This window comes from Xyrauchen texanus, chromosome 44 (genome assembly GCF_025860055.1).
Source record: "Xyrauchen texanus isolate HMW12.3.18 chromosome 44, RBS_HiC_50CHRs, whole genome shotgun sequence".
Lineage (NCBI taxonomy): Eukaryota > Metazoa > Chordata > Actinopteri > Cypriniformes > Catostomidae > Xyrauchen > Xyrauchen texanus.
This window is the reverse complement of record NC_068319.1, coordinates 29114447-29402804: the sequence shown is the minus strand read 5'-3', so window position 1 is coordinate 29402804 and position 288358 is coordinate 29114447. Positions and strand designations below refer to the sequence as shown.

Below are 288358 nucleotides of genomic sequence, written 5' to 3'. Positions count from 1 at the left end.
AAGTTCCTGTTTAAATCCTCTGACGCTCTGCATGCTGTTGGACTTTATGGTGCACAACAGCGGCTTTCTCCTTCGTGCACGGCTGTGCATTCTTGCCCCTAGGCGCTTCGACAGCGCAGACAACTCGAAATAGTTATTCTAAAAGAGTAATTTTGCTCTAAAAGAGCAAAACACAGCGGCGTTGAACGTCCTTTTCAGGACGCGTCTTTTTAAAGACGATTTTTCCGCCCCTGTGTAGTTTCTGGATGCGGTGATTCTCCCCACCTCTGACGGTCATAAAAACTGCCTTGCATTCCTGGGTTGCGATCACACGCAGGCAGCGTTTTTATGAATGGTCTATGTTTTAAGTACGAGAACATAGTCATGACAGCATTGCAGTCCTAGGCTTTTTCTTGTAGTGAGAGAAAGCCACTTCAGCCGCCCCGCGCCTCGCCTCCTTCCTACGGGATTGAGGCAGGCGGCGCGGCCGATGAAGACGGCATCCTGTCTCATCCTGGCCCCCTCGCGAGAGTTACTATGCGCACACAGAGACCGGGTGCTTAGGCACCTCAGCCGTTTGGGGCTTCAGGTCAACTGAGAAAAGAGTAAGCTCGCAATGGTTTCAGAGCATCTCTTTTCTCAGCATGGAGTTAGACTCAGTCTCAATGTCAGCACATCTCTCCAACGAGAATGCCTTGCTTCCCTCAAGCCAGGCACTTTGGTCCCTTTTACGTTCAACAAAGGCTCCTGGGGCATATGGCATCCTCCGCAGCGGCCACGCTATTGGGGTTGATGCATATGAGACCACTTCAGCACTGGCTCCTGACTCGAGTCCCGAGACATGCATGGCGCCGTGGCACGCACAACGTGAAAGTTACCACTGCCTGCCGCCAAACCTTCAAACCCTGGACAGACCTCTGCTTTCTACGGGCAGGAGTACCCTTGTAGCAGGTGTCCCGACGCATTCTGGTTACAACCGATGCCTCCAAATTGGGTTGTGGCGCCGTGTGCAACGGGCACACAGCCGCAGGCCGGTGGAACCGAGGACCGCTGCGTTGGCACATCAACTGCCTAGAGCTGCTGGCTGTTTTCCTTGCCCTGAGGAAGTTTCTCCCGTTAATTCGGGGCAAGCACGTCCTAGTCAGGACAGTAACACCATGGTCGTAGCCTACATAAATCGCCAAGGCGGAGTACGCTCCCTCCACATGTCACAGCTCGCCCGTCGTCTCCTCCTTTGGAGTCAGCAGCGACTCAAGTCACTGCGCGCCACTCACATCCCCGGCAACCTCAATGTGATAGCGGATGCGCTGTCAAGACGAAGCTTGCCCGGTGGAGAGTGGAGGCTCCACCCCCAGTCGGTCCAGCTGATTTGGGACTGGTTCGGCAAGGCTCAGGTAGACCTGTTTGCCTCCCAAGAAACCTCCCACTGCCTGCTCTGGTATGCCCGGACAGAGGCTCCCCTCGGGGCAGATGCTTTGGCACACAGCTGGCCCGTGGGGCTGCGCAAGTACGCAATTCCCCCAGTGAGCCTTCTTGCACAGGTGCTATGCAAGGTCAGGGAGGACGAAGAGCAGGTCATTCTGGTGGCCTCCTACTGGCCCACCCGGACTTGGTTCTCGGACCTCACGCTCCTCACGACAGCCCCTCCCTGGCGAATTCCCCTGAGGAAGGATCCGCACCCAGACCTCTGGAACCTCCACGTCTGGCCCCTGGATGGGATGCGGAAGATCTAGCCGGCCTACCATCGTCATAGATACTATCAACCAAGCCAGAGCCCCCTCTACCAAGCATCTTTACGCCCTAAAGTGGCGTCTGTTCGCAGACTGCTGTTCTTCCCTAGCTGAAGACCCACAGAAGTGCGCGGTTAGGTCAGTGCTCGTGTTTCTACAGGAGAGCCTGGAGAGGAGGCTGTCCCCCTCCACCCTCAAGGTGTATGTCGCCGCCATCGCGGCTCACAACATGGTAGACGGCAAGTCTCTTGGTAAGCACGACTTAATTGTCAGGTTCCTAAAAGGTGCCCGGAGGCTGACTCCCTCCCGGCCTAACCTGTTTCTCTCCTGGGATCTCTTGATCGTCCTCATGGGCCTCCAGAGACCCCCTTCGAGCCGCTAGATTCAGCTGGACTCAGGGCCCTCTCTCTCAAGACCGCCCTGCTGATCGCACTTGCCTCCATCAAGAGGGTTGCGGACCTGCAAGCGTTCTCTGTTAGTAACACTTGCCTGGAGTTCGGTCCGGCAGACACATACGTGATCCTAAGACCGTGACCGGGCTATGTGCCCAAGGTTCCTACCACAGCCTTCAGAGATCAGGTAGTGAACCTGCAAGTGCTGCCCCGGGAGGAGGCAGACCCAGCCCTTTTCGTTGCTGTGTCCAGTACGCGTATCTATCTGGACCGCACACAGAGCACTAGACGCTCTGAGCAGCTCTTTGTCTGCTTCGGGGGACAGCAGAAAGGGAACGCTGTCTCCAAACAGAGGCTTGCCCACTGGGTTGTCGACGCCATTTCATTGGCTTATCACACCCAGGCCGTGCCCCCCCCCTTGCGGGTCCGAGCTCACTCCACCAAGGGTGTTGCGTCCTCGTGGGCACTGGCCAGGGGCACCTCCCTAGCAGACACCTTTGCAGGCTGGGCAACACCTAACACTTTTTCGAGATTCTACAATCTCCGAGTTGAGTCAACATCGTCCCGTTTTTTCTCAGGTCCGAGCCCGTAGAACTCGGTAACATGCTGACGATCTGACCGGGTGAATCGCTTGCGCCTAGCACCCTTTCCCTCAACCGAGGTAAAATAGTGCACCTCTGTTCCCAGGAGATCCCAACTTTGGGTCACTGGTTAACTCCTCCCTAGCCCTTTTGGGTCCGCAGTTCAGCGGAGGAACTCGCCGACCCAAGCCACTACGAGTACCCAATCTACCCTGTACTGGAATAGGTGCTCTGTAGGTAAGGCCTCCTGTTCGGACTCCCCCTGTGTGTAATTCTGCGGTACTGTCCCCTCACGAGCGGACTCCCGTGTCTCCCTTAGGCAGTTACAGCTGCCTCTGTTGCCGTGCTGTACGCTATCCCCCCTCTACGAGGTTGGATCTACCACCGCACCAGTAGTTGCTCTATACGAGAAACATAGAGAGAAAAGAGGCCCAGCCAGGCTGGCCCGTTCCCAGGTTGGCGGCCATCACCTTGTTCCCCCCCTCCAGGGTAACGAGAAGGATTCTGATGGCTTGAATGGGGCATTGGGGAAGGGTACGTGCAGTCTGATACAGTTGGTCGTCCTGCACGTAAGAATACCTGCTCGCTCCTGTATCAGCAGTTCACGTACACGGCTCAGCGCATGGCACGTTTATAAGTGGACTCCTAGTGTCGCTTCTCTGACACAAAGTGGAGAGAGTGACAGAAGGGGAACGTCTAGGTTACGTATGTAACCTCCGTTCCCCGATGGAGGGAACGAGACGTTGTGTCTTCCCTGCCACGTCGCTGAGCCGAGCCACTGTTGTGGCCGGACCATTTCCGGCTCCTCAGAAAAATCCTGAATGAACTCCCGTATTTGCCCCGCTTAAATACCCATATGTCCGGGGGCGGGATATGCAAATACCGGCTGCCAACTTCTCATTGGTCTTTTTTCATAGATCAGAGGTGAATATCGGCGCTCAAGAGAGACCCCTAGTGTCGCTTCTCTGACGCAACTTCTCGTTCCCTCCATCGGGGAACGGAGGTTACATACGTAACCTAGACGTTTAGGTGCCAATGGCTCCATAGTCTTTTTTTTTCTGGAGCCCTGAAAATTTGAAAACTTCACTTCCACTATGCACCACTTATATTCTCTGGTCTGGAAAGCTACAAACACTGACACGTGGAGTAATTTAAACAGTGAATAGATTCAGTGCTGTTATACTAAATATCAGCATTCTTGGAACGCTGCTTTGTTCAATCAGAATAGAGAGCTAGAACTAACGGAGATATTTAGCATAATGTCCGTGCTGCGTTTTTCCATGCAGTGAATCTGAATAGGAATCCAGGGACAGCCATTCCATGCTAAATATCTCCTTTTGTGTTCCATGGAAGAAAGACAAATGGGTTTGGAATGACAAGAATAAATAATGACAGAATATTCTGTTTTGGGAATGTTCCTTTCACTGAAAAAAAAGTACCTCGAAATATGAGAAAGAATTATGCTGACACCACAGACAGCTTTTCATTATGCAGCTATTTCCCTTAGAGCCGGCCTGCTGTCTGTTAATTGGTTGCTCCATTGCAAAGCTTTTTAACTGTAGCACGCCATTTGCCTCACATAAGATCAGACTGACTAGATTAAGACATTCTCCTCCTAAGAACCATACAAAATGTGGAATCTCATGGTGGAGGGGACAGTCTCTGAGTACTGAGTACTAAGTCAATGTGATAGAGAGAGAAAAGAGAACTTAGATGAGTGAATGCTGATTTGAAGGTTATTGAGTTCAACCTGGAGTTTATGCACTCTAATTAAGTCAGCTGGGACCATGAAGCCAAACACATCATCCACTTTTTCTGGGTCAAACAGAATGGCTATGAAGTGCTTTACGCATCCAAACAGAAATCCAAAATGTTTCATATTTGTTTGACACCAAATGCAAAGTATATCTTTTAAAGCAAACTTCTCCCATGTAATGCAATACAGGCATAGGGGTAGTTTTGCACATCAAGATTAAAGAATTGTAAAGTTCTAACTATCCTGCCGGGATTCTTTGTGCAATGTAACAGATTTCCTAGTGTACAACTAACAAAAGTAGACAAACTCTAAGAATAAGTGCTTAGCTACTGAAAAGAGAGAAAAGTCATTGTCTTGCATACTGTATGCCATATAGTGTACTACTGTATATTGTTCAGAAATCTAGTAACATTGTATGAGCTGACTACTCAACATAAACAATCTGATTTCCTGATCTCACAGTGAAATCGGAAAGAGTAGACAGACTTTTCTTTCATCAAAATCAGTATACGTTGACCGAAATTTTGAAACACTGCCCCCAGTGGCCAAAGCGGTAAGTTTTGTAGGGCATATGGGCACGTATGAGCTCCATTTATGTCCAGGAGAGGTCGCCAAAAGCTAGTAGTGAAGCAAGTTGTTTTCAGCTTTACAGGAATTTATTCAATGAAGTGAAAAGCATATAGATTCTATCCCCAAACCCAAAACTTACCTTAACCATTAGTGGAGTAAAAAAGTAATGTTGGTGGGTAACGTAAAACCTCCAAATCATGCTCGTTATTGATTATTCAGTCATGGTTGCTGTCTGGCTTTGAACCCTAATCTCCCACAAAGCTGATGCAACGCACCGCCAATCACACCAGGTGGAAATGTAAACACATTGAAACCACTGCAAACATGTCTGATAAGAATGCTGCATGTCAGTGCGTTGGCATACAGTCGCCAATCCTTGGGTACCGAAACTATCGGAAACATCATGCTGACTTCATGTGTGATCATAAACAAAAATCAACTCCCATGAAAACAAGTGAAAATTCCCAAGGCATACATTGTGCTGCGCCAAACATGATGAAAGTGACTCAATTGAGTTAAATTGATTTTGCTGGTTGGACTTTTCTCCATAATTTTCTTGGAAATATGTATCTAGTGAGAGATACTGTAGTTTCAACAGCACAATTCGCTTTAAAGAAATAAGGTTAAAGTGTGAATAATCTTTTCAGTTAAACTACAGTCGAAAGAGCAGTTACTTTATATTTAATACAACTTTATCTCATTTATATTCATTGTTCTTTGTACATAAAGTGGGGATCTTGACACTGAAGCTTGCAGCAGTCTGCCAGGCTCCCTTTATGGGTAACACTTTACAATAAGTTTCCATTTTTTAACAATAGCTACCAACATTATTTAACATTATCTAACAATTAACAATATTTATTAAGCATTTATTAATTTTAGATAATGTTAATTTCAAAATATACTAATACATTTTTAAAATCAAAACTTTTATTAGTTAACATTAGTTAATTCGCTATAAACTAACATGAAGTAACAATGAACACTTATATTTTTATTAACTAACATTAACAAAGATTAATGAATGGTATAACAAATATATTTAAAGTTTTATTCTTGATGCCTAATGCATTTACTAATGGTAACAAATGGTACCTTTTTGTAAAGTGTTACCCCTTTATGTTTCTTAAAAGAATATACTGGTTCAGTACAAGTTAAGCTCAATCAACAGCATTTGTGGGATAATATTGATTAACACACACAAAGAAATTAATTTGAGTTGCCCTTCCATTTCTTTAACAAAAAGTCAAAATCTTTGTTCAATTGAGGGACTTACAATGGAAGTGAATGGGGCAATTTTTGAACATTAAAATACTCACTTTTTCAAAAGTATAGTGACAAGACATAAACATGATTATAGTGTAATCAAATCACTTACTAATCTTTTCTGTGTAAAGTTATAGCCAAATTTACAACTTTGTTACCATGAAGATGTAATGTCAACAAACACTAAAACCCTAAAATGGCTGTAAAATTGACAATTTAAACAACTTTACATCTCAAATAATACACAACTTTTAATAGAAGAATTAATGTACAGTAAGTGCTTTTATAAAATTAGAAGCTTCACATTTCTGCTTTTAAACTGTTTTATAAAAGACGTTCATTAATTACATATAAGTCATTTACAAATGCATTATGAATAATAGATATGCCGTTATTATAACATGAATAAAAGGGTGATTTTCATGTAATACTTATCAGATAGTAAGCATTTTAACTTTACTGTAATAAATGCTTAATACATACACTTATTCATGGTTATATTTTAATCAAAAAGCTATCCAAGCGGGGTATTCCTTCCTATTTCACGGTAGCTCGTGCGCAAGGGCCTTTCACTATAGAAACAGCAATGTCCTCTCCAGTGTGGAAAGGTAAGAGGTAAGTGCCTTGAGTTTGTGTAATTAATCAGTCTGTTGTGTCTCTCTGCTGTGATGAGCCTTAATGCTGAATTTGTTAAAGCTGTTTAAAGCTATTTCCTAGCTTTTGTAGTGTAGTAGTAATACGAGCGATCACAGAGTGTTGTTGTATATAAACACTTAGTGACGCTGACTCATTTCACATCACCAACTGGTTCATATTACACTCAAAAATAGTCTTTTGGCTCCACCTGCTGGCTAAAATATGTAACATCACAAAATTACATGTAAAGAGACAGATGGCTCTTAACACATCTGCACAGCTCATACACTTTAGTTTAGAATGGCACAAACACAAGTAGAGTGATACACACAGTGAAGCAGTGAGTGCTGTTGTTGTGAAACCATCAGTACTTATAGAAAATCTCTCGTCCAATCAAATTCAAGGCCCGGAACTAACTCTTGTGTGTGTATATACACACATATATATATATTTACATTTACATTTATGCATTTGGCAGACGCTTTTATCCAAAGCGACTTACAGTGCAATTATTACAGGGACAATCCCCCCGCAACAACCTGGAGATAAGTGCCTTGCTCAAGGACACAATGGTGGTGGCCATGGGGTTCAAACCAGTGACCTTCTGATTAACAGCCCTGTGCTTTAGCCACTACGCCACCACCACTCCATATATATATATATATATATACACACACACACACACACACACACACACACACACACACACACACACACACACACACACACACACACACACAGTATATATATACACTGTATATATATATATATATATATATATATATATATATATATATATATATATATATATATATATATATATATATATATATATATATTATATATATATGTAACTTTAAATTTGCTACACTGTAATACCAGAATAAATACCCATTGTTTATGGTCTCAACAAACTCTCAAAAAAGGTCTCATAAAAAGGACCTTTGGTAATGTATTGGGCATTTGTTAGCGATTCAGCCACTACTCCGTCAGTAGGGGGTGCCATTATTTATTATAGCTGTGAGATGAGGCCCATGGAAGAAAAAAGATAGACAGATATTATGTGTGTGTGTGTATGTCTGTGTGTGTTGGATATCTTATTGCAGGAGTCTAAATCCTTTAAGGGGGCACTATCATGTTTGTTTATAACAGTGTGATGGAAGTGTAATTAATTCAGTAAGCTACAGCATGCTCCCATTAGTATTGATCCAATGCTGTATGGTTACACCTACAAAGTAGCCCCAAGCCAGCAAGAGAGAGGAGTTTTATGTTTCCTCCAATATGCAGCTTTTTATATTTAATGGATACATCATAGCCGGTGAATATAATCTTTGCTGTGAGATCACCTTGATGAGGGGCTGTTAAGAGTGTTAGGTGAAGCACAAAAGATCTTTGGCAAAGTAGCACAGAACAGTCTTATCATTAAAAGAGAATGTGTTTCGACATTACATAGATATGATGAATAGCAGCTTGGCGATTGTAATGACCATCATCGTGTAATTTGGGGAAGGAGACCTTTGTAAAGCAATAATCATAGATTTGTGGTGCAATGGACAAAGATGACAGCAAGTTACAGGTCAAAAATACTATTAGTATTGCCTATCTTCTGAAAATAGCACAACGCTAATATAATCATAATGGACCCAGATGCAGTTTGAAAAGATCTTTTTATAAACCCATGAATGGGTTGTAATGGAAGTGGAAGTCTTATTGCAAGTTAAAAATGTTTTCTTGTGAATGTGGCTTCAGTTAAAATTACCAGAAAGCTTAATAAAAAAAATAAAATAAACATATAATTATGTTTTAAATTTAGATTGTTATAAATCTAAAATTAAGTTATAGATAATTAAACAAAATATTATTTTAGATCATTTTTATATATCATGTAATATATTTACATTAGAACTGTCAAATTATCGTGTTAACACATTTGATTCAATTAAAATATTGCATTTATTTTTCTTATTACATGGCACTCTAGAATACTCAATTCTGATTGGCCAATGGCGCCATCTAGCGGTCTGATATCTCTAAGTAACAACCGTACATCCAGGGATTAAGACGTATCAGACCAGCCATCCAGGTATTTTGAGTCATCTTTCATTCTCGGATCACTGTGCAATCTCCACAAGTAAGCTAATGAAATAACTTCAACTCAAATCAATGTCCATTTATTTATTAATTTGGCAAGTAGTCTTGTAATAAGTTGGATAATGAACAGTCAGATGGTCATAATTTACAAAATAAACACCACCAAAACTCTGATGCAAATTAGACGTGCAAATCAGCTGTTCAGCGATTTCTTTCTACTCACATAATTACATAATTTTAACACAAATCAATATTTCAGTATTTAAATATTCAATATTGACTGTACATTATTCCTTACCTAATCGCAACTAACACATTTACAAATATTAACATTAGATTCTGACATTTATTTAGCTTGATGTAGAGTTTCAAAAAATGTATATTAAGCAAATGAGAAACTACCTCTTACAAAACAACCCCAAATGGGACTTGAGACAAAAATAAAGTACTTTGTGTCCATTGTAAGTCAGAATTTTACCACAGAATCATGTCAAATCTTAACTATCACTTACCAGCAAAACATAAATTATGACACTGATGAGGGACTGCTGCACAGCTTGTTGGAATTGTCCCGTGCAGGGTCTGTCGACACTCCACTCAAAGTTTGTATAATTTAAACTTGTACCAATTGCCACTGAGCGTTTGAAGCATCAGCTAATGATTACCCGACAATTCGGATGAAGTAAAATAGCAGAAAACATTTTGGTCATTTTTGGAATGGCATACTACCATACTACTCTTACTTCTTCTGTTATACATAGATATGACAGAAGCAATAAGAGTATGCCATTTCAGAGATGGCCACTATCTGCGGGACTTTTTCTGTGGAGTTCAAAGCGATACTTGACGCCTGATGCGAATCAGGTGAATTCCGTATCCAAAGTGGATATCCAGAGCCTGCAGACCAATAATTATTGTAGCAGATGAGTGTTTAAGATATTGAATATGCATTGCAATGAATATAAATCCTATGTATGGGGTCAAGTTCTTTCAGTTAGACAACCGGCCACTTACACTTTGGGAAACATTTAACACAACTTGCATTTGTGCTTTTTAGTCCATTTCTAACTTTATACTGTAGAAAGCTTTGTTTGCAAAATGTTAATAAAGAATTATATGGTTACATTTTGTTTTTTTTTTCTTTTCTAAGAAGAAACTAAATGCATTTTGATGGGAAAAAAGTATAAAGTCTAATTTCAGCACTTTCAAAATCTAGGATTAATCACGATTAACTATGATAAATATGCGATTAATCGTGATTACAATTTTAATCAACTATAATAATATAAAAAATTACTTGGAATAACTCATGCTCGAGGCACCCCATTGCAGACAGAAAGTCAAACCAGTTAAACCATTTACCGTTATCCCAAGATTATATGAACACACAAACTCGTGAATAGAATCTGGTGTAGCTCAACATTGTAAGGAGATTCTCATTGTAGTGACATTTGGTAAATTTTTACACTGAGGAGGCACAATAGTTCTTGCATTATCTATCCATTTTACAGGTCACCCCAATCTGAGATTCAACCTACAATGTTGAAATGACAAATCTTGAGATTTAACACCAGCTCTTGAGAATATTTCAATGGAATTTATGAAATTAAAGCACAATAACACAATACACTGCAATTTATTTAAACCAAATCTCTATCTTTCACTATATATCATATATGATGATATGGTTTGTGCTGTGTGCCATGTAATAAGAAAATGTAATGCATTATTTTAAATGAATCACATGTGTTAACGTATTAATTTTACAGCTCTAATATAAATATATGATATGATATAAAAAATTATCTAAAATAATATTTTTTAAATAACATTTATTCATTTGGCAGACACTTTTATCCAAAGCGACTTACAAAAGAGGAAAAACATCAGCGAATCATCTTAGGGAGACAGTGGTACAAAAAGTGCCATATTACAAAGTTTCACTATCATCAGAATAGTATACAAAATAGATTTAAGTGCAACAAGAAATGTAAATAATTTTTTTTTTTTTTTTTTTTTTTTTTTTTTTTTGTGACCGGTTAAGTGCTTTTGGAAAAGATGTGTTTTTAGCCGTTTTTTGAAGATAGAGAGTGAGTTAGCTTCCCGGATTGAGTTGGGAAGGTCATTCCACCACCGTGGTATGATGAAGCTGAAAGTCCGGGAAAGTGTTTTGGTTCATTAAAGACCAGACTTGCTGCTGCATTCTGGATCATTTGCAGAGGTCTAATAGCACATGCAGGAAGGCCTGCAATGAGAGCGTTACAGTAGTCCAGTCTAGTTATGACAAGGGACTGAACGAGCAGTTGTGTGGCATGTACAGAGAGGAAAGGTCTTATCTTCCTGATATTGTAGTGTAAATCTACATGATCTTGCAGTTTTTGAAATGTGGTCTGTGAAATTTAGCTCATCATCAATGGTTACCCCTAGATTTCTGACCGTTTTGGAAGGCGAAACTGTAGTTGGACCCAGCTGCACGGTGATGTTGTGTTCAACAGCAGGGTTAGCTGGAAAGACAAGGAGTTCGGTCTTGGCTGGGTTGAGTTGAAGGTGGTGTTCCTTCATCCAGGCAGCGATTCGAGTGGTCACTGTCACTGTCGTTGGGCTGGAAAGACAAGTAGAGTTGCGTGTCATAAGCGTAGCAGTGGTAAGAGAAACCATGTGACTGGATGATGGGTCCCAGTGATGTTGTGTATATGGAGAAGAGAAGTGGCCCAAGCACTGATCCCTGAGGTTCCCCAGTAAGTAACTGGTGTGGCTTGGATACTTTGTATAATCTATAACATAATTTAGATTTATAACGTAATTTATTTGTATTATTATTAAGCTGCATCGTTGAAGAGTGTGCAGTATTAAACTTAACACAGGTTGAAAATCTGAATCAAAAAGGTGTTGTTAGTTGACAGAGCAGAGATATGCATTGTATGTGTATTATGCATATTATCTGCATATGCGAATATTAAATATTACCTCTAAATGAAAACTTTCTTTCATATTGTTTTGTGAATGCCATTTTGCCTTTAAGCTTTATCAGACAAAGAATACAGTATTATGTTCTTTAAAGGCATCGTTCACCCTAAAATGAAAATTCTGTCATTATTAAAAAAAAAAAAAAAAAAAAAACTGAAACAGCATAAAATCACAGTAAAAAATAGTTAATACTTCTGACACTTTGTGTGATGAACAGATTGAAATTTAAGTTTATTGGGTGTTTTGCCAAACATTATTTCATATTCTGGTCTTTAGAGACCTGGCTGTATAGTATATCTATCACAAATGGATATACAAAATGCCCAGATTGTGTAATATTTTCAAAATATTTTCATGACAATTAGAAAATAATAGAATATAATATATTCTGATATATTTTTTTATTTTTCATATATCAAAGAGCTGATGCAACAATTTGGAATTACTTCCACATTGAAATTTCATGAGAAGCAACTGGCCGTTAAATACATATTGAGCAACACCTAACACATAATCAATACATAAGCTTCACATATGTATTTTCTCTTTTTTGCACTTTTTGTGTCTATATTGATGCACAACTTACATATTATCAGTAGTACACCCAAATGACAGTAGCCAAATCATACTGTTCGTGTGTTACACCTGCTATAGTTTACTTCCACATTACTTCATCAAATAACAATGTCAAATGTAAATCAAGTCAATCACTGAAACAGCGCCACGAATATAACCTATGGATGTGTTACGTTTGAGCAATGAGGCAGACGAGGAGGTACGGATCCAAACGCAGTTCAAACTTTATTAAATGAACAGCACAGGAAAAACACAAAGGAACAGCCCACGATGGGGAAATGAAACATAAAAGTATAAACTAAACAGGAGATGAACAAAGAGGGCATTCGAGGGAGAATCACACACCAGGTTGACATCAAACAACGATCGACAAAGACAGCACAAAGACACGGGGTATAAACAGACAAACGTGGGAAAGGTGGCCAATGAAAGGACAGAACTCAAACAAGGTAACAAGGTGATAAACAGAAACCAAAGGCAAATTAACCAGGGCAGGTGTAAACAATGAACAGTGAATACGAACGCTAACAGAGGGTTGTGGAATCAAATAAAGGACTAAAGTGACAACAAGATGGAAAACGAGAGGGCAACAGTGAAACGAGACAGGGTGGACTATGGAATTAAATAAGGGACTAAAGTGAAAACTTAAGAAGTGAAAAGTGACAAGATGGAAAACAAGGGGGCAACAGAGAGACAAGACAGGGTAATCATTACATAGCCCCCTTAAGGATCGGATTCCAGACGATCAAAACAACAAAAGACGAAAAAAGACCCACAAAGAAAAACCAAAATGAGGGCACCAGGGGCAAACAGACAGAGACAAGTGGGCACATGGGCGGACCAGGGGGGTACACTGGGCAGGCAGGAAGTCCGCTGGGGCCATTAGGGCAGTCCAGGGAGGTGGAGAGGGTAGATAGATAGACCATGGAGGCCGAGAGGGCAGGCAAGCAGTCTATGGGGGTGTGTCAAGGGACCAGGGTCAGGTGGCCGCAGAACAGAGGCCGGTTTAGATGGCCCGGAGCTGGCCACTTGGCAAGGACAGGGACCGGGTCGGGGGCCTGGGAGGAGGCCACTGGGCAGGGACTGGGTCAGGAGGCCAGGGAAGAGGACTCAGGACAGGAACAGGGGCAGGAGGCCTGGGTGGAGGCCACAGGACGGGAACAGGGTCAGAAGCCCTGGGAGGAGGCCACAAGACAGGGACCGGGTCAGGAGGCCTGGGAGGAGGCCACAGGACAGAGGCCAGCTTCGGTGGCCTGGGAGGTGTGGCCACTGGGGGAGCTGGCGGAGCCGCATGAGGCGGAGCCAAGGAGGACCTCTGAGGCGGGGCAGTCGAAGACTTGGGTGGCGGCGCCGCAGGAGGCATAGGCAGGGCCGCAGGAGACCCTGGGGGCGGAGCAGAGGCAGGCAGAGCCATGGTGTACCCTGTGGGCGGAGCCGTAGAAGGCTTGGGAGGCGGCGCCGTGGAAGGCTCGGGAGGCGGAGCCGAGGGAGGCTCGGGAGGTGGAGCCGGGGGAGGCGATGGCGTAGAAGGCTCAGAAGGCGGAGCCGAAAGAGGTTCTAGAGGCGGAGCCCTAGAAGGCTCTGGAGGCTCTGGAGGCGGAGCCGTAGGAGGCTCGGGGGGCGAAGCCCTGGAAAGCTCAGGAGGCGGAGCAGAGGGAGGCTCTGGAGGCTCAGGAGGCGGAGCTGAGGGCGGTGGCGCCGTAGACAGTTCTTGAGGCGGAGGCCTGGAAGGCTCCGGGACCGGAGCTGAGGAAGGCACAGGAGACGGAGCCAAGGAAGGCTCAGGAGACGGAGCAGCTGGAGGCTCTGGAGGCGGAGCCGTAGGAGGCTCAGGAGGAGGCTCGGAAGGCAGAGCCGTGGATGGCTCGAGAGGCTTGAAGGGTAGAGCCCTGGGAAGCTCGAGGGGCTTGAGAGGCGGAGCCCTGGAAGGCTCGAGAGGCTTGAGGGGCGGAGCCCTGGAAGGCTCGAGAGGCTTGAGGGGCGGAGCCCTGGAAGGCTCGAGAGGCGGAGCCCTGGAAGGCTCGAGAGGCTTGAGGGGCGGAGCCCTGGAAGGCTCGAGAGGCTTGAGGGGCGGAGCCCTGGAAGGCTTGAGGGGCGGAGCCCTGGAAGGCTCGAGGGGCGGAGCCCTGGAAGGCTCGAGGGCGGAGCCCTGGAAGGCTTCGAGAGGCTTGAGGGGCGGAGCCCTGGAAGGCTCGAGAGGCTTGAGGGGCGGAGCCCTGGAAGGCGCGAGAGGCTTGAGAGGCGGGGCCCTGGGAGGCTTGAGGGGCGGAGCCCTGGGAGGCTCGAGAGGCTTGAGAGGCGGGGCCCTGGGAGGCTTGAGGGGCGGAGCCCTGGGAGGCTCGAGAGGCTTGAGGGGCGGAGCCCTGGGAGGCTCGAGAGGCTTGAGGGGCGGAGCCCTGGGAGGCTCGAGAGGCTTGAGAGGCGGAACCCTGGGAGGCTCGAGAGGCGGAGCTCCGGAAGGCCCGAGAGGCTTGAGAGGCGGAGCTCCGGAAGGCCCGAGAGGCTTGAGGGGCGGAGCCGTAGGAGGCTCAAGAGGCTCTGGGGGCGGAACCGTCAGAGGCTTGAGTGGATCGAGAGGCGGAGCAATCGGAGGCTCTGGAGGCGGAGCCATAGGAGGCCCCGTAGGCGGAGTTGCAGGAGGCTCGAGAGGCTCTGGGGGTGGAGCCGTAGGAGGCTTAGGGGGCGGAGCCCTGGTAGGCTCGAGAGGTTCAGGAGGTGGAGCCCTGGGAGGCTCGAGAGGCTTGAGGGGCGGACCCCTGGTAGGCTCGAGAGGCGGAGCCCTGGAAGACTCGAGAGGCGGAGCTCTGGAAGGCTCGGGAGGCGGAGCTCTGGAAAGCTCGGGAGGCGGAGCTCTGGAAAGCTCGAGAAGCTCGGATGGCTGAGCTCTGGAAAGCTCGAAACTCGGATGGCTGAGCTCTGGAAAGCTCGAAACTCGGATGGCTGAGCTCTGGAAAGCTCGGAAACTCGGATGGCTGAGCTCTGGAAAGCTCGGAAACTCGGATGGCTGAGCTCTGGAAAGCTCGGAAACTCGGATGGCTGAGCTCTGGTAAGCTCGGGAAACTCGGATGGCTGAGCTCTGGTAAGCTCGGGAAACTCGGATGGCTGAGCTCTGGTAAGCTCGGGAAACTCGGATGGCTGAGCTCTGGTAAGCTCGGGAAACTCGGATGGCTGAGCTCTGGAAAGCTCGGGAGGAGGAGCCCTGGAAGACTCGAGAGACTTGAGAGACTTGGGAGGCGGAGCCCTAGGGGGCTCGAGAGCGCTGGCTCTTGGACGGTCACGGCCATTGGCACTGGCACTGGCTCTTGGACGGTCATGGCTACTGGCACTGGCTCTTGGACGGTCAAGGCTTCTGGCACTGGCTCATGGACGATCGGGCCACGGCGCTGGCTCAGGGCGTCGGGCCAGCGCTGGCTCAGGGACGATCGGGGCCACCGGCGCTGGCTCAGGGACGGTCGAGGCTACAGGCGCTGGCTCAGGGACGGTCGAGGCTACAGGCGCTGGCTCAGGGACGGTCGAGGCTACAGGCGCTGGCTCAGGGACGGTTGAGGCTTGCGGCACTGGCTCACTGACGGTTGAGGCTTCAGGCTCTGGCTGGGTTACCGTGGTTGGCGAGGATTCGGGCTCGCTCACGGTGACATGCATGGGCTCTAGCTCGCTCACCGTGACATGCGTGGGCTCTAGCTCGCTCACCGTGACATGCGTGGGCTCTAGCTCGCTCACCGTGACATGCGTGGGCTCTAGCTCGCTCACCGTGACATGCGTGGGCTCTAGCTCGCTCACCGTGACATGCGTGGGCTCTAGCTCGCTCACCGTGACATGCGTGGGCTCTAGCTCGCTCACCGTGACATGCGTGGGCCGGGAGGCGGAAGCCCGTCTTCTCCTCCTTCTCCGGGCAGACGAGGAGGACCGCGCTGGCTCGTTGACCGGCGCGAAAGGACGAACCACGGGAGAATGGAGGGTCAATTCTGCGGGAGGCGCTACGGGGTTCTCCTCGATGATGTCCACAGTTAGATGAGAACCGCAGATCTGTAGGGTCTCTTCAACGAATGCGTCAAGCGTCCAGTCGCGCGTAGCCGGTGGCAGCCGCTCCTTCAGCCCATCATTCAGGTTGCCTCGGAAGAAGACCACGAGAGAGTAATTTGGAAAGTCAGAGACGTTTGCCAGAGCCAGGAAGTCGTGAATGTGGTCTTCAATAGGTCGGTCCCCTTGCTTCAGGCTGAGCAGATCGTAATTTGCCTGAAAAACTGCTGGATCCATTGTGGTCGATCGTTCTGTTACGTTTGAGCAATGAGGCAGACGAGGAGGTACGGATCCAAACGCAGTTCAAACTTTATTAAATGAACAGCACAGGAAAAACACAAAGGAACAGCCCACGATGGGGAAATGAAACATAAAAGTATAAACTAAACACGAGATGAACAAAGAGGGCATTCGAGGGAGAATCACACACCAGGTTGACATCAAACAACGATCGACAAAGACAGCACAAAGACACGGGGTATACATAGACAAACGTGGGAAAGGTGGCCAATGAAAGGACAGAACTCAAACAAGGTAACAAGGTGATAAACAGAAACCAAAGGCAAATTAACCAGGGCAGGTGTAAACAATGAACAGTGAATACGAACGCTAACAGAGGGTTGTGGAATCAAATAAAGGACTAAAGTGACAACAAGATGGAAAACGAGAGGGCAACAGTGAAACGAGACAGGGTGGACTATGGAATTAAATAAGGGACTAAAGTGAAAACTTAAGAAGTGAAAAGTGACAAGATGGAAAACAAGGGGGCAACAGAGAGACAAGACAGGGTAATCATTACATAATGTGTACACGCATATGGTAGAGATAATTCACCACTGTCACACAGAATTCAACGTGATATAGTAGACATTTGTATGAATATAGTATACTATATATATATACTCATATGTCTTATAATAAACAAATACATATATAAGGTATATATATATATATATATATTCTGTGATATAAAAATTGTATACCGTAGATAAAAAATAATAATACTATTACATATATAGGGTCTTAATGACCCTATATACTTTTAGCAATCAAGCAGTTATAAATATATATATATATATATATATATATATATATATATATATTTTTTTTTTTTTTTTTTTTTTGTTTTTGTTGTTGTTACACTATTCAGAAGCGAAAGGTTAAGGAATACTAAAGGGGTGTACACATAACTTAAAAAAATGGATGAGATACAGGGGGTGGAATTTTACATTAAACTGGGGGTTTGCATTAAAGGGTTAATCAACTCCCGTTCAAAGCGCCCAAATCAAATTTGCCAACTATTTATACAGGTTGGATGTCAGTAACATCAAACCTCATTGGTTTTTGCTGGTCTTGTGACCGAATGTCATGACATCAAAGCTGCGCTGTAGTCACCATTGATCGGAGTTGATCAATGATTTGATTTGAGAGTGATGAACAACTTGAAGTCAGTCCTATCAACTACTTTTACAATGGTTTATTGTGTTTAATTGATCTTTTTTTTTTTTTTTTTATCTTGACAGCCTGGAGTCACCATTCACTTTCATAGCAAAAAGTAATGTGAGGTTTTTCAGATTTTTCCTTTTGTTTACAAGTAACACGAGGGTGAATAATACATTTCCCTTTAAGTATTGAGAACTGCCACAAAATGAAACTTTCACATAGTCTATTTTTTTTCCTTTTGGTAGATTTCTTTCCAGTCACTTTCAAATGGTTCTGCACATTATGAGTTATATATCTGGGGAAACATCAGGATAATTGAATACACATACTTACTGGCCTACACATAGTAGGATTATTATTATTATTATTTTTATAAATTTTTTCAATTCTGAAACCTTTAGACCTTGTAGTTCAAACACTACAGTAGTAATAGCAACAGGCGTACATAAATGTGCCGTTTTAATTTAGAATTAATGAAATATCAAAAAATGAAGGTGAGCTTTATGTTGCATGATTGTATAAAAGTAATACTATTATTAAGCATAATACTAGTATGTTGCCTGTATTGCCACAATGTTAAGGTGTTGCTATGCAGTTAATATGGTGGTCTGAGTGGTTGTTACTGTGTTGTAGTGGTGGTGGGGTAGTGGGCTATAGCACTGAACTGGTAAGCACAAGGTTGTCGGTTTGATCCCCACAGCCACCACCATCGTGTCCTTGAGCAAGGCACGTAAATCCAGGTTGCTCTGGGGGGATTGTCCCTGTAATAAGGGCACTGTAAATCGCTTTGGATTAAAGCATCTGCCAAATGCATAAATGTAAATGTATTGGTATGAATTTGCTAGTGTGTTCTGTATGGTGCTATGACATTACTTAGTGGCTACTATGATATTCTGGTAGGTGGTTGCTGACTGGCACAAGTTAAAAGAGCCCACCTCTTAATCTCTGTGATGTTTTTATTTTCAACTCAAACAAGTTCTATAGTAAAGTTTACTAATCACCACTAAAGATTCAAACCAATTTCAGTACATGTATATCATTTGCTTTCTCAGACATTTCAATATATCATTTTCCTTTTAATTGAATGTTATGTGCGACCGGTTTCATTTCTCGTGTTCAGATTTGCACTTGAAACCCTAATGCTTTTCTATTCAGATAAGCTAACCCCTATCCTCTCCATTATTATTTTCCCTTCAACTCCTCACAGGTTATAATTACCCCCTCAGTCCAAATTCATAATGTCAGCAGTCTAATTGATGCAGCCAAGCATTTTTACACTATTCTGTATTCATGAGTTAAGAATAGACCATACTGAACTCGACTGGCAGCGCTCAAAATGCAAATGACTGTGGATTTAGACATGCTGTTGGTCTGTCGCTGCAGGGCATCTCTACTGTATCTTATTACCAGCAATTCAGAGCAGACCACATCCATGTAAAGGTGGATATTCTGTTTTTCCTGTCCTCCTCTTCACTGACCAAGATGTAAGGAGAGGAAACCTGATATTGATAAAGTTTAAAGAATAGTTTACTCCCAAATTAAACTATAATTGTCATAAGGTACTCACCCTAATGTCATTTAAAGTCTTCTGAATGCTAAAGCTTTGTTGAGAAACAAACCAAAAGACTGAAAATATTCCCTCCACCTAATTAGAAAATTGGTGCCAGTGGACGTACTGTATATATACTGTATATATATATACACACACACCGATCATCCACAACATTAAAACCACCTGCCTAATATTTTGTAGATGCTGCCAAAACAGCACCAACCCGCATCTCAGAATAGCATTCTGAAATGATTGAAATGATCACCACAATTGTACAGAGCAGTTATCTGAGTTACCATAAACTTTGTCAGTTCAAACCAGTCTGGCCATTCTCTGTTGATCTCTCTCATCAACAATGCGTTTCCATCCACAGAACTGCTGCTCACTGGATGTTTTTTTGTTTTTGGCTCCATTCTGATCAGCAGTTACAAAAAATTATTATCTAATCAGCCAATTGTGTGGCAGCTTGTCAGTGCATAAAATCCGGGCCAGGAGCTTCAGTTAATGTTCACATCAACCATCAGAATGGATGAAAAATGTTCAATTGTGGTGAGAAGATTAGCATCTCAGAATTCTATATATTATATTATATAAATATATTTTTTTGTGTATTTACTGTGTATCTGTACTGTATACAAATGTTCGCTTCCGTACATCTGTGACGCATGCTCATGAGAGGGATGACGTAAGCTCGTTAGTAAGGTCACGCGTCACATGGAGGACAGGAAGCGTATTGTTGTTTACAAGAGAAGGAGCGCTGTACAAAAGTTTAATTGTCTTTGCTGTTGATTTGAATTTGTATAAGTTCAAAATGGTTGTTTGGTGTGTGTATCCTGGATGCTGAAACGTTCAGAAACCCCAAAGGAAATGAACTCTTGGAAAAATATTAACTTTTCATCGATTGCCTATTCATGATCATGAGCGATTGAAGCTCTGCGTTCACCCCTACATTCTCTCAAATATTGGAGGGTGTGCAGTGAACATTTTACTCCTGAGGATTTTAGACCATCGAAAGAAACAAAAGGTCGATATCTGAATTCATCGGCTGTGCCCGTGCTGTTTTTCCAGCAAACTCAGGTTTAAAGGGAGTTAATGGAAAGGAGGAGGCAAGAACCGGCTTGACGATATAAATAACATTTTAAATAAAACTGAACCAAAAAGACAAACACACACACAAGTGTCGGACAGCTGTCTGTAAATCTCTCTCTCTCTCTGTCGCACTGCCATCTTCAGTCATCCATTATCCCTCTCAAGGGCTAATTAGCCCGCGGCATGACGTACACCCCCCCCCCTTTCCCAGGTCATCCTGTCTACCTGGATGAGAGAAGGGACAAGGAGAGGGAAACAAAAACAAATGTGTGGCACCTACACGCCGATCATGCCAAATTAATAAAACGTTTAAAAAAAGAGAGGGAAAGGCCAACACGGCAATGGGAGAGAGAGAGGATAGAAAAAGAAAACAAAAACACGGTTCTCCGATACGCCATAGCTTGGTCCTCGGCCACTCCTCCACCCTCTAATGGACGACAGTCGCACCTCCCTGAGAGGATCGGAGGCAGTCCTCCGGCCCCTGGCGGACGGAATGCCCTGGCATGTTTTTGGTGGACGGTAGGGGTCTCCACTGCCCCTGGCAGCGATAACAGCTCCAGGCGGTTGGTTGGGAGCCCCTCCTCCCCTCGCGGTTGGTGCCCATTCCTCCACTTCCAGGCGGCCGGTCTCCTCCGTCCTCTGGCAGATGGCCACGGCTGCTCCTTTGAGGTGGATGATAGCGCCGAGAACTCCACTGCGGCGCTTCCCTCCTCCTTCCCGGATTTCGGCACCAGTGTTAAGGAAGTTAATGAAAAGGAAGAGGCGAGAACCGGCTTGATGATATAAAAAATAGTTTAATGTAAAACTGAACCAAAAAGACAAACACACACACACACACACACACACACACACACACACACACACACACACACACACACACACACACACACACACACACACAGGTGTCAGATAGCTGATTTTTTTATGATTTTTTATTTGATATTGTTTGGAAATTGTTTTGGACTGTTTTGGTTTGTGAACGGCGCTTGGTCTATAGTCTGTGCAAGTTGTAAACAATGACGCACTTCCTGCCTCCGAACATGACTCGTGGCCTTAACAATGAGCGCGCGTCACAGAGAGTACATTCACTTGCATTGTTTAAAGGAGGAGGCCTGAAATGAAATCTTAAATTCTGGTGAGTAAACTATTACTCACCAGATTACCAAACTATTACATTTTTGGGTAAACTATTCCTTTAAGTAGAGAGTAGTTAAAGACACCTTATATAATGTGGGTCCCAACTTGTAACTTTAATACAATACCTGCCAAATAATGAGCCTTAGTTGTTATAAATGCTTAATAAATCTTCTTAAACATTAGTGACCTATGAAAGTTTACCTTAAAGGGTTAGGAAACCCACCTAGTTGAGCCCCAATTTTTACAGACTGAGAAACATCTTTTGAATTGGGCTGGAAAATATGTAAATATGTGGGCGGGAAGAGTGTGTGCGAGAAGTGTTCCAAAAACACACACAACAGAAATGGCTGAACCTCACATTGAGTGGAGATGAAAACAAAAGAGTTTTGGGCACTTTGCTGTATATTAATCATTGGACAAAAGTGTGAAGAGTTAAGGTCATAGTGAACAGTTTGCAAATATTAAATGTTCACATTTTTGAGAATGAAGTGAGAACAGCACTCAGAAATTACCATCAAAACCAGCACTGCTTTAAGACTTTATAATAATTCATAAATATTTATTCTTACAAGAAGTGTTTCAGGTTCAATACAAGTTAAAATCTATTGACAGTATTTGTGCCATAATGTTGATTTGCCACAGAAAATAATTTTGACTCATCCCTCTTTTTCTAAAAAAATAAATAATAAATTGTGTTCATTAATAAGGCACATGCAATGAAAGTAAACAAAGCATACCAACTTAAAAAAAAAAAGTGTAGGCACAATACTTAAGCACAATACGTTTTAACATGACTTACTAACCTTTTCTGTGTAAAATTGTCCAGTATTTCAACTCCATTGTCATGACGACCAGGGCTGGAGTTGAGTGGGGATGCAAGGGGATGTCATCCCCCTTGTAAAACCACCATTTCCCCTTACATCCCCTTTAGATCAATTGTGTCATGTATTACTTAGAACTAATCCTGCAAGTAAAATAATTCATATTTAATACGTTTAATAAATAACAGACTTTAAATAAGAATTAGAATTAGGTCAGAATTCGATTTCGACATGTGTGAGTTTGTCAGATTTCTATAGGTGCAATCCCCCAATCAGATCTGGACATTTGTACAGTTTGGATATATGCTGCCAGGGATGTTTTAGACATGCAATCTGGCAACCTTGAACAAGCGAGCGCCCTCTCCACTGCAAAAAAAGAAAACACTGGCAGGTATGTCAGAGTTTGCGATGGTTTGATTTGTCCTTCCTAGTGTTCACATGAAACTTACGATACAAGTTTTCAAATGTTTCACACACTTTTAAACATGGTCAATTAGTAGATTGGAGTAGAAAAACATGTGTGTCTGCAGTGGGTAAAACCCTTTTCATGATGATTATGTGGATTCTTTTCACAAACTTCATAAAATAAAATAACAGAGGGTAACAGGTGCATATTATGGCCATGTGTCCTAAGGGTCAATGAAGTGATGCTCATTTTTGTCCTGATCTATTAAATAAAAAAAAAATGTAAATTAAAATGCAATTCACACAAACTATTTACTTGAATACACCTCTTCTATGATAACATTTGTTTTCAATTGCTGAGTTTAAGATCATATTTATATTTTTGGGGGGGCTTAAAGTAAAAAAATGTGATGTGGTGTCCAGAGACATAAAAAATAAAAAGTCTAATTAAAATGTGAAATTCCTGAAAAAATAAATGTTGGCAAAATGTCTTTGGGTGTAACCAACATGTAGGTAGCCATTTTTTGTTTTGTTTATGTTGACCATAAAAACTATAAAATACAGTCAAATAGTGTTTTGTCAGTATTTAGTTTGCTGATAAACATTAGTACTGAGACTATTTCGTATAGACGGGCTACTTCTATTAAAATGAATGAGAGAAATTGGAAAGCCCAGCAGTCAACGATGCAGAAAGGAAGATGTTTAAAAAAACATGTTTATTTTGACATGTTTATGAAAAGGCACATTGTGCTCATGTGGTGTAATTCTGAGAAAAAACTTTGATGTTTTTGACTCTGAAATTCAAAATATTAAAAGAAAAAGAAAAAAAAAATCCTTGAAATATTTGTTTGAAAACTTTTTGGAAATTAATGAAATGTTAAATTGGGGGTCTGTAGTTTGGTTAAAAGTTTGGGCTCTCTGGGTCTGTAAAGGTTTAATTGGTTTAAACAAGTAATAAATTACAATATTTTCTGCAGACTGTTTTCATATTTCTACTGTTTCTCTTTCCTTAAGCATTTTTTACTGGAGCACTATCTCAGGAGGGCCTGCTATACGGCACTATTGTAAATAAATATCATATAGTCTCCAGGAGAACACCTTCTGGCACATTGCTTATTCTGTTTGTCAAAAGTTTATACTGATGCAATGAACTTACTGTGACCTCTTCTGTTTGCCAACAGAAACTTCTACACAGACACTCACTGCTCCTACGGGAAAGCTCTCATATTTTTGTACTCCATACAAACTGCTTTTTCTTTTTTCTTCGTCAAAGAATAAACCCAAAAAGGAATAAGGATGATCCCCCCCCCCCATATATATATATTATATATATTGTATTTGATCAGGTTATGACTCATGGCTTCACCGCATAGCTGAGATCAAAGCAAAAGAGCTGTTTAATGAACAAATAATAAAGCCTTTAGAAAGTTCCCACTGGAGCTGTCTGAAAGCACTGTTACAAATGCCACTTTTCTGCTCCTCACACGCACAATTTAAAATGATTAGGATCCATGGTGAAGGCACATAATGAAAAATTAATTGCATCAATCTTTTCATTGTTGCGAGTGAAACAGCTCATTTACAGATGGTCATTCCTGCACCTGCTCAGCCAACCGACGACAGCTGAGCAGAATGCTGCTATGCATTATGCATTTCTTCAAACACACTCTAGTACAGAGGCAAAGCAATAACAATTGTAATGAGAGAGGGCAATCGGGTAACAGTAAAATACACCAGTATTTCTCTTGTGAAGGTTGTTTTTAAAGTGAGAAACCGCATGGCAATAACATGCAATAAAAGTGCTCTTAACATTGTAGAATATAATGTGACCTTTTGGGAAATATATAATTTTCAGATGTTATATGGAACATGCTATAAAAAGTTAATAAAAAATGGATAACATTGGGGGAAAATTGGTGTCCTATTATAGTTTTAAAAGCAATGGAGGCACTATGTTCTTAGGAGTGAAAACTGTTAGAGATAACTTATTGTCTTACAGGAAATTGACAAAGTATGAAAAGTAGCTAGTTTAAAACACAGCAAATGTCTTATTTTAATGATTAAAAATGTAATATTTTCTGTGTCCCGCATTTTTCATCCAATCGTTACTGCATGATTTTACTTGCTCAGTTGTGGACACACATTGTTTTTGAGCCAATCAACTGGGCCATAAATGCTACATGGCTAATTGCTATTGAGTCGTAGAAAAAGGACATCCTCACTTGCTGATTGGCTGATGATGGTACCACAAGAACGCACACAGTCCCAAGCCCTTCACTACCAACTATGCTGAGCTGTGACATCTTAGACAGCAGACAAAAAATAAATAAATAAAAATAAAATTGATTCCATGCATTTTAGAGCCCTCAACCAGGAATCAGTCACTGGAAAAAACATCTCCTATAATATGACATTCTGATTTAGATATGTCATGATCGGTTAACACACGAGTAATTTTTGATTCATAAAAGCATGACAAGCAATATAAGCTTCAACAACCCTACCAGACAACATATCCAAGTACTATAGCAGGTAAACAACTTCACCAATCGGAGAACAGATAATCATCCATCTAGACTGCAGCGATGCTGTCCTGAACTGTGTGAGTAGTTAGTTTCTCCAGCTGGAACATGAGACAACAGGTATTTTGTTCCTGTGTGTGTGGACATGAAGTAAGGATGCAAAGATCAGCGCCATAAGGCAGTGATTATAGGCTTACCGTAGTGAATAGGTAAGGACATTGTTTTGAACACTGGTTGTTTATGTACTCAAAACACTGGTTGTTTATGCTACATAAATGTTGGGCTCTCTATCAACATATGTGGTCTGAACCTAAAGTCACACGTTTTTATTTCAGTTGTGACACTGTTTTTCTGCATGGATGAATCTCATGGTTTAAAGTTTCCTATGATCACCATTTCATCTCAAATATATTCATTGGCAGAGCCGGAGACATCAAGAGCTTTTTGCTGTAGATGTTTAGTTATTTGATTGAACATTTTTAACTGATATACAGTATTTTTAATGAAGAAAATCAAAACTCTTATTTACATATTTTCATAGAATAATTGAAGTATTTTATCTATCACACACACATGCTTGTATTGCACTAAATACAGTACATTCCGAATTTTAGAAATTAAACTTGTAATATGACTGAGATGAGTTTATACCCTTGTGTATTACAATTTACAGCCTCAGTGGATTATGCAAGTACAACATATTATTAAAATAGTAGCATATGAACAAAATAAAACTGTAAACTAAAACTAAACAAACAACAACAACAAAAATTAATAATGATGGTGATGAAATATACTTTATTAAACTTAATGATCTCTTTATTAAACATTTATAACAAATACAGTAGTATGCAGTTTCCTTTGTATCTTTGGCAATACATTTATAACAGAGATGGTTACATGCTCAACAAATTAAGATGTATATTAGTAAAGACTGTGCTATGAATCCAAATCGGTATATATTTATTATAAACAATTTAAGATTGGTAAACACTCATGGGATATTACCTTTTAGTAGCCAATCTTGTACATGTAATGGCTTTAAAATTATGTTTTAAATTGTCCAATATTTTAGTACAAAGTGCAATTGAAATAGATTCCTGCAACCAGGGTAAAAGTCAAGACAACACAGTGGCACTCACACACACACACACACAAATAAGGAACTTTAAAACTACAGCAATGTTATAGAGTACTCATTAAACACTTACGAACGGCAAACATAAAACCCGAGTGCTCTTGGATTCATTCAAGCATGAAGACCAATAAGCTTTAAGAAGCCCACCAGAAAACACACACGCCATTCTTCTTTGAGTTGTTGATATCGTGCCTAAAGCCGGCATCATAAAAGCCGACTCCAAACAACTTGAATTTGACCGAGGGTGTCACACTTGCCAACTGTTTTGCTGAGATCTCGTTCTCTTCAGTCGAAGGTTTGACACACTTGCCTATACAGAGTAGTGAAGGTGTGACTCTCTCTCAGAACATAAACAATTGTAGTTGGGTGATTTAGAATGCGATTAACTTTGTCCAAATGTGCAAATGTGTGTGAGAGATGAGGAGAAGGGCATGGTCAGGACGTGATAGAGCACGGCTGGCACTGAATCAGCGGGAGAGCGAGATAAAGGGCAGCCAGAGACGCCGGTTCGGGAGAGAGAGAGAGAGAGACGCACGCTAAACATTAAACATTAACATTAAACATTAAAAATGTTTACTGTTCAGCCGGTTCCTGCCTCCTCTTTGCCCATCCTTTACCTGTTGCAGTGTGTGATTGTACTTATCATCCCAGGGCTTGTCGTAGAAAGCTCTAGTCCATATGCCGGTTTCAGTGAGTAAATATTTATGTTCAATTAAAACAGACTGTTCTGCCTCCACTTTCTGATTTTAGTAGCCATTTTAATGTTGGAGAATCCCAGGAAAAACACTTGGTGACAGAATCACTTTGGATTATAATCTATGTTGCTGATACTGCTGAGTGCGATCGCTGATAAAAAACATTCAGATCAGCATGATATCTTGTCAGTTTTACAGGAAAATAAAAAGCTCATTGGTCACCTGACAAGAACACATTAGCCCTCCCCAGTGACAGAACAGTCATGTTTGATGCGCTTTTCCAGTTGCTGGAACCATTAATTCTCAAGGGGTCTTGTCAATTAAACGATTAATGACCTCTCCTTGGGAGACTTTAATGTGAGCTAAGGTCTTTCACCTACTGGCCGGCCATTATGTAAATGTATCTTACACCTGAAAATTGCTGGAAAAATCAACTAGTGTGAAGCCGGCTTAAGGCACATACTGTACTACCACTACACGCGCCGTAGTAGCTGGCCCTTTTTTTCTGTGCTTACAGACATGACTTATACACACAAGTACAAATGAGGTAAGCTTGCAATTTCCCACAAAATCTGACCTGACAGCTCAAAATATCAATTATATTTGTAGGCTTACCGTAGTGAATTGGAGTGAGTTACACACATGGGTTTGAACACAGATTTATTTACACAATTTCTTAAACCAGCCCGTCTGGCACCCACCCTTATCTGCATGATTTTATGCATTGCAATGCTGCCACACGATTGGCTGATTAGATAATTGCATGGATGATTGTTGGTGCCAGATGGGCTGGTTTGAGGATCTGTGTATCTGCTGATCTCCTGGGGTTTTCATGCACTAGTCTCTAGAATTTACTCTGAATGGCGCCAGTGAGCGGCAGTTTTGTTTCAAAGGAGAATGGCCAGACTGGCTCAAACTAAGGGCTTTGTAAAATTGTGGTGGGAAGAATAGCATCTCAGAATGCTATTCTGAGAGGCGGGTTGGCGCTGTTTCGGCGGAAGGAAGAGAACCAACACAATATTAGACAGGTGGTTTTAATGTTGTGGCTGATCGGTGTAATATATATATATATATATATATATATATATATATATATATATATATATATATATATATATATATATATATTATATATATATATATTAGGGCTGTCAGTTGCTATTTTTTTTACTAATTAAGCGCATATTTTTTGCAATTATTCGTGATTAATCGCTTTTTTAAGACTGAAGCTTGTAATAATGGATATTTAAATGTAAAATGGTAACTAATGTAAAAATCAACACAAAGAAACTCTATATACACATTCAAACACTATTGTTTATTTGCTTTTTTTATTGGACACAGATTCTCTCCTGTGAACAACATATTTCCAATAAACCATCAAGCCCGCAAAATTGACTATTGGCTTGAAAGGCATATTTCTTACAGAAATAACAAAACACAGGGCTATATGCTAAAGTGCCATTTGAATTTCAAAACTATCAAGGCCAATAAAAAAACTAAAATGTTTTCATTGTTCAAGTGAATTGCAAAAAGGTCCACAATAGGCCTTGCAAATATGAAAACAATAACAGGGAAAGAACACAAACAATTGTACTCAATATATAATAATATTTCTGAGAGTTCAGAATATTAACTAGAAACAATTCGGCTTAGTCCTCCTATACATTCAGCCTGTTACTGAGACAGAACAGTCTGTTTAGTGAAGCTCTCTTCTTTTGAATGATGTGACCTGAGAGCGAGAACAACCTCTCACAAGGCACTGTGGTTGCAGGGGTTGACAGATACTTGCGTGCAATCGGTGCCAGCCTAGCATGTGTTTCTTTTCTCTTCATCCACCACTGTAGTGGACACCCCTCCATGTCCATTTTGGGCTCTAATTTGTAGCGGTTCAGACATTGTTCTATAGATTCTTCCTCTTCATCTGTATCTGTATCAGAAGAAACCACCAAGACAGACATCCTTCTCCTCTTTGGTGGCTGTTTTTCTGTTGTCATGGAGACAGGATGTGAAAACAAAGACTGTTTCTTCCTATTCCGGTCACACCCTCCAGGTAGCATCACCTGCCTTTTATCACCAGCAGGCTTTGTCCCCTCCAGCCACTAGTTGGGTTTAGCTCAAATAAAAAGTGTAAGACACTGCACTACAGTAATGTAATTACAATACAGAACAAATTGAAACCATTTTGGCCCTTACACATGAGGAATCAAATTTTTGACATGTAAGACATCCTTTTACTATAAAAACATACTGTAAGTTTCAGAACTCAAAACTTCCTCCTCACTGCAGCAAGAGCATTTGTTGAAACCAAGCTGCCAAAATGACTTGTTCACTACTTCCTCCACACTATGACGATACACTGTGGTAGACATTTGCATCTGACCACCTCCACAGCAACACATCAATGCCTACTTTACCTTTAATCACTTCCGCAAAATTTTTAGCACATTTAGGAAATACCAAAATTTTTTGGGGCCTGGGTAGCTCAGCGAGTATTGACGCTGACTACCACCCCTGTAGTCGTGAGTTCAAATTCAGGATGTGCTGAGTGACTCCAGCCAGGTCTCCTAAGCAATCAAATTGGCTAGGTTGCTAGGGAGGGTAGAGTCACATGGGGTAACCTCCTGATGTTCGCTATAATGTTGTTCAATCTCGGTGTGGCACGTTTGAGTTGTGCGTGGATGGTGTGGAGAATAGCGTGAAGCCTCCACATGTTACGTCTCCATGGTAACGCGCTCAACTAGCCACATGATAAGACATGCGGACTGATGATCTCAGAAGTGGAGGCAAATGAGATTTGTCCTCCGCCCCCCGGATTGAGGCGAGTCACCATGCCACCATGAGGACTTGGAGCGCATTGGGAATTGGGCATTCTGAAAAGGGGAGAAATAAATTCTTATTTTTGCCTTTAACTAACATTATGAGTTTGGTGTCTTTGGATTCATTGGGTCATTATGATTTCAACAATATATATTTTTCCTGCATCAGCCATATATCCTTTCCACCATTTTGAATTCTATGAAAAAGTAATGTATATTTTAAATGTATATATAATGTATATTCTGTCTGATTTTACTGAAAATTACTTCAACATCATGTCCTGAGTGTACCTAAGCAGTTTGGAGACAATGCCAAATAATGGTCAAAATGATTAGTCAAATAAATAAAGTTGTATCATTGCTACCTTATTCTAAGTCTTCTGAAATTGGCAGAGAATTTTTTTTAAATGTATTTATTATATAACTTTTTATTATTTAAATCTTACTACTCTCAGCTTGGAATGTATCTTTGGCACTTTTGAGCTGTGTCAACTGAATGGCCCAGTGGTTAACAAATTGGAACACTTGTCAAAAGTTTGTAAGTTTGAGTACAGGTATAATTTGTATTTCTGCTGATCTCTGAGTCTTCATATTGTGCTTACTACAATACAGTACTTTATTGTGTAATTCCTGCTTCAATTAAAAAAATACTCTGTCAATTCTGAGATTGGCAGAGATACATTTCTAAATGTATTTATTATATTATTTTGTATTATATAAAACCTGCTGCTCTCAGCTTGGAATGTATCTTTGGCACTTCTGAGCTGTGTCAACTGAATGGCCTAGTGGTAAACACATCGGAACACAAGTCAAAATCTTGTGAGTTTAAGTCCAAGTTAGAGCGGTTTTAAATTTTTACTTCTGTTGCCTCTCAATCATGATGTCATCAGGAGTAGAAATACCTCTGAGATCCTTCTAGGCATCGTTTCCAGCAACTTTGCTTGCCGTGCATAGACGTAGCTCATCGCTGCTCTCAGGTGTAGCCTCGTTGCACAAGGAAGTAATGTACAACTTGAAACTGTGGCCATACAATGTTACTGGACAAGTTGAGATTACTATGTGTTCCACCGAACACTTTAACGGATCTGAAGGAGTCAAGCGAGCAATCCGCATCTTCATCCGTTTGCCTGCAGAAGTGAAGAAAGAAGATTTATCTTCCCTCTTCAACCAAGTCGACGTCGTTGATTTCTCCAACAGCCCAGCGAAAATCAGTAGCCGTACCGCCTGCCGACAGAGCGAGGAGGTTTGGGGTTTGATTGCTGTACTAATGGTGAATGTGGTTTTTATAATTCTTTAGTTTTTTTTGACACATGTCAAAATGTAAAATGTTAATATGAGTGCATTATCTCTCTCCACGTGGAATATGAATGGGTTGGGTCACCCCATAAAAAGAAGGAAGGTTATTTCTTTTCATAAACGTAAGAAACATGATATAGTATTTTTCAAGAAATGCATCTTTCCCCTCAGGAAGCTGAAAAATTTGGAAAGATATGGGGTGGACATTTTTTCTTTAGAGTTGGCTCAAGCAAGAGCAGGGGAGTCATTACATTGATCAGTAAGCATCTACAATTCAAATGTCTCAAACAGATTAAAGATACATTAGAAAGAGTAATTGTTGTTTTAGCAGAAATTCAGGGGCAAAGGTTTATTTTGGCTAATATGTACATTACGCACCTAACGCTGATGTTCAGGGCTTTTTATAGATCTTGAAGTGATGTTGCAAGGCACTGGCACCCCTCATGATGTAATATTGGGAGGAGACTTTAATCATTTGACTCCTTGGTCCTTGACCATAGTGAAGCAAAAGTGTGTAAGCCCCCTAGAGCAACATTGAAGTAAAAATCTTGGTCTTACTGATATTTGGAGACTTTTGAACCCATCTGGTAGGGACTATAATTTTTTTTCATCAGTCCATAAGATTTATAATGATTTTTTTTAAATATCTAAACCCATAATTTCTTCTGTCATTGATTGATCAACTGGAAACAACTTGGTCATGCCCTGGTGAGTTTAAAGGTGTTGCCACATACAGAGAAAAATAAATCATATAGTTGGCGTTTTAATGTATCCCTTTTGCAAAATCCTGATTTCACACAAATGGTAAAGGCTGAAATCAATGCTTATATGGAGACCAACTGGTCCTCAGTATCCTCTGTGGGCATGGGAGGCACTTAAGGAAGTACTTATGGGTCGGATCAAACAGTATGCCTCATTCATCAAACAATCCAGAGCACGAGACCTCATGGAGTTGGAAGGGAATATTAAAAGTGCCGAGGCAGGGCTGAAGTACCGAATGTCGTCTGATGCCTCAGAGAATTGACCAGATTGAAATACAGATATAATACTATTTTGTTGCAGAAGGTGGGTTTTGGCTATTCAGGGCAAGACAATCATACTTTGAGTCTGAGGACAAAGCAGGGAAGATTTTGGCTAGATATATAAAGCAGAGATTGTATTTTTCTAAAAAAAAATCTTTACCTCGGCCATTGATATTAATAATGCTTTTAAAGAATTCCATCTTTATCTTTATAGTTCCACGTCTTCGTCTACTGATGATGATATTAGAAAGTTTGTGGAACCGTTAGAACTCCGTAAACTGAAAATTGAGCAATAAATTCTCTTGATTCTGTGATTCTGATTTAACCTTGGAGGAGATTATCTGTAATGATGACTCAGGTTGATTGGTATCTGTGGCAGCGGGGGCGTGGTCAAGCGCCCGTCCGGGAGAGAAAAGCGGTAAGGGCGCTCACACCTGAGCTAAATTATGTCTAACACCTGTCTCTAATTGCAGTAGCTTGAGGAGAGCGGCATAAAAAGCAGCAGCAACAGAGCCCAGGGGAGAGCCCGACACGAAGGCCAAGCTATTGTGTTATATTAGTGTGTGAATTAGTGTGTGAGAATTAAAAACAACCTTACCTGATCCCTGTTGCTGTTTCTGCAAATTCCCGGGTTTCGGCACCAGTGTAACAAGTTTCCAGTGAGGAAGGGACGGAAACAGCAACAAAACGAAAAAATTTCGTCTTTTTCCAAGACGAAAGCGACGCTAATTTACTCTGCCCGGTCAGGGCGCTCAGAGTATACTTGGAACGTTCTGCCCCGTTCAGACAGAGGGAACAATTATTCGTATGCTTTGGCGGCCGCACTAAAGGTCTCGCAGTTTCAAAGCAAAGAATATCGAGCTGGATAGTAGATGCTATAGCGCTGGCTTATAAAGCCAAGGGCCTTCAATACCCCTTAGGCGTCAGAGCTCACTCTACGAGGAGCATGGCCTCCTCGTGGGCGTGGTCGAGTGGGATACCCATTGAGGATATTTGTGCGGCGGCAGGCTGGGCCTTGCCTTCGAAATTTATCAGGTTTTATAACCTACAGGTCCCCTCATTGCATTCCAACATTCTATCAGCCTGATTATAGTATGGACTGGAGTACGTATATGCTGAGCATTATCTCCTCCCTTATAAGGTCCGTCTCTGACTGACTTAGAGAGTTTTTTATGCATATCAGTAAATAGAAAAATCAGTACATAAGATATGTGCTTGTGTTTTTACAATGAGCACCCCACCATGGGCCACCTTGGGGCAAAGGCGCTCTGTATTATCCCATTATATAGCTCGCCGTTGGCCGGCTCGTTGAATAATCACTTTGCTTTAAGGCTCAGGCATCTGCCTCTGGCTTTATAGAGTGAAGTCAGCACGCACGGCATTTTGCATGGTGTTCCCATAGCGTAAGCTACTTACGCAATAGGAGAGACCTCTCGAAAGGGAATGACTCGGTTACTAACGTAACCTCGGTTCCCTGAGAGGAGGGAACGAGTATTGCGTAAGCTGCCGTGCTTGTGTTTGGTCAGTCGCTTCAGTCGATTGAACCTAAAGAACTCTCATGACGGGGCGCCTAATATATAGCCTTAGCCACGCCCATCTTGGCGGGCTCTGAGCGCGCAGGCGCGAAGCGCGCTCATTGGTCGCGCGTTCAGATTCGCCCCGTCATTGGTTCGAGCAAGTTGCCGCAGCACAGCCAATGACCGAGCTGCCTCGCTCATTGCTGTCTGCTGTGCAGCTGCAATGCGTTTTACATAAAGACTTCAATATTTCTCGAGAAACTGAGTTTTCCCATAGCGTAAGCTACTTACGCAATAGGAGAGACCTCTCGAAAGGGAACAATAATCACCATAATGGTGAATTCTATGAATGAAAAAAGAATGACACCAGCAATACTAAATAGAGACAAACCTCTATTAATTCTTAGTAAATAACTTGCACACATGAAAAACAAACATCCTTGCAACAAACTGAAATGCTGTCTAATAACATATTGTATTTGCTGTTGATGTACATCTAAAGGCTGTGTGGCAGTAAGACAGATTCAATTGTTGTGGTGTCTGCTTGTTTGTTCTCTTTTTTCTTTTTCTTGTTGTCACTCTGTCTTTTGTTCAGTAGACTCTGCTTGTTAACACCAGGTATCATCACTAATGATCAACCATCAATCAGAGAGTGTACCTACTTTATTTATTTAATTGTTTGGCCAAATCAACATTCAATACTTCAAGATGTAGACTCAAAGTGCTCAGTGTTAGTTATTAACACCTTCGGGTGGGACCGAAATGAACACTAAGGAATGTATATTCAACATCTGGGATTTTGCTGTGTACTCTCAACCTAGAATGTCTCTTACGTATGATAGTGAGTCTTGTCAATTGTGTAGTGCAGTGGACAGAGCTCTGGGCTTTAATTCAAAAGACAGGTTGAACGTCTAGGTTACGTATGTAACCTCTGTTCCCCTTCTGTCGCTCTCTCCACGTTGTGTCAGGGAAGCGACACTAGGGGTCTCTGTTGAGCGCCGATATCCACCTCTGATCTATGAAAAAAGGCCAATGAGAAGTTGGCAGCCGGAATTTGCATATCCCGCCCCCGGACATACGGGTATTTAAGCGGCGCAAATACGGGAGTTCATTCAGGATTTTTCTGAGGAGCCGGAAATGGTCCAGCCACAACAGTGGCTCGGCTCAGCGACGTGGCGGGGAAGACACAACGTCTCGTTCCCTCCATCGGGGAACGGAGGTTACATACGTAACCTAGACGTTCCCCTCTCTCGACATTGTGTCAGAGAAGCGACACTAGGGGTCCACTTATATAAGTGCCATGCGCTGAGCCGTGTACGTGAACTGCTGATACAGGAGTGAGCAGGTATTCCTATATGCAAAGGCGACCAACTGTATCAGACTGCACGTACCCTTCCCCAATGCCCCATTAAAGCCATCAGAGTCCTTCTGGTTACCCTGGAGCCTGGCTGGGCCTCTTTTCTCTCTATGTTTCTCGCATAGAGCAACTACGGCCGGGGCCCTTACACGCATTGAGGGAAGGGGGTCTTAGCCCTTATTTCAGGGGGAGAAGACCCTGCGGAGGCTGCACCTACCCTGCAGGGGAGGCAAAGAGTGGCAAATACATCACATGGCCTGTTAGGACCTATGTGGAAAAGTTGGTGCGGTGGTAGATCCAGCCTCGTAGAGGGGGGAAGCATACAGCACGGTGACCGAGGCAGCTGTAACTGCCTAAGGGAGACACGGGAGTCTGCTCGTGAGGGGACAGTACCACGGAATTACACACAGGGGGAGTCCGAGCAGGAGGCCTTACCTGCGGAGCACCTATTCCAGTACAGGGTAGTTTGGGTACCCATAGTGGCTTGGGTCGGTGAGTTCCTCAGCTGAACTGCAGACCCAAAAGGGCTAGGGAGGAGTCAACCAGCGACCCGAAGATGGGGTCTCCTGGGAACGGAGGCACACTATTTTACCTCGGCTGAGGGAAAGGGCACTAGGCGCAAGCAATTCACCCGGCCAGATCATCAGCGTGTTACCGAGTTCTACGGGCTCGGACCTGAGAAAACACGGGACGATACTTCCTCAACTCGGAGATTGTAAAACCTCGAGAAAGTGTTAGGTGTTGCTCTGCAGACTCAAAGCTCTTACCATGCTCCGCACACCCGGCAGGGGGCGGGTTCGTGACTGAGGAGGAGGTGTGATGTTGGTGTCCTCTGAACTCGTCTGAACCAGCCGGCCGGGGAACAGTCGTGGGGCTGAAGGAGGGTACACCACATCCAGGAAGCCGGGACTGTTGAGGCCTGAAAGCAGAGTGCCGTGAGAACGGCATTTGCGGGCCATGTGCGGCAAATGAAAAAAACACAAGATTCTCCTCCCAGCCCTCCACCGGGGGACGGAGCGGTCTTACCACCTCTGGAGCTAACGTCTTGGACTCTGGGTGGGCTGTCTCAGGAGCGCCTGGGAGCCTTCCGGGTCCTCGAGGGGGTCCGTGAGACAGGGTCGTGCGCTTCCCACGGTTGGCTCGACGCTGGGGCTGAGAGCAGGGCCCAGGCTGAGGCGGAGCAGAAGGTTTCCTGGCCACAGGAGGATGCCCTCGGCGAGCAGACGGGGCATGAGCCGTAGCGGCAGGTTTGCGGCGAGGCATGATGTGAGAGATGGCCTCCGTCTGTTTCTTCACCATGGAGAACTGCTGGGCAAAGTCCTCGACGGTGTCGCCGAAGAGGCCAAACTGGGAGACAGGAGCGTTGAGGAAGTGAGTCTTGTCTGCTTCACGCATCTCAACCATGTTCAGCCATTGTTGACGCTCCTGGACCACAAGCGTGGCCATCGCCTGCCCGAGCGCCTGCGCTGTGACCTTCGTCGCTCTCAGGGTGAGGTCTGTTGCTGAGCGCAGTTCCTGCAGCGTGTCGGGATCAGGACCACCCCCGTGCATGTTTCTTAGTGCCTTGGCTTGATGGACCTGCAGGAGAGCCATGGCATGCAGGGCGGAAGTGGCGCGTCCGGTGGCGCTGTAGGCCTTTGTGGTCAGCAAGGATGTTGCTCTACAGGTCCAGGAAGAGAGTACAGGGTGGCCCCGCCAGGTGGTAGGGCTTCCGGGGCACAAGTGGAGCGCAACTGCCCTATCCACCTGGGGATTCGGCGTGTACCCGTGGCGCGCTCCGCCGTCGAGGGCGGATGAGCAGGTGGCTGTGTGACGAGTGGAGAGGGGTGCTCTCCACGAAGACTTCAGCTCATCATGCACTTCCGGGAAGAACGGGACTGGGGTGGGACGAGGCTGTGTGCGGCGTCCAGACCCCAGGAACCAGTCGTCCAGCCGTGATGGCTGGGGGAGGATGGAGGGTTCCAATCCAAGCCCACGCTAGTGGCTGCCCGGGAAAGCATGTTGGTCATCTGTGAATCGGCCTCATCCTGGGCGTGCAGGCCCGAAAGCGGCAGCCCAGGGGAGTCCTCAGCATCAGATACCGCGCCCTCCAATGCCGCGGTGAGCTCATCTGCTTCAGTGTCAGGAGGGTAGGCGGACTGGCTGTAAGGCGAGTCGCCGTTGCCTCGAGCACGGACGGAAGTCAACGAGTGTGCCGGGGTGCAGGTGGTCCGAGGGGGCATACCCGGCGGAGCTGCACCTGCTGCCATCCCCAAATCGCCTCCATCGACAACCACATCATCCTCAATCCCGTGGGAAGAAGGAGCAACGCGGGGGGTGGCTGGAGTGCCTTGCTTACGGTTGTCGCCACGACCACGACCGCAACATTGTCATGGTCATGTTCTCGCAGTGAGAACATGAACCATCCACAAACGCAGCCTCGGTGTGATCGCTACCCAGACACACGAGACAACGCCTGTGGCCGTCTGAAGCGGAGAGCACTCTACCGCATCCAGGAACAGCACAGGGGCAGAAAGGCATCTTTATAAAGACGCGTCCTTAAAAGGACGTTCAATGCCGCTGTGTTTTGCTCTTTTAGAGAAAATCACTCTTTTATGAAAAAAAGGACTCATGAGAGTTCTTTTTAATCTGCAACTGTCGAAGCGCCCAGGGGCAGGAATGCACAGCCGTGCAAACAGGAGAAAGCCGCTGTTGTGCGCCGTAGAATCCAACAGCATGCAGCAGAGGAATGACAGGAACTCGGTGTGTAACACGCAGCAACTGCAGACACGACCATCGGCTCCGAAGAAATTTTCTGAATGAACTCCCGTATTTGCGCTGATTAAATACCCGTATGTCCGGGGCGGGATATGCAAATACCGGCTGCCAAATTCTCATTGGCCTTTTTTCATAGATCAGAGGTGGATATCGGCGCTCAAGAGAGACCCCTAGTGTCGCTTCTCTGACACAACGTGGAGAGAGCGACAGAAGGGGAACCCTGGTTTGATACCCATCTCAGCTGGTTTAAACATTGTGCTTCTGTTGTGTTCTGTTTTAGGGCATTGCCCTTATCATTGTTGCTTGCAGCTGTATTTAGGGGCCAAGCGCCAAAGGTGCATAGCTCTTGTTGTATCTGTTAGTTTTGGACCAAGCACCAATATTTGACTTTGTTGAAAATCTATACAAACAAAAAGTTAACAAGGTGGCTGTGAAATTGGATTTGAGGCAATGCTGTGTCCTATCGAAATGAAACTTGGAAAGCCTCTTGAGGACCATGGTCTTAATTAAAAATACTATATCTTTTAAACCCATTGTTGGATTTCAAAGAAAATTGATATGCATCATTGACATCATGTAGCTCAAAAGGTTGTGAGTTTGATTCCCAGGGTGACCAGTGTTAGAGTTGATGTTATATTCTTCTGGAGATCTTTGATTTGAGTTTACTGAATAGGTGCAGGTTTTTATCACAAATCATTTCTGTTTGCTGGTATGATTTTTCTTTGTCTTAGTGTTCTTCTCTTCTGAGATATATGTGTGTGTGTGTGTGTGTGTGTGTGTGTGTGTGTGTGTGTGTGTGTGTGTGTGTGAGCGTGTATTTATCACTTTGTGGGGACCAAATGTCCCTATAAGGATAGTAAAACCTGAAATTTTTGACCTTGTGGGGACATTTTGTCGGTCCCCATGAGGAAAACAGCTCATAAATCATACTAAATTATGTTTATTGAAAATGTAAAAATGCAGAAAGTTTTCTGTGAGGGTTAGGTTTAGGGGTAGGGTTAGGTTTAGGGTATAGAATATAAAGTTTGTACAGTATAAAACCATTATGTCTATGGAAAGTCCCCATAAAACATGGAAACACAACATGTGTGTGTGTGTGTGTGGTGTGTGTGTGTGTGTGTGTGTGTGTGTGTATGTGTGAGCATGTATTTATCACTTTGTGGGGACCAAATGTCCCCATAAGGATAGTAAAACCCGAAATTTTTGACCTTGTGGGGACATTTTGTCGGTCCCCATGAGGAAAACAGCTTATAAATCATACTAAATGATGTTTTTGAAAATGTAAAAATGCAGAAAGTTTTCTGTGAGGGTTAGGTTTAGGGGTAGGGTTAGGTTTAGGGGATAGAATATAAAGTTTGTACAGTATAAAAACCATTATGTCTATGGAAAGTCCCCATAAAACATGGAAACACAACATGTGTGTGTGTGTGTGTGTGTGTGTGTGTGTGTGTGTGTGTGTGTGTGTGTGTGTGTGTGTGTGTAATATGAGTGATATATTTTGAAAGGAGTGATATATTTTGAAAGGATTGAGAAGTTTGGAGACAGCATCACATGTACTTCCAAACAACATGGTCTGTTTAGCATGGTTATCATGCTACATGATATGATAGCTTAGCATGCTAACTAATGGGTTTTCTGTCTTATAAGGCTGTTTGATCACAATACTTCTGTACTAATGTATTAATCTGTTAGCATGCTAATCAGTTAAACACATCATGTCCAGTTTGTTCTTTCTTTCTGCTGTGTTTGATATCAGCCATATGAGCACTCCATCCTTTTGTATACTATTTAAAATTAAAACATGCTGTTGTGCCTCATCGGCCATTGGTCTCGCACTACTATTTGTATTAAATAAAATAAAGCCCAAACATAAAAAAAGGAGTATCCCAACTTAATTTCTGAGCCAGACACTCCCAAGGAATCATAAATTGGATTAGTTTCTGTACTCTGAACTTTCATCAGAATGCAAGCTGGTCCCAAAAGGAGTGAGCGGCAATTATGTGGACGGAAACGCCTTGTTGATGAGAGAGGTCAATAGAGAATGGCCAGACAGGTTCGAGCTGACAAAGTCTACGTTAACTCAGATAACCGCTCTGTACAATTGTTGTGAGAAGAATAGCATCTCAGAATGCTATTTTGAGATGCAGGTTGGTGCTGTTTTGGTGGCATGAGGGGTGCTTGAACAATATTAGGTGTATGTGTTTTGTAGAACATGTGGCCCGATGTTCAGCACACCATGCCTTTGTGCTCTGGAGATCAAAAGTTTTCTAGTTTGAGACCAGCTTGGTGTGGGGTTGCTTTGTATGTCATTGTCATGCAATGTGTTGTGCTTACTATGGTGTAATGCTTGCCATATCTAAGATTTTTTAATTCTATTTAATGAATAGTTGCTGGGCTTTTCCCCAATAAAAGTTTTGTTGACCCCTTTGTTGAAAGGTTACATGAATATTAAGTTGATCATGGTAACAGCTGTGCTGGGCAGTAATTCCTCTAAGATTGGTATGTCCCTTTGTTGACTGACAACTCCATGGCTGTGTAGTGTAGTGGTTGGCACACTGAATTCTAGAATGGAACGTCATGGGGTCCAATCTGGGTGGTGTGATCGGTGTTTGCTCTGTGAGATGTTTAGTGTTGGGCAGTTGGTGCTTGGCCCTCTAGTGGCTGCTTGCAGCTATATTTTGCTAATTGTTTTTGCAATATTCCAATTTTGCTCACAAATTGAATTTGCATCTTGAATGGAAACATAACTTATGTTGCTTAATTAAATATTGCATAAAATGCTAAATGATTGCAAAGATATTGTGAGTGCCCTACATGGCTACAGCTGTCAATGGAGAAAGGTGCTTTTTGGCTGCAGAATGGTGTATAGTAGTTAGCAAATCTACCAGCAGAGGCTAACTGCTCATGTTAATCAGCCAAACCTGAACTCCCTTGGTTTAAAGTCCCAAAAGTCATCATTCTGCCTGAAATAAAGACATTAACAACCTCCAGTCACTTAAATCAAACCATCCCAGCATTCCAGGTACCTTTTAATGTAATCGCAGTCAGTTGAATGAAAATCTGATTCATCATTCCACCTACTGGCAGAGTTTATGTCCACTGTCGTAGATTGGGTCTAAGCCCCAGGTGTTGGCCTGCATAGCCAATGATATTGCTCTGACTGCAGAACCGTGCTTGATCCCCTTTGCAGGCAGGCAGATGGCCATCTTTGTGTAGTGATGGCTCTTATTAGCCATATGTTCCAATGGAAGAGCAGATGGCCTGGAGATTAATGTTTTAAGCAGGTATGCAATGACTCTATCTGCGGTAGAGTTCCCCAATGTGTCACCAATGTTGTCTCCAATGTCTATACCTTGAATATTTCAGGGGTCTTCAACATTTTTCAGGCCAAGCACCCCTGATACATATTGCGTAAAAGGTAGGGTTAGAGTTAGGGTTAGGGTCACTCTGGAGAAAATGAAAGAGATTTTGTTTCTATTTTACAATCTATATTACATTTTTTAATTTTTTTTGAAGTATGACATTCAAAAATGGGAAATATTACTCTCAGTCACTATTGACTTTCACTGCATCTTTTGTTTTTTCTTTTTTCAAATAATGAAAGTGAATGGTGACCGAGACAATCTGCCAAATATCAACTTTTGTGTTCCAGTAAAGAATATTGTTTCAGAACAACATCAGGGTGAGTCAATGATGGAACTATTCCTTTAATAAATTTTAATGTGGGAGGGACAATTAAATATTTAGTTGGAATTTAGCTTCTTAACTATAGTTTTGGTTGAAGTTAACTTTATAATGAATGTTTGTTTTGATGCATGTTTAAATAAAAAAAATAAAAATAAAAATAGTTTGAGCTCAAACAACAATTGTTAGACCCCCTGCAGTACAGCCATGGACAACCTATTGAAGACCCCTGGTTAACTTCATTTATTAGCTTTGTTGATGCCGTCTTTGAAGTTTTTCAGTATGACTGACTACACTGGTGTGTTTTTGTAATCACAGCATTGTAAAGGTTAGTGATTGGTTATGCAGAGAACACATCTGTAAATTTGACAGTTTAGGATGATAGAGGTACAGCCATTGTACAGGAAGGGCACAGCCCTTTTGACACAGCGAGGTTGTTACTTTCTGCTCATGCTAATGTTTTGTATCCAGGGAAGTGCTGACATGAGTTACGCTTCAGTCAGTGCATTGAATACAAAAGCAAACATGCAAGAAAAAACATTGCCACCCCATCTGCCACCTCAGCATTTAGTTTCCCAATATATAAAATATAAATGTGTGTTTTTTAGTTCATGCTGACGATATGTAAAAGTTTATATACTGTATGTCGAACTGTCTCAACTCTTAACTGAAGACTACAGTGATCGTTGATTATTGTGGCCGATTGCGTGATTGATTACAGTAGTGGCCAGTGGTGGAAAGAGTACTGATTTCATTTACTTAAGTAAAAGTACTGCTACTGAAAAAATAATTAACTTGAGTACAAGTAGAAGTACTAAGAAACATTATGACTCCAGTAAGAGTAAATAAGTAATTATCCCAAAAACTACTGAAGTAATTGCGTCACAAGTTATATATGCTCCTTTTTTAGAACACAAACACATTGTTGTTCTTGAAAGAAATCGATGCTTCCTTTCACCAAGAATGCATTAAATTGATAACAAATACTATAAATAATAAAATAATACAAAATAGCAAATTATTATGACATGAAATTATTGTTTTAAGTGGTATTTATAATTTGTTTTCTTTACCGATGATGGTAAACATCTACTGTGTCACCTATTCCTTACAAAAGCATTCTGAAGTGCTATTTTGGTACTTATGTAATTGTATTATTATTAGAACAATTGAAAATGGTTGCACAACCAAGCAAAAATCACAATACAGTGGATTTGCTGAAGTATTGAGTTCTTACAAATTGCTGTACACTTGCAAATCAAATTGTGGTTCTGAAAATAGGCAAAAAGAAACACATTTCTCCTGAAATTTTATTTTCTCGTAAAGTCTATTGTTTTAGAGAGATGAAGGCTATTCAATTCAAGTAAATCACAGTCTCTTGTTTTAGAAACAGACTCCTCACATGTCTTAAACTAGCAGCTTCTAAATGCCAAAGACCTGCATTGCTGCAAGAGGATTCGTAGACAAACAGAACATTTTAAGTATACAACATTTATTTAAATAGCAATAGCCATTTGTAACATTCAAAATGTCTCTTAATCATCTATAAACTACATAATGTGCATTGTGACTGAAACACATTCCTATTTCAGGTTTATTCTCATTCACGTATGTCCAAGTATTTTGGCTATTAAGTTACCATACTGTACAAAACTTATATAATGCAACGCCATAGCTGAGGATGTATCCTCTATGATATTGCAGCAATTATCCAGATATGGAATGAGATTATTAAGCAAACTGTTATCAACTCCTACATGTCAAATTAATAAAATAAGGCAAAAATAAACATTTCACACAGTGTTTAGTTAGATAGAGATATGATTGATTCAAACACTAAAAGTGGTTGTTCTGTATATGTATTATTGTATTAAAATTGTAATAATAAAGTCTTAATTAACATAATAATAACATCTCAAAATGTTAAATAAATATAAAGTAAATTGTTGCATTTGGTTACATTATGTTTTGTTATTTCTCATACCTTCTTTATATAACATCCTTCCCTTGCACATATTTGGCCTCTAGCGGTTGAGGCTTTTCAGACTGATAATATAAAATATTCAGACAGCAGCACAGGGCATGGAAGTACCACACTGTGAGCGAGAGTGTTACTTGTTAGGCCAGTTTATTTTGAACAAGAGGGGCGAATGGTTACATAAATGAATGCGGGTACAATACTGAACTGATGCAAATTGATAGAAGTGGATGTCTGTCTGCACGATGGTGCGAGGAACTGGACGGCGGGAAAAAATGATGTTCAGTGAAAAGTCAAAAGAAGATCACAATGTATGTAACTGTAATTATATCAGATAGTATTAATAAAACACAGGAACCCGTGTTTTTTTGCCTCCATAGTTTGAATTTCTGTGATATTTTTGTCAATTTTCAAAGTCAAATCAAATCCCTTTATTGTCACTCAACCATATACACAAGTGCAACAGTGGATGAAAGTCTTGGGTGCAGTTCCAAGCAACATAGCAGTCTGACAATTATAATAAACAACTGATCTACACATAATGCAATTTACACATCTTGTTACACAACACAATAAACAATATACACCTTATAATATACAATATACAGTATACACAAAATGCCCTGTAATTAGTGGTGACATTTGGTGGCATTTTTGTCCCCATTAATTTCAGACACTATTGGCATTGTATCTTTCTAAGGTATTTGAAAGTTTGTTTTAAAAATATCATAGCAAGTAAACAAGATATCCTCACAAATATGTCAAACTACATTGTGTTAATTTTTGACTCACTGTGAAGTTTGATCAGTGGTTGATTGTCTTCAGACGGTTTCCTCGTACCTGAATGAACGGCTCCTTGAAAGTCTTGAAGAAGCTAGAGAAGAGAGGACACCGCCGGCAGTTTATGCAAGCTGCTGTGCTCATGATTCTGTGCCCCGCGGGCTTCCGTTGTGCTACGCAGAGTGCGTTTTAGTTAAATAACAGATTTAGCACTTAGCACTTGTGGTGACAAATATCTGTAGCAAAATTGAATACTTAATTTTTATTCAACTCAAGTAAAAGTACTATTATTATTTATACAAAAAAAAAGTAGAAAATTTGTTAAAAATGCACTGAAGTACTGTAATGAGAGTAGTTGTAATTTATTACGTTCCACCTCTGGTAGTGTCCAATCAAATTTCTTCCTCAACCATGATAATAATGACAAAATGGAGAGATACATAGAAAAATAGAGTTAAAAAGAGAATTTCCCAGTTATTTCCAGGTCTTCTCTGAATAATTATTAGAAATGATCCATTAACACAAATACAATGTCAGACTTCACCTGTAATTACAAATATCTATGGATTTTATTTTTATAGACCTTTGATTAAATGTTCACTTTCAGATGGCTTATACTATATATTAAACTGTGACAAAGGTGATACAGAACTTTGAATAACATGATCTATGCATGCACTCTCCATCAAGGTTTAACAAATCAAAATGATTTTTGCCAACCGATTGGTGACTTCTAGTCCAGTCCAGTCATGAATTAGTTTTACAGCCCTGCTCTACATAACCTGTCATTATTAATCATCACATAGATAGTTTTTCTCTTCATCCTGTGAATCTGCCTTTACCAGCTCCTAAACCAGTGATTATTAATAAGTGTTGTGTAAGCAAGAGACAGACACAGTCGGTGTGTGGGCAGGCCTCGCAGAGGCATTTATTTGAAATTGTAATAAAAGAAAAGGGGGAGTTAACATGTCCATTGAAGAAAATGTCCAAAATAAACATGAATCTTGCATCATCATGTTGAATGGGGTTATGTGAAGGAAGGGCGGTCATGTGGTGTAAACTCCAGGTATAATAGGCGAGGTCTGGCAGCTGTACACGCTCGCCTCCATGGTGTCCGCCTCGTAATCCGCTGTCCAAACGAGGCTTATTAAATTTCTCCCCTTCTCTCTCCTGCCCACTACCATTGTGAGCCTGTCTGAAGGATGACTTTCAGAGGCAGAGCGATGATGATGAGAGGGAGGGGAGGGTCATTCCACCACATCCCCCCTAAGCATTGCCCCAGCGGCATTTCCTCTCACTCTACTAACCATTTCTATGGAGTCCAGAGCTGAAGATGCACCCTTTTACCCAGGAATGCTACTTCCTCAACCAGACCCTATGTTCGGAGTGGGTGTGTAGGGGATAAACATGACAGCCTCAACCAAATGCAGGGTAAATGCTTACAACGTCCAACCTACCATTTTGGTAGTTTGGAGGCCGTCATTTGATGTACTGCTTAACAAATCCATACATTTTTCACATACTTGCGCTTTTGCACATTATTTCCTCAAAGATTACAAAGAGTTATTTTGAATCACTTTCAACATTAACACATCTGTGGGTCATTTTACTTCATTTTAATATAAGTGTTGTTATATGTTACTTTGTTATCGCTGTAAAATACACTTCTAGTCATTAACATTAGTAAATGCATTCTTACATTTACTGTACATTTTCACATTGAGAATCAATGGGTTCATCCAAAAGCTGACCAATGCAGACAGACATCACTGGAGGTTAAGTCTTTCACTAAATAGGCAGCAATGTACCATCCTATAACTCTTTATGCAGCTAAGTGCATTCACTCACAAAATCCAACCAAAAGTGCATTTTCAGGCTGCAGATGATGTTTGGACCACTAAATATGTTTGGCAGACATGGGATAATGGTTATCAGTGCATACTGTAGTCAACAGAGGAAGTTTTCAGTTCTGAACATTACAGTATGTTTTCACTGTATAATGAAATCTTATCTTAAAAAATCAAGGAAATTAGTCATCAAATGACCTGGGTGGCTCAGTAGGTAGCACTGTTGCCTCACAGCAACGGGGTTCCTGGTTTGAGTCCTGAATCACCTAGGGCCTTTCTGTGTGGTGTTTGAATGTTCTTCCAGTGTTTGCCTGGGTTTCCTCTGGGCTCACCAGAGTCCCAAAACATGCAGGTTATGTGAAACACTAAACTTTGGATAGGGATAGGCTCCAGTACTACCAGCAGCCCTGTAAAGGACAAGCAGATGGAATGACCCCTGCATTAAACCTGGCCCCAACACAAAACCAGTCTGTTTCATACCGTAGGGCTTGTATAGCACTCTATTGAGTGGGTTCATTGCTGAGAAAAGATGCCATAAAAATGTAGTTTGTTAGCACCCTGTGATGCCTTCAACACCATGTCTATGATAAACTTGTGTGAATGTTTTTTTTTTTTTTTTAAGAGGTTTTGGCATATGGGACCAGCCCTATATGCATTGTATTGTATTGTTAATAGAACTGTCATGTGTCTGACTGCAACTGCTGCAATCGCTCTCTGCATGTGTCAGTTGATTGCACAGTCCCCCTCGCACTGCAGAGATGCCTATTAGTGGGAGTGAGTCATGACAGCACTGTTAAACCTCCCCATGAGCAGGTGAACCCTTACCCCCCCCCAACACACTCAGAAGGTCATTAGTTCCAAACCCTGCTACCGCACTGTCCTACTCAGCATCCTTTGGGGGAGCAGTGCAAAGCAGAACTGGCAAGGAGACGAGGAGGACATTTGTTAAAAGGAAGGAGACAGATAATCACAAAGGCCACTTGAGTGCAAACACGACAGCAAGAATTCCCACTGTAAGTGTTTGAAAAGAAAAAGCTATAAAAAGCCATAGCAGAAGCAGCTCTCTTGTCAGCAGTATGATAAAAACGTTAGTGGGATTAAACTCCACATACTCTTCCAGTCATTTCAGTGACAATAGAGGCTCTGTCGAGAGGAGTGACTCTGTATTGTGGCCATTTCCAAGTCTGTCGAGTCACACTTGCTAAAGCCGACAACTAAAAACCCAAACAAATCACTGACAAAAGCTGATAAGATTTTGTGTGAATTTCTAACCCTTTTTTTCTATTTTAGGAATGCTTATTTAAAATGCATTAGCCTGTGGAAGGCACATAAAATATGCATCCTTTGGACTTTTCACCTTTCTGAATTTATTTCTTGTATAAATCAAAGGGAAATTGAGTCTTTTATGGGTAAAAACTCATCCATGTTTCATGAGATGCCAGCAGCAAGACCTAGATAATAGAATCCCTATCACAAGCACTTTGTGTTCGCCTCTACCTTTCCACAGATTCCATTACATATCACACATTAATAGGCATGCCACATTACAGAGTGTTTCAAGTCTGTATCACAGATAAAATGTGATAAACGATCAACTAAGCTATTGTTTTAAGGTCCAAAGCACAATCTAGTTAGACTACAATATGTCCTCAATTGCTTAAAGCGCTCTGAAATATAAGAAATAAATGTATAAAATGTGGAGCATTAGAGTACTAATTCTACTCAAGCAGTGGTGATGCAACATAGTGATTGTCCATTGCAGCTATAAAGCTCAATTGTACTGTGCTAAGTATACAATGACATTCAGGAGGTGAATTTTTGTTTCTGTTATCATTTTTGGTTGAACTATCACTTGGCTATCAGCAGGGCCTGTACTAGCTATATGCAGACTAGGCAATTGTGTAGGGCATAGGGGGCCAACTTTTTTATATGAAGGGCCAAAATCAAACTTGATTGAGGGCAGTGGGCCAAAAGTAAATGTTGCATAAATCAAACGGTATTATTTAAAAAATAAGTATTAATCTTGAAAAGCACACAGAACTTGCACAATGCATATAATTGATTTCAATATAATTTTTATATATGTTGTGTCTCTTTCTCATTTGTGAGTAACTTTGGATAAACTCTCTGCTAAACAACTAAATATAAGTGGCTCTTAAAACATGGTTACTGTCTCTTTAAGAACAGTGCATCTCCTCACATTAAACACAAGGTAGTTCTAGAGTTTTGGAGAGATGAAGATACAATGGCATGACATAATACTATCAAGCAGGATATTGTTTTGTTTTCCTGTTTTGATATCAAAAACTTAACTTGTACTTTTGCTTCTTTGCTTAAGAGGTGATGGATTAAGGCTGAATGCATTACATTATGAAAGGAAATAAAAGCTATGAAGCACATTTCTGCCTATTAATTTAGTTGACTCCAAAATATGATTATGATTAAGAACCTGCTGAAATATGGCATTGTATCTTATGATTATTAAAAAAACTTAAACAGATAGCTGCAAGTAAATGAGGTATGATGCACATGTTATACACAGTCATTAATCTTATAGTTAATAAAAAAATATATATTTTTAAAACACTGGACCTCATGCTTAATTTAGAAATTTAAAACCATGACTTGCACTGCACACAAACATTTTTAGCCAGAGGGGAACTGGCCCCTACAGTGAGCCTGGTTTCTCCCAAGGTTATTTTTCTCCAATAACCAACATCTTATGGAGTTTTGTGTTCCTTGCCACAGTTGCCTTCAGCTGGCTCACAGGGGTTCCAAATAAAATTATTATTTAATTATTTAATATCTATACACATTTTATAATCACATTTAATCAAACTACACAATGATCACTGTAAGTCATTATAGATATTATATATTTTTTTGAAACAATGTGTGTTGTGAAAAGCACTATACAAATAAAAATGACTTGATATGACCTCACCTCCAACTTTGGAGCTGGCCAATCATAGTGAAGTTTTTGGGATGGCTCCTGGTATGGCCAATGGACAACTTTCAGACAGCACATATTTAAAGGTCAGTGAAGTATGCATATACATAAAAAAATAAATCACACTCTCTACTTTTAAAATAAGCTATAGTTTTTGTAATGCAAAAATAAAACAAAAGATGTGAAAAAAAAGATAATTCTTGTCATCTATGGGAAGGCGGGCCAAATCAAAGGTCATCAAGGGCCCTAGTTTGGGCAACTCTTGTCTAGGGTCTCTGCATTGCCAAAAAAGACATGCATTTCAAATGATTTTCAAGCCAAGTATTTTAGTTTTGTTTTCCTGTAAAATTATCTAAACATTCTTAAAATTCAATTGATTTACTTGTCAAGCAAATTGGGATAAGATATTAAGTATTATCTTGACCCTTAAAAACGCATCCAAAGCCATGTTCTCAAGTTTCCGTGCTCAGGATTTCACGATAGCAAAGTAGACACCAGACTTATTTTACATGTTCACTGGGGTTCAATGAGCTTCCATTGGTCATAAAATCATCTGCGTCACTAGTCTCTTTCCAGAGGGCCTTAAAAACGTATTTATTTTCCCTAGCTTTTAATTAATTGCATTATAAATTGTACTAAGTCAATTTTATCTTATCCTGTTTTTATTGATTTTAATGCTTGTTGCATTCTTAAGCTGTATGTATGTGATTTATACATTTTTTTGTAACTCCATGAAAGCTCTATAAATAAAATTTAGTTGAGTTGAGGGTTAATAGATTTGTGGATTTTCCAAGAGCTAGAAACTAAACTCTATTCGCATGTCATGAATTTTAATCGCAAAACTTTCGCACTGTTCAGCCCTGGCTAACTACCAAGTTCACATGTGGTTTCTAGCACTTGGAATATCAGCAAATTACACCTATTAACATAGTTGGAAATATGAACATGTCAAATAAGTCTGATGTCTACCTTGCTATCGTAAAATCCAGAGCACTCAAACTCGAGCATATGGCTTTAGATGCGTTTTTAAGGATCAAGGTAATAGCCCTCTGCACGGCCGCTCTCAAGTGCCACAAACCTCAAGGGCAGCAGAAACTGAGAGGCGATCAAATAAAACTCAAGATCTTGTTCTATTCGCCTCCAAATCTGTGAGTAGATGCTTATTTTATAGAAAACAAGCTTAAGAATGATGAGCTTTGATTCAAAAACACTTAATTCAGAGTGTTTCTTAGATTTAGATGAACACCATGTGATGCATTCTGCTAAAAGGCTATTCATAGTTGTGGCCGACAGATAAGGGGTTTTTAGTGGTCTATTTTTTAAACCAATATCATAATGTAAAAAACAAAAAAAATAAGAAAAAAAACTTTTATTAAACATGGTTACATTTATTATATTAGTGTTTATTAAAATGCAGGAAATAAGAATATGTGTAGATGAAGAGGGGACAGGGTCAGTTCTTAATGTCTAGAACCAGTCTGTCTCAGGGTAACATCTGAAAGGAGGTCACGAGAGCTGGATGTAAATGCAGCAAGTTTTTAATGATAAAAGAATAAATCAAACTACAAAACAGGGTTACACTGGGAACTGTGAAGTGAGGTCAAAACATAAACCAAAAAAAAAAACTAAACTGGACCATGAACTAGAGAATCACATGCATCCATATAACAACTCACAAGGACTGAACATAAATCAGGGCATTATAAACACAAGAGCTAATGAGTTAATGAAACACAGGTGAGGACAATCGAGGACAGCTGGCAGTGATGAGGGCAGGGAATTATGGGAAGTGTAGTCCGGAAGGAACAGACGACAGGTGAGAAACACAAAGCAAACAACAGTGAATCGTGACACTCGGGCAACACGTAACATTATTTGAGAAGACAGCCTTGCCACATCGCATCTGAAACAAATTTACTATAAAATGGTAAGAGCTTAAAAAATATCTTCCAATCTGATTCGCTGGCCTCCAGGCTTATTTTGCTTCCAATGAAGGACCACTTTCTGAGTTTAGCAATTTTTGTCAAGGTCATTGATTAAATTGATCAAAAAGTATTTTGAAAAACTACAACACGTAGAGAATGTCTCACCTAGATATCAGAGATATGTTCCCAGATCTCCTAAACACAAAACCTTTAAGTCATTTGGAAAAAAAAATATTGATTACAAACTACAATATGACAAAAAAATTAAGCTGCTTGAGGTTTGCCCAGGTGGATGTTGAAGTCCCCAAGGACCACCAGTGGAGTGCCATCCTAAGGAACAGATGACTAGTTCTATCAGAAAAGACTCTGTAAGCCGCATCCTACGGTTCAGCTCTCATATACTTGCTTGAACCATCAGATACAAACTTACCCAAAAAGGAATAAGAGCCTAAATTTAACCTATGCCCCAAAAAGAAGAACCTAAATTTAACCTATGTCCCAAAAAGTAAAAAAATATATAAAAAAATATACTCAGGATAACACTCAGGTATTCAGAAGGTGAGGGAAAAAATCTGAAAGAGGAGAAAATATAAATGAATGTTGCCTGTATATGACTATGCAACATGCTTAGTGAATCTTATTGAATTGTAGAACCCCTGCAAATGGGTGAGCCTTGTTGTACAATATCTTTGCAGAGGGGTAAATATTGCTTGTGATTGAGCCCTTGCTTGTCATTGAGCCCTTGTGAAAAGGCAGGCATAGGTGTGCATTACCCCTGCAAAAGTGCAAAAATGTTTTGCATTTGAGCCCTTGATAAGAGTGATGTCTTCTGTGCAATACCCCTGAAAAAGGACAAACACTGTTTGCGTTTTAGCCCCATGATAGGGGCTGTGTTGTTTGTGCAATACCTTTGCAAAAAATAACACATTTTGCATTTGAACAACATTTTGCAATTGAACCCTATGATGGGGCGAGCATTATTTGTGCAAAACCCCTGCAAAGATGAGCAAAGCTTTGCCATGTGAAGGGAAATTAATGCTTTTTTTATAAACCACATTTGCATTGTTGTGGGATGCTTAGAAGCATGGCCCAAAGATATGCTGTAGTTGTAACACCTAGACAGCACATTTGCGCTGCTGAGGAGATGTACTGAGCCGAAGCAGATAACACACAACAGTTGAGGTGTTGTGGGATGTTTAGTTGCATGACAAAAAATACAAAAGAAGGACTGCCGCAGTTGCAGCACCTGAAAGGCACATTTGGACTGCTCAGGAGATGAACTGAGCCACTAGCAGGAGCACCGCGGTTGCGGTGTAGCAAACACTGCCCAAGAAGAGAATAGAGCAGTGAGTACCAGGAAGTATGAATGTGTTTGAGGACAGGGAGACTTGCAGTCGCAAGGTCAGGGCTCCTTTCAGCTGCAGAGAGCATGGACATTAATTGTTAAAGAAAGTTTAGGATTTAAAAAATCCTAAATGGCTATATAACTATTTGAAATCTTAGGCAACTGAAGGGTAAGGGACTACAAATACCGTAAGATGAAGATCAAATTGGAAAACATGTAAATGTGAATAATGATGTGATGATTGATGCTGAAGCTTTGATGAAGCCCATGCCAAACCAACAACACACATGCATGGTGCATTATGTGTGAAGCTTCAGTTGACTGAATATTCGGTATACTTTATCCCAAGTAAACCAAATTGCATAGATACAGTGGGTACGGAAAGTATTCAGACCCCCTTACATTTTTCACTCTTTGTTATATTGCACCCATTTGCTAAAATCATTTAAGTTCATTTTTTTCCTCATTATTGTACACACAGCACCCCATATTGACAGAAAAACACAGAATTGTTGACATTTTTGCACATTTATTAAAAAAGAAAAACTTAAATATCACATGGTCCTAAGTATTCAGACCCTTTGTTCAGTATTTAGTAGAAGCACCCTTTTGATCTAATACAGCCATGAGTCTTTTTGGGAAAGATGCAACAAGTTTTTCACATCTGGATTTGGGTATCCTCTGCCATTCCTCCTTGCAGATCCTCTCCAGTTCTGTCAGGTTGGATGGTAAACGTTGGTGGACAGCCATTTTCAGGTCTCTCCAGAGATGCTCAATTGGGTTTAAGTCAGGGTTCTGGCTGGGCCATTCAAGAACAGTCTTCGTGACTGTTCTCGTTGTTGTGAAGCCACTCCTTCATTATTTTAGCGGTGTGCTTAGGGTCATTGTCTTGTTGGAAGGTGAACCTTCGGCCCAGTCTGAGGTCCAGAGCACTCTGGAGAAGGTTTTCGTCCAGGATATCCCTGTACTTGGCCGCATTCATCTTTCCCTCTATTGCAACCAGTGGTCCTGTCCCTGCAGCTGAAAAACACCCCCACAGCATGATGCTGCCACCACCATGCTTCACTGTTGAGACTGTATTGGACAGGTGATGAGCAGTGCCTGGTTTTCTCCACACATACCGCTTAGAATTAAGGCCAAAAAGTTCTATCTTGGTCTCATCAGACCAGAGAATCTTATTTATCACCATCTTGGAGTCCTTCAGGTGTTTTTTAGCAAACTCCATGCAGGCTTTCATGTGTCTTGCACTGAGGAGAGGCTTCCGTCGGGCCACTCTGCCATAAAGCCCCGACTGGTGGATGGCTGCAGTGATGGTTAACTTACTACAACTTTCTCCCATCTCCCGACTGCATCTTTGGGTTCTTCTTTACCTCTCTCACCAAGGCTCTTCTCCCCCGATAGCTTAGTTTGGCCGGACAGCCAGCTCTAGGAAGTGTTCTGGTCGTCCCAAACGTCTTCCATTTAAGGATTATGGAGGCCACTGTGCTCTTATGAACCTTAAGGGCAGCAGAATTTTTTTTGTTACCGTGGCCAGATCTGTGCCTTGCCACAACTCTGTCTCTGAGCTCTTCAGGCAGTTCCTTTGACCTCATGATTCTCATTTGCTCTGACATGCACTGTGAGCTGTAAGGTCTTATATAGACAGGTGTGTGGCTTTCCTAATCAAGTCCAATCAGTATAAAGCAAAGGGTCTGAATACTTAGGACCATGTGATTTTTCAGTTTTTCTTTTTTAATAAATGTGCAAAAATGTCAACAATTCTGTGTTTTTCTGTCAATATGGGGTGCTGTGTGTACAATAATGAGGAAAAAAAATGAACTTAAATGATTTTAGCAAATGGCTGCAATATAACAAAGAGTGAAAAATTTAAGGGGGTCTGAATATTTTCCGTACCCACTGTAACTTAAAATTAGGGCTGTCGAGTTAAAGTGTTAATAGCGCACGAATAATTATACAAAAAATAACGCGTTAAAAAAATTATCGCCTTTAATCGCAATGCTTTCCTGAGAGATTCAAGCTTGTAGTACCACCTGTTTACTCTAGAGGGCAGTAAGTGACATTTCAGCTGTGTGAGCAACACACAGTTTATACAGTGAAGAAAACAACACAGATATGCATTACTAAGGGTTAAAATGCGAACTAAGGGATCTCAATATGTGTTTAAAGATTGAGTATTAAACTATATTTAACTTGACACAGTGACCTAAATATTTTATTTTTTATGACACAACGCACCCGAGACGTGACACAAGCATGTCTGACGCAGGTCGTATGGTAGGGTGACCACCTGTCCCGCAATTGGAAGCTTTGTCCCGTGTCCCGCAAGTCATAAGCAGTGTCCCGCATTTACATTTTGTCCGTATAATAAAGAATTGGAGAAAATATATACATGGTTAAAACCAGTTACAGGTGACCCTAAAAAAGGAGAGTGCAGGGTATGCCACTGACGTTTCAAAGACAGCTTTGCTGAAGCATTTCAGTACCCCAAACATGACAGCTCTGATATCTTTGGCTTTGAGCATTCCTGTCACCAACGCGTTCGTGGAGAGGGTGTTTTCACTGATGACTGCTGCATGGACAGAGACAAGGAACTGAGCATCTGTGGACCTCATCAAAAGTGAACTCCTGGTGAAGGTGAACACCTACACCTGCCAGGAGTTCTACAGTCATAATGAATGAGAAGGCCCTACGCGAAGCTGCCAGATCAGACAAATTTTTTTTATTCAAGATGCACTAAATCCGGTAAGAACGCATTTAATCTTTCTAGGCTTTAATAATGGAATTGATGTGCTTATTTGGAAATATGCTTTTTAATGATTAGATTATTATTTTAACTTCATTATATTTAAATTGAGTTGGTCTGTGCTGTTAAAATTAGTTTGTATCGTAGACCTTATGCCAAACTGTTACGAATGAGCAGCGAAGGCAGACGAGGAGAGCGGGTCTAAATGCAAACTTACTTTATTGGAACAGACAAATGAACGAACACAAAGGAAAACCCTCAATGGGGAAATAAACATAAAACTGAAAACATGGGCAGGGAAACCATACCAGGCTAAACAACATTCAACGATTGACAGCGACGAAACAAACAGACAGGGTTTAAATACATGGACATAGGAAGACAGGAACCAATGAACAAACAGAACTCAAACAAGATAACAAGGGGATAAACAGAAACCAGTGGCGAATAAACGAGGGCAGGTGAAAACAATGAACGGAGAACACGAACGCTAACAGGGAGACTGTGGAGCTACAAAAGGGACAAAAGTGAAAACTAAGGAATTACAAAAGTGACAAAAATGGTAAACAAAGGGCAACGGTGAAACAAGACGAGGTATGCCTTACAGAGCCCCCCCCCTCAAGGATCGGATTCCAGATGATCCGAAATAAAAAGAAACAACTATAAAAATAAAACACCAAGAGCAGGTGGGCAGACCCGGGGGGGAGAGGGGGGGACACGAGAGCAAGAAGGCAGTCCAAGGGGGCACAAAGGGCAGGCAGGAAGTCCAAGGGGGGCACAAAGGGCAGGCAGGAAGTCCAAGGGGGCAAAGAGGGCAGGCAGGAAGTCCCGGGGGGGCACAAAGGGCAGGCAGGAAGTCCAAGGGGGCACAGAGGGGACTGGGTCAGGGGGCCTGGGAGGTGGCCACAGGACAGGGACAGGTTCAGGAGGCCTGGGAGGTGGCCTCAAGGCAGGGACCGGTTCAGGAGGCCTGGGAGGTGGCCACAGGTCAGGAACAGGGTCAGGGGCCCTGGGAGGAGGCCACCGGACAGGGGCAGGTTCAGGAGGCCTGGGAGGAGGCCACAGGATGGGAACAGGGTCAGGAGGCCTGGGAGGAGGCCACAGGACAGGGACTGGGTCAGGAGGCCTGGAAGGAGGCCACAGGACAGGAACAGGGTCAGGGGGCCTGGGAGGAGGCCACAGGACGGGAACAGGGTCAGGAGGCCTGGGAGGAGGCCACAGGACAGGGACTGGGTCAGGAGGCCTGGGAGGTGGCCACAGGTCAGGAACAGGGTCAGGGGCCCTGGGAGGAGGCCACCAGACAGGGGCAGATTCAGGAGGCCTGGGAGGAGGCCACAGGACGGGAACAGAGTCAGGAGGCCTGGGAGGAGGCCACAGGACAGGGACTGGGTCAGGAGGCCTGGAAGGAGGCCACAGGACAGGAACAGGGTCAGGGGGCCTGGGAGGAGGCCACAGGACGGGAACAGGGTCAGGAGGCCTGGGAGGAGGCCACAGGACAGGGACTGGGTCAGGAGGCCTGGGAGGTGGCCACAGGTCAGGAACAGGGTCAGGGGCCCTGGGAGGAGGCCACCAGACAGGGGCAGGTTCAGGAGGCCTGGGAGGAGGCCACAGGACGGGAACAGAGTCAGGAGGCCTGGGAGGAGGCCACAGGACAGGGACTGGGTCAGGAGGCCTGGGAGGAGGCCACAGGACTGGAACAGGGTCAGGAGGCCTGGGAGGTAGCGCCATAGGAGGCTCTAGAGGCGGAGACCTGGAAGGTTCTGGCGGCGGAGCCGATGGAGGTGGCGCCATAGGAGGCTCTAGAGGCGGAGCCGAGGGAGGCTCGGGAAGCGGAGCCCAGGAAGGCTCGAGAGACTTGAGGGGCGGAGCCCTGGGAGGCTCGAGAGACTTGAGGAGCGGAGCCCTAGAGGGCTCGGAAGGTGGCTTGGGAGGCGGAGCCGTAGGAGGCTCAGGAGGCGGAGCCATAGGATGCTCGAGAGGTGGAGCCCTAGAAAGCTCTGGAGTCTCTCGGAACAGAGCCGTAGGAGGCTCGGGAGGCGGAGCCGTAGGAGGCTCGAGAGGCGGAGCCGTAGGAGGCTCGAGAAGCGGAGCCCTAGAAAGCTCAGGAGTCTCTGGGAGCAGAGCCATAGGAGGCTCGGGCGGTGGAGCCGTAGGAGGCTCTGGAGGTGGAGCCTTAGGAGGCTCGGGAGGCGGAGCCGTAGAAGGCTCGGGGAGAAGGGCCATGGAAGGCTCGGGAGGCTTGAGGGGTGGAGCTCTGGGAAGCTCGGAGGGCGGAGCTCTGGAAAGCTCGGGAAGCTCGGAAGGCGGAGCTCTGGAAAGCTCGGAAGGCGGAGCTCTGGAAAGCTCGGACAGCCCGGAAGGCAGAGCTCTGGAAAGCTCGGAAGGCGGAGCTCTGGAAAGCTCGGAAGGCGGAGCTCTGGAAAGCTCGGAAGGCGGAGCTCTGGAAAGCTCAGGAAGCTCGGAAGGCATAGCTCTGGGAAGCTCGAAGGGTGGAGCTCTGGAAAGCTCGAAGGGCGGAGCTCTGGAAAGCTCGGGAAGCTCGGAAGGCAGAGCTCTGGTAAGCTCGGAAGGCGGAGCTCTGGAAAGCTCGGGAGGCGGAGCTCTGGAAAGCTTGGGAGGCGGAGCTCTGGAAAGCTCGAAAGGCGGAGCTCCGGAAAGCTCGGGAAGCTCGGAAGGTAGAGCTCTGGAAAGCTCGGGAGGTGCTGGCTCTTGGACGGTCATGGCCACTGGCGCTGGCTCTTGGACGGTCATGGCTACTGGCACTGGGACGGACAAGACCACAGGTGCTGGCTCAGGGACGGTCGAGGCTACAGGTGCTGGCTCACTGACATCGGAGGCTACAGGCGCTGGCTCACTGACATCGGGGGCTACAGGCGCTGGCTCACTGACATCGGAGGCTACAGGCGCTGGCTCGCTGACATCGGGGGCTACAGGCGCCGGCTCACTGACATCGGAGGCTACAGGCGCTGGCTCGCTGACATCGGGGGCTACAGGCGCTGGCTCGCTGACATCGGGGGCTACAGGCGCTGGCTCACTGACATCGGAGGCTACAGGAGCTGGCTCGCTGACATCGGAGGCTACAGGCACTGGCTCGCTGACGGCTGAGGCGACAGGCGCTGGCTCACTGACATCGGGGGCTAGCGGCTCGCTGACCATGGCAGGCGTGGGCTCTGGCTCGCTGACCGTGGCAGGCGTGGGCTCTGGCTCGCTGACCGTGGCAGGCGTGGGCTCCGGCTCGCTGACCGTGGCAATATTTATTCACCTAGTACAATAATAGTAAGTTATCTCTCCCTCATGTCCCGCATTGTCCCACAAAATCAGGTCTGCTGACCTGCAACAATAGCCAGGTGGTCAACCTATCGTATGGTCTTTACCTCACAAATATTTAATTACCGGTTAAGGAGGTGTCCTTTAAACTGTTACACCATTTTTACCCTGTCAATCTTTATTTAAGAAACATGCTCCCTGAAATAGATGCACTTTGCTCCTTCTCTAATGCTGTAGATGAATCTGCCCCTCACCTTTTTTGGGAATGTGCCCACGCAGTAGTATTTTGGAGAATTGTTTTTAAATATATTATTTAAATACTCTTTGTACCTCCAACAACTCCAAAGCATTGAAAACCATTGCACTATGTAATGAATATAATGTCTTGGCATTATTGTAAAATATATCTGTAGTATTGTGTACTATGTATACCCCTGACTTGTTTCTAAAAAAAAATAAAATCTAACGCAGGTGTTCATTGACGGGTTATTAAACAATGGATTGCTGTGAACTGTATGTCAATGATTGACATATGATCAATAATATGGTAGTAAACAATACATTGTATTCTAAAGCCGCCTTTTGTATTGTCTTATCAACTCTTCTGCTACAAGAATGTAATGCATTCTTTAATTTTTATTGTATATATATATATATATATATATATATATATATATATATATATATATATATATATATATATATATATATTGTTTTATATTTAAAGATAACTATGTATAATTATTTCATCATTATGTATTGAATTATTGTTATATGAGGGGCAAATATTTGTATAAGCGATTAATCGCGATTAATTAATCGGGACACCAAGTAATTAATTCCATTAAAAATTTTAATTGATTGACAGCAATACTTAAAATAAATGTAATGTTGTTAAACTAAAGTAGAGAGCATTAATGGGGAGCTTGTGCTTTGAAAACAGATGCAAACTTGAGTGATAAAGCATGGAATATCAAACATTTTGATAAAGCCCCATTATTTAGAAAGGCCCCATTTTTTTGAAATATTCATAGTTCTAACATTAACAAAGAATTTATGGTTTACATTAACCCATAAAATAAAATCTCTACAGTGTAATGATGCCAAAAGACTCTAATAAAATGAAACATGTAACAACATGTTTGTTATGAAACTTGTAACAAACATGTAACAACACTGAGAATTTGATATGATTATTTGATGAGCAGTCAAATGCATTGTGCTGTTGATGAGATACTGAGTGTAATGAGCAATGCCTACCATTAGGTGTCAGTGGGCATCCAGAACAGATGATACTTCCCCTTTAAGGAGAATGCAGGTACAGGCATATTAAGTCAAGAAAACTTTTCGTGATTTAATTGTGATAGGAGAGATCGGCAGAACCCAATAAGCAACAGATCAACATTTGTGAACTTGATCTCAGATGCCCTCCTGAGAAATCGGTGAGAACTGGGACTCTAGTAAAAAGAAATGTTGCCACTTGAAAAGCAATATTGATACATATAAAGTGATATGAGAACAGATAATTGAGAACAACATTGATAGCAGAAAGCCTTAACCCAATCAACCACCAGCTATTTGCATTGACAATTGTTCCCCCAAAAGAAGAATAGACTGAGAATTTACCTGATGGACACAAAGCTGTGCTGAGGAGTACGAACATCACGGCAAGTAATAATCAAACATGAAGCGACTGTTGCTTAGAAAATTTAGGCATAGCATGTGCCACGATTATGTTTCACTAATATGTGCGTGACTGAAAATAGCAGAATGTGTGAAAAAAACGGAAGTATGCGAACAATAGAGACAGGTGTGTAGGCTTATAAAGCAGAGGCTGTAATGTAATTGGATGAGATATCTGATTGAATGAAAGGATAAGGATCCAGAGTCTTCCTGCTAGAACTACCGCTTAGAATTCCATTTCTTTGATGAAGTTGCCTAGCTGACATGGAGGGCAATTGGTAACCACAAAGCACATTTTAGCAAAAGTAGTCATTGTAATGGCATAGTATTCAATAAATATGTTATTGCAGAGAGATGAGAGTGGAGTGAGAGTTACAGGTATTGGAAATGAGCAAACCAGTTCCTCCACCCTGACCAGTCAGACGAGTGGTGTGGGTGAAAGCAAAGTCAGTTGAGAGAGATGAGGGGTGACGCAGTGTTGTCTGTGCCAATCAATGTCTCGGTCAGTGCTAAAATACTAAGTTTTGACTGACTGATGAAGGCAGGGATGAAGTCATCTTTGTTGACAGCCAAATTTCAGTTCAACAGTCCAACATAGAGAGAAAGGGACTGTGGTGAGTACCAAGCGGCCTTAGACACTGTGTGGTGTGTTGTCTACAACGTGTGTATGTGGATTTCCACATAGAATTAACAACAGGATTACACAGAAAGTATATATTACAAAAAGTGTAACATAAGTGGAAAGATGTCAAACTTAGCATAGTGGATGGAGTCCAGTAGACTTCCGCAGGTAGACTTGTAGATCTTTACACAAATAGGGCTGCTGCTTCCGCTACCCTGATAGCACACATTCATACCCACATGTCTTCCAATCTGGAAGATATATTTTTAATGTTGTTTACTCATCTGCAATCTCATTGAAACAATTTGTGTAACAACCAGGGGCGTAGATTCCCCCAATAATCGAAACAATCAAGTACAACCCCCTCTCCCATTATTTAAACCATGTTCAATGGAAACATAAAAATGCTTCATGCTGCAACCCCCCCAATGTTCAAGCCAAATCTACGCCCTTGGTTACAACTAGGCCCACGTTAGTTTGTTGGATGTTGTCTTCCTTATTGTCTACAATAGACAAACACCTTTGGATATTGGTTCTGCAATAGCACACCGATATCAGACTTTAAATACCTCAAAGCCGTTCCTCAGTTTTCAAACCTACCAGCGGAGACTTTTGTCTCGACAGCCAAGGGGAAGGAGAGCCGGCATTATCATCAGACTAAGAGGTTGCGCAAATCGACCCCCGGTACTCAGTATTCTACTGGCAAATGTTTAGTCTCTGGACAACAAGCTCTGTAAGCTGAGAGCGTGGCTTTCTTTCCAGTGAGAGACGAGGGACTGCTGCATTATCTGCCTTACAGAAACTTGGATGTCTGCAGAGATTCCAAACTCAGCCATCAAACCCATGGGGTTCTCTGTGCCCATCGGACAGAATGAAAGACCTCTCAGGTAAAAGCAGAGGAGGTGGTGTATGTTTTATGATCAACAAATCCTGGTTTGATCAGAGGAACGTACATTCTATCATGTCCTTCTGCTGTCCTGATCTGGAATTTCTCATGCTTCTGTGTCAACCATTCTGGCTACTTAGGGAATTCACAGCAGTCAATACCACAAGTCCCGCCACAAGCTGACACAGACTGTGCACTCAAGGAAATGTATGGGAGTATAAGTGAGCAGGAAACCGTGCACCCTGAGGCCAGCTTCATTGTGATCGGGGACTTTAACAAAGAAATACTACCAACACATCAGCTTCAACACATGAGGGGACTGGATTTTGGACCATTGCTATTCTCCCTTCCGGGATGGCTACAAATCCCTCCGTCCACCATTTGGAAAATCGGACCACTCTTCCGTTCTGCTGAACTGAAACAGGAAGCACCCGCCCTCTGAATGATCCAGTGCTGGTCGGACCAGTCAGATTCTATGCTACGAAACTGTTTTGATCACACATACTGGGAGATTTTCCGGTCCGCCTCTGATGACGACATCTAGGTCTACTGTGATACTGTAACGTGTTTCATCAGAAAGTGCATATATGATGCTGTACCGAACAAAACCATACGTATCTACCCTAACGATGTTCCTAGCAATTTCTATGCTCATTTTCAAGGGAAATAACATAGCTCTTGTGGAGATAGCTCTCGAAGCTACAGAGGTTAGTTCACTCTCCGTCTCTTTAGCAGATGTAACACGAACCTTCTGACTGGTGAATATCCGTTAAGCCTTGGGTCCAGACGGCATTCCAGGACGCTTCATCAGAGCGTGTGCGAATCAACTGACTGGTGAATTATGGACATTTTCAACATTTCCCTCTCCTTGTCTGTGGTCCACACATGCTTTAAAATGTCCACCATTGTACCAAAGCAATCCAAAATCACTTGCTATAATGACTGGCATCCAATTGCTCTGACCCCCATCATCAGCAAATGCTTTGAGAGACTAATAAGAGTTTACATCTGCTCTGTGCTGCCTGCCTCACTGGACTCACTGCTGTTTGTATACTGCAACAACTGCTCCACGGATGATGCCATTGCATCTATACTACACACTGCTGTCTCCCACCTGGAAAAAAGGAACACATATATAACAAAGCTGTTTGTAGACTACAGCTCAGCATTCAACACCATAGTGCCCTCCCAGCTTGATGTGAAACTCTGGGCTTAAACAGCTCACTGTGCAGCTGGATCCTGGACTTCCTGTCAAGCAGATGCCAGGTGGTTAGAATGGGCAGCATTTCTGTCCCTCAACACTGGAGCCCTGCAGGGCTGTGTTCTCAGCCCAGTCCAGTATTCCCTGTACACACATGACTGTGGCAACACACAGCTCCAATGCCATCATTAAGTTTGCTAATGATATGACGGTGGTAGATCTGATCACTGACAATGATGAGACAGCCTACATAGAGGAGCTTGTGGTGGACTTCAGGAGAAAAGACAGAGAACACAGCCCCATCAACATCAATGGAGCACCGGTGAAGAGAGTCAGCAGCTTCAAGTTCCTCTGTGTCCACATCACAGAGGAACTCACATGGTCCGTCCTCACTGAGGCCATTGTGAAGAAGGTTCACCAGTGACTCTTCTTCCTGAGACGGCTGAGGAAGTTTGGAATGAACCACCACATCCTCACACGGTTCTACACCAGCACTGTAGAGAGCATCCTGACTGGCTGCATCACTGCCTGGCATGGCAACAGCACTGCCCTCAAATGCAAAGCCCTGCAAATTGTTGTGCGAACTGCCAGACACATCATCGGAGGTGAGCTTCCCTCCCTCCAGGACATATATACCAGGTGGTGTGTGAAAAAAGCTCGGAGGATCATCAGAGACTCCAGCCACCCGAGCCATGGGTTGCTCTCTCTGCTACCATCAGGCAGGCGGTATCGCAGTGTCAGGACCTGCACCAGCCGACTTCATGACAGCTTCTTCCCCCAAGCAATCAGACTTTTGAACTCTTGATCTCTCACGATCAATATACATCAGCACTGCACTTTATTAATCTTTTTATCTCACACTGGACTGTCATAAATTATATTTTCATAAATTATCTCTCTTAACAACACTGCAACTGACTATCAACCGACAGCCTGTCAATGTCAATACAGCACAATACAACCTACTATTTTAATTGTACAGTGCATCCGGAAAGTATTCACAGCGCTTCACTTTTTCCACATTTTGTTATGTTACAGCCTTATTCCAAAATGGAATATATTCAATATTTTCTTCAAAATTCTACAAACAATACCCCATAATGACAATGTAAAAGAAGTTTGTTTGAAATTTTGCAAATTTATTAAAAATAAAAAACAAAAAAATCACATGTATTCACAGCCTTTGCGATGACACTCAAAATTGAGTTCAGGTGCATTCTGTTTACACTGATCATCCTTGAGATGTTTCTACAACTTGATTGGAGTCCACCTGTGTTAAATTCAGTTGATTAGACATGATTTGAAAAGGCACACACCTGTCTATATACGGTCCCACAGTTAACAGTGCATATCAGAGCACAAACCAAGCCATGAAGTCCAAGGAATTGTCTGTAGACCTCCAAGACAGGATTGTATCGAGGCACAGATCTGGGTAAGGGTACAGCAAAATTTCTGCAGCATTGAAGGTCCCAATGAGCACAGTGGCCTACATCATTCGTAAATGAAAGAAGTTTGGAACCACCGGGACTCTTCCTAGAGCTGGCCGCCCGGCCAAACTGAGCGATCGGGGGAGAAGGGCCTTAGTCAAGGAGGTGACCAAGAACCCGATGGTCACTCTGACAGAGCTCCAGCATTTCTCTGTGGAGAGAGGAGAAACTTCCAGAAGAACAACCATCTCTGCAGCACTCCACCAATCAGGCCTGTATGGTAAAGTGGTCAGACGGAAGCCAGTCCTCAGTAAAAGGCCCGCCTGGAGTTTTTGCGAAAAGGCAACTGAAGGACTCTCAGACCATGAGAAACAAAATTCTATGGTCTGATGAAAAAAAGATTGATCTCTTTGGCCTGAATTGCAAGCGTCATGTCTGGAGGAAACCTCATCACCTGATCAATAACATCCCTACAATGAAGCATGGTGGTGGCAGCATCATGCTGTGGTGATGTTTTTCAGTGGCAGGAACTGGGAGACTAGTCAGGATCGAGGGAAAGATGAATGCAGCAATGTACAGAGACATCCTTTATGAAAACCTGCTCCAGAGCACTCTGGACCTCAGACTGGGGTGAAGGTTCATCTTCCAACAGGACAATGACCCTAAGCACACAGCCAAGATAACAAAGGAGTGGCTATGGACAACTCTGTGAATGTCCTTGAGTGGCCCAGCCAGAGCCCAGACTTGAACCTGATTGAACATCTCTCAGAGAGATCTGAAAATGGCTGTGCACCGATGCTCCCCATCCAACCTGATTGAGAGGTCCTCAATCAGAAGAATGTGAGAAACTGCCCAAAAATATGATTCTACATGCTTGGCTGTGCTAAGCATGTAGAATCATACTCCAAAAGACTTAAGGCTATAATTGGTGCCAAAGGTGCTTCAACAAAGTATTGAGCAAAGGCTGTGAATATTTTGTTTTTTTATTTTTAATAAATTGGCAAAGATTTCAAACAAACAGAATTTTGAGGAAAATAATTAATTTAATCCATTTTGGAATAAGGCTGTAACATAACAAAATGTGGAAGAAGTGAAGCGATGTGAATACTTTCGGGATGCACTGTATATTGTGTATTCTATATTGTGTGTATTGTATATTGTACATTGTATATTGTGTTGTGTGTAATTATGTGTATATTAGATATGTAAATTTTATTGTGTAAATCTGATGTTTATAGTAAATTGGTATATGTCTCATCACTGTCACAACTGCTATGTTTCTTTGAACTGCACCTGCAGACTTTCACCCAATGTTTCACTTCTCTATGTGGTTGAGTGACAATAATGTGATTTGAAATGTTCTACACATTTTTTAAATGATTTTTGTGCAGACTTTTGCAGGGACTTCTATATTATTATCTGAATACCACTTTGTTGCATGCTTCATTATTGCATTAGAATCTATTTCAATAGCCACATTTTGTGGATGTTGTGGACACTATTGTTTTAGTGTCAGTTTTCAACTGTTCTGGTCACAGTTGCACAATTAGGATTTTATAAAGTTGTGGAATTGTAAGACATTTGGCATGTATCATCAGAATGTTCTTTTGTCCATGTGTACCAAGTTTTGTTAAGTTTGGATATTGCACAGGCCATTTAGTCTATATGGGCCACACTCAAAAACGTATTGCTCATATCTGTAAATGGAAATCATGACCATTGATTTGAGGGTACTGAAGCATTCAAAGGAAACATAAATTTGTATCCTAACCCTTACAGTCCTTAAGTTATTAGCAAAAATGTAAATTAGCATATGATTTTTTCTTCATATTTTAACCTCCAAAACCCCAAAGAAGCTAAAAAACTATTAAAGTGAATTGATGACTTGGTGGGTGGTAATATTGCAGTTTTTGCTTCAGGAAAGTCGCCTCATGCTGCTGCACAATTTTTTGATGATCGATTATGGTCATTAGTGGTGCCACTGTAGAACAGAGCAAATACAAAGCGTGATGAAAGGTTAACCTTCTGGTTCTGGGCAGTGGTACACCCAAAGTTCATTTGTCACTGTCAACCAACTCAAGGTGAATTACACAGTGATGCATTGATACCGGCACAACTAGTGAACAATTTCGATTCCATCATTCATTAAATGTCAGTGCCATCTTGTCATTTCAAAGGCATCTGATAATGCAACATATTTTAGGAAATATTCTGAAAACATATAGGAAACAAGACATTAAGTTAAATGTTTGAATTTACTTCATTCTTTGTAATCGATCATTCAATAAATATTTTTATTAAAGATAACCAAGAGTAATTTCAGTTTAAAGACCCCAGGATAGTGATCATCACATGGCCAACCAATTATGCAGTAGACCTCACACACGACAACAAAGTATGTGGTGATTTTTTGATGTGTGTCTGTTATGTCGGATGTCCCTCTCTCTCTTTACCTCTGGGCATGAGCTAAGGATTTTCACTGTAACAGTAAAATACATTTCTGAGAGAACATTCAATAAATTGGATGTATGTAAACTGGACGGATTTGGTTATCTGAAATATCTCAAGGATTTCATGAAATTCTGCCTGACCTTTAGAGTTTCCTAATGTATTATCAACATAAGAAAGAGTTTTAATACAATTAATTTAAGAACCAAAAGATAAACACAAATAACTAACAACTACAAAGTGGTACTTTGCTAAAGATTACTGTGAATGGCTATGAAAATAAAGTGCATAGGACATAAAGACATATGGCAGAGAATGGCTATTATCTTATGGAAATATAAACTGCTGTTTTTTTTGTTATTTTGTATTAACTAAGGTGAAGACCTTATTTCTAATTAACCCTCCGTTACTGTTTGGGTCATTTTTGACCCATTTGATTGTGATGTATTTTCTTCCACTTGCCTTCTAAACACACACACAAAAACAAAAAATACTAGACTTGATGAATCTAATTGGTTGCAAAATAAATTACTGTGACACTCGCCAAAAGAAAAATGAATGGAGACTGTCATGATCCTGCTTCTTTTGGTCTTGTGTTATTCTGGTTTTGGCAGGATTGTGACAGTTTCCTCCACCCATATCTCAGGTTGTCTCATGCGCTGTTGTTTCCTTCTTTCCCTTGTGTTTCTCACAGATGCTGCTCAGCAGCGCAATCAGCAATGCCATGGCTGCGCTGATTATTGGCAGCACCTGTACCCTGTCTGCCTTTGCTCTATATATTCTCTCCTTTCTTTCATCTTTATTGTCAGATCACCTACCAAATGGGGGTTTGGTAGGTGCATATCACGGCTCCAATCAGCATTTTGCTGCCAGTTCAACCCCATTTTGCGGCCGGCCCACTGGGAAAAGTCCTGGTTCTCCCCATAGCCAGTCCACCCTTTGCCCAAACACACACACACAGACAAACACACATGGATGCACACATACAGATCAAAGTTAGAGTTTGATAGGGTCATAATGTATCGTTATTGCAAGAACAGACACTTCAGACAAAGTGGTTTAATTAATAAAAATGCTGGTGGCAAAGACGCTGATTACCACCCCTGGAGTCACAAGTTCGAATCCAGGGCATGCTGAGTGACTCAAGTCAGGCTTCCTAAGCAACCAACTGGCCCAGATGCTAGGGTGGGTAGAGTCATGTTAGGTATCCTATGGCTCCTAGTGGTCACTATAATGTAGTTATCGCTTTCAGTGGGGCGAGTTGTGCGTGGATGCCGTGGAGAATAGCGGGTAGCCTCCACATGCACTAGATCTCCACGGTAACACACTCAACAAACCACGTGATAAGATGCCCGGATTGATGGTCTCAGATGTGGAGGCAACTGAGGTTCATCCTCCACCATCCAGATTGAAGCTAGTCACTACATCACCACGAGGACCTAGAGCACATTGGGAATTGGGGAGAAAAGGGATAACCCCCCTTCCTTTTTTCAATTGTGAGAGCTTAACCTTGTTGCACTTTTTTCTGTTATTGTCTCTCTCTTCTCTGTGTAGCAGATACTTAGAACTAGGTCATTACTGGTGTGTCCTTCCTCTCCGGACTGGAGACCCAGAACATGGCATATCTGTTAATCTATCTTTTGGAGGGAGACTCAGACAATGGTGTGATGTATTCTGATAGTGTCTGTTGAAATGGTACTTTAATCCCAATCTGATGAGGACATTGCATAGCCTAAAGTTCATAGTTAGAATAGTCTTTAAGGTTTTACCTATGCATTGTTCACATTCCAAACCACTTCTAAAACCAGTGTAAAACCCTATGGACATCATACATTATGTCGCAGACAAATAATAATACCAACTGACATTTTAAAAACACATCCACGCATGAAAGCCAAAACTTTAAACTAAACTGATTGCTCAAGCAACCCTTATTTTAACTGCAGCATGATTATTTTATGAAATGAACGAATCACAAACTGACTATCTCTGATTTAGCAATTTAAATGTTGCTTGTGTAGGAACAGTATGTGTGTTAGGAATTAAATTAGACTGTCTAATGATAATGGAATTTGTCACATTTGACCACCATAATAAGAAAGATAAATGACAAATAATTCAATTATTTGTCTGAATAAAATGCTCTACCATTAAAATCGTGACACAATCTCTTAATGTATCCGCTCACAATTTCAAATGTCAGGAATTAGCTTTAATAAGGGAATTATGATTTTCTCACTTATTGAATGACTTGAATGACATGACTTACTGAAAATAATATCACACACATATTCAAACTGATCGAGGCTCAATTGTTTTGTCTAAATCTTTTCTAAACACATTTCATGCCCTTGGTGTGTTGCACGTCATGTCCAGCACATACCATCCCAAACCACAGTGTACTATGGAGCACTGGCATCAGACATTAAAATCTATTTTGTGAAAATACGAAAATTTGCGAGGCAAAGCAAGTCCATTGGTTTCAGTCCATCTGAAATTGTTTTTGGGCATAAGGTACAGGGACCTTTGAAAGTAGACACTTTGTCTACTTTGAAGGATTACTTTTTTGCTAGGTTTCCGTCAGCAGAAACAAATGTGCTTGACTTTGTCTCTAGTTACAGTGAATATTTGCGTAGTGCGTGTGCTTTCGCAAAAGAAGCCCTCTCTCGCTCAAATGACAAAATGTAGCACTGCTTTGATAGACGGACAATTGTTCATAATTTCATGTCAGAAGTAAAGGTTTTGGTGTGCCTTTCTTCACCTGGTGCTGCTCTTACTGCACATTTTTTCTGGGTCGTACGTGGTGAAGAGTAAGCTCAGTGACACTGATTATATAATTAATAGCCTAGAGTGAAAACAAAAGATGTGTTTATGTCATGTAAATATGCTTAAAATGTATCTATGCCAAACTGTGAATACTGATGAGGTGAGTAGACCTCCTGTCCATAAGCAATTCACTAAGACAGGGGTAGAGAGGGTCTGTAGATTCAAATACTTTGATCGTGGATGATTGTGACGATGGGTTGGAAACGCATACGGGTTCAACGTGGTCGTCTGAAAAACTCAGAAATCCTAGAGTCTTTATCATCCCTGTTGTCTTACCTGCCTGTTGATCGGGATGTAATCGATTTGGTAGAAAGCTACCCTAATTTGTTTAATGATGTCCCTTCCTGTACCACCGTTTTTCAAAAATACATCGATGTGGGTAGTGCATCCCCAATCAAACAGCATGCATATCGCTGTCCGGTAGGTAAGAGGGACGTAATGAAGAAATAGGTAGAATATCTGTATTCGTTGTATTCAAATATGTTGTATTTGGGGAAGCAGGTCGACAATGTCCAAGTGCATCCAATGGATGTGAAGGTGGCAGCTATCCTAGCGTACCCTGAACCCCCCACGAGGCAGGAGCTGCGGCGATTCTTAGGGATGGCTGGGTAGTACAGGTGTTTCTGTAAGAACTTCTCTATTGTTGTTGCACCTTTAACAAAATTGTATAGTCCCAAAGTACCTTTAGTTTGGTCTGATGTGTGTCAGCATGCCTTTATGTGTGCCAAGTCTCTCCTCTGTGGTGCTCTGGTGTTGTTATCTCCTGATTTGTCTTGGCTATTCAAGCTTACAGTGGATGCCAGCAAGAAGGGAGCTGGAGCTACCCTGCTTCAAGATGGTGCTGATGGCATCTCTCCTCCAGTGTCTTCTCTGCCAAGATCAATTGTCATCAAATGAACTATTCCACAATAGATAAGGAGACACTGGCTATGTTGCTTGCCCTACAACATTTTGATGTGTATGTGGGTTCTACCTCCACTCCTGTTGGGGTTTATGTGGACTACAATCCATTGGTTTTCCTAAATAAGATGTATAATCAAAACCAAGGCTTGATGCATTTAGCTTTAATGGCTCAGACTTATAACATTGACACTCAACATTGAGTTATGATGGGTGTTTCCCTTTTGGAGTTTCTTATTATAACTATGGGTTAATTAAATTAAAATTAAATTGACCAATTGTCACACATTATACATACATTTCTGCATATACATGGTGAAATTATTTATTTTTCACATATCCCAGCTAAGCTGGGGTCAGAGTGCAGGGTCAGCCATGATATAGCGCCCCTGGAGCAGATAGGTTCAAGGGCCTTGCTCAAGGGCCCAACAGTGGTGTCTTAGTGGTGTTGTTAAATAAACATTAAAGGGGTCATGACATGGGTTTTTTTATTGTATTATTATGTTCACTTAGGTGCAATTATAGTATTAATATATATTTTTTAAGAAAAACTTTTAAAATCTAGTGATTTATGACCTTTTCCTACCCTGTTTCTCATCCTCTGATTCAAACAGTCTGTTTTGGGGGCGTTTTCCATTTAAGACTTCAGTGTTAACGCCCACTGTTATGATTGGCTAACGTCAGTGCCTATGTATCAATTATTGACGCCCCAGCCAGAACAATATGCAAGTAAACTAAGTAAAAACACTGTGATTATTCATAATGAATGAAATTGCGCTTTAAAAAGTAGTTTAAAGTTTAAAATAGATTACTTACAGTTTAGCGTCGTCTTTGTTCCCAGAATAGTCGGCACGGACTTATCTTTGAGCAACAGTTTTCTGGCAAAGCCAGCATCATACTGAGATTTGTTCTCAAAACAGTCATCCTTAAAATGTACAGAACAAACGCTTAAGTTAACACTGCCGTGACTGGGACGTCCGCAAAAAATAAACTGCATCCATTTTTCCCTGACGTCTGGATCTTTCGGCAGCTTATTCAGAGGTTTTGTTTGACCACAGCCAGGAACAGCACATCTGTGTGGCATCGTAATTTTCCTGTGCACAAGTAGTCTCTGTCAGAGCTCGTTGTCCATCGACTGAACACTTGTGAGGTTTCCTTCCCCTTTTGCAAACCTCTTTCAAACTAATAGGGGTTAGTAACATCTGTTCATGAGTCTACTATACGGAAAACATAATGCAGATATTTTTCATGAGTGCACAAAGCACAGCGCTACATGCTACGACCATGCGCTACGTCCTATCCAATTTTCAAGAGAGTGCTGATTTTAAGTGAAATTTTCGTGCCAGCTCAAAATGCAAGTGAGTGGGAGTTTTTGTGCCACTGTTGGTGTAGGTGTGCAAACTGTGGGTGTATTATATGTAAATGCAGTGGCGCAAAGCACAATTTGTTGTTTTCCTGAGACGATGTGCCAAGATAATTCAATACCTTGTCTATCTCAGCGCAAAGTCCAAATTAAGTTCTTGTATTTGCAGTTTGGAGGTTCCACTAGTAGATGGTAATAAAGTCCATGTCCATTCATCAAGGACACAGTTAATACAAAAAAAAATGTAAGTCAGTACTTCTATTCTTTTAATTAATTGCATGCTGTCCATTTACACTTTCAACTTCCTATGAATGTGCTCTCTTTTTTATATCACTGTTGCTTCACATGGAATGGACTATATAATAATATGCAGAAAAGAAACTCAGAAATAAATTACACTTGATCCAGCCTATTTGTGCATTGTGTGCATGATTTAGCCAAACCCACTGGTGCCTAGATGTAGCGCATGCTTGCACGAAAATACCAAAACTTCATGGCCATGCCCATTGACTTTGCACTAATGCCTTATGGCATTGTGCTGCACTTTACACTAGCTCTCTTAAAATAGGACCTATGGTGTCTATGACAGGACACAATGAAGGAAGCTGCATTTTTCCAACAAAAACATTCCTGCATGCCTGAAGTTTGCCAAAGACCACACTGACACTCCACAATGCAACTGGGATAATGTTTTGTGGACTGATGAAACTAAGTTTGAAATGTTTGGAAAGAACATGCAGCAATACGTATGGCATAAGAAGGGCACCACATAACAACGTGAAAACATAATCCCAACAATGAAGTACAGTGGAGGTAGCATCATGATTTGGGGCTGCTTTGCTGGTTCAGGGCCTGGACCGCTTGCCATCATCAGGAGAAAAATTAGTTCCCAAGTTTATCAAGATATCCTACAGGATTATGTCAGGGTGGCTGTGCACCAGCTGAAGGTTAGTAGAAGTTGTGTGATGCAGTAGAACAATGACCCTAAACACTGATGTAAATCCACTACAGAATAACTTCAAAAAAGTTAAATCAACCATTTGGAATTGCCCAGTCAGAGCCCAGATGCTAACCCAATAGATTCACTGTGGAATGACCTCAAGAGAGCCATTCACACCAGGCATATTAGGAATTTGGCTGAGCTGAAGCAGTTCAGTAAGGAAGAAAAAAATCCTTTTGAATGTTGGAGCTACCGGAAATGCTTGGTAGAGGTTATTGCTGCCATAGGAGGATCGACTAGTTATTAAATCCAAGGGTCCACTTATATTTTCCACAGCACTGTGATGTTTTTGTGATGTTAGCTTATTGTGCATATTGTGTTTGTCTATTATGTTTTTGTTATATCCCCATTTTGCTTTAATGACAACATCCACTTAAAGGTGCTATATGTAATATTTTGTAATGTACTAAAATCATAAAATGACCATGATATTCTATGTCATTAGAGAATTAGGAAACATGCTAAGTCTCCGATAACAATGATACAACCAGTATAATCTACTTTGAAGTTTCCATTCCAGGCCAGAATTTCTGTTTATATTTTGGCCTGTGTGATCCTGCCCACTGCCCAATAGTATTTCGACACTGCCGGGTTGCCAGATTTGAACAAGTTTGCAGGCAAACAACATTGCATGCTGCAGCCATGGACACCAGCAAACAAACTGGATAAGAGATAACGGATTCCACCCAACCTAAAAGCCTAGCCATCCGTCTAAAAACCATCAGGACCAGAGGCTTAGTAAAACAAGGATAAATACTGGAGATGCCTTTGGAAGATGGAGACAGCTTAAACCCCAGAAAGCCTTTAAAACGGATGTTGAGTTGGCTAATTTGTGTCAACATTCTGGCAACCCGCATGAGCTTCGAGTCTGGGGAGGGGCAGACAACTCTCCAATAATTTGAATTTGAACTGCAGTACCCATTTCAAACATTTGTTGTCAATCTTACATATAGCACCTTTAAGTTGACATGAATAAAGCCTGCTGATCTATGTCATCTCGGCATGAAAATGTTCCAAAGAGCATCTTGTTTGCTTCAATCAATGCAAGCAAATCTGACCATCTGTACAAAGGTGTAAACATGGTCAGTATCACAACTTTGAAGAATTTTAAATACAGTGGCAAGAAAAAGTTTTCTGCAATAGTTGGTCATAAAATGCGATCTCATCTTCATCAAAGTCACAACTTATTGTTCAAATTGTTATGCAATTATAGATTTGTATTAAAGAAAATGCATATTGTCATATGCATATTCACTATTAGTCTCATACTTTTGGAGCCCACTGTTAATATAGTTATAACTTGGAAGATGATAAGTGAGACTTTAATTTTTGCGAAAATTTTTCAAGATACAATACAATCCTCCATGTTATACTAAACTATGAATTACAAAGAACACTGTCTTTCTAATGCCATTTTAAAACATTACTGTGATTCTGTGCAGATGAATCACATCGTGTCCCTGATTGCTCTTGAAAGTGCTCCCATCTGGAGTTAGCTGACAGATGATGGAGCATCCTGGACCAGTCTGCCTCCGAAAACTCCCTGCGCTCATCAGTATAATGAGGGCGATCATTTGTGAACTCATGCTGTGGCTTATGGCTGCCACCGGTGCTCTCAAGTGATTTTTGCTACAAGAACATCCACACAGCTCATTACTTTGAATATGTCTGCATACTGCAACCAAGCTTAAGTGTCTCTGTGTAGTAGGGCAGAATAAGTAGGCTGCAATCACATTGGCTTCACTGCAGGCAAAGTGCTGTGTCATTCTGCAACAAATAGCGTTATAAGCATTTATGTGCCTGAGTCTAAGTGGAAGTGTAATTTAACAGCAAGAACACTAGGTTATGGACACGTTTTGGGATAAAATAAAGTGATAGTTCCCACTAAAGTGAAGATTTACTAATTATTTTCTCACCGTCTTGTCCCAAATCTAAATGCTTTTATTTTATTCCATGGAACACATAAGAAGAATTTGGGTAACACCTTATTTTAGGGATCACAAATTAGGCTGTAATTAATGAATAATAATTACAATTGTAAGTGACTAGTTACAGACATGTTTGGCCTTATAAAGTATTTATTGAGCCTTTATTGGCTGATTTCTTATTTTTGCTTAATAGCCCCTTTACATTTGCTTATTTCATAACAATGAATTTATTAGTTAAAACCAAAACATAACAGTAGCTTGTATGATGCAAATTACATCCTTCATAGGTTATCGGTACTCTGTGTGAATGTGTGGCTTATAAGTATAAAACACATGTAGAATGTATATAGTATTTCAACAAAGCAGGGAAGGTTAGGGTTAGGTTTAGGGGTTGATGTAGGGTGCCTCTGGGACTCGATACTGTATGGTAGTATTTTATTAGCATCTAACACTATTTGCACTTTGTGCAAAGAAGATGCTTTTTGTTGCTATTTACGCTAAGCGACAAAAGTCTCTGCCTTCTATATTTATTCTATACTTATAAGCTGGACATTCAAGAATCTATAAAGATGTATTTTAAACCTTACTAGCTATTGGTATCTTATGTTTTTACCAAATAAGTTCATAATTAAGAAAAAAGGAATGTAAAGGGGCTATTAGGCAAGGGTAAGAAAACAGCGAACAAATGGTTAATAAATAACTTTAATAATAATAATAATAATTTCACTTCTGGAAAATAAATAACAAGTCCGTAACTAGTCTCTTACAAGTCCAGTTATTAGTCATTAATTACTGTCTAATTTCTGATGCCTAAAATAAAGTGTTACCAGAATTTGATATAATATTCATGTGGCTCTACATCAACAAGTTCTCCTGTCCACAGTTTATCACGACTATCAAGCTCTAAAAGTGGGAGAGGGGGACAACATAAAAACATTTTGGTAAAACTTTATAATAAATACACGGTTATGAAGTATTTGTAAAGCATTAGTTAATAGTCAATTGATCATATATATACATCTATTGTGTTCCTATATTATTAATACATTAATAAGCTTTGTACAAATAGTTTGTTATTAAATTTTATAAAAAAATTTAATTATTCATTATTGTTTGATAAGTTAATTTATGGGGAGTCTGATTATGTTTTTTTTTTTGTTCTTAGTAAACAACTTGTTAATCATAGCTAACAGATTTTAGTTGATGCAAACCAGTGGTAAAGAAGTGTTTATGAGAACATTAAAAAGGCATGAATTTACTGTATAGTTAATAAAGAAATTATATATGTAATTAATTGAATATACTTTTAAACAATGTATTTGTTACTGTTTTAGTAACACTTACTATTAAAGCCATTATTACTTAATAAAAGTCATAAGAAATGATTGACTCATTTTTCGCTGTCATAGGTCATGAAGGGCTAACAAAACTTATCAAACAATCAAAAGCCGCATTTTGTGGCTTTTGATTTTTTGAATAGTTCTGTTAGCTCTTCATGACCCATGACAGTGAAGGATGTTAGATCAAATACCAACTAAGCTCTTAAAATGGGTATTCCCAGTAATATCAGAACCTCTTCATAATATTATTGACTCCTCACTATTTCCCAAGAAACTTTAAAATGGCAGTTATCAAACCGCTTATTAAGAAGCCACAACTTGATCCAAGAGAATTGGCTTATTACAGACCGATTTCAAATCTAAAATTTATGTCGAAAGTACTACAAAAGGTAGTGTCCTCCCAACTATGTTAATTTCTACAGAGAATTGGAAAATATGAAGAATTTCATTCATGATTTATGTCCCATCACAGTATAGAGACTGCACTTTTCAGAGTTACAAATGACTTGCTCTTATCATCTGATCACGGCTGCATTTCTCTTCTAGTGCTTTTATATCTTAGTGCTGCCTTCGACAAAATAGATCACAATATTCTCTTGAATTGGAAAATATGTTTGTTCTACAGATTGTTCTACATGATGGCGCCACAGACGGCCACCTCACTGTGTGTGTGCGTGTTGTTTTGTTTTGTGTTTTAACTCAGTTTTTTGCGACGGTACCAGGAGCTCTTTCACCAGAGATGAGCTCGTGACCATCAGGGGAACAACACCAGAGGACTTATTTCCTACTTTTCTTCTCCCTACACTGGAAATTTTGGACATTCTGGTCAAAGGTGCACTCACCTTTGCTCATGCAGTGAAACACCGAAGGAGAGGGAAACGGGCTGGTGCGCTTGTGCGTCTTCGCCAGCGAGGATTACGCACACCGTTACCGGGAATATTTCTCTCGAACATGCGTTCACTGCCCAACAAACTGGAGGAATTACAACTGTTGTTGGGGAAAAACAGGGACTTTTCTTCATCTACTGTTTTGTGCTTCACGGAGATGTGGCTTTGTGGATTAATACCGGACTCTGCGCTGCAGCTGGCAGGCTTCCAAATTTACAGAGCGGACAGAGACACGGAACTTTCCGGCAAAACTAAAGGTGGAGGAATCTGCTTTTACATCAACAGCGGTTGGTGCAACAATGTGACAGTAATCCAGCAGCACTGTTCTCCTGACCTGGAATCTTTCATCATAATCTGTAAGCCTTTTTATTCACCCCGTGAGTTTGCTTCATTCATTCTGGTCAGTGTTTACATCCCGCCATGGGCCAATGTGCAGGTCTCACAGCGCATGCTCGCCGACCAGATACTGTGTGTGGAGCGGACCAACCCGGACTCTTTAGTTATTGTCCTTGCTGACTTTAACAAAGGAAACCTCACTCATGAACTCCCTAAATTCAGACAGTTTATTAAATGCCCGACCAGAGAGGAGAACATTCTGGATCACTGTTACACCACAGTCAGGAATGCTTATCATGCCGTCCCCCGTGCTGCACTGGGACACTCTGACCACGTCATGGTCCACCTGATTCCTGCATACAGGCAGAAACTAAAGCTCTGCAAACCTGCAGTGAGGACATCAAAGAAGTGGACCAGTGAGGCTGTGGAGGATCTCCAGACGTGTTTTGACTCTACTGACTGGGACATGTTCAGGACTGCTACAAACAGTCTGGATGAGTACACAGAGGCTGTGACGTCATATATCAGCTTCTGTGAGGACTGCTGTGTTCCATTACGCACCAGAGTGAGTTACAACAATGACAAACCCTGGTATACAGCCAAACTCAGAAGGTTAAGGTTTGATAAAGAAGAGGCTTTCAGGAGTAGGGACAAAGACAGATTTAAAGAGGCGAAGTACAAGTTTAGCAAGGCGGAGAAAGAGGCTAAACAAGCTTCTCAGACGGGACTCTGAGAAGCTCCAACAACAGCTCTCAGCCAACGACTCTGCGTCTGTCTGGAAAGGGCTCAGGCAGATCACCAACTACAAGCCTAAAGCCCCCCAGGCCATCAACGACCGATGCCTAGCCAACGACCTGAATGAGTTCTACTGCCGCTTTAAAAGACAAAGGGATAGTCCTGTAACCATTCCCCACGACACCTCCCAACAAAGGGACAGTCCTGAAACCATCCCCCACGACACCTTCCAACAGCTCCAGCTACAGTGCATGATCTCAGATGCACTGCAACAGACACCTCCCCCACCTCAGCAGGGGCCTGGGCACCCCCACCAATGCCCACCTTAAAGGTACCCCCCTCCACCCCCACCCACCTCGGTGACGTCTCTTTCCATCCATGACAGGGACGTCAACAAACTCTTCAGGAGAAAGAACACCCGGAAAGCTGCTGGACCGGATGCTGTCTCCCATCCAGCTTGAAGCACTGTGCTGATCAGCTGTCTCCAGTGTTCACAGACATTTTCAACACCTCACTGGAGACATGTCACATGCCAGCCTGCTTCAAGTCTTCAGCTATCATTCCTGTTCCCAAGAAGTCAAGGACTACAGGAATTAACGACTTCAGACCCGTCGCCCTGACCTCTGTGGTTATGAAGTCCTTTGAGCGCCTTGTGCTTTCACACCTCAAAGACATCACCGACCCCCTCCTGGACCCCCTGCAGTTTGCATACAGAGCCAACAGATCTGTAGACGATGCAGTCAACTTTGCCCTCCACAACATCTTCCAGCACCTGGACTGCGCAGGAACCGACGCCAGGATCCTGTTTGTGGATTTCAGCTCTTTCTGAACAACCTTGAGCTCAACGCTCTAAAGACAGTGGAGATGGTTTTGGACTTCAGGAAGTACTCAGCCTCACCTGCACCTGCCCCCATCACCCTCTGTGACTCCACAATCGACACTGTGGAGTCTTTCCGCTTCCTTGGAACTATCATCATTGAACATCAGCTCCCTCATCAAGAAAGCACAACAGAGAATGTACTTCCTGCGGCAGCTGAAGAAATTCAACCTGCCAAAGACAATGATGGTGCACTTCTACACAGCCATCATCTAGTCCATCCTCACATCCTCCATCAATATCTGGTACGCTGTTACTACTGCCAAGGACAAGGGCAGACTGCAGCATGTCATCCGGTCTGCAGAGAAGGTGATTGGCTGCAATCTGCTGCCGCTCCAGGACCTGTACGCGTCCAGGACCCTGAAGCATGCTGGAAAGATTGTGGCTGATCTCTCCCACCCCGGCCACAATCTCTTTGAGACACTCCCCTCTGGCAGAAGGCTGAGGTCCATCAGGACAAAAACCTCACGCCACAAGAACAGTTTCTTCCCATCTGCCACTTGCCTTTTCAACAAGGCAGTAACCACCCTGACACTCTCCACACTGTACTTACTCTGCTGCTCTTTTATTTTTATTCTTACTTTTAATATATACTGTGTGGACATAGTTATATTTATATTGCTTATATTTTAATACTTGTTTTTTATATTTAGAGAATGTGTACCTACAACACCAAAACAAATTCCTTGTACGCTTAAAAAACATACTTGGCAATAAAGCTTTTTCTGATTCTGAATAGGCTGGAGCATTTTATTGGCATTAGTGGACTTGCATTAGCATGGTTTAGATCCTATTTAACTGACTGCTACCACTTTGTATAGGTAAACAAGGAATTGTCTAATAAAACAAAAGTTAAGTATGGAGTGCAACAGGGATCAGTTTTAGGACCTGCTTTTCTCCTTATACATGCTTCCCCTGGGTTATCATTAATCATTGAATAATTTTCCACTGTTATGCCGACGATACCCAAATTTATGTTTCTTCTAAACCCAATGAAAATTAAGAAATCAAAGATTAGATGGCCAGAATTTCCTTCTACTCAATTCCGACAAAACAGAGGTTCTAATGATTAGACCAAAATCCTCTAAAAATTAGCCACTCAAATTTGATTCAATGGATGTACTGTTACGTCATCTTCTAGAGCAAAGAACTTAGGAGTTATATTTGATACCAATCTGTCCTTTGAATATCAAATTTCCAATGATTTAAAACAGCATTCTTCCACCTGAGACATAATGCTAGTTACGACACATGCTCACTGTTGCTGATGCCGAAAAATGCGTTCATGCGTTCATGACCTCAAGACTAGATTATTGTAATGCATTACTTGGGGGGTGTCCAGCAAGTTCAATAAATAAACTGCCAGAGTGCTGACTAGACCCAAGAAATATGATCATATTAGCCCCAATCTATAGTCAGGCTACCTGTTAAAGATTGTATTAATTAAAAATTTCTGTTAAATACATACAAAGCTATATTGGTCTAGCTCCACAGTACTAAAGTGACCTTCTGACAGGCTATATTCCATCACGTTCATTACGATCAGAAAATTCTGGCTTGTTAATAATTCCAAGAATATCAAAATCCACAAAAGAGCCTTTTCATACTTGGCTCCTAAACTATGGAATAGTCTAATTTATCCATCAACTCACGATTAGGCTGCTTTAGTTAGGTCTGCCAGAACCAGAAACATTAATCATGATCTATAACAGCATAAAATTTAATGGCATTTACGCTAATATATATTTTTTTGTTTCCATGTCTCAAACTTAGGATTCACCCAGAGCCAGCCAGATCCAGCTCCATTCCTGCTTGGTGTCGGAATCCACTGCTACGTGTCGCTGAAAGATGACAACAATCTACAGCCAGTGCCAGCCAGACATCACTTCAATCTTTTGACTTCAGAGGATGAACCGATGCCAACTCCAACTGTAAGACATGGTTACTTCATATGCCACTGCCTGAACCTTGGATTTAGGATGGACCCCATCGAACCTCACCGAAATGACCTGCAGGTTGAACTGTAATGCACCTCATTAATCTCTGCCTGCGTCACCATTGTCTATTGATGGACTACACATTTGAAATGGAATACATAGACTATCATTTAATTGCAAACAAAAGCCTTCCTCAGCCAAGGACAATGCATCTATGTGAAATTCTGCATTTAATCCAGGATGGACTTCAAAGGCATTAGTAATTAATATTAAAGTAAAAAAAATATATATATATATATATATATATATATATATATATATATATATATATATATATATATATATATTTTAAACAATGGACCTTAACTCTTTCCCCGCCAGCGTTTTTAAAAAAAGTTGCCAGCCACCGCCAGGGTTTTTGACGATTTTCACTAAGCTTTAATGGCCCGCAGAATATTTTCTTCCATGAATGTATGAAGATGCTATATATCAAAATAAAGATCTGAGCCTCTGCTTTTAGGCAAAAAAACGATTTTATTTTATCTTCATTTGTTCTTTTTTTATTGCCACTTGAACAGAGGTAGGTTTTGTCAAAAACAACATTTCGGACAAAAAGCTGAGAAAAAGGCATTTTTATCAAACAAGTGCTTTAGTATTAGTATGGTGTTCCACTTCACGTTTGAGACGATCGCAGTCCGTTTCTTTGATCAAAGAGTTGCGTACTCTTTCAAAACATGCACGCGGGTCTTCCTTACCATATACCACCTAAAACACGGATACTCGGAAAATTCCGTGTTTGGCGGGGAAGCGTTTTTTCATAAAACCCGGAAAATTCCGTGTTTGGCGGGGAAAGAGTTAACACTTACTTAATTTACAAATTTAAAACCATGACTTGCACTACACATACACTAATTTTGGCATTATATTCATGTTGTTTAGCTAGAGGGGAACAGGCCCCCACTGTGAGCCTGGTTTCTCCCAAGGTTATTTTTCTTCAATAACCAACATCTTATGGTGATTTGTGTTTCGTGACAAAGTCGCCTTCAACTTGCTCACAGGGGTTCTAAATACAATTATTATTTAATTATTATTTAATTTCTAAGCACAATTTACAATCATATTTAATCAAACTACACAATGATCACTAAGACTTTATAGACATTACAGTTTCATTTTTTTAATGCATTATTTCCTGTAAAGATGCTTTGAAATGATGTGTGTTATGAAAAGCACTATAAAAATAAAGACTTCAGCTTTTAGGATTCAGACCAGGAAGTGCCCCTTCAGGAAGACTACGATTTTTAGCTAAATCACCACTTTGGGGACAAGTTTTAATTAGCTAAATTCGATATTCATTATGTAAACATTTATTACTTCAAAGAAAATGTAATAGTTTGCAAGGAAAAATAGGACCCTATGAAGATTTTGTTTTCCCAAATAATTTTCGATTTTATTTTATTCTGAATTCCATGTTTAAAAGATTATTTTAATATTTTTTTTATCAAAGAGATGACTAATAAAATGTATTTAAGCTTTCATCAAATGAAAATATTTGATAAAATGTGCTTCAAACACATCTTCACAGTTATATTTTGTCAAATCATATGAGCATAACAGAGCTTGCTTGTGAGATTTGCTTAAACATAAGTATTCCTGAAATAATAATAATAATTATTTTTATATATTTTTTTAAATCAATATTGCATTTCAACTATACAGTAGTAATATATTTCAGTTGTAAATTCTTCAGTTTCACTTTTTCACTTTATTTTGATGGATCACTGTGTCAGTTTATCACTTCTGGAAAATAAATTCACCTCGTGGATGCATATTTATTACACCATAACAGGCTGCATTAATTAGTCTGGAATATGCTGTTCGCTTCACATTAAATTAGCAAAGCAGGAATGGAGCTGGATACAGCCAGTTCTGGTGACCTCAGGATAGGAGTCCCGAGGTTGAGACAGGGAAACAAATAAAATAATATAAGCATAGATTAAATTTATTTCAGAGTTATAGATCATGATCAGTGTTTCTGTTTTCTGGTTCTGCCTAATTGTGGGTTGAAGGATACATTAGGTGTATTCCTGGCTAAATAGATGAGTCTTTAGTCTAAACTTAAACTGAGGGAGTGTGTCTGCATCTCGAACAGTGTTAGGGAGACTATTCCATATTTTAGGAGCCAAATATGAAAAGGATCAACCTCCTTTTGTGGATTTTGATATTCTAGGAACTATTAACTATTAACATTAATAATTTTGCGATCGTAGTGAACGGGATGGAATATACAGTATAGCATGGTAGAAGCTCTCTTAAGTACTGCGGAGCTAGACCATTCAAAGCTTTGTATGTAGTTAACATAATTTTAAAATGAATACGAAATGTAATGAGTAGCTAATGTAATGATGATAAAATGGGGCTAATATGATCATATTTCTTGGTTCTTGTTAGCACTCTGGCTGCTGAATTTTGAACCAATTGAAGCTTAGTTATTGATCTTGCTGGACATGCTCCCAGTAATGCATTACAATAATCTAGTCTTGAGGTCATGAACGCACGAATCAGTAACAGAGAGCATGTGCCGTAATTTTGCAATATTTCTTAAGTAGAAGAATGTTGTTCTACAGACATTGGCAATTTGATTTTCAAAGGACAGATTGGTATCAAATATAACACCTAAGTTCTTCACTGTTGAAGATGATGTAACAGTACATTCACCGAGAGTCAAATTATATTTAGCTTTAGAGTTTTTTGGTCCAATAATTAGTACCTCTGTTTTGTCAGAATTGAGTAGAAAGAAATTTCTTTGATTTCATTGATACACTCTGCTAATTTGGAGAATTGTGAAATCTCATCAGGTTTTGAAGAAATATAAAATTGTGTATCATTGGCATAACAATGGAAACTTATTCCACGGTTCCTGATAATATCTCCTAGGGGAAGTATATACAAGGAGAAAAGTAAGAGGCCCTAAAACTGATCCCTGTGGCACTCCATACTTTACTTTTGTTTGTTTTGACAATTCCTCATTTACATAGGCAAAGTGGTAGTGGTCTGCTAAATAGGACCTAAACCATGCTAATGCAACTCCACAAATGCCAACATAATTCTCTAGCCTATTGAAGAGAATGTCATGATATATCGTGTTGAATGCAGCACTAAGATCTAAAAGCACTAGAAGTGAAAAGCAGCTGCGATCAAATGATAAGAGCAAGTCATTTGTAACTGTGATAAGAGCAGTCTCTGTACTGTGATGAGGCCTGACTGAAATTGTTCATATAAACAATTTCTCTGTAGAAATTAACACAGTTGGGAGGGTACTACCTTTTCTAGTATTTTTGACATAAATGGGAGATTTGAAATCGGTCTATAATTAGCCAGTTCTCCAGGATCAAGTTGTGACTTCTTAATAAGCAGTTTGATAACTGCCATTTTAAAGTTTCTTGGGACATGTCCAAAGGATAGCGAGGAGTTAATAATATTAAGAAGAGGTTTTGAAATTACAGGAGATACCTCTTTTAAGAGCTTAGTTGGTATTGGATCTAACAAACATGTTATGGCTTTTGATGTTTCTTTAAGTTTTGTTATCTCTTCATGACCTATGACAGCGAAGGATTGAAGTTGCACGTGAGGAAATTTACGTGAGATGCTGACAGATGATTGCATGATTCCAATTTTATTTCTGATTATTTCAATTTTATCTGAAAATAAATCATTACTCTTGAGCTGTGATGTAATATCTGGTTCTGTTGAGGTTTTATTCCTAACCAATTTAGCCATAGTACTGAATAAACACCTAGGATTGTTGTGGTTATTTTCTATGAGTTGACTATAATATGCTGACCTGGCAGCTTTTAGTGCTTTCTGTAGTTACAGACACTATCCTTCCATGCACCACGAAATACTTCTAATTTAGGATTCTTCCACATGCGCACCATTTTCCATTGTACCATGGGGCAGAGCTTATTTCTTTAATTTTCTTTAATCGAAGAGGGTCGACACTATCAAGAGTGCTAGAGAAGATTGTATTTATATTTTTTGTTATTTCATCAAGTTCTTCTGGGCTTTGGGGTATGATATAGATATGGAAGATTATTAGTGAAGCTATCTTTAGTGGTTGAAAGAATAGTCCTACCTGAATGATAACGTGGTGTAGACCGAGTAACATTAGCTTATCGCAGCATACAAGAGACGAGGCAATGATCCAAGATGTCATCACTGCTGTATAATTTCTTTATTATCAACATCAACTCCATAAGACAGAATTAAATCTAGAGTATGATTATGGCGATCAGTTGGTCCTGTTACATTTTGTCTTACTCCAAGTGAGTTGAGAATATCGATAAATGCTAATCCCAATGTGTCATTTTCATTATCTATGTGAATGTTGAAGTCACCAACAATTAAATCTCTATCTAAAGTAACTACAGGATCTGATAAACAAATTAGCAAATTCACCAATGAAATCAGAATAAGGCCCAGGTGATCTATACACTGTAGCAAGGACAAAAGACGTATCTGACGGTGTCATGTTAAGCATTATTAGTTCAAAAGACTTGTAGCAACACCTCCTCTTCGACCCTTCAGATGAGGCTCATGTTTATAACAATAACCTGGGGGAGTAGATTAATTTAAACTAATATATTCATCCGGTTTAAGCCAGGATTCAGCCAAACAGAGCACATCCAATCTATGATCTTTAGTCATTTCATTAACAATTAGTGCTTTTGTAGAAAGAGATCTAATGTTTAGTAGCCCTATTTTAATATGATTTTTATTTTTGTTTTGTTTGTTTTGTTCAAGTTTGACCTTAATAAAACATTTTCTAAATTATTTAGTGAGGGTTTTGTGGTTGGTAGTTCAGGGAACAAACAAAGTCTCTATATGATATCTAGGTGATGCTATGTCAATGTGTTGATGTTTGTGACATCTCAAGGCAGCTAGCAGACGTTCAGATTAACCAGTTTGTCTGGTTTGTTTGGTCCGGTTGTTCAACATTTAGCATACCTTTAAGCTAAGGCCAATGTCAAGATTTTAAAGTAATGTTTTAAAATTCAGACTGTTCCTGACTTCTTAACTTGAAATCTAATGCACAATTCCTACACCTCTGGGTGACGAAGGTCACGGCGCAGGCTCTCAGGCAGGCGATGTCCACCTTTTTGGTCAAGGAGCGCCACCTGTGGCTTAACCTGGTCAAAATGAAGGATTCCGACAAGGTACGCTTCCTTGACACCCCCATCTCCCAGGCTGGCCTATTCGGCGACACCGTCGAGGATTTTGCCTAGCAGTTCTCGGTGGTCAAGTAGCAGACAGAGGCTATCCAACACATCTTGCCCTAGCGTGGACCACACCCTAGCAAGTCACACACCCTGTCTGCTCGACGCGAAGGGCATCCCCTGAGGTGATGACACCGGCTCCGCCACAGCCTGGGCCGGCTGACCAGCCCCGACGTAGAGCCCCCCACAGGAAGCAGACGCCCCCCCGTCCCACGATCCGGCGCCAAAAACCCTAGGAAGGCTTCGAAGCACCCCTGAGAACACTGCTGCCCTGCGTGCGGAGATCACGATCCTTCTGCAGAAGGACGTGATAAAGCCTGTCCCTCCATCCGAGATAAAGAAGGGGTTCTACAGCCCCTACTTCATTTTGCCAAAGAAACACGGTGTGTTGTGGCCAATCTTGGACCTGCGAGTGCTGGACCGGGCCCTGCACAGACTCTCATTCAAGATGCTGACTCAGAAAACCCTAGGAAGGCTTCGAAACACCCCTGAGATGGGTGACATGGGGACGAGGAGAACCACTTTAATTTTGGAAGTGGTGTACAGACCACTTCATCCCCCGTTGGAGGGCCAAAAAAAGTCTCAGAGGCAGCCCTTGCCTCATAAAGGGAAGTGAGCGATGGCATACTCAATTATCTTGACAACTGGCTGATTCTAGCTCACTCTTGAGACCTGTTGTGTGTTCACATTGACTTGATGCTCAAGAATCTCAGCCAGTTGGGGCTTTGAGTGTACTGGGAAAAGAACAAGCTCTCCCCATTTCAGAGCATCTCTTTTCTCAGGATGGAGTTAGACTCGGTCTCTATGATAGCATACCTTACAAACGAGCGCATTCAGTCGGTGCGGAACTGCCTGAAGTCGTTCAGTTGGAGAACGGCGGTCCCACTGAAACCGTTTTAGAGGCTCCTGGGGTATATGGTGTCCTTGGCGGTGGTCACACCATTCGGGTTGATGCATATGAGACCAATCCAGCATTGGCTTCAGGCTTGAGTCCTGAGATGGGCATGGTGCCGCGGCATGCATCACGTGGCCATCACGCCAATCTGCCAATGCACGTTCAGCCCTTGGACAGACCTTGCATTTCTGCAGGCGGGGGTCCCTTTAGAGAAAGTGTCTATGTGTGTTGTTGTTACGACAGATGCATCCAAGTTAGGCTGGGGCGCCGTGCGCAATGGGCACGCAGCCGCGGGCTCCTTGACAGGGCCACGACTGCATTGGCATAGCAACTGCCTTGAGTTGCTGCCAATGTTGCTGGCCCTGCGGAGGCTTGGCCGTTGATCTACGGCAAGCACGTGTTGGTCAGGACGGATAATATGGCAATGGAAATGTATATAAACCACCAAGGCGGCATACGCTCAAGTCGCATGTCGCAACTCGCCCACCGTCTCCTCCTCTGGATTCAGCATCGACTGAAGTAATTGCGATCTACTCACATCCCAGGTGATCTCAACTGCACAGCGGATGCGCTGTCATGGCAGGTCACACTCCAGTCACATTTGGAGTCGATTCGGCAAGTTCAAGTTCAAGTTCCTTTTATTTGTACCCGTAGGTAGATTTGTTTTGCAGTGTCAGAGTCAGAGTTATCCACACAATTTTTACGACAAACAAAGACAATACACATTTGACAACAATAAAATAAAATAGATAAAATACATAAAAATAAATAAACATAGCTTCTGTGTCATCTGTGCCTTTTGTTCCTCTGATTGATGGCTGCTGGAACAAAGCTATTTTTATAATGCTTTGTTCTGCACTTTGGGACTATATACCTTCATCTGGAGGGAAGAAGCTGAAATTCCCTGTGCAGAGGATGGGCATCATCATTTAAAATTGAGCCAGTTATCCGTTGTAACTGTCTAGTGTACAGGGACACTGGACTAAACTGTGACACACCAATCATGTCTTACTAGACCATTTAACAATTTGATTTAGGGAGTTTCTATTCTTTAAGGATAGATTTCCAAACCATGACACCAGAGAAAAAGATAAAATTGATTCAATAAAAGCACGATAGAATAAGACCATAATGGTTTTGTCAATGTTAAAATCAGACAGTTTCCTCAAACAAAACAACCGCTGGTGCCCCTTTTTGCACACAGCTTCACAATTTGCTTCAAAGTTCATTTTTGAGTCTATAATTGTCCCAAGGTATTTGTAGGATTGGGTACATTCCACAGTCTGACCTTTGATGGATGTGACTTCATGCATATGGGCATTTCTTCTAAAATCAATAATCATATCTTTTGTCTTAGATAAGTTTAATTGAAGGTAGGACTCCTCACAACACGTGACAAAGTCATCAATGACCGGGCCGTGGCAGTCTCATTGCCCTGAAGCCTACTAACAATAACAGAATCATCTGCATATTTTAAAATAGTCCTATTTTCATACCTACTCTGACACATATTTGTGTAGAGGATAAACAATAGGGGTGAAAGCACACATCCTTGAGGGGATCCAGTTGAGGAGGAGACTTGGTCTGACAGTGCTCCATTTACCCTAACTCTTTGTGTCCTGTCAGTTAAAAAGTCGAGAACCCAACCCACAAGATTGTTACTCAAGTTGAATTGATCTACTAATCTACTGATTAAAATACAAAGCAAATCACAGGTAGACCTGTTTGCTTCCTGGGAATCCTCCCACTGCCCCCTCTGGTACTCCCTGACCGAGGCTGCATTAAGGCACAGATGTGCTGGCACACAGCTGGCCCCGGGGCCTGCGCAAGTATGCATTTCACCCAGTGAACCTTGTACAAGGTCAGGGAGGACGAGGAACAGGTTGTCCTGGTGGTGACCTACTGGTTCACCTAGGCTTGGTTCTCGGAGCTCACGCTTGTAACTACAGCCCCTCCATGGCGAGTTCCCCTGAGGGAGAACCTTCTCTCTCAGGGATGGGGCACCATCTGGCACCCACGCCCAGACCACTGGAATCTCGATGTCTGGCCCCTGGTGGGACACAGAAGACCTAAATGGCCTACCACCAGCAGTAGGAGACATGATCACTCTACGAGGGAGCTGAATGCCTAGAAGTGGCATTCGTTCGCAAATTGGTGTTCTTCCCAAGGTGAAGAACTTCAGAGATGTGCAGTCAGGTCAGTGCTTTCCTTCTTGCTGGAGCGGCAGCTGTCTCCCTTCACCTTGAAGGTGTATGTGTCATCAGGTTCCTTACAGGCACTAGAAGGTGTAATCCTCCTAGGCCATGCCTCCTGGGATCTCTACATGGTTCTGCTGGGCCTGCGGTGAGCCCCATTTGAGCCCCTAAAGTCAGTTGAGCTAAAGGCTCACATTGAAGACTGCCCTCCTGACTGTGCTCACGTCCATCAAGAGGGTTGGCGACGTGTAGCCGTTCTCTGTCAACGACACCTGCCTGGAGTTTGGTCTGGTGTAATCCCCAAACGGGATTTAACTGGGATATATGCCCAAGGTTCCAACGACCAATTTTAGGGATCAGGAGGTGAGCCTGCAAGCACTGCCCTGGCAGACCCAGCCTTGCCATTGCTATGTCCAGGTGTATTGCATACAGCACCTTTCCCCTCCCTGAGGGGAAGACGTATGCTTTTTTCCCCCCATGTGAGTTCCATAGACCGGTGAACCCTAAATATCTCTCCTCTTAGACCTGTGGCAGGTGAATTTGGTGCAGAAATTAGATGCCGGCCCGGTACCTGCACTAGTATGCCCTGTACTAGGGTAGGTGCTCCACATGTGCTGGTTGCCCGTGGGTAACCCTGTGTGATGTATTTTCCACAGTAAACCTGTGTTTTCCTTGGGAAGAGCCCACTCTGCCACCTGTCATGTGTTTGTAGAGCTCCTCCCCTCTGGGTAGAACCTACCACGGGGACTTCTTCCACAAGTGATACTGCCAGCCGGAAGTCCATGTGATACAGTTCAGCTGGTTCTGGTGTTTTGTATAGGGACCCCTAGTTTCACTACATCGACACAACGTCGAGTGAGTGACAGATATGGAATGTCTTGGTTACTGTCGTAACCCCTGTTCCCTAATTGAGGGAATGAGATGTTGTGTCCCTCTTGCTAAAATGCTTTGTTACCCGCTGAAATGTCCGGGACCCTGTCTCGGTTCCTCAGTGCAAAACCTGAATGAGTGGTTGCGAGCCAGCTCCTTTTATACCCGTATATCCGGGGGAGTGGCATACAAATTCCACTCGCCATTTCCCATTGACCTCTTCTCAAAGATCAGAGCTGTTTGGGGCTCCAAAGAGTGACCCCTAGTGTTACTACGTCAACAAAACATTTCGTTCCCTCCATCAGGGAACAGAGGTTACGACAGTAACCAGTCTTTGCAATCTCTAACCTTTTCTTATTGTTTTTCTGTTTCAAAAGTGGCTTTTTCTTTGCAATCCTACCCATAAGGCCTGCTCCCCTGAGTCTTCTCTTTGCTGTTGTACATGAAACTGGTGTGAAGTTTCAGCTGAGGACATGTGAGGCATCTATTTCTCAAACTAGAGACTCTGATGTACTTATCCTCTTGTTTAGTTGTGTATCTGGCCTTCCACATCTCTTTCTGTCCTTGTTAGTGCCAGTTGTCCTTTGTCTTGGAAGACTGTAATCTACATCGTTGTATACAATATTCAGTTTTCAAGCATTGTATAGCCTTCATTCCTAAAAACAAAGATTGACTGATAATTTTATAGTTTCTTTTTTTGCCAGTTGTGTCTTAATATTGACCTTAAGATGTGCCAGTCTATTGCATAGTTTGGCAACTCAAAACAAAAACAAAGACAATATTAAGCTTCATTTAATGAACCAAATAGCTTTCAAATGTGTTTGATTAAATGGCAAGTGATTTTCTAGTACCAAATTAGCAATTTAGCATGATTACTCATGGATAATGTGCTGGAGTATGGCTGCTGGAAATTGGGCATGTCTAGATTTGATAAAAAATTATTGTGCTGTTGTTTTACATGAGTAATCTCCTGACTCTATTTTGTGTTCAGCTGAATGCCACTATGGTGAATTAAAGAACCAATTTCCTTCCGAAACTACACATTTTTAGCATTATTCCAAACTACTGGCTGACAGTGTGAGTGTGTATATATATATATATATATATATATATATACACTCACCTAAAGGATTATTAGGAACACCATACTAATACTGTGTTTGACCCCCTTTTGCCTTCAGAACTGCCTTAATTCTATGTGGCATTGATTCAACAAGGTGCTGAAAGCATTCTTTAGAAATGTTGGCCCATATTGATAGGATATCATCTTGCAGTTGATGGAGATTTGTGGGATGCACATCCAGGGCACGAAGCTCCCGTTCCACCACATCCCAAAGATGCTCTATTGGGTTGAGATCTGGTGACTGTGGGGGCCATTTTAGTACAGTGAACTCATTGTCATGTTCAAGAAACCAATTTGAAATGATTCGAGCTTTGTGACATGGTGCATTATCCTGCTGGATGTAGCCATCAGAGGATTGGTACATGGTGGCCATAAAGGGATGGACATGGTCAGAAACAATGCTCAGGTAGGCCGTGGCATTTAAACGATGCCCAATTGGCACTAAGGGGCCTAAAGTGTGCCAAGAAATTATCCCTCACACCATTACACCACCACCACCAGCCTGCACAGTGGTAACAAGGCATGATGGATCCATGTTCTCATTCTGTTTACGCCAAATTCTGACTCTACCATCTGAATGTCTCTACAGAAATCGAGACTCATCAGACCAGGCAACATTTTTCCAGTCTTCAACTGTCCAATTTTGGTGAGCTCTTGCAAATTGTAGCCTCTTTTTCCTATTTGTAGTGGAGATGAGTGGTACCCGGTGGGGTCTTCTGCTGTTGTAGCCCATCCACCTCAAGGTTGTGCGTGTTGTGGCTTCACAAATGCTTCGCTGCATACCTCAGTTGTAACAAGTGGTTATTTCAGGCAAAGTTGCTCTTCTATCAGCTTGAATCAGTCGGCCCATTCTCCTCTGACCTCTAGCATCAACAAGGCATTTTCGCCCACAGGACTGCCGCATACTGGATGTTTTTCCCTTTTCACACCATTCTTTGTAAACCCTAGAAATGGTTGTGCGTGAAAATCCCAGTAACTGAGCAGATTGTGAAATACTCAGACCGCCCGTCTGGCACCAACAACCATGCCACGCTCAAAATTGCTTAAATCACCTTTCTTTCCCATTCTGACATTCAGTTTGGAGTTCAGGAGATTGTCTTGACCAGGACCACACCCCTAAATGCATTGAAGCAACTGCCATGTGATTGGTTGATTAGATAATTGCATTAATGAGAAATTGAACAGGTGTTCCTAATAATCCTTTAGGTGAGTGTATATATTGGCTGACAGTGTGTGTGTGTATATATATATATATATATATATATATATATATATATATTCCAAACTTTTGGCTGACAGTATGTATATATATTTAGACCAAATAGTTTACCTAAAAATGTATGTCCACATATGTGGACAGTGGGAGTAAGTTGTGAATTTCTAAATAATACCAAGCTATAGATGTTTCCAGGAGTGCAGTTTATTCCTGTTTTTGAGACGTTACAGACATTACATCAGAAATTAGCATAAATAATTTGTATTAATTGCCAGCATCATCCAATCACTACCAAACATGTTAACATAAAATGTAGCATTATACAATTATATGAATCTATGTACTGATTACAATTGTCCCATGTCTGTCAAACATGTTGAGTGGTCCAAACATCATCTGCAGCCTGGAGCTGATCTTTTGATAGGAAGTTTGGATTGAATGCACTTACTGTAGCTGCATAGAGAGCTATAGGTAGCATACCTTGCTCCCTTGCTCCATAATTAGTGAATTACTTAACCTTCAATGTGCTGTCTGTCTTCACTGGTCTCAGAACAGTTTGAAATGCACCTTATTTTCATCTTAATTCTGCATACAGCCTCTGAAAGCAAAATTTTCCAGTTTTTGGATGCATTCATTCATTCTCAATGTCATAATGCACAGTGAATAAAGGGATATTTTAAATGAAACTGAGCATACAGTCCACGTACAAGGTCATTGTGTTTAACAGCATGCCGTTTGGTTTCATTTAAAAATTCTAATGGTATATTGGATGAAACTAGGGACTCTAATATTTTGATTCAAACATGTTTCAAAAAACATAATTAGGTTGATTACCAGATGTAGTTATGTTGGCGTTTCATTCAAACGCAAACTCCGCTGTGATAAACACCATGTTGTTAGGTCAAAAGATTCTGTGCTGTCAGTAAAGGGTTAAACTTTCGATGCACTCCTGAATTGAGATCAGTTAGTTTAAATTAAATTAAATTATGCATTGTGTATAGAGAAGCCAAAGTACAATGTCCATGCATGTGGATGCGGGGTCGCATGAGGTTAAGGTGGGTTTTTTTTTTGTCGTTTAAAAGTTCGACAGCTGTGGTCACATCTCACAAATAACAGTGTGAAAATTCTACTAATTAATTCCTTTTATATACTATAAAAGAAGTTACACAGGTTTGGAATGACATGAGGGAGAGTAAATAATGAATGACAGACTTTTCATTTTGGGTAAATTCTTCCTTTAAGTTAAGTCAATCAGACATAATGGCATCAAAAGCTTTACCCTACGATCCACAGAAAACAAGCACAGCCATCCGCCATTATAAACAGAGCAGTTCAGTGAGTAGATACTGTAGCAGTGTTCGCCGTGCCCTCTGAACACCAATGACAGTGCTCATTAGAAAGAAATAATGGTGCTCCTTACATGCATTGGCCATTATTAATATGCCTTAGCTCAGGGATGTCATAGGTTAACTACTATTTCATTTCACCTTGGGCGACCTCCAGCGAAACATGCCTAATAATGCTGTCAGCTCCCCTGCTGACAATAGCAATTTAGAGCACCCACGTGTACTAGGGGATAGCACGCTTTTAAAACACCTTAAGGGATCTGCTGAAGTGACAAACAATGACCCTCATCACACACTCATGCAGTCTATTGTCGCACACTTTTAGGGGCTCTCTAAGGCAGACTGCAAGCTTGTGTGTAGACCACAAAGGTTAGCACTCACAGCTAATGACAAAGGGCGGAATAATTAAGATCACAAATCGCAGGTGAGATCAATATGAGGGCATAGGTGGGTAAATAAGAGGGAAATGAAGCAGGGGCCTGGAGCAAAGAGCACATAATTGCACAGGCTGTTTATAGCAGGAGGAATGTTAGCCATAAAGACAGATTAGCAGGTAGACAAAAGGGCTATGTGGTAATTGGTTGCAAGGTAAGATGAATCATGCAGGTTATTGGCTCTAGGTGCTAATTTTGGATAAATGTTACATTTGTGACATTTAGCCTACTGAGAGAATTGTGGCTCAAAAATAGCTTTACCTTAAAGCTTAGAGCTAAGCTAATATTGAAGCTAAGTGTGAGCTACCAACACCACAGAAATATGGGATGCTTGAGCATTTTGAGTATCCAATACCGAAGCGTGATGTAATATATATATATATATATATGTAAGGAATAATTGACGACGGGCTGTTGAATCATTAGAAAAATAATGCACACCCGGGGTGGTAATGCGGTCACGACGCGAGCGGAGTGGTCGTTACACCTCGGGTGTGCATTATTTTCTAATAATTCAACGCCCGGAGTCAATTATTCCGCTTTATACTACAGTTACCACACCTCGAAACATTGTTCAGATGATGTGATTCTAGACATTTGTCAAGTTTTTGTCATTAAAACGCTCTTGTATGTAGGACTAATTTCTTACGCATCTAATCCCATGCCTCCGTTGCTAATTCCAAAACGTCATTTTAGAGTTAGTAACGGAGGTTTGAGCCACTGACAGCAGACTAATGCAGTTATTAGTGTAGTTTATTAGAGAGACAGAGTTTGCTATAATGAGACAGAAAATCATGTGCTTCATATTATTTAATTTATTTATTAATTCATACGTTATAATTCATTCGTTAATTCGAATGAATTTATTTATTAAAATTAAACTGCACGTTTCCATTGATGGTGAAGTCAGACATCGAAAATGGCAGATCAAGCGCATTGGGCTGCATGTTAGCAGAGGTTTTTTTTCCCTGGTGATCCTTGGCTTGATTTTCGTTTGTACTTTTGTTTCCTGAGAGGATCAAGCTCCATGTATTTCTTTCTTTAGCGGAAGGTGCCCAGTAGCTTCTCAGGCTTGTTTCACACTTGTGAAACCAGATGCGTTTCGGACAGTGGCATAGAAAGCCCGCAGCTGGGTATTTAAAGAGTCTGCCCCGTCTCTCTCTAGTTTGTCCACAGTATTTTTTGGCTTAAGCCAGTCGTTAAACACATTGACAGCCCAAGCTGTTGTTTTTTTGGTGTTTTCTTCATGTTTTTCGCCCTCGAGTCGGTCTAGCTGTTCTTCGCTGACTGTTTTATGTCTTTTGTTGTTGCCGGCTGCCTTTGATGTCCTCTTCCGTTTATTTGTTTTTTCATCTGAGCTATCCAATACTGCGGTCGCCCAGTTGTTAAAATGTTTATGTTCACCATAAATATTAAAATTTACTTCCGGAAAATCAAAATAGTCTGTCATTTTTTTCCTCTTGAAGTTGAAGTGGATTTGTCGCTGTCACTTCTTGTTATGAATTGTATCCTATTTTCCGTTATTACAGTTGACTACCGCGAAGTGATTTGGAACTGTAATGCGGTCAAGACCTGCCTGGAACTACTTTAGCCGTGCGTTTCCCTGAAAATAATTGCACACCTTAGAACGTTCTCAACCAATCAGAATCAAGCATTCAACAGCCCTGTAGTATAAATATATACAGGTGAAACTTGAAAAATTAGAATATCGTGCAAAAGTTAATTAATTTCAGTAATTCAACTTAAAAGGTGAAACTAATATATTATATAGACTCATTACAAGCAAAGTAAGATATTTCAAGCCTTTATTTGATATAATTTTGATGATTATGGCTTACAGCTTATGAAAACCCCAAATTCAGAATCTCAGAAAATTAGAATATTGTGAAAAGGTTCAGTATTGTAGGCTCAAAGTGTCACACTCTAATCAGCTAAACACCTGCAAAGGGTTCCTGAGCCTTTAAATGGTCTCTCAGTCTGGTTCAGTTGAATTCACAATCATGGGGAAGACTGCTGACCTGACAGTTGTGCAGAAAACCATCATTGACACCCTCCACAAGGAGGGAAAGCCTCAAAAGGTAATTGCAAAAGAAGTTGGATGTTCTTAAAGTGCTGTATCAAAGCACATTAATAGAAAGTTAAGTGGAAGGGAAAAGTGTGGAAGAAAAAGGTGCACAAGCAGCAGGGATGACCGTGAGCCTGGAGAGGATTGTCAGGAAAAGGCCATTCAAATGTGTGGGGAGCTTCACAAGGAGTGGACTGAGGCTTCAAATGTCGTATTCCTTTTGTCAAGCCGCTCCTGAACAACAAACAACGCCAGAAGCGCCTTACCTGGGCTAAAGAAAAAAAGAACTGGTCTGTTGCTCAGTGGTCCAAAGTCCTCTTTTCTGATGAGAGCAAATTTTGCATCTCATTTGAAAACCAAGGTCCCAGAGTCTGGAGGAAGAATGGAGAGGCACACAATCCAAGATGCTTGAAGTCCAGTGTGAAGTTTCCACAGTCTGTGTTGGTTTGGGGAGCCATGTCATTGGCTGGTGTTGGTCCACTGTGCTTTATTAAGTCCAGAGTCAATGCAGCCGCCTACCGGACATTTTAGAGCACTTCATGCTTCCTTCAGCAGACAAGCTTTATGGAGATGCTGACTTCTTTTCCAGCAGGACTTGGCACCTGCCCACACTGCCAAAAGTACCAAAACCTGGTTCAGTTACCATGGTATTACTGTGCTTGATTGGCCAGCAAACTCGCTTGACCTGAACCCCATAGAGAATCTATGGGGCATTGCCAAGAGAAAGATGAGAGACATGAGACCAAACAATGCAGAAGAGCTGAAGGCCGCTATTGAAGCATCTTGGTCTTCCATAACACCTCAGCAGTGCCACAGGCTGATAGCATCCATGCCACGCCGCATTGAGGCAGTAATTAATGCAAAAGGGGCCCAAACCAAGTACTGAGTACATATGCATGATTATACTTTTCAGAGGGCCGACATTTCTGTATTTAAAATCCTTTTTTTTTTATTGATTTCATGTAATATTCTAATTTTCTGAGATTCTGAATTTGGGGTTTTCATAAGCTGTAAGCCATAATCATCAAAATTATATCAAATGAAGGCTTGAAATATCTTACTTTGCTTGTAATGAGTCTATATAATATATTAGTTTCACCTTTTAAGTTGAATTACTGAATTTAATGAACTTTTGCACGATATTCTAATTTTTCGAGTTTCACCTGTATATATACCTGGTTTAAGCGCCTTGGTGCTAATCAGGGGTGCTTTTCTCAAAAGCATAATTAGACAACAAATGGCTGCAAGTTCCATCATTACCAAAATAGTGTAAGATTATATATGCAGAAGAATTCCACCAACATGATTTAATCTAAAAAAAAACGTTTTGAATGTGTCATCATCGTAAATCACAGGCCTTCACAAGGACCCCCACCCAGTTAAAGCAGACTTTTCTTCTGTGCAAGGTTACCATCATATTTCCACAACTCTAAGACATTTCATCTTAATCTAGCCTTGCTAGATAATGCTGAAAATCACTTTGAACTATGGTAACATTTGTACCTGACAAATTAATGATTATAGATTGATGGACCTCTTTAAAATGTGTGTAGCAATGTGCAATCACCTATAAATTATAAATATTATCTTTAATTTTGTATGATTTATCTAATTCTACTAAGAATGGTAACTAGAAGGTAACTTGATAAAACACAATGATGTGTAAAACCAATATGATTTTTTAACCAGGGATTTTCACGTTTTATTACCTACACATATAACATCCATAAAAACATGTCATGTTTATTATGTAAACATTTGTTTGTGTACGAAGAAAAATCTGATGACAATGAATATCATGCCTCTTTTACCATTCTCAAGATATAAAGCTCATGATTAAATATGCACTATTATTGAGTGGGAAATTCTTAAGAGTCTGAAACAAAGAACCATAACTTAACTGTCAGAAAAGACAGTCCAGTTGACCATATGACTCTGAAAAGTCACTTCTGATTGGCGCAGGACACGGCCAATCTCAGTTCAAATAGTTCCAAACATGAAGAAGTCTCTCTCTTGTCTCTTGCCCTTCATCGGTCTCTTCAGCTGCTCTTGCTCTCTGCTCTTTGCTTCTCTTCACCCTTTTTCGTCCTGAACGTGCTTCGTCTGTTCGGTCTGCTAACGGCCAGGTCCTCGCATGTGAGATCCAAGGGAACTCGGGACTCAATGTCTCGAGATGGTGTGAGAAGGCCTCGCTTCACAGCTAAAATCATCAGTCCTCCAGACAATAAATTCGATCACAACACAAACTTTCGGCCAAGAACTTAACCTTTCAAAGAACGCAAGGAAACACCTCAAAGACAAGCACGTACATCTCCAATAATGTGCTCAAAGTGCTGGTGTATTAATCAAATTATTTGTGTAATCCAATAGCAAATCGATGTAGACTCCAAAAAGGATAAATGGTTCTTAAGGTATTGTCAACAGACTCCATAAAGTTCCTTTTCACTGTACTTATCAGTTATTTCACATTCTGTCACTTTTCACCAACCTGTCTCATGTATATATATATATATATGTGTTAGATTAGATTTATGTTTAGAATAGTACTAAAGTTTATCTGTGTTCAAAGACAATGTGACTGTGATATATTTTGATTAATAATCTCATCCCTGTTTCTTTCAAGATTTCGCTTCTAATCTTTACCTAAATACACGTGATATTATTTCCAATAAACCATGAGAATAATATCACTACAATAAGTGAATTAATCATAATTCCTAAAGCTAATTCCTTACAGTAGAAATTGTGAGCTGATATAGCTAGACGTTGTATTACGATTTCAATGGTGGAGAATCTATTAAGACAAATAATTGAGTTATTTCTTATTTATTGAATTTTTTATGGTTGTCGAACATGACTAATTCCATTATACATTTCATTACCTAATAAGGACAGTTTAATTTAGTTCATAGCTCACATATTTCTAGACCCTAAATTCCCTCCTAAATTTAGCATGCGTGCAAATTACTATTTGTAAATAAGCTATTATATTTTGATATCTGTAGAAATGATTACTCCACCACTTGTGCAACGTCATTAATGACAGCTCTATATTGTTGAACCAACATGGTTCGAACAATGGATGTATGACATAGTTACTACAGTTTCAGGAAACAGTTGTGATCTAGCTAGTTAATTTCTCCAACGATGCATCTTACTACGATGGTTAAGCAGTGAGTTAAGTAGTTGTATGGGAAACGTAGGTTAGCTGGAAAGCCGGCTTTCTTTTTTTAATTTTTTTATGCAGGGAATGGATTAATGTGGACAGATTTTTAGTGTATGTTTTACTTAAAAACGTAGCTGGTCTGCCAGCTGGATCAGGCTGGTTTAAGTGGGGTTTTGGGAACTTCTAGACCATCTTAAACCAGAATAGACCAGCGAACACAGTTTTTTTTATTTTCTTTTTTTGTACATCAGACAATTATTTAATGGCATCCATGATATTCCAGGTAACTTTTTTGTCTTTTGTCTTGCCAGGGTTCCCATAGTTATTAAAACATGGAAATATTTTAAGATGCTGATTTCTATGCCTGGAAAAGTAATGGAAGCGAATAATCTTAAAAAGATTAGGATTAGGATTAGGGTTAAGGTTACAGGGAAGCCGGGGTAGTTTAAAGGGACTCTTTCTCAGTAACTATAAAGTTTTTGTTGACTTGTTCATGTTGTTCCAAACCCATAAGCAGAGCACAAAAGGAGATGATTTACTGACTATCAGTAGGGGTGTAGCAATCATTTCAGAAGATAGGGGGACAGAATTTTCAGCGTAAGAATGGAAAAATTTTACCTAGTAACCAAGTTTTCTGAAATGGATGTCACTTAACCCCTTCAGACCCTGCATACATTGGAATGGACATCACATGCTTTTATAATTTGAATAATGCCTGTTCACTGATTAGTCCCTGATCAACCAATCACAATGAAAACATGACCCCTAACTTAATCTGAGAGTGCTTCAGGCATCACATTAGACAGGCATGGCTCGACTAGACCGACTAGACAAGAGGAGGGGTGAGCACATTTTTTACCTTTTAAAAACTCTTTTTTATGGTAGTGTAGGTGGGTCCATAATGTTATTTCACTAGATTTTATTTTTCTGTTCATTTCTTGTTTTCCTGGTGATTTATGTACAACACAATTAAATTGTTCTCAAATATGTTCAATAATATAAACGGGTCTGAAAATCATAATCTGTCATTATAAATGCTGTTTAGTCCAGGTAATGATATTGTTACGAATGGAGGCAGCGAAGCAGCCGAGGAGATGCGGATCCAATCGCAGTTCAACTTTATTAAGTAAACAAGCAAGAAAAAACACAAAGGAAAACCCTCAATGGGGAAATAAACATAAAACTAGAAAACACAGGCAGGGAACACACACCAGGCTAACAACATTCAACGAATGACAAGGAGTGAACAAAAAGCAGGGCTTAAATACACAGGGAGTGATAATACAAATGATAAACAGGTGTGAACAATGACACAAAATGGCAGTGAAGATGGCAGGAGGATTCTGGGAAGTGTAGTTCTTAAACAAAGACAAGTGAACACGAAGGCTAACACAGAGACTAAGGAGCTACACAAGGGACAAAAGCGAAAACTAAGGAAAGCAAAGGTGACAAAAATGGCAGACAAAGGGCAACAGTGAAACAAGACAAGGAATTCCTAACATAGCCCCCCCCCTCAAGGATCGGATTCCAGACGATCACAGTGACATAAAACAAAACAAAAAATGTCCATGACTGGGGGGGAGCTTGAGGTGGGAAGACAGACCAAGGGGGGCAACGACGGGCAGACAGGCAGTCCAGGGGGCAACGAAGGGTAGACAGGAAGTCCAAGGGGGCACAAAGGGCAGGCAGGAAGTCCAAGGGGGCACAGAAGGCAGGCAGGAAGTCCAAGGGGGCACAGAAGGGCAGGCAGGAAGTCCAAGGGGGCACAGATGGCAGGCAGGAAGTTCAAGGGGGCACAGATGGCAAGGACAGGTTCAGGTGGTCTGGGAGCTGGCCACCGGGCAAGGACCGGGTCAGGAGGCCTGGGGGGAGGCCACAGGACGGGAACAGGGTCAGGAGGCCTGGGAGGAGGCCACAGGACAGGGACTGGGTCAGGAGGCCTGGGAAGAGGCCACAGGACAAGGACAGGGTCAGGAGGCCTGGGAGGAGGCCTGGGAGGAGGCCACAGGACAGGGACTGGGTCAGGAGGCCTGGGAGGAGGCCACAGGACAGGGACTGGGTCAGGAGGCCTGGGAGGAGGCCACTGGACAGGGACTGGGTCAGGAGGCCAGGGAAGAGGCCACAGGACAGGAACTGGGTCAGGAGGCCTGGGAGGAGGCCATAGGACAGGGACCGGTTCAGGAGGCCTGGGAGGAGGCCACAGGAAGGGAACAGGGTCAGAAGGTCTGGGAGGAGGCCACAGGTCAGGGACTGGGTCAGGACCCCTGGGAGGAGGCCCTAAAGGGGGTGACCTGGAAGGCTCTGGCGGCGGAGCCATAGGAGGCTCTGGAGGCGGAGCCGCAGGAGGCTCGGGAGGCGGAGCCGCAGGAGGCTTTGAGGGTGGAGCCGTAGGAGGCTCTGGAGGCAGAGCCGTAGGAGGCTCAGGAGGCGGAGCCGAGGGAGGCTCAGCTGAGGGAGGCTCTGGAGGCGGAGCTGAGGGAGGCTCTGGAGGCTCAGAGGCCTCAGGGGGCGGAGCCGTGGGGGGCTCAGGAGGCAGAGCCGAGGGAGGAGGAACCATGGAAAGCTCGGGAGGCTCAGGGGGTGGAGCCGCAGGAGGCTCGGGAGGCGGAGCCGTAGGAGGCTCGGGAGGCTCAGCTGAGGGAGGCTCTGGAGGCTCAGAGGCCTCAGGGGGCGGAGCCGTGGGAGGCTCAGGAGGCAGAGCAGAGGGAGGCTCGAGAGGCGGAGCCCTGGGAATCTCGAGAGGAGGAGCCCTGGCAGACTCGAGAGACTTGAGAGATGGAGCCCTGGGAGGCAGAGCCCTAGGAGGCTTGGGAGGAGGAGCCCTGGGTGGCTCAGGAGACTTGAGAGGCGGAGCCCTGGAAGGCTCGAGAGGTTTGAGAGGCGGAGCCCTGGGAGGCTCAAGAGACTTGCGGGGTGGAGCCCTGGGAGGCTCAAGAGACTTGAGGGGTGAAGCCCTGGGAGGCTCAAGAGGCTTGAGAGGCGGAGCACTGGGAGGTTCGAGAGGAGCCCTGGGAGGCTCGGGAGACTTGAGAGGCGGAGCCCTGGGAGGCTCGGGAGACTTGAGAGGCGGAGCCCTGGAAGGCTCAAGAGGAGCCCTGGAAGACTCGAGAGGCGGAGCCCTGGGAGGCTCGAGAGGCTTGAGAGGCGGAGCCCTGGGAAGCTTGAGAGGCGGAGCCCTGGGAGGCTCGAGAGGTGGAGCTCTGGAACGCTCGGGAGGCGGAGCTCTGGAAAGCTCGGGAGGTTCGGAAGGCGGAGCTCTGGAAAGCTCGGGAGGCTCAGAAGGCTCGGGAGGCAGAGCTCTGGAAAGCTCGGGAGGCGGAGCTCTGGAAAGCTCGGGAGGCTCGAGGGGCGCAGGCTCTAGGACGGGCATGACCATTGGCGCTGGTCAGTGGGACGGTCGAGGCTACAGGCGCTGGCTCAGGGACGGTCGAGGCTACAGGCGCTGGCTCAGGGACGGTCGAGGCTACAGGCGCTGGCTCAAGGACGACCAAGGCGACAGGCACTGGCTCACTGACCTCTGAGGAGACAGGCACTGGCTCACTGACCTCTGAGGAGACAGGCACTGGCTCACTGACCTCTGAGGAGACAGGCACTGGCTCACTGACCTCTGAGGAGACAGGCACTGGCTCACTGACTGTGGTATGCACTGGCTCACTGACTTCTGAGGTGACAGGTACTGGCTCACTGACCTCTGAGGCGACAGGTACTGGCTCACTGACCTCTGAGGCGACAGGTACTGGCTCACTGACCTCTGAGGCAACAGGTACTGGCTCACTGACCTCTGAGGCGACAGGTACTGGCTCACTGACCTCTGAGGCGACAGGTACTGGTTCGCTGACCGTGGCTGATGAGGGCTCTGGCTCGCTGACCGTAGCTGACGAGGACTCTGGCTCGCAGACTGGGGCAGGCGAGGGCTCTGGCTCGCTGACCGTAGCTGACGAGGGCTCTGGCTCGCAGACCGGGGCAGGCGTGGGCTCTGGCTCGCTGACCGTAGCCGACGAGGGCTCTGGCTCGCAGACCCGGGCAGGCGTGGGCTCTGGCTCGCTGACCGTGGCAGGCGGAGACTGGGGAGCAGAAGCCTTTCCTCTTCTCCTCCTCCGCCGGGCGGACGAAGCTGGCAACGCTGGCTCGTTGGCCGTGGTAGGCGTGAAGGGACGAACCACGGGTGAAGGGAGAGTTACCACTGTGGGAGGAGTGGCAGGGTTGTAAAGGAAGTGGTATGTTCACCATGCTCAAGTTCAAAATCTTAGCATAGGTTAATAACAATTTGTACCACTCTATTGTATTGGTTTACAGATGTAAACTGTTCATATTTTGTCATCACCGAGTGCAGACTGTCGCTAGCAAAGGAGTTTAAAATGAATATTATTGGGTTAATTATCACATTAAGGTCTAAATCATAAACATAAAGGGTTTTATATTGGATTCCTTTCAAGAATATATGCATTTAGAAGTGTATTTTTGTCAACAGAGCTGTGTGAGTGGAGTCTGCAGAGTGATTGTGTTTTAATCAAATGTCTAATTTCATTAATATGTCATAATGTAACGTATGTGCATAACGTAATGACATTTTCAGTATCAGTATCAGTATTGTTGTGTTATTTAATTACTAATGTTTTACAGATTTCACAGTCTAACTCATGTATTGCTCTGGTGTGTGCATTCACATGCACTTTTTACTTTTCTCTCTCCCAGATGGCAGAGAGCTGATGTGTGAGCTGAAGCTGCAAAGTGATGAAATTTATGCAGACCCAGCACGCAGTTGTCCTGATTCTTCCTTCCATTACTCTACTTGATAAACACAACACAGATTATAAAGGGGCAAGCCGGTTACAGTAGTCTCATCAACTTGCACCTGTAATCATTTTAGTAGTATCAAGTAGTACTATTCAAATAACAATTTTAGAGTTTTTTACTTTATTGAAGTTAGTGTTATTACATTTATTTAATAAAAAATAAATAATAAAAATACTAATAAATCTTTGTTTATTGTTTTTGGGTCAAATTTGACCAGAGAGTACATGTGTGATTCTAAAACGAAGAGTGCACAGTGCCATGCAAAATAGCTAGTACAGGAAAAATCAGAACACAAGTTGGTCTCCACCTGGCAATGGGAGCATTAAAATTGCCAAGAGTGTGCATGTACTGAAAAGATGGAATGGATTTTGCCATTTTTAGAAACACCATGTCGTGTGCCAGATTCTTCCAGCTCTGGTCACACTTGCATTTGCTCAACAGTTTGGAGAAACTGCTACAATGCACACAATCATATATTTATCAAATCAACCAGCAAGAACACATAACACACCCACAAATGCACACAGACATATACACCCATACACAGACTAACACACCACAGGAACACATTTTTTGTGACTTCATCTCACCATAAAACCTTTTTTTACATTCGTATTGCATTATTTATTGCTACAGCATGTATGTTCTTTTCAAAATCCTTAAGACTAGTTCACATACTGTATAGGTTTAAACTCTAGTTCACATGTATTGTTAAATACACTAAAAATATGAGAAACCTTATCAAAAGGTTCTTAAATTTTGCTTGTAGTGGACTTGAAAAAAATTGAATAAAACATGTGTTGGTAGAATATCTTTTGACTTATTTCTATATTGGAGAAGAGTAAATATCAACTGTGTAAGCATTTCTTTGCTCAGTGGAAACAAATCAGGCCTGAAGGGGTTTAAGCTATCTCAAGCTGAACATTAATACATAAACTACATGGCTTACTTTACAGATCTACTGTACTTCTCAGTCAAACTCTAAACAGTAAAGAATCAGAATGAACCTATATCCATTGATTATTTAGTGGAGACTGCACTGTGAAGAAGCATTGAGAAATTCAAATTTTTTACCCCTAATATTTTAACTTGTAGTCTACCTATCCATGTCGTCGTTATTGGTGTGAACGATTCATACAATTGTCAAAGTGGGCAAATTAACTGGAATGCTTTGTGACAGTTAATCTGCCCACTGATCCAGTTTCGAATGAAAAATGCAAATTTACGCATAATCACAAGTGCCGAACGTATCAAAGATCGTCATCAAAAAACGTCAGCAAATACCATACAGACCAGTGGATTTTAACATCTGGTTTTAAATAAATACACATTTGCTGTTTAAAATACACAACATAAACACTTTTTCCCGGTGAAAAAAGCTTTAAAGTTTAAAAAGGCACCAATATGTCAAAAATGTGTCCATATTGCTCAAGCGACAAAGCCTTCTGAAGGCATACAGTAGGTTTTGGTATGAAAAACCTACTTTTTCATAAAAAAAATCTTCAAAATCATCACCCCCTCATTCTATTTAGCATCAAAAATGTTATTTCTTATACACATTTTTATTTTATTTGTAATCACATTAAAACAGAAATCAAAAAGAGTTGCAATAAAAGGCATTTTGAGAGCAGATGAGATGACACAAAGAGTGTTAAACAGATGTCCTATCAATCCCGACTGGACTGGTGACACTGATGAAGGTCATTCATAATGATTAAAATCCAAATGATTCATAAATTACTCTAGGGATTTGGGGTCCAGTGAAACCTTAATACATGAAATTGCATTACCAGTCAAAGGCACTGTCCTGGGACACACAACTTAAACATCAGCACAGACAGCCTGTGCCTCAAGCAATGAGCCATCAAAAGAACAATCAAATGTATGACGTGAGGCAAGGCAGCACTCGCAGATAAACGCTACAGAGGGCTTTCTCGTTTTGCTGATATGGAATCTTTGGTCATTTCGATATTTGTTATGTGACGTTGCCCTTGAGGTTGAGAAACATGGATTGATAATTAACACCCAGGGCGATGTTTAGCGATGTGATTTCCCAATGGAGCACAATGGTTAGATAGGATTTCGTACCATCACAAACAACTGGAAAGGTGTGAAATATAAGAGGTGATATTAACATATAAATACTGTTATATAACATATACAATTGGTAGTATGAGATACAGACCGAAATATAAGCTGTTATTCAGTGTAAATCTTGCCCTCTGTTTAACGCGCTCAAATCAGATATGCTGCCATTAGATGTATTGTTTCAGTTTGATATCAAAGCTATCATATGGCTTCAGAAGAATTGAAAAATAAAAAGTGTGCAAGTTCTATGGACCACTATGTTACGCATATGTTATGGTATTTATTTGTATTTATTTTTTTGTCATTTTCAAGCTTGATAGCCCGTTCCCATTTACTTTCATTATATGGAAAAAAAAAAAAGGTGCCTCTAACATAAGTTTAAATAATGACTAACAAATAACCAATTTTTACTGTGTAAATTTCAGCCTGATCTCATGAACATTGAATTATAGGCAATTTTTCGAACTGTTGAGAGATGAAGAAATAATCTCTTCAATATAACTTTTTAACCCTTTCCAGCTTAATGCAAAGCAACAATTATTGATCGCAGTTCTTCTGAGATCTCTTTTTTGCTAGGCATGGTCCACGTCAACAGATGCTTCTTGTTAATTGCAAACTCAAAATTTTTGAGTGCTTTTTATAAGTCAAAGTAGCTCTCACCCACACCTCAAATCTTGTTTCATTAACTGGATGGCAGGTTTGCGAATCCTAACTCTAATTAGCTTTTGTTGACATCAGTAGTCTAGGGGTTCACATACTTTCTCCAACCTACACTGTGAAATTTTGAGTGATGTATTCAATATGTACAAAAACAATACAATAATTTGTGTGTTATTAGTTAAAACAGATTGTGTTTGTTCATTATTGTAACTTAGATGAAAATCAAACCAGATTTGAAGACAAATTTATATATAAATGCAGGTAATTCCAAATCAGTATTTCTGATTAATCTAACTCTTCCCACATAGTTAAAAACAAAACTAAAAGACATTTATGTGAGCTTTAATGAGATTATTTTTAAAATTGTATCATAAACAGAATATATAATACAGATCATTTACAAAGCATCAGTGTACAGTAGCTCTATAGTCGTGTATGTGTAAATTACTAGATAATTGATCTATGTCAAGAGAAATCTGTTGTACTTTGGTTAGATATACACATCTAAAGGCTAGAAACATACTATACACAACTATGCAAACGAATGCTTGTTCAGCATTCCCATTAGCGTACTTGCGCTGCTGTGACAAAAAACAAACCTCAGTACTCAAGGGGGCAATAAAGTTACCTTCAAATGTCTATGCTACTGTACTGTATATTTTATTATTAAAGTAGCTATAATTTAACATATTGACTTTAACTAACTAACTAGTAAGATTTTCACTGAACTTTTACTCCGCCATGACATTAGTTGACCTGAAAGAGAAGACATAGTTTCCATAGAGTGCATTATGAATTGCATTGAAGGTCCAAAGGGCACAGTGGCCTCCATAATTCTTAAATGGAAGAAATTTGAAACAACCAGGACTCTTCCTAGAGCTGTCCACCCACTCAAACTGAGCAGTTTGGGGGAAAAGGGCCTTGGTAAGAGAGACGACTGCAACACTCCACCGATCTGGGCTTTATGGCAGAGTGGCCATATGGAAGCCTCTCCTCAGTGCAAGACACATAAAAAAGCACCTAAAGGACTCTAATATTAGGAGAAACAAGATTCTCTGGTCTGATGAAACTGTTTGGCCTCAATTCCAAGCATCATGTCTGGAGGAAACCAGGCACCGCTCATCACCTGCAAAATACCATCCCAACAGTGAAGCATGGTGGTTGTAGCATCATGCTGTGGGGGTGTTTTTCAGTGGCAGGGACTGGGGGACTGGTCAGGGTTCAAGAAAAGCTGAACACAGCTAAATACAGAGATACCCTTAATAAAACCTTGTCCAGAGCACACAGAACCTCAGACTGGCTTGGAGGTTCAATTTCCAACAGGAAAATGACCGTAAGCACACAGCCAAGACAACGCAAGAGTGGCTTAGGGACAACTCTGTGAATGTCCTTGAGTGGCCCAGCAAGAACCCAGACTTGAACCCAATCAAACATCTCTGGAGAGACCTGGAAATGGCTGTCCAACTACGGTCCCCATCCAACCTAAAAGAGCTTGAGAGGATCTGCAGAGAAGAATGGCAGAAAATCCCCAAATCCAGGTGTGCAAAGCTTGTCATATCATGCCCAAAAAGACTTGAGGGTTTAATCGCTACCAAAGGTGCTTCAACTAAGTACTAATTTAAGGGTTTGAATACTTATGTCAATGTGATATTTCAGTTTTTTCTTTTTAATACATTTGCAAAGTTACCAAAAATCAGTTTTTTGCTTTGTCCTTATGGGGTATGGAGTGTAGATGATAATAATAATAATATTTTCTTTCTGAATGCACTGTATGTCCTATTTACATTAAGGTGCATTTAAATAGGTTGCAAATTTGGAATAAGTGTTATTAAGCATTTATAACATATACGTTAAAATTTGCATGCATGTCATCCTTTTTATGAATGTTGTTATAACCGCATATAAATTATTTATAATGCATTTGTAAATTAATAATGTGTTACTTATAAACCATTTTATAAGGGAACATCAATGTAAAGTGTTACTGAAAAGTTTGCATTCACATACTAGCATAGCTCTGTGTTTGGGCCATTTTGTGAAGTTAACAGTGTGGAATCTAAGCAGATTCTTGTCATTTTAGTGACTTACAATCACAGAAAAACTTGTCTGCTGAACATACAGTATGATGAACATTATGATTTAAAATGTATAATTTGGTTTATTTATATGATATGATATAATATGTGTGCGCATACACCAAAACGCAACAATAATGGATTTCTCTCCAATTTATTAAAAAATATATAAATTTAATATATTACACTACAAAAGACATTTACACAACAAAACACACTGGATAAGGTAAGACAAACAATTTTCACAAAAAAAAAAAAAAAAACAGTAAAATTGTTCTGTGCTTTCTTACATTTTCCCTTGTTAATTGAACAAAATATGATTCTAATCATATGCAGTAGTTTGTAAGATTTAAACAACATATTTATTATGCAGATAAAAATTCATTTGGAATATGCTGCCCATCAACACCATGCATATAATTTATGTATTGGCATGAATGTTTGTAAATTAGTTGGTGCACTCTACACCATATTAAGATAAGATAATTTTGTCACTTTAGTAGTTTTCGACTAGTTTTTGGGCAGAGGGGTGGAGAGTGGTTGATTTATCAAATGTCTAATGATCTAACAAAAAAGTTAGAGGCAGTGGCAGTCCACGCAGTCCAATTTTCTGGGGAGGCAAATATGTAAAGCAGTATTGAAAGTTCACACCAGTAAACGATTGCAGTGGGTTTAAATATCATGTTTTATATACATATTAAAACAAGTGTCTTAATAACTAATGATGTGTTATAATCTTTCCAATTACAAGCTAACTTTTGGCAATACTGTAAAGGAACGGAACAAATGCCGCAGTATCATCTACAGACTATGATCAATCCAAATATTTACAAATTAATCCCCATTGCAATGACGGTGACATCTACTGACCTAATAGAGTATGTGTAGAGGAACATCATCCTCCAGTGCTTAATTAATACATGATCCTGCCATTCAGTTTTAAGCTGGCTCAGTGGTTAGCACTGTCACCTCACAAGAATGAGCAAGAAGGTCCTGGGTTCGAGTCGCGGCTCAACTTTGGCCTTTCTGTTTGGAGTTTGCATGTTCTCTCTGGGTGCTCCGATTTCCCCCACAAGTCCAAAAATATGTAGGGTAAGTGAATTGGTTAAGGTTAAGTGAGAGTGAGAGTCCCCCAGCCACTGGGGGTTGCGTCAGGATGGGCATCCGGCTTAAAACTTGTGCCAAATCAAATATATATATGTGGACTATCACAAAGCAGATCCTGCACCTACACGGGACAAACGCTAAGAAAGAGAGAGTTTACTAACGAGAGAAGGCTTTATGCCATCAGCTTCTTCTGACATTCATGCCGATTCATAAGGTGATATAAACTCACCTAAATATTTTTATTTATGTTAGTAGGTAAACTGATTAAAACAACTATTAATTTGATCACTTTTGGTGTTATGTTTTATGAGGGAGATGCCTCCTCTGATGGGCTGCCACTGGTAAGAGGGATACATTGCGCTACCTTGTGCTTGCTATTTAAACTCCCCAAAGTTCAGTGTGGTATAGACATATTTTGAACATTTAGATGTATTAGATGTACATTTTGTGTCAATACAATTATAAATTTCAAACATAAGACATACCGTAATTGTGCTCTGTTTTGTTTTCATGATTTAAATGAAAGGTTATGCAGATACCGTTTACATTTTATGAGCAATTATCCTGCTAATTGAGCAACATGCTTTTAAAACATGATGGAACTATTCATGTGTTGTGTACTGTAATTTTGGCAGATATGACTGATGATTATCAAGAAATATCACTTTACAATAACTAAAGAACAGCCACAAATCTGAAAACATCTAAACTTTTCAAAATACTCAGCATGGTGTGTGGGTTGGTTGGACTAAAATGATTTTACATCTACAGTACAATCTGTAATGAATATGAAACCTTTCTTCAGCTACAAATTCACGGAACATTCACACATGAAATCACATTGAAAGTACATTGGGGTTAAAACGTGTAGCAATCCAAACTTAAATGACATAAAACTTTAAAACAAATTTCAGCATACCTTTCAATCCCCCCTTCAACAGAAAACAGGTCCTCTTTATCAATGCAATTAAACAGTGATATCATAGTAAGCTGCTCATTACACAAGCACAGCTGTGACCACCGTTATATAAGGATACAAACGTCCACCCATTTTACAAGCTGGTGGTTTGCACTTTACTTTATAAAGTGAATTTCAGTAAAAAATACTGAACGTTTTCTGAATGAAGGGTAACTGCATTGCATATAAGACCATTTACAAGAATATTATAGTAACATTCATAGCAACAAATATCGAATACTCATTATTCCATTTTTTTTTTTAACAGAGAAGATATTTGTTGTAAAGAAAGTGCAAATCAAAACTGGCTCACAATTTGTCACTAACTTGTTGATTTTTGACCATTAATTCTGATCGATGGCACTGTGATAAGTAAATTATTAGATTTGTATGATGTAATCAGATAATCACAGGCACTTCGTCACTTTAAGTTGACTAATTATGCAGCAATGTTGCTATTTGGTATGATCAAACTTCAGGTGGGACTTGAACTTTACTGTAAAATTTCAATCATAAATATTTACACCATGAAATTACTTACACTGAATTACAAGTAATTCTAAGAGATTTTGGGGGAATGTGGGTATTTTTAGTGAAATACCCAAGAACTTTTTTATTACAATCTTGTAGCCCATTCAAAAAAGTATAAGTTGGATAATAATGTGCTGTAATAAACACTTATGGACTTAGAATATGGGTAAAACTTACAGTAATACCTGAAACTGGGTTCTTAATTCTTAAGTATCTCTGTATTGTAAAATTCAAAGTTTGCTTTTATTCATAGATAATAAAAGAATATTATGGGTTTTCTGCAGCCTAAAATCTATGTACCACATATGTAACATGGTGTCGATTACAACAGATAAGGCTTTCGACCCGTCCCTCACTGTGTATAAATGTTCCAGAAATACAACTGAAGTAATAAATCTGCTTACAATAAAAGGCTTGAGATAGCATGAGACTCACTTAGTAACCCTGTCTTTTGCAAAATGATATTATCTGACTCATTACACATATCGTGGCAGTTCCGAGATGAAATGTCCACTGTGTGGTGCTAAAAGCAAGTTAAAAGTTCTCCCAAACAGATGAGGTTTTTAAGGTTAATTGGTTTCAAAATCACCAAAACCTACTTCCCAACCCTAGACCTTAAACCTAATCCTAATCGGTAATGTGCAGAAAAAATGTAATTGTCATTTTTACTCAACCCCTAAAACTGGCGGGTCCAAAGTTTTAGCTTAAAACTTTAAAGTCTATGTACACATAAGTCAGGCATATAAGGTATCATTTCAAAGCTTAGAATCTGAACTTTTCAAAGATAACATATTTTCGGCATTTATGTTACTTAAAATAACAAAATAAGGCCTCAAAACATTTGTGTTGTAAATTAGCACCCCCCAGAGGTAATAGGGTTTAAATATTATATAAAAATAAAAGTCCTTCACATAGCACATCAATTGAAAAGGCATATATCAAATGAAAGGTCTCAACCTCAGGAATGTGACTATACAGATACTTTTGTTGCTCTTGTATGACAGTTTGAAATATTTTCAAAAGAATCACAAAGTGAAATATGATTTCTGTAAGTCATCAAATACTAATGTCTAATTTATGCTCCGATAACTGCAGCTGTAAGCCCCAAATATCTGCATTTACCTTAGGAGGTTTTCTAAACACATTTGCCATTTATTACTTGTTTGTGAGCTTGTTTGGCTGAATAATCCACTGTTATATCTTAGATGTCCAGAGCAAAATATGCCATCCAGAAGGAAAAGCATGCAAACAAATCATCAAATCATTATATCATCACAAAGGGGAGCATCTCTGCTTTCTATCAACACCTAGATTGAGCTTCTAGTCCACTGAGAGGCTAAGCTATTTAATGAAACAACAAGGGTGGTGCTTGAACTGAAAATTATACTGAATGTCTATGGACGAACACATCTGTGAGGGCTAAAATACATTAAAGCGCCACCTATATTTCAGATCTGTATATTGTAATGGAAAGTGTTTTCCGGAAGAAAAAAAAGACGTATTTTTTGCAATTTGTCCAAAGTATGTGTGAACAGTGAGCTTTTAAATTTGAGTGTGACAAAGTACAGACGGCAGCCCAAAAATGCAGAGTTTAAGGGGTTAACTACTAATTTATACTTTTTTCTTTGCTTTTAGATGCTGTAACTACACAATTTTGGGGGCCAAGAACATCGTTCTCTATTTACAATGTTGACACGTCAGCCAAAGTTGTCATAGAACCACAACATAATTACGTGGTTTGCTTTTTATGATATTATCGGTTAGGTTTAACTTTAAGGTTTAGGGTAGGGGGGGTAGATTTTGTTGATTTAAAACTTGATAGATCATTAACCTAATTCCTAATACATTTCACCTTGGAATTGCTGCGATACGTGTTATGAACTAGGTCATCTGATTTTGCAGAATCTCGCTATTGTGATATAATTTTTATGCGATAGAGCTGCCTTGGATTCTACACAAACGCAGCAGTCAAAACTATTGCCAATGTTAATAAAAACATGTGGTACATAGAGATTGATGTTGAGAAAAAAAATTAATATTCCCCATTTTTCAAATAGACAGACTGAGCAAATATCCACATAGCCCATGATAAATGTTAAATAACTGAGCAAGGCAAAATGATGGGTATGAATATGTATCAGAAATATGAGAGTTCACACATCAATGGTAAAACTATTTTTCTATCTATTGAAGCACTAAGAGGCAATATAAACATTTACTGACTGGACTGAAAATACATAGTATGTTAAGCCCACCCACGCACTAAATGATCAACCCCACATGAAGATGGATGGATGCATTTAAGCTCCATTTAATCTACGCAGCTGTACACTATTTACAGGTAAAACATAAAAACATCAGTGAATTTAAAATACATTTTTGAAGCATGTCGCATTTTCAATTACAAAAATGTCCTTAGCTGTTCATGACACATACTGAATATTGTGCAAAAGGAGAAAGTATCCGGCCCATTGCTTTGTACTTTTATTGAAATAAGGAAGCAACAAATTAGAACGAAATAGAATTAATTGTGTAGTTCACCCCCCCCCCCAAAAAAATTGTCATTATTTACACACCCTCACAAAGTTCTAAAACCAAAAGACTTCAGTGGAACACAAAAGGAGGAATTTTTATTGATGTACTGGTCGCTCTTTTCCATGCAATTACAATGAATAGTAAGTAATCCATATGACTCTTGTACTATACTCCAAGTCTTCAGAATCCATACAATAGCTAAGTGAGAAACAGACTGAAATGTCCCTATTCGTTAATGAAAGAGTTAAATGGACTACTGTGCACCTTTTTTGAAGCAGTCCCTATTTATTGTGATTACATGTAAAAGAGCAACCAGTCCATTATGAAAAATGTATTTTATTGTGTTCCACAGAAAAAAGCAAGTAATATGGTTTTGGAACAACATGATTCAACAACAAGTTCATTTTTGGATGAACTGTTGCTTTAACATCAAGCTTAAAATCTACTATTGCTTTGTTAAACACTGCCATATTTTTCCTTAGTCCATGATATGGATTCAGTCGTACTGCATGAACTTCACCCCAGGTTAACTTGGTGTAAGAAAAACATCCGTGAAACTGATCGCAGTCTCTTATGGAATTCCGGAGGTAATAATATTGTTGAATGAGGTCATGGAAAAATGCTCTACATTCAGCCCAGAAAGACACCTGATCCAAGGGAGTATTCCTACCTGGAGATGTGCCACACTTTTCCCTACGTCATTCCTCCTGAAAACTCTGTCAAATCTTAGTCTGGAAGCTTTGCGCAAACGAAACAGTAAACCGTTTGTCCATCAATCTGACGGTTTTGTTCATTAGCTTTAAAGTCAAATTCCTTCATTAAATAGTATTGTTGAATAAATAGTTGTCCATGGTAGAAAGTGCTAGGCTACTCTTGGAAGTTCTTCAGATCTCAGATGGGTAGTGTGGCGTTCATCATTTGGACGCGCATCTCCTGAATGCTGTTGAGAATCTTTTTCTGATGCCCGGCCAGACTGACTCCAACTCTCCTTACATCTCTAAAAAAAACAGAGACAAATCTGTTATTGTTATTGCTGTAAAATACACTTATGGTAGGTTATATCAAGAATGATTACGCTTTTCCCACATTCACTATTCACTGTCATAGTACGGAAAGTGAATGGTGACTGAAGCTTACAGAAAACATATTACATTTGTGTTCCAACGAAAACAGCAACTAACACAGATTTGGAGCAACATAATTAGCAAAGCAAATAAAAGCTGAACACAAAACGTTAAAGCCACAACACAACTAAATTAAGCCACTGCACAACAAAATCAACAGAAAATATAAATATTTTTTTTAGTTTTTTAAGTTGTTTGGAAGTCTGACAGTGTTTGAGACATCATGAGCACAAAAAGTGTTAGTTCATAAAAAATAAAAATAAAATTCTCTCATCATTTATTTTTTAAAGAATATCTCAGCTCTGTAGGTCTGTATAATGCAAGTGAATGGTGACCAAAATTTTAAAGCTCCAAAAAGTATAGGCCTCATAAATGTACTCCAGTAGTCTAATCCATGTCTTCTGAAGTGATCAGATCAGTTTTAGGTGAGAACAGACCAAAGTATAACTCCTTTTACACTATACATTTTGACATCAGCAGTCTCATTGGCGATCATGATTTCAAGCAAGCATTAGGATGGGTAATCGAAATTGAAATCATGATTGTGCCTAGAGACTACAGTGGCAGGATAAACAGTGAAAAATCTGTAAATCTTTTGTCAGTTCTCAACCAAAACCGATGAAGACATGGATTAAACCACTGAAGTCTTATGGATAACTTTTATGTTGCCCTTATGTGCTTTTTGAAGATTCAAAATGTTGGTTACCATTTAATTGCCTTATGTACCAACAGAGCTAAAATGTCTTCTAAAAATCTTTGTTTGTGATCTGTAGAAGAAAGAAAGTCATGCACATATGGGATGATATTAGGGTGCGCATATGATGAGAAGTAAAATATTTGTTTAAGGAAAAATAAGTACAGTGTTTTAAAACTACTTTTATGTTATAATTGTGTTGTGTTGTGGCTTCATTTTGTAGTGTTGTAGCTTATTTCTATTGTGCTGTGTTTTTCCAATGTGTTGTGGCTTAATTTATTTGTGTTGTGGCTTAATTTCGTTGTGTTGTTACTTCTTTCCATAGTGCTGTGTTTTTCCATTGTATTGTGGCTTAATTTAGTTGTGCTTTATTTGTTTGTGTATTGATTTTGTTGTGTTATAGCTTCCGTTGTGCTGTGTTTTTCATTTGTGTCTTAATTTTGTTGTGTTATTGCTTCTGTTCTGCTTTTTCCATTGTGTTTTGTCTTAATTTCATTGTGCCGTGCTTTCCGTTGTATTGTGGGATACTTTTGTTGTGTTGTGATTTATTTCCATTGTGCTGTGTTTTTCTGTTGTGTCTTAATTTTGTTGTGTTGTGTTATTATTTCCATTGTGTTGTGGCTTAATTTCGTTGTGTTGTGGCTTAATTTCGTTGTGTTTTAGTTTATGTCCATTGTGCTGTGTTTTTTTCTCTACATTGTGTTGTGGCTAAATTTATTTGTGTTGTGGCTTCTTTCCATTGTGCTGTTTTTCCTTTGTGTTGTGGCTTAATTACGTTGTGTTGTGGTTTATTTCCATTGTCCTGTGGTTTTTCCATTGTGTTGTGCCTTAATTTAGTTGTGTTGTGGCTTCTTTCCATTGTGCTTTGGTTTTTCCATTGTGTTGTGTATTAATTTCATTGTGCTGTGGTTTTTACATTGTTGCGCCTTAATTTAGTTGTGTTGTGGCTTATGTCCGATATGTTTTCACCTTTCATTTGCTTTGCTAATTTGGTTGTGTTGTGCACAGTGTTGGGTAAATTACTCAAAATAAGTAATCCACTACAGATTATTAATTACTTCTCTAAACTGTAATCATATTACTTTACTGAGTACTTCGTCTAGTAAGTAATCACATTTCTAATTATTTTACTTTTAAGTTACTTTCTAAATCACTTTTCGTAGCAATGTTTTTGGTTTTCTGCTTAAATTCAAAATGCCCATATTTCCTCCTCATTCATTGTCACACATACTTCAGCTGTCACAGAAATGCTGTCACAACCCAACACTGGCCACACCTTGGCCACCATACTTAGGTTCTCTTTTTCGATATTCCAAAAATGAATGGGGACCAGGACTATCAAGCTCCAAAAATTGTTAAAAATAAGCATTACAAAATAAAAAAAAACTGAAATGTATGTTTTTATGCTGAAAATTGTGCCGAAAACTTGTATACATCCAAATATGAGAAATGCTAGAAACAATGATATTAATGTCATTACCACAACACATCTTGAGTGCAAGCAGAATTGTATCACAGCAGTTCCGAGGTGAAATGACCACTGTAGTGCTAAAAGTGAGTTCAACAGATTTTTTAGGTTTAATCTTTTAGTTTTAATTCATCAATACTAAAACTTAAAGCTAAAGTAGGCTAACCATCATTTTTTGGTGCTTTCATGACAACACATTCCAAAGTACTTTGCATCGCAAAAAATGAAATTTGATGTGCTCGAACAAGCGTGAAAATGTATTTGATTGAAAACATTTAAATGTGTCACCTTACAAGTCATGCTCTATACTAGAAATGGTTCGATATCATAAAATAGCATTTTGTGTGTAATGGCGAAAAGTATGTGTTTATGAACTGATAATCTTCTGATTTGTGTGAAAGTGAACAAGAGTAATTGTTGTTGTAGCGCTTCTAGTGCTAATTTCACCAGGAAACTGCAGAAATATGTACAACGAGTAAAATGAAGGTACAGTCATGTGATCCTATGAGACTTGCAGAACAATTTGAACACTTTTATGATGCAATTTGATGGCCACTTTTTTAATGTTGGAGCTTGAAAGGCGCAATCCCCATTTAATTTGGTTGAAAGAAAATTCTATTTTTTTTAAATGATAATAGAAATTATGACAGCTATTTTATTTGCGAAATATCTATTCTTGAACGGTGTATCAAATGAAGTGGTGAAATTCTAGATCAACAAATCCTTGATCAGCTCCATACTTTAATTCATTTAGACCTTATTGACACAACTAAGTCTAACACTATATTCATTATGCTCATCCTCTTAAGCATCATGTAAACTAAACTGTAACAATTAAAAGCTAGAAAGGGCATCCAAACAACATTTTCAAATTGGGGGTAATGCTCTCAATACGGTCATTTTTCCAGTACATGAGCAGCAAATAGCTCAATGACCTCCACAGGATATGACTTACTCCAAGGTCATCTGAGTGACTACTTCCAGAGAAGTGTATCCACTTTCCATGAAAAACTCAGTGTATCGACCCATTTTTATGGCCTCTAACCACTCCTCCACCGATCTGAATACACAGCCCTCAGGACTTCCGTGCTCCACTAATAAATTGGACACCCTGTGGGAGAGACACATACAGTGGTGAACAAATGGATGCATAAACCTGACAATAAAGTTCTGGGTGATGGCTGGATATTAAAACCATTTACTGATCTGAGCTGACTCAAGCAGAATAATGTTACATCAAATGGGAGTATTTCACCAAAGTATAATGTATTTTTTACATCATTGCCAAAGTATTTATGTATAACTTATCAATCAAATTGTTATGCTGATCTTTTACTTTGTAACAACACATATTGTTAATTTAATTAGAAAATTAAAAAAAAGTCCAAGAAATTTGGGCCACACTGTATATTTTATTTAAGACAAAATATCATACTATGATATATTTCAGTGAAACCTAGTTTAAAATGTTGCTTTCATGAGCATGTCAAATAAAATAAAATTACCCCTATAAATATTAATATAATCAGTGATAATTTGGCCACAGTTACACATATTATCATGCAAGGCCAATAAAGAAAATTACAATGCAACTACACAGCTACCAAAACATTCCCAGACTGCAAATCAATTTCATATTGAACCTGAACATAATTGCATAACACAATTACAGATAATGGATGATTCCAACATGTAAGAATACAGAACACTTCACATGCAGCAAATGTATTGGATTCCGTATAATCAGTGTAATTGGAAGTCATTTGCACACTGTCACTTCTGTTTAATTCAACATTAAATCATGAAATGTGAGTGCTGATTTGTTTCAAGTGTCATTAAACCTTGATTTCCTGTGACAACCGTGTACAGGGTGGTTAACCTCCGTTATCAGCATTTCACAGACGTGACATCATTTCTGAACTCACAGTCTTAATCATATGCCATAAATAACAACATAATTAGCATATACTCTAATGGAACAATGAGAGAATATTGAAAGGAAAGACCAACAGACACAGTACAGAAAGAGAGAAATGCATTGCATAATTGGAGAGAAATTAGGCTATAACTTTCATTATCGGTTGGTCTACCTGTTAGATGGGTTGACGAGACTCTTCAAGCTGCTGGGATTGCGAATGAGTTTATCCAGTAAACTGACAATCTCTTCAAATTTTGGTCGGCTGTTTCTGTCCTTCTGCCAGCAGTCCATCATGAGGTGATAGAGCGCGGTCGGGCAGTCCATGGGACCTGGCAGTCTGTAGTTCTCCTCCACTGCCTTTATCACCTGACAACAACAGCAAACATTACAGGCACTTTAAACATCAAATCCACAATAAATATACAGTATATGCCTTTATGTTCTAACAATGACTAATGAGAAAACACACTGAGGGAACATATAAAAAAAATGCAGTAGCACTTTTTTTTATTATTATTTACAAAAATAAAAAATAAAAGAAAACATAAAAATATAATTGTTTACATTAAAGAAATAATTCACCCCCAAAAAAATAATTCTCTCATCATTTACTCCCAGAAGTGTATGACTTTCTTTCTTCTGCTGAACACAAATAAAGGTTTTTCGAAAAATATCTCAGCCTTGTAGGTCCATTCAATGCAAGTGAATGGTGGCCAGCACTTTGAAGCTCAAAAAGCATATAAAGGCAGCATAAAAGTAATCTACATGATTCCAGTGGTTAAATCTATATCTTCAGAAGCTATATGAGAGGTGTGGGTGAGAAACAGATCAATATTAAAGTTTTGCTATAGATTCTCCTCCTGTCCAGTAGGTGGCAATATGCACAAATAATGAATGAATCGTCAGAACATAAGAAGAATGTGAAAGTGAAATTGTCAATTTATAGTAAAAAAGGACTTAAATATTGATCTGTTTCTCACCCACACTAATCGTTTTGCTTGTGAATAAATGGGTTAAACCACTGGAGTCACAATTAGCTATGCAATGATAGTGGTCTGTTGGTTGTTAAATGGCAGTACAACAAATAAAACCAAGATTTATAAATAATTTAACTTCAATATTATATATTTTTTGCATTGTTTCAGGCTACTGATAATATGAAAAGTGGATTTAAACATGCTTAACTGAGCCTTCGCTAAGCTCCACCTTCCTTTTGGTTACTGTCCCTCGCTCTGACAAACTTGTTAGAATTTACTATGGAAATGAATGGGAGATTGCTGTCAATGGAACGGTTTTTGGCTAAATGTTCTTATAAACTGAATGGACATCATTCTTGGCTTGAATGTACATTTACCATACACATTGTAAAGCAGTTTTATCTGACTTTCATATTTTACGAAATAACACCATAATGTGATTAAAAACTGAGAAAACTGTAAAGCAGAATCGAGACAAACGATTATCACAATTACTTTAAGAGAAAAGCATGATTTGAGAGGGATTTCACCTGATAACACTAGTATAAGTGAACAGAACTGCTCATAACGTGTCTATAACATGCTCACAATGGTGCTGTAAACTCTTTATTCACTATCACCTCTACTATTGGGGCTCTTCCACTGCACAGTACAACTCGACTCGACTCTGCTCAATTTTTTGGGGTTTTCGCTTATGGATAGTACCTGGTACCTGATACTTTTTAGTACAACCTCAGTCGAGGTTCCAAGCCAGCCAAGCTGATACTAAATGTGACGTCAAAATAATGCAGATCACTGATTGGTCAGGGAGAATCGTCACTACCAGCGTCACTGGATTTCCGACATGCGATATCAACCCTCTAGTTTTAAAGTTATCATTTGTTCCTGCGACTTTTGAATTGTGAAAAAATAAATGGCTGTGCGCAAAACCACGGCGTGGTCAATAAACGAAGTGCAGACAGTCCACTCGTTAGCGATGAGAGAAACAATAAAGTCTCTCAGGAAGTGTCTCAGCTGTTGGCCACACTCAACTCTCACCGGACCTACCAACGGTGTAGGGAAATGTAAAAAAGACTTAAAAGTGACTACAGAACCATCAAGGAAAAGTGGAAGTGGTTTGATCAAATGGACGCTATCTAAACCGGCGAGCAATGAGAGGGAGACTGCCCTGGACTCAGCCACGATGGAGGATGGTATGTTTTGTTATGTTAACTCTATATTTTGCTTGAAAGCTTCACTTTATTTAGTTGACCAGCTACTGGACGCTTGCTTCTAAAACAACTAGGTCAATTTAACTGTTACACTTGTGTAAAATCACCATGCAGCAACTGCTTTATGCAGCACAATGAGCTAGTAGCCAACAGCTAGCAGTCGTGTTATTGTTTTGGTCAGTTTGTGTCATGTTTAAGATGATGTCACGGCAGTAGAGGCGTCATCCTATAATCTCACCCACATTGAGGGGCACTAAACAGCAGTGGAAATGCAAGCTCAGAAAAGTAAAGGGAGTAGAGTTGAGGTGAGTCGAACTGTAACGTGCAGTGGAAAATTGCCTTATGACTTAAATATTTATAAAATGAATAAATACATTAATGAATACCACATGTATTCTCTGGGTACCTCGTGTCACTATTAAAAATGACCCTGCAAAACCTTTTTTTTTCTTTGCCATATTTTTTAATAGTTACGATTCATTTCCACTTAAAGCTACTCAAACACTCATGACTCCCATACAATCGATTTACAAAAAAAAGCACAAAAAAAATGGTGAACAGCAACAGTACTAAAATAGGTTTGGCCAGTAATGTCATGAACATATCATTTTCAAAATTGTACATGTACCTGGATATTTCTTTAGGTATTTTTCTTTTCTTGTAAGATTCACCCATACTGTGCAATGAACTATGTCTGAATAGTAAACAATTGTTTATGATCAATGAAAATGAACAGAACAGATTTGTATTTGTCTTGCAGGTTAAAGTTTAGATATCTGAGAATCAAAACAACCTCAATAACCCAGAGCCTGAAATAACTAAGACCTTCTCCTCTTGTCTAACCTAAAATAAAACTTTCCACATTCCCACATCACAAAACAGCAACACTACAAAAACAAAAACAGCAGCAGCAACTCAGAAAGCCAATCCCTCACGGCCAACACTCACAGACAGACTGACAGAGAGAGAGAGAGAGAGAGAGACACAAGTGTCTAGCTGAGCAGAGGAAGCCGAGATCTAAGGGGAACCCTCAAGAAACTGTTAAATAAAACATCAAATAACTTTCCCCTCCCAAGTGTGTGTGTGAAACAGATTAATGATGGAGCAGAGAAAGATGAAGCCATCACTGGCAAACTGTAAAGCAGTAAAAAAAAGTCAGACGCTTGATAAAACCGTGACTGGAGAGTGCACCTCCTTCAGGGATCTGCGCAGAAAAAACTGTAGCATCGATGTGTGTTTCATCTCTGTCTGCAAATATACTTGTCATCTTATGTGCTGACATCTGACATGCACATCTACATAACAAAAGACAGCGAGGTAGCTGTTCAGCATGTACTGTGTATTTTTCAGTATCTAAAGTCGTAATGGTTTAATGTGTGCAAACAAAACTGAAAAAAAAAAAAAGAATTTTTTTTTTTGGTGTAAAATATGAGTGGTGCTTGCCCATTGAAAAGTCACTGCTATGATGCCACCAACAAGGTTCACTCCTATGCGGTTGCTAAGGTTTTTGAAGTGTTTTTAAGCATGCTGCTTTTTGGTTGCTAGGGTGTTCTGATTGGTTGCTAGGTGGCTGCTTACTAGCAAGTCAAAAGAGCCTCTATGAAGTATCTATGATATCTGCTCGCTAGAAATTATTCAATGTACGTCTTTTGGATTTTTAGGATCACTTAAATCCTAATCAATATTTCTGTCTTGTTTTCTTCTAAACATCCTTGGAACAAGATGAATTTACTTGATAAGCAAAAGTGGTACACACTTTATGTTTATGTTATTTTTTTTAGGGTTTATAAAGGGTGTTATTAATGACTATTATGTCATTTACAAATTAATTATATATCATTGATATGTAGTTATCACACCATAAATAAAAAGAGCAGCGTTCATGCAATAATTGCCAAATAGTGAGAATTTGAACTTGCATGTTATCAATGCTTAATAAATACACTTATGTATGATTATATTAATACAAAATATAAAATGCCCTAATTCATGTTTTATGTCATAATGCAGCTAATGCCTGACTCCAGCCAGGTCTCCTAAGCAACCAAATTGGCCCAGTTGCTAGGGAGGGTAGAGTCACATGGGGTAAACTCCCTATGGTCGCAATTAGTGGTTCTCGCTCTCAATGGGGCGTGTGGTAAGTTGTGCATGAATCGCGGAGAGTAGCATTAGCCTCCACATGCTGTGAATCTCTGCAGGTATCATGAACAGCGAGCCACGTGATAAGATGTGCGGACTGACTGTTTTAGAAGTGGAGGCAGCTGAGACTTATCTTCCGCCACCCGTATTGAAGTGAGTAACTGCGCCACCATGAGGACCTAGTAAGTAGTGGGAATTGGGCATTCCAAATTGGGGAGAAAAGGGGATAAAATAAAAAAAGCATTTGTGCAGGTACGCAATGTTTTATGCATGTTATTATAACCTTATATCAATGGTTTATAATGCATTTGTAAATGATTTATTAGTCATTAATAAATCACTTTATAAACCCTTAAAAAAGGAACATAAATATAGTGTTACCCAAAATTGTGTTAGAAAATTAGACTTGTTGTAAAACAGTATATCTTGAAATAAGTCTATCTTATATTCTGGTTATTGTTGTAATTATTATTTTCTTGTTTTAAGCATAAACCTCAATTTAAAAAAAATTTTTTGGAGTGGAGTGGAGTGTAGAATTAGTAGTTTGTTCAAATACTTAACCCTAAAAGCTATATTAATAGTGACGCATACGTTAGCAAGGATGAATACTCCTGAATAACTTGGTATTGGAAGACAAAGGAAAGAAAGGAAACAATAGATGATGTAAGTGACTGGTTAAAGATACTGTACGTAATGTCTTTTAAAGAAACCCTACACTTGATCCAAACTCCACTATGCCCGGCAGACATCTGTCCACAGAGAACTGATGCCCATTTCATGTAGTAAAGCCGACAGAGTGCATTGTGGTCAAAACCTGAAACTCTCGGTTTCAACCCAAATATCCATTATTCAGCATCCCCTGTGTCCCCGTTCCATTATTCGAATAGTGACCTTTGACTGACCGCGGGCAAATGCATTGCAGTGTGAGAAAAAGACCACCGCCCAACCCCACCCCCCAATTTGGACAAATATCTCCCCCACTGATAGTGCTCGATAATGTCTAATTTAGACCAGATTTGACCCTCACTTCCTGATCTATTTATAGACATCAGCATTCTATCACTCTTATTTCCCTTACTGCAAATTTGAGATTTCATGTGAGCTCCTAAAATATCCATGGGAGGCAATTATTGTGCTGTTGTGTTAAAAGACTGCAAAGTACAGTTCCACAATGAATTTAAAGCTGCCCTCAGACAGAATATTTTCATAAATGTAAACTATATCATATATATATAAAAAACGACATATATTTTCATGTTCTTGATATCACTGGCTGGTTCTTAAATAACACTATATGATTATATATGTATGTGCATACATTCAGTGTTATCATAAACAGTTTTAAGTCACTCCGAAAAGTAATCTACTACTAATTACTATTTACTGTAATAAAATGTAATCAGATTATTTTACTACTTTCTTTTTTTGAGGGATTTTCTCCCCTTTTCTCCCCATTTTGGAATGCCCAATACTCGTGATGGCATAGTGACTCGTCTCAATCTGGGAGGCAAAGGACCAAACTCAGTTGCCTCCATGTCTCAGACCATCAATTCACGCATCTTATCACGTGGCTTGTTGAGCACGTTACCATGGAGACGTAGTGCATGTGGAGGGTTTACGCTGTTCTCTGCGGCATCCACGCACAACTCACAACGAGCCCCACTGAGAGCGAGAACCACATTATAGCAACAACGAGGATGTTAACCCAACGTGACTCTACCCAAATGTGACGAGGCAGACGAGGAATGAGGATCTAAACGCAGCTTTTAATAAAACAAGGATGAACAAGGTAACTCAGAATAAAAGGAAACAAAACACAGAACATGACAACACATGTGAATACACAAGGACAAACAAGGGAATGGAGAAAACACCTGGAGCAAACAATCAGGGGAAAAACAATCATGAAAGCAAATAATAAAGGATTGCAAAACTAACAGAAGCAGGAATGGAGAACTAAACAAGACTTTCAAAATAAAAGTCTAAGCACAAAAACAGGGAATACGTGACATCACCCTAGCAACCAGGTCAATTGGTTGTTAAGGAAGCCTGACTGGAGTCACTCAGCACGCCCTGGATTTGAACTCGCGACTCCAGGCATGATAGTCAGCATCTTTACTTGCTGAGCTACCCAGGCCCCCATTTTACTACTTTCTTAATTCTTGTCAATCAAAATAATAATATAATAAGTACTGTTTTCAGATGAATGTAACAAAATAATATATATATATATATATATATATATATAGCATAATGTCAACAGTCATAAGGCTTTATAACATAATCATATACCATTAGAAGTGGTCTAGTCATAGCCTAATAAAACATCAAATATATCATAAATCAAGAGGTGAATTGAGACTTAGGCTTCCCTTGTTAAATTTCCCTCAAAATGTTTAGTCACTTGAGGACAGTTATTTTGTGTATACCTGCGTTCATTTCTTGCTTGGACTGAACAGTACCATCATTTTTTAAATTTTTTTATCTAGTGTATTTTAATGCATTTGTACATACGAGAACATCAGCAGTTCTTTATTTTTTATGTCTCCAAATAAGCTGCACAAACTTTAGGGTTTACTGAATCAAGTCCAGTATAGAAATGCATATTTGTTTTTCTCAAATGAGAGCTACTGACATACTTATCCTTGTAGCTTTACAAGGGTTTTCCCAATGTCTCAAAATGTACATTGAATGTGTGTTCGTTTATTCTGTGCACTGACTTGTAATGTATATAACTACTAAAAAAATTATTTAGTTTTTTTATAAGAAGACATTCCTTTTGTCACTTTGTCACTAAAAATATATATAAATATATAGAATACATTTTAACTTCTGCAAATAGAAATGGATGGTAGGTAAGTAGTATAATGTATTATAATTGTGGTTATAATTATTTATGAGAAATTATAACATTATAAGTCATATTATAAGACAGTAGGAAAGTAGGGCTTGCTTTGTGGTTTTCCAGTAACAAGCTATTATTCTCAGTATTTTCTCACTGTGCTACAATGTACAATTTTCAAGTAGCGGTGTAGCATAACAAAACAGTATATAACATTTTTTTTTTGTATTTCATATATGTATTTATTTACACTGTATTGCACACACTGCCTTAGTAATAGAGATAGGAAGTCCAGGTTGTTCAGAGGATTCATTTTATGTATTTATTTATTTTTATTAATATTTATTTTTTGCACAATGCTTGAGTGCTGTGATTGGTAACTAGGTGGTTGTTAACTTTCCAGTTAAGTCAAAATATCCCACCACAAATGGCTGTGGTCCCTCCTTCAATATAAGTCAACGATATTTTTTCATTCCTGTCTGCAGCACACTTTTTTGGAAGTTTTGACTTAGCTTTATAGCTATACATAGTGCATGTACTATCTGAAGTTTAGATCTTTTCATCTGGAAAGCATCACAATCTAATTAACATCTGCTAAACATCTTAAAAAGATCAGATTTACAAACATTTTAAATCATAATCATCTCAAAGACATCTGGTGAATGTCTTATTGACATCCAAGACATACTTATTGACATACATCTTATAGACAGATTGCAGATGAGCAAACAACATAAAACATACATCTTGTAAACACACACATCAAATAGATGTCTGAGTGATGTGCATGTGCTTTCAGGGTAGCACTACTAATAAATTAAACAAAACAAGATAGCCAAACACTAACGATACATCAAAGGTTGCAATAAATATCCGCTTCTCCACTATCAGGCCAAATGAGGACATGCTAGTGTGTGCCAGGGCCAGTTGCATTCCCACTGTCACTTCCGGGACTTCATCGTGCTTCTTCTTGGCCAATGACCCGCTAATTACCCTTTGGCCAAACAAGGCCAACTGGGGATTGAGGCAGGGTCACCGCTAAAGGTGGAGTTTAGCAGGGTTAGGACAGAGGGTCAGCACTAAGATACGAAACGAAGACATGATTAAGTATTTTGTCAGCAAAATTGCCAAGTTGTGTATCCAGCACACAATGGTACAGGTTCGGGAAAAACAAAATTGCGGGCACAATACAAATCTGTTAAGATGCACAATGGACAAAGCAGCCCCCAAAGGATTAATTTTCTGTGGTCCGAGATCATTGATGGTGTGCTGGGACATCATCTTGATGTTAGTGGATAGACCATTCGGGACACTAGGATGGTTACAGTCGGTGAGTGGTCAACTCTATCTTATCTTGCTAGCTAGCTTAAGTTTACATACAATATAAACTCTAGATTCTAGATAACTAAATACAATTATAACTAAGCTTGAGCTTCCCTCTTACTTGTGAAATGGGCGGGAAGTGTTACAATGGCACCAGGGCAGCATAATAAGAGTGGGCTTTAGGGTAACATTAAGGGGCTATTGGCCCGTTGGTGGGAAGGCAGATCAATTTTTGTCTTGCAGCTCGAGGTCAGGGAATACTGAGCCCGGCTGACGAGTTGATAGCCCTGGCTCGCACTGGCCCGATAGTGGGAAAGAGCCTATTTATACCAGGTGCACTGGAACAACATTTCAAATGGATAAAATATATTGTTTTGTTTTTTAATGAAAAGACTTTGTGACCCTGCGATGGACTGGCGACCTGTCCAGGGTGTCCCCTGCCTTTCGCCCAATGCTGGCTGGGATAGGCTCCAGCCCCCTGCGACCCTGTACACAGGATAAGCGGTTGACGATGGATGGATGGATGGACTTTGTGACCCCAAAGATAAAACCACATTGGTTTTTTTTAGTTCTTGCCTTGTTTCAACTTACATCTTGATTGCTCATCTCCCAGTATGGTCTCTCACCATACGACATCACTTCCCACATCACAATCCCATAGCTCCACACGTCACTGGCTGAGGTGAACTTCCTGTAGGCTATAGCTTCTGGTGCTGTCCACCTGATAGGAATCTTCCCACCCTGTGAGACAAACAAAAGGGTAATGTCACATTTCATTTCAGAAACTTGTCTTGTCAAAGCACCTTCAGTGGTAATTATCGCTGGGAAAGAACAGCGTTGGGCTGTGAAAACAGTGACAGGAACCATGATGTCTCTAGACGGGTATTGAATGCTAATCTCTAATTGACTGTCCTGGCGTTGACATACTGCATTTCTGACAGGGCATCTCAAATATTGGAGAAACACATCTTAATTTACTCTGTTGACAGTTCACACACTTTTGCACAAGCATAAATCCCTTTCTTCAGCATTTCAGTGACAGGCCAAGCAGAGGAACACGAATGAAACTGAAAAAATGCTATGCTAATTACGACAACCTCCACCAAACCTATAATTATCTTCTTTCAACCCAGAATCAGGCAGCTCCATGTTTGTTAATAATCTATGCCGCCTACGCAGCTGCCTGAAGCCCTGCAAGAGATCTGAGCTAAACAGAACAGTGACCCTACAAAAGAAATAATTTAACTAATAACGCTAATAATGCATGCCTTCCGTTTGAATGCAGTCTGAGATGAAAGCTTCCAGCTCAATACATTACTGCAACATTAGAGAACAGGAACCCAGCTAGGAAAACTATGTCTTAAAATTTTTTTTTAAAGTCATGAAAAGGTTGTAAACACTTTTTTTATCCTAGGTACTTAATACAACCGATGGTACAGTACTGTAGGTTTTACTTTACAGTAATGAATGTGTTTTTTCACAACATTGCAGACACGTTTTGAGGTTTTGCAAAGTCTTATAAACCTTCTTACGATGGCCATACTGGTACTATGGTCAATGTTGCTAACCCGTTTATTGGCATGTACTTTATCTTTAACAGTGAAGTGTTACCAATACCAAAAGAGGTACAAGTGAGAGAAAAAGACAGGGATAAAGATCAAATATGAAACGTTTATTTTAATATTATTTTATAATAACTCACCATTATGAATTAAAATGTTCATAGGATATATAATCAATGTAGTTGTGAGTAACCATCATATTACCAGTGTTGAGTAAATTACTCAAAAATGGAAACCTCTAGAAATTATTACTGAATTCCTCTTAAACAGCATCCAGATTAATTTACTGATTACTTCCCTAGAAATGTAATCACATTTTACCGAAGCTACTTTCTAAAAAACTTTACAGAAACTTTTTTTTATAAATGATTTCAAAATGTGCATATTTCCTCCTTCTTCATAGTCTCACACCCTTAATTTGTCACAGAGACCAAAACAGACAAACTTATGAACATATAAATTCATATTTTAAATGTATTATTGTAACGAATGCAGGAGTGAAGGCAGACGAGGAGGTGCGGATCCAAAAGCAGGTTCTTTATTATAAGTCAAAGTGAGGGCAAAAAAACAGGAACAAAGGAATATCCACGAGGGGAAAACAACATGAACATGAAAAACATCCACAGGCAGGAGAAACAACCATAACATTCACGTACAACAACATTCAACGACAGACAAGGAGAGAACAAGAAGCAGGGCTTAAATACACAGGGAGTGATGACTAAATGGGACACAGGTGAGAACAATGAACAAAATGGCAGTGATGATGACAGGTGGATACTGGGAAGTGTACTTCTTTTAACAACAGACTAGTGAGACAGTGGAGCTAAACAAGGGACAAAAGTGAACCTATGGAGTGCAAAAGTGACAAAAATGGTAAACAAAAAGGGCAACAGTCAAACAAGACAAGGTAAACATAACAGAGCCCCCCTCAAAGGATCGGATTCCAGACGATCCTAAAGAACAAAAAACTAAGGACAGAAAACCCACAAAAAACAAAATGAGGGCACAAGGGGCAGACAGGCAGACCGGGGGGGGTACAAGAACAAGAAGGCAGTCCAAGGGGCACAGAGGGCAGGCAGGAAGTCCAAGGGGGCAACGAGGGGTAGATAGGCAGTCCAAGGGGGCAACGAGGGCAGGCAGGAAGTCCAAGGGGGAAATGAGACAGTCCACGGGGGCACAAATGGAGATGAGACAGTCCACGGGGTCCATTAGGCAGCCCCGGGGGGCACAAAGGGACAGGGTTAGGGGGCCAGGGAGGTATCGACCGGGCAAGGATAGGTCTGGGGGACCGGAGAGGAGGCCACTGGACAGGAACAGGGTCAGGGGGCCTGGGAAGAGGCCACAGGTCAGGAACAGGGTCAGGGGCCCTGGGAGGAGGCCACCGGACAGGGGCAGGTTCAGGAGGCCTGGGAGGAGGCCACAGGACAGGGACTGGGTCAGGGGGCCCGGGAGGAGGCCACAGGACAGGGGCCGGGTCAGGAGGCCTGGGAGGAGGCCACAGGATAGGGGCCGGGTCAGGAGGCCTGGGAGGAGGCCACAGTACTGGGACCGGGTCAGGAGGCCTGGGAGGTGGCCACAGAATGGGAACAGGGTCAGGAGGCCTGGGAGGCGGCCACAGGACGGGAACAGGTCTAGGAGGCCTGGGAGGCAGCCTCAGGACAGGGACAGGTTTAGATGGCCCGGGGGCTGGCCATAAGGCAAGGGCCGGCTCAGGGGGCCTAGGAGGAGGCCACAGGATAGAGGCCGATCTAGGTGGCCTAGGAGATGGCCATGGGGCAAGGACTGGTTCAGGAGGTCTGGGAGCTGGCCTCAGAGCAAGGACGGGCTCAGGGGGCCTGGGAGCGGGCCACAGGGCAAGGATAGGTTCAGGAGGCCTGGGGGTTGACCACGGGATGTGGGTAGGTTTGGGGGACCTGGGTGGTGGCCGCCAGATAGGGACCGGTAGAGCCGCGTGAGGCGGAGCCAAGGAGGACTTCGGAGGCAGAGCCGTAGAAGACTTGGAAGGCTGCGTCGAAGGAGGCGTAGGCAGGACCATGGGGGGCTTAGGAGGTGGAGCCGAGGGAGGTGGCGCCGTAGGAGGTTCTTCAGACGGTGAGCTGGAAGGCTTCGGAGGTGGAGCCGAGGAAGGTTGAGCCGTAGGAGACTGGAGAGGCAGAGCCGTGGGAGGTGGAGCCGTAGGAGGCTCAGGGGGCGGAGCCGTAGGAGGATCGGGGGCGGAGCCGTAGGAGGATCGGGGGGCGGAGCCATAGGAGGCGGAGCCGTAGGAGGCTCGGGAGGCAGAGCCGTGGGAGGCTTGGGAGGCAGAGCCGTGGGAGGCTCGGGAGGCGGAGCAGTAGGAGGCTGAGCCATAGGAGGCGGAGCCCTGGAAGGCTCGAGAGGCTTGAGGGGCGGTGCCCTGGTAGGCTCGAGAAGCTTGAGGGGCGGAGCCCTAGAAGACTCGAGAGACTTGGGAGGCGGAGCCCTGGAAGGCTCGAGAGGCTTGAGTGGCGGAGCCCTGGAAGGCTCGAGAGGCTTGAGAGGTGGAGCCCCAGGAGGCTCGAGAGGAGGAGCTCTGGAAAGCTCGGGAGACTTGAGAGACGGAGCCCTGGAAGGCTCGAGAGGCGGAGCCCTGGAAGGCTCGAGAGGCTCTAGAGGCTTGAGAGGCGGAGCACTGGAAGGCTCGAGAGGCTCGAGAGACTTGAGAGGCGGAGCCCTGGGAGGCTCGAGAGGAGGAGCCCTGGAAGCCTCGAGAGGCGGAGCCCTAGGAGGCTCGGGAGGAGGAGCCCTGGAAGGCTCGAGAGGCTCAAGAGACTTGAGAGGCGGAGCCCTGGGAGGCTCGGGGGGAGGAGCCCTGGAAGGCTCGAGAGGCTTGAGAGGTGGAGCTCTGGGAAGCTCGGGAGGCGGAGCTCTGGAAAGCTCAGGATGCTCGGTAGGCGGGGCTCTGGAAAGCTCGGAAGGCGGAGCTCTGGAAAGCTCGGGAAACTCGGAAGGCGGAGCTCTGGAAAGCTCGGGAAACTCGGAAGGCGGAGCTCTGGAAAGCTTGGGAAACTCGGAAGGCGGAGCTCTGGAAAGCTCGGGAGGAGGAGCCCTAGAAGACTCGAGAGACTTGAGAGGGGGAGCCCTGGGAGGCTCGAGTGGCGGAGCCGTGGAAGACTCGAGAGACTTGGGAGGCGGAGCCCTGGAAGGCTCGGGAGGAGGAGTCCTGGAAGGCTCAAGAGACTTGGGAGGAGGAGCCCTGGAAGGCTCGGGAGGCGCTGGCTCTTGGACGGTCATGGCTGCTGGCGCTGGCTCTGGGACGGTCGAGGCTACAGGCGCTGGGACGGTCGAGGCTACAGGCGCTGGCTCTGGGACGGTCGAGGCTACAGGCGCTGGCTCTGGGACGGTCGAGGCTACAGGCGCTGGCTCTGGGACGGTCGAGGCTACAGGTGCTGGCTCACGGATATCTGAGGCTACAGGCACTGGCTCATTGACGTTTGAGGCTATCGGCACTGGCTCATTGACGTTTGAGGCTATCGGCACTGGCTCACTGACTTCTGAGGCGACAGGTACTGGCTGGGTGACCGAGGCAGGTGCTGGCTTGGGTTCGCTGACCGTGGCTGAAGAGGACTCAGGATCGCTCACAGTGACATGCGTGGGCTCTGGCTCGCTCACCGTGACATGCGTGGGCTCTGGCTCACTCACCGTGACATGCGTGGGCTCTGGCTCGCTCACCGTGACATGCGTGGGCTCTGGCTCGCAGACCGGGGCAGGCGCGAACCGGGAGGCAGAAGCCCGTCTTCTCACCCTCCTCCGGGCAGACGAAGTGGACCGTGCAGACTCGATGACGGCAACAGGCGTGGGGGTTTGCACACTGACCGTAGGGGCTGGCGTGACAGGGAGAGCTAGGGACGACTGTAGAGTCACCGCCGTGGGAGGGGAGGCAGGATCCTCATCCACAACATCCACAGTAAGTGGCGAGCCGCATACCAGCAGCGTCTCCGCCACAAAATCACAGAGCGTCCAGCCGCGTGTCGCCGGTGGCAACCGCTCCTTCAGTGAGGGGTTCAGGTTACCCCAGAAGAAAACCACCATAACATTCACGTACAACAACATTCAACGACAGACAAGGAGAGAACAAGAAGCAGGGCTTAAATACACAGGGAGTGATGATTAAATGGGACACAGGTGAGAACAATGAACAAAATGGCAGTGATGATGACAGGTGGATACTGGGAAGTGTAGTTCTTTTAACAACAGACTAGTGAGACAGTGGAGCCAAACAAGGGACAAAAGTGAACCTATGGAGTGCAAAAGTGACAAAAATGGTAAACAAAAAGGGCAACAGTGAAACAAGACAAGGTAAACATAACAATTATACATAAATATATTTATTTAATATTATTTTAGAAATACTGAATGTGCAACCCAAGTAATGTACTTAAATTACCTTAACTGTAATCTGATTAAAATAATTTAAATGTGTTACACTATTTTGACAAGAAGTAATTAGATTACAGTAACCAATAATTTTTCTTACAGATTACACCCAACACTGTATATTACCAGTGCTTTAGTGCTTTAGGCCTATTTTTTTATTCTGCCTTACCTGTACTGTACATGTAATTATTACTTTTATGACATTACGCTTATATATTTTTTTCAGAACATTTTAGAAGAATTTGTGACTGCTCTAGTCAGATTAAACTTTTATTTAGTGTTTATTTCCAGCATACAGACCGCTCGTCAGACGCACAAAACCGCTTCAGAAGCAGGTGAAAACCTGGCCAGCAGGAGCCATCTCTGCTCTTCAGGACTGTTTTGAGTGTACTGACTGGCACATGTTCAGGGAGGCTGCAACATATGGCGATTCTACCAACTTGGAGGAATACACAGCATCAGTGACCAGCTACATCAGCAAGTGCATTGATGATGTCACTTTCTCCAAGACCATCACCACACGCTCCAACCAGAAGCCGTGGATGACTGCGGAGGTGCGCACGCTGCTGAGGTCCCGAGACTCCGCCTTCAGAGCAGGCGATAAGGCAGCCCTAAGAACAGCTAGGGCCAAACTGTCACGGGCAATCAGAGAGGCAAAGCGCGCACACGCCCAGAGAATCCACAGTCACTTCCAGGACAGCGGTGACACGCGGCGCATGTGGCAGGGCATCCAGGCCATCACCAACTACAGGACAACATCAGTTGCCTGTGACAAAGATGCCTCCCTTCCAGATGCGCTGAACGACTTCTACGCTCGGTTTGAAGTGCAGAACGACGTGATGGCGAGGAAGTCCACCCCTCCTCCCAACGCACCAGGTGCTCTGTCTTACCACGGCAGATGTGAGGAAAACTCTACATAGAGTCAACCCACGGAAGGCTGCTGGACCAGACAACATTCCTGGCAGAGTGCTCAGAGGATGTGCAGACCAGCTAGCAGATGTTCTTACCGACATCTTCAACATCTCTCTGAGCAGCGCCGTTGTTCCAACGTGCTTCAAGGCCACCACCATCATCCCCATGCCAAAGAAGTCTTCAGTGTCCTGCCTCAACGACTACCGTCCCGTCGCACTTACACCCATCATCATGAAGTGCTTCGAGAGGCTCGCCATGAGGCAGATTAAGACCCAGCTGCCCCCTCACTAGACCCACTGCAGTTTGCGTATCGTTCAAACCGCTCAACGGACGATGCCATCACCACAACCCTCCATCTGGCCCTCACCCACCTAGACAATAAGGACTCATACGTTCGAATGCTGTTCATAGATTTCAGCTCAGCATTCAACACAATCATTCCCCAGCACCTGATTGGAAAGCTGAACCTGCTGGGCCTGGACACCTCCCTCTGCAACTGGATCCTGGACTTCCTGACTGGGAGACCTCAGTCAGTCCGGATCGGGAACAGCATCTCCACCACCACCACACTGAGCACTGGGGCCCCCAGGGCTGTGTGCTCAGTCCACTGCTGTTCACTCTGCTGACTCACGACTGTGCAGCAATGCACAGCTCGAATCACAGCGTCAAGTTCGCCGATGACACGACCGTGGTGGGTCTCATCAGCAAGAACGACGAGTCAGCATACAGAGAGGAGGTGCAGTGGCTGACGAACTGGTGTAGAGCCAACAACCTGTCCCTGAATGTCGACAAAACAAAAGAGATGGTTGTTGACTTTAGGAGAGCACAAGGTGAACACACTCCGCTGAACATCGACGGCTCCTCTGTGGAGATCGTCAAGAGCACCAAATTCCTTGGTGTTCACCTGGCGGAGAACCTCACCTGGTCCCTCAACACCAGCTCTATCACCAAGAAAGCCCAGCAGCGTCTCTACATTCTTCGAAGGCTGAGGAAAGCACATCTCCCAACCCCCATCCTCACTACATTCTATAGAGGGACTATTGAGAGCATCCTGAGCAGCTGCATCACTGCCTGGTTTGGGACTTGCACCGTTTCGGACCGCAAAGCCCTGCAGAGGATAATGAGGACAGCTGAGAAGATCATTGGGGTCTCTCTTCCCTCCATCAAAGACATTTACAAAAAACACTGTATCCATAAAGCAACCAGCATTGTGGACGACCCCACACACCCCTCACACAAACTCTTTACCCTCCTCCCGTCTGGCAAGAGGTACCGAAGCATTCGGGCCCTCACGGCCAGACTGTGTAACAGCTTCTTCCCCAAGCCATCAGACTTCTCAATACTCAGAGACTGGTTTGACACACACGTGTCCTGAGTTGCACTTTAATAACTGTCACTTTATAACTGTCTGCTACCTCAATAACTGCTATGTGCATAGAACATTATCTCATAGTATGTTATGTTTACATTTTAGAAACTGTCATCTTTTTGCACTACTGAGTACTGGTCGGCGCTGCACTGTCTATTGTCCTGTTCATTGTCAGTAATTTGTTGTACTGTCCTGTACTTTTTGCACATGTTTGCACGTGCACTTTATATAGGTATATATAGGTAGTTTATATAGGTATTATTTCGTTGTGTAGTCTCATGTGGTCCTATGTTGGTCCTTTGTTGTTTTTATGTAGCACCATGGTCCTGGAGGAACGTTGTCTCGTTTTGCTGTGTACTGTACTAACTGTATATGGTTGAAACGACAATAAAAACCACTTGACTTGACTTGACTATTTTATTTACAGTATGTATTGTGTTTCCATTTAAAAAGTCTCTTTCATTTCTAAGTTGAAATAATATATATGCATAATCAGTTAAGTTAAATATTTGGGAGATTATTTATAATCGTTAATGGAGATTTTTTTGAAGTTTCGGTCACACTTTTCAAACAAAAACATGTTAGTGTGGCCATAGCCTAAAACAACAACCACCCCCAAAATAAATACAAAATAACAAGGTATGTGGTTTCACAATGTTCCTGCAACGTTGTATTTTGGTTGTATAAAAATTAAGATGCATTTACAACTAAAATGTTATTTTTCTCAAAGTTGCAATTTTTAACTGATAATTTTTGCTTATTGAAAAAATGTAAACTGCTTGTGTTTTGGTTATTTAAATTTTTTTTGATGTGGTTTTACCTTCTATTGCATAAATTACCTCACTGCAACCTAAACACAACATTGTGAAATGTTGTAAAAATGTTTTTGCTTGCTCAGAAGACAATGGTGTTGAACAAGAATGTGCTATCGACCCTTGGTTTGAATAGAGAATTAAAACATAGCCCTGCTTAAAGGAGGTTAATTGACGAGGGCTTAGATGTTAGCATGAGCAAGCATTTTTGCTGAGAAGCACGTACACGGGTGGTGTAGGCCGCCTCTGGGTCATCCTCCAGCACTCTGGACAAGCCAAAGTCGGACACCTTACACACCAGGTTGCTGTTGACCAGGATGTTGCGGGCGGCGAGGTCACGGTGCACGTAGCCCATCTCAGAGAGGTAGCGCATGCCAGAAGCGATTCCGCGCAGCATGCCAACTAACTGAATGACTGTGAACTGACCGTCATTCTTCTGTTGGAGCAACAAAGACATGAAATACACATGAATCTGATTATAATTATTTAAAATAAGCAATTTTAATGATTGTCCCGGGTTGAAACTAAGCTTGTTTAGTTTAAATGTCAGCATTAGGGATGGGAATTTTGTTATAGATGGATTAAGTTCAAGTTATATGTTACTTATATAACTCCTGTGGATTCTCTAAAAAGTCTCTTTCTAGTCTTCTTGCATGTATCATGTGAAAGTGTCCAGGTTTGCTGGCTTTTCAAGAATAAGCATTTCATCACACTAGAATTTCATCACACTAGTCTTGTGTTTACACATAAAATGTTCAAGTATTTATGTTTTTGAAGCAGTGTGTATTTTGATGCTTATCCCATTGTAATGCCTTAACCCATAGACTTCCATTGTAAGAGCAAGTACATAACTTTGGTTTGTTTTTACAAACTGATGGATGAATGGCAGTCAGTTACAGATGTAGCATGTTACAGATGCTATTGATAAAGCTTAAGTTATATTTAACCTGGAACATTCCTTTAATTCTTTATTTATCTGCACAGAGCTAAAGTACAAATAACTATTAAAAATCAATTTAAATTAATCTTTATGTCAAATTCGTGGTTTGTATATTTGAATAACTGTAATGCAATTTAAAATGAGGTGATTTACCTTCAGAAATGTGTCAAGTGATCCATTCTCCATATATTCTGTTATGATCATCACTGGTTTACCTTTCAGAGAGACAGAATAAATTACATTAAATGCTTTAATTAAAAAACAATAGTAATGATAATGAACATTAATAAAATAAAACTATACGCCACTGTGTAGTTTCAGGTGTATCTTCACACTTTAAAGTTAAATTAAATGAGAGTTTTTTGGCTTTTAGTCTGTTAGCTTTGAGGTCATCTATATGCTAGTGTACTCCTTAAAATGATCTTCTAGCACTCACATTTTTCAGTCTTTCTCCTCAGGGAAAACAGATAAAAATAATAATAACCCATTTTGCACTCAGGGGGGTGTACACATTTTTGTCCAATCAAATGCTCTCTAGAATGAGAATGTCTCTTCCCAAATAACGCTTGACACTGACAAGAAATAACAAGTTGCAAATAATGGTTTTGCCGGGCTGAGACATAAACTAAAAATAAAATAAAAATACAGCCTCAATCGGCAATAATCAGGGTATAAGTACATGTGAAGAAAATATGACCATATTTAACAGAACAGATACTGTGGATATAGCTGTGAAATTGAATTTACTTTGATATCTTTTTTAAGTTTTAGCCCCCTAGCATTGGAAATTGATTAAATTTGGCATGTGCCCTCAAAATGTCACAACGTCACAAGATCACAAGATACAGGTCAAATAGTCATTGTAGGCCATACTCAAAAACATACTGCCTCATGTCTGTTAAATGAATACATTAATCAAACAAATTTCTTTTTGATAACATTTTGTGAGGAGCGTCTCCAGATGATACCTCCTAAAATTTGTGTGAATCCTTGAACAAGTTGATATATATATCTATATATATATAAAAAGTGGTAGAAAAAATATACTATGGAAATGGCCATCCACATGATCATAAGATTTGGGGCACTTAAAGATTCAGATGCGATATACATTTTTATTCTAGCTCTTATTGTTTCGAATTTATTAGCAAAAACATAAATGAGCTTATTATAGCACCACCTTGTGCCAAATTCTCACCAAATTTGTTACACAGCCTCATCTAGACACCCGGTATGTATATGCCAAATTTCATAAGGATCCAAATCCTTTTGATAACTTTATGTAATGAGGTTCGGAGATTCACGGCAAGTTTTGTACGAATCGGACAAACGACCTATGAAGAGTATAAAAAGTAGGTTTTTCAGAAAATAAAAAATGCTGGAAAAACGACAGACAGAAGCAAAATCAAATATATACAATTTGTTTGGCTTGACTCATATTCTGATTCTAGCAGTTGGGATTTGGAACCACCCTGCCAAGTTTAGCATCTCTACGACTTACGGTCTCTGACACTTTCAGGGCAGAAAATTATAATAATAATCAGCAAAAATACAAATAGGTAGCCTGCTCTCTTGAAAATTACTAATGAAATTATGTGCCTTATTACATGTTTGGCTGCAATTTCCTAGTGAAATGTCCAGCGGGGGCACTAAAAGCAAGGGAAATTGTGTTGAAATCAGATGAGCTTTTGAAGGTAAATATTAGATAGATGTTATGATGAGTAAAACATGTATGAATGTGAGACTGTAACACAAGCGTTAAAATTTATCATTTTCAAATGATGCGTTAGAGTAGTTTCAATATCATAACATAGCAGTGTGTAAGTAATAGTGTGATAAATAAGTGTTTATAAAGTCATAGTCAGCCATTGCAGTCGTGACTTGTGTGAAAGTGAATAAAATGCACAGTTGTTTTAGTGCTTCTAGTGTTCATTTCAACAGGAAACTGCAGTAAAACTTAGAACGTGGCACATAAAAGTCTCTTTTCAAACATTTTGTAATAATAACGTTCATTCTATGAGACTAGGTTGACAATAGGGTTCCACTTTTGGTGCTTAGACCCCTTAAAAGTTTGAGCTTCTCAGTATGATTCACCTCAACTTTATGTTTCAGGGAAATATGTCAACACAAGAAAGAAAACTGTGCTCATCATGCCATTTCAAGTAGTCTTTAAATCAACTGTTATTATGAAACAAAGCTGAAATATCTTTGCACTGCAAAACAATGAAAACTTTAAAGTTCAATGTTCAAAGAGATACTGGCACTCACTCTTGGTGACAACCCCATTCAGGTGGATGATATTGGGGTGATCGAACTGGCCCATGATGCTGGCCTCGCCTAGGAAATCCCGTCGCTGCTTCTCTGTGTAACCAGCTTTCAGAGTTTTAATGGCCACTGGGATCTCTCTCTTCCCTGGCAGTCGAAGCAGACCGCTGCATACCTCACCAAACTCACCTGCAATCGGTAGACAGGGCAATCAACGACCCACAGCAGACAGTGAAATGCCTCATTGTGTTGAGGCACATTTCCCTTGCAAAGCCACAATGTGCAAAGCTACTGAGCTATGAACTCGCTTCTTAAGGAATGAATAAAGTTTGGCCACACCAGTATTTACAGTGCGTCACATTGAGAGAAAGAATTTAAAGAGATTGCAACCCAAATAAATCTAATTGTTGTTAATGTATGAAAATGTATCTATTTAAGTGTCATTCGTATATTTAGGGTAAAATGATGCATTGTAATGAATGTACTGATAAACAGAATAACTAAATATAAGGCCTAATGGCCTGAAACTATTAAATAATGATAGATTTTTCATAATGTTATATATATACATAAATATTATATTAGCTTTTATGTATTTTCTTTTAAAAAAATTGAAAGATTAGACACTTTTGAAAGCTTTAAAATGGTCTAAATACATGTCTATATATTCTATATTCAATATATTCTAAACTCAGCAAAAAAAGAAATGTCCTCTCATTTTCAACTGCTTTTATTTTCAGCAAACTCAACATGTGTAAATATTTGTATGAACATAAGAAGATTAAACTAAGACATAAACTGAACAAGTTTCAGATATGTGTCTAACAGAAATGGATTAATGTGTCCCTGAACAAAGGGGGGGTCAAAAAAGTAACAGTCAGTATCTGATGTGGCCGCCAGCTGCATTAAGTACTGCAGTGCATCTATTCCTCATGGACTGCACCAGATTTGCCAGTTCTTGCTGTGAGATGTTATCCCACTCTTCCAACTAGGCACTTGAAAGTTTCTGGCATTTCTGGGGGGAATGGCCCTTGGCACCCTCCAATCCAACAGGTCCCAGACGTGCTCAATGGGATTGAGAACCGGGCTCTTCACTGGCCATGGCAGAACACTGATATTCCTGTCTTGCAGGAAATCACGCACAGAACGAGCAGTATGGCTAGTGGCATTGTCATGCTGGAGGGTCATGTCAGGATGAGCCTGCAGGAAGGGTACCACATGAGGGAGGAGGAAGTCTTCCCTGTAATGCACAGTGTTGAGATTGCCTGCAATGACAACAAGCTCAGTCCAATGATGCTGTGACACACCGCTCCAGACCATGATGGACCCTCCACCTCCAAATCGATCCCGCTCCAGAGTACAGGCCTCGGCGTAACACTCATTCCTTTGTTGATAAACGCGAGTCCGACCATCACCCCTGGTGAGACAAAACCGCGACTCGTCAGTGAAGAGCACTTTTTGCCAGTCCTGTCTGGTCCAGCGAAGGTGGGTTTGTGCCCATAGGCAATGTTGTTGCCGGTGATGCCTGGTAAGGACCTGCCTTACAACAGGCCTACAAGCTGTCAGGCCAGCCTCTTTCAGCCTTTTGCGGACAGTCTGTCCTGCAGTTGTGATATTCGGATGTACCGATCCTGTGCAGGTGTTGTTACACGTGGTCTGCCACTGTGAGGAAGATCAGCTGTTCTTCCTGTCTCCCTGTAGTGCTGTCTTAGGCGTCTCACAGTACGGACATTGCAATTTATTGCCCTGGCCACATCTGCAGTCCTCATGCCTCCATGCAGCATGCCTAAGGCACATTCACACAGATGAACAGAGATCCTGGGCATCGTTTTTTTTTGTGTTTTTCAGAGTCATTAGAGAGGTCTCTTTAGTGCCCTAAGTTTTTATAACTGTGACCTTAATTGCCTAATTAAGTCTGTAAGCTGTTAGTGTCTTAATGACCGTTCCAAAGGTGCATGTTTATTAATTGTTTATGGTTCCTTGAACAAGCATGGAAAACTTTGTTTAAATCCTTTACAATAAAGATCTGTAAAATTATTTAGATTTTAAAGATGTTTTTGTAAAAATTCAGTGTCCTGAAAAAGGTTTATAAGAGTTTATATTTATATTTATAACCATATAACCATACTATAAAAATATTAAATATATTTTAAGATTTATAAATACAAATTCAGATTTGCAACTATTTAGTCAGTGTTTACATGTATACACTGAAGAGCCAAAACATAATGACCACCTGTCTAAAATGCTGTTGGTCCTCTGCGTGCTGCCCATGAACTCAACTCTGACCCGCTGAGGCATGAACTCAACAAGACCCCTGAAGGTGTTCTGTGGTATCTGGCACCAAGACATACACAGCAGATCCTTCAAGTCCTGTAAGTTGGTGGAGTCGCCGTGGATCAGACTTGTTGGTCCAGCACATCCAACAGGTGCTCAATTGGATTGAGATCTGGGGAATTTGTAGTCCAGGGCAACATCTTGAACTCTTCGTGTTCCTCAAACATTCCCGAACAATGTGCGCAGTGTGGCGGAGCGCATTATCTTGCTGAAAGAGGTCACTGCCATCAGGGAATACCATTGCCATGAAGGGGTGTACCTGGTCTGCAACGATGTTTAGGTAGGTGGCACATGTCAAACTGACATCATCATGAATGGCCAGACCCAGTGCTTCCTAGCAGAACATTGTCATGAGCATCACACTCCCTCCGTCGGCTTGTCGTTTTCCCACAGTGCATGCTGTTGCCATCACTTTCCCAAGTAAATGGTGCACATGTGTCCACGTGATTTAAAAGAAAAAGGGGCTAATAGGACCAGGCGACCTTCTTCCACTGCTCCAAGGTCCAGTTCCTATGCTCGCGTGCCCATTGAAGGCACATATGTCGGGTCATCTTGGGTACTCTGGCCGGTCTGCAGCTTTATAGCCCAATACACAGCAGAGTGCAATGCACTGTGTGCTGTGACAAATTCCTCCCCTAACCATCATTAAAATTTTCTGTTTAGTGCCAAAGTAGACGTTCTGTTGGTTCGAACCAGACAGAATAAACCTTGCACATCAATGAGCCTTGGGGCTCAACACCCTGTCACTCCTCGGACCACTGTCGGTAGGTTCTCACCACCGCTGACCGGGAGCACCCCACAGGCCTTGCCCACCCAGTCGTCTGGCCATAACAATTTGGCCCTTGTCAAAGTTGCTGAAGTCTTTAATACTGGCATTTTCTCCTGCATTGAAATTGTTGACGAGAACTGATTGTTCGCTTGTCATCTAATCTACCCACACCTTGACATGTACCCTTGTTAGGAGATAATCAACGTTATTCACTTCACCTGTGATTGGTCATAATGTTTTGGCACATCTGTTTATATAGAGATTTATAACTATATTTTCAAGATTTCTAAATGTGTATTCATGTTTACATTTATTTAGATTTATAAGAATATAGTTTGGTTTAAAAATCTGAGTTTTATAATTAACTGTACTGTATATTCAGCTTTAAATAAAAAAATTCTGATTTACAACTATATATTCAGACTTGTTACAACATATTCACAATTGCTAACTATATTTTCATATTTACAACACTATATTTGAATTTGTAATTATATATTCAGATTTTCAATAATTTATTCGGGCTTACAATTATATATTCTGAATTTATATGGACCCAATTTATATTAGGTGTTTTTAAGTACTATGTACTTATGTATATACGTGTTGTTGCAATACACTTGCATTTAATTACATCTGTAGTTACACAACCTTAACCTCTAATCCTAGACCTACCCCCAATACAACCTTAACCCTAATCTAAACCCTAACCCTAGCCCTACCCCTGAACCTAGTCATACCTCAGTAGCAGCGAATGCAAATCTTGTGAGCATTTTGCAGAACAACATGTACATTGAATTGTATCTATTTTAATGTTAGTACATAGTAGTTAAAGACACCTAATTCCAAGTGTGACCATTTAAATAATTATGGACCCATAATATGTATATATTGGCCACATAATATATATCATTTTAAGGAATGTTCTAATATATATATATATATATATATATATATATATATATATATATATATATATATATATATATATATTATGATTTTTTGTATGTGAGACACATCAAAATATTGTAGACTAAATAAAATAATGTATACATTTTTTTGCATTTGCTGGCTCCATTGATTTTTTTTAAACATATTGGGATTTAAAGTGTCCCAATACGATACACATTGCCAGTACACGTACCACACATAAACTAATTGAAATGCTGTTCCCGTGTCCCATTGTTTTACTCATGCATATCCCACTCACCGGCTCCAATAACCCTCTCAATGGTGATACCGCAAACATCAATCTCTTTGGCGAACTCATGGACAGCCTGGTTGGGATCTTCGTAGGTGTGGGGATCGATATATGTGCGGACCGATGGGAATTTGACTGCGAGGAAGACAGAGGACAAGAAACAAAGTGAGATAAGAAACTGTTGTTTTATGACACTTCACAGCTCTTGTAGATGTTCTTATGTGATGTAACGTAAGAAGATGCATGCAGAGAAGGGTGTTTGAGGTTTTCTCCCTGGCGACTTTTCTTCCCTGCTGAGCCGAACACAACATATTGATGGATTGCTTTTGCAAAGCATAATAAGAGATATCAAACACTAAAATACACCACACTTCTGTATGTCACTGTATTATCGGGTACACGGTAGAAAACCACAAGATCTGTTGTGTACACCATAACGGCAGCAAAACAACATGAGTGGGGTAAAAGTGCTGTTTAAACAAAAACCATTCGTGCTCAAATGCCCTGACTTAATATTTGCCCTGATGACTGGATGAGATGAGCCCACTGAACTCTGAGTGAACCTGAATGTGTCTGTCTGTATCTCTGTCTTTAACACTCACTGTGACCGTTGTGGAAGTGCATCTTCTCCTCGTCTGAATCCTGCTTGGCTTTGCTGTAGCCACAGCGTCTGTGAAAAAGAACAGCTGCATTAGTCTTTATCCATACTCTACAAAAGGCATTACTCTTGAACATCACCTCCACACTCATTTTCACTCTTTTTTAGATGCAGAGCCGCTAATTGAACTGGCATGATAAATAAAGCAGGGGTAAACAGTAAACAGAGCAGTGACATGCACAGACCTTAGCAAGGACAGGGGCAGAGGGATAAAAAAGGGCACTGATTTTTTCATGATTCATTCAGTACCATGGGATTACCCTGGTAACGTGGTGCACGGTGCGAAGGCGTGGTGAGAAAGTGCAAGCGCAGGGCGATCGGCTGTGTTCTGCGAACGCTACAGGGTCCTTGGATAAAGTATAACATGTGAGTAAGGGCAGCCGGTGGAGTTTCTGGTGGGCTATGATGTTGCCTCCCTAGGGAGTCGGTGCCCTACGCAGACTGCTTCATATGAATATAGAGAGTTGCGGTACTGTGATAGTTTAATGGTTTTTTTTTTGAACGTGATTAGTCTAATGGCTTATTAGATTCAACAAAACCAAACTGGCTTTGGCTGAACCTGTTTGTCAAAATTCTATAAAAGACTAATTGAATTTATATCACTGAAAGGGATGCTACCGCTCCCATTATAATTAAAGAGTACCTATTAAGGTTTTTAAACGTGCCTAATTTTGTTTTAAAGGTCTCATACAATAGATTTACATGCATCCAAGGTCAAAAAACACTTTGCTCATAATTTAAATTGCAGCATTACCTATTGTTTCCCAGTGTCAGAAACAACTCGTTCAATGATCCATTCTAAAGCATTCATTGTAAACTCATCCTTTCAGAGAGCCTACTCCACTCTGATTGGTCAGATGTCGCAATCTGTTGTGATTGGTCTACCGCTTAGTGTAAAGTTTGAGGGTGGGTCAAAGCTGTTCGCGAGCAGCCAATGAAGACCTGTGTTTTTTTGTTACCAAATTACGTGGGTTTGTACAGGAAGTAAGTCTGGAACGACTCATTTCAGGTGTTCAGAATCGGTTCATTCATTTGGGAGTCAATAACTCCATTTGTCGTGCACTTTGATTTTTGAAACTTTGCAGACTTTTTTAAATTTACAAACAGCTATATAACACACTACATGAAAGGTAATATTTGAAAAACCACAATAGTGGTACCTGATGTCGGAAATGTGGTAGCAATCGAGTATTATTCTTTTGATGAACTTACAGCAGAATACATGGAGTGGACTTTATATCTGACCTGTTACCCATCTGTGGTAACGGCACTTCAATATTCAAAACTGCAATTTTTGCTTTCTTGAAGAGCACTGCTGCGGGATGGGATGCCACTCGAAAGCTCGTTCAAAACGAAAGTGATAAAATGAATGTTTTCTCAGAGGGCCCTTCCACAAGACTGTTAGGGAAGGGTACATTCATACAGTAATGCCATGTTTCCTTCAGAGTACAGGGAATAGGGAGGATCACTTGCGATTGGAATCCGACACCAATCTGCTGTAGCGTGCACTCTTAAAGGCACCTCCGCTTAATTTTCATTAATACGCCCGCGATTTACAAAGAAATCTCATAATAACACATTATTACTTTTATTGTGAAATTATAATGAATTTTAGTTGTTATTTACTGAAAGACGTTCACTTCAAGGTTGCGTTTAAAAAATACATCAGATCACGAACTGTTCTGAGACACACAAGTGCCAATGCTATAAATGTCTAAATGCACCATTTTTTAATTAAAGTTAAGTCGGGTGGAGGGTATTTTCACTGAGATAAATTTCAGTCTGTTCCACACCCAAATCTTTTGTATGGCTTCAGAAGACTCTAGTGTACACTTTTTATTCACAACTTTTATTGAGGTTTTCTGGAACTCACATACACATTTGTTGAAAAAAGAACAGCTTGGACATTTTACTTAATGCATTCTTTTGTGTTTTAATAAATACTTTTTGCGTGATTGTAACAGGGCGGAGGGCGGGGCTGGGTCGTGATTTTACACACCCCTTTATCTGTCTCAGAGGCTTGATTAGCCTGATAAGGGGCCGAGTTTGTAAAATCATGACCTGGCACTGCCCTCCATCCTGTCACATTGATCTATTCCTTCTAAAGTGAACATCACTGTGTTTTATCTGCCAGCATAGTGTGTGTGTGTGTCTGTGTGTGTTTTGTGTGCGTGCGCGTGTCTGTGTGTCTCTGTGTGTGTTTGTGTGTGTGCATGCGTGTGTGTGTGTTTGTGTGTGTCAAGCAGCCAAAACACTGTGTCATGTGTGCTGTAGACAGCACTTGAGTGCTATGATGACAGTGATGACTGTTTCAGGAACTGAAAGGCTGAACTGTTTCTAATGTCAGAGAAAAGTTCTAGTTCTGAGATTATTATGTATATTATCTCTTTTATTAAAGTTGTATAACTGGCTAATATGTAAATAATATAAATTACTAATAATATTTATTATTTTATAAATGCATTATAAATATGGCTATCAATCGATTTTACATTTTAGGTATCACTTTATTTTAGGGATCAGCAATTAGACAGTAATTAATGACTGGTAATTACACTTGTTAATGACTAATTATGGACTTGTTTGGCATTATAAAGTATGTATTAAGACTTCATTTCCTATGCTTGATTTATAGCCCCTTTACATTTGCTTTTGTCATAACAATTCATTTATTAGCTAAAAAGAAAACATCAATAGCTATTATGATGCAAATGACATCCGTTATAGGTTCACATTCCTCTTTTTGAATGTGCGGCTCAGAATGATTAAATACTTGTAGAATGCATATAGTATTTCAACAAAGCAGGGAGGGTTAGGATTTGGGTGTAGGGTGTCTGTGGGACTCTAAATAAACAAAATAAACATGTTGACAAAACAAAAGTCTTAGAAGCTGCACATTCACACATTGTAATTAGAACCTATAAAGGATGTATTTTGCACCTTACTTACAACTGGTATCATTTGTTTTTACCTAATAAGTTCATAGTCAGGAAAAAAGACATGTAAAGAGGCTATTAGGCAACTGGTAAGAAATCAGCAAACAAAGGCCTAAAAAATACCTTATAATTCTAAACAATCCGTAACTAGTCCTTTACAAGTCTAATTATTAGTCATGAATTACTGTCTAACTTCTGATTCCTAAAGTAAAGTGTTACCAAACTTTATTCGCATTAATTAGATGATATGATGATAGATTACTCGAATTAATCGCAACTAATCGCATACATATATTTTACTGAGAAATACCCTCAAATAACAATAATTAAATATATAATGATTAAATAATTATAAATATAATATAATCAAGTCTTATCTATCAACTAAATGGGTCCACTTTGGTAGGCCAGCTTGTTGAGAGTTCCCCCAGTTCAACTTTGAACCCATTGCCACTGGACAATTCAGATAAGGTATTATTAAGTGGGTTGTGTCGGCGCTAAAAGCAAAACAAGATGTTGGCCGAGTTCGGAATGGCATACTAGGCTGTCCATACTACTCTTACTATTTCTGATATTGACATGTCGAAGCAATATGGATAGCCTGCCAGTGTTCATGATGCTGAAATCCAGTGAGATGCTCCAAAAGCATCCTTCTGAGTCACACATATGTACATAGACAACTAGGGCTGGGTGTTGATATGAATGTCAGGGCTGTCCAGCTGTTTGGGAGGTTTTTCTTTCTCAATAGCGCTTTAAACTAGAACTTCTCAGAATTAAATTGGGTCTTAAGTTTATAAGTCAGCTCTACAATACCAAGGGAAGCCTTTTGATTATGAAAGGAAGCCGGCGCGATATCAAGTGTTAAGCTCTGCACTATCCGCTGATAGCGAGGGGTTCCCGGTTGAAGCGCGCTCCATAATTACACTAGAATAGAGCAGAGTGCATCACTTGTGCAGGCAAATGTGTTTAAAGTGTATCAAGGGGCCGGACGCCAGCTTCTGCAGCCCGTAGGGGCATTATTTATTTGCATGTGCATCTGCTTACCTCAATCTTAGGATTTAAGAATCTATATTGAGATCATTGAAATGAAGATCGTGATGCATCGGAAAATCAATATTTGTACCCACCCCTATGGACCACAATTAAAAATAATGCAGACAGACGGCAAGAACCTTCCTGTGAGAACTGGACTGACTGACAAACTCAATTCAAAATGGATTGCTGTCAGCTGTAGGCTTGTTCAAAGATATGGGAATAAAACAAACAATGTATCAATTTCTAAAGCCACTTTTCATGTATTCAAAGCTTTGCTCACCTGCCACAATAAATAATGCATTAAACTGTATTTAAATCTGAATATTTAATACTTATAATATTAATAAGTATTATACAGTTTTTATTATAGGTATTAATTATTACATTAATAAATATTTGAATTATTACTGTATGTATTATATTTAATTATGTTTATGTCTTGGCCTTTCAGCAAATAATGATATATGTGATTAAATATATTTATTAATCAACATGATATGTAATTAAATCGGTTACAAATTTGAATCGATTGAGAGCACTTATAATAATATACTAAATATTTTTTATTTGCTGGCCTTTCTTTGCAAATATTACACTGCGATTCATTTTATTAATTTATCGACCTCTAAATAATAAAATTTAATAATTTTTTCAATGTCTTGATGATTTACTTTGTTTGAATAGTTTTTTTTTCCTTTCTAACATTTTTATATATTAACATGTGAAGCACTTTGAACTGCATTTTATGTATGTAAGGTGCTATACAAATAAAATATATTATTATTAGGGGATAATATTATATATATTATTATTTCCGTTGAAACAAAGAATGGTGGTTTTGAGTGCCCACGAAGGATAAACCTCATGCATCCTCTGAATTCCCGTGAAAGAAAGAAAGCTTGTATTCGAAGGCTGCATTCGAAGTGTCCTTCTTGCTTTTCTGAAACGAGACAGCCTCGATGACGTATGCGGCAAATAAATGCGACCTCCGGAGGACGCATCCTTCCAAACGAGACAGACTAGGACGCAATCTTGTGTTCAAAACAGCTTGATGGAGCACAAATCCGAAAGCAAGGAGTTTAGTTTTTCTAAGTACTAAACTACGTTTAACGACGCAGCGGAAAATTTTTTATATTTATTATGCGCCGCAACCAAAGTAACACTCCAAAAGTGTCTTTCTGATGCAGGTGTACACTGATGCGTCCTTAGACAAGCCCTTATAATAAATCTCTGACTTATTGACAAATTCAATTGAAAAATGGATTGCTGTCAACTGTAGGCCAATGATTGGCTTATGTTCAGATTCTAAAGCCACTTTTTGTATTGTCTTATCTCCTCTGCCAAAATAATGTAATGCATAATAATTATCTAAATATTTTTTTTTATTATACACACACACACACACACACACACACACACACACACACACACACACACACACACACACACACACACATATATCATTTTTAATGATTTAAATACAACAATTATTTATTATTTTATCATTATATATTGAATAATTGTTATTTGAGGAGCTTTCTCAGCAAATATTTATATATGCGATTAATTGCAATTAATTAATTGACACACCATTTATTTCATTTTATTAAAAATTGTAATTGATAGCCCTTATTATTATTTTTATTATAATTAATAATAGAATATAATAATTAATGAATTTTATTAATATAAGCATGAAAACGTGTATTTATTAAGCATAAACATAACATGTTAACATGCTCACTACTTGGCAAGTATTGCATGAAAGTAACTCAGAAAAACAGAATATTAATTATTTATAATGCATTTCTTAATGATTTAAGTGTTTAATGAACCTCTTTATAAACCCTTTAGAAAGGGAACATTTGTGAAATGTTACAAATGTAATAGTTAAGGTAACACTTTAAGGCTCCATTAAGGCTCCATACGTTAGTTAATGCATTACTTGAGAAGGGCCTGACCTCTGCTCTGTTGAGGTGTAGATAGAGGCTAATTGCTCTTATGCGTGTGTTTTGGGAAGACTGTGTCTATGTGTATGTGTTTGTGCGTGTGATTCGATGGGATTTGTCTATATGGCTTCAGCCTTCAGGGGATGCACACAAGTCTCTCTCCACTAGAGCAAAGCTGATGAGGTACAGTCTCTGATGAGGATGCCAGTCTTGAAGCCCCACCTCTTCCTGTGCTCTACTTTCTTCTGCTAAACCTTATTGGTAATTATACTATCATTCAGCCTGACACATTAAATGACACATCCATATCTCACCTGGAACAAATATTACTCATCTGAGTAACAGGCAGATTGGCTATTATGTAAGCTTTATGCATACTGTAACAAAGAGCATCTATAATGATGGAAAATTGGATATTAAAATGAATGACTTTGATATGCTATGTAGGCATAAACACACATCCCAGTCCCAAAACTCTCTCTCCAGTCCACCCCTCCAAAAATGTGTCATAATAGTACCTCTCCTCAACAAACCGCACAATCTGAGGTATTGTCTGTGTTTATAAATGGTCCAAAATGAGTTATACAGCACATTTTTTATACTTAGGTTTGGGGTTTGTTCTATCATAATGAAGTCATATTTCATGAACTGTGGTACAATGCAAATCTTTTGCCAATTTCCTCGACTTAATCCAAAAGTCTTTGAGACATAACCTTCACCAATAACAGCAGAAGCATTCCTGTGACAGCTACACTAACAGCCTTGTCCAGCAAAGACTTGTACTCTAGACAGCTTGCTGTAATAGCCTTCAACTGGTGCCCTTGAAGCTCATTCATGAATAAGTCTTGACCTAGGAAGGCCAAGAAGGCTATTAACAACTCTGATTGCTTCCTGCAGGAGAGTGCGTCTCAAAACCATCCTTTGACATGAAAGGTGAGCAATGTGTGACAAGGCGGTGGCCTGTATGATACACTGATATACACTTTAAGAGTAATTGCTTCAAACCACCAAGCCCTTGAGGGACTTCCTAACCCTTGCTTAAACAATTGAAACTGCCTTTCAAGTGGCAATCTTGAGGCTTTGTTAGAAATTCTGCCCGCTGATATTTTTTTGAGGTCTTCCCCTCATACCAATCGTAAATCCCGACTCAGATTTGACCGTGATGAATAAAAGGCTTTGGGCTCAGGTCAAGGGAGAATGGTGAGGACAGTTCTTACATTCTTTTAGTGGGAAACATCCAAGGGGTCAGGTTTGGGCTGGTTAGCATAGAGCAGTTAATCCCTGCTAGTAGAAGCTGTAACTACACCATTTTTGGAACAAATGGGGATCAATTGAAAAAAGTTGATTAGATTTGCTCTCTCAAAACCTAGTAAAACGTCTTCCAAGGCATCCAAACCACCATGGACTGATTGATAAGTGACAGATTTGGATGATCTACATAGTCAGCGACACAAATACCACAAGACACCTTCGGGGGTCTTGTAGAGTCCATGGCTAGGCAGGTCAGTGTTGTTTTGGCGGCACGCAGAGGACCAACAGCATATTAGGTAGGTGGTCATAATGTTTTGGAGCATCAATGTACAACTATTGCCTGGATATAGAAAATTACTTTTATCTACTTAGAATACATTTTGCATTCATAAGGGCAAAAAACCCCCCCAAAAAACACATTATGTACCTATTGCACTTCCAGTGTAATTCCCACAAATCACATTTTGATTATTATAGATAGTTAGAATGCGTTTGTTTGCTCTAGTCGGTGAAGACAATAGCATGCATTACTGTCTCATTATAACATGTTGTTCCTGAGATAATAGGACATCATGTACGAAACAGGATATTGTTGTTGGCTCCTTGTCTTGCTCTGCCATTGTGTTTGGTGATCGTGAAAACAAATCTCTCGCCGGTGTTTACATTAAGAAGCGGCAAGCACATATTTTTCCCACAAGTAGAGCTGCGGTCCATTATTTGATTTTTGTTTTTTGTCTGACAGTGGTAGCTGATGCCAAACTGCCACTGTACTAACAATAACTATACTTTCAGATTTTGGCTCAGCTAATACAACAGAACATAAACATTTAGTTTGACATTTAGAATGAGCTTTACTTGTTTTTGAGATGGTATAACATACCATTTATATTATCCATGTGTTCTTACCTGCCACTCATCAAGAAACCTGTTACCAAGGCAACCAGGATGATGCCCACAGTAACAGCTACAGCAATGATGGGCACTTGACCCTGCTCTCTGGACGCTGCTACTGCTGGAACAGAGTGAAGGGAAAACCAAAAGAAGGGGTCAAGAGTATACAGTCCATCAGAAAGAGTTTTGTGCTTTCTAATCACAATCACTTAAAGGAATTGTTCAAGTCAATGGGGTCCAAAGTTTCCAAGATCTGAAAAAGACAAAGGCAGCATAAAACATTCCATATTAGTCGAATGGTTTAATACATCTTCTGGTCACTTCAGAAGCATGAACAAGTCAAGATCGAGGATACATGAATGAGTTTCTCTTATGAACCTGCATAAGAGAGCTGGGCGGAAGTGAAGCGTTTTGGTGAAAAAGGTATAGATTTTTGCTTTTTTTCTCATTCAAAGCTATCATATTGCTTCAGAATACATGGATTAAACCTCTCAATGGATTACTTTTATGCTGCCTTAATGTCCTTTTTGTGGCTTGAAAGTTTTGGACCCCATTGACATACATTGTATGGATAAAAACACCTCATACATCCTTCAAATCATCTTAGTTTGTGTTCTGCAGAAGAAAGATAAGTGGAAAAGAAAGTTATATGAGTTTAAGATGGCCTGAAGGTAAGTCAATTATTATAGAATTATCACCTTTCACTCATTGATTGATTAAGTAATTAAGGCTGACTGTTAATACCACATTTCTACAATGGCATCTGAAACTGAAAACTATTGACTTGAAATAGTATCAGCGTAAGTCCAATATGACACAAAGAAAAATGTTACTGAGTGCACCTATAATTTCTCTCTAAATTAATATATGTAATATAGGGTTGTGCAGCAAAGCCACAATCAGTATCAGTCTCTGTGTCTGTATCTGTTGTTATGGCAAAACTAACAGTGTCTGTATCTTTTTCGGATCGAACCGGGTGTGGGCAGGGCGTAAACCAGAAGTGCGTCAAACTAAACAAAATGCCCATTTTTAAATGCAACTTTTAAATTGAAAGTTTATATAAATAAAATATGCCTTGTGTATTCAAATTAATAAAATATTAATAGAAATATTAATGATAATAATGATTGTTAAAGTCAGCATATAGATTATTATTATTAGCCTATTATTATTTAATTGTATTATTATTATAATTTTTTTTTCTTACCATATGAAGCTAAGTATATAAGCTACATAAACTGGAATATGTTGTTAACTGTGGGTTCTCATTGTATTTCTGAAATTAATATCTTCTGAAACAGAATTTTTATTTATATCTGTGCATGTTCAACAATGCTATTCTAGGCATGAGTTGTCAAGCAATTGTGAAATGTCAAGCACACATTTTGCAGGGAATATTACATTTAAATTCTAACATTAAAAGAAATGAGAAGTTTTACGATACATTCAAGGGTGATTTTGTGCATCTTTTAATGTAGATAACATCATTATTTAATTCAATTACATGTGCAAAATTAGAGAAATGCAAGTTACAGCCTCTATAGTTTTTCCAGAAGAGAATAGCGGATAAAGAACGAGAATCTTTTAGTTTGTAGGACATTTTTGCATGAATATTCTGAATAGAGCTACAGTCTATGGAGTGTTTAAACTTAAAGGCTTATCCAGATAATTATCTTAATCTTGATTGGGTATAAATGTGGGATATGTTAAAAGATGGGCAGACGAGCTTCGCTGTGTTATCATCACTTCAGGTCAGGAATTCAACATTGCGCTCAGGTTGGTTTATTCATGGGAATCATTACGTGTGAATCATGTGAATCATTAACATAAACACTTAATGGTACTCTAGACAAGCTCGAATTTCTGAAATTCGTACAATAAACAGAGACTGAAAACGGAGTTAGGACTGCGGCCATAGATTTAAAATCCTACCGAGCGCATAAGGTTTTCACTTCAGTAATATTGGCTTCACATACTCATAATCTTGTTGTAATTTAGGATATCCATCCATCCATCCATCCATCGTCAACCGCTTATCCTGTGTACAGGGTCGCGGGGGGCTGGAGCCTATCCCAGCTAACATTGGGCGAAAGGCGGGGGACACCTTGGACAGGTCGCCAGTCCATCGCAGGGCCACACATAGACAGACATACACTCACACTCACCTCCACATCCACATCCACACCTAGGGAAATTTTTTTGGAGACACCAATTAACCTAGCCTGCATGTCTTTTGGATGGTGGGAGGAAGCCGGAGTACCCGGAGAGAACCCACGCAGACACAGGGAGAACTAATTTAGGATATGTTTATTAAAAATATTGCTTTATCCTTGTGCTTCTTGGACAATCAGTCTAACAATTTTGTTCCCCGTCTGTCGCTCTCTTCGACGTTGTGTCGGAGAAGCGACACTAGGGGTCTCTCTTGAGCACCGAATATACCTCTGATCTATGAATAAAGGCCAATGGTTGGCCTTTTTCAGCCTGGCGTTCCCAGGTTGGCAAGCGTAGCCTTGTTCCCCTGTCTAGGGTAACCAGAAGGACACCAACTTTTTTTGGGGCATTGGGGAAGGGTACGTGCAGTCTGATACAGCCAGTCGTCTTGGCACGTAAAACACCTGCCCGCTCCTGTGTCAGCAGAACAGGTACACGGCTCAGCGCATGGCGTGATTTAAATTGGACCCCTCAGTTCTCTGACACAACGTCGAAGAGAGCGACAGACGGGGAACGTCTAGGTTACGGATGTAACCTCCGTTCCCTGATGGCGGGAACGAGACGTTTTGTCTTCCCGGCCACGTCGCTGAGCCGAACCGCTGTAGTGGCCGGACCATTTCCAGCTCCTCAGAAAAATCCTGAATGAACACTAGTATTTCCTCGCCTTTATACCCATATGTCCGGGGGCGGGGTATGCAAATACTAGCTGCCAACTTCTCATTGGCCTTTTTCATAGATCAGAGGTATATTCGGTGCTCAAGAGAGACCCCTAGTGTCACTTCTCCGACACAACGTCTCATTCCCTCCATCAGGGAATGGAGGTTACATCCGTAACCTAGACGTTTTTCTTTCAATTATTCAGATGAATTCGTTATGATCATTGAACCACTACATGTTTGGCAGTCATGGGACAATGGTAATCAGTACATAGATTCAGAATTTATCATATATAATTTTATATTAACATTGTTGGCAGTGATTGGATAATGCTGGCCAATAATTTGTATCAGAATTATTTATGCTCTTTTCTGATGTAATGTCTGTAATGTCTCAAAATCATGAATAACCAAAACTCGCGCAAACATAATAAACAATTTGATTAAAAAAAATCGGACTTTCTGCTTGGTATTATTTGTGTACATAATGTGGACATCAAGTTTTAGGAAAACGATTTAGTCAAAAAACATACTAGCAGCCCTGAAGAAAGATACAAGCATATACAGTATATATATCTAACTGAGCATGTATATATATATATATATATACACTCACCTAAAGGATTATTAGGAACACCTGTTCAATTTCTCATTAATGCAATTATCTAATCAACCAATCACATGGCAGTTGCTTCAATGCATTTAGGGGTGTGGTCCTGGTCAAGACAATCTCCTGAACTCCAAACTGAATGTCAGAATGGGAAAGAAAGGTGATTTAAGCAATTTTGAGCGTGGCATGGTTGTTGGTGCCAGACGGGCCGGTCTGAGTATTTCACAGTCTGCTCAGTTACTGGGATTTTCACGCACAACCATTTCTAGGGTTTACAAAGAATGGTGTGAAAAGGGAAAAACATCCAGTATGCGGCAGTCCTGTGGGCGAAAATGCCTTGTTGATGCTAGAGGTCAGAGGAGAATGGGTCGACTGATTCAAGCTAATAGAAGAGCAACTTTGCCTGAAATAACCACTCGTTACAACCGAGGTATGCAGCAAAGCATTTGTGAAGCCACAACACGCACAACCTTGAGGCGGATGGGCTACAACAGCAGAAGACCCCACCGGGTACCACTCATCTCCACTACAAATAGGAAAAAGAGGATACAATTTGCAAGAGCTCACCAAAATTGGACAGTTGAAGACTGGAAAAATGTTGCCTGGTCTGATGAGTCTCGATTTCTGTTGAGACATTCAGATGGTAGAGTCAGAATTTGGCGTAAACAGAATGAGAACATGGATCCATCATGCCTTGTTACCACTGTGCAGGATGGTGGTGGTGGTGTAATGGTGTGGGGGATGTTTTCTTGGCACACTTTAGGCCCCTTAGTGCCAATTGGGCATCGTTTAAATGCCACGGCCTACCTGAGCATTGTTTCTGACCATGTCCATCTCTTTATGGCCACCATGTACCCATCCACTGATGGCTACTTCCAGCAGGATAATGCACCATGTCACAAAGCTTGAATCATTTCAAATTGGTTTCTTGAACATGACAATGAGTTCACTGTACTAAAATGGCCCCCACAGTCACCAGATCTCAACCCAATAGAGCATCTTTGGGATGTGGTGGAACGGGAGCTTCGTGCCTTGGATGTGCATCCCACAAATCTCCATCAACTGCAAGATGCTATCCTATCAATATGGGCCAACATTTCTAAAGAATGCTTTCAGCACCTTGTTGAATCAATGCCACGTAGAATTAAGGCAGTTCTGAAGGCGAAAGGGGTCAAACACAGTATTAGTATGGTGTTCCTAAAAATCCTTTAGGTGAGTGTATATATATATATATATATATATATATATATGTATACTGTATATATTTGCATGTTGCTTGGGGGCTACTATTTACAAATCAAAAAGGGGAATGGAAAATGCACACAGCAGTCACACAAGGGTCTCAGGAGGTTAAAGACAGACCTATTGTGAGCCCCAAGGTTGTTCATTTATTGTATATGCAATATACTGAATATAGATGAAGCCATCAGTCAAGTTTCATTTTTAACTTTTTTTTAAACTTCCTGTTTAATAGCAAAATGCCAGGTGAAGAACTACACCAATCTGAGGATCGCAGCCAAAAAAGCGTGCTAAACCGGCCACTCCCACGATGCACTGAGTGTCACAATTGAGTCACTCTCCCTACACGCTAAACTACCAATATATTTGCATTTATCTGTAATAAAATATACTGTTTCTATATGTATAATCAACAACTTTAAATCAATAGATTTTTTATTTTTCAGCGATTTTAATGCGATTATGTCATTCAGCAATGCTTTATGGGATTGCAGCCCATTCCCTCATGAAAGATGGTATGTTCACAGTCTTATACATAACCTTTGTCTTTTCGTCAGATTTTCAAAAGCTTTTTTTGCTTCAAATCAAAGTTTGTAATATAGTGATTTACCTCGGAGCTGGTAAGTTTGGTTATTTGCTTCATACTCTTTTATGAAGGATTTTTTTAAATCCCCACGGCAAAATATGTCTTGCTTTGAATCTAATAATTTTCTGATTCATCGTGGAGCTTGTTGGTTTGCTTCATAGTTAGAACACTTTATTGAAGAATGTTCCATTGAGAAACTGAATGGGAAAATCATTTCCGGAACCAAGGCTGCTGAACAAGTAAGTAGCCACTGTTGTGCTTTATTGACATGCAGTTACAGATGTAGGTACAGTCTATAGGCTATTTTGAAACTGTTTAAAATTTGTCTTATTTAATCTGAATTTAGATATGGAACTATTTGTTTTATGATGTGCTTTAATATGTTTCAGTGTGTAAAGTCAACTTACAGTAAGGGCTGGTTTCAAAGTCAAAGCGGCGACTAAATCCTCCATAACCAGCAGAGGTGCGTGCTCTGATTTGAAAGATATATGCTGAAGATGGCTTGAGACCATCCACCAGAATCTCCATCTCCTTTGACTTTATGATGGTGTAGCTGGTCTCCTGATCCTGCAGAGCACCAAAAAGAAAAGAGAGGTACAGAAGTGACCAGAAAGTGAGAAAATGGGGGATATGGCCTAACATCCCATTTGAGAATGGTAAAGTGTGTGTGTTGTGGCCAGTATTAGAGGATCAGATTTAATTGCTTTTGTTTTAAAGGCCTGTGTTAAGTGCTCTTCCCATTAGCTTTCATATGAGCTGTTTTGGGGCGTCATATCTTTTCTTTTACTAAGTGCCCCGTATCTCGTGTTTCCCAGACCGGTCTTCAACACTGAGGTCATGAGGAGCTGAGATTGGTTTTCAGTGCTATTTTGTCTTTAAATGGCCATCAAAGCAGCCGGCAAATGCTGCAAGGTGAGGAGCAATCAGAGATGGCGATCAGAGAGAGGTTTGGTTTCAGGCTTTGTCAGGGTTGTCGCCAGTGGGGTGGTCTGCCGAGACAATCCACAAATGATCTGATGCTTCTAACGTCACTTCAGTACTTGTTCGCTGTAGATATACAACCTATAGGTGTATAGTTTGAATGAGTTTCCTTCACACGGGTACACATTCACAGTTTACTTGCGGATAACATTTTCTGGTAAATGTTCCACATCTGCTATTCACATGAGCAACGGCTATCTGTCTTTTTAACTGTTTTACTTCCATTCACACCTCAGCATCAAAATGCCTTAAAACTCTGTGATTTAACTTGCACCCAAGGGTTTTGGTCTTAAGTATTCCTCATTCCCGAAGGAGGCTAGTTATTTATCCCAATTGAATTACTTATTTTAATTTAAGCTGTCAAAAAAATTGTTTATCCGCTCATACAAGGAGAAGCGCTTTAGTTTTTCTGTCCAATTTGACATAATTTTGTGACTCCCGAGTCACAGCTGTTAAACGGTGCCAACAGCCTTCTTAAATCAGCACGTCCTGTCCTCGTACATGCTCAAACAGTTAATCTTATGGCTTTGTTCACACAAAGCATCAAAAACGGAACTTTCCCGGTAATGTTATACTGTAATTTCATATTCCGTGAACAGTATTTCAAATGGGTCCTGTTCACACATGAGCTCTACAGGGAACAATTTAGTAAATTTTCCAGAAAAAGCTGTATAAGAGAAAGCTAGTATTGCCATTCTTTTCAGCATTTACAAGCTTTATTTCTATGTAACTTAGACTCAATATAGATTACATCTTATTCACAAAAATCATCTCTGTCTGCTTGGATGAAATTAACATTGCGCTAATTTTAATAGTAATATTTTTTGTAGTTAATCGTGATTAATCGCAGATTTTGAAAGCTGAAATTTGACACTATATATACTTCTTTTTCTGTCAGAATGCATCTTAAGAAAGAAAACAAAACAATATGTAACAATATAATGCTTTATTAACATTTTCCAAACAAACCTTCCATAGTATAAAGATAGAAATGCATTAAAATTAATGTTTCCCAAAGTCTAATTGGGAGGTTGTCTTAAACTCTCATCCTCCACAATATTGACAAGCCGATAGACTGTTAGATTTGCTACAGCAATCGTGAAGTTGCATTCATGATTTGCATCAGGGTGTCAGAAAACATGTCTCATGTTGCGTTTCTGTGATAGTTGATAGTGAAGACTAGCGTCGCTGTCAAATGAAAGGCACATTGTAATGAGGAGGAGGGCATAGCCGGGCCGTGAGGATGCACACCTGGCACTGAGTTGCCTAATCAGTTTGGCAGGAGGTTAAGGAAGGCCCGGTGATGCCAGAGAGAGAGAGAGAGAGAGAGAGAGCACATGAAGCCGTGTGTGTGTGTGTGTCAGTGTTTTATTTTGCTATGTTTTCAGTTTGATGTTGTGTTGTAATTAAAGTTAATTGAATGTGGAATCGGCTCCCGCTCCCTCCTTTCCTGAACTTTGTTACATTGATGCCCATGAAAGGAGAAAGGGTATGCTATCCGAGAAAACGCGCCAGGAGGAGAAGCCGTTGTCGTCCACCAGGGGATGGAGGAGTCGTTGTGTCTGCCAGGAGCTGAGGAACTGCTGAGCCCGCCAGGAAGCGGAGGAGCCGTTGCTATCCGCCAGGGGATTGAGGACCCGCTCCCATCCGCCGGGAGTCAGAGGAACCACTACCGTACGCCAGGGGACGGAGGAGTGGCTGTCGTCTGCCAGGGGGCTAAACTTTGTTTAGTTTTAAATGTTTGCTTTTTTTGACTAAAACGAACCATATTACAGCCTTCAAAAACTCACCGTCTAACCTGCAGAAGCATACTGAGGTATGTAAACATTTAACTTCTTGAGAAAGCTTGAAATTATGTGCTTTAGAGCAAACATTTTAGAATAAAGTACGGTCGGTCAAATACATTTTTATGGATTTGCCCGCCAAGTTGCATAGCCTTGTGGATACACCGCTAACTCATAGGTAAGGTTCGACAATGACGTTAGTTAGCATGCAGAAGTGTGAATTCAAATGTAAATGAGCTTAAGAGTTAAATAAGTTAATATCTTGTAACGTTTATCATTTTTTTGTTGTTGTTGTTACCTTGCAAAATTACTATATGTTTAGAGCTGCACTATTAAATCATAAAAAGATCGCTGTTCTGTATAATGCGGCGGCTCATTTTAGCTTATCGCGGCTGACCCACTGGCCCGCTCGGTTCTCCCAATGGCCAGTCCGCCCCTGATCGTCCCCAAAGTGCGTCGGCCCACAGGGTATGCCAGATTACCAGTCCAGTAATATTTGACTAGTAGTACCTGTACTTTCACTCAAGTAATTGAGTTGTGTTCTTTGTCCACCTCTGCTTCTTTCATTAAAATATTTTAGGAATTAGGACACTTTTTGTATACCATTCCATGAAAAAAATAGCTTGCAGGCAGTATTTTAGTTAAAAAAAAAGATGTTTGTGTAAATGTTTTAGCAATCATAGCAGCAACTCATTAAATTATGATAAAGTGTTGTAGCAGAGTATACATCCAGATGCATGGTGTAGTTGAGCACACTTTCAACATTTTAAAGAGCTGATTCAGGTGGCTGGGTCACAGCGGTGGTGCTGTACAGTCCCAGTAAATGATGCCAGAACATGCTGCTGCATCCTGCAAAACCTAGCAATCACAACTGACCTGCAAGATTGGAAATTGTGTCATGCAAATTGTGTTAACTGTTTGGGAGGGTTTGCACCGAAGGACACAATAGTGATAACTTTTGAAACCCAGATCTTTTACCACTATGCAACACCACCCCGTGCCCAGTAAATGTGTTCAACACATTAAAATTAATCACTTGTACATATATCAGGTTAAATCTTATGAAACCTGTCAATAAGTGTTTAGGGCCAGGTTTAGAAGAAGTCATGTTTCCATCCAAATTACAAAATTAATGTTTTATGGTTAACTGTCTGGCAATGCAAAATATCTTAATGGTCCTAATATAGGCCTGATTTTATTCATGTAAAAAATATAATTTATATATATATATTTATTAATATATAATATTTTATAAATATAAATTGTTTTATTTTGGACATGTTTTGGAGGGATTAACTCATGATGTGCCGTAATTACCTTCTCAAAATATTTGATCTCATATTCCAGAATGATGCCGTTGGGTCGGTCGGGCTCCTGCCAGGACAGAGCAATGCTGTTCTTTGCCGTCTTGCCTTTCTTCACCACAGTTATAGGAGATGGAGCTGTGAACACAAACGTTATGTTCACTTTTTAGCTTAAATCAAGCAGAAAAATATTTCCTTTTGTAATGCACCGAAGTCCTGATGCAATGTCATGTAACTGTCATTTCAAAGTTTCAAAGTTTATGCTTCAGACTCAATTTTGATACATCCATCCTTTCAGCTATTGTTAATTAAATGAAGATATCATATTGTGCTGATTACTTTTAAGTGCTTCATACTGTTCAGGGAAAAGTCTGTGAAATATTCTAAACTATAGTGGTGGAGACAGTCATAGAAAATGGTCTGATGTCTTTCTTCTTTGCTAGTTGATTGCTTTGAGAAATCGTTTTGACTGTGGATTTAGGCAATGACATACTTTTATGTTTATGCAACCTAATTATTGCAGACAACAGGATACATAGTGAAATGTGTCTGGATTTACTTCCTTCCCATAAAAGCCCAGACACGACATCACTTTAATTGTTTTATTGCACATATAATTCGTTTATGAACAGTCTGGTTTATGTTGGCATAGTCTTACTTTGTTAAATATTCACAGTGTTATCTTATTAATGTAACACAGAGATCTAATTTTCATTACTATAACTGGATTATTACAATACATTTGGATTTACAACTATGAATTGAAATGAACAGCTATAATTTTGGATTTATAAATATAAAGTTAAGATTTATAACTATATATTCAGGATTTATATGTATATACTCAGATTTATAACTATACATTTGGATTTACAACTATATATTCAGATTTAAAACTATACATTCACAGTTACATCTATATGTTCAGATTTGTAACTATTTATTTAGATTTACATTAATTGAATTGGATTTATAACTATTTTGATTATAACTGTACATCTAAAACTATACATTTAGAATTTATATTCATATATTCAAATGTATAGATATATATACAGCATTTAGTTACATTTTAATATATATGTAACTATATATAAGTACTTTGTATAAATACAAAAATACTGGCATATGCTTAATTTGTATATGCAAAATATAATTTCATGCTAAAACCGATTGTATGAATGTTGTATGTTGCATGTCTGCATTACTGCACCTAAATAGTTTTTAAATAACTGTGGTCATTTTCAAATATACTGTATATTATTTATCAGACTGAGTACTTATTATTATTATTATTATTTCTATTGTCACATGTTTTCACATTACTATATATAGTATATGCAGGAACCTGTACATATACACTTAAAACTTACTGCAAACTAAATAAATGACATTGCAAAACCTCTCTCTCTCTTCAATAACTCCTCACATTTCATCCCATATGGCTATGTTTGGTGTCACTTATATGAGACATAAAAAAACCCTATCTGTCTGTATGTGGAACGCTGAAATCAAACCCGCCTTTATATTCCTGAACAGAAGTGTCGGACTGTGTCCATGAGATAAAGAGGGTTAAAGTTCTGTGGACGATCCCTCAGGCACTGATCCAATAGCTCAATAGAAGCCCATGATAGGAAAGCATAGAAAAGTCCATCCTCTCTTTCCCAAACAAAGAGTAACTGTATCCTTTTTGCCCAGACAAACTGTAATCATTCCTATCTTAAAAGCCTGAAACGGTATACTTGGCAACCTGATCCGCATGCCTGCAGGAAAAGAGCAGTGTTGTGAAGGGTGCCTGCGCCACTTAAACACTCTGGCAGCCTGTTAAATGTTTGAATTTCAGTCAAGCGGGAGACGCTGCCCTGCATGTTATTGATTCTCAATAATCCTTAAGGTTGGCCTGGGGAATTCTGAGCTGTATTGGTGATGGCAAGGAACAAAAACATCAACTGGGGGTCCATCAAACAAAATAGTCATGGGAAGTGACAGATAGTTACTCTATATCAAAACAAACCAAAATATTGAGGCATGTATGGAATTCTGCACAACAGCTAAACAGATTTCCGCAAAAAGTAAACATCACAAAATTAATATTTATTTGTTCATTTATTTAAATATTAGGTCATTTTGTAAATATTTTGGGCAATTTTTGATCATAGTTTTAGCTACCAATAGTATTCCAAGTTGCAGTTAAAAAAGTGTACACATATACATACACTCACTTTGCACTTTAGACCGTAGCATGATTGTTGTTGCCAGATGGGCTGGTTTGAGTATTTCTGTAACTGTTGATCTACTGGGATTTTCACACACAACAGTCTCTAGAATTTACTCAGAATGGGCCAAAAACAAACAAAAAAAACATCCAGTAGGGGCAGTTCTGTGGACGGAAATACCTTGGAATTGTGTATAACATCTGCCACTTCATTTGTATAATGTCCCAAACACATTTTACCAAATTTAAATCTATTTGACAGAATTTCAGATTTTCAGCTGGCAGATTGTCCTTTATAATCAATTCCAGAAATCTCTCTATGTAGACCTGGATATAGCAACACAAAAGTACATCAAACAATTTGTATGTGTGAAATTTCAGAAGCCTATTTAAGCTCAGTGAGAGCTTCTGCTCCCATCATTTGCAGTGTTACATTGTGGACAGCCTAATGCATGCAATCATTCCTGATTTGTTTTTACTTATAATCTACAAAAGGATAATTCCTATGGCCATTACTTAAAAATCCTTATAACTGAAGTACTGTTTTAAGTTACAAAACATATAGGCCAACTGTTAGCACAGAATCGTCAACAGTAATAAAGTAATAAAGGTGACGACAGTCTTGTCACCAATGGCAACCAGCAGTGCAAAGGTCCCATCAGAGTACTGCCACTGAGTTCATTAACAGACGGAACACCAGCATTCTGCAGGAAACGTGTCAAAGGAGGTGTGATCCTAGCACTCTGATTAATGCCTCCAAAAGGGAAGCGTTGTCTTCATCTAGTGTGAGAATCTGCTAACTCGAAAAGTCTTAATATCTGTGCCAGACGTGGAATCTGTAACACAAACCAGCAAGAAACGTCTCTACTTCCTCACTGAACTTGTCTATGCAAACTATTTTCATCTTTTTCACACAGTTGGGGCCATTTTAGTTGAGTTAATCGCAGTTGTCAAACAAGTATCCAGCTTAGCGTGAGCAGAATCAGAAAACGCATAACTTCCTGTTGCTAAAACAATAACTCCAGGCGATATAGTTTTTTTGTGCTGGATAAATCTTTCAAACAAATATTCACATGTAATTTATTTAATGTTAGCATGGCAGTACGGTGGTTTTCATCTGTGTAAGAAAGGTCATCTCCTCTGTTCCTGCCCCAAATGACTGCCAACGTAAACATCTTGACAGCCTGTGTGTTTGTAAACAAGTTTTGTTTGGGGAGCCCTGCCGAGATACAAGAAAAAAGCCCTGGCAGAGCCGAGCAGCCCATTGGCCAAATGTAGGCCTGAGATATTACTGCTGCCAACAGACTGCTGCGCCAATCAGAGGCCTGAGCTAAGAACTATGAGCTATGATATACACTCTTAAGTATTGCCAAAAAAAAAAAAGCTGGGGCCTGTGTATAAACATCACACAAACACAAAATGGGCATTGAAATAAAAAATAAACTTGTAGTAAATGACTCTTGACTTTGCTTACTTTTATTAGTGTGTGCGAAATAAACTGAAAAGACTGATTATAAACTCCGCTTTTCATATAATAACACACATGTTATATGTCTGATAATGTCAGATAGTGTTTTCCACAGAAAATTTATTTTTCTTCATTGCTTTCTTAATCTAACTTTTAAAGATCTATAAAACTTCCTAAAAACGATGTAGCCGCAAACCATTCAGGGTGCCCATGATGACCCCTGTCCACTGTTGATAGTGCCTACAATTGGACCTTGGAGCAGTGGAAGAAAGGGCTGGTCTGATGAGTCACATTTCTTTTACATCACTTGGACGGCCGTGTGCATGTGCACCGTTTACCTGGGGAAGTGTTGGCACTAGGATGCACTGTGGGAAGACAACAAGCTGAAGGAGGGAGTGTGATGCTCTGGGCAATGCTCTGCTAGGAAACCCTGGGTCCGGCCATTCATGTGGATGTCTATTTGACACGTACCACCTACCTTAACATCGTTGCAGATCAGGCACACCTTTTCATGGCAATGGTATTCCCTGATGGCAGCGGCCTCTTTCAGCAGGATAATGTGCCCTGCAACACTGCACACATTGTTCGGTAATGGTTTGAGGAACATGATAAAGAGGTCAGGGTGTTGCCCTGGCCTCCAAATTCCCCAGATCTCAATCCAATTGAGCAGCTGTGGGATGTGCTGGACCAACAAGTCCGACAAACGGTGGCTCCACCTCGCAACTTACAGGATCTGCTGCTAATGTCTTGGTGCCAGATACCACAGGACACCTTAAGGGGTCTTGAAGATTCCATGCCTCAGCGCTGTTTTGGCGGCACGCAGAGGACTAACAGCATATTAGGCAGGAGGTCAAAATATTTTGGCTCATCTGTGTATATTCTCTGTACCAAGTCTTAATACATAATTATACTTTTTATATAATTATATGACTTGGTTTAACCGATGTTAAATACTTTTAAACTAAAACAATATATATATATTTCTAAACAGCAGCATTCACATTCAACATTTAGGCTTCAGTTTGTAGTATCTTATATAGTTTTCTTAACAATTAATTAGTATAAAGTGTCTGGGTGGTAATTATATGTAGATTTACATTTACATTTATGCATTTGGCAGACACTTTTATCCAAAGCGACTTGCAGTGCCCTTATTACAGGGACAATCCCCCGGAGCAACCTGGAGAAAAGTGCCTTGATCAAAGACACAATGGTGGTGGCTGTGGAGAACAAACCAGCAACCTTCTGATTAACAGTTAAGTGCTTTAGTCCACTACGCCACCACCACTCCATGTAGATGAGTTTATGCATAGTAAAAGCACGTGTTGTAAGCTCCACATATGCTTATTTTGGGGCGGAAACAGGTGGGGAATAAATCACCTCCTTGTACACACAATCTTCCACTGTTTATACAGGGACCTTTGCTTAGGTTCTGGCGATTTGTCTCAAAGCTGACTTTTGTGTTTACACACACTTTTAGGATGAAATCAATGGAAAGTTTTATACATAAGGATAATCTACTGTATATATACACATGTCAATATATTTCAGAACTCTTGCTCCTGTACTCTTTGGCTAGTTCTATTGTACAACAAATACATGTTTAAAAAAAAGAAGAAAAAAATTAAGAAATTAAACGTTACAAAAATGCAATGTGTTTGTCTACTTTAGGTACTTGTCCTCAATATAATAATTACTTAAAAAGTAGTTTACTCAAAAGATGAAGATTGATTCAATAAAACTGATAGTGACTACGTCAAGCTTAAACAACTAAAACAAAACTTAAAAACACTATAAAAAGGGTAAAAAGACCTAAAAACCCATTCCACATTTTCAAACTGGTGCACTGCATTCGGTTATGGCATACATGAGAACCAGTGGCATTTGATTATCGGAAGAAATACACAAACATTTTACTGCATTACCTAATATGTAACCAATTTTTATGTGGCTTGCTGTATGTATTGCGAAAGCATAGTATTATCAGTTCATAAACATGGCAAAGAACACATATAGTAAGACGATACATTTTAACATTACAACATAATGTTAACATAACCAACTACAGTTACAAGCTTGTTAAAGAGTAATCAAATTTTTGTAAGGCGAAAGTGACATCGGCACAAAGAAATTACCTGTTTATTTCAGCAATTATATTTTTTAAGTCACATATGTGTTTACTTTTAACTTGCACCACACAGTGGACATTTTACCTCACAACTGCCACAATACTTGTCACGAACCCTGTTAAAAGACTTTGCTAAATTTCTGCGACAAAATTCTTCAGAAATTCTCCTTTGGAGTTCCACAGAAAATATAACAAAACAAAAGGTACGGAATGACAAAAAAATATTTTTTGGTGTACTGTTCCTTTAACAGGTATCACATATCATAATTACTAACATAATTAATAACTACTGTATTAAGGTTATAGGCTGAACAAATGCTAATAGGGTAAGTGTCTTATCAATATGAGTGATCAGGTCATCATCTTCAAACCCTCTTTCCAGTCAAATGATAACGGATGTTCTGAGTACAAGCTGAAGTGCTAACAGCCGTATCCAGAAGAGCTTTGCTGAGAGCGATTGAGAATACTTAGTGTCAGATCTCTTTTCAGACCGATGTGTCACATACTCAGCTGTCAATGAGCACACAGCAAAAGCTCACAAAATAATTCCACAAACAGCTTCATAAATACCTCCACTCACGAGTTTTTCGACATTTAGCAGGGAAGTATGAAAGCACTTCAGAGGCATGCCAGTGTGGCACGCTAATCACTTGCACCTGCAAACTATTCAGCTTGTTTTGAAATCCAACTTACTTAAAAACACTGAAAATTAGCGAGCATTTGTTCATCCAGCCCAATCTGCTCCCCGGTTCTAAAAATCTTACCACTTCTTAAGTCAAAACAGAATTTATATCATCTACATCTTTGTAAAGACTTGTGTTAGCATGCTAGCCTTCCGCACACAAGCTTTGTTGACTCTGTGTGGCAGCTCTCTTGCGCTGCTAAAAATGATAATTTTGCTTGTCGTAATTGATAAGTGTTTTAAAGAGGATAATTCCTCTGTTGATCTGAGGATAACTTAATGAGTTTAGCAGATGTTGAAGTCAACTCTTCAGGGAGAAAATACTGTACCCTCAAAGTCCCAGTGAAATAAATTAGCACCCTAAGACTGTTTCTGTATGTCTCTTAGCCGCCGCATATGCGTTGCTTTAGTGACAGAGATGCATCGGCAAGGAAATAGGAGCAAATATTATGTTAAATATTTCTCCTTAAATTAGAATGCAGCAGTTGTATGTTAAGGTTATGAAAAAAGGCCTGAGAGTTTAGGATAATGGATTACATAAAGGAAAAGTGGAAATAAATGTTGTAGCCCTGCCAGCCCCTGAAACACCTGTGCTGGTTATTACGATGCAGTTCTGCAAGTCTGTAGGCATGTAGAACTGCTTTATATTCTCAGATCTTTACATTTCTGTTACATTTAGTATGGGTTTGCTGGTCCAATGTGAATCTCATTACTTTCTGTAAGTATTAATAAGTAATTAATAAGAATACACATACATTTAGTACATTTGGATAGATACTGATACATGCATGTTCTTTATGGACAGCTTCTAAATATGAACCCTTTTATGCAAAACAATTTTAGAGAGGTACTATATATTACAAATCCTTTAAGAGTCATACAATATTGCATTCATGGAATTCATAGTTTGATTTTATTGTATTTATAATAATAAAGCAATATCACATGAACAGGAATGTTGTATGTCCAGCTGTGAATGAGTCCTTTGTGTATGTATGAGAGAGATAGAGGGAGAGAGAGAGAGAGAGAGAGAGAGAGAGAGAGAGAGAGAGAGAGAGAGAGAGAGAGACTGAGTGTGTGATTACCTGCATTTGTTGCAGTGATGAACAGTAATGCTGCAGCTATTAGTTTAATTCTATTCCTCAGCTCTTGTTCTATAATTATCCTATGAGTATTTCACTAGCGTTTAAGTGTTTATTGTCGGAGATAAAAAGTAAATATTATTTTTTAATAAGTATTAATTTATTGATATCATTTTTGCATTGCAATGTACATACTATTAGGCTACTTTGGACATTGCTTTAAATAAAAAGGATTTTTACAATAGTTTTTAAATCACTTTCATTCAAAATTTGTTTAGGCTATATCATCATATACTGTTTATCATCAAATTTCTAGAATATAGCTAATTAATTTTTTGTTTATATGGGCAACCCATATTACATGGTTAATTAATATACACAGATGAAAAAAATATTATGACCGCCTGCCTAATATGCTGTTGTTCCTCGACGTGCCGCAAAACAGCACCGACCCTCTGATGCATGGACTCTGCATGACACCTGAAGGTTTCCTGTGGAATCTGGCATCAAGATATTAGCAGCAGATCCTTCAATTCTTGTAAGTTGCGAGGTGGAGCTGCCTTGAATAGGACTTGTTGGTCCAGCACATCCCAATTTGGAGGCCAGGGCAATACCTTGAACTCGTCATCATGTTACTTAAACCATTCCCGAAAAATGTGTGAAGTGTTGCTGGGTGCATTATCCTGCTGAATTAGGTCACTGCCATCAGGGAATACCATTGCCATGAAGGGGTGTTCCTGGTCTGCAACGATGTTTAGGTAGGTGGCACATGTCAAATAGATGTCCACACCAGGGTTTCCCAGCAGAACATTGCCCAGAACATCACACTCCCTTCACCGGCTAGTCGTCTTCCCACAGTGCATCCTGATGCCATCACTTCCCCAGGTAAACGGCATACATGTACATGGTGCTTCACGTGATGTACAAGAAAACCAGACTCATAAGACAGACGACCTTCTTCCAAGGCTACAAGGTCAAGTTCCAACTCTTGCATACCCATTGTAGGTGCTTTCGACAGTGGACTGGGGTCATCATAGGCACACTGACTGGTCTGCATCAGTGTTGTGATACATTCCTCATATTGCCATTATTCAAATTTTCTGTGACAAATTTTCTGCCACAGTAGACCTTCTGTCTGTTTGGACCAGATGGTATAGCCTTCGTTGCCCTTGCACATTGATGTGCCATGGGCGCCCAACACCCTGTCGCCTGTTTGTGGTTTGTCTCTCCTCGAACCACTGTTGGTGGATACTCACCACTGCTGACCGGGAGCACCCCACAAATCTTGCCAAGAGATGTTCTGACCATCTGGCCGTAACAATTTGGCCCTTGTCAAAGTCACTCGGGTCTTTCCTTCTGCCTATTTTTCCTGCATTCAACACGTTGACTACGAGAACTGATTGTTCGCTTACCATCTAATCTACTCAGACCTTGATAGGTGGCCTTGTTAGGAGATGATCAATGTTATTTGCGTCACCTGTGATTGGTCATAATGTTTTGGCTCATCAGTGTATTAACTCTTTTTTTTGGAGAAAGAAAATATATATTTTTTTAAATGTATATATATATATATATATATATATATATATATATATATATATATATATATATATATATATATATATATATATATTATGATGTATTCTGTTACCATTATATAAAATTACTCATACCGTGATATAAAGTTTTGGTCATCTCGACCATACCTAGTGCTATGCAGCATCAAATAGAGGCTGGGATTTGGGACCACACTGATTACAATCTCTGATGCCTAGTAATTTTTATAGCACAAAACAATAATAATTAGGCATCCAAAAACCCTCAGTGCATTAAAAAAAATCGGTTCTCCAGATCGGTTATTAGAAACTTAAGCACAAAAATAATCTGTATCAGTATTTGTCACAAAACAATATATTGGTCCCTGTAGTCTCTACCAATGTATATATGTAAAAACCTTTATGTTTTAAATGCTGTTGATATTGTATGCTGGAGATTTTGTATGCTTTAGCTCTATCCAACGTACACATTTCTACGAATACGAACACCCTGAATGGTCACAGCATTCAGTTCAGAACATAGGAACCTGATAGGCCAATGCTGCACAACAGCCAGATTTCCATTTGATAGATTGTGTTTGCTTTGAATGTTGGTCAATATAAGATCTTAAAATGGATTTGAACTTCAAATGAGTGAAGACAAAAGCAAGATAATGGGAAAGTGATTTTCAGTAACTCAGCACAGAGGAAGCCGGTGGTTCGCCTAGATGTTTCAATACCGATCACGTTAAGAAAGTCAAGCACCTTTGTGAAAGGGTCTGGTCTCAGAACTGCAGCCAAACCACGCAATTAGCCTCCAGCCATCCAGTTCACATAAAACATGACCGCTACTTGACACAAAGCACTCAGTATTCCACAGCAACCTCTTCTCAGCTCAAGCCAAATCCCTCATTTCAAAGGTGCCTTATCAACACCAACACTTCCATGATACATTATGGGCACACAGTTGTCCCCTCCCAGCAGCCCTTGGGCAAACCCGAGCAATTACAGCCCCTCTTTCAGACAGTCCATTAGGGTCATCATTAGCTTAATGGAAAGTCAGTAGCAGTCAGGAGAGTTGACACTGTATTGAAAAGTATTTTGGGCGAGTTACCCTCTTTTACATATATGTGACTTCACATGAAGTCACACAACAACCATGAAAATAAATACTTGCTTATCTGGCTAACCAGAGATTATACAAATATAAATTACATCTGGATACATCTGGATTTATATGATTTTAATGTCTTCATCCAATCAAAAAGACTCTGTTTACTCTATTCCTACTCAATAACATCCCCTCGTCTTAAGCTATATCCTTGTTAATCTGCATAGGTTTGAAAACTGTGTTTTCAGTTTCAACAATATCGTTTTCCAAAGCATGCAGATATGGAGAGCATTTTCAAAAGTCTATCACACGCTTTCTAGTGGAGAAAAACCATTCTAGTGTGGCTGAAAGGTGTAAACATAGCAACATCAGTGCGTTTTTTAAATGAAAAAGTATAGAAGAACATAGTAGTAAGATTAATTGGTGTTTGTTATTCTAAAGAAGAAGAAAAATACAAGCACAACTTTTGTTAGGAATATTCTGGGTTCAGTATGAATTAAGCTCAATCCACAGTGTTTGTGGCATAATATTAAATACCACAATTTTTTTTTTGACTCATCCTTCCTTTATTAAAAATGCAATATTACAATAAGGCACTTACAATGGAAGTGAATGGAGTCAGTCCATAAACATTCAAATGTACATTGTTTCAAAAGTATAGTCAAAGGATTTAAATATTATACATGCTAACATTATTGTTGTGTAAAAAAATCACTAACTAACATTATCCGGGTATCAATACATTCAATATTACAATTTCAATGCCATGAAATAGCAACCCTATAATGCCAGTATTTAGATATTACTTACACAGAAAAGGTTAGCAAATGACTTTATCACACTAAATGCATGCTAACATGTATAATTTTTTCATCTTGTGGCTATACTTTTAATAATACGTGCATTGTTGTGTTTATGGACTTTTTGCATTATCCATTTTACATTAAATTTCGACTCGTCCCTCGATTTAAAAACAAAAAGGTCCCCAGGACTTTTTTTCTTTTTTATAGATGGGCGAATGGAAATATTGTTTTGTGGTAATCAATATTATGCCACAAAATGCTGTTGATTGAGCTTCATTTATATTGAACCCGGGCCATTCCTTGTGTAAATACCAAGTATATTCCTTATTTATAACTTTCTCCACTTCTGAAACAACTTTTCTATTTTGCTGATGTAACCAAAGCTGCATGAGCTGGGGAAACTAATATTAACCATATTTTTTTTTTTTTATATTAGCTAGCTAATATAGTTTCACTTAGAAATTCATCACAATTAATGCAAATTCATGTTGTCTAAGATCTCAGAGACTGTATGAATTTTCTTACAATTTCTCACAATTCCGTTGGGAGGGCTATACTCACCTGCTTGATTGGTGGTGACATTGAGAGAGACGTACTGGCGCAAAGGGGCAGTTATTTCTGACACCCCATTCACAGCCTCCACTTCAAAGGTGTAGTTAGTGTGAGCAAGGAGGTCCACAACCATGACAGACGTGTTTCTCAGGCCTGTCCGCTGGGGGAGGTATCGCACATGGCTACCACATGGCTCATACTGGCCCAGATCTACACTGATCTTCCTGCACAGAATGTTGTAGTTGACGTCCTTCCTGCCGCCAGTCTCCTCCGGAGCAATCCATTCTAGGAAGACGCTGGTCTCGTTTACGTTGGAAATGGCGCTACGTGGGGCGGAAGGGGGCTCTGAAACATGACATCACATCAAAAATAACAACAATTATCCATAGAACACAACAGCAACTGACTACTTTTCCAACAGCCTTTATTTTGAAGTATTTTCCCCAATCATATTCTCCATATAGACTTAAAAAAATTCTTCAACAAAGAGTTTAAAGACATTAGAGACCAGCTCTGAGATTAATCACAACATCAAAGAACCAGTTTTAAAGTCATAAAAACTAGTCTGAACAAGAATGTGTACTTACTACATCTGCAGGGAGACTGGATTACATTATCCACAACAGTGTTGGGGAAGCTACTTTGAAACTGGAGCTTCTCAAGCTACAAGCTACTCATAAATTTAAAGGCCAGTGTATAATTCGTTTTTATATATTCTGGATCAGATCTTGCCCGGCCGAGTTGCGAATTAAGGCGAATATGCACACAGACGAGGACTACATCAGCTGGTGAGTGACATTTTCATCCTACATACTGTACCGTGTGAGTAAGCCTGTGATTTGATGCACCCTTGCCCGACCCCATTGCTGCATTCACAATACAACATGACAAATGTAGCATTTTGTGACACTAAAGCGCTATTCTTTGGAAAATGTGGATTGTTTCAGGAAAAGCTACACTTTTGTGAAAATAGCTGAGCAACTGACACAATACCGAAAAATGTAGCTAATAATTCCCCAATATTGATCCACAACTCTTCATGGAACTTGAGCTCTTTTGCTGCAATTTTGTTTTCCGTGGTAACAGCAACTTCTCTGATTGGAGGATCTCTTTCTTCAGGATTATGGGTAGTGTAGTTCTTCCTTTTGAATTTGGCATTTAAACACACTTTTAAAAAAATATAAATTATTAAGCTGAAATCACACTGAATTGTGGCTTCTACATAAGGATATATCATCACTTAATCTTCAATCATTGTAGGTCTGCCTAAAAGGTGTTAGCATTCAATGGGATTTTACTTCCGGAAACCTACTGTTGCCCTTTATTTAGAGAATTTTTTTTGTTAGGCATTGTTGGCTGTATAAAAACTAAAAGGAAGAAGTATTTACTTGTGCAGGCCATGTTGGTGGGATCCGATTCGGTCCTGAAGTATCCCTGCTCACACTGACAGGAAGTAGACGCCTCTACCGTGGTGAAACTTCTAGGAGGACATTTACTGCAGCTTTTGGTCTGTAGAGCTGATCGGTAAAACCCTGGCTTACACACTGCAGGAGAAAGAGATATCAAACTATAATTAACTAGAGCCATTGCACTGTTTGTTCAAAGCTGATGACTAAATCAAGTCAATAAAGTCAAACAATTAACAGTTTCAATAAATAGAGCAGGTGCTTATATCAACAGAATGCTGATGCTTTGAACACACTGTAATGAATACTTTCTCTTGTGTCCTAATGTATGAATACGTCATCATGTACATTTGTAAAATGACTCATATTTAATTCAATAACTATACATACCCCTACCTTGCATATATTACCACTTGCACATGTACATACACCATTCTATTCTATATGTCCTATTTTCTTTTTTTTTGTTGGTCTATTTATACTCTTACCTTGTTTTATATTCTGTGTCTCATTGTAATGGTCTGTGTGCACTTGCTTGTTTCTCCTATCACCAAAAACAATTCCTTGTGTACGTGAGCACACTTGGCAATAGACCTCATTCTGATTCTGATTAAATGAGTCTTAGTGGTTTTATAAATGCATTGCATTGAATTTTAAAAATGAGTCTGAATTATTAGTTATTCATATGTTTAGGGAATAAGCCTCCGTTATTTGCTGTATTTTTAATGATTTGTTTTCCAAAAATGTTATGTGCTGAGCAGCAAACCCCCAACTCCAAATGAAAAAAATCATAATTATATATATATATATATGAAAAACAAAAAAAAAATTCTGCCATAATTTATTAAACCTCATTACAATCACCCATGACATTCTTTCTTCCATGAAACACAAAAATTTTTTATGCTGCTCTTTTCCATACAATGAAAGTGAATGGTGACTGCCCCATACAGAAATCTGATACATTGCAATATTGTTGTGTTTTCGGTGATTTAAAAAAGTCAACATGTGTACATATATGGAACATATATTTCAAAATACTATGAAAATGTCCATTTTCATATATGTAACATACATTTTCCCAAATACTAGTGGAATTAACAAAATTACTTACATGCTCAAAAATATAAATGTGTGTGTGTGTGTGTATATATATATATATATATATATATATATATATATATATATATGTGTGTGTGTGTGCTATATATACAATGTATGTATGGGTGGGGCTGTCAAGCTCCAAAAATAGCAAATAAGCACCACAACTTGCCATAAAGTAGCCTATCCGGATCTTTTGAAGTCATTTGATAGCAATGTGTGAAGATCAGACAAAAATGTAAGTTGTTATTTAAAATCTTTCCCTCTAAAAAATCTTTCGAACATCAGTTGTATATATATGCTAAAAGAGCTTTTGTGTTCCACTGAAGAAAGTCATATGGGTTTGGAATGACATGAGATAATTATTTCTTAAAAAATATGATTTTATGTATTAAGCTTCAAATTATTACACCTATTCAAACTATAACGCACCAAGAGCCTGAGAGAGTTTGAGAATTGCAGTATAAGCGATGAGTGAGACAAATGGCGGCAGTATATTTGGTATTTGCAACTGCTTAAATGCTTTAGATTCAGGACAGGTGCTTCTGCACAGCAGACACCCTGTCAGCGTGAAACACATTTAGATAATGTATTGCCATGGAGAGAGAGAGAGATAGATTATCAATGGCCTCGGCAGTCCAAAGTGCACGCAAAGACATTAATTAAAGCCTCCCTGGTGTGCATTATGAGGCAGACGGCAGAGGTGCGCTGTGAATTCAACCAACATTGAGAACAAGCTAAGCGACAGAACTGGGAGGAAGCTAATGCAGAATAGTACTACGTAAAATTTATATCATTCAGCATTTAACTAATATTATTGGGCCATATTATACACATTTGTAGCAGTTAACTTTTCCCTGAAGTCCATTTTGTATGGCCATTTTTTGCACCCTCTCATTTTATTAAATTTATTTTTATGAATTAGTATCAATTATGAAAGAACATTATTGTCTCATGTCATATGAATTATTAAGAATTGTCATTAGACTGCATTGGACATTTTACTATCACAATATTAGTTTCCATAAAACAACATAATAGTATACATATTATTTACGAGATGGCGAAATCGTAAAGATAATAGAAGGAGATGGCGAAACCATAAGAAAGTTCAGCTTTCACTCCCATATAGAAAAATTATTGAACCAAAAAACAATGTTGAGGCTAGCGAAAATGTGATGCCTGCATTGTATTGATTTGAAATTATGTTTGTTGATTGGTTGGTCTCTAAGAGGATTAATAGTGACACTTTTTTTGCACAAGCCAAGTCGTACGATATCTTGCGATTTCACCACCTCGTATGAGCTTTCATGAGACTATGTTGAATTAGAGTATGTACTACAAACTCGTACTTCAAAAAAGCGGTTTTCCATGATTTGGCCCCTTTAAAACACTTAGTATTTTTGCTTTATACTGATAACTACTTCAAAATAATAATAATAGTAATATTTGTTTATAGAGCCAGGCTTTTCAGAAGCTGAAATTCACTGTTAAATTTCAGGCCTTTAAAATAACCTTTAATAATGGCAGTGATCTAGTTTTTCTATGTCGTGCCGTCCCATGTTTAGAAATTCTCCAAAGCAGGAAACATGTTTTACTTTGAACGTGACGGTATGATATTATGTGACCTGATTAGCCCTGTGACAGACAGACTGTTAGTCAGTGACTATTTTGTGTTTGTCTGCTGCCAAATCACCAGATCTTAAAACACAGCTGTAAAATGTACAGATCCATCTTTTCCAGTGCGTTAAATTCATGGCCTCCAGTCAAGAAATGCTCCACTGGAGCAGACTTTCTGCAGCTGTAGACAGACAATTTTTGCCCGACCAAAAAATGGAGAGCAATTTGTTTCTGATAGTGTTGCAGATGCTTTGCATATCTTTTGTTGTCGATCAAAGTTTGAAGTACAAATACAAAAAATGCAACAATCCTCAATTTTTCACAACAAATTTTGTGCAGTGAATTATTGGCCGCTGAGAGCATTGAAGAGTCATTTAGCAACCAAACAAACCTTATAAACAAGCTGTTGAGTTTTTAAAATGTTGTTGAGGGCAAAAATGACCATTAACCATTTAATAAATATATTAATACATTTCAGTGTTTGATTATAAGGACATTTTTGTTAGCTTTTTTATGAAACAAGTTTGATACTGTGCTGGGTCACCATTTGATGACCAATGTAAAATCTGTATAAAAAACAATTCAGAATCATTCTTCATATAGGAAGAGAAACAAGTTGAGTTTTTAAAGCAATATCACATGAGCCAGAGTGCTGTATATCCAACTATCAGCATGGATACGATTTGGCCGTAGGTAATCACAGCCGTGCTGATAGATGTACAATAAAGAGTGTGATATTGATTTCATACAACAGCTCAATGAACAAATAATGAAACAATTAGCGAAAAACTAAATACTGTCCCAAAAACGCTATTGTGTGTGGAACTACTTTTTTTACATCACAAGATATGTAAGCGCAGCAAATTTCTAGCGGAAAGATTAGCAGCTGTACATCATCGTATCTTTAGCTAGGTAACTCCTGGCCAACCAGTTGAGTCCCGTCCTGCATGAGGGTAGGCTTCGCGCCCCTGCCTCCTATCTCCGGCAGGATATGATGGTTCTGAGTACAACTACTTCGGACCGCCAGACTGGGCTTGCGCAAAAGAGAGACATTACATTTCTGTTTTATGTTCATCAAATAAATGTCATCTTGAATTTCACTCAAATCTGCGAGTCTTCCTGATAGAACTGCCATTGAAAACCACACTTTAGAACTAGAAATGGCAGCTTGGGCTGATTTTTAATAAGTTATTGGAGAAACAAAGATGTGTGTATGCAGCAGCTGTTAGTTTATCTCTATTCCTCAGCTGTAGTGTGATAGTAGGGGATTCATTAAAATTCACACATCTGCACTGCTCTTACACGTTTGGAATACCACAATCACAAGCGGAGTGATATAAATAGCTCTCAGTGCAGATGTCCTGAGCTGTCAGCTCTCTCGGAACACCTCTCATCCAATCAGATTCCAAGACCGGAACTAACTGTTGCATACATTTAACATTTGAAAGCCTTTTTGGTAACATTTAATTTATTTTTTAATTGTAAAACTGTCAACTTATCTTTTCTTATATATTTTATTAATGGATATGAAAAGATAAATGTAACTTTTTACAATTAAATAAATAAAAAAAAAAGTTTGTATTCTGTTTAATAAAACAATAGTGTTTTTCAAAACTTTAGTTGTCATTTAGCTTAAATTCTCCCTTCGTAAGTGCACTTGTCCTAATGTGCTTTCAGAGCTGTGCTTGATAACAGAAATGTACTTTAAATTACAGACAATTCTGTGTGACCCCGCAATTATCATTAACCTGCATCCTGCTGGGAAAATGGTAAAAGCGTTCTAATGTAAAGACTCACAGTCTTATGATTATCTAAATGGCTACAAAACACCACGTACAGCACAACGGTCAGAGATTTCCAACAGTGTGCGTGTGTGTGTGCGCGCGTGTGTGTGTGTGTGCGCGCGCGTGTGTTTTGGAAAGAAATAGAGAAAGATTAGGTAAGTTTGACATGTTAGGTTTCTTTCTTTTATAAATTATGTTGCATAACACTACTTAAAGCAACATTACATACAATATACTACTTCCAATTGAATCTTCAAAGTTTAATGACAGCAAAAAGTTTAGAGAGTAAAATGTGATGGCAGTTGTGAATTGTTTTATACACCAGGTCTAAGAGGCAAGCACTTAAAAGGCTCTTTGCAAACCAATCTACTGATTTCTTATACCCATAGTCCAAAGCACAACTTCATATATTACTTGAAGGAATAGTTCACCCAAAAATGAAAATGTTGTCATAATTTAATCACCCTCATGTTGTTCTAAATCTGTACGATCCGTGTCTATGTATTGTTTAGCGCTAAAAAACAAAGTAAGTTTTCATGAGAAAGTGCACCACTTTAAAAAAATCTTCTTTCAAACACTCATGAACACGCAGCAAAAAAAAATAATTACATAAAAAAAAATGACCTACATTTCGGTTTGTTTCTCACCCAAACCTATCGTATGCCTCCAGAAGACTTGGAATATAATGCACAAGTCATAAATCATTTTAATCTATTTTAAAGTCAGTATGAACAGCCATTGTATTGAAAAAAATGACTGCAATAAGCATTACGAATTCACCTTTACTCTTCCACTTAAGAAAGAAAGTCATACAGGTTTAGAGCTACATGAGGGTGCATAAATCTATTCCTGCAGATTTAACACTTGACATTTATTTTAAAATAAAATGTGATAAATTTAACCAATAGAGTGAGATCTTGAGGAATTACTCTCAATCCTGTTGATTTGGTGTTAAAATGCTTCTGCCAGCTCTTATAAGCCACTTCATTTAAACAAATTGTCATGTGACCATGACTCAGAGCTGACATATATAGATTACAATATGGAAAGATACATATTTCTACACTTCATTCAGCTCCATGCAGCATAATTCCTGCAGCATTATGATATAAATGCCCATCTTAATGGAAACGAGACGAGTTTTGATTAAATAAAGGGTTGGTGCTGGGCTGCACTAATGGGGCTTGTAGGAACCTTTGATTGGATTACACTCAGGGCTGGTGTCTAATCAATCGGCCATACATGTCTTTATTAAACTAAAATAGTTCAGCAACAGAATTATTTAACAGTTTATACACTTAATGAAGTCACAAGACAAGTATATATCTATTCTGGCATTCTCAGCTCCAGCTATCATATAAATTATATTTAAATATATCTAAAAATGCATGCTTCATGATATTGTTTCATGAATGCCTCTTTGAAGATTAGAAATTTTGCATTCTGTTTACAAAAGTGCTTCAAGCAATAACTCAAAACTCAGATTATGAAATTCTTCCCCAAAAGGGAGAATAGGGTATTCTTATTTATGTCGTTTTAAAAAACCCTCTACTGCAAATATTATAGAGCTTTTAAAAGTGATCGACTGATTCATCTCAAAAGGATCTTGGTCTCTTGTCATGCAACATTAGACGTCTTCTAAATTTAAAATATTGTATAATATTTTTTCTCATTCCATGATATAATTTATTTGTTTTTATCATTTATGTCAGGCCTGTTAACAACAGCGACTAAATGACAAAGCAGAAATAAAAGCATTTTCAGATGTCACTGAACAATTATACAGTCAATGATATCATAAAAGAATTAGGTTAACACACAAAACCATTCATGTGTTACACAGCCAGTATACTGTATAAGCAATCATCATTTTAATAGCAAATAACAAGTTATAAGAGCTACATTGTTATGCTGTGGATTACATTATTAAATTTTAAATATGAATGAATTAATGTAATAATAATAATATACCCGGAACCGTCATGTCCTGCTGGAGATAGGAGGCAGGGGCGAAGAGCCTACCCCCCTGCGGGACAGGGCTCAACTGGTGGTGGTGGGGAGGTGGAGGTTGCATTGTTAGCACACCGAAACAGCAATGTGATAGATTGTGAGCGGACTTATAAAGCATTGGCTTGCGTGCGATTGGCCAGGAGTTACCCAGCTAATGATGTGATGATGTACACCTGCTGGTCTTCACGCTAGAACTACGCTCCAATTCCATTTATAGTAATAATAATAATAATATCCGTTATGATTATTGACATGGCCTAGACATTTTTACCAACATTCACACAAATATTTAACTAGAAATACGGTGGCTCAGAGGTGCAAAACCCCCAAAAATTTACAAAGTAAACAAAAGTTCACAACACAAAGAAATCAAGCCAAAAATAATAATAAATAATAATAATAAAACAAAAAGTAGCAAAATCATTTTACAAAGCAAACAGAAGTTCACAACACAAAGAAATTAAGCCACAAAAGAAATAAATGTCACAGGGTTTGTCTATCAGATACGTAGCATCATCGTCCCATGTCTGTCTTGTGTTTCGTTCATGTGAAACACAAGACCGAAGAGCGCACGGCAGAGAAAACTCTTATCACTCTTCAACTGGTTGGAAACTCAATTATCACATGTGTGCCTCTCCAACAAAGATATCACAACAATCTGTGTTTTACAGTATCTGTGACTTCCTGACATACTTTATTGAATGAATGTAATGACTGCAGAAAGAAAAACGTGTAATGTCTGTGCAACTGGCATCACCCAATGAAGTTGCAAAATGAATCACTGATTTAACCTGGTCTCATAGAATCATGTTACTATGCCTACATTTTATAAAAATGATTTCGACGTAGCTTGTTGTATGTATCATGGCATTTTCCAGGTAAAATTGACAATAGAGGTGCTTCACTTTCAGTCACTTTCACACCAGTCATGAGTAAAACAGCAGATTATCAGTCCATAAACATTCACTTTTTGCCCTGTTCCTTACACAGTGCTATCTAATGTCATCAAAACTCATTTACTGTAGTGCATGACTTGTAAGCAATAACAAGCTTGCTCAGGCATGATCAAATTGCACAGTAGCTTAACTGACAGCGTGTTGAAATTGAGATGTAAAGGACCAGGGTTTGAGTCCTGAAGAGCTAAACAGTGTCATAGAAGCACCACAAAATGACGTGGTTGCTTTAGTAATTGCGTTTTTTTCAGGTCAAATGACCTTTTAATGACTATTTTGTTAGGTTTAGGAATGGGCATTTTGGTCATTTTGTCTACTTGAGTACTCTGACTAATTACTCGAGTACTCGTTGAGTACTGAACGGGCAAATACATGTTCATAACTGTGTATATATAATAACATGTCTGACAAAAGTCTATGGCTGCTGCATTGTGTCTTGTTGTTCCAATGTATTGTATATTAATTATTATAGGCTGTAATAAAATAATATGCTACAAAATGTACAAAAGATTGCATAATAAATATATAATGCATCAAATTTGGTCATTATGTGAAGATTTGCTGCCCAACTCTGAAAGAATGTGCACAACGCGCATCTGTCTGTTCTTCCTTCAGGTTACCGCAGTAATCTTAGAAAGTACGCACCAGTTTTTTAGTGACTGTCTGAACCGTTATTTTCAAATAACAGGAGATATCTGTATCCATTGCGTTTTAATATGCGTGTTATGTTGAAGTTCAGTTTTGAAGATGCTGCATTGTGTTCCATTTAACTGAGCTCTATCTGGCTGTATGAAACACTCGCGTACTGTACACTGCCACACGCGCCTGGTGTGTATGTGTAATTGTGTGTGTGTGTCCAAACGTTCGCTCTTGTGAGGAAAGCCGCTATGCTCTGTATTGTTGTTGCTGTGATTTCATGAAGTGTTCCATTCAACTAGGAGAGTCTGAATTTCCATCTTTCAATGGAGGAAAGTGTAACGGAATGACACATTATATCGGATATCTAACTTGGAAACTCGAGTGGAAATCTTCATTCATTTCATCGAGATGCAGGTGTGTGTTACGTCACACAGGGCTGGGAGGTGTAGTCAGTGACAAGCATTCACTTTTATAATAATATCCATTAACGAGTCAAAGTTCTTACATTAAATGATAATGAAGCGTGTTTAGCAAACATTTTGCAGAGACAGGTGTTCAAAACACGGTTAATTACACTCTCTTTGTTTTGATTATTGTAACAATAGCATTGCAGTGTCGTATCAGTTTGTTTGCATTGAGAAGTCTCTGATAATCAATGTACCCCTCAAAGTCACAACATAATCTCAAAATTAAAAATAAGCTCCCTCTTTGACACGTTTGTGTTTAGTTGTCAGGTAATCGTCACTGGATTTCGAATTAAGTGAAAAGTCACATCATGCGTGATCACTATCCATCATCGTTTTCATGATCGATCATTGCTGCCACGTCCGAGTACCCGAGTCGTCGAATACTCGTGCCCATCCCTAGTTTAGGTTAGGTTTACCAGAAAGGCCCATAGAGATCTGCTACATTACATCATCCCTACATCTCCCCCATGCACAAACCGTTTCAAAATGTTCTCTTTATCCAGAATGATGTAAGCATCACCACATTAAACCCAAATAACACCCTACCAAACAATGACAGATGCTAAATATTAGCTCCCTGTTGTCCCGAGCAAAACGATGGGCATGAAATTTAAAAATGAGGTCCCTCTAGTGCACTTTGGCCTTGCTGCATCTCAAATTGATTTGATTTCAACATGCATGACTCAACATGTCTTATTGCGGATGCAGTCATGATCACTGCTAACAGTGTCAGGGTGTCTATCTACTGTCTTTATGCGTTGCACAAAAGGCTAATAGGTAATTAATATGCACCAAACAGTGGTGGGTCTGGCAATTAACGAGCCTGTGAGAGTTTTAATATGCAATTCATTAATAGAGGGACATTCTCTGAGACTGTGTTGATTAATAAGGCTTTTTATTTACTAGGGAGAAAAGAAGTTTGAAACAAGCTTTAATAGCAGTGATGTTCAATAATTGAAACCATGATTCTCGGATAAAACGCAAGGCAGAGTAGGTTAACGAAATCTAATTGGATAGAGAACATTACGATTAAAACGTTTGATAAATACCCTCACAAATAAATGACTTGCTATTTAGAACAAGAAGTTAAGTGTTTGGCATGCATTTGTCATATGTGCAATATATTTCACCATATATTGTACATGCTGAATCGTTCATTTCATAGTGTAGCAAACTTCAGCAATAAGTCATTCAGCTAACATCTATAATAACGTGTTTAAGTTTGAAACCTCCATTTTCAGTTTACAAGTACCATTGCTTTCCAAAGTATGTGATTATGGAGAGTGTTTTTGAAAGTCTCCACTTTAGTGGAAGAAAACACCATTCTAGTGTGGATGAGAGGAGTTTAAAAAACTAAACATAAATATATATATATTAGGGTGCATCAAAAAACACAATTCTTGAATTTTGATATGGCTGGGTGCTAAAAGTGTTCCAATATATGTAGAAACATCACATGCAAAATATTTTTCCAGTACATGATGATCTAGGGGTGCCACCGCACATCTGTGCACATGGTCGCCATGGAGATCTGATGTAAACAATACTACAGCTCAAGAAAACTGAGGTGATCTTTCTGTTTGAGGTATGTATTATTACATATTACTATAATATCTGGAATTGTGTCTTTGTATACTTATTTATCATAAGTCATATATATAGGTATTTGGTGCTCATTACATTTAGCTAAAGTTACCTAGGAACAGTTTTCTAACCACAGTTAGCTATCTATGTTAGCTAAGCTATTAAGCTTAACATCAACAATATTCTAGAGCGGACAATGTCATATTCAGAGTATAGATGTCTCATGTTTATTGAGAGTAGCATTTTAGTTGTTACAGTAAATTAACATTTTAAATACATGTATATTTGCAAGCACAGCTAGCTACTCTGGTAGTGATGTAACGGTAAGTTATGATGAAGTTAGACTTTGTACAGCTAAAATTTGAGGCTTATGCAAGAATGGTTTATCATAATTGAGTGATATTAAGTATAGTAAGATATGATTTTAAACACTTTCCTTGAGCTTGTATCCTTTTCATTTGCAGGCACTGCACAACACAACCCACCCCAGGATCCAGCTCTCCTAAGATGCTGCCTTCACCAACTGGTCCCTGCCAGAGTAGCAGTCGCAGCCTGGTCTTTGGTCTGGGCCCCAGCATCACCAGTGAGGATGGCATCATCACGGCGCCAAACTGCCAACTGGTCGTCAGATCTTACGCTGCATGCTTGCCATGAAACCTGGTGCAAATGGAGCATTGTCGCAGTTCGAGGCAGCCAAGGTTGTCCTGGAGCAGGTGCGGCCATTTTACAAGAAAGCCAACATCCCAATGGTGAGCGACAAGCGTGCGTGCCACAAGGTGGTAGACTTAGTCAATGCTAACAACAAGCTGCGGAAAATCTCCCAGGCCAAGCGCTCCAGTGAGACTACAGAGAAACAATTGGAGACAATGGAGTGCAGACTTGATGCCACATTTCCGCTGTGGCCTCCAAATGTTGAAAAGCTGATTGATAACCCAGAAGACCTAGCTTTCTTGGCCAGCATGAAGACTGACAGAGTGGCCACATTTGGTGTATTGGACAAAAACACTTTCAAGGTGCAGCTCAAGGTGAAGCGGCGAGAGGAGCGTCAAGCTGCCGCAGCAGCCAGGCAGTCCAGCTGTGAAAAGGAGCTGGAGGAGATGACTGCAATGTCCAGCTTGGAGTCGGAGAGTGATGGGGAGTCAGAGGAGGATACTAACACAGTCTATCAACCATCTGAGGGCGAACCATCCCACAAGCATAAGAAGACTGGAACAAACGTCTTCATTCCACATGACATCCTTAGCCGACTAAGTGTCGTGTCACTGGCTACAAGGTTGAAGATGTCACCAATGCAACAGGCTGCCTTCACGCGTGGCCTTGTTGCAGAGTCAGGCGGTGAATGTACACATCTCTCTGCATCTTACGCAACAGCTGACCGAGCAAGACGCCAAGTGCTGGAGACAATCAGTGAGGAACAGCACAAGCAGTGGACACCACCTCCATTGTGCACCCTACACTGGGACAGCAAGTTAACTCCGATGCTCAGCAATGTGCGCCAGTTGGAGGAGCGTCTTACAGTAGTGGTTGGAGATGCAGAGAGGCTGAAACTGCTTGGCGTATAAGAAGCAGACCAATGAAGCATGTGGAGTGATCATTGCCCGGTTGGCATGCAAGTTGCTGCAGGACTGGTGCTGCGCTGACCAGGTTGTCAACATGGCATTTGACACCACTGCGTCAAACGCCGGCCATCTCACAGCAGCCTGCATTGCCATACAGCTCTCACTGGGCCTACCACTGCTTTGGTCTGGGTGCCGGCACCACATTGGTGAGGTCCTCCTGAACCAGGTTTTCACAGACCTGAAGGTGGTCATCACGCTCGCCAGAGGTTACCTTGTTCACACGTGCGTTCAAAAAAAGTGAGGTCAATATACGTGCAATGAACGTGGTCAAAGACTGTGCTGAGCGTGGCGTCAAGCTCACATCCGACTTCGTCACAGTGGCAAGGAAGGAGCAGCACCTGCAGAATGTGCTGCAGGCAGTTGAACATGACCGCAACCAACAGCCTAACCTTCGCCGCTGCAAACGCAAGCTAATCCCTGAATAGGACCGTTACTCTTGGGTGGTGGGTGGGGAGACATATCTGGGGGGAGACGCACTGGCTAGGTTCAGAGTTCAGGTTCAATTTCCTCTCTCTGTCTCCCTGGTGATGTTGCTCAGTGGAGCAGAATCTGGCACAGACTGAGCAATTAAGTTTGAAGTTTAGTTAGTGTCAGCTCTTACCATTAGGCCCTGTTAGTTGCCAGTGAGTTAGCCACTAGAGAGGGTTTGTTCTTTTAAGTGTGTCAGTATCGCCCCTTGTGTTTAACAATAAAGTCATTAAACTTTATATGTGTGTCCGACATCCATCACTGCTGCACAAAAATCAGGGTAAGGCCACGTGAACGTCCCATTGACCTCCATTCATTTTGTCTATAGGACAAATTAATGGAAAATCTTGAAAGTTGAATTCTGAGAAATGCCCAAGTTGCCCAAAGGGCAAACAAACAACTTTTACTTTGATAACCCTATAGAACATGTTACTGTATAAAAGTTCACTGTACTCAACATTTCCAGGTCATCCTTTTGGCAATTAGACTAAAAATTGCAAATTTTTCAAAATTTTGCAAAAGTTCATGTGTTAGGTGGCACCCCTAAATCTCAATGGAATTCCTCAAAACTTTGCAAAAGTCATTTTTATGTTAATTGGAACAAAATGCAATGCCAGCCAAATTGATATTTTGAAATTAAAATTTCCCATTCAAATTTGATGCACCCTAATATATATCTATATGATTTTCATTCCATTATCGTTTCTTGACCCACATATGGGTACAACGTTGTTCCAAACCTTTTTGACTTTCTTTCTTCTTGTTTCAGGTGAGGGTAAGTAAATGTGACACAGTTTTTGGGTGAACTATACATGTAAGACAGATTAGTTAGCTAGTCCTTCAGGCAAACCATCGAACTGTAGATTTTGAAATAAGTAGTTTTGCACAGGGGTGCAAAACTACTATTTTAATATCTATTAAGTTAGTCAAAATATATTACAAATACAATTTACATAAAACAATTACCTGAATAAACCTCTTCTATGATGACATGTTTTTAATTACTGAGCTAATATACTGAGCTAATATTTTTCTATTGCTTTAAGTTAAAGATGTCATGCATTGTAACTGTCAAAGTCTCATTATAAGCAGAAATTAATTAAAAATAAAATGCTAACATGAGTAGTGCAGAAAAATCTTTTATTAATATTTCTAGGGCTGTCGATTTAACAAGTTATTCAACAGCATCCCCGGACAATAATAAGGAAGATTCCTGAGCAATTGATGCTTGAAGTACCACAAGTTTTCTCCAGGGGGCAGTAAGCGAAACTTCAACTGTACAGGCAACGTGCAGCTTATACAGAGAACAAACCAACACTTCAGCCGACAGCACAACACTGTTTTGATCATGTGGTCAAAACAGCTTGTTGAAGCACAAATACAAACTTATGGCTCCTACACACTACACGACTTTTAAGACGTCGGATCGTGGTACCGTTCATATTACAAAACTGTCTGTCTTGTCACTGAAGTCGTAGCGATTTTAAATTACACAACGAATCCGCGAACACATTACAAAACATTTTACTACTGACGAATCCCCGACGACTCTGCCTGGACTCCAAATTACATTTCAAAACAGAGTACATGCGAGAAGTGATACGAGATACGAAACGAAACGAAACGAAATGCATGATCATATGTGATGCGTTTCAGAATATGATGTTTATGTTTTTAATCACCTCAAAGCATCATTATTTTCTTTGGTTACAATATGAAAAAGTAGCTCCAACTGAAAAATCAACCTATTTTTTTACCTGACTGTCCAAGAGAATTGGCAATTTCAATTTCAATTTAAAAGTACTTTATTGGCATGATTGTGTTTACATACAATATTGCCAAAGCATTAATACACAAAACAAATTTCTCTCCAACTCTTCTCTTTCTCCACCCGGTTGTGGTACAGTTCAGACGAAACATCAAATAGGCACTGGTGCTCCTGCCAATGTTCCACTAATTCTTCCTCCTTTTCTTCGGTCCAATTAGAGTTTCTTGATACCGCAGTCATGCTAGTTGATGTTCTGTTGCAGGTACATCAGGACTCCTCACTCTGAAACTTCCCATGCCCCGTTTCTTGCTCTCTCATTGGCTGTAGGTCAACGCTGCTGTTGTATTCAGTCAAAACATATTTCACACTGCACGATTTGGAGTCGCAGACAGGTCCAGATATTTAGCATCCTAGATATCTCACTGACATTGGTGACGCATTGGTGATTTTCTCAAATCGCGGTTTTGATAGTTCATACATTGTGATCGTTGCTCACGGGAGCGAGCTCCAATTTGCCCACGATCGGGCGAAAATCGGGCTTAAAATCGTGTACTGTAAACTCGGCATTAGGGATCTCAAGATGTGTTTTTCTACATATTAAACTATGTTTAACTTAAATCATCTTTAGCAAAAACTGTTATGTTTAAGAATGGATGCAACCAAAGTGAGAGGCTCCAAAAGCCTCTGATGCAGGTGTACACTGACGCATCCTTAGACATGCCCTTATAATAAATCTCAGACTTATTGACAAATTCAATTTCAAAATGGATTGCTGTCAACTGTAGGCCAGTGATTGGCTTATGTTCAATAATATGTAACACACAGGCACACACACACACACACAAATATATATATATATATATATCAGCAAGTAATTATATATGGGATTAATTTTGATTAATTTGATAATTAATTGGCACGCCATGTAATTAATTTGATAAAAATTTGTAATCGATTGACAGCCCTAATTTTGATACATTTTACAAGATTGTTACACCGCATGACATTTATAAAGTCATTTTTTTGTTAGTTTAACTTTTATCACCTCGGACAACCTTTTTTGCCAATGACTCATTTTCCTGTTGAAGTGAAATCAGAAATGGAACAGGAATCATGAAATTCCTTTTAATTCCCATCCCTAGCTGATATTCATGAAATATTATTTAGAATAGCAGGCATAAAAATCAATTCATCAAACAAAACCCAGTGTGAAAACATAAACTTGCTTTTCCAAGAATGCATTTCAAATCAAAAACAGACAGCTAAATAAACGGTAACAATGGTGCCACAGATGGCTAATGACTGCTCACTATAAACATCCTTTTCCTACGTTTAACCTCCCATGAGTAAACTTAACTATAAACAAATGCATACAAATGACAATACATAAACATGTGATTGGCAGCGTCTAATGTTGGTCTTTGTGTTGGGCTATTGTTGGCGCATACTTGTGTATTTTGTGTATTTTCAATGCTCTGTTTGAATAGTGGGCAGATTGAAGCTGATTTGTGACATGGAAAATCTTAATTCCAATATGTCAATGACATCTAGCTGAACGTTTAATAATACCTACAGTATGTCATCTTTAGCAAAGGACTTGCCCGATAAAGGTAGGCGTGAAAATACAGCAGACCTGTTTAGTGTTATGTTCTGTCATTCATTAAAACATAACAAAAGGGATTCAACACTATGGTCCTAATAAAGTGCCCGACGTGATCTTCTACTGATGTATCCCATGTGCCACAAACTTCGACATGTTTTGCATTGTGAGATGCTGTTCTGCTCACTGCAATTGTACAGAGTGGTTATCTGAGTTACCATAGCCTTTCTGTCAGTTCGAACCAGTCTGGCCATTCTCTGTTGACCTCTCTCATCAATCAACAAGATTTTCTGTCTGCAGAACTGTCACTAACTGGATGTTTTTTTTTTGTTTTTTTGGCACCATTCTAATTAAACTCTAGAGACAGTCGTTCGTGAAAATCCCAGGAGATCCCAGGAGATCAGCAGTTACAGAAATACTCAAACCAGCCCATCTGGCACCAACAATCATGCCACAGTCAAAACCACTGAGATCACATTTGTTCCACATTCTGATGGTTGATGTGAACATCAACTGAAGCTCCTGAACCGTATCTGCATGATTTTATGCTGCCACATGTTTGGCTGATTAGATAATCACATGAATAAGTAGCTGTACAGGTGTTCCTAATAAAGTGTATATGGCAATTTATATACTGTACATACAAATTGCTATATGTGTCACTATGCCCCATATGTTTTGAGCATGATTATATGTTTATGGGTAATTCATACAATACATTGCAATTCTAATTACAATTCTGCACTCAAATCATATTGAATTGTGAATAAATTGACATAAGGCTGACTTACGAAGTGTCAACAATGCCGAAACTCTGCATCAACAACATTAAGACATACTGTATATTTATAAAATAACATGCAGTGAAATAACTGCACTATCGTCCTCACATAATGAGAAAAGAGGAAACGCTGATTAAAATACAACCTGGTACAACTTCACACACAGCAGCTAGTTTTAACGGCTCTGACTGTGTCATTTTTGTGAGTGTTTGTGTGTGAATCAAGGCTGTTTTAGACAGCAGGCCCACAGACTGGGTGAGAAGACTTTCTCGATGAAGCTGTCATTTCCTGAATATCTAAAAAAAAAAACGCTTTAAGAGCCACATTTCTGCACTGCAGTCTGTACCAGTGCGGGAAATCACAGAGCAGCTCTAACGGCTTACAAATGAGATCATAAAAATATCCTATTAAATTCTCATACCGACGGCACAGGAAAAATGTAGTCAATCATTATAAAATCACCATACTACTGAACTAGCAAAGCCGTTTATCAGCAGTACATTCAAATAAATCACTTGTCTCTTATTCTGTTTCTCTTGTTGGAGGATATGCTGCAAAAGTTTGTGGAATTGTCAGTTGGTATGACATTAATGGAACAGTTCACCCCAAAAACTTTAATTCTGTCATTATTTACTCTTGTGGTTCCAACCCTTCATGACTTTTTCGCAAAATGAGATATGTAACCGGTACTGCTTGACCTGCTACGAGCGGGATTCAAACCAGCATCTGTATGGGAGGCAAGTGCGCTTACAAGGAGGCTAAAGGCTACTGCCTCTAGTGTCGCTAGTGCATCTCATGAGGCCAGGGGAGTGAGGTTTACACACTGCACAGTTACCTACGAGCTGGCAACTTTTACAGACGTAAACCAGAATTTGTAGTAATCTTTCCCATACAACAAAAGCTTACAGGCTGTCAAACTCCAATATTATTTATTTTTTCTGTCTTTCTTTCTTCTGCCCAAAAATTCCTAGTGACACCAAATTTGGCAGGATGATCCCAACTCCCACCCACGAATCATGAGCACACACACACCCATCCAACCTCAGGAGGCATAATATGCACTTTTAAGTTTTCACAACCATATGGGCTAGAATCAAAATGAAAATAAAATAAAAATAAATAAATACAATATATGTTTGATTGCTCATATATTATACATGTATAAAGGCACTTGCATGCGATTTTTTTGTAAACAACAAAATGCCAATGTGGCGTCATAATGAGAAACAACTTGCTACAAATAAATAAATGGCAGCAAATTTATGTGGTTTTCTTTCGCCATGTGACCCCATTTATATATATATATCCCCAAAAAATATTATACATTTACAAACTTTTTCGTTGGTCTGATTTGCACAAACTTTTGCATGTACTGTATCATTTATAAATACTCATGACAAAAAAAGTTCATCAAAATGTTCCGAAGAAATTGGTTGATAAGTGAATTTGGGCCACGGCCCAAAAACTCACTGGCTTATACTGTATCTTCTAAACAATTCGATTAATCTTCTTTTGATTGGCTTTTCGGCTTGAGGATCACTAGATGATACATGCAAAATTGTATGTGAATTGGACCAGTGGGCAAGAGGGATTTCGATAAAGTACGTTTTTGAAACCTCAAAATGGTGGGCAGAAATGAAATCTGAGATATTTGTTTTGTTTTGTATATCCTTTAACTTTCCATGTACCATACCTAAAGTAACTAGAGTACTTAGTATTTAAATTACTTTGTCCCTGAAAGATCACTTCTTTTAAATTTGGCAATTTTGAAACAAAGACACATCATGCAAGGTTTGGCGTTAATTGGTTCTTGCGTTGTTTGAGAGCTATGGTGGATGGAAAGAGTTTCAGTGAATAAAGATATACATTTTGGTCTGTTCCTCACACAAAGCTATTACATGTCTTCAGAAGACTTTTTCTTTTTTGTCCTACAGAGGAGGAAAAGTCAGTTTTGAACATCATGAAGTTGAGCAAATGATGACACAATTTAAGTGAATTATTCTGGTAACACTTTACAATAAGGTTTCCTTTGTTAAGGCTTTATAAAGGGACTAATGAATTCATTTACAAATACATTCTAAATCATTGATATATTTTTATAAAAACATGCATAAAAAGGGAGCATTTACAACAATATCTGCCAAGTAGTCAGCCACTTTACCTCACATGTTATAAATGCTTAATAACATATATTTAACATTAATAAACTAGGAAAATATACCTTAATCTAATGTAGATACATATGACACATTTATTAAGGTATTGCTAACATTAGAAACATATGTACATAAACTTTAGTATGATTTAATGGTCATCTTTATTATTTTATATGTGCTGTAAATGAGCATGAAGACCATAAAAGTGTTTTGCTGAGAACTAGGTAACTAGAACTAGATTAAAATGTTATTTTGACATCAACGTAACAAGGAGAGTGACAGTACAAGAATCTCAAAACAATACAGTAATGAGTATAAACACAATGTGGTCTGTAACAAAATAGCATAATCCTTCCTTTTAATTTCACTGAAATAATCTATTTTTGCTGCATTGTGACATAAATCATGAATTAGTGTATTTATTAAGCATTTAAAACATGGAAGTTAAAATGCCCACTATTTGGAAAGTATTGCATGAAAGTCACCCTTTTTATTCATGTGGTTATAACTGCATATCAAGGATTACTATTGCCTTTGTAAAATACTTTTTAGTCACTAACGAACCCCTTTATAAACCCTTAAAAAAGGGAACATTAATGTAAAGTGTTACCATTCTGCTTTTAATTTAATGTCATACCAGCCAACAATTCCACAAACTTTTGCAGCAAATAATATTTTGTAAGAGCCGAAAAAGAATTATGATAGAATTCTAGCAGTATTTTCATATTTACATGACCTATTCCTTACTGTATATACCAATACTGATTGGTATGATCTAACATCTGTAACAACCAATAAGAGGTTTGATGCAGTTATGCAACAAAGAGATAAAAGGAGCCAACACATTTCACTAAAATCCAGCCAAGTTGTCTCCCAAAGCTGTTAGCAGGATCTGCTCTCCAAAATGTCTTTGGTACATTTCTACAGTATCTCAATTGTCTCTTGGTCTGTATAGTGACCAGATCGTGTTTGACATTTGCAGCAGTAACAGCTGACAGGAATGAAAATACAGGCAGATCATTGGAGCTCCAGCTCTTTCAGGAAACTTCCGCCTGGAGAGCCTGACTGAATTCCACAGAGGGCTTAAAAAAAATAAAAACCAATCCATCCCCATCCTCCATTTTAGTCAATCTTTCTCGGTATTATTCTCTGTCAAACACACACACACACACACACACACAAAACACACACAAACACACACACGTGCACACCTCCACGGGCAAGTCAGGAGAGTCTTTGACAATTAGTTTGCTATAACTCCTGTTCATATGTATAAAATGTAACCTTTTCTTTTGATCCAAATGACATTAACTCTCAGTTCAAGCATGTATGACATGAGTACATCAAGACAGCAAGAGAACAGACACGGTATTCTCATTTGCTTTTATCTTTTGTCTGACATCCAAATATGCTTTTTTGAGGACGTGTCAGTATTTCATTACTTCGAGAATCTAGATTCAGGTTAAAATGCTTTCTTTTAACAATAGGATTAAGTATAATTATTTTATCAGAATCTATTGGAATAGCATACATCTGGATCTAACCTGACACTAGTGAGATGCAGTACTTCATGCAATAGTATCCTACATTTGTTGAGCATTATTATAGATATACATAAGTCACATTTTTACAATAAACAAAGAACAGTGGTACAAACAGATGCCATGTGATCCATGGACTGCCAACAGTCTGTTCACCAACAGTCTGATGTAATGCACAAAAAATGGATTGAGCTGACTGAAATAATCTGATTGGCTGGCTTCACACAATAACTGTGTGTCAGGGCAAAATGTTTTTTTATCTGTCCACCTTAAAACTAAATTGTGTTTAAAAGTTAGGCCTACCAGTAGATACTATAAATGTTTTTATAGTATAGACATTAGCAGCAGATCCTGTAAGTTGCACGGTAGAGCCGCTGTGGATCAGACTTGATGTGGTCCAGCACATCCCACAGATGCTCAATTGAATTGAGATCTGGGGAATTTGGAGGCCAGGGCAACACCTTGAACTCTTCATCATGTTCCTCAAACCATTCCCAAACAATGTTTACAGAGTGGCAGGGCGCATTATCCTGCTGAAAGATCCATCTATGCATTAATGGATCTACGTTCCATTAGCTTGTAACAGAATATGGCGGATGATAAAATCTGCCAAGGCTGGACTGGTCAGAAACCATTTTTTAGGCAAGGTTTAGTGAAGGGTTGATAGCATTCTAGATGTGTTTTATGTTTTGACACATCTTCAAGGGTCTGTTTAATCATAAACAGTGACATGGGGAAACTATTGCACAAAGAGATTAGACAAATGAGATGTGACCTACATACAAAAAGACACATGAAAGCATACACAACTAGAGATCATTCACATGAGGACTGCCATCACCATCCAACTAAGAGTGCAAATTTAGAGAAAGATATCAAATTATGACAGCCCTCCTGGGGGGTGACTGCTCAAATTTGCACATAACACACCAAACTAGATTTTTACATTTTCTGAAGAAAATGTGAGTGATTCTTGGCCATGCAAAAGCTGTTAGGGTAGTTGCTAGGTGGCTACTTAATGGCTCAAGTCAAAAGGGCTCAAACCAAGTCTCAATGATATTTTGGTCTCTAGATAGGGCTCAGGTCTGTCCTTCAGTGTAATGTAGGAACAAGAAACACAATTTGAGATATTTAACATTGCTTTTAGTGTCAGTCAGTGGACATTTCACATTGAAACTCCCAGAAAAGCTGTACTGAACCACGTAATATCGATTGTAAAAATTTTCCCACAGTCACATCATTTTCATAAGATTTGTTATTGGACATCAAGTGACAACCCAACAGTACCAAAATTGCTTATTGTACAAAAGAAAGGAAACTGAATAGGAAAATGTACAATGTAGTGCATGTATTGTTTGTTCCCTGCTGTCCAAAACCCTATTAGTACAGACCTGTGTCCAATTTTTGGGTCATGACTACCAGTTGAAAAAACTGGTCTTTTGTTTTTTTTTACTCCAATAAACCGTTTTTGTTTATTTGACAAACTGAACATATTCAGCGGAGCTCCCTAAAGAGTAGGCAGACAGCCCATTTCCTCTGTGTCATGTTTACATTAATTGTATAATTGCTTGCACGAAAGATTTGAATAGAAACAGCGTTGCACACACACCCACTGCTCTGAATTGTCATTGTCAAAATTTTTCAGACAGGCCGTCCCACAAGACAAAAGCATCAAAAGCATGTCCGACACTTTGTCGCCTGGTCTGCTGGGCAACCTGCGCAACTGCATAAACTCCCCCTCAAGCTTACATTGTAGAGGCGCCGGGCATTCCCTCTGGATGGCTCAATGGAAATGAATTCACACTGAAATATCACACCACGCTCAAAAAGAACCCTTATCACAAAGTGCCAACAAAGGAAGCAATCTGAGTAGAGGAGGATGAAGATGAAGGGTCTGTTTCATTCAAAGGACACACTGCCCTCCTCCATCACTGGAGCGTGGACCCCTCTATCACTTCCTGTCTTCTCCATCCAAGCCATCATTATATCCTTTGGGCTCCAATGGTTTGGAGAGGGGTTTGGTAATGCAATCATAGTTGTAGCTTGAATAAGAAAGAATCAGCATCTAATGTAAAACTGGAAGAGTAAATGATTGAAGGGATAGTTCACCCAAGATTTTTTTTAAATCAGTATTCATCAATTTAAATCCCAATACACTTTTTGCACATATTTTTTGGGAGGACTATTCCAGGTTCCAGTAGGACTAAAAAGAAAAAGAAAAGAAAAAGCTGAAACTGTATTAATCAGACTCCACACTGAGCAGCTTGCACTAATAATCTATCAGCCGCCCGGAGAGACCTAAGGGTGTTGAGTTTGCTGATGAGGCCATAAAGACCACAACCTTATTGAGGACTAGAAAAATCACAGTTGGATGACCTCGACTGCTCTTGAAACAATATTTCATCAAAAATTTCCGTATCTGAGATTAAAAAGACCCTGCTAAGCAAGATCTGATTCCACTGTGTTAAATTCTCATGAAACAAGGCAAAGAAAACCAAAAGTGTGGTTTGTGGGCACAAAAACAAATACTACTTTCTGACTAATGCGATTAAACTTGATAACTAAGGGATCATTTAAAATGTAATGCCATTAACTGACAAAGACTGACTGCAGTTGCCATAGAAACCCAAGTAAAAATGTGGAATGTATTTACCAACTATAGCTAGCTGCTAGGAAGGAAAGGCAAGAAGTTCAGTTAAGCACATATTTAAGAACACAATTCACGAGGAAAGCTCATAAATTAATTTTCTATTAACCGGGAAAGAGCAGTGAAAGTTGAGTCAGGAAGCTAGTTTTTGACAAAGTAAGAAAGCTGCTGCAAAGTAAGAGAAAGTTGCTGGCTAATAGTGATAAACCAATGTATTAGCCAGGGGTGCATTTCCCAAAAGCATCATTAGCCAACTTTGGATACAAATTCCATCATTACCAACATAGTTCAATGATTTGGTGTTTCCCGAATCCAACAAACATTCGGAAACATGATCGCAAAGTTGTGTGGTTAGCACTACAGCTCTCCACTTATGGTTAAAAGTATAGTTCTTTGTTAGTTTGCTGTGTGGACATAATTTGACATTGCTGAGCCTTCTATATCTTTTATTCCACATATATATTTCATTCTGTCAAGACTTTGACCATGTTTACATGCACTTAAGAAAACCGATTATTCCAGGGGTTTCCAGATAGCACCATTCTGAAACGTACATTAACATGAATGCAGCCATTTAAGTGAATTAAGGGTGTTAAGAGAAAGCATTTTAACACACACTGTTTCTGTCAGTGAACGCGGCTTATGTGTACATTCTAACACATAGAGGAAGTTCTTATGTGTTTCTGAAGAGTGCACATATGGTATGTGCTCAAGTGCATCTGGGGAACAATAAAGTCTGATGAAAAGGGAAACCCCACTATTGCAGCACAATTTATCTGTAGCATTTACAGCATGCACAACTGCTGGGTCTTCAGCAGCTTTTGTGCATTAAAACGCTTTCATGGAGTAAGTGCAGTTATGATTTAATATCCGCAGAAGTTATTACTTTATAAATTTACTCTCAGATATTTTGTTAAATTCCAGCAAATTGATTTGACTTGATTGAATGTATTACATCATTGGCCATCCTGCTCTCAGATATTAACATCGGACGATTATAAACACATGTCGGTCAACCACTGTAGTACGCAACAGTGCCCACCCACTTTTAAGCCATTAAAAAGTATTTAACCCACTCTAACCAAGTATTTAATCCTCTGAAGGATTTTATGAAATCCCTATGGAAAAAGAGTTATAAGCCATGAAACAAACCAACAAGCTCCAAGGTAAATCATGACATTACTGAAGCAAAAAAGTATTTGAAAATACCAAAAATCTTTAAAGAGCAAGTTAACTACAATACCCTGAAGCATTTTGAATATCACAATCAGATTAAAACTGATGGAAAAATGGGAAACTAATAATTTAAAGGTTTTGATAATTGTTTATAATTGTGTTGGTAATACACTAGCGGCCAAAAGTTTGGAATAATGTACAGATTTTGCTCTTATGGAAAGAAATTGGTACTTTTATTCACCAAAGTGGCGTTTAACTGATCACAATGTATAGCAAGGACATTAATAACGTGAAAAATTACTATTACAATTTGAAAACATTTTTTAGAACGTCTAAAACTATTTCAAAGAGTTCTCATCAGAAAAATCCTCCACATGCAGCAACGACAGCTTTGCAGATCTTCGTTATTCTAGCTGTCAGTTTGTCCAGATACTCAGGTGACCCCCACGCTTCCTGTAGCACTTGACATAGATGTGACTGTCTTGTCAGGCACTTCACACGCACCTTACAGTCTAGCTGATCACACAAAAGATCAGTGGGATTAAGATCCATAACACTCTTTTCCAATTATCTGTTGTCCAATGTCTGTTTCTTTACCCACTCAAACCTTTTCTTTTTGTTTTTCTGTTTCAAAAGTGGCTTTTCTTTGCCTTTCTTCCCATAAGGCCTGCCCCCCTGAGTCTTTTCTTTACTGTTGTACATGAAACTGGTGTTGAGCAGGTAGAATTCAATGAAGTTGTCAGCGGAGGACATGTGAGGCATCTATTTCTCAAACTAGAGACTCTGATGTACTTATCCTCTTGTTTAGTTGTACTTCTGACCTTCCACATCTCTTTCTGTTCTTGTTAGAGCCAGTTGTCCTTTGTCTTTGAGGACATGACTGTACACCTTTGTATGAAATCTTCAGTGTATTGGCCATTTCAAGCATTGTATAGCTTTCATTCCTCATAACAAAGATTAACTGATGAGTTTCTAGAGAAAGCTATTTCTTTTTTGCCATTTTGACCTATTATTGACCTTAAGACATGCTATTGCATACTGTGCAACTCAAAAACATAACAAAAAGATTTATTTAACAAACAAATAGCTTTCAACTGTGTTTGATATAATGGAAAGTGATTTTCTAGAACCAATTAATTGCATGTAATTGCATATACAAATAATTGCTGAGAAAGCAATATAATGATTAAATAATTATACATAGTTATCTTTAAATATTTAAAAATTATATATATATAAATTCAGATAATTATAATGCATTACATTATTGTGGCAGAAGAGTTAATCATTGATAAGACAATACAAAATACAGCTTTAGAATACAATGTATTGTTTACAACCAAATTATTGAACAAAAGCCAATCATTGGCATACAGTTCACAGCAATCCATTTCACAAGTGAATTTGTCAATCAGTTCAAGATTATGGACCCGTCAATTTCAACAAGCATCAGACATGCTTGTGTAGCATGCTGGGTGCGTTGCGTCATAAAAATAACAATTTTAGGTCACTGTGTCAAGTTAAATATAGTTTAATACTTAGAACACATGTTGAGATCCCTTAGTTCAGATTTGCGCTCCATCAAATGTTTTCAATGCAAGAACGTAACGCATGTTTGTGTTGTGCTGTCTGCTGGATGGTTGTTTTCTATACTGTATAAACTGCGCATTGCCACACAGCTGACATTTCACTTACTGCCCTCTGGAGCTAAACAGGTGGTACTACAAGCTTGCATTTCTCAGGAATCTTCCTTATTACAATCCGGGGGCATTGTGATTAATTGCATTCATTGCCCTAATATATATATATATATATATATATATATATATATATATATATATATATATATATATATATATATATATATACATTTCATTCCTTCATTAATGAGGCTGAATGATTGCACATACTGTACACATTTAAAATGGCAAAATTCATAAAGTTTTAAAATGCATTTTGACAGACCTATACACAAACAAGACCTTTTTTGTTTGATTATCATGGAGTTTCCTGGAATACATTGAGCTCACCTAAACATTGAATTCGAAAATGGAGTCAAAACTTTCCCATTAAACTTAGAAAACATTCCTTTTTAAAAGTTCATGTTTATAAGGTACACGCATTTTGCACACTTTTCACCAAATTTTCTAGTAGTAACTAGTTAACAATAACTAGTTTGCCTGAATGTCAGTTTGTTGCTGTGTAACTTAGTGGAGTAATTTTAAACACTACAGTCTGGGGTGTGAAGTGAGCTGCTATCAAGCTGGGCACATTGTCTTGTCCACGTCAGTGAATCACCAGCCTGTCATAATCACGCCTTCCGATAGCTGTTACACTACCAACACACTTTCCTACATGATTAACACAGCCTCTCAACACTGAGATATGTAAATGCAGAGAAAATATATTTTACCTACAGAGTTCTGCAAATCAATGATTCTCAAAAATGGGACACAGGTCCGCTCTGATCAGATTTGATTCTCTGTACTGCAGGGAACCAATGCTATATGCAAATTATAAAATGCATCTAACATATTATCATGCATAGTTTGTATAGCAGAATAAAAATGCTTATCAGCTTTTTAAAAAGGGATGAAAAAACACTTCCCTTATCTTTTGATGTTGACCTCAAAGGCTGCATATCCAATCAAACTCTATAGTATTTTGGTGCAAATTCAACTGTCACTTGGTAGAAGCTAGTTGAATTAGACACATACCTTTATCGTCAAAAACCATGAACAAAACTATGGTGGAAGAAAATACAAACGTAATTTGCCATGCTTCATTGCTGTGGTTCATGCCTTCATGAGAGATCTTAGGTCTTGCACCTTTGTCGTTTTGTCTGATTTTCAAATATAATTTTTTAATTTAAATCACTATTGAAGAAATTTATTATAAACGTATAGAGAAACAAGATGACTGAAGAATAAGGCTGAAACGTTTAGCCAAAGTTATCGACAACGTCGACAATAAAAAAACTTAACATGAGATCACATTAACCTCTAATGATGCAGAGAACAGCACTGCAACTTGCGCCAGACTGGGGAGAGGAAGAATTACACAGCTAAAATGCACTCTAAACTATTCAAACAGCTTCAGGTGATGTATATCGCAACGTATGATGGTGTAGTCCTGACGTGAAATAAATCAAAGCCGACTCTGGCGTTCCGCTTGAGCAAAACTTGCCTGTCAGAGCGTCTAAAAATGAAACAGCCTGGCGTTATATGTTTAATGCATCCTTTATTTAAGTTCAAATTATAAGAAAGCGGTTGTGTAAATAAGCATAAACTCTGAAACTGGCATTTCTCTGTGTGGTCAGAGCCACTTATATGAGTCGTGTGAAAAGTGATAGAGTTTCAAACTTCTCGAGGCCTATTAAAACCTCTCGCGCGGGTAAGCTCAACTCTCGCACGTGCGTGCTGCAGCTAGATTATAACGTGATGGCTCACGACATAGTGAATCATAATATATGTGTCAATGTGTGTATCTTATCATGAAGAAAATCTGCAATTCAAGCTCTATTAAGAAGAGAGAGGTTTTTTTTTGGCGAGTTAAAGATGGATCTAAGTGAACAAAACGTGAACAAAACGTTGAAAGACCAGTCGAAGCTCAATATACAATGCAAAAACAAAAAAAGAAAACTTTTGGTTATGATTTGTCCTTTTTGGTTTGTTTTCCAAAATAAATATCTAAAACTCTTATGTATTTACTTTAGGAGCTATACTGCAGAAGAAAAAAATGTCAGAGAATGCTTAATATAATATTTTATATATATTTATTATTTAAAATATCAAAAAAATCCTTTAAACAAGACACATATATCGGAGAAGCAACATATAAGATATTTAGACTTGCTTTAAAGTTTTTTGTTTTTAGAATATATATTGAATATAAGTATATTTTGTCTTTACTGCACTGGCAGTAAAAAGTTACAAAAACACTTATACTCAAGATACATTCTGAAAACAAGTCTAAATATCTTATATGATTTTTAGGTCAAATTAAATGAAAAACAAGACAAAAACACTTGATAACAAAAGGCATTTTTGCAGTGATTTTTTTTATGAATTAAATGAAATTATAATCCAAGTATTTTTTTCCTTGTAATTCAGTGAATGTCATTTAATGTTATTTTTAAAAGCTGATTTTGTCCTCTTTATTGTTTTATTCACGTTTAATACAACCTTTTAAGTCGAGGCACAAGATCAATAGTCGGTTAAGAGCTAATCATTGCAATAATTGACAAATAGTTGAATAATCGTTCTAATAATCTATAGATTAGTCGATTATCAAAATAATCGTTAGTTGCAGCCCTAGTGAAGAAGTGTTGCAGTCTATTGGAAAACAGGTTTTTGCAATTTCGTTTGGTGACACTAGAGGCACAGAAATTAAATTTGTATAAACTGTGCCATAATAAAGTCTGCCATAATATATTAAATATTAAAACCGTAAAATCACTAGAATGTGAAATGAATACCACAGACTTATAACCCCACACTAAGGGGTCAGGTACACATCAGTGTCTGTGACATTCAGAAAGGCAGTTCAAGGGGATATGTCTCACATGTGCGGCATTCACCAGCGTTTGCATTTGCATAATAATGAAGATGTTCACCAACCTTGACAGGAGCCATTAACTTCCTCGTGGCCTGCCTGGCACATGCACCTCCCGATGGGCACCAGCCACTCCCCTTCTGCACTGCAATGCATTCTTGGAAGTTCATCAGCCAATGAGTTGTTGACGCAGGTCCCCGATACCTCCAGAAGCTGAGACGAATCTGCCCCAGTTATAGTATCCGGGAAGAGGGCCAAATTCCTGACTAATAAAGGACACTTTTTGTAGAAGACACGGACGGACACCAGTGCAATACATGCACCCAGATCTTGGAAAGCAAGGTAGAAGCCTTTCTTGGTCAATGGACCCACATCCCTAACTTCCGTGTTAAGCTTCATAACTCTGTCTCCAAGATCAAGCTCTGTGAAGCTCTCATCCGCCGCAATGGTGTCGATTTTTGTTAATTGGCTTTCCCGAATATTCCTTTTCTCCTCATCATTGGATTCGTAGTAGTAGACATTGAAAGTCTCCTTGCAGGTGCCCAGACCTCCAGGGAGACTATTACAGTCCCGAAGAGTGAACTTGAGCTCTACAAACACTCGCTGGGCACCTTGGTATAGTATCCAGTTTGTTTGTAACCAGTTGTTTTGGTTGTGTTCCATCACTTTACACACCTGGTACGTGTGGATTGGCGCATAGTTCTCATCTACCTCCCCAATTTCTTCCCACTAAAAACAAGAAGAGAAAATAGGCATCTTAAAAACAACCAGAGTTCATATAGATATGATTAACAACTTCATCACAGTGCAGAAACGCTAATTCACCCAAACATGAATATTCAGTCATCATGTACTACTTTTAGCATCATAAATGTAGTCTATACAATTTGTGTACTATATTCCAAGTCTTCTATTAACCCTTTAAGACCTAAGGGCATTTTTACAATTCATTTTCCGTCTGGTTTTATTTACTAAAAAAGCTTGTAAAACATCAACCCTGTTGTGCACAGACAATTGACACACCTCTTTTTTTTTCAAGACAAATTGGACTTTCAGCATATTTGTGTTGCATTGATGTCACCTGAATGTAAAATAAGTTATGGGACCATAAAGACAAATGAAAGAAAAATAAAACGGAAATTGAATCACTCAAATATTTATTGAAATCACACACAAATAAATAAAAGCTAAGCAAATTTCCTCTGGAAAACAGTTTGTTCATGTCTTTGGAGTCCTGGAGCACAGGAATAAACATTGTAACTTCTACAGAACCAACTCACTGATAATGTTCCCATCCACTGAAAATGCCATTGGGGCACCAAACACAAAGCTATCATACAGTATGTAGGGTTGGGAAATGATATCAGTTTTTTTCTTTTTTTTTTCTGAACCAAATGATGTTCATTACTTTCGTTTCTTTTAGTGGTTCTTGGACATGCATCCTTCTATCGATGCGGACAGCACACCATGCTAAAATACTATGACAGTGCTTCATGCACTACCATTTAGTGGCACTGCATCACTGCAAAAATATGCAAAATTTGGCTGTATGTTTTGCTGTCCACATAGATCCTCAATAAAAATACATCAGTTGGTGAAAAATAATCTGCCAGCTATAATCTACACAGTCAGGAGGATTGTAACATGGTAGTTAACAAAGCAAGACCTCAGAATGGCCCAGAGGGCCCGACCAGCCCTTCAAACGCACAGTCAATGACCAGAGAGGCCCTCCTGAGGCCTCATATTACCTCTCCCTGATGCTCTGTGAATGAGAGAGAATGTGAGCTGTGTAGACAGCAGAATAACTGAAGTTTGCCCCTCTGGGAGTCATAGTGTGTATGACTAGTTTGAGTCTCTTAGTTTCAAACATTGAAAACATAGTTGTTATGTTTAATATTACTTTTTCTAAGAAAGTGCACAATGGGTAACTTGATTACTTGCAGTAATCTGTGCTATAATAATGAGATTTATCACATCTTTTGACTCTAATTTAATAATGTAACTACTCTGAAACTGCACTAAATAATTAGAGGAGAGGGTTTATATATCATAGTTGGAGTCATAGGCAATGCAAACATAACTTCTCTACATCTCTGCAGTATATAGTATGTATTCTGTGCCCAGAATGCAAATATTACCTATACATTTTCTGTTAACACTTTTACATTAATGTTCCACTTGTTAATCTTACTTATAAAAGGTTTATAAATGGTTTATTAATGACTTAAAAAGGGGTTATAAATGGTTTATTAATGACTAATAAGTCATTTACAAATGCATTATAAATCACTGATATGCGGTTATAACAATATCCATAAAAAAGTGTAACTTTTATGCAATATCTGCCAAATAGTGGGTCATATTACCTCAAATTATAAATACTTAATAACACTTATTCACATTAATAACCTATGAAAATGTACCTTAATATAAAATGACATATATGAAGCATTTATTACAGAGTTGTCAACGTTAGAAACTTGTGTACTTAAAATTATATATGATCATCCTTTATTATAATGGTATACTTTATGCTGTTAATGAGCACGAATACCTAAAAATTTGTTTTTGCAGAGGACTATAGGTAACTAGGGCTAGGTAAGTTGGGATACCACTCAGAGTAGCACTATTATATTGACATCAACGTGAAAAGGGAAGTGACAACACAAGTGAGTCAAGACATCTCAGTAATTAATATAAACACAATGACTATTTTAATCTCAATAATAATAGTCTATTTTGCTGCGTTTTGATAACAATTATGAATTAGGACAATGTATGTTTTTGCTTAATATATGTATTAATAAATGTATTTTTTAAGCATTTATAACATGCAATTTAAAATATACTAATTATTAAGTGTTTTTATTAAGCATTTATAACATGTAATTTAAAATACTTTTGGCAATTATTGCACGGAAGTCACCCTTTTATTCATGTTGTTATAACTGCATATTAATGATTTATAATGCATTTATAAATGCATTATTAGCCATTTATCAACTCATTTATAAATATTTTATCAAATAAAATCCTTAACAAAGGGAGTGTTAATTTAAAGTGTTACCCATTTGCTGCATTCCAAAATATGCACACTATACATGATACAGTATCTGAAAATGCAAAAAACCTGATTTGATCTTCCAGAAAAAAAACAATTCACTCATTATTTGACTGACAAAAGTTAAGGCAAATTTGTACAAAATTTAAATAAACTCTTAATGGTAAGGATGCTTCCAAAATCATAATAATACATTGGATCAGCATATTAAAGGACCTGGATGTAATATTACTTCCAAGAGATTTTGAAGTATCCATTCATGTCTTTTGAGATAATACTACCAACAAGCTCTTGAACTATAAAAGAAGGGAACTTTATGAAGGTTTTTCTCTTGGCTTTTTCAATTGTAGAAAAAATGGCAACAACATTGAAAAATAGAAAAAAAATTATAATAATTTGTATGCATTTGGGATACGCTTTTATCCAAAGCGACTTACAGTGCACTTATTACAGGGATAATCCCCCCGGAGCAACCTGGAGTTTAGTGCCTCGCTCAAGGACACAATGGTGGTGGCTGTGGGGATCGAACCAGCAACCTTCTGATGACCAGTTATGTGAATCAGTTTAAATCAGTTTAAAATGACCTAGTAGTCATTAACCTAAATGTTAATGCATTTTAAGGGTATACATTTAGATGTATTAGTTGACATTTAGATGTAGATCTTAACAACGACATGGTTGCAGAACCCTTTTTCACAAAATATCGCAGTAGAGAATATATAGATGTTTTCTGTGATATCACAGCAATATCAAGAATTGTATGTTATGATAGTCTTACTCAGGGCCATTTCTGAGCTTATGGGGGCCCTAAGCAAAATCCTACTTGGAGATAAAACATTTTTAAAATGGCATTGCTTTGTGGGCCCCCTGGTGGCCACTTATACAGAAATGTATAGAATACATATATAGAAATGGCCCTCTTCATACTCAAAGGGGGATGCTTTCCTCATCAGCAAAGTATGTACTTTTAGTATACACTTTTAGTCAAGTAAGCAAATTTTGATCAAAGCTTGGAAGATTTACTCGCCCAACACCTATATTCACTGGCATAGAGGGCAGAACATCTGAGCACACAATCTGACCCCTGATCTCTGACCTTACCCTGACTGTTAATAGACATCAACATTTGACCATTGAAAACATGAGCATTCTCTGAGCCATTACTATTTAAAGAGCCATTGCCACAGTTCAGCAAGCTTTAAATAAAGACCTAACAATGGGAATCCCTGAAGATATATTGACAACAGCACTTCAGTTAAATGTTAATAAGGGTTTAACTACAAAATTAGTGTCTGTGCCATGACAAAATGCATTCAATAATCCATTGACATTATGAATCAATCAATATCAATGAATATTCATTCAAAGCACAAAAATGCTTGAATTGCTTGATTTCTCTGGAACATGTTCAAAGGCAGTCCAAGTAACTAAGAAAGATTAAAAGGACATGCTTTTTTATTCAATATGTTCACTAATGTAATATTGTCAATGACATTATTTATTTGCTCGTTTTTCTAAACCTAAACCTCCTACATGAGGTTTAGGTTCAATTCCAATGTCACAGTTTAAAGTCAACTCCTTTGGCAAGGTGGGCCATACATTTTTTAATGTAGCATTCCTATCTTACTTTTATATTAATATCACCTTGGAAGGGGCATTCATGATACATTTTCATTTCATTCCAAACATCCACATGTCCACTTTAACATCTCTAAATTTCACTCGGGTAGTGAAACTGATCATATTCACCTAACAGTCTTATGATACATCCGGAATCCACTGATGCAGAAAAATGTGTCACAGGAAATGTGAATTCTTTTATTATTATTTTTTGCATTATTATTATTTTCATATCCCTTTCAGTCAGTGTGGCATGATCTGGTAAATTGCATTGCAAATGTTTGATTTAGGGAAAGTTGCCTCATGAATGAAAATGGAAATGTATAAATTTGGATCATGATTTCCAACCTCACATGTGAAAATATATTACAAATACCAGACAATCTCGGATAACAGCATTTCTGACACACTGATTAAGATGAATAGAGAATTCTAAAAGGCTTTAATAAAAAAAACACATTGAAGAGGAGATTGCACAAGGATATAATGCATGTCACAGCTGTGTGGATTTGATAATGTGAATCATATCAAGCTAAAGAATGAAGTAGCACACATGGCCATTGGCCTGTTACATCTGGTTGGACCTTGCAGTCAAAGTTAAAGGCATAGTTCACCCAAAAATGAAAATACTATTAATATTTACCACAATTTTAAACTTGGCGTGTTGCGTTCAGTTATGAGACTCTCAAAAACCAACATTATTTTCAAAGGTTGTCAAACATAGCACCAAGTTTATAATAAATATATGCACAAATCTATCATATGGCTTGAAAACACTTGGAATATTACATCGTCATATGAATTACTTTTATGGTCCATCTTTTTTTTTCTTTTCTTTTTGGTGCTTGCCCCTTAGAGAACAGGGTGGCATTTAAAAAAAAAATAGTTTTTCATGCCCTCGCAATCAATTTACCATGTTTTTACTAAAATAACCATATTTTAACCTTGATATTAGTAGTAAAACCATAGTACTAATACTGTAAAACAAAAATAATGGTAATAAAATTCATAATTTTGTGGTTATTTGTATTTTACTACAAATACAAGGGTATTTGTTGTAAAACTATAGTAACCATAAGATTAACCATGGTTAATCTATAGTAAAACCATGGTTACTATATGGATATATGATACTGTACTAAAAGCATGGTTAGGAAAAAAAAAAAAAACCTTGGTTACTTAATAAAACATTCTATAGTTACTACAACATTACTATAGTAAAACCATGGTTTCCGTCAAAAATAAATAACAAAATAAATAAAATGAAAAAAAAAAATGGTTAGCCTACAACAATCATGGTTACTACAATATTACTATATATAAATGCTTTTCACCAAAAACTAAGGTTACTACAGTGTACAATATTGTTAGCACTTTATTATGAGTTTAATTTAACATTAGTAAATGCATTAGATATCATGATCTACAATGAACAATATATTTTTACAGCATTTATTAATCATAATGTTAGTCACTAAAAATACAATTATTCATTGTTAGTTTGTTAGTTCATAGTGCATTAACTAATGTGAACATAAACAACTTTTGTTAAAAAAATTGTCAGTATATGTTGAAACGAATATTAAACAAGATTAATAAATGCTACAAAAGTGTTATTCATTGTTAGTTCCTGTTAACTCATGTTAACAAATGTAACCTTATTTTAAAGTGTTACCACAACATTACTATAGTAAAACTATGGTATTTGCAATAGTAAAATCATGATCCCCACAAAATTAGGATTTTTATAACCATAATTTTCCTGTATCATCACCATGGTTTCACTACAAACAACAAGGTTAAATTTTACTTGCAAAGTAAAACATGGTAAAAACTATTGCGAGAGAACAAACTATTGCGAGAGAACAAACTATTGCGAGGGAACACAAAACATATTGCGAGGGAACGCAACAGACCTGGTTCTACAGTGAGTGCTTTCTCTCTCCCCTCCGATTAAAAATAATAAAATACTTAAAAGTTTATTTGTGAGGCTGTATGTGCTGTTTAGTGCCAATACTGCGAGCAAACATTTTCAGCGATGAACTTCAGTAAAATCACAATAGATCTTCGCATCATTCGCACATGGAGGGGGCACCGAGCAAAACCAAGCGAGAGAGGAAAATATTTGTTCTTTGTGAAATTTGTGAAATGCTGAAGTCCCTCACACCTGTATGTAAATGTTACTCTGGCTGTAATCATTTATCAGAGTCATGCAGCCTGATTTATTCAGTTGTGTGCTGAATGGAATGCCAAACAAAACACTGAAGAGACCCACATCATGACACATGAGCATGTAAATGGGTTGATAATGTTTTCAGAATAAAACAAATGTGCCCACTTTACGGCCAACTTTAAAATAAGCTTTTAAAATCTATTATATGAGAATATTTTATTTTACTATTAAACCAGACTCCTGATGTAGTGTTAAATGTAATACTAAATTACCACATGCAAGTATGGTAAAATAAACAATTACTAATTTTATTCAGCCTTAATTCAGTTCACATGATAGAAAAGTAGCAGCAAAACTTCAAGCAATCAAAGAATGGTCCCATCAGTCAGTATCCACTTCAGAAAATTGTGCATGATTCATACTTCTTGGCTTAATTGATAAAACTATGCAGAAATTTGTATCTTCTCTCCTCCATGTTCTACTTTTGGCCCCAGTACCAAAATAACTGCACACACCTGCTCAATTGATTATATAAGACTAATACAGTAAATTGGCAAGCAGATTTCATTGAATCCCAGCAAACACAAAAATCTCTGCATTTTGTGAACACACAAAATGCTGCATCAATGTATGTCCTAATCTGCAGGTGCCACATTTGCTGCCATTTTCAGTGACAGATTGTGTGAAAAAAAAAAGCAATAAATGTTTGTCCATGAAAATCTGTTGTTTACGTTGTTTTAGTAGCATTTAAACATGATTTAATCTATTAAAAATGTGTCATTACGATACATCTCAGAGCCCCATATTATACAGAGGGCACAAAAAACTATTTCAGAATAAAAATTAACATGCTGTTCTCTTAGGGGCTCCGTATTTGATATCTCGGGTCACTAAATGCTTTGTTGTAAGAACCATTCCACAAAACTTCTCCTTTTGTATTCAATGGAAGAAACAAAATTGACATTTGGTTTGAAATGACATTAGGTGGGTGAGTAAATGATGACATAATGTGAATTTTTGAATTAACTATTCCTTTAACAACATAAGTCAGACAGGCCTAGGTATATACAGTATGCTATATATGTTGCACATAGCATAACAAACCACATGAGAAAAGATACAAACTTATCATTTCTTTTTTCTGTGGCAGGCATTTCAAAATAGACATAGAACTATCAGCATTCAAACTCTCTTTTCCTATAGTCTTCCGTCCCCCACTGAGTCTCTCTATCTAAATCCTTCCCTCCGCTAGCCCAGCACACGTATTCACCACTGCTTACTTCCCCTAAAACCCTCAATTCACTCAGTGTGAGTTAGTGTGTTCTGTAAGCATCCATTTACTTAGAAACCCCCACTCCCAAAGCACTTCCTCCTCTTATAACAGACGAGAACGAGAGATAGAGAGTGTCTCACAACTGTCTTTCATACACCCATCATTACGCACCATTTCCAAATCACCATTACCCAAGAAGGTCAATAGCAGTTGTTCTCAACTGGTTTTGCTTCAGGACCCAGATTTTACATTGGACATCAGTGGGGATCCACATTTGTGTTTTGTCCAAAGGTAAACAAAAATGTCCTTAAAATAAAACACTGAAATTAATTGACATTACATATGTAATGTAGACTGGGTTGTATTTTCTTTTACCTTGCATAGTTTCGATCATGAGGGCAAGTCATGAAACCCAGTGCTGGTCCTTCCCCATTTAGCATCCTAGGCAAGACCTTCCAACAAACCCCATCCCCGTGATGACATTACAGTGATGCTGAAGTCTTAAAGGAGACGTGCGTCTTTTGCGACAGGAGCGATCGGTTAATTAAGTCGACCAAATTATGAGACCTCCAATTGAGTCATAGGAAGTAAGTACCTAACTGTGGTCAAACCTTTAGAGACTCCCTAGTAAAGAGTCTTGTGCAGGCTACACACGCACATGCTCATGGCCTTCTTCATCACATGCAAACAATTGGATGCATTTGCAGGGTTTCTTTCAATGGATTGTATGTAAATATCTTCTTAAACCAGAGCTATGTTTTTCAATGTCTTCTAAAGCATCCTGTTACTGTTTTACTTCAAACGTTTCAGTCTATGCATTTACTGTCCAAATGATGCAGCTTGAATTGCAACCCAATTCAGGCCATTTTGCTAGCACGCTAGACCAATTAATTGAAAAGAACCAACAAAAAAGAGAGATTCATTCATGAATCCAGCGTAGCTAGTTCTGATTCTGACAGCTCTGCATTTAGATATCTCAACATCTGTCCTATCATTCTGTGTTCTTTGTAATTCCAGAAAGACAATCAATTGTAGGTCTATCTTCAATGCTTTTGGGGCTTGTTCTTGATTTACCAACTTGTTTTATTTGGAGTTCTACCAAGTGTCTTTCTAATCTACACAAACAGAGCACTTTATTAGGTACATCTGTACACCTACTTATTCGTGAGTTTATCTTATCAGCCAAACGTGTGGCAGCAGTGCATAAAATCATGCTAAGTTAACATCAACCATCAGAATGGGGGGTGTTCCGTGATTTAGACCGTGACATGATTGTTGGTGCAAGACATGCTAGTTTGAGTATTTCTGTAACTGCTGATCTCCTGGGATTTTCACACAAAACAGTCTCTAGAGTTTACTTAGAATGGTGCCAAAAACAAAAAACATCCAGTGAGTGCCAATTCTGTGAATGTAAACGTCTTGTTGATGATAGAGGTCAATGGAGAATTGCAGTGTTTCCCAAAAGCATCACAAGCTTAGGTTGATTGTAGAGACTACTGGCGCCAGACTGGTTCGAACTGACAAATAGGCTCCTATTTACTCAGATAACCACTCTACAATTGTAGTGAGCAGAATAGCATCTCAAAATGTTGAACCTTGAGACGGATGGGCAACAACAGCAGAAGACCACACTGGGCAATTTATTAGGACAATAGTGTTCCTAATAAAGTGCTCAGTGAGTGTATATTAAGCAAAAAAATACTAAATTAAGACTTTAAACCATTATGGACATTACAGCATCATTTTCATATTGAAATCTGACTTTTGACTGCAGACTTTGGTGTCTTGGCAAATTTGAGCAATATAGCAGTTTGAGACATTATTGAGATATCTACTCAATCTCTAGTGGAGACACATGCGAGTGAGTCTTCCCCCTGTGTGGAAAATCTGAGAAGCAAGAGCAAGTATTTATTTGCTTCAAATTTGATCACATTGATCTCTATTGGAGAGATCTCACTTGTGATGTTTTCTAAGCAACGGGAGGGGCTGACTGGAGCATGCTAAGCAGCCAAACCGTGACCCTTTAGCATTACCCCATATAGAGATGCCTAGGGTCCACAGGGGCTGAACTTAATATGACTGACAAGTACAGTTGAAACTGACACCCAGCTATGATTTTGGCAAAATGTCTTTGTATGACAGTGTGGTGGGACATGTGAATGTGACTTTTCAGGGTGAACTGAGAGGTACCTTTCTAAAGCATAACATTAATACATTTTTCCCCTTCGGTAAGAGCGAGGAAATCAAGAACAGTGATGTGAGCCAGAGGTGCCCTAGGCCTGCACAAAGCCTGGATTTAGCTGAGCTCCTGTAAATCGCTTCGTTGACTTGGCAAAGCTGGGCTGCTCTGACAACGGTTAAAGCAACATGAGGCCATGGTTGAAAACAAACAAACTCTGAGAAAAAAAGAAGATAATCGCTGGTGTTTTGTGATGTACCTGCCAGTGCAGACTGCTGGTTGTAGATCTAGAAAGCCTTTGAGTATTTGAAAATCAGAGTCTGACCCAATTACATAACCAACACATGAATGCTGCATATAAGAATATAAAGCTCTGCTCCAAAACCTAGCTAGACTGAAAGATAGCATGACATCATTATTTGACTTTTGTGGCATTTAGTCCATGTCTGTTTGCTTTGAGGCCATCTATATGCTAGTGTACTCCTACACTGAAAAAAATATTTGCTGCCTCAAAAACAACAACGTATTAAGAAAAATAGCCTTTTGAAAAAATTGCATATTTCCAACATTTGTAATTCCTTAAATGTAATGCATTTTAATTCAAACAATGAACGATTAATTATGAGATGTGTCAACTGTCAGTTAAAATTAAGCAAACCTTACTTAAATGTTAAAGTAGTTTACCACAAACTACATGATACGCAAGAATGATGGAGAACTGCATTTTGAGAATCTCGGTGAGGACGGCGGATTTATCTTTAAATAAATTATATGAAAATGTTTTATTTGTCTTTTGAACAAGAGTGTTTCACAAGTGTAAATATTGAGTTTGCATGTGTATGTATTACATAAGTGCAACGATTTTTTGCATGAGCGTTGCATGAGTTTCCATGCATCATGTTTGCAAGTGTTTAAGAATGTGCATCAACTTTTAACATATGCACGAACATCTGTACATCAACCATTGACTGCAAGTAAGTTTGAGTTTTTCTTAAGTGTAGTCTATGTGCATGCACCGCTTTGGCATGTAAGCATGAGTGAGTTTCACGTATGCACAGGAATTTTCTTATTTAAGTATATGTGTGCCGATCCTGTTTTTGCGTATGTGTGAGAGGAGGTGGCTGGTCACTTTTTACAGCCAATTCGCGTTGGCATGTTACGGGCGTAATCTCACATTTTTCTCTCGGTTGAGACATCCAGGATTATCACACAAATGCACCATTGTGAGTAAAGAAACAGATAAATAAAGATCTACACCAAAAACAATGAAGCTTCTGTACAGCATTCCTCCTACTCAACTTTATACAGCGCTGCTCTTCCGAACATGTTGCACGTGCAACAGTTCTTGCATGAACATGCCAAGGTGATTACGTCACATGCATATACTGCTGCTGACCGGAAGCAATGATTTGGAGTTAAAAGGTATTTAAATATTGATCTTTTTCACATTAAAAGCAATCGTGTCACTTTAGAAGACATTAATTTAACCAGTGGATTTGTATGGATGAAGTTTATGCTGACTGTCTGTGATTTTTGGAGCTTAAAAGTCTGATCACCATTAATTTGCATTATAAAGACCTGCTGAGCTGAGATATTTTACTATTTTTCTTCAAATGTGGGATTTCATTAAGTCAGTAAATGATGAGATCATTTTCATTTTTGGGTGATCTAACCTTTTATTAATGCCTCCTCGAAATAAATTAACCATGGTTTAATTTTAGTAAAATTTTAGCAAACATGATTTTAGTAACATTGTAAATGTTGTGGTAATGCTTTTCAAATACATGGTTAAACAATGATTTCTTATTACCATACTTTTCATGTAACATGGTTAAACAATGATTTCTTATTACCATTCTTTTCATGTATCATGGTTAAAATAATGTTACCACTAAAATCATGGTAAAATTTGTGTAAAATACATACGGTTATTTATGTATGGGGGGGGGGGGTCCTCTTACGGGCTCTGTATGTTCCAAACCTGTTTTTTTATTTTGTGAAATGCAAAAGAAAATATTGCGAAATTTTATTTCAGTCAACCACTCAATTCTATTGAAAAGAAAGATGCAACTAAAGAAAATGATGACTGAGAATGTCAGTCCTTAATGTTCTGCCTTATACCTACTTTTATGTTCCAAAGAATATCAATTTATTACACATATACTATAAGGTTATTAAGATTTATATACTGTACAAAAAGTTAACTCCAAAGAATTTAGCAGTTGTATATATGCTAATGAGTAACCGAATGTGTTGCCTGTTTAATGAAGAGTAAATATTTGGGATTTTAAAACAAAAGTAGAAAATACATGAATTGTATATTCTCATTCCACACAACTGAAATCAACATCGTTTCAACATCAGGTGAACAAACCAATTAGATCGATTATATGTTAGTTTTCAATGGCCTGAACAACGTAGACTTGTTGCCTATATAGAGCGTAACAAATTAATCACTTATGAGGATCCGTTACGGTTAGTATGCTGCTTTAGAAGATAGCAGCCTATTTTGACTTTTTTTAAAATGTAACCATTCAGTAATTATGTAAAAATGCAGAGAAAATCCTGGCTGGTTTCCTTTTCTATTAATATGTTAAAAACCAACAATGGTTGGCAAATGTTGCCTAACTATACTGAAGAGGGTTAATCCATGAAATTTCACATTTACAGTGTAAGTGACAGGCTTTACTGATACTCTTGAAACTGCTGAGCTGTTGCTAAATCCATCTCCCACTCCAGATGCTCTGTTGAATTAATATGATTGTGAGTGCAGTCGACTCTAACAGCATAATAAACATGCCAGGCCTATCCAAAATCAGTGCCTTCTCTTTAATGCCCACAATAGATCCAACATCTCCCGGAAATTGCCCAACCTCTACCCCCGACTCTAGTCCATGCCAATTTGTCTGGCGAAACCCTTGTACCACCCCAACCCCATAGCTGAACTGTTTTATTATATAACAGTGTTCCTTATTGTGCCTAACTGCAATGTGTATGGATCCCAATGGAGTAACCACTAAGTATGATTTGATGTAGTTTCATTGTTTGCATGCATGCACCTCTGCCACTTTACTTGTACAATCATTAACAAAAAAGTACAATAGTGCCACCATGTTTTTGGCAATGTTAGATGAATATGGTAATCATTCAGTACCATGGCATTACCATAACTGCACCATGGAACTACAATGGTATGCTTTTGTATGGGATTTTAATGTAAAAAATGTTTAAACATGACATAGATGCATCAGTGCTATTGACATGTCGTTATTGATTCCAGACACAAACATGTGTTAAATGCGCCTAATCTCAAGTCTGCTGGCATCATTTCTAAAAGCATGTGTCACCCTGAAGTAATTTTAACATCTAATAATAGAGCAAAAATCACTTTATCTCAATAGCATTGAGAGGGATGTAAATAACCCTCTGCTGTATTTGACATTGATTTATCACTCCCCAGATTTCATGCCATATTCAGGATATCATGCAAGGATGTTTGTATTTCCATCTGAAAGGCAGAATAATCGTATCCCATAACAGGTGTTATCGAGCGTGCCAGGAGACTTTTGGCTCTATAGTCATGCTGTATTGTTGTATTGGAAGGCAGGTGCAGGTAAGCACAATGCAAGTGCTCTTTTCACAACCACAACAGGAAACTGAATTAAGCTATGACAGCACACTGTCAACACCGCATTAGATAATAACAAAGGCCTCTACACACCAGCCATGATGGGTACTGTTAGAGCAAGCTCCTATCGAGAATGGAGAATTTACAATGTCTGAACATTTGTAAATCTATAATGTAATTCTAATCAAAAGTATTGAAGTTAAAGGGACAACTTTGCAAAGACACTACAACTAGTAGTATCAGGAGGGTGTGGTAAACAAAGTACCAACAAGATTTATTGCTAATATATACAAATGGATGATTAAAGTTGATCTGTATCACATTTTTAGCCAACAAAATATCAAAAGCTCCAAGCCGTTTTACATTTTCAACACTCACGTCCCACCAATTGACTTCATTCCCGACTATTCCTGATCCAATCTATTCCTGACGGATAAAATCAAGTCCTGTCCTACAGTATTGTTCTCATTAAATACCCTGTTTCACTCTGAAATATGTGGCATTCAAATGTTGTTTTATGTTGACTTTAAAGGGTTAGTTCCACAACAGAATTTCACCATTTACTCACCATTATGTCATTCAAACCCATACAAATTATTTTCACAGTATATGGACAACACAATAGCAGATATTTCACAATGTCTGAAATTGATCTTTTCCACATAACAAAAGTGGCTGGTGATTTGTACATTCAAGCTCCATAAAGGACAAGAGATATATTTGCCATATTGTATTGCGAATGCAGCAAAAGAGCCAAGGGAGTAAATCACTAATCACTGTAAACCAACCTCTTGTGTAGCACTGGGAAAATCAGTTCATTTAAGTGAATTGTTCTTTCAGACAGGTAATGTAAATGAACTGGTTAAAATAAACAATTCTCTTAAATTTAGCATTGGGAACTCTGATTCATTTTGGCTAGTTGATTATTTTGTTGATTCTGAACTAGTTTGCGTAAATGATTCACTCATTCATTTACACCTATGAAATATTTTAAGCTAAATATTTAGTTAAAGGTGCACTCAATAACTTTTGTCTTTGTGTCATTTTGGACTTACACTGACACCTAGCGGCTTGGATGCAGCATCATTTAAAATCAATAGTTTTCAGTTTCAGATGTCATTGTAGAAATGTAATATTCACAGTCAGCCATGATTATTTAATCAAAAAGTAAGGGTCAAATAACAGAACGGTTACTGAGATTAAGCGAGTAGTAGTCTGCTGCTCATGTGATTCTAAAATGGCAGCCCCCATGTGCAGATCCTTCTTGTTTCTTTCAGTTGTAAATATAATTTTTTTCTTGTCTGGGCTAACAGCACAATTCTGACAGACCTAAAGCAACACTGGATATTTATTTTCCTGTTCCATTCTAGTTTGAAGCAGCTGATTCCTTTGAGAGCCAGTCAAAAAAATTGCCAGCACACTCAACACCTGTGTTCCTCTTTTGTTGATAAACCATTTCATCTTGGTTCAGTTTTCTTCACTTTGGTATTCTCAATGTGTTATATGCCAAAAAAGAAAGAGCTACACATACAAAGTTTGCCCTTTGTCCTTAAATTCTAAACAATCAGCTGGCTCAACAGAAATAAATTATGTTCAGAGGATTGCAAAGAATTAGAACAGCAGGTTTAGTGTGTCTTTATGCCTCTTTTAGAACAAAAGGGGCTTTCCATCGTTCTCTGGTTGTCTCTAACCTCTCTCTCTCTCTCTCTCTCTCTCTCTCTCTCTGCAATGCTCTCTCCATGTTCTATTATTTTTCACTTTGAAACTGTCTTTTCTTCCATCAAGGGAATTGGAGACCTTGAGAAGTTCTCCTAAGCCAGCTCTTAACTCACAGTGCTCAGAGACAGGAAGATGTGTGCTACTCACCCCATTCTTTGGGTAGGCGACCCACCCCAGGTCACCAATTACAGAGCGAGAGTCCAGCAAGTTCACTGCAAGAGAGAACAAAACAAGGGCAAGTCAATGATCTGGAGTTGTTAAAAGTAACAGAAGTATAACATTTATACTGCAGATTGCTTGACTTTCTAGCAGTGTTGTAGAGTCTAGACTACTAACATAACTACATTTTTCAGGAGCGTTACCATAGTTCGGCTACTTTCAAAATAGGTTTTCCAGTAACAAGCTACTTTTTTAAACAAGTAGCACATTGAGACAGAACGAGTCTAGTTAAATACTAAACGTGCCCTAAAAACTGTCCTCTCACATGTAGTGTTGGAAAGTCTGACTGATTCTAGCGAATCAGTTGATTTGGATGGTTCAATAAAAAAAAAATTATAAAAAAAAATATTTACAGATTCAAGTCTTGCATAGAGGTCCCTGTTCTATCAGGAAGACTTGCAGACTTGAGTGAGATTTAAGAGATTTAAGACATTTATTTTATGAATATAAAACAGAAATGTAATGTCTCTCTTTGGGGTAGGCCCCATCTGGCGGTCCGAAGAAGTTGTACTCGGAACCGTCATATCCTGCCGGAGATAGGAGGCAGGGGCTAGGAGCCTACCCCTGAGCAGGACAGGACTCAACAGGTGGTGGTGGGGTGGTGGAGGTTGCCGTGTTAGCACACTGAAACAGCAATGTGATAGATTGTGAGCAGACTTATAAAGCAAGGCTTACATGTGATTGGCAGGGAATTACCCAGCTAATGGTGCGATGATGTACAGCTGCTAGTCTTCCCGCTAGAACTACGCTGCACTTAAATTTCCACAAAATGTAGCTAAATGCTGCTTGTTCATCTCCATGTTTTTATTATATAAGTTAGAGTGTAGGACTATTCATTTTTTATTTATTTTATTATTATTGTATTTAGAGCAAATATATCTGTTTAAGACTAATGCTGTCACACTATATTTAAAAGCTATAGCTTCAGTGTTGTAAATTACTTTTTTTTAATGATTTTATACTACATTTTCATAATTATGAGTAGCTTGTATCTTGGGAAGCTTCAATTTCAAAGTTGTTTCCCCAACACTGCTTTAAATATTACATTTATTTTCCTTTATCACAATATAATTTTGCTCAGGGTCATTTTATTAGTTTTCATAGGTATCTGTTTGTAAAGTGTACATGTACATGTCAATATTTTTGTACATATATAACATATTTAATCAAACTAAGATTTAAATGACATAAAATAAATCTATGAATTCCATAAATTCAATATTATGTCAGCCTCAACAAAGGATTCGTAAACATCTCTAAACGTCTGTAGGTCTCTAAATTAGTTTTAAAATCTTGTCAGTATGTTGATTTTGTACTATTGTGTTGCCAAACATAATCAAATGTATGTGTGCTAAAAGAACCACATTTCATGTGAAAATACCTACACATACATCTGAGCATTCGGAAATGTCATTTGAAAAAGAAATATAATAGTAAGTGGACAAATATTTGTTGCATAATCTTTTCCCTTTGCTTAAGTGTTTAAGAGTAAAATCAATGTATAACCGCTATTAAATAACACTGTCGTTCTCTTGATTAACATGCAAGTATCTGATACACAGTGCAGGGCATACTAGGTGCTTTTTTATCTGCTGGAACCTTTTAGAACTGAGTATCGCCACAGCTAATTAGATGACCTTTACATTCACAGTCCGTTCAGGGCTGAATTTTAATTTGACATTGTGTTTTGATCAAAGGTTGTTTTGCAAGACTATTTAGCATATGTGAGAAGATTAACAATGACAATAAAAATTTGGGCTCCAAATCCCCAAGATAACGACTAGGAAACCATCACAAATGTCACGATGGTGTTAAATGTCATCAGTGCAAAATAGCTACACTCAATGTTGACGCAAAGACTTCATCTAAACCTCTACATATAAAAGTTCGAACTCAGGATTGGTTTTGCTCTTCGTGCCCTAATGAATAAGGTAGACAGGGTGGGGTGACAAATATTGATCTTACATGTTACATAAACCCAGATTTTTAAAATGGGTGGATTAAAGCTTGTCAAATCCCAGGACTCTTTAACTTTCCAAAAGTATTTCATGCCAACTAGCTGCACACTCATTTGTAAACAATAGACAATTTTGTAGAAAACAAATAAAAATAAAATAGCCATGTCTGGTGAATGAACCATGCTTCATTCAATAGCAAACTATATTTAAACTACATTTACAACCATATTTAATTGGTGGCCCATTTAAAAGTCTCTAAATGAGGTCTACGTGTGTTTAATTTGAATGACAGACATTGATGTACATTGTCCTACTTAAATTGGAAAAACTAGAAAATTATCCTAGGGAGAATCACGTCAATCTAATTAGTACAAAGAAGTGTACAGTTATGAACTAGATAAAAGGGAGGTTATGTCCATCCTTAGGCAAATACTATGGTTTAACAAGGTGCAACGTGTAGCATCCGGATATATTATTATTTATATTATTATTATTCAGAAATTAATCTTTTTTGTACGAGTTTGCTAGAACTTTGCAGGGGGGAAAATTCATTTTAAAACAGGAAAATTTTTTGGGGAAATTTTCAGGAAAAACAAGTTTTTATCCATTTTAAAATACTAAATGTATATAACAATCCTATTTATATATTCTATAAATATCAAAAAATCCAAAGATCTTTTTTATAAAGTATTCTGCTTTGTTTACTCTTTGCTTTAAAGGTTAAACAGTAATTGCAATGACTGTTCATTTCAGGTGTTTTATTAGCACATTGCACAATACAGATTACAGTTCAGGACAGAGTTTATCTCTCCCGGAATCGACAGTTTTTTTCTTTTTTTTTCAAATTCTGCCAGACTTGCAGCTATTGTGATTTTCGAGTGGCCGTTGTCCTTCTGCGTCTGCTGGGCCATTGTGCCAGTCTGTGTAGGCACCCGGACACCCTCCCCCATACTGTGCTCATTTTTATTGTGCCATCATCAGCGTGCAATCAATCAACTCATCCCCACACTTGTCATTGCACTATCCATATGCTGACTTCAACCATTCATTAGAATATTTACATATTTTATAGGCTGATCACTTCAGCCAAGTGATAAATTGGAACACATCAATTATAGTTACAGATAATGTGTTGACATATCCCATGGTAACAGTAAATTGTTTTGTACACTAGGTAATAGTCAAAATGCTTGAAAGGGTTTTAAATAATCTTAGGATCCTAGGAAACAGAGCAGAAAAATATGGAAAATAATTAGTAGTCAGTGCATGCTGTTATCAAAGCAAATTTAGGGAACTTTGATGCATGCTGTGCTAACAGTTCCTTTGTCTCTGTGCCTCTAATGCAAATGCACCCTTCCACGTGCAAACTTGAGCTATCACATCAACAAACAAAAAAAAGAAAGAAAACAAAATCATAATGCAACAAAAAGTGTAATTTTTATCCAATGCAATAGATTGTACATATTGGAATTGTCTGCATTTAAAACCTTTATGAATAAGTGCATCATCTATATCTTTGTTCTCTGACTTCTGTTACGTCATAGATTGGCATTTTTTGTGCATTGTAGAAAACGCTTCTTACAGAGATTCCTTTTTATCTGAAAGTAACATTTAACATATTAACCATTACATTTTTCTATAATCTGTCTTTTACAAAAGTTGGTGTGCAAACTGAATATGACACAAAAGGTTAAAGTTGACTATCTATATTAAGGTAGATGGTAGTTGCACCCTGGTGGAAATAAAGGTAGGTGTTATTTACACCACAATGCAAATAGTGGCAAAATTATTTGCAACCTGGTGCAAATAGTGTCAGATACTATTTGCACCCCAAACTAGATACTAACAGAATAGGAGCATCACTGCAGCATGCTTATTGTGTTTATTGAGACAGACACAGAAACACAACACCAACTCCTACCCCTAAACCTAACCCTACCCTTCCTGTACAAAAATGAACCATGGTTTTACTACTCCCAAAACAAAACTTTACTACAACATTACTATATTAAAACTATCTTTTTATTCATTTTTATGAATTATTATAAATAGTATTAAAGAAAATATTACGATAGGAGACAGGAAACAGAATGGGAAAATGAGTGTGACAACCGTGGAATCAAACCCATGTCGAAAATGCACAGTCTCACTGGCATTACGACCCACGCCAATGAAGTGACACTCACAATGCTGTTTGTCATAACTTTCTTTGTTTCCAATAGACTACAGGGGTGCAAATAACCGTGCTGTGCGGCAGATGTTATTTAAACTTGTGTGTAAATAGTAATTCGGTTATATAAATCAGACTTTATCTTATAAAGCTTGGTGGACAAGCTTATTGTACTTTGGTTCTTATCTTAGCTTTAATATCTGAACCATCTGTCATGATCTGATTGGTCAGGACAATTCTCAAAATCTTCTTAGTTCTAGTAGATGAAAGGAACAGTTTTATGTATAGTGTATAGACGGTGAAATGAAATCAAAGCATGATGTCTTAACAAAATCAGAGCTTTCAGTGAATGTCCATGAGTGAACTGAGATTTGGATTTAGAGATCAATTGGCTGGAAGTTTGATGAGCACTACTGAGTGATGTTAAGAAACGTAGACCCGTCTTGTGCGAAATCATTCCTGCTTGATACGACAAATATGGCACAGTATAGAAAACATGTATGTCCTCTACACATCAACTATGTATTATATTAAGTTTCATTTATTAAGACGTTAATTAAGCAGTCTTTACAAAACAATAAAAAAAAATGACATGGCAAGAACTGTAATCACGTTTTGGGGAACAAAAGATGTCTGGTTTCGGATGCATTACGTTTTCCCATGTATTCAACACAGACCAAATATAATATGACATTTACAGCATATCCATGCAGCTCCCAATCAATGTTCATTATTGTGTATTTCTAGTAATATAAATACACAATTGAGTTATTGTACAGGTATTGTGTAAATGTGTATATCAGGAAAATTGTGTGCCTACTTTGTTTGTAATATATACCTTATGATGTGCTGTAGCATTATAATATTGTATTTATGACATTCTGCATTGCCTACAGTACAGTGTTATTGTCTGGCTGGTAGTACAATTCACACACATGATCAAATAATAAAAATATGAATCAATCAATCAATCAATCTATCTATCTATCTATCTATCTATCTATCTATCTATCTATCTATCTATCTATCTATCTATCTATTAAAACAATTGTTCCAAATAAGTTCCACAAATAACTTTTAATTCTCAAGTTCTTCAGAGAACCATATATGTTGGAGCTTTGAGGACACAGAAACCAATAGGCTGATCTGAAGAACTGACGAACCTTCAATCAAAAAGCTTTTTTGAGTGCGCCTCCAATAAATGTCAGGTCAACCATAATATCCCCTGCAATACAGACATTTCCAGCCCAGACCCCATGTCTTACCTTCATTACTGGGAATGCCGAAAGTCCTGAACGCTCCGAGACCGAAGAGGCAAACCCAGACGTGAATGTAACTCCAGCGTGAACGCATACTCGTCTACTGCAGAAATGTGTCAGTTGAAGGAATGCACTGAAATCACATCAGTACTGAAACCAACCGAGGAGAGTTATAGAGGACATTGGGACCGCTGTTCATAGATACGGATAAATACGCATTTAAACGGAGAGAAGCGGCGAAGTGTGTGCTGAAGAGCGCTCCGGGTTGAGACTAACGGAGCTGTCAGACACCACAGCCGACAGCAGGAGGAGGAGGAGTGAACGATTACAGTTCTCCAATAGACACCAGTGACTGCAGATGACATGAAACGAAGGTAGACTAATGAAGGTGTAAGTCGTATGAACAATGACAAAAAAAGGACAGTTATGTGTAGCTATGTTATGTGTTGAAGCGATAGATAGATAGATAGATAGATAGATAGATAGATAGATAGATAGATAGATAGATAGATAGATAGATAGATAGATAGATAGATAGATAGATAGATAGATAGATAGATAGATAGATATGCACTGTATCAATAACATTAAGCTAATTAAGTTAGTAGAAAAGTTATTAACTCGAATGGAAATGACAACCATGTGTCAAATGAAGTTTATGAAAATAATGGAATACTCAAAAAATGTGCTGCAGTGTGAAAAAAAAGTACAATGTCTCTCAATTAATGAGGTCAAAAGCTGTATGCATCATAATTATTTAAGAATTAACAAAATGCTGTTTCAAATAGTTATAGATAGCATGTCAAACCGCAAGAATTGCAAAATTTGTAGTGTGAAAATCACTAAACCTTTCAAGAAAATGTCTTGGTCATAAAATGTTTAAAATGAATTATTGCATCAATCTCAAACATCTCCTGTCAGGAACAACCATAACAACAACAACAACAACAACAAACAATTGTGGTAAGTCAAGGTATCCACTCATATTGTTGCTTCCTGCATTTCATGCCATATGTTTACTATAGTTTCTTCTATCAGCAGTGAGGGGTTTACATGTGATAAATATAAGGAATTAGTCAGGCTGATGGAGAAGGTTAATGAGTTAGAGACACCCATCCAAATCCTTGTAGAGGTCAGTGAGAAAGAGAAGGCAGTAGATACTGTTTTGGATGCAGGTAGAACAGCGAGGTTTGAACCAGCAATGGCAGATTCTGATCCACCGCGTAATAAGTAGTTCCATGCACAAATGCGTTTTTATGACCGTACTCAGTTTTTCCTAATTTTTTAAGATGTACTTGTTCATTGAACTGTTGCATATGAGCAATATCACACTTGCAATTGTGCGATATGTTCCTAAATCAAAGTGCTCTAAAGTGTTCCTAAAGTGCTGATGTAGGGCCATATCGCACTCTTGCTCGTGTGATATTACTTAATTATACACAATTTACAATCATATTTAATCAAACTACAAGTTCCACAAGACTTTATAGATATTACAGTTGTTTTCTGTGTTTTCAGATATCATAAGTGAACAAAATCAAGTAACTTTATTCTAATTGGAAGCAATAAATAAATAAAATCTAAGAAAAACAAAAAAGTAGTTTGGGTCAAAATGACCAGAACACAGCATAAGGGTTAAGGCAACATACTACAGCATAAACAGTTCAAAGTTTCAAATGTCTGATATCTGCATTCACAGAACACTTGTTTTTTAATTTAAGGGCTCTCTCCTGTAGCCCTATTTTTCACTGGTTTCTTTTTCGAATCCAAATTTAAGGCGAAGCAGCTCTTCCACCCACAAGATAAATGTGTCTGCAGTTCAATCTCTTTCATCTGAATGATTATACATATTCACGTGCCGTGGCCTCATGACACCTCCCACGCTCCTCAATGCTCATCCTTAATCACCATACACTGATGGAGAAATGCAGCATCCAGCAGGAGCCATCAGACCCATTTCAGCTCCTGAGTTTGAGAATAACAAGCCAAAGAACCACAGCGGTGGCTTTGTCTTCAGACATCTACAGAAGCAGAGCTGAGAAGGGAGCTGTTGGGCTCTACAAACGTATCCAACACTGTTGGCCTGTATTGCATGTGACATCACAATACCATTGCAATACTCTGGATATGTCTAAATAAAGAACTCAACAGAACATGAAACAAAATGAATATTCAGCAAACACTCCCTAATAGGATGCCGTAAATAAAGAATAATGAATAAAGAATAAATATCTTTAAGATCTCTTAGAATTATGTCCAGGTCACTTGAGGGATACTTGAGACTTACATCAAGACCCACAGATTTTGCACACTTCTTCACATATTGTGATTATAAAGGAATAACTGTGGAAGTCTCTGGGATATTTAAACATGGTAAAATGTGTTAAACAGAGCAGAGAGTAATGAGTACTTTTGTTGGAAGCTGAAAATAACTACATTTAATATTTTATTTAACCCTCATGTTCTGTTTAGATTGACTTTGCTGTCTTTATGTTTGGAGTCTCAAAATGAACCCATTATCTCCCCTTCAAGTTATTGTTATATGTTCCTCTGACCTAATCAAAACCCAGTAGGCAGATTTTATTGAAGCTTTAACCCTCTGTTGTATCACAAAGTAGAAAGGCACTTTTCTGAAATGTTATTGTTGTCCAGTATAGTAATGTTGTTTTAGTTTCTATGTGAATTAGACCCCAGCAAAAATAAATTTTAGAAAAATGCAAAACAAATAATAAATAAACAAATAAATAAATAAATAACTGACAGGAGTAAACTGCTAAACCAATCAGAAAACATCAGAACATTCAGTAACATTTTACATCAATGTTAGCTTTGTTAAGGGAATATAAAGGGGTTCATCAATCACTAAAATGTCATTTTCAAATGCATTATAAATCATTTATTAGCAGTTATAGACACATGCATAAAAGGGTGACTTTCATCCAGTACTGGCCAAATAGTTAACCATTTACCTCAAATGTTATAAATGCTTAATAACACTTATTAAACATAAGTAACCTTTGAAAAATGCAACCTTTAACCCTCTGGGGTCTGAGGGTGTTTTGGGCTGTGTAGAGGTTTTGACATGCCTTGACATTTGTGCTTTTTTCAGTTGCTCAAAAACACATTAATGGTTAAAGTCTGATAACACTGTATTCAGCACAAAATGGGCTGCAATAATATGTGAGCAACATGTGTGTACATGTTTGTATTTTTGAGAAAACAACGTTTATGCATGGTTTTTGAAAAAACTAAAATGTGAAGTCATTGAAATAAGGCCATATAACACATACTAAACATTTGTCCACAAGCATTTTGAGAACTGGATCTTGTAGCCTAGCGTTTTTGCTACAAAATGATGTGAAAACCATCCTGATCACTCATTCATACAAAACAATATAGTAATTGAACTTTTGTAAGACACTTTTAGTGTTAGAAAGGTCATATGCGAGGAGGCGTGAACTATAATGAATATTGATTGTATTTCACACCTGAGGAGACAAAAGACCCTTCCCTGGGCCTATCAATGAGGATTGTGACAGAAAGAGAATTAATGAGAGGAGACTAAATGATCAAAATCAAGTTTTAAGTAGAGCTATCAATCGATACAATTTTTTAATCCAATTAATTACATGGTGTCCCAATTAATTAAATGGGCTTTCTCAGCAAATATTTGTATATGCGATTAATCACGGATTCATCGCATATACAAATATTTGCTGAGAAAGCCCCTCATATAAATATAATTCAATATATAATGATGAAATAATGATACATAGTTATCTTTAAATATAAAAAATTATATATATTTACATTTACATTTATGCATTTGGCAGACACTTTTATCCAAAGCAACTTACAGAGCACATATTACAGGGACAATCCCCACAGAGCAACCTGGAGGTAAGTGTCTTGCTCAACAACACAATGGTGGTGGCTGTGGGGATCGAACCAGCGACCTTCTAATTTACAGTTAAGTGCTTTAGCCCACTGCACCACCACCACCACTCCATTTTCTTTACATAAAGACTTTACTTAATTTTATACCTACACTACCGTTTAAAAGAAGTCTCTTCTGCTCACCGAGTCTGTATTTATTTGATCCAAAATGCAGTAAAAACGTTATATACAGTAAAGTGATATTTTGAACTATTTTTAAAATTTAAAAGAACAGTTTTCTATTTGAACATATTGTAAAATTTGTGATCAAAGCTGAATTTTCAGCATCATTACTGCAGTCTTCAGTGTCACATGATCCTTCAGAAATCATAATAATATGCTGATTTTCTAATGTGAGCATATTTAAAGTCTATTTTACTCATTTAACCTGAACACATATTTGCAAGCACAAGCTTTGTTGATGATAATGAGGCAGCATAAACACTACTTAAAATATAATCTAAACATTCATGTTATTTTTTATATCATATTACATATCATATTTATATCATACAGCATACAATTTAAATACCTGCTTTAGCTGAAACAGCATTTAAATGTAACTAAAACTTGCTTATTAGGACATATTTCAAATTTTGATACTCTGAATCCTGGCTGGCAAGTCTGGAAACAGTCCCACTAGTAAAATATGTACATGTTTATATAAAATAGCATGTCAACTAATTAAAACGAAATGACTTACTCGTCCGAAATTGTATCCTAGGCTGGATCAAGTCTCTCTTCAAAATACAACGTTCATCGGAGTCCCACTCTTCTTCTGAGGGAAATTGTAACTCTTTTTCACTATCCAGGAGTTTTCTGACTTGTGTATCGTGCTGTCTTTCAAACACGCAGAAAAGTGAATGAAATTTGATTTTAAGGCACAGTTGGGGGCGTTCACCATTTGCATTGATCGTCTCAGCACATTAGCGTATGAATAGCGCGCTCTGCTGGTGGGTGTGATCACATTAGAGACATTGCAGGAGAATATTTGTTTTAAATTTGAATTGTTTTATTTAAAAGTAGACATTTTAAGATTTCTTTAGACATAGGTTTCATATTTGTGTGATAAGTATTCACAAGAGTTTTTAGTTAATTTTTGTGACGTGTTTCTGAATTATGCTCCTGAACCCAGGGACTGCTTACAGCTCACCCTTTTTATTTTCTTTATTTTACAAAAGCACAAGGTTTTGTTGTTATTGTGAGTGTACACAAATAAAAGTAGACCCTTTATAGTCTCTAATGATGTCTTACATATATCTGTATGCCCCAAAATGACAGAGAATGTTATGTTGTTTCCGCTGTAATGACGGAAAAAATGCAGCAGGACACGCCGGCGCGTCAGTCAACCCCAGAGGGTTAAGCTTTTAGGGTGTTTTTAAAGATTTTCATTTTCAGAGACGAAAAAAAGTGCCAAAAATGTATTTTTTCTTCTTTTTTTTTGGATTTTAAATTATATATCTTAGGGTGTCAATAAGGTGGCTCCGAAAAAGCTTTTGTTTTTATCCCAATCATGTCAACTGTAACTGAGAAAAAATTGTGTTGATTTGACAAAGCAATCAGAAGTTATAGCATTAAAAAAATTATTTATCCTAGTGTACAAAACCATCTCCAAGTGTCCAAAATCCTCTCCAAACAAATAACACATAATAATTGTACATAGGAAATAATTACACATGCAAAAACAAAAATTACTAAAGGTTTGCCCAGCGTGCAGTTGTGATTTTATAATGAGAATTCACAGAATAAGTGTCATTTGACTCGAGTCTGTGTCATGTACTTGGCGCCATCTCCTGGTGGCCACATGTAACAGTCACCAATCACATGTCTCTCTGCCCAAATATGGATTATTTCTGCAGCAATCTGAACCCAATCTGACTAGTTTAGTGTTCCACATTGTAAAATCCAACAAATTGCTAACTTACATTTATTTTTTACTTAATGTGTTTCACGAACCCCGCTCCTCTGCCCCATCCCCGCTTCGTCGCACACACACTCACTCCTCGAGCTCGCACGCTCGTTCCGCCCCCTCGAGCTCGCACGCTCGTTCCGCCCCCCTCAAGCTCATGCTCGTTTTGCTCCCTCGAGATCTCCTGCTCGTTAGCAGGTCTCTCTCCTCTGGCTCATATGCATGCTCCTATCGCCAGAACATTATGACCACCTGCACTCGTCTCAATCACCCCTTTATTCGTTACACCTGTACTAGTCCCATCACCTGTCATTCGTTTCACCTGCACCACTCGTTTGCAGGCATCCCAACCAGCAAAAAGTCATTTCAGGGAGGTAAAATGTGTCTTATATTTTCGCTTTTTGGGGCACTCTCCCTCTGCCATGGCGTTCCTGTGTCTAGATACACTGAACTGATTAATTAGGTTCGGGAGAAGAGATAAAAGCCCGCCCACACTGACAATTGATTGGTTGACTCACCAAAACAGGCCAATCAGTATGCTCTCTGTCTTACATGCACTTCTTGATGCACACACGCACACACACACACATGCAAGGTCTCTCGCTCTCTCCCTCTCTGCCGCGCGCGCTACACGGTTTGGAGCACAGTGTAACCGCTGTTGCTCGCTCGCTCTTGATTCCGGGAGATTTTAACTAATTTGCGGGCATCAGGGAGCCGCTATCAATACGCGGGAGACTCCCGGAACTTCCGGGAGACTTGGGATGTCTGCGTTTGTTCCTCTATAAATATCACAGCACATTCGTCTCCCGCTTGTTGGTTATTGTTCTAGTTTACCCCGCATCTTCGCCCCCCGCTAGTCTCGTCTAGTTTTGTACTCCTCTCGTTTACCCCTTAGCTTGCCAGCCCCCTTGTTCCCCTGTCTTTTCCTCTCGCTTGTCTTGTTTGTATATTGATTCCCCGGCTTCGACCTCACGCTCCCTTTGACTTCTCTCTCCCGGATTTGCCCCCTTGTTTATATCTTGATTCCCCGGCTCTCGACCCTATGCTTTCCTCGACCATTCTCCATCCGGATTTTCCCCACTGTACCTTCGCCTGCTTTTTGCAAATAAAGCAGTTTTGATTCTCATTGTGACTGTCTCGTCTTGTGTGTGTGTGTGTGTGGGTTACAGAATAACCAACCTCACCGAAGACAGTCACAATGCATCACGCAGTGGATGTACGCAGCTCACTAGAGGATCTACCGTTGGGAGTCATGATCGCGCGCTCAGAGCCCAGGGACAGCAGGTATGTGCGATTTTTGGTTTTTGTCACCCTGGTCTACCTGTGTCTGTCCCTGAGCCCGTTTATGCTCCCAACGCATTTCTGAGTGCCGTGAGCCTTCAACCCCCTGAGAGGTTTGACAGCTCTTCGGGCGCTTACCAAGAGTTGGTTATGCCGGGCAGCGGTTATAGAACTAATAGCCGTGCCCTTAACATTATGGACCCAGCGGCCCAACTCTTGGTTTTGCGTCAGGGGTGTCAACCCTTGGAGGCTTATGTTGTGGATTTTTGTGCCCTGGCTAACCAGGTGAATTTTGATGAGGTGGCTCTAAAAGACATTTTTCAATATGGACTGAATGAGCCAGCCTCATCATTCGCTGCTCTCTCAACCTGGCTCAGTTTATTGACCTCGCCCTACTGTACGCTGGTTCCTCGTTTACTGTGGGGGAGGCAGACACTGAACCTGTGCTCCATGCCACGGCCCCCGTCTCGAAGCCTACCACGGCCCCTGTCTCGAAGCCTACCACAGCCCCAGTCTCGAAGCCTACCACGGCCCCAGTCCCGAAGCCTGACACGGCCCTAGTCCCGAAGCCTTACACGGCCCTAGCCCCGAAGCCTGACACGGCCCCAGTCCCGAAGCCTGACACGGCCCTAGCCCCGAAGCCTGACACGGCCCTAGCCCCGAAGCCTGACACGGCCCCAGTCCCGAAGCCTGACACGGCCCCAGTCCCGAGGCCTGTCACGGCCCCAGTCCCGGAGCCTGTCACGGCCCCAGTCCCGAAGCCTGTCATGGCCCCAGTTCCGAAGCCTGTCACGGCCCCAGTCCCAAAGCCAGACACGGCCCCATTCCCGAAGCCTGATAGGGCCCCAGTCCTGAAGCCTGTCACGGCCCCAGTCCCGAAGCCCGACACGGCCCCATTCCCGAGGCCCGACACGGCCCCATTCCCGAGGCCCGTCACGGCCCCAGCCTCGAAGCCGGGCACGGCCAGCGAGTCAACGCCCATGCCCGCCACGGCCAACGAGCCAGCGCCCATGCCCGCCACGGCCAACGAGCCAGCGCCCTGGCCGCCACGGCCAACGAGCCAGCGCCCATGCCCGCCACGGCCAACGAGCCAGCGCCCATGTCGGCCACGGTCAGCGAGCCAGCGCCTGTAGCCTCGACCGCCCCAGAGCCAGCACCTGTAGCCTCGACTGTGCCCATGGCCACATCCCCTGTTGGCCGAAGATGTCAGAGAAGGAAGAGGGCCCCTTCTTCCCAGTCTCGTCTTGTACTCAAGACTGCAGAGGTTCCCTCCACGGCTCTGCCGGGCTCTGCTCCACCCTCAGAGTCTTCCACGGCTCTGCCGGGCTCTGCTCCGCCCTCAGAGTCTTCCACGGCTCTGCCGGGCTCTGCTCTGCCCTCAGCTCCACCCTCAGAGTCTTCCACGACTCTGCCGGGCTCTGCTCCGCCCTCAGCTCCGCCCTCAGAGTCTTCCACGACTCTGCCGGGCTCTGCTCCGCCCTCAGAGTCTTCCACGGCTCTGCCAGCCTCTGCTCGCCCCTCAGAGCCCTCGCGGCCTCCTCCTCCCAAGCCTCCCAGGGCTCCTCCTCTCAAGCCTCCAATGAGTTCTACCCCTCGAGCCCCCCCGGGCTCCGCCTCTCAAGCTTCCCAGGGCTCCTCTCGAGCATCCCAGGGCTCCTCCACTCAAGCCTCCCAGAGCTCCTCCTCTCGAGCCCCCCCGGGCTCCGCCTCTCTGTACGCTGGTTCCTCGTTTACTGTGGGGGAGTACGCTCGTTTTGCTCCCTCGAGCTCTCCTGCTCATTAGCAGGTCTCTCTCCTCGGGCTCACATGCACGCTCCTATCACCAGAACATTATGACCACCTGCACTCGTCTCAATCACCCCTTTATTCGTTACACCTGTACTAGTCCCATCACCTGTCATTCGTTTCACCTGCACCACTCGTTTGTTCCTCTATAAATATCACAGCACATTCGTCTCCCGCTTGTTGGTTATTGTTCTAGTTTACTCCGCATCTTCGCCCCCCGCTAGGTGGCAAAATAGTCTAATATTTAAGATGCGTAATTACCAGTCCAAACTCAGAAAAGCTGGAGGAATGGAGGAAGAAGGGGCAAGTATTCAACTGAAGGACAGCCTCCAAAACAGAACATAAAAACACGAAGAGATGAAACAAATTACCTTTTGAATTTCCCCTTGGGAAAGTATTAAATATGTCTTGAAAATGTATTTAGTCAACTAGGGATTTCTTTGGTGCTCTTTTTTGCTGGTATTTAGAATACGTATTTAGAATACGTTTCTGACCTTGAGTAATCTAAAGAAATACATTACAAATGACATTTTACAGCACGTATTCTGTAATCTGTAGTGAAAAACATTTCAAAAGTAACCCTCCCAACCCTGCCTGCAAGAGCCTTCAGAAGTAATTTTTTGGTGAACTTCACAGACATACCCTGTCTGCTGCAGATTTTCCAGTCTAAAACAGGAGCCAGGGGTCAGACCTTGTTAGAATGATTGGAGCAACCTGAGTCAAGGAAGAACATCAAGCAAAAACCACACAAGTTTTATGTTAACATGTGTGAATATAGTTATAATGAATATAAACTACAGTGCAACATAGTTTAATGTACAGTACATTCAGTGGACATTTAACACAGTGTGTGCTATATGTCAGCCAGTTACAAACAATAAATAAGACATTTAATCAATAGGACTGAATTTACACAATAATAGAGATATGCCCTGGGCTCCTTATTACATTGAGTAAGATGGTGAAATGTATTGTGTGCAATGAGTATAAAAACCAGGGGTATTCAGTTCCGGCCCTGGAGAACCACTGTCCTACACTAACTTTGCAGGACAGTGGCCCTTCATGACAAGAACTGAAAACCCTGGCAGAAAATAGTTATTACACATGTGTACAGTATTAATAAATTATAGCACGTCATTAATGAGGTATAATAATAAGTTGCAGTTTGATGTTATTTAGTTCACTCTTTGATAGTAGTCTGACAACTTGTGGAAAGAAACTGCCACCAAATCTGGCTTTGTGGCCTGGGTGATCCTTATACTCTTGCTGGACGATGGAGATCAAGGTTACAGGGGTCCTTCCTGATGGTGTTGGCCTTCATCTTACACCTCACAATGAAGATGTATTTAATTGTAGGAGGGATGGCACCATTTATGAATTGTGTTTTCTTCACCATCTGTTGCTAGGCAATTGGAGTCAAGCAATTAATAGATAATACCACTATTGTGGGGATGCTAATTGTATAATATTCAAATCTGGCAGGAACAGTCGGCATTGGCCAATTAAAAATGAATATCATTTAACTTAATTGTGATTTCATTTAATAGGACATACACTTTGATCTAGAATCTTAGGTTACTCTTCAATACACTTTAGTTCTCTGTGGCATCCCTGTCCTCCTGACCAGCTGCCAGTATGTGGCTTGCACAGAACCAAAACTTACAGTGCAGTATTTATATATTACAGTATATATTAATATATAAGTATAAGTGTTTTATTAATATATACTTATTATTTATTTTATATTTGCAGTATTTTAAAGAATCAAGTATTGCAAAATAATTGGAAAACTTAGCAAAATTAGCTGCAAAAATACAGGGCATCTTTAAAGCACCTGCTTCTGTTTCACACATGACAATAAAAGACTGAGCACAAGCTGGTCATGAATAAATTATTTAATCAATTACAATTATGACAATTGTGCATGTGCACAATTAAATTTTTTACTCTGTGCTTGAGCATTGTGGGATTTAAATGTATCCAAGTGGCTCAAGTGTTTTGACAATGTTCACAATATTCGTTCAGATCCATTTAATGATTCAATGACCATTTCTGGTGATGCCAGAAAGTCAAGTCAAGTCAAGTCAAGTCAAGTCAAGTGGTTTTTATTGTCGTTTCAACCATATACAGTTAGTACAGTACACAGCAAAACGAGACAACGTTCCTCCAGGACCATGGTGCTACATAAAAACAACAAAGGACCAACATAGGACCACATGAGACTACACAACGAAATAAAATACCTATATAAACTACCTATATATACCTATATAAAGTGCACGTGCAAACATGTGCAAAAAGTACAGGACAGTACAACAAATTACTGACAATGAACAGGACAATAGACAGTGCAGCGCCGACCAGTACTCAGTAGTGCAAAAAGATGACAGTTTCTAAAAATGTAAACATAACATACTATGAGATAATGTTCTATGCACATAGTAGTTATTGAGGTAGCAGACAGTTATAAAGTGACAGTTATTAAAGTGCAACTCAGGACACGTGTGTGTCAAACCAGTCTCTGAGTATTGAGATGTCTGATGGCTTGGGGGAAGAAGCTGTTACACAGTCTGGCCGTGAGGGCCCGAATGCTTCGGTACCTATTGAGGAGGGTAAAGAGTTTGTGTGAGGGGTGTGTGGGGTCATCCACAATGCTGGTTGCTTTGCGGATACAGTGTTTTTTGTAAATGTCTTTGATGGAGGGAAGAGAGACCCCAATGATCTTCTCAGCTGTCCTCACTATCCTCTGCAGGGCTTTGTGGTCCGAAACGGTGCAAGTCCCAAACCAGGCAGTGATGCAGCTGCTCAGGATGCTCTCAATAGTCCCTATATAGAATGTAGTGAGGATGGGGGTTGGGAGATGTGCTTTCCTCAGCCTTCGAAGAAAGTAGAGACGCTGCTGGGCTTTCTTGGTGATAGAGCTGGTGTTGAGGGACCAGGTGAGGTTCTCCGCCAGGTGAACACCAAGAAATTTGGTGCTCTTGACGATCTCCACAGAGGAGCCGTCCATGTTCAGCGGAGTGTGTTCACCTTGTGCTCTCATAAAGTCAACAACCATCTCTTTTGTTTTATCGACATTCAGGGACAGGTTGTTGGCTCTACACCAGTTCGTCAGCCACTGCACCTCCTCTCTGTATGCTGACTCGTTGTTCTTGCTGATGAGACCCACCACGGTCGTGTCATCGGCGAACTTGATGATGTGATTCGAGCTGTGCATTGCTGCACAGTCGTGAGTCAGCAGAGTGAACAGCAGTGGACTGAGCACACAGCCCTGGGGGGCCCCAGTGCTCAGTGTGGTGGTGGTGGAGATGCTGTTCCCGATCCGGACTGACTGAGGTCTCCCAGTCAGGAAGTCCAGGATCCAGTTGCAGAGGGAGGTGTCCAGGCCCAGCAGGTTCAGCTTTCCAATCAGGTGCTGGGGAATGATTGTGTTGAATGCTGAGCTGAAATCTATGACCAGCATTCGAACGTATGAGTCCTTATTGTCTAGGTGGGTGAGGGCCAGATGGAGGGTTGTGGTGATGGCATCGTCCGTTGAACGGTTTGAACGATCACGCAAACTGCAGTGGGTCTAGTGAGGGGGCAGCTGGGTCTTAATCTGCCTCATGACGAGCCTCTCGAAGCACTTCATGATGATGGGTGTAAGTGCGACGGGACGGTGGTCGTTGAGACAGGACACTGAAGACTTCTTTGGCATGGGGATGATGGTGGTGGCCTTGAAGCACGTTGGAACAACGGCGCTGCTCAGAGAGATGTTGAAGATGTCGGTAAGAACATCTGCTAGCTGGTCTGCACATCCTCTGAGCACTCTGCCAGGAATGTTGTCTGGTCCAGCAGCCTTCCGTGGGTTGACTCTACGTAGAGTTTTCCTCACATCTGCCATGGTAAGACAGAGCACCTGGTCGTTGGGAGGAGGGGTGGACTTCCTCGCCATCACGTCGTTCTGCACTTCAAACCGAGCGTAGAAGTCATTCAGCGCATCTGGAAGGGAGGCATCTTTGTCACAGGCAACTGATGTTGTCCTGTAGTTGGTGATGGCCTGGATGCCCTGCCACATGCGCCGCTTGTCACCGCTGTCCTGGAAGTGACTGTGGATTCTCTGGGCGTGTGCGCGCTTTGCCTCTCTGATTGCCCGTGACAGTGGTGGCAAATGAGTGTCTTGTGTGAAATGAGTTAGTCACTGAATCAAAGATCAAATGAAAATTGTATTCCTTTAAAATTTGTATGTCTACAGACCTAAAAAAAAGAGATTTTAGTAAAGGTTTTATGAATTATAATCAGTTACTGTCAGAACTTCTGTTCCCTTTTGGAGGGAACAAGACTTTCTGTTGATGTGGTAACACTAGGGGTTGATCTTGAGAGCCCCAGACACCTTCATATCTATGAGAAAAGGCCAAGCGCCAGCCGCTGCCTTTTCTCTCCAAGTTTTTCTCTCCACAGAAAATTAGATTTGGCTGGGGCCTTTAAATGCTCATAATATGCACCTGGGCAGGCATTCGTTTCCCTTCCTATTCTTTCAGGGGGAAAAGACCCCACAGAGACCACACCCTGCCCTGAAGGAGAGGGTAAAAAATAATGAATACGTCATATGGGTCCGAGGCCGCACATGGATGAGGCGCGGCGGTAGGTCCTGCCCTTCGTAGGGGAGAAGCTATACAAACGCAGTGACTGGGACAGAGAGGGCTCTGACAAGGGAGATGCGGGTCTACCGAAAGGGAAACCGTACCACAGAAGATACATTGCAGGATGTTACTGCGGTAACTGAGACGTGAGGTGATTCCTCCACTGAATTCGTGAGCCAGAGGGCTAGGAGGAAGGACATCCAGGGTTCACAGATCGTGAACATGCATTGGAGAGAATAGCGCATGGCTTCACCTCGTGGAGGGCAAAGGCGCTATACACAAGCTGGACACATGGCTAGCTGTCCCGTGCAACAAAACTTAACTGTTTGTACATGAAAGAACACGGGACGAAAACGGTTCAACCCGGAGATTGTAAAATTTAGTGAAGTTATTGGGTGTTGCTTAACCTGCTGCCCTACAGATGTCTGCTAAAGAGGTGCCATTGGCCAGTGTCCAAGAGGATGCCACACTCCTTGTGGGGTGTGCTCGAACCCACAAGGGGGCAGGCATGGACTGGGTCTGGTAGGCTCTCAAATAGGATGAGCTTTCGGTCGCGTCATTGGAGGGTGGGGTTCTGCTACCGGAAGCAGATTAAACTTCTGAGCTCCCGCCTATAGCACAGGATGAGGTGGATGCTGAGATGGCAGCCATGCTTGCCCGGGTGGCTGTGACCATCATGCTGAAGTGGAACTATCCACTCTGCCCTGAGCATTCGCAGCTGGATGATTGGAAGTGCATGAGAAGCTAATGGATATGTCGAGCTTCCCCAGGTAGACGGCTCCGTAGCGGTACATTTATGCCAGCAGGGCAGGGCCACCTGGTGCTCCCTTCCATGGCTCCATTCCAAGGCCTGTAAGTTATATTCCTCTTTAATGATGAAGGCTTACAAGGCCACAGGTCAGGCCGCTTCTGCCCTCCATGCCATGGCCATCCTGCAGGTCCACCAGGCCAAGGCGCTAAAAGATCTGCACAAAGGTATGACCGACCCAGGGTGATGCAGTAACTGCACACTGCGACTGACTTCACCATTTGTGCAACGAAGGTCATGGCGCATGCCCTGGGCCAGACGATGTACACTCACATGGTCCAAGATCGGCACCTGTGGCTCAACCTTGCAGAGATGTTCAGTATGTTAACACAAAGGGCATCCTGGCATCAGTAAGACATCAGAATTGGTTCGCAGCCATCGACCTGAAGGACTGCGTATTTTCACGTATCGATCCTTCCTTGACACTGACACGTTCTTCAGTTTGTCTTCGAGGGACAAGCATAGTTGCAGAGGCTGCTCTGGCACCGCTGAGGGAGCAGGGCGTACGCATTCTCAATTATCTTGACGACTGGCTAATCCTATCTCACTCTGCACAGGGACCTTGTGCTTCAGTACCTCAAACGACTTGGGCTTCAGGTCAACTGGGAGAAGAGCAAGCTCTCCCCTGTGCAGAGCATCTCTTTTCTTGGTATGGAATTGGACCCGGTCACTCTCAAAGCAATTCTTATGACCTTCAGGCAGAAGGTAGCGGTGCCAGTGAAACTATTTCAGAGGCTCCTGGGGCATATGGCATCCTCAACGGTGGTTCTCCCCCTCAGGTTGATGCATATGAGACCGCTTCAGCACTGGCTACAGACTCGAGTCTCGAGATGGGCATGGTGCCACAGCACCCGGCATGTGACCATCATGGCACAGTGGAGTCAAAATTTCAGCTCTTGGTTAGACCTACCATTTCTATGGGCAAATGTTCCACCTGGAGCAGGTCTCAAGGCACATCATGGTCATGACAGATGCCTTGGACTCGGGCTGGGGTGCCGTGTGCAATGGTCAAGTAGTGTAGGGGCTCTTGACGAGTTGCTGGCGGTATTGCTGGCCCTGAGGAGGCTTAGGCCAATGATTCAGGGCATGCAAGTGTTGGTCCAATCCGACAACACAGCAACCGTAGCGTACATAAATACCCCCTTGGGATCACTCTCAGTGATCACTCTCACACTCAGTTGGTAGAGCGGGTCGGCCACTAATCGCAGGGTTGGTGGTTCGAATCCTGGCCCACACAACTCCACATGCCGAAGTGTCCTTGGGCAAGACACTGAACCCCAAGTGGCTCCCAATGGCAGGCTAGCACCTTACATAGCATCTCTGCTGCCATTGGTGTATGAATGTGTGTGTGAATGGGTGAATGAGTCACAGTGTAAAGTGCTTTGAATACTGTTAAGGCTTAAAAGGTGCTATATAAGTGCAGACCATTTACCAATTGACCAGGCTGTGTATTGTATGTAATTATAGTATGGTTTTAACTGTTCATGAGAGGGATAGCCTAAGGGAAAAAACTGTTCTTGTTCTTGCTCTGTAGTGTCGGCCAGAAGGCAACAGTTCAAAAGGTAGTGGGCTGGATGAGTGGGGTCCAGAGTGATTTTACCAGCCATTTTCCTCACTTTTGTACAGTTCTTGAAAGGAGGGCAAGGGGCAACCAATAATGCGCTCAAAGTCCAAACTGTCCAAACAGGGGGCACTCATCCTGTGGCCTGTGTTGGTCCTAATGCCCCAGTATAGTGATGGAGACACTAATATAAGGCGCTGTCCGGATTGGCTTCACTCAGCCAGGTATCTGTGAAGCACAAGGCAGAAGAGTTTGAAAAGTCCTCGTTTGTGGAGATGTAGTTTGTCCGTTTTGTTAGGAAGAGATCGGAGATTCACAAGATGAAACAACACAGCTGTGCCTCCAACTAAAATGTCCAGCAAAATGTCTGGTATGTGCTGCCAAATGTTCATTAGTTCGTCCATGGCAAAACTGATATATATAAAAAAATAAAAACTTAACACAGGACAAACAAACAAAAACAACAAAAGAATTCGAGATCTCCACAACAAGGCAGCCATCTGCGGCGCCATAAAGGTAAAAAACAGGAGCTGATGTTAAAAATAGCTTTACATACTTAACACAGATCTAGTAATCTGCTTAAAGTGGCAAAAACAACCTATCAAACTATTGCCTCACAAACATAATGTAAAAAATATAACTTCTTAAAGAATGTGGCTTCTATGCCCTTGAATACAAGAACTGTTTTTGCAATATAAATAAAATTTATTTTCCTTGTTTGATTTGTATTAATCTATTTGAGCACTCAGATGAAAACAACTTTTAAGACATTCCTGTAAGCATTCTGACAATCATCAATGAAGACTCTCCTCACTGGTCTTCAAACTTGCTCCAGTGTCCACAGCTATCATCATAAAGGGAAAGATTGTAATGGATCATGTCAGAGACCTGCCTCTTGCAGTTTGTCTCTTATTTGGACTGTCATATGTTCTCCATCTTGATTACCCAAAGTGCCTGAAGAACACATTCAAATTAATTTAGAAAGTCATTCTTGAGTTAGGATCTGAATCACTGAAAGCAAATCTTAAGACTTTGAAGAACCAGGTATTTGCATGAATCAAGACATCTCAGATCAGAAAGTTGAGATGACCTTATCTGGACTTCATGTGACATTTTATTAATTAATTTTTTTAATTGAAATGCTATGTTAATGCAGTATTTGGTGTGAAGTTTTTACTGAGTGTAGCCCCATGGAAAAAAAAGTATTTCCATAAGCCAATATTTTATTTTGGTTATTTTCATTGTAATATATATTCCACCTTTGATACAAGTGTTTATATTATGTTTATATGTGTTAATATATTAAGTTTGTTCGAAAATGCACTTACCTGTGAGAGATCCAATCAGGAGTCAGGGTGAGAGGTTGAGAGGAAGCGGGAGAAGAACGCGATGGGGAGAACGGAACTGTGAAGATTGTGCTGTGACAAAATGAGTTAAAAGTTGGTAACACACCAAATTTAGTGCTCGTGATGATAAGTGACCTTGTATAATGCGCGAAGAGTGAGTTGCAGTCACTTATATACGTTACAGTATGATAGTTCACGTCGTGAACTTTGCGGTTATAATTAGCACCACGAGGAGAAAGTGTGGATGGCTAATTACCACGAGCGAGCTAAAAGGACATTGCCAACGAGTAGCCTGCTCGGTTGCTGTGTGGAGTGCATCGTCTGAAAAGCTAATCGGACGTAATTATTGGTGTTAAAGTAACATAATAATTCCTTTCCAGTCAAAGTAATATTAGACTTAGGGTAGTATAGTAATTTTAGTAGGTGTAATACTAAAACGGTTATTAAAGTGAGTGTTCATTTTAATTAGCTTGTGAGATAGAGACATATAGTTAATATTTTACTTTATTTTAGCTATACAGACATTGTGTGGTTATTATAAATTAAGTAAAGTACTATTAGGAATAAAAGTGAACTTATAATAAGAAGTTAGTAATTTACATTGGTGCATTAATTAATAACAGAAAGAGAGATCTTTCGCCAAGTAGGAATTCAGGGAGCGCACTTCAATAAAATAGCTAAGACACGCTAAGGGGCGCTACATAAAATGGGGGCTCGTCCGGGATATTTAATTAATGCAAGTAATTAATTAGTGATTTTTGCTAATAGCGTTAGCAAATAGAGAGAAGTTTGTTAGTCTTCAGGAGAAATTAAGCACTAATTACTGAAAAGCTAAAAACCTAATGGAAAATGGAAGCTAAGTGTAGTGCAGTGGAGTTAGTCCAAGAGCTCAAAGACTAGTGCAGTAGAGAAGAATTGGATGATGCCCATGCTCTCATGGTACTGATACCAGAAGATGTTGCAAATGCCCAGGTCGAAGACGATCTAGGAACCATCAAAGCATTAGGGCGAGTACGAGTGAGAGGACGGACAATCAGTCTGAAGCTGGATAGCCACAGAGTGCTATGCGAGTCCAAAGAGATGGTGGATCCCAGCAAAGTCCTTCCTGAGCTGTTGCCTGAAGGTAAAACGAAAAGTTGGAGGATTGTCATTGCTTCTGAAAGTCATGCTCCTCCCAGCCCATTAAAGAGCTTATTGGAGGAAACACAAGAGAGTGGCTCAGCTGAGTCTATTATTCGTGCAGTAGGTGATTTGCTTACCAAGATGGGGAAACCGTCAGGAGAAAACAGCAGTTACCGTCGACTGAGAGTGTTCTCAGGAACTGTGCCAACGCCAGTGGGAGAAGAGTCTCTTGAACATTGGCTGGAACATGCACACCTAATGGTCGAGGAGAGCGAGTGTTCAAATAAGGAGCAACGACGACGCATCATGGAAAGTCTGAAAGGCCCTGCGCTAGCAGTTGTAAAGGCTGTGCGGAATGCTGATCCAGAAGTTAGTCCTGCTGTGTGCTTAGAAGCCATCGACAGTGCTTTTGGTTCTGCTGAGACTGGCGAAGACCTGTATTTTGCCTTTAGATTGCTAAAGCAGCAGCCAAAGGAGAAGATGTCTGACTTTCTAAGGCGCATAGAACTGTCATTGACCAAAGTAGTTCGTCGGGGAGGTTTACCCACCAGTCGTACTTACCGTGCCCGAGTGGAGCAGCTGCTAAGAGGAGCTATCCATGCAGACATGATGCTTGTTCAGCTCAAACTCCGAGACAGAAAGGAAAACCCTCCATCATTCTTAGAACTGCTGAGTGAGATCAGAAGGGAAGAAGAATATGAGTCATCAAGGATGAAGTTGAACACCTCTGTTCGAAGTGTCCACACAACTCCGACTACAGACAGTAGGCAGGATGATGTCGAGCGATTGAGAACAGAAATTCAGGAACTCAAGTCAATGTTCACTGCCATGAGTACTTTGCCTAGCCAGGTAGTAGCAGACCGCAAAAGACCTGAGGCTATGACAAAGATGCACACTCCAGCAATAAGTAACCGAGAAGAAAAAATAAAACCAGTGTTGAGATTAACATATGATGAACCTGGAAAGGCCAGTGAGCAACCTATTACTATAGTTCATAGAGGAGTGACTATTACAATAGGCAAAAACTAGGTTTCCACTTAGTTATAAGTAGGAACTGGTACTTCTACTTAGAACAAAAGTTAATCCATCGTCTAGGTGGGTTATGTGTTATGTCTTATGAGGACGTGTATACATTTAGTAAGGGGGGGATGTAGCCCCATGGAAAAAAAAGTATTTCCATAAGCCAATATTTTATTTTGGTTATTTTCATTGTAATATATATTCCACCTTTGATACAAGTGTTTATATTATGTTTATATGTGTTAATATATTAAGTTTGTTTGAAAATGCACTTACCTGTGAGAGATCCAATCAGGAGTCAGAGTGAGAGGTTGAGTGGAAGCGGGAGAAAAACGTGACGGGGAGAACGGAACTGAAAAATGAGAAGGAGAGACATGTGAAGATTGTGCTGTGACAAAACGAGTTAAAAGTTGGTAACACACCAAGTTTAGTGCTTGTGATGATAAGTGACCTTGTATACTGCGCGAAGAGTGAGTTGCAGTCACTTATATACGTTACAGTATGATAGTTCATGTCGTGAACTTTGCGGTTATAATTAGCACAAGGAGAAAATGTGGACGGCTAATTACCACGAGCGAGCTAAAATGACTTTGCCAACGAGTAGCCTGCTCGGTTGCTGTGTGGAGTGCATCGTCTGAAAAGCTAATCGTAGTGGAGGAGACTGTGAAGGTTCGGAGGGATTCTTCCAGGTTGTCGAGCATTAGACGCATCGTGTTCCGGAGCGGTGAAGGACGACCCGGTGACTCATCAGTCTGTTGAGTGAGTTTTATTTTGTTTGTTGTGCCGAGGCGTGAAGCGACCATTGTGTTTTAGGTCTCAACGATCTCAAGCTACACAACAGGCCTGCCACGTATTCATTTGACTATCAGGGTATTCATTTTGTTTATTCATTTTGATGGCCATTTAGTCATTTGCCGGCATTAGATTTAGAATTTCAATTGGTTTAATTTGGGGAATTTAATGTGATTGAGAATTGTGATTATTTGAATTTTGTTTATTTGAATCTAATTGTATATTTGTGAATATTTTATATTTTCTTTAAGTAAATTGTTCATAACTTCATAGTTCATAATTTCCTGCAAAGATTGTCTTTTATATTTTTGGTTTTATATATTTATACGAGTGATATATATAAAGTAAATAATATAATTTAGTCTATAATAATTTGGTTTAGAGTGGACGTAATTATTGGTGTTAAAGTAACATAATAATTCCTTTCCAGTCAAAGTAATATTATACTTGGGGTAGTATAGTAATTTTAGTAGGTGTAATACTAAAACGGTTATTAAAGTGAGTGTTCATTTTAATTAGCGTGTGAGATAGAGACATATAGTTAATATTTTACTTTATTTTAGCTATAAAGACATTGTGTGATTATTATAAATTAAGTGAAGTACTATTAGGAATAAAAGTGAACTTATAATAAGAAGTTAGTAATTTATGTACCTGGCTGCACGTACCCTTCCCCAATGCCCCATAAGAATATCGGAATCCTTCTAGTTACCCTGGGAGGGGAACAAGGCGATGTTTGCCAACATGGGAATGGGCCAGCCTGGCTGGGCCTCTTTTCTCTCTATGTTTCTCGCATAGAGCAATCACGGCCGGGGCCCTTACACGCATATAGGGAAGGGGTCTTACCCAGACCCTCGCGGAGACCACACCTGCCCTTTTTCTTGGGGAGGAAAAGTGGTAGACACGTCCACACGGCTGTCTTAGGGCTCGTGTGGAAAGTATGGTGTGGTGGTAGATCCAGCCTCGAAACGGGGAGTTGCTACAGCACGGCGACCGGGGCAGCTGTAACTGCCTAAGGGAGACACGGGGTCCGCTCGTAAGGGGACAGAACCGTGGAATTACACACAGGGGAGTCCGAGCAGGAGGCCTTACCTGTGGAGCACCTATACCAGTACAGGGTAACCATCAGGGTACCCGCAGTGGCTTGGGTCGGCGAGTTCCTCCGCTGAACCGCGGACCCGGAGGGCTAGGGAGGAATCGACCAGGGGCCCGACTTCGGAGTGGAGCGCCCTGGGAAGAAGGCGCACTACTTTACCTTGATGTCAGGAAAAGGGCACTGGGCGCAAGCGATCCACCCGGCCGGTCGGTCTACGTGTTACCGAGTTCTACGGGCTCGGACCTGAGAAAACACGAGACGCAACTGACTCAACGCGGAGGTTGTAAAACCTCGCGAAGGTGTTGGGTGTTGCCCAACCCGCGGCTCTACAGATGTCTGCTAGGGAGGTGCCCTTGCCAGTGCCCACGAGGACGCAACACCCCTTGTTGAGTGAGCTCGGACCCGCAAGGGTAGGGGCGCGGCCTGGGTGTGATAAGCCAGTGTGATGGCGTCGACAACCCAGTGGGCGAGCCTCTGTTTGGAGACGGCATTCCCTTTCTGCCGTCCCCCAAAGCAGACAAAGAGCTGCTCAGAACGTCTGGTGCTCTGTGTGCAGTCCAGGTAAATGCGCAGGGCATGAACTGGACACAGCAACGAAAGGGCTGGGTCTGCCTCCTCCCGGGGCAGCGCTTGCAGGTTCACTACCTGATCTCGGAATGGTGTGGTAGGAACCTTGGGCACATAGCCCGGTCGCGGTCTTAGGATCACAGACGTATCTGCCGGACCGAACTCCAGGCAAGTGTCGCTGACAGAGAACACTTGCAGGTCCCCAACCCTCTTGATGGAGGCGAGCGCGATCAGCAGGGCCGTCTTAAGAGAGAGGGCCCTGAGTCCAATTGATTCAAGCGCTCGAAGGGAGGTCTCTGGAGTCCTGCCAAGTCTACTGAGAGATCCCAGGAGGGAACTAGGCCTGGCCGGGAGGGATTCAACCTCCAGGCACCTCTCAGGAACCTGAGGATCAGGTCATGCTTACCCAAAGACTTGCCATCTACAGGATCGTGGTGGGCGGCAATGGCGGCAACATACACCTTGAGGGTGAACGGGGACAGCCTCCTGTCCAGCCTCTCCTGTAGGAACAGGAGCACTGACTCAATCGCGCATCTCTGCGGGTCTTCAGTTCGGGAAGAACACCAGTCTGCGACTGCCACTTTAGGGCGTGAAGGTGCCTGGTAGAGGGGGCTCTGGCTTGGTTGATTGTATTCACTATGGTCGCCGGTAAGCCGGCTAGCTCTTCCGCGTCCCGTCCAGGGACCAGACGTGGAGGTTCCAGAGGTCTGGGCGCGGGTGCCAGAGCGTACCCCGTCCCTGAGAGAGAAGGTCCTTTCTCAGGGGAATTTGCCAGGGAGGAGCTGTCGCGAGAAGCCTGAGTTCCGAGAACCAAGTCCGAGTGGGCCAGTAGGGGGCCACTAACGTGACTTGGTCCTCGTCCTCCCTGACCTTGCACAGCACCGGTGCAAGAAGGCTCACTGGGGGAAATGCGTACTTGCGCAGCCCTGAGGGCCAGAATATTTCTCTGCGTGAGCATCTTGAACGGGAGTTTTAACAAGGCCCGATTGAAAACTCGCAAGTCCAGGATTGGTCGTAAGCCGCCGCCTTTCTTGGGTACAATGAAGTAAGGGCTGTAGAAACCCTTCCTCATTTCAGTTGGAGGGACGGGCTCTACCACGCCCTTGGCTAAGAGGGTCGTGATTTCCGCGGACGCCCCTGAAGGGGGGCGGGAGCCAGGCAAACTGAATTGCGTAACAGAGTCGAATGGTCCGGTGCAGCCAGCGTGATGCGTTGGGAAGCGAAAGCCACGCTTCCCAGCTCTACGCTAGGGGCACCAAAGGGACGAGTATTTTGGACATACCCGGCGGGGCCTTGCAGCAGGGCGGAACAGGTAATGCAGCGTCGGGCGGCTTCGTTGCGGCCTGAGGCTGAGGTGCTGAGCATAGACTCAAAGCACTTACCTTGCTCCGCGCACCCGGCAGGGGGCGGGTTCGTGACTGAGGAGGAGGTCTGATGCTGGCATCCTGTGGATTCGTCTGAACCGGCTGGCCGGGGGACAGTCGTGGGCAGGCGGAAGGTGGGATCGCCGCGTCCGGTGTACCGGGACTGTCGTAATCTGAAAGCAGATTTCCGTGAGAACGGCATTTGCGGGCCAGGTGACCCAGAGGCAAAGGAAATAGCTCTATTATTGAGAATGTGGAAAATGTAAAAACAAAGGATTCTCCTCCCGGCCCTCCACCGGGGAATAGAGAGGTCTTACCACCTCCGGAGCTAACGTCTCGGTCTCTGGGTCGGTCGTCTCAGGAGCGCCTGGGAGCCTTCCGGTTCCTCGAGGGGGTCCGTGAGATGAGGGGGCATCCTCTTTCTGCGGGGAGCTCAACGCGGGGCTGAGAGCTAGGCCCGCTCTCATTAGTTGAGGCGCAGCACCACTTCCTTTCTTCCTTGAAAGCCACAGGAGGACGCCCTCGGCGAGCAGACAGGGCATGGCATGGCTCGCTCAGCTTGTCGTGCACGTCCGGGAAGGAATGGGGGGGGCGCGGCTGTGGGCGGCGCACCAGCCCGTGAATCATCAAGCCCGGGGAAGCATAGCGGCTCTCCGTGCGTCAGGCTCAAGCTGGGCAAGCAGACCCGTAGGTGGCGGCCCAGGCGAGTTATCCGCGTCCGATGCTGCTGTGACGCTCTCCGATGCAGCGGTGATGTCGTTATCCAATGTCCGGGAGCTCCAGGGACCGGGCGGCCGGCCGTTAGGCGGACCGCGCTTATCCCGAGCTCGTGAGGGGAGCAAGCAAGCGTGCGGGGCGGGGGTTTCGAGCGGTTTTACCCGGCGAACGCAGCCCGCCATTATCCCGGATCATCTTCATCGCTCAGCGGCGCCTGCGTCAATCCCGTAGGAAGGAGGCGAGGAGCGAAGGGTGGCTGAAGTGGCTTTCTTCCTCACAAGAAAGCAGAGATCGCAACGCTGCTGCAGCTATGTTCTCAGGCTGAAAACATAACCCATTGGAGAGCATGCTCATCCCGAGCCCGGACGGAAAACAGCAAGCGTGCCGGGAGGCGGGGGGTTTCAAGGGGTTCACCCGGCGAAACGCAGCCCGTCATTGACCCCAGATCGTTTTCATCACCCGCGGCGCCTGCCTCAATCCCGTGGGAAGGAGGCGAGGCGTGGGGGGCGGCTGAAGTGGCTCTCTCTCACTACAAGAGAAAGCCTATGACCGCAATGCTGTCATGGCTATGTTTTCGTACTGAAAACATAGACCATTCATAAAAACGCTGCCTGCGTGTTTCGCAACCCAGGTACGCCAGGTGGTTTTATGACCGTCAGAGGTGGGGAGAAATCACCGCCTCCAAAAACTACACAGGGGCGGAAAGGCATCTTCAGAAAGACGGCGTCCTGAAAAGGACGTTCAACGCCGCTGTGTTTGCTCTTTAGAGAAATTTACTCTTTTAAGGAAAATAACTCTTTTAATATACACAGTGTGTATGTGTGTCTGCGCTGTCGAGCGCTCAGGGGCAACAATGCACGCCGTGCAAAGTGAAGGAGAAAGCCGCTGTTGTCGCCGTCAAGATCCAACAGCATGCAGATCGTCAGAGGAAACAGGAACGTTTTATAGTGGTGTATAAACTCGCAGCAACTGCAGACAGACCATCGGCTCGAAGAAATTTTCTGAATGAACTCCGTATTTGCCCCGCTTAAATACCCGTATGTCCGAGGCGGGTATGCAAATACTGACTGCCAACTCCCATTGGCCCTTTTCAATAGATCAGAGGTGAATATCGGCGCTCAAGAGAGACCCCTAGTGTCGCTTCTCCGACACAACTTGGAGAGAGCGACAGAAGGGGAACAAACATTATGAAGCAAAACTGTGATTTAAAAGGATAGTTCACCCAAAAATGAAAATTCAGTCATCATTTACTCACCCTTATGATGTTTCAAACCTGTATAACGCATTCTTTCTTTCAAAAACACAAAAGAAGATATTTTGAAATAAAATCTGTTCATATAATGAAAGTCAGCGTGGTCCAAAATTAAACTTGATTTTGGTCACCACTGACTTACATTATAAGGAAGAAAATACATTATTAAAACTAATTTATATTGTGTTCCACAGAAGAAAGAAAGTCATGCAGGTTTGGAATGAGATGAGGGTGAGTAAATGATCGGGGTGTGCATTATCTGTATTTGTATCTGTATCTGTTCATTTGACAAAATATCTGAATCTGTCTGGATAGAACCGGGTGTGGGCAGGGCTTATATCGGAAGTGCTGAAAACGAAATTAAATGCCCATTTTTAAATGTTACTCTTATAGTTTATATTAATCAAATATGCTTTGTATATACCTTTTCATAATAATTGCCTAATAATAATAATAATTATTATTATTATTATTATACAACTATTATTTTAAAAAAAAATTATTTGAGAATTTTTATTTTTTTACCAGATGAAGCTGAATTTGTAGGATACATTAACTGTGGAATATGTTGTGGTTTCTCCTTGTATTTCTGATATTAATATCAGCATGAAACAGACTTTTTATTTGTCTGTGCTTGTATAACATCATTATTCTTAAGGCAGGAGGTGTCAAGTAAAATGTGAAATGTCAAGCACACATTTTGGAGTGAATAATAAATACAAATTAAAACATTAAAAGAAATGAAAATAAAACCAATATAGCCTACAAACAGGTGAAAGTCCCGTAAATCTATCAGGATTTTTTACGATAAGACCATTCATTAGTTGAATAATAATAATAATAATAATAATAATAATAATAATAATAATAATGTTAAATTTATATAGAACCTTACCAGAGGTAGCACAGTTTAAAGAAGAAGAAAAAAAGATAGAGCATGTTTCAGTTTCTTCATTTTACATAAGGAGGAATATTCCTAATAGATGAACACTATGGAGCATTTAAACCTTTATGGAGCATTATTTATACAAATATTTTATGAGCATCCACACACAACTCACCACACGCCCCACAGAGAGTGATAACCACATTATAGTGACCACAATGAGGTTAACCCAACGCGACTCTACCCACCCTAGCAACTGGGCCAATTTGGTTGCTTGGGAGACCTGGCTGGGGTCACTCAGCCTGCCATGGATTCGAACTTGCGACTCCAGGTGTGGAAGTCAGCGTCTTTACTCGCTGAGTTACCCAGGCCCACCTATCTTTATGGTTAATTTAGTTAATTACCTTAATCACTGATGTGGACATAAATGTGGTCAACTTTAAGAGACAGAAAGACAAGCTCCAATGTGAAATCATCACTTCAGGTCAGGAATTTAACTCTAGATTAGGCAAAAAATATACACATGAGAATCACGTGTGAATTGTGGGATAAATTAACATAGAAGAAGTTTCAAGAAGTGGAACGTGTACATGATGCCGTATCTTAGTAAAATTACACTTGACCAGATCCAGACGCGGACAATTAACAGACCGCAAACAGAGATAAGACTGCGCGCTTCAAATCTGAAATCACAACGTGCGCATTTTAATTCATAATGTTTACACTTTAGAAATATTGGTTGCACAGATTCATAAATTCTTTGTCATTTTCTTTATGTTTATTTAAAATGTCACTTTATTATTGTGCCTCTAGGATAATCAGTCATAAAAATAATTTTTATATTATTCAGATGAATCCGTTATTTGATTTGAAGTCATTATTCGTTCCCTTCCAAATAAGGTATTCGGCTTCAGGCACATCCCTAGTAAATGATGACTGAAGTTTAATTTTTGGGTGAACTATTCCTTTAACTAGCTATAATCACAGATCAGGGAGTTCAGAATATCTGATCCGTAGTTTGACTTTATTACACTGATGCCATGTTAATGCAGGATTTGGTGTGACGGTTTCATGGAGAGGAACAAATCTTCAGTTTTCAGTTGCATTGTTTTAAATGAACAGCCTAAATGAACACGTTTCAGTTGGATTTTTTAATCTTTTTTTTTATTGGAATTTGTCATTGCTTGACATTGTTAAAGGATGGACTGCATCCATGTTTTACATTTACATTGCGGAGAAAAACTCTGTCTGCAGAAGAAGAAAAAGTTGTTTTTACTTCCACGTTTTCAACTGATTTTTTAAAAATGGTATGAGTGAGACCTGTGATTTAACTGGTTACCACATGGGTGAAACAATAAAGGAAAGTACAGCAATAAGTATATAAAGCAAAATACACATAACTTTGGCTTTACTTTTTAAAGTAAGGTATATAGGATATAATTTAGTTTACAAAACTTAAATGCCTTAAGTAAATATGACTCAGAATAAGTAAAGGACACTCTACACATTTTAGTTACTGAGACTTCTATTTAACTTGATACTATTTAGTTACATTTACTTAAGTACATTTAGACAACAAGTTTGCACAATTAAATTAAGTAAAATTAATAAATTAGTTTTAACAGTGCATGATGCTACAACTAAAAAACAAACGTGTTTTTTGCCAGTTTGCAACATGCCAGATAGCCAGATGCTGTGTGCACACTTGTGCTCTGTGTGGATTATTTAATGATCTATGCATCTGATTATCTTGTTTGAAAGATAATCACCTCCTCAAAGTATGATATTTCACCTCCTCTGATATTTTATATTCTGTTTATTGTTCATGAAGTTATAAGCAAAAACGTGGCATTTAAGCAATACCTGTTCACATGACGTCTTCAAGACACACGCACAACAAAACAAACTTAGTAATGTGCAGAGTAAAAAAAAAAAAAAGATCCTATTAAATACAATAAACTTGCACACATACTCACTGCTCCAACAATAGTTGTAATACAAATAATGTCAATTATTTTTTTAAATGTCTATGTGGTTTGGGATATGTGGGCAAAACTAGGAGACCTTTGAAGATTAGAACATGAGAACATTGTAGTAATATACGCACTGGTAACGTTAATAGCCTGGTGGATATTAACACTGCACTTTCAGAAATATAAACACCCAATTTCCAGTCTTAGTTACTGGGGCATAGAGAGAGTAAGCATCCCACAGAGAGGAGGTGATATAGAAAACCTACTTCTCATAGGGAAACTTTTTGGATTGATTTTTTACAAACACTATTTTCAAATGGTCTAAATAAGTATTTTAACATCAGATCTTTTCTCTAGATTTTTGGTCTTGATAAATTTTTGTAAAGCACATTTTGTATTGGTGTATCTTTTATGAATGGATTAGGATATCTATATTGGAGAACTGTGGATATATGTGCTTGTGGAGACCTAGTTGAATGCATATGTGGATGTGTGTGTGTGTATGCACAGTATATATGGATTATTATTGTTGAGCACCTGTGGGAACAATGAGATGTTTGGTTTGAAATTGACATCACAAAGTTTGTTTTAATGTTCTGAAGAAGACTGATTACACAATTCGAAACATTAACCACATGGTTTTGGATTAAAGTTATTTTTGGAGCAGTGAGTACCTGTTCACATGAAACATAAACATTACAGTAGGGCTGTCAGTCGATTCAAATTTTTAATCAAATACAATTTTTTTTTTTTGTATTCTCAGGCTGGGGAGCGAGGGAGGAATGTGGCAGGGCGGAGGGCGGGGCCGGGTCGTGATCATACACACCCGGTCCCGTATTAGGCTAATCAAGCCTCTGAGGTATAAAGGTCGACTGCAGGGGGTCGTGTGGGAGAGAGAGATCGTTTACGGACATGTCCATCGTGTGTGTTTATGTTGTCTTTTAAGTTTATCATTAAACTATTATTTATATTGAAAAGCCGGTTCTCGCCTCCTCCTTTCCATTGATCACGTTAAAAAGGGTTAAAGTAAAGAAGATTAGGGATGTCCAATACAGATACTGGTATCGGAATCGGTTCCGATACCATGCTCGTGTACTGGTACTCATAAAAATGTTCAGATACCAAAAGCCGATGCCATCTGACAAACTGATGTTCTTACATAAACATTCAGCACACACATTTAAATCATGCTACGTCCTAGTGTGATTATTTTACCCCAAAAGCTGCGATTTAATGATATAAATATTTGCATGTGCGGTGCGCTACAAATGTGAGCACTTGTGAATGTGTAGAGACAGTGTTATGCTGAAGCCAGCTGCATGTACCTTTTTAAAGCTCCACTTTGGCTCATACACAGAAAACACCATCATGAGCATCGACAGTGTGGCACTTGCAGAGTACATTCATTTAAATAGCAGCCTTTTGCAGTTTAATAATCACTTTGTCACGTAGCGACCATCTTTTCCGGAGTGGGAAGCTGGAGTCTTATATATGGAGTCTCCTTGTTCATAACAAAACAGAAACACTTCAAAATAAAAGCTCAATTTAAATTTGAGGTTCTAAATAAAAGCACTTTATTTGATAAAAATAATAAATATCTTGTTGAAAATGTATTGATATATTTTAATTTGATATAGGTTTTAATGAATTTATTTAAACACCATTTTGATGATAAAACTGAAATAAACTTCTGAAATGCAGGGTAAAAAAAACAGGTATCGGACTCTGTATCGGCAAGAACCAAAAAAAAATTAGCTGCACTCGTCTCGGTCTCAAAAAAATGGTCATCCTCAAAGGAGACATATGTGAAGCATTTATCAAGGAGTTGCCAACATTAGAAACCTGTACATAAATGTTCAATATGGTTTAATGGTCATCAGGCTTAATTATACTGTATGCTGTGAATTGGGATACAACACTCAGAGTAATTCAATGTGACAATGACAGTATGTCAGGATATCACAGTAATTCATATAAACACAATGCAGACTTTATATAAGTAAACAGACAAGTAGTGGGATAAGAGAGAAGTTTTTGAACAATGATTCTTCTAATTATATGTAAATGATGTGGATTTTTCAGCAGAACACAGCATTTAGAGATTTCCATGTGGGTCTAGTTATTCTGTATATCATGTTTAGATTTTACTCAGAACAGGCTTTGATATCTAAATAAAAGTGTGTCAGCACTTGTCATTGGCTACAAGAAAGTCCAGCCATGTCTGATCCTAAAACAGCAGGGTCTATGTCACCCTTCTCAGAGGGGAGGCTGGGTTTAGGCAGGCACAGCGGAGCTGTCACTACTGATAATCCAGCCCTGCCATTAACAGAGAGGAAGGACTTGGACAAAAGTTCAGGAAGAGGAATCCACTTGTGCATTTCACTGCCTTTGTGTCTCTTTATACAAATATGAGCCATTGGTCACTGGCCACTGACAAATCTTTCCCTTCTTTTCAAATAATCTGACAGTGTGACAGCAAAAAATAGCAGTGATTGATCACCTCATTGTTAAAACTATTTAATTAACAACGAAAGCAAACAGTTGGGAATGTTTCAAATTCTCCCACTTCCAAGCTTGATTTGGTCATTGACTGAAATTGAGAACATATCTTTATGTGAGAACTTCTAAAAAAGATGTTTACATTTTTTGAAGACATTGTGAGTGTGTGTCCCGTACACAATGCTAAGCTGGTTGCTATAGCATTGGCATTGGTAGGGTGTTGCTAGGTTGTTGCTAGGGTGGTCTGGGTTGTTGCTAGGGTGTTGTTAGGTGGTTGCTAGGGTTTTGGGTGGTAGCTAGATCATTGCTAAGCGGTTGCTAGCGTGTTCTGGGTGGTTGCTAGAGCATTGTTAGGTGGTTGTTTGGGTGTATTGGCTTGTTGCTAGAGCATTGTTAGGTGGTTGCTAGGGTTTTGGGTGGTAGCTAGATCATTGCTAAGTGGTTGCTAGTGTGTTTTGGGTGGTTGCTAGAGCATTGTTAGGTGGTTGTTTGGGTGTATTGGCTTGTTGCTGGAGCATTGTTAGCTGGTTGTTTGGGTGTATTGGCTTGTTGCTGGAGCATTGTTAGGTGGTTGTGAGGGTGTTCTGGGTGGTTTCTAGGATGTTGCTAGGATTTGGGCGGTAGCTACAACATTGCTTGGTGGTTCCGAGTGTGTACTGGGTGGTTGCTAGGGAATTTCTAGGTGGTTTCTAAGGAGTTCTGGGTGGTTGCTAGGGCATTGCTATGTCAAAATTGAGATTTTTTTAAATTCCCAAATATGAGCATTAGATGCGTTTGCTTAACACCTAAAATAAAACAATATATATATATATATATATATATATATATATATACAGTGAGGAAAATAAGTATTTGAACACCCTGCTATTTTGCAAGTTCTCCCACTTAGAAATCATGGAGGGTCTGAAATTGTCATCGTAGGTGCATGTCCACTGTGAGAGACATAATCTAAAAAACAAAATCCAGAAATCACAATGTATGATTTTTAACTATTTATTTGTATGATACAGCTGCAAATAAGTATTTGAACACCTGAGAAAATCAATGTTAATATTGGTACAGTAGCCTTTGTTTGCAATTACAGAGGTCAAACGTTTCCTGTAGTTTTTCACCAGGTTTGCACACACTGCAGGAGGGATTTTGGCCCACTCCTCCACACAGATCTTCTCTAGATCAGTCAGGTTTCTGGGCTGTCGCTGAGAAACACAGAGTTTGAGCTCCCTCCAAAGATTCTCTATTGGGTTTAGGTCTGGAGACTGGCTAGGCCACGCCAGAACCTTGATATGCTTCTTACAGAGCCACTCCTTGGTTATCCTGGCTGTGTGCTTCGGGTCATTGTCATGTTGGAAGACCCAGCCTCGACCCATCTTCAATGCTCTAACTGAGGGAAGGAGGTTGTTCCCCAAAATCTCGCAATACATGGCCCCGGTCATCCTCTCCTTAATACAGTGCAGTCGCCCTGTCCCATGTGCAGAAAAAACACCCCCAAAGCATGACGCTACCACCCCCATGCTTCACAGTAGGGATGGTGTTCTTGGGATGGTACTCATCATTCTTCTTCCTCCAAACACGGTTAGTGGAATTATGACCAAAAAGTTCTATTTTGGTCTCATCTGACCACATGACTTTCTCCCATGACTCCTCTGGATCATCCAAATGGTCATTGGCAAACTTAAGACGGGCCTTGACATGTGCTGGTTTAAGCAGGGGAACCTTCCGTGCCATGCATGACTTCAAACCATGACGTCTTAGTGTATTACCAACAGTAACCTTGGAAACGGTGGTCCCAGCTCTTTTCAGGTCATTGACCAGCTCCTCCCGTGTAGTTCTGGGCTGATTTCTCACCTTTCTTAGGATCATTGAGACCCCACGAGGTGAGATCTTGCATGGAGCCCCAGTCCGAGGGAGATTGACAGTCATGTTTAGCTTGTTCCATTTTCTAATGATTGCTCCAACTGTGGACCTTTTTTCACCAAGCTGCTTGGCAATTTCCCCGTAGCCCTTTCCAGCCTTGTGGAGGTGTACAATTTTGTCTCTAGTGTCTTTGGACAGCTCTTTGGTCTTGGCCATGTTAGTAGTTGGATTCTTTCTGATTGTATGTGGTGGACAGGTGTCTTTATGCAGCTAACGACCTCAAACAGGTGCATCTAATTTAGGATAATAAATGGAGTGGAGGTGGACATTTTAAAGGCAGACTAACAGGTCTTTGAGGGTCAGAATTCTAGCTGATAGACAGGTGTTCAAATACTTATTTGCAGCTGTATCATACAAATAAATAGTTAAAAAATCATATATTGTGATTTCTGGATTTTTTTTTTAGATTATGTCTCTCACAGTGGACATGCACCTACTGATGACAATTTCAGATCCCTCCATGATTTCCAAGTGGGAGAACTTGCAAAATAGCAAGGTGTTCAAATACTTATTTTCCTCACTGTATATATATATATATATATATATATATATATATACTAAGAATATCCTAATGTAACTAAATGTTTCTTGCTTCCAGCATTCTTCTTAACTAGCTTATTACTGTCAATTGCTGTAAATATTAAGACTTTGTGTTGTCTTCACATACATCTCAATATGCACTGAAAGAGATATTGGGAGTAATCCGTGGCAGCATGTTTTTAAGCCTTGAGCATTTTGCAGTGGCTCCTGAGGTTACAGTGTGAAACTCAAGCATATGGTGAGCATGTGAGCTGTATACAAGCTGCTTCCAGAGGAAAACAGGCCAGACGTCTGCTTCATTTCATCTGTTTGACACCAATGCCAGTTGAAGTTCACTAATATAGGGAGACAGCAGTTTATATCTCAAATCTTCATTATAAATGCATTCTTTATAATATTGTATTCTTTAATTGAAAAAATTCAGCCAAAAATCAGCCATCCCCCACCATTCCCTGAAATCACATGCAATTTGTAAAATCCCGTTTGTTGTCGGGATTGTGGGTGAAAGGCTTAACCACCCATGGTGAGGCTAGGGTTGTACAACACTAATGCTAGCAAACCAGTCAAACCACATGACTTAAGACTCTTTGGACATTAATGCAATTGCATTTTTTGTATTCCGTCAATATTATGGAAGATCAGAAGCTTAGTCTTTGGTATAAGACCTCATATACACTGCAAGCATTTGACATGATGCAACATTACTAGAAAGCAATGTCACATGTCTGAAATGTAGACAGCACTGATGATTATCAGGGTCAGTTCACACTGAGAAGGATATATGCAAACTAGCTGGTTAATAAGTGCAGCATCCAATTTTAGTATCCAGTTCCATTAACCAATTCTTGTAGTACCTTTGAGGAAGAAATGTTTGGACATAAGAAATTAAATTCTTATTGGATTAACTGCCCTCAGCATCGTATTACCTAGAGATGAAATCCTTTAATATGTTAACAGAACAGATTCTTTCAAAAGGTGTTTAAACAGACTTTTTAATTTCATTCATTTTTATAAAATAGCACTTATTAAAACAAAACTCATATTGTGGATCTTTAACATGTTGTCATTTCAACAGCAATTTGGTTATTACTTGGATTTCAAGTCAGACATGACGCAATGAATGGCATGTGGTCCGGTAAGCTTTTATACCTGCTGATAATAGTCAATCAGATAATAGAGAATCAGGACTACACTAGATGTGCTATGTTTTGCTCTGTAGATTCAAAAGAACTGGCTAATAAGTGTGTATGTTTCACAGTGCTTATTTAGCCATGGTGTTGTGGTGTGGTAGTGCAGAAAACACTGTCAGAATATTTCGTGTGAGTGTTTCGTCTGCATTGGCAGAATTGTACGTTTAAGAATAATTAACACTGCTGAAAGAAATGAACATCCTTGAATTTTTTTGAAAATTGTAACAAGAACCAGTTCTCTGTTTAAAATTTGTTTCATTGCTAACAAAATCCATTTCCTCATGCCGCCTTGAATTGTTTACGCTCCAATTCGCTGTCAGTGTTAATGCCTCTTAAAGCCCTGTTCAGACTGATAGCAATTAAATAGCTGGCACTAACTGAATCACTGCTCTGTTGCTTTAAATACTGTAGGTTTGTTGCTAAATCGGCAACTCTCGAAGAAGATGAAGAATTTCTTTTTTTTTTGTAAAAGATCGTGTAGTGTCCATCAACACACCTTTTGGGAGAAATTAACTAAACATAGTGACTTTTTACATTTTTACATTTACTAATGACAAATAAGTCATTTACAAGGTCATAATAAATTGTTTATATGCAGTTATAGCAACGTGCATAAAAAGGGCTGCTTTCATCCAATACTTTCAAAATAGTGAGCAACAGGGCGGCTGTGGCTCAGGTGGTAGAGCGGGTCGGCTGCCAATCACAAGGTTGTCGGTTAGATTCCTGGCCCACATGACTCCACATGTTGAAGTGTCCTTGGGCAAAACACTGAACCCCAAGTTGCTCCCAATGGCAGGCTAGCACCTTACATAGCAGCTCTGCCGCCATTGGTGTATGAGTTTGAGTGTGAATGTATGTGTGAATGGGTGATTGGGACACAGTGTAAAGCACTTTGGTAAACTCAAAGGTTATAAAAAAGCACTATATAAGTGCAGACCATTTACCATTTTAACATATAATAAATGCTTAATTAATACAGTAATCCATACGTATATTAATCAAAAACTTAAAATGCCCTTATTCATGATTTGTTGCAATGTAGCTAAAAATAAAACTATAATAGTGAGATTTAAAGGAGAGATTGTGTCATTTTGCTCCAGTCTGATGTGTGTTTATATTAATCACTGTAATGTCTCGACTGTGAGGTGTCTGAACTTACATAGTCCTAGTTATCTAAAGTCTGATTCAAAACACTTTTTAGGTCTTTATGCTCATTTACAGCATATGCCATATAATAACAATTAAACCATAATTTGAACTTTATGTACAGGTTTCTAATGGTGGCAACTCCTTAATAAATGCTTGACATCTGTCTACTTTACATTAAGGTACATTTTCATAGTTTACTAATGTTGTAAAATATAAGTGTTAGTAAGTATATATAACATGTTATGTAAAATGGCTCAATATTTGGCAGGTATTGCATGAAAGTCAACTTTTTATGCATGTTGTTATAACAGCATATACATGATTAATAATGCATTTGTAAATAAATTATTAATGAGCTCCTTTATATCCCTTTAACAAAGGGGAACTTTAATGTAAAGAGTTAACAAAAATGGTAACTTTAGAAGCTATTTTTTTCCAACAAGTAGTAGTGTACTGTAGTGTGACAACACTGCATTGCTGTTTTTTATGTCATATTCTGCAGGCAATTTTACAATGACCAAACATGCTGGCATAAACATGTTGAAAAATCTGATTCATTCTAGTGAGTTGGTTCCTTTGGACAATAAATGAACAGGTTCAATCAATAAATGATTCAAATGAATCTTTGTGCTTCATTTTACATCTTACATACACTCATTCACTCACTCATTCCTCTAATTAATACAAAAATCCTCATCATTTTTCAACCAGAGAAATTTTGCTCTGATAATTTGCTCTGATAATTATGCCCCTGTAGCTCCAATGTAGTTAGCATATTTTCATTAGTAACTTGTTGAATGTTTTGAATTATGAGTAGATTTTAGCTTGGTAAGCTACTGTTTTAAAGTGGCTTCACTGCCAGGAACATATTTAATGTCAGGGTCATTTAGAGATACATTTTTCTGAAATAGTGTTAGAGAGCAGTTTTTTCCCTAATTAAAACACTTATACACAACACGTGTACTGCAGTAATGAATAATAAACCTGGAAAGCTCTCAGCGTCTGTCATATCTTGACTATGTGAATCATATATAACACAAATATGCATTTTATCGTAAAGACACAGAAAAACGCTGTAGGAGTCAAATGTATGGTGTGTGAAGCAATTGCTGCATCATTATACCTTTCATTGCATTAAGATTTTTCAAAATATGCCAACATAGTCCATTCATCATGGATATGAGCAGATATTTGCATACAATCCCAATTTATCAACCGTTTATTCCTAAGAAACGCGTCTGGGTTGCAGTTAAATGTTTAGGAGGGTTGATTTGGGCAATGAACTGCCAGGCCTAGCTGTCTGAACCACAAATCTTCTTAGTCCAAAGGGAGGGGGATGAGTCGAGGGGGTTGTTATAATGGCAAGCCCGTCTGTTACTGTGCACGTGCAAGTATGTCGCACATAGAAATGTCCCTGTCCCCACAGTACATGTGAAACCTATGGTAATAATCTGAATTATACCAATCCTTTGACACATTGAGGTTGGCATCTAATCTTGGTTTTAGTTTGAGAACTCACCAACATTTTGAGCCTGGTTGCATTGGTTGCCCTTTATTTTCCAATTGACAACATGAGGTGGATGTGTGTGTGGTTGATGAGGTTGCACATGCATACCAAAATACTAATCACACTAGCCAAAACACTTATTGGACCTCAGGGATTTATGAGGGTAACATGAGGAGAATTTGTTGATGACTGTATTCATCACTTCTTAGCAATGCAGTTCACATTGTCAAAATACTTCAAAGTGATACGATGCATTAATTATGGCATGTAACTCATAAGACAATTCTTAAATATTGGCTTTAAAAGCCTTGCCTTAAACATTTTCAAGTTTGAAGATTATTTATGCCTTAAAGACTCTCTCAGTAACTCTTTGTGTCATCTTGGATATACACTGACACCTAGTGGCTTGGATGCAGCATCATGTCAAATAAAACATTTTCAGTCTCAGATGTCATTGTAGAAATTTAGTGTTCACAGTCAGCCATGATTACTTTAATCAATGAGTGAAAGTGTCAAATAACAGGATGGTTACTGGGATTAAGTGAGGGGTATTTGGCTGGTCGTGTGATTCTAACATGGCCGCCCCCATGTGCAGACCCTAACCATGTAGAATAAAACAGCTTTTATAAGTTTACCGATATGACTGGCATCTTCATTTTAGTGTGAGTGCTCATGATTTCCTACATATATTGCAAAATTACAATTCATGTCTTTAGGAGTAAAACTTCTTTAATGAAGAAAAAATTACTGAGTGCACCTTTACTCAGCTATTGCTAAGATGTTCTGAGTGGTTGCTCGGATGTTGTAAGGGTGTTAAAACACAGGTTATAAGGTCTATATTTGGAACAAAATACTAGCATTATTGAGTATATACGGTGAAACTGGCTATTATTGTTTTTATTTTTAAAAACAGTATGTAAAACAGTATGCATTGTGCAATGATGAACATTTTAAACAGCAGTATGCTAAACTTTCATCTCATCAAGGGTGCAAAACTACTTAAAAGAACACGGTTCTAATTTATATTTTAGTAACACCATACTGCCATAATTTATTATTTTAATAATTTTATTATTTTATTATTTTTAATTTCTTTTAAATATATAACTTTAAAATAAATTCTATATATAGAAATAAAGAAATAAATAATAATATAATCACTCTGTACAATTGTAGTGAGCAGAATTGAATCTGAATGCACAACAGATCGAACCTTGAGGTGGATGGGCTACAACAGCAGAAGACCATGTTGGGCAATTTATTATGACCATAGTGTTCCTAATAAAGTGCTCAGTGAATGAATAAATCTGTAAAAGGATCTCTGAGTTGAAATAGCTGTGATATTTAGTTTAAATAGCTGTGATATTAACATTTGATGATTTTAAATAATTTTGTGAAAGTATATAATACAAATAAATGTTTCAGAGCTGATAGAATTTTTGGAGCATTGTTGTACAGGTTAGCCTTCTAATTACTTGGTATAAAACTCTTCCACATGTTATAAGAGCCCCCACTTAAAGAATAATATGTCACATGTACATTTTGCGATAAAAAAAAAAAATGTAAAACCTTAAAATCTAAATACTACAGATTATTTTCAATTGTGTTCTTCTTTGCCGTCTATAAACTGTACATTATTTAAATGTCTGTTTAAATTGACATATCCGGGAGCATTGCTGGACTTTTATTAGTACTGAATCTGAGGCACAGGTTCCCAATCAATTAAATTAGTGTGGTCTTAAGGGGGTAAGGGGGTCTGGGTGCATGATACAGTTGGCATTGCCAATACAGTATCAAAGCATTCAATTCTGGTGAATTTGGGAGCAGATTTTTTGCATTTTCTGTAATATGTATGTGGCAGCGGGGGCGTGGTCAAGCGCCCGTCCGGGAGAGAAAAGCGGTAAGGGCGCTCACACCTGAGCTAAATTATGTCTAACACCTGTCTCTAATTGCAGTAGAGCGAGGAGAGCGGATAAAGAGCCAGCAGCCACAGAGCAGAGGGAGACGGACGTACAGCAACCCAGCGTTTTCTGTGCTTACGTGTGTGTGTGTGTGCACATTATAAAAAAACAATTAAAAAGGCTTACCTTGTGCCAGACCCCCTGTTTTCCTGTCCTCCTTGAGAAAGTCACTACAATGTAATAATAATATGTGGAATAATATGTATTTTCCAAAAAAGTAGCCTGCTAAAGCAGTACATGGTACTTTGATGTATGCCATAATACTAAAAACAGCATACTGTATTTATGTACCACAGTATTTACATGGCACTTCAAAGAAACATGGTAATGTGTTAGGTACTTAAATGCTTTTATATACAGTTGTTGTTTTAATACTCTCTCAGTTGGAAAATGTCTCGAGTCGTTCACCGACCTTCTTCAAAGATGACAAACAATATGATGCATTTGTAGGATTTCATTTAATAGATACAGGTAAATATTCCACTTCATCCAGCACTTTTTCTCTCTCTTTGTTCTAAAGTATTCCACTACTGTTTACTGAGTGAGAAAAAACATCAGTGAGCTTATTTAGATTGGATCGTGGACCAATTTAGACCTTTTTGCTCACACATTTGACCAATTCATTGAAAAGAACAAACTCAAAAGGTTGAATCATTCATCGACAGTTCTGATTCTAAACAGCCGTGCCGACAGAAATACCAAATAGAACTGGACATACAACATGATTGCAAAATGCAATATTATCAGGGAAAATGTTTGCCCCAGGTTTGCTCATTTTGTGGAAAGACCCTAATATTTGATTGCACATTTTAATAATACAATCTCTAATGATTATATATATATATATATATATATATATATATATATATATATATATATATATATATATATATATATATATATTATTAAGATTATTTCAAATGATGTGCAGAATTTTGTGTACATCAACTCTGTCAATGTGTAATTGGTGGTTTTGTGACACTGGCAAATTCCCCCCTGCCAAAGTCTGCCATATCTAGTTAACAGCTGAGCTTAGCTATGTTAGGTTTTTTCCCACCCAAAAAGAAACAGCTCATCAGTACAGGCATTTATAAAACCAGGGGAAAGCTCCACACTGCTCTGTGCAAAAAAGACAATGTCTCCCAGTTTATAACAATGCACTGCCTCATCTCCATAATCCTCCCACCCTCATCACAGTAAGAAAGTGAGAGAGTAAGAAAGAGAGGTTAACCACACGCACACACAGACCCGGCTGACTGTGTCATCATTGACATCTTTATTAAAAGAAAAAGGCTGAATTGTTGCATGCTCACCAGCTTTGCCATTTGGAATAGTGCAGGACTGTGCTAGTGTGATGCCAGTTGACCCTAATGCACACAGGACATCAAAGGCGACTCCACCCCCCATGCAACTGCTGGGTTTCACAGTGAACTAATTAGCTCAGCGCATGTGGCTACAATCCTGTTACACAGATCTGAAGTTCAGCTGCAGGGTTCGAAAAATTAGATAGACTTTATTGTCCATGGAACGAGTTATGTGGTGCTGGAAATTAAACAATATATGTGATTCAACTGAGAATCTTTTGGGGGTCTATTACTTTTTTGCAGTACTTTTGTAAATGGTTTTGAAAAGAACAAGAAAAATTAAAATTAAAAATTAAACATCAGGGTATACAATTGTCAAAGTAGAATAGTTTTGATGATTTTGATAATAATATTCACAAGTGGACACATGGGACACTTAAGACACTTTATGGAAAAAAAAAAGTATTAAATACAATATCTACAGATCTTTTAAATGTTTTTTGTGGTAGGTTAGTATAATAACATCAAATCTACAATATATCAATTATTGATAAATTGCTAAGTTCAGGCATTAGTCTAAAGGCAAGCTAATAGGTCCTTTGAACTTGTTATATGTTAGCCAATCCGCTCACTTACATGTGATATGCCAATCCAATCGGCTCACATGGTGTAAGCTTTTAGATCCTTTGACATGTAATTGGGTAGCCAATCAACTTACGTACTCGCTATTTGCCCAACATTTAAATTTGCTTAGATTGCAACTAAGACGGTTTCATTGCAACGGGCTGGCAGAGTTTTCTCTGAATATGCTCTTTTCTCAGTTGGTTGCTGGGACGTTTGTCTATCAGTTTGCACGATCAGGTCTGCTTTTGGCCATGACACATACAGTATAAGCTTGTCTTTATCAAGGTAAGCCATAGCCAAATCAGGCACTGGCACAAGTGTGATCTTGGGTCATTAGTTTAAATAAATCCACTCATATCTAGGCTAAGTCACTAGTTAAAGAAGCTCTGGGCTTTCCTGGTCCATATACAGTACATATTATCAGTCAGTCACTAGCCATTTAAGCATTTCACCCAAGAAACTTTGTTTCATTTGCTGCACCACCTTCGGGCTGTGGCACCCACATTCTGAATAAAGAGCGATTTCCTCACTCCCTGGGTCATCTAGCCGGTGCGCGCCGTTCTCACAGCACCCCGGCCCCAAAACTCTACAATCCTGGCTTGGTCTGAGCCGGTAGAACTCGGTTACGTGGCACAACAATATAGATATAATAAGATAAATAAAGTCGCAATTGGGAGATATAAACATGAAATTACGAGTATTAAAGTCGCAATTGCAATAAAGTCACAATAAGAGAAATACTGATCAGTTGCAAGTGTATATTTTGTAGGCCTAATTAAAGAAATACAGTCAACATTTTGAGACATTAATTCAGAATTAGCTTTATTTTTAATACTGGCTCCCATAAAAGTGTTCTTGTGCTATCTTTCTAGAAAATGAATGGCACTTTCTTTGATATTTGACTATCTAATGCAATCTAAAATCTAAATTATATGCAGTTCTTACCATTCAAATCAAGCGTATTTGCTTAAAATTTTTTTACGAAGACCCAGAAATGTATTTTCATGATCTTTCATCTCTGTTCATTTTTAAGATGCTTCAATTGCTCTTTAATGTATGGAAATTGGATGAAATTCAACCTTGAAGTCCAATGAGGCGTGTAAAAGATAACCAGCTCTCTGTGTCTCCACAGACATGTGTGCTTAACAAGGTAAGTGTACAGTAGGCCTATGTATTCATAAAGCATCTTAAAAAAAGTCAACAGATTTATAATTAGACATTCATATGAATTTATTTTGACGTGTTTGGAATGAAATACTGAGATTACTGAAGAATACTGAACAATATATAGTACCCCAATATACTATAATTAATACTTAATAAACATTTCAACCAGTAGTATGCTAAATTGTTGTCATATGACCTCATTATTTTGCATATGTATGCATCCAGTTGTCATATTGAAAATAAAATAATGTTTCAAAATAGAAATTATAAAAATTGTGTCTGAAATTACTTCCAGTTCATTCATCACACATGAACCTCACATATAAACTGCACAGTTTGACAAATATAGTAGGCTACTATGTAGTAGTAATAGAAGCTTTGAGTCTTCTATACAGAAAATGTGCATACTGTGCACAGTACATACTTCATAAGTGCATATATAAAAAAATCATCATACCCTTAGTCACTCTTATTTTGCCTTACAGCCTGAAATGAAAACCTTTTTTATTAAAAAATATTATTTTTTCCCAGCTTTATTAACAAACTGTGTCTTACAACATTCAAGTAAAAAATTAAATAAAAGACAACAGTTCCAAAAAATTATAAAAGATAAACTAGAATAACAGGGTTTAAAAATGGTTCATATCCCTGAATTTAATAATTTGTAGAGCTACCTTTTGCTTTAATGACAGCCATCAATCTATTAGGATATTTCTCTACTAGCTTTGCGCACCACCTCCGTGAAGTTTGCCCCTCATATAATGAAATCATTACCAAATCTATACCATTCGTATGGAATGATTTTCCGGACATTATTCAAAAGGAATTGCAAATTGTATTTGCAATTGCATTTTCAATTTGTGGACGCATAAAATGTGACATAATCCAAACGCAATTGCAAATCGCGCATTACCGTTTGCATTTTCGTTTAAGCGAACGCACAGTGACTGCCAGATTTCAAATGGAAAAGCAAAGTCCGTTTGCAACTGTGTTTCCCATATCTTACAAGTTTTGGCCCTGTCATATTTAAATAGCAATTTCAATTACCACGTCTGCTTTTTCACTTTCTCAGCGTCGCGTATGTAGCCAGCCAAAACTCAAATGGAATACTAATTCCCTTAGTATTTCCATTGATGCCTTACACGGAAACCTGTCAATCAGGGTCAAGGGTGGGATTATGCTATGGGGCGTGTTTGTCTTGGGAAGAGACGTCACTCACAGTCGACGGTCAAGATCAAATAAACCGGCGTCTGTTCAGGGCATCACCTCTTTATTTATTTTGTATTTATTTTAATGTTTATTTGACAGGGACAAATGCATAGAACATTGCTTTATAAAGAATACAAAGTAGATGCCACGCATACATGTTTCTAGCCATGACTAATTTGCAACCCCTGTCCCTGGTTAGGCTTATAAATTTAAAACAAAAATTACAGAGTATTGAGTTTAAGATTTATAATTAATAAAATACATACAACAAATACATCCCATATATGAAATAAGATATGGGCTTAAGTAGATGTGGAAGTCACTATAAAACAAAGTCTAGACACATTTAACAATACAAGAACACAAAAGTGTGCATATGTCTGTGCGTGCTCACATATGCAACATTATGTTTGTATGCATTGTGTTATGTCCTGTACAGTCAGTGTTCACAAAGTTGTTTCAGTTTCAGCCATTGCTTTAAATGTGTATTAAAAACCTTGAAGTCTGTCAATGTTTTAATTTCAGATGCATTCCACAAATGTATGCCTCTTACTGAAAATGATGTCTGACCAAATGTTGTTCTACGTTTTGCGGCTATATGTTCCACTTATTGTGCCTCTAGTTCTTATTCCGCTCTTTTGTTTATGTACTAGTTGACAGAATATTTCTGGTGCAACGTTGTTCACACACTTAAAAATTAGTTTTAAAAAAGAAAAATTTACAAAACTGTCAAAACTCAAGATATTATGCTTCCTTAGAATGATGCAGTGATGCCATCTTACAGATTTCTGGTCCATTACTTTTAATGTTTGTTTATATAATGACTCTTGACCGTCGACTGTGAGTGACCTCTCTTCCCAAGACAAAAACGCCCCATAGCATAATCCCACCCTTGACCCTGATTGACAGGTTTCCGTGTAAGGCATCAATGGAAATACTAAGGGAATTAGTATTCCATTTGAGTTTTGGCTGGCTACATAGCGACGCTGAGAAAGTGAAAAAGCAGACGTGGTAATTGAAATTACTATTTAAATATGACAGGGCCAAAACTCGTAAGATATGGGAAACACAGTTGCAAACGGACTTTGCTTTTCCAATTGAAATCTGGCAGTCACTGTGCGTTCGCTTAAACGAAAATGCAAACGGTAATGCGCGATTTGCAATTGCGTTTGGATTATGTCACATTTTATGCGTCCACAAATTGAAAACGCAATTGCAAATACAATTTGCAATTCCTTTTGAATAATGTCCGGAAAATCATTCCATACATTCGTTTGTGCTGATTTGTTGTGCAAAAATGAATGTTTATGCTGGTTCAGTGTTTGATATATTAGACATCATTTTTTGTCAGTGTGACATCACTTTTGTGTTCGAAATTGCTCAAAACTGGTGCCATTCATTTGTGCTCGCTTTTTGTGCCATTAAAAGAAGCACTGTAACTATTTCCCTTCTTAAGATATAACAATAAACTTTTAGGGAGCAATGACGTCACTCTCCACCCCATGTGGTCTAAAATGCTCCGAATTGGTTCCGTTCGTTTGTGCTCAATTTGTGCCATTAAAATTACTATTGTATTTATTTCCCTTCCTTAGAAATAACAGCATGTATTTGGAAGCAGTGACGTCACTCTCCACCCTATGAAGTCCAAATTGCTCCAAACTGGTGTCGTTTTTTTGTGTTCGATTTGTGCTGGTATCGTGTCGAAATTTGTTCACTGCCAGATTCTGACTACTCCTCATGTGAACGTGCATGACGTCACGCTTCTGTCTACAGATCTGATTATAATAAAAACTTTCCACACAACTAACACCAACACAACAACATAATGTTGCGGAAGTATATTTAAAAGCATTAATTGAATGAATTTGTCTGATTAAACTTGTGCAGTTTAATAAAATGTTCAGCTGCCTCACATCTGTGATGTATGCAGCAGATCAGACACTCAGTATGTTGCTATTTGCATTTGTGCATATATTGTGTACATGTGTGATGTGCATTGTAGTATGTTGCCTTTGTTGTGTAAAATGTGTACATTCTGTGTAATGGTGTAATCTGAATGTTAAGTTTACTGCACATGGGTGGAACATTCAAGTAATTTCACCCATGTAACGAATGAAAACAGTGAAAATCAAGTTGAAGTAAATCGGCCTGCAGTTATGTCATAATTTCCAGTAATTGTAATGCAACATAAGTTCCCCTTCTGTCGCTCTCTCCACGTTGTGTCAGAGAAGCGACACTAGGGGTCTCTCTTGAGCGCCGATATTCACCTCTGGACTATGAAAAAAGGCCAATGAGAGTTGGCAACCAGTATTTGCATGTCCGCCCCGGACATACGGGTATTTAAGCGGCGCAAATACGGGAGTTCATTCAGAAAATTTCTTCGAGCCGATGGTCGTGCATGAACTCTGCTGCGAGTTACACACCAAGTTCCTGGTTAATCCTCTGACGCTCTGCATGCTGTTGGATCTGACGGCGCATAACAGCGGCTTTCTCCTTCGTGCGCGGCTGTGCATTCTTGCCCTGGGCGCTCGACAGCGCAGACAACTCGAAAGAGTTATTCTAAAAGAGTAATTTCGCTCTAAAGAGCAAAACACAGCAGCGTTGAACGTCCTTCTCAGGACGCGTCTTTTTAAAGACGATATTTCCACCCCTGTGTAGTTTCTGGATGTGGTTGATGTCTCCCCACCTCTGACGGTCATAAAAACTGCCTTGCATTCCTGGGTTGCGATCACACGCAGGCAGCGTTTTTATGAATGGTCTATGTTTTCAGTGCGAGAACATAGCCATGACAGCATTGCGGTCGTAGGCTTTCTCTTGTAGTTTCTCTTCAGCCGCCCCCCGCGCCTCGCCTCCTTCCCACGGGATTGATGAAAACGATCTGGGGAAAATGACGGCCTCCGTTTCGCCGGGTGAACCCCCTCGAAACCCCCCGCCTCCCCGACACGCTTGCTTGTTTCTGTCCGAGCTCGGGATGAGCATTCTCTCCAATGGGTTATGTTTTCAGTGTGAGAACATAGCCGCGGCAGCGTTGCGATCTCTGCTTTCTCTTGTAGTGAGAGAGAGCCATCTCAGCCGCCCCCGCGCCTCGCCTCCTTCCTACGGGATTGAGGCAGGTGCCGCGGGCGTTTGAGAACGATCTGGGGAGAGTAACGGGACGCTTTCGCCGGGTAAATCCCCCCGAAAACCTCCCGCCTCCCCGGCACGCTTGTCTGCTTCCCTCCAGCTCGGGATTAGTGCGGTCCGCTTAACGGCCTACGGTCCGGTCCCTCGAGCTCCCCAGCATTGGATGATGGCATCACCGCTGCATCGGAGAGCGTAACAGCGGCGTCGGATGCGGATAACTCACCTGGGCCGCCACCTTCGGGTCTCCGCCCAGTCTGAGCCTGACGCAAGAAGGTCCGCTATGCTTCCCCGGGCTTAATTGGTTCCGCGGGCATGTGCGCCGCTCACAGGGGCCATGCCCTGTCTGCTCGCCGAGGGCGTCCTCCTGCGGCTTTCAAGAAAGAAAGAAAGTGGTGCTCCGCCTCAATTAACAAGTGAGTGGGCCCAGCTCTCAGCCCCAGCGTTGAGCCCCCCGCAGAAGTTGGACGCCCATCGTCTCACGGACCCCCTTGAGGACCCAGAAGACTCCCAGGCGCTCCTGAGATGACAGACCCAGAGACCGAGACGTTAGCTCCGGAGCTGGTAAGACCACTCCGTTCCCCGGTGTGGATCCGGGAGGAGAATTTTTTGTTAAATTCGTTACACTCTATAGAGCTATTTCCTTGTTGTCTCTGGGGTCACCTGGCCCGCGAATGCAATTCTCATGGCTTTCAGGCCTCAACAGTCCCGGCTCCATGGACGCGGTGTCCCCGCCTTCAGCCTCACGACTGTTCCCCGGCTGGCTGGTTCAGACGAGTCCAGAGGACGCCAGCATCAGACCTCCTCCTCAGTCACGAACCCGCCCCCTGCCGGGTGTGCGGAGCAAGGTAAGTGCTTTGAGTTTATTCTCAGCACCGGAGCCTCGGGACGCCACGTTGACTCCCGACGCCGCGTTACCTGTTCCACACCGCCGCGAAGCCCCGCCGGGTACGTCCAAAATACTCGTCCCCTTGGTGCCCCTAGCACGGAGCTTAGAGGCGTGGCTTTCACTGCCCAACCCGTCACGCTGGCTGCACCGGACCATTCGACTCGGTTACGCAATTCAGTTTGCCAGGTCTCCGCCCCCTTCATGGGCGTACATTTTTCTGCAGTACACGGCCAACATGCCCATTCCCTGCGCGAAGAAATCGCCTCCCTTCTATTAAAGGACCCGATAGAGCCTGTCCCTACAACCGAAACGAAGAAGGGTGTATACAACCCTTACTTTGTTGTACCCAAGAAATGCGGCGGCTTACGACCGATCTTGGACCTGCGAGTTTTCAATCGGACCTTGTCCAAACTCCCGTTCAAAATGCTCACCCAGAAACAAATTCTATCTGGCATCCGGCATCTAGATTGGTTCGCAGCGGTAGACCTGAAGGACACGTACTTCCACGTCTCAATTTGCCCTCGACATCGACCCTTCCTACGGTTCGCGTTCGACGGCCAGGCATTTCAGTACAAAGTCCTCCCCTTCGGCCTGTCTCTGTCCCCTCGCGTCTTCATGAAAGTCGCAGAGGCAGCTCTTGCCCCGCTCCGAGTAGCCCCGGCATACGCATACTCAATTACCTCGATGACTGGCTCATACTGGCTCACTCTCGAGAGTTACTATGCGCACACAAAGACCAGGTGCTCAGGCACCTCAGCCGTTTGGGGCTTCAGGTCAACCGGGAAAAGAGCAAGCTCTCCCCGGTCCAGAGCATCTCTTTTCTCGGTCTGGAGTTAGACTCAGTCTCAATGACAGCACGTCTCTCCAACGAGTGTGCTCAGTCAGTGCTGAAATGCCTTGCTTCCTTCAAGCCAGGCGCCGTGGTCCTGCTAAAATGTTTCCAACAGCTCCTGGGGCATATGGCATCCTCCGCGGCGGCCGTTGATGCATATGTTGATGCATATGAGACCACTTCAGCACTGGCTATGGACTGAAGTGGTCTCATATGCACGAGCATGACGAGCATGGCGCCGCGGCACGCACAACGTAAAAGTTACTTCTGCCTGCCGCTAAACCTTCAAACCCTGGACAGACCTCTGCTTTCTAAGGGCAGGTGTACCCTTGCAGCAGGTGTCCCGACGCGTTCTGGTCACAACCGACGCTTCCAAATTGGGTTGGGGTGCCGTGTGCAACGGGCGCGCAGCCGCAGGCCGATGGAACCGAGGCCCGCTGCGCTGGCACATCAACTGCCTAGAGCTGCTGGCTGTTTTTCTGGCCCTGCAGAAGTTTCTCCCGTTAACTCGGAACAAACACGTCCTAGTCAGGACAGACAGCACCACGGTCGTAGCCTACATAAACCGCCAAGGCGGAGTATGCTCCCCCCACATGTCACAGCTCGCCCATCGTCTCCTCCTTTGAAGTCAGCAGCGACTGGAGTCGCTGCGCGCCACTCACATCCCCGGCAACCTCAATGTGATAGCGGACGCGCTGTCAAGACAAAGCTTGCCTGGCGGGGAGTGGAGGCTCCACCCCCAGTCGGTCCAGCTGATTTGGGACCGGTTCGGCAAGGCTCAGGTAGACCTGTTTGTCTTCCAAGAAACCTCCCACTGCCCGCTCTGGTATGCCCGGACAGAGGCTCCCCTCGGGGCAGATGCGCTGGCACACAGCTGGCCCGCGGGGCTGCGCAAGTACGCATTTCCCCCAGTGAGCCTTCTTGCACAGGTGCTATGCAAGGTCAGGGAGGACGAGGAGCAAGTCATTCTGGTAGCCCCCTATTGACCTACCCGGACTTGGTTTTCGGACCTCACGCTCCTCACGACAGCCCTTCCCTGGCGAATTCCCCTGAGGAAGGACCTTCTTTCTCAGGGACGGGGCACGCTCTGACACCCGCACCCAGACCTCTGGAACCTCCACGTCTGGCCCCTGGACGGGATGCGGAAGATCTAGCCGGTCTACCATCTACCGTTGTAGATACAATCAGCCAAGCCAGAGCCCCCTCTATCAGGCACCTTTACGCCCTAAAGTGGCGTCTGTTCGCGGACTGGTGTTCTTCCCGAGCCGAAGACCTGCAGAAGTGCGCAGTTAGGTCAGTGCTCGTGTTTCTTCAGGAGAGGCTGGAGAGGAGGCTGTCCCCCTCCACCCTCAAGGTGTATGTCGCCGCTATCGCGGCCCACCACGACACGGTAAACGGCAAGTCTCTTGGTAAGCACGACTTAATCGTCAGGTTCCTAAAAGGTGCCCGGAGGATAACTCCCTCCCGGCCTAACCTGTTCCCCTCCTGGGATCTCTCGGTCGTCCTTACAGGACTCCAGAGACCCCCCTTCGAGCCGCTTGAGTCAGTTGGACTCAGGGCCCTCTCTCTCAAGACCGCCCTGCTGATCGCGCTCGCTTCCATCAAGAGGGTCGGGGACCTGCATGCGTTCTCTATTAGTGACGCTTGCCTGGAGTTCGGTCCGGCAGACACTTTCGTGATCCTAAGACCGCGACCGGGCTATGTGCCCAAGGTTCCTACCACACCCTTCAGGGATCAGGTAGTGAACCTGCAAGCGCTGCCCCGGGAGGAGGCAGATCCAGCACTTTCACTGCTGTGTCCAGTACGTGCCTTACGTATCTACCTGGACCGCACACAGAGCACTAGACGCTCTGAGCAGCTCTTCGTCTGCTTTGGGGGACAGCAGAAAGGGAATGCTGTCTCCAAGCAGAGACTCGCCCACTGGGTTGTCGACGCCATTTCCCTGGCTTATCACACCCAGGCCGTGCCCCCCCCTTTTGCGGGTCCGAGCCCAATCCACCAGGAGTGTTGCGTCCTCATGGGCACTGGCTAGGGGCACTGCCCTAGCAGACATTTGTAGAGCAGCGGGCTGGGCAACACCTAACACTTTCACGAGATTCTACAATCTCCGAGTTGGGTCAGTATCGTCCCGTGTTCTCTCAGGTGAGGAGAGGAGCAAGGAAATCTTTCTTGGAAGAACCACAGCATTTTCTTGTTCCCAGGCTTCGCAAATTGACAAGAGTGAAATGTGAACGATTCAGGGAACGCAAGAATCTCTTGTTCATATATTTTTTGCATATATTCAGGAAAGCTTGTGGATGAGTCTGCACGTTTTTGGTGCTTATGCCTCCTTTTGTTTTGTGGAATATCTCTAGCAGTACATTGGAGTGATTGGGTTTTTTGTTGCACTCAGGTATCGGCCAAATGGGCTGGCTTACTGAACATTTGTTTTGATTGCCCGAAAACTGTACAGCCCCTTTATATTGATTAATTAATGTATTTTTTGATGCTGGTTCTGCTAGCGGCTGGAGTTTGCTCTGTGGTGGAACACACCTTCGGGACAGTTTTTTGTGTTTATTCTGCTTATTGGCTGGAGTTTTTATTATAGACCATTTTTTGCTGTGTAATTCTGTCTCACAAAATTGATATAGAAGAAATCCGATGGCAAAGTTGTCATGGGGACTTTTGTAGGCATACATGGACAGTTTGAGTTTAGAGGGATGGACGCCAGTTCGCATTGTTGTTTAATGTGCACATTTTTCTTTTTTTGTTTGTTTGGTTCGGGGGGAAGTTTGGGGTTTGATTGTTAACTAATGTTGGAATGTGGTCTGTATAATCTTGTTTTTGACACAGTCTATTTTTTCTAATATGTCAAATGGTAATATGAGTGGATTATCTCTCTCCCTGTGGAAGGTGAATGGGCTGGGGCACACCATAAAAAGAAGGAAGGTCATTTATTTTCTTAAATGTTAGAAATATGATATAGTGTTTCTTAAAGAAACGCATCTTCCCCACAGGAAGCTGAAACATTTTGGAAGATATGGGGTGGGAATGTTTTCTTTAGTGCTGGCTCGAGTAAGAGCAGGGGAGTCATTACATTGATAAGTAAACATTTATAATTCAAATGTCTTAAACAGATTAAAGATAAATTTGGAATAGTCATTATTGTTTTAGCAGAAATTCAGGGGCAAAGATTGATTTTGGCTAATATATATATATATATATATATATATATATATATATATATATATATATATATATATATATACGCACCTAACGCTGATGATTAGGCCTTTTTATAGACCTTGAAGAGATGTTGCAAGCCGTTGGCATCCCTCATGATATAATATTGGGAGGAGACTTTAATCTTTTCATGGACTCAGTCCTTGATCAAAGTGTGCAAACCCCTAGAGCAACATTGACGCTTCACAGGATGTGTAAAAATCTTGGCCTTACAGATATTTGCAGACTTTTGAACCCATCTGATAGGGACTATACATTTTATAATCAGTCCATAAGATTTATTCTATAATAGATTTTTTATAAGATTTTTTATAAGAAGTCCCTCATTTCATCTGTTGTTGATTACTCAATTGGAAACATCTTAGTCTCAGATCATGCCCTGGTTAGTTTAGAGGTGTTGCCACACACAGAGAAAAATAAATCATATAGCTGATGCTTTAATGTACAAAATCCTGAATTTCAACAAATGTTAAAGGCTGAAATTTCTATGGAGACGACTGGTCCTCAGTATCTTCTGTGGACATGGCTTGGGAGACACTTAAAGAAGTTCTTAGGGGCCAGATCATACAGTATGCCTCATTCATCAAACAATACAAAGTACAAGAACTCATGGAGTTGGAAGGGACAATTAAAAGTGCAGAGGCAGAGCTGAAGTGCCGAAAGTATGGGCTGAAATATGTGCCACCAGAAACTGAATTTGAACCATTTATATTTGAATTTGAATGGCTAAACTTGAATAATTGCATTGAAAAACTGAATTTGAATCACATAATTTGAAATTGTTTTGTTTAATTAAAATTTAATTTATTCAAAAACTGAATCTGAATTGTATCATTTGAAATTGAATTTATTCGTTTGGAACTGAAGTCCAATAAAATTTGATCCTCACTGAAAATTAAACTCTCTATATATCTTCACATTCACTTCTCACAATTCAGATTCAGTTCTCAAATTCAATTTCAAGTTACTGAGACAGACATCCGGATAGTTGGAGGATGAAGGAAGAGCAATCGAGCGCAGATCGATAGATAGCGTTCATTGGCGCACAGGACTCCTCTTGGGCCAATCAGCACCAATGTTTTGGAGCACAGTACGTTACCCGCCATGAAACAAAGAAGAAGTGCTTGCCTGACTTGCGTGACCACCACCACCATGGATTCGGCTGGGACAAATACGGTAATGAATTTTTTTTTTACGATCTAACGATCTTTTGTTTAACTGTTGTTAATGTTATAGCTATTTTGTAGAAACAGGGAAATTAAATCTTTCTCCGGACGTTGCAAACAGTAGCTATAATCCCACGTTTTTATGGTAGCCTACTAGCTCTTGTAACAACATTTTTGCCTGGTGTTTATTATTTCTAAGCGTTTGCCTCTTCCTCCGGTGAAAATGTTGTTGCAAACGTAGCTAGTGTTAGCCGCCGCCAAGTAGACTGGTCATGTCTTCAGTGTGATTTTTTTCCGATAACTTCTCCTCGTGTTTGTCATTGTCAGAGTAACGTTACTGAGAGGGAGAGAGAGAGAGTAGTAAGCGTGTAAGTTATGTGTCACTGTGTTTGGCAGGTGCTAGCATAATGTAAGGCCATAAACTTCAGGGCAATTACACCATAGCACTAGCCCTATTCATTTGAATTGAATGCATAAGTTAGTTAATTCCGTTTGACTAGAACACAAAAATAGCACATTTACACTTCGAAAGAAAGCGATACAGCTTCCTGCACAACAGAGCAGTGCAAGTGGCTGATGCCATCACATGTAAAAAAGGTAAGGTGACACTGTATTTTTTGGACACTGTAACTGTAGGCTAAATTATGATGTTAAATTAATGTTTATATTGTGCCCCTTTGGTTACTTAATCAGGCAGATTGCTTGTCTTCATCTAGCCTACATTTCATCTTCTTTTAGGGGATTTTCATTATATTCCATCATACCTAATGTTGGGGTTTTATTAAATTATTTCTATTCTATATTCTGCCTTAACATGTGTAGCTTGTGACAATGTGGTCAGTCACAATTTCCCTGTTGGACAAAGAGAAGCTAAGACAGCAAAGACCCACATAAACACAGTTTGGCATCTCAATCCTGTGATGATAGCCTTACCTGTTTTGCTCACAGCCATAGGATATACGCCAGATTTATACTGCATATAGATATGTTATGGTTACGGACCACAGAAATGTGGACTTAATGATCTTCTTTGTGTTAACTTATTTTCAGATTCCTGCTGCTCCAGTAGCTCTGATCGACTTCTCTGCTAAAGCCAAAAAAAAAAAAGCTTGACTGTTCTATTGATGGCAGGACAACTGAAAACCAGGTTGGGAAATCAATTTCATGCCCAAGAGTGAAGAGAGGGTCAGAAACATATGCTAGTTTTTTTGAGACTTTAAGCAAAAACTGTCCAAGGAGTGCAGCACTGATGGCTAGGGAGCCTTACTACAAAGAATTCATCCCCAAATCTAGTATGCTTCCTAAAACTGTTCTTGAATACAGAACACCAGAGACTCTGCAGCTACCCCCAAAGAGCTTGGAGAGCTATGCCAGGTATTCCAGCTAGAAGAGCTCATCATGTCCCAGGTCCAGGCTGTAGAGAGGGCAACTCGAAGTCAGAGTGCAAGCAGGATTTGGTTTAGGCAAAGAGCTGGACGCATAACTGCTTCCAAGCTGAAACAAGCTATTAAGACCAACCCACAGCAACCATCCAAGAGCTTGATCAAGGCCATATGCTACCCAGAAGCATATAGGTTCACCACAGCCGCTACAAGGTATTTAGGGTTTGAATTAGGGTAAGGCAGAGGTAAGGCCTCGTGTAAACAGTGTGTATGTCCAGAAAAGAAACACTGACAACAGAGGGTATAATTTGGATAAAAAGAAGCTTGTCTATTAAGTAAATGTATCTTACTGGTGGAATATTAAATGAAATGTATAGTAACACATTGCTTTGGTGCACGTTAGTTATAGGGTTATAAGACTATGGTTATGCAGGAGTAGAACTAAGTATAGGGGTTAGGGAAATGGCATTTAAATCACTGAACTGGCTCTACACATCCAATACTAAGTAATCATTTCCTTTTCATGTTTTGCATGTGTACTGTGTACAGTTATGGATGCAAACATGAAGCACAAGCCAGAGGAGTCTATGAGAAGCTGATGGGTCGGGAGCATGCAGGCTTCTCCTGTATGGACAGTGGTCTCTGGCTGAACCCCAAGTGGCCATACATGGGGTCCTCCCTGATGGGATTGTTGCTTGTGACTGTCACGGAACTGGCACCTGCAAGATTAAGGTAATATTACAGTCTCTGTTGTAGTAAAGTCCCTAAATCTCGAGACTGAGTCGTGTCTCAAGTCCTAAACTGAGCAAAAAGGCAGAAAATATATTTGTTAATCTATTGTTCACGTGTCCTTCTCTCTGTGATTTTAGTGTCCACACTCTCACCAAGATGAAGCCAATCTGCGCTTGTGTGCTGGGGAAAAGGGCTTCTGCCTCATCAATGATGGGGATAATGTCATCTTATGGACCGGACTCATGACTACTACTACCAAGTTCAGGGACAGCTTCACATTGTAGACGCTGAGTACTGTGATTTTGTTGTGTGGAACCACAATGACATTTTTGTTGAAAGGATTTTGCCCGATCTTGAACTTTAGGATGATGTTAGGCTTTTTTAGAAACGGCATACTTCCAGAAATACTGGGACAGCAAGTTACAAACTCACATGTGTAATGTAATGAAAGGATCCAGGCACTCTTGAAAGTGGGCTGTGTGATATTGCTGTTATATCAATACGGTTGTATGAGACAAGATTACATTTTGACTATTGTTATGAGTGTGGTCTTTGTGAGTTCTGGCTGTTGTATAATTTAAATGAAAACATTAAATGCCATTGAGAAGACAGAATTATACATGGTGGTTTATTTACAAGATTAGATTTTTCAACAATTGTTATAATAACAAGAACATGGTGTGCAATAACAGATTAGAATCCATTTCATTACATATAATACATATAGCCAGTACAATTGGACTAGTGGATAAAAGTATTACACTTGTTGAAAACATATTAACAGACTGATATGTGTCGGGGCTCAGGTACTACTACTCCATGTCCTCTTACTTATCATCATCAGAGCCAAGAAGCAGGGATCAGGTATTGGACACTACATGTGTGAGGGCTCAGGTACTGGACTGACTGATTATTATCCCTCCTCCTTACTCCAATGGGACAATAGACTCCGAAAGATTAGACAAGCGCTAGGGCAACCTAAAAGCCCCAATCAAGTCCATATTAGACTACCGGTAACTTAATAAGCATTACTAAGTAAATGAGCATTTAATGACAACCTAATGCTATATAAACACAGACACAAAAAACACGTTGGCTAGCTAACATACCTCCGACGAAGTGGTCGCTGCAGACACGGGCATTAACAGACTCTGCTCCTCCCGACCGCAGACGTACGTTAAAAATCAACTTTTACGGCGTTGTTCTGTGAGCTTTTTACATTTCTCACCTTTATGAGTGACAATCTTCGGTACTCTATAAAAACCCTTTCCCTTTTCTCGATTAGAACGATTGGAGCAGCCGTAAACTACACAAAACATTGGCATTTTGCCAGACGGCAGATCCACAGCTATTTCACTTCCTGCCCTCCATCTGAATTGCGCGCTCTCGCGATGCAGCAGCGTGACGTCACGTGAAACCAACCTATGAACGCTATCTATCGATCTGCGCTCGATTGCTCTTCCTTCATCCTCCAACTACCCGGATGTCTGTCTCAGTAACTTGAAACTGAATTTGAGAACTGAATCTGAATTGTGAGAAGTGAATGTGAAGATATATAGAGAGTTTAATTTTCAGTGAGGATCAAATTTTATTGGACTTCAGTTCCAAACGAATAAATTCAATTTCAAATGATACAATTCAGATTCAGTTTTTGAATAAATTCAATTTTAATCAAACAATACAATTTCAAATTATGTGATTCAAATTCAGTTTTTCAATGCAATTATTCAAGTTTAGCCATTCAAATTCAAATATAAATGGTTCAAATTCAGTTTCTGGTGGCACATATTTCAGCCCATACGAAAGTCGTCTGATGGCCCGATTGAAATACAGATATAATACTATTTTGTCACAGAAGGTGGAGTTTTGGCTGGAGAATGACGTCAATGCTACTGAATGCAAGCTGTTAATTCTAAGGAAGGGAAGTAGATACAATATTAACTTTAAAGGCACAAACCAAGCACAAACGAACAACACCGATTTGGAGCGATTTAGCCCACATGGGGTGGAAAGTGATATCACACAGCCAAAAAATTATGTCTAATATCGCAAACACCCAACCAGCACTAATGTTGCAGGACAAATGCAGCACAAATTAATTGTATAGATTTGATAATGATTTAATGATATGTGTTGCCAACTTCACAGAGGCTTGTGCACCTAGATTGGGGAATATTTGCCCATTCTTCCTTGCAGAATTGTTCGAGTTCATTCATATTGCAGGGTGAGTGGTGAATGACTGCTCCCTTCATGTCAGTCTACCAGTTTTCTATTGGATTTAGGTCAGGGCTCTGACTTGGCCACTCAAGGACTTCGACTTTCCTATCCTTAAGCCACTGCATTGATTTTTTTGGTAATGTGTTTAGGATCAATTTCATGCAGAAAGGTGAACCCATCTTAAGTTGTTGAGCAGAGGGCGACAGATTTTCCTCAAGAATTTGGGTGTACATGACAGGATCCATTTTTCCTTCAATCCTGACCAATTGCCCAGTCCCTGCTGAAGAGAAACACCCCCACAATATAATGTTGTCACCACAATGCTTCACAGTAGGTATGGTAGGTTCTGGGTGGTGTGCCGTTTTTGGTTTCCCCCAAATATAGTGCCACACATAAACTTCAAAGTAATTATATATATATATATATATATATATATATATATATATATATATATATATATATATATATATATATATATCTCAACCATTAAAAATAAATAAAATGATAAAAAAACAATGTAATTACAGTTCCCCGTCTGTCGCTCTCTCCACGTTGTGTCGGAGAAGCGACACTAGGGGTCTCTCTTGAGCACCGAATATACCTTTGATCTATGAAAAAAGGCCAATGAGAAGTTGGCAGTCAGCATTTGCATACTCCGCCCCCGGACATACGGGTATAAAGGCGAGGCAAATACTAGAGTTCATTCAGAAATTTTCTTCAGAGCCGATGGTTGTGCATGCTGTTCGCATGAAAACACACCTGTTCCTGTATTCCTCTGACGCTACTGCATGCTGTTGGATTGAGGGCGCATTACAGCTGCGATTTTCTTCTTGCACGGCAATGCATATTGCCCCTGGGCGCTTCGACAGCGCAGTATAAAACTCAAACGAGTAATTAAAAGAGTGATTTCCTCTAAAAGAGTGATTTTCTCTAAAAGAGCAAAATACACAGCGGCGTTGAACGTCCTTTTCAGGACGTGTCTTTATAAAGATGTCTTTCCGCCTACCCTGTGTAGTTCCTGGATGCGGTAGAGTGCTCTCCACTTCAGACGGCCACAGGCCTTGTCTCGTGTGTCTGGGCAGCGATCACACCAAGGCTGCGTTTGTGGATGGTTCATGTTCTCACTGCGAGAACATGACCATGACAACGTTGCGGTCGCGGCTCGCTTTCAACCGAAAGCAAGCCACTCCAACCGCCCCCCGCATTGCTCCTTCTTCCCACTGGATTGAGGACGGTGCGAGTGGCGCTGGAAGCGATTTGTGGATGGCACCTCAGGCACCTCAGCCGCTTGGGGCTTCAGGTCAACCGAGAAAAGAGCAAGCTCACCCTGGTTCAGAGCATCTCCTTTCTCGGCATGTTCACGACATGAACACGAGCGTGTTCAGTCGGTGCTGAGATGCCTCGCCAAATTCAGGCCAGGCACAACGGTCCCTCTAAAACTCTTCCAGAGGCTCCTGGGGAATATAGCATCCTCCGCCGCAACCACACTGCTGGGGTTGATGCATATGAGACCGCTTCAGCACTGACTTCAGACTCGAGTCCTGAGACGAGCATGGTGCCACGGCACGCATCATGTGACAATCACCCCCGCCTGCCGAAAAAGCACTAAAACCCTGGAAAGACCTCTGCTTTCTACGGGCAGGAGTGCCCCTGCAGCAGGTGTCCCGATGGGTCCTGGTCACTACCAACGCCTCCAGATTGGGTTGGGGCACCGTGTGCAAAGGGCACGCAGCTGCGGGCCTTTGGAGAGGGGCCCCGCTGCACTGGCATATCAATTGCCTAGAGTTGTTGACTGTTTTCTTTGCCCTGCAGATGTTTCTCCCGTTAATTCGAGACAAACACGTCCTAATCAGGTCAGACAGCACCACTGCGGTAGCGTACATAAATCACCAAGGCGGCGTACGCTCCCGCCACATGTCACGACTCGCCCATCATCTCCTCCTTTGGAGCCAGCAGCGACTCAGGTGATATGTGTTGCCAACTTCACAGGCTGCATGCCACACACATTCCATGTGATAGCGGACGCACTGTCACGACAAAGCTTACCCAGTGGAGAGTGGAGGCTCCACCCCCAGTCGGTCCAGCTGATTTGGGAACGGTTCGGCAGAGCCCAGGTAGACCTGCTTGCCTCCCGAGAGACCTCACACTGCCCGCTCTGGTACGGCCGAACAGAGGCTCCCCTTGGGACAGACATGCTGGCACACAGCTGGCCTGCGGGGCTACGCAAGTATACATTTCCCCCAATGAGCCTTCTTGCACAGGTGCTGTGCAAGGTCAGGGAGGACGAGGAACAAATCACACTAGTGGCTCCCTACTGGCCCAAACGGGCCTGGTTCTTGGACCTCGTGCTCCTCGTGACAGCCCCTCCCTGGCGAATTCCCCTGAGGAAGCACCTTCTTTCTCAGGGGCACGGCATGCTCTGGCATCCGCATCCAGACCTCTGGAAACTTTACATCTGGTCCCTGGACGGGATGCAGAAGATCTAGCTGGTCTACCACCTACCATCGTAGACACGATCATCCAAGCAAGAGCCCCATCTACCAGGCAGCTTTATGCCCAGAAGTGGCACTTGTTCGCTGATTGGTGTTCCAGGGCTGAAGACCCACAGAGGTGCGCAGTTAGGTCAGTGCTCTTATTCCTGCAAGAGAGGCTGGAGGGGAGGCTGTCCCCTTCCACCCTAGAGGTGTATGTCGCTGCTACCGCGGCTCACCACAACGCAGTAGACGGCAAGTCCCTTGGTAATCACAACTTAATCATCAGGTTCCTAAGATGCGCCCAGAGGCTAAATCCTCCAGAGACCTCCCTTCGAGCCGCTAGAATCAGTTGGACTCAGGGCCCTCTATCTTAAGACTGCCCTGCTGATCGCGCTCGCTTCCATCAAGAGGTTTGGGGACCAGCAAGCGTTCTCTGTTAGAGACACTTGCCTTGAGTTCGGTCCGGCAGACACTCATGTGATCCTAAGACCGCGACCGGGCTATGTGCCCAAGGTTCCTACCATGCCCTTCAGAGACCAGGTAGTGAACCTGCAAGCGCTGCCCCGGGATGAGGCAGTTGCTGTGTCCGGTACATGCTTTGCGTACCTACCTGGACTGCACGCAGAGCTTTAGACGCTCTGAGCAGCTCTTTGTATGCTTTGGGGGACAGCGGAAAGGAAACGCTGTCTCCAAACAGAGGCTTACTCACAGGGTAGTAGATGCCATTTCATTGGCTTATCACACTCAAGCCGTGCCCCCCCCTTGCGGGTCCAAGCTCACTCGACAAGGAGTGTTGCGTCCTTGTGGGCACTGGCCAAGGGTACCTTCCTGGCAGACACTTTTAGAGCAGCGGGTTGGGCGACAACCAACACCTTTACGAGATACTATAATCTCAGGGTTGAGTCAGTTTCATCCCGTGTTTTCTCAGGTCCGAGCCAGTAGAACTCGGTAACACGCTGATGGGCTGGCCGGGTGAATCGTTTGCATATACGCCCTTTCCCTCGCTTCAGGTAAAACTGTGCGTCTTTTTTTCCCAGGAGATTTCTCTCAACTCGAATCCCTGGTCGATTCCTCCCTAGCCCTCATGGGTCCGCAGTTCGGCGGAGGAACTTGCCGACCCAATCCACTGCGGGTACTCACATCTACCCTGTACTGGAATAGGTGCTCCACAGAGTGAGGACTCCTACGCGGACTCCCCCTGTGTGTATTATCCACGATACGGTCCCCTTACGAGCAGACCCGCATTTTCTTGGGTACGTTTTGGCTGCCCCCAGTTGCCGTATGTAGCAACTCCCCCCTCGCTGAGGCTGGATCTACCACCGCGCCACTTCCACGTGTAGCCTAAAAACACGTGATGTATTCACCACCTTACCTCCCCAGCTGGGTAGGGGTGGTCTCTGCAGGGTCTTTTCCCCCTGAAAGAATGGGAAATTGGGTAAGACCCCCTTCCCTCAGTGCGTGTAAGGGCCCCGGCTGTCTATTGCTCTATGCGAGAAACATAGAGAGAAAAGAGGCCCAGCCAGGCTTGGCCCGTTCCCAGGTTGGCAAGCGTCACCTTGTTCCCCTGTCTGGGGTAACCAGAAGGATTCCGACGACTTTTTTGGGGCATTGGGGAAGGGTACATGCAGTCTGACACAGCCGGTCATTTGGCACGTAACAAATACCTGCCCGCTCCTGTGAACACGTACACGGCTCAGCGCATGGTAGATTTAAATTGGACCCCTAGTGTCGCTTCTCCGACACAACGTGGAGAGAGCGACAGATGGGGAACGTCTAGGTTACGGATGTAACCTCCATTCCCTGATGGAGGCAACGAGACGTTGTGTCTTCCCGGCCACGTCGCTGAGCCGAACCGCTGTAGTGGCCAAAACCACTCTAGTTTTGCCTCTCCTTTATACCGTATGTCCAGGGCGGAGTATGCAAATACTGACTGCCAACTTCTCATTGACCTTTTTTCATAGATCAGAGGTATATTCGGTGCTCAAGGGAGACCCCTAGTGTCGCTTCTCCGACACGTCTCGTTCCCTCCATCAGGGAACGGAGGTTACATCCGTAACCTAGACGTTTATTGTCCTTGAAAACAAATGACTAATTTTATATTTATATTTCTCCTGGATCTTTTTCAGCCCACATATGCATTTTTGGTGGTTAAATTTTTAAATGTATTCTAAGGTTAACGTAGGTACAGTGTATTTATTTGTACTTTTCTCAGCCAGTATCTAGCTTGTTTCCTAGTTAAAATTTTGACAAATTGTTAAAACAAAAAGGAAATTTACTTGAGAAGCAAAACTGCAAAAGACTTGCTTTAAGAGTGCATACAGTATATTGAATAAAAGGTATTTTCTTACCCATTAGGAAAATCTTTTATTTATTTACTTATGTCCTTTGCTTCTTTTGATAATTAATCTATTCAGGCTCCTTATCTGCTGAATAGCTCATGAAACCTTTGATCGGGAATTCAAGTTTTATCTTCAAATAATTCAAGTGTTCACCTGACACTTTATCACTGGGGAGGGGTTCATTTTCTTTCTGAAGGGCTTGATTATCTCTATAGTGGAAGTTGTGATATATTTGACTTTAGAAGGAAACTTTGAACTTGTCCTCAGGCATAAAAACAAAGATTACAAAGAGCAGAAATTGCTTTGGTGTGCCACAAACAACAAAGGTAAGCAGTAAAATACTTTATGGACTTATTAGAGTATACAAAACCTCTTCTACATTTATATACATCATTTTGTAACGAGGTAGACAGACAGTTACTGCAAAAGTGGGCTATCTACTTTGCTGAGTGACCATATCCATTTCAAGGGACTAATTTGATTATATAAGCAATTATTCTTGACAATTATTTAATCATATAATAAACTACAAGCTATCAGACAGTCTGAGTGCCTGTCAATATGGAGATGATTGTTATCATTCTGGAAATGCTATAAAAGTAACCTGAGACAAAGTATCAGAAAACTGATACTTCCTTCATGTTTTTATTGCATAATTTTGTGTGGGCTGGTACAGGCAAAATGTGCCACATAAACAAGATTATTCTTGTAGGGTCTTGCTAAAAATGAAAAACAAATAAGACTTAGCAGGATGCATTTGGAAATTGAGGGTAAATCTCAATTCAAAGAATGCAGAGAATGGATTTGTGCTTTTATTAAGACCAGTCTTGCCAAGCATGCTTGGAAGAAAGAACCCGGAAGGACAGGAGGACGTAGAACGCTTCTATTGCAAGATTTGAGAGGTTCTGCGATCTACCTGTTGCGCAATTAACCGCCACAGCACATTTGAATCCATTATCACACCAGTGACAGTTCAATATCATCACACAAGTGAGATTTTGCAGGACTAGTGACATGTTAAAAGAAAAAAGTTTGTAAACACTCGTTTTCTACATGTTTTTTACTGTATTAAAATTATGCCAAAATGTATAATTGTAAATGTAAAATGACAGAGTATAACAACTGTCATGAGCCATCAGACTTTCACGAGCTTACAGCAGGAAACTCTTGAGGAAAAACAAAATGATAAATGTCCTTCGTCTCCCACCATTGTACCGAGTTCTTGCCAACAAGTCACCATGCATCGTCGATTTCAAAGACACATTCAGGTAATTTCCTGCATTTGCTGTACTTGCGTTCTTGAGGATTGGAATACAACTTCGGCAGTGGACGATGATGTCAAACAAGTCCACGAGAATATAAGAACACAAAAGAACATACATTGAGATGCATTGAGGCTTAAATGTGGTTTTGGGTCTGTCCCTGTTACAATAAAT

General features: G+C 40.4%; 2 protein-coding genes across 3 annotated transcripts; one reads left to right on the top strand and one right to left on the bottom strand.

Moving 5' to 3' along the window:
- Positions 1 to 109442: 109442 nt before the first annotated feature.
- LOC127636743 (ephrin type-A receptor 5) lies at positions 109443 to 225648 on the bottom strand. Of its 2 annotated transcripts, none has more exons than XM_052117440.1 (17): positions 225455 to 225648; positions 219990 to 220054; positions 204255 to 204918; positions 175703 to 175858; positions 174324 to 174659; positions 162752 to 162876; positions 159077 to 159236; positions 153383 to 153488; positions 145250 to 145317; positions 144657 to 144782; positions 140344 to 140529; positions 138229 to 138290; positions 137362 to 137571; positions 128674 to 128823; positions 119763 to 119956; positions 118628 to 118783; positions 109443 to 115383 (listed from the first exon to the last, which is right to left on the bottom strand). In XM_052117440.1, the coding sequence occupies exons 1-17, from the start codon at positions 225540 to 225542 to the stop codon at positions 115278 to 115280; spliced, it is 2958 nt and encodes a 985-aa protein (XP_051973400.1). In that variant the 5' UTR covers positions 225543 to 225648; the 3' UTR covers positions 109443 to 115277. The 2 variants fall into 2 exon arrangements, with proteins under 2 accessions (XP_051973400.1, XP_051973399.1); XM_052117439.1 differs by having other exon boundaries at positions 153383 to 153485.
- Positions 225649 to 243632: 17984 nt separating this feature from the next.
- On the top strand, positions 243633 to 244847 carry LOC127636650 (paraneoplastic antigen Ma1 homolog). Its single transcript, XM_052117305.1, has one exon. It carries the CDS (start codon positions 243633 to 243635, stop codon positions 244845 to 244847), a length of 1215 nt encoding a protein of 404 aa, XP_051973265.1.
- Positions 244848 to 288358: the final 43511 nt, after the last annotated feature.

Excerpts from the sequence above, each read along its gene's own strand:
- LOC127636743 (XM_052117440.1), bottom strand. The coding sequence starts at position 225,542 with ATGCGTTCACGCTGGAGTTACATTCACGTCTGGGTTTGCCTCTTCGGT. Across the intron at positions 137,572-138,228 it reads CACTTGACACATTTCTGAAG|AAGAATGACGGTCAGTTCAC; the intron begins GTAAATCACCTC and ends TTGCTCCAACAG. Across the intron at positions 128,824-137,361 it reads AGGCGGCCTACACCACCCGT|GGTGGGAAGATTCCTATCAG; the intron begins GTACGTGCTTCT and ends TTTGTCTCACAG.
- LOC127636650 (XM_052117305.1), top strand. The coding sequence starts at position 243,633 with ATGGTACTGATACCAGAAGATGTTGCAAATGCCCAGGTCGAAGACGAT.